Source organism: Argentina silus (genome assembly GCF_951799395.1).
Source record: "Argentina silus genome assembly, chromosome: 5".
Lineage (NCBI taxonomy): Eukaryota > Metazoa > Chordata > Actinopteri > Argentiniformes > Argentinidae > Argentina > Argentina silus.
Genome location: NC_139659.1, coordinates 14,981,556 through 15,265,577, shown reverse-complemented (window position 1 = coordinate 15,265,577; position 284,022 = coordinate 14,981,556). Strand labels below are relative to the sequence as shown.

At 42.2% G+C, this 284,022-nt stretch overlaps 24 protein-coding genes and 1 pseudogene across 34 annotated transcripts in view; 7 read left to right on the top strand and 18 right to left on the bottom strand.

Moving 5' to 3' along the window:
- Nucleotides 1-8,097, bottom strand: part of wdr36 (WD repeat domain 36) — a 10,123-nt gene extending 2,026 nt beyond the window's left edge. The window contains exons 1-20 of the mRNA XM_083670903.1: nt 7,821-8,097; nt 7,392-7,419; nt 6,928-7,028; nt 6,646-6,763; nt 6,369-6,501; nt 5,496-5,550; nt 5,106-5,238; nt 4,731-4,906; nt 4,446-4,566; nt 4,098-4,163; nt 3,891-3,974; nt 3,581-3,735; nt 3,381-3,495; nt 2,983-3,148; nt 2,750-2,858; nt 1,642-1,721; nt 1,210-1,317; nt 862-959; nt 225-370; nt 1-76 (exon numbers count right to left, since the gene is read on the bottom strand). The exon at nt 1-76 is cut by the window's left edge and continues 44 nt beyond it. Coding sequence (XP_083527029.1) covers nt 1-76; nt 225-370; nt 862-959; nt 1,210-1,317; nt 1,642-1,721; nt 2,750-2,858; nt 2,983-3,148; nt 3,381-3,495; nt 3,581-3,735; nt 3,891-3,974; nt 4,098-4,163; nt 4,446-4,566; nt 4,731-4,906; nt 5,106-5,238; nt 5,496-5,550; nt 6,369-6,501; nt 6,646-6,763; nt 6,928-7,028; nt 7,392-7,419; nt 7,821-7,976 — 2,224 coding nt within the window. The 5' untranslated portion in view covers nt 7,977-8,097. The remainder of the gene's footprint in view (nt 77-224; nt 371-861; nt 960-1,209; nt 1,318-1,641; nt 1,722-2,749; nt 2,859-2,982; nt 3,149-3,380; nt 3,496-3,580; nt 3,736-3,890; nt 3,975-4,097; nt 4,164-4,445; nt 4,567-4,730; nt 4,907-5,105; nt 5,239-5,495; nt 5,551-6,368; nt 6,502-6,645; nt 6,764-6,927; nt 7,029-7,391; nt 7,420-7,820) is intronic.
- A 2,292-nt stretch (nt 8,098-10,389) lies between these two features.
- slc25a46 (solute carrier family 25 member 46) lies at nt 10,390-16,287 on the bottom strand. Its single transcript, XM_083669465.1, has 8 exons — nt 15,841-16,287; nt 14,654-14,696; nt 14,400-14,457; nt 13,761-13,838; nt 13,539-13,639; nt 12,279-12,335; nt 11,943-12,000; nt 10,390-11,792 (listed from the first exon to the last, which is right to left on the bottom strand). Exons 1-8 carry the CDS (start codon nt 16,085-16,087, stop codon nt 11,217-11,219), a joined length of 1,218 nt encoding a protein of 405 aa, XP_083525591.1. The 5' UTR covers nt 16,088-16,287; the 3' UTR covers nt 10,390-11,216.
- Nucleotides 16,288-16,506: 219 nt separating this feature from the next.
- Nucleotides 16,507-23,198, top strand: tmem232 (transmembrane protein 232; the record flags this gene model as incomplete). The annotated part of the gene is made up of 13 exons (XM_083670049.1): nt 16,507-16,637; nt 17,087-17,198; nt 17,467-17,572; nt 17,736-17,893; nt 18,122-18,221; nt 18,389-18,498; nt 19,281-19,429; nt 19,558-19,684; nt 19,809-19,986; nt 20,360-20,538; nt 21,503-21,801; nt 21,984-22,062; nt 23,010-23,198. The coding sequence occupies 13 exons, from the start codon at nt 16,507-16,509 to the stop codon at nt 23,196-23,198; spliced, it is 1,917 nt and encodes a 638-aa protein (XP_083526175.1).
- Nucleotides 23,199-23,329: 131 nt separating this feature from the next.
- man2a1 (mannosidase, alpha, class 2A, member 1) lies at nt 23,330-49,772 on the bottom strand. The gene is made up of 22 exons (XM_083670285.1): nt 49,312-49,772; nt 46,379-46,642; nt 44,762-44,906; nt 42,869-43,040; nt 40,411-40,538; nt 40,049-40,222; nt 38,012-38,198; nt 37,050-37,227; nt 36,579-36,784; nt 34,231-34,416; nt 33,995-34,109; nt 33,373-33,440; nt 32,976-33,141; nt 32,521-32,751; nt 32,117-32,239; nt 31,771-31,885; nt 29,192-29,325; nt 27,874-28,015; nt 27,544-27,677; nt 27,217-27,408; nt 26,427-26,540; nt 23,330-25,734 (listed from the first exon to the last, which is right to left on the bottom strand). The coding sequence occupies exons 1-22, from the start codon at nt 49,447-49,449 to the stop codon at nt 25,582-25,584; spliced, it is 3,465 nt and encodes a 1,154-aa protein (XP_083526411.1). The 5' UTR covers nt 49,450-49,772; the 3' UTR covers nt 23,330-25,581.
- A 2,559-nt stretch (nt 49,773-52,331) lies between these two features.
- On the top strand, nt 52,332-59,566 carry pja2 (praja ring finger ubiquitin ligase 2). 2 transcript variants are annotated; one of them, XM_083669539.1, is made up of 9 exons: nt 52,332-52,449; nt 53,457-53,648; nt 54,392-55,406; nt 56,087-56,254; nt 56,583-56,768; nt 56,933-57,044; nt 57,389-57,503; nt 58,481-58,596; nt 58,904-59,566. In XM_083669539.1, the coding sequence occupies exons 2-9, from the start codon at nt 53,459-53,461 to the stop codon at nt 59,027-59,029; spliced, it is 2,028 nt and encodes a 675-aa protein (XP_083525665.1). In that variant the 5' UTR covers nt 52,332-52,449; nt 53,457-53,458; the 3' UTR covers nt 59,030-59,566. The 2 variants fall into 2 exon arrangements, with proteins under 2 accessions (XP_083525665.1, XP_083525666.1); XM_083669540.1 differs by lacking the exon at nt 52,332-52,449 and adding an exon at nt 52,585-52,722.
- Nucleotides 59,567-61,423: 1,857 nt separating this feature from the next.
- On the bottom strand, nt 61,424-81,283 carry fer (fer (fps/fes related) tyrosine kinase). 3 transcript variants are annotated; one of them, XM_083670527.1, is made up of 19 exons: nt 81,182-81,283; nt 76,860-77,137; nt 76,401-76,574; nt 76,141-76,240; nt 75,519-75,702; nt 74,540-74,677; nt 74,324-74,443; nt 73,804-73,926; nt 72,545-72,734; nt 70,021-70,116; nt 69,474-69,680; nt 69,063-69,185; nt 67,492-67,548; nt 66,691-66,806; nt 66,461-66,555; nt 66,180-66,303; nt 64,303-64,457; nt 63,963-64,085; nt 61,424-63,386 (listed from the first exon to the last, which is right to left on the bottom strand). In XM_083670527.1, the coding sequence occupies exons 2-19, from the start codon at nt 77,067-77,069 to the stop codon at nt 63,250-63,252; spliced, it is 2,472 nt and encodes an 823-aa protein (XP_083526653.1). In that variant the 5' UTR covers nt 77,070-77,137; nt 81,182-81,283; the 3' UTR covers nt 61,424-63,249. The 3 variants fall into 3 exon arrangements, 2 of the variants coding, with proteins under 2 accessions (XP_083526653.1, XP_083526654.1); XM_083670528.1 differs by having other exon boundaries at nt 69,474-69,677; XR_014554226.1 differs by lacking the exons at nt 61,424-63,386; nt 63,963-64,085; nt 64,303-64,457; nt 66,180-66,303 and having other exon boundaries at nt 66,524-66,555; nt 66,691-67,213.
- A 2,482-nt stretch (nt 81,284-83,765) lies between these two features.
- On the top strand, nt 83,766-85,807 carry atp6v1g1 (ATPase H+ transporting V1 subunit G1). The gene is made up of 3 exons (XM_083670142.1): nt 83,766-83,939; nt 84,689-84,789; nt 85,011-85,807. The coding sequence occupies exons 1-3, from the start codon at nt 83,858-83,860 to the stop codon at nt 85,182-85,184; spliced, it is 357 nt and encodes a 118-aa protein (XP_083526268.1). The 5' UTR covers nt 83,766-83,857; the 3' UTR covers nt 85,185-85,807.
- Nucleotides 85,808-86,373: 566 nt separating this feature from the next.
- Nucleotides 86,374-94,853, top strand: slc31a1 (solute carrier family 31 member 1). 2 transcript variants are annotated; one of them, XM_083670323.1, is made up of 5 exons: nt 86,374-86,510; nt 91,638-91,760; nt 91,995-92,067; nt 92,207-92,375; nt 92,742-94,853. In XM_083670323.1, exons 2-5 carry the CDS (start codon nt 91,653-91,655, stop codon nt 92,941-92,943), a joined length of 552 nt encoding a protein of 183 aa, XP_083526449.1. In that variant the 5' UTR covers nt 86,374-86,510; nt 91,638-91,652; the 3' UTR covers nt 92,944-94,853. The 2 variants fall into 2 exon arrangements, with proteins under 2 accessions (XP_083526449.1, XP_083526448.1); XM_083670322.1 differs by lacking the exon at nt 86,374-86,510 and adding an exon at nt 89,459-89,654.
- cdc26 (cell division cycle 26 homolog) lies at nt 93,571-96,213 on the bottom strand. The gene is made up of 3 exons (XM_083670324.1): nt 96,140-96,213; nt 95,689-95,843; nt 93,571-95,556 (listed from the first exon to the last, which is right to left on the bottom strand). The coding sequence occupies exons 2-3, from the start codon at nt 95,767-95,769 to the stop codon at nt 95,371-95,373; spliced, it is 267 nt and encodes an 88-aa protein (XP_083526450.1). The 5' UTR covers nt 95,770-95,843; nt 96,140-96,213; the 3' UTR covers nt 93,571-95,370.
- An 87-nt stretch (nt 96,214-96,300) lies between these two features.
- On the top strand, nt 96,301-102,326 carry prpf4 (pre-mRNA splicing tri-snRNP complex factor PRPF4). Its single transcript, XM_083670867.1, has 14 exons — nt 96,301-96,387; nt 96,962-97,160; nt 97,427-97,613; nt 98,023-98,110; nt 98,231-98,310; nt 98,440-98,533; nt 98,631-98,725; nt 98,839-98,897; nt 99,035-99,158; nt 99,934-100,023; nt 100,417-100,539; nt 101,058-101,165; nt 101,282-101,400; nt 101,743-102,326. The coding sequence occupies exons 2-14, from the start codon at nt 97,001-97,003 to the stop codon at nt 101,934-101,936; spliced, it is 1,521 nt and encodes a 506-aa protein (XP_083526993.1). The 5' UTR covers nt 96,301-96,387; nt 96,962-97,000; the 3' UTR covers nt 101,937-102,326.
- Nucleotides 102,327-102,992: 666 nt separating this feature from the next.
- Nucleotides 102,993-105,323, bottom strand: rnf224 (ring finger protein 224). 3 transcript variants are annotated; one of them, XM_083670870.1, is made up of 4 exons: nt 104,971-105,323; nt 104,392-104,486; nt 103,966-104,236; nt 102,993-103,654 (listed from the first exon to the last, which is right to left on the bottom strand). In XM_083670870.1, the coding sequence occupies exons 3-4, from the start codon at nt 104,209-104,211 to the stop codon at nt 103,358-103,360; spliced, it is 543 nt and encodes a 180-aa protein (XP_083526996.1). In that variant the 5' UTR covers nt 104,212-104,236; nt 104,392-104,486; nt 104,971-105,323; the 3' UTR covers nt 102,993-103,357. The 3 variants fall into 3 exon arrangements, with proteins under 3 accessions (XP_083526996.1, XP_083526995.1, XP_083526994.1); XM_083670869.1 differs by having other exon boundaries at nt 103,966-104,212; XM_083670868.1 differs by lacking the exon at nt 104,392-104,486 and having other exon boundaries at nt 103,966-104,212.
- Nucleotides 105,324-109,862: 4,539 nt separating this feature from the next.
- Nucleotides 109,863-112,253, bottom strand: LOC310804886 (uncharacterized protein). The gene is made up of 2 exons (XM_083670298.1): nt 112,084-112,253; nt 109,863-111,681 (listed from the first exon to the last, which is right to left on the bottom strand). Exon 2 carries the CDS (start codon nt 111,539-111,541, stop codon nt 111,230-111,232), a length of 312 nt encoding a protein of 103 aa, XP_083526424.1. The 5' UTR covers nt 111,542-111,681; nt 112,084-112,253; the 3' UTR covers nt 109,863-111,229.
- A 1,638-nt stretch (nt 112,254-113,891) lies between these two features.
- On the bottom strand, nt 113,892-123,848 carry pisd (phosphatidylserine decarboxylase). Of its 2 annotated transcripts, none has more exons than XM_083670099.1 (6): nt 123,470-123,848; nt 121,140-121,376; nt 120,631-120,769; nt 120,200-120,349; nt 119,701-119,861; nt 113,892-115,908 (listed from the first exon to the last, which is right to left on the bottom strand). In XM_083670099.1, exons 1-6 carry the CDS (start codon nt 123,644-123,646, stop codon nt 115,684-115,686), a joined length of 1,089 nt encoding a protein of 362 aa, XP_083526225.1. In that variant the 5' UTR covers nt 123,647-123,848; the 3' UTR covers nt 113,892-115,683. The 2 variants fall into 2 exon arrangements, with proteins under 2 accessions (XP_083526225.1, XP_083526226.1); XM_083670100.1 differs by lacking the exon at nt 123,470-123,848 and adding an exon at nt 121,566-121,952.
- An 11,866-nt stretch (nt 123,849-135,714) lies between these two features.
- On the bottom strand, nt 135,715-145,015 carry LOC310804938 (uncharacterized protein). Its single transcript, XM_083670389.1, has 10 exons — nt 144,790-145,015; nt 143,512-143,858; nt 143,372-143,432; nt 142,845-143,189; nt 140,625-142,632; nt 140,455-140,511; nt 140,117-140,312; nt 139,845-139,978; nt 139,628-139,699; nt 135,715-139,315 (listed from the first exon to the last, which is right to left on the bottom strand). Exons 2-10 carry the CDS (start codon nt 143,848-143,850, stop codon nt 139,045-139,047), a joined length of 3,483 nt encoding a protein of 1,160 aa, XP_083526515.1. The 5' UTR covers nt 143,851-143,858; nt 144,790-145,015; the 3' UTR covers nt 135,715-139,044.
- Nucleotides 145,016-148,143: 3,128 nt separating this feature from the next.
- On the bottom strand, nt 148,144-149,412 carry LOC310804730 (transmembrane protein 127; the record flags this gene model as incomplete). Its single annotated transcript, XM_083670048.1, has 4 exons — nt 149,309-149,412; nt 148,819-148,998; nt 148,511-148,672; nt 148,144-148,298 (listed from the first exon to the last, which is right to left on the bottom strand). Coding segments are annotated over exons 2-4 (495 nt in total), but the record flags the coding sequence as incomplete, so codon positions are not given.
- Nucleotides 149,413-150,385: 973 nt separating this feature from the next.
- Nucleotides 150,386-153,604, bottom strand: ddrgk1 (DDRGK domain containing 1). The gene is made up of 9 exons (XM_083669431.1): nt 153,393-153,604; nt 152,905-153,057; nt 152,046-152,188; nt 151,760-151,861; nt 151,479-151,601; nt 151,341-151,379; nt 151,157-151,213; nt 150,989-151,037; nt 150,386-150,814 (listed from the first exon to the last, which is right to left on the bottom strand). The coding sequence occupies exons 1-9, from the start codon at nt 153,478-153,480 to the stop codon at nt 150,654-150,656; spliced, it is 915 nt and encodes a 304-aa protein (XP_083525557.1). The 5' UTR covers nt 153,481-153,604; the 3' UTR covers nt 150,386-150,653.
- Nucleotides 153,605-153,956: 352 nt separating this feature from the next.
- LOC310804271 (ribitol-5-phosphate transferase FKTN-like) lies at nt 153,957-156,629 on the bottom strand (annotated as a pseudogene). Its single transcript, XR_014555092.1, has 7 exons — nt 156,487-156,629; nt 156,095-156,278; nt 155,876-155,932; nt 155,368-155,568; nt 154,845-155,123; nt 154,601-154,733; nt 153,957-154,512 (listed from the first exon to the last, which is right to left on the bottom strand). The product of XR_014555092.1 is annotated as a ribitol-5-phosphate transferase FKTN-like (transcript).
- Nucleotides 156,630-157,116: 487 nt separating this feature from the next.
- On the bottom strand, nt 157,117-178,586 carry fsd1l (fibronectin type III and SPRY domain containing 1-like). 2 transcript variants are annotated; one of them, XM_083670185.1, is made up of 14 exons: nt 178,516-178,586; nt 173,556-173,651; nt 173,344-173,475; nt 171,546-171,647; nt 170,716-170,738; nt 170,144-170,265; nt 166,242-166,451; nt 165,509-165,607; nt 165,205-165,334; nt 164,158-164,190; nt 161,326-161,423; nt 160,743-160,994; nt 159,522-159,610; nt 157,117-159,054 (listed from the first exon to the last, which is right to left on the bottom strand). In XM_083670185.1, the coding sequence occupies exons 1-14, from the start codon at nt 178,528-178,530 to the stop codon at nt 158,932-158,934; spliced, it is 1,524 nt and encodes a 507-aa protein (XP_083526311.1). In that variant the 5' UTR covers nt 178,531-178,586; the 3' UTR covers nt 157,117-158,931. The 2 variants fall into 2 exon arrangements, with proteins under 2 accessions (XP_083526311.1, XP_083526312.1); XM_083670186.1 differs by lacking the exon at nt 164,158-164,190.
- An 888-nt stretch (nt 178,587-179,474) lies between these two features.
- Nucleotides 179,475-195,690, top strand: ift74 (intraflagellar transport 74). Its single transcript, XM_083670169.1, has 19 exons — nt 179,475-179,610; nt 179,817-179,952; nt 180,097-180,145; nt 180,245-180,343; nt 180,664-180,724; nt 181,127-181,186; nt 181,322-181,383; nt 186,465-186,603; nt 186,898-186,960; nt 187,711-187,854; nt 187,972-188,012; nt 188,216-188,295; nt 189,074-189,127; nt 189,464-189,561; nt 190,096-190,222; nt 193,359-193,522; nt 194,482-194,607; nt 194,800-194,860; nt 195,219-195,690. The coding sequence occupies exons 1-19, from the start codon at nt 179,488-179,490 to the stop codon at nt 195,332-195,334; spliced, it is 1,803 nt and encodes a 600-aa protein (XP_083526295.1). The 5' UTR covers nt 179,475-179,487; the 3' UTR covers nt 195,335-195,690.
- Nucleotides 181,787-184,685, bottom strand: LOC310804819 (leucine-rich repeat-containing protein 19-like). Its single transcript, XM_083670170.1, has 4 exons — nt 184,599-184,685; nt 184,003-184,450; nt 183,617-183,814; nt 181,787-182,727 (listed from the first exon to the last, which is right to left on the bottom strand). The coding sequence occupies exons 1-4, from the start codon at nt 184,677-184,679 to the stop codon at nt 182,363-182,365; spliced, it is 1,092 nt and encodes a 363-aa protein (XP_083526296.1). The 5' UTR covers nt 184,680-184,685; the 3' UTR covers nt 181,787-182,362.
- Nucleotides 195,691-195,732: 42 nt separating the features above from the next.
- Nucleotides 195,733-198,754, bottom strand: LOC310804506 (Fc receptor-like protein 5). The gene is made up of 4 exons (XM_083669771.1): nt 198,709-198,754; nt 197,961-198,036; nt 197,333-197,641; nt 195,733-197,173 (listed from the first exon to the last, which is right to left on the bottom strand). Exons 2-4 carry the CDS (start codon nt 198,013-198,015, stop codon nt 196,233-196,235), a joined length of 1,305 nt encoding a protein of 434 aa, XP_083525897.1. The 5' UTR covers nt 198,016-198,036; nt 198,709-198,754; the 3' UTR covers nt 195,733-196,232.
- Nucleotides 198,755-203,301: 4,547 nt separating this feature from the next.
- tek (TEK tyrosine kinase, endothelial) lies at nt 203,302-227,639 on the top strand (the record flags this gene model as incomplete). Its single annotated transcript, XM_083670047.1, has 24 exons — nt 203,302-203,390; nt 212,131-212,276; nt 213,790-214,077; nt 214,657-214,767; nt 215,057-215,209; nt 215,788-215,919; nt 216,529-216,666; nt 217,003-217,128; nt 217,278-217,423; nt 217,558-217,702; nt 218,006-218,164; nt 218,869-219,003; nt 219,245-219,544; nt 219,964-220,287; nt 220,884-221,044; nt 223,170-223,383; nt 223,775-223,885; nt 224,262-224,452; nt 224,800-224,913; nt 225,327-225,397; nt 225,697-225,737; nt 225,857-225,953; nt 226,487-226,586; nt 226,922-227,639. The coding sequence occupies 24 exons, from the start codon at nt 203,302-203,304 to the stop codon at nt 226,994-226,996; spliced, it is 3,567 nt and encodes a 1,188-aa protein (XP_083526173.1). The 3' UTR covers nt 226,997-227,639.
- Nucleotides 227,640-229,316: 1,677 nt separating this feature from the next.
- Nucleotides 229,317-253,711, bottom strand: LOC310804870 (MOB kinase activator 3B). The gene is made up of 4 exons (XM_083670268.1): nt 253,615-253,711; nt 245,495-246,134; nt 234,237-234,439; nt 229,317-230,757 (listed from the first exon to the last, which is right to left on the bottom strand). Exons 2-4 carry the CDS (start codon nt 245,910-245,912, stop codon nt 230,728-230,730), a joined length of 651 nt encoding a protein of 216 aa, XP_083526394.1. The 5' UTR covers nt 245,913-246,134; nt 253,615-253,711; the 3' UTR covers nt 229,317-230,727.
- Nucleotides 253,712-254,297: 586 nt separating this feature from the next.
- On the bottom strand, nt 254,298-257,480 carry thap1 (THAP domain containing, apoptosis associated protein 1). Its single transcript, XM_083669598.1, has 3 exons — nt 257,349-257,480; nt 256,409-256,604; nt 254,298-256,213 (listed from the first exon to the last, which is right to left on the bottom strand). Exons 1-3 carry the CDS (start codon nt 257,417-257,419, stop codon nt 255,773-255,775), a joined length of 708 nt encoding a protein of 235 aa, XP_083525724.1. The 5' UTR covers nt 257,420-257,480; the 3' UTR covers nt 254,298-255,772.
- Nucleotides 257,481-271,181: 13,701 nt separating this feature from the next.
- june (JunE proto-oncogene, AP-1 transcription factor subunit) lies at nt 271,182-274,129 on the bottom strand. Of its 2 annotated transcripts, none has more exons than XM_083670678.1 (2): nt 273,696-274,129; nt 271,182-273,179 (listed from the first exon to the last, which is right to left on the bottom strand). In XM_083670678.1, the coding sequence occupies exon 2, from the start codon at nt 273,059-273,061 to the stop codon at nt 272,021-272,023; it is 1,041 nt and encodes a 346-aa protein (XP_083526804.1). In that variant the 5' UTR covers nt 273,062-273,179; nt 273,696-274,129; the 3' UTR covers nt 271,182-272,020. The 2 variants fall into 2 exon arrangements, with proteins under 2 accessions (XP_083526804.1, XP_083526805.1); XM_083670679.1 differs by having other exon boundaries at nt 273,786-274,129.
- Between the last annotated feature and the right edge of the window lie 9,893 nt (nt 274,130-284,022).

The window sequence follows — 284,022 nt, the reverse complement described above, 5'->3', positions numbered from 1 at the left end:
TCAACCCTGGAATGGTGGGTATGAAGAAGGGGGCAGCCTTTGGAACTTTGGGTGGCTCCTTGGGTTTGTTCCGTTTCTGTACGAATTATAAAACAGCAACAATACAATTAATAAGCATAATAAGCAATTTGTGGGTCTGTAAGATGGGGATGATATCATATTAAAACATTATTATTATAGTCAAGAACATTTGTTCCATGGGCTTCCATAGTGATAGTACACACCTTGATAATGTCCAGGTGGAGCAGGTTCTTCCAGCGGGAGTCTGGCAGCAGAGACAGGGTCACCAGCTGCTCGTCCAGTTGCTCCGGAGAGACATACTCAATCATCTCAGAGTTGTCTGTGTCCTCGTCCATCTCTGCCTCCTCATCTGCAGAAACAACTTATACCGTTAGCCCTTTGGGAAATACGACCCATCATCATGCCCTTGCTCTGCTCTGATGACGACGTCAACATTGCTACTGTACTCCTCCCTCACTGTTTCTCATTGTAAGGTAGTTACTGTACAATATCCTGCCACTCTCAACATGTTTGTTTTGTCTTTCATATACAATTCAACCTAACATAATAAACATAAAATATAATCTCCTTGGAAAATCTATTATTTTGGGGAGGGGGGGGGGGGACAGGCACACAATTTGTATAACAGTAGTGTTATGACACTCATTTACTATTACATAGTGCCTATAAACAAGGTCAAAATTAGCTTTCCTCATACTAAATATTACATGTAAAAATGTCTCAAATCTGTCTAAATCCATAGAGCTGTCCATGTGGGGGTAGTCCAGTCTAGATGGTGTGGGGGCTAAGTAGACAGTAAGTGTGACATGTGGACACAGTAGGGGGTCTGTGGGTAGGTACCTTGGCTGGGACAGGTTCCTGGCAGCATGATCACTGTAGGCTCATAATCTGCAGGCAGGGGGCGTAGTGACACCATACTGCATAAGGTGTTGTTGGACCTGTACCACAGAATAACACCTGATAGTGATGCCAATGAATACTACCACTGAATACTACTAGTATTAATACTATTAACACTTCATGTGATAATCATATACATTCAACAGCAGGACATTTTCTATGCCACAACACATTGACCAATAAACACCAACAAATCACAAAACAGCTTAAAAATAACAGGTACAGTAGGAATCACATACAGTTTGATTGCAACCCTGCAGTCTTCCCTTGAAGTCGGTTTACTCTTACCATAAGTATATTCCCAAGTTATCAACATGGGAGGAGGCCAGAAAGTCCCCTGTGGGTGACATGGTGAGGCTGACCGCCGCAGCATCTACCAAGAAGCAGTCCACGAGGCTAAGCAAAAGACAACGGGTGAAAGTGAGAACATGACCAAGTCAAAACGATTGGTTGGGGATTCTTTTGGACAGCACTTGAAAGAGATTACGATAATTGCTAACATTTACAAATCTAGATAAGGCTCCTCAAAATGAAAGCAAATTAGCCCCTTACACATCTTGGTAAAGGTCATCTCCTCATCTCATCAGTGTGGTGAGTGAAGATGACTGACTGTATAGCCATGACTGCTAAGGGACATCATGTCATAAGTCACTCTGGACCAAGATACGATGCACCAGTAAACCTGATAAACAACTTCAAAGAGAGTGGGATTGGTCATACCAGCCGGTGGGAAGGTCCCATGTCCTGATGGTGCAGTCCATAGCAGACGTTATCAACCAGCGGCCGTCCGGGCTGAATGCCTAAGTGGAAACATCATAAAAACAACAACTTGAAAAACGTTCTCATCTTCTAGGACACCTCACAGTGAGATTACCCCAGAAAAAAATTAAGATATGGGACACTTATAATAACATTTATTGAGGGACAAAGAACGGCTGACGTTTCAGAGTGTAAAGACTTCCTCAAAGTGTGTTGGATACGCTTTCTGCTACCACACAAAACAAAATCATCAGTTGCCCCATTTTGTCAGCGGTGCCAACGCTGTGCGTGCCAGTGCATGCCAAGGCCAATTTCCACAATCACTCACTCTGGGGAATTGTTGGTGTTTGAAACTCTGGCTTTTAGCCTCCTCCACCCCCTGGTCCTGATCAGGCTAAACAGGGCTAGTGGCATGGTTTAGGTCAAGGGCAGGACTGGGTTATCATCCAAGTGCTTTAGTTGGCTAGCACAATCCTAGTTATAGTTAGCTGTAAATACACAATACAAACTGATTTGAATAGCGTTTAAAAAATTAGCACCAAGTGCTTTTAAGTTACCAGAACCTGCTATTTGACATGTGTTGCTAGTGTCTTTTAGAGTTTGCCTCCACACAAAATGCTGAATGTAATTTGTATTTGTTGTTGTTTTGTTCTGAAGGTATGGGAATGTGTTGGAGGATTGTTGAGGGTGGGTCTTTGAATCAATTTAAACAGGCTTGTTTTTTGTTTTTTTTTGGGGGGGGGTTATATGTTTTTAGGGCATTTCTGCTTTATTGGGATAGAGATAGTAGAGATTGACAGGAAGGATGGGTGAGAGAGGAGGGATGACATGCAGGATATGTCGATGGCCGGAATCGAACCAGGGACCTTGCAATGACATGGTATGCGCCTTAGTGTGCTACGCCACTGAACGCCCCAAACAAGCTTGAGGCACTAGACTTTGAGCACCAGCTGGCCGTAGCTGGCCTTGGCACACATTGACACCATTGTGGAACCTGGCTAGTAGGCAACACGTGATAGTCCTGAGAGAGAGAGAGAGTGTGAATGAGTGAGCTCTGCTTTGTACTCACCATGTCATTGATCTGTCCTCGATGGCCAGAGAACTTGCGGACAATCCTCTTGGTCTCCATGTCCAGGACATTCAGCGTGAAGTCGTCTAGGGCTATGGCCAGCATTCCACTTTTTCAGGGTCAGAAAAGACTGAGAATAATTATCAAGTGAAAAAACAACAATCGAGGCTTAAGCCAGAATCATTGCAGCTGTGTAGGCAGCACTCTGGTCTGTAGGGCTATCAGGCCCTTACCTGTCTCTGTGTAGGTGTGCTGTAGCAGGAGAGGCTCCCAGGTTGATGGAGTGGATCAGCTTCCTAGATTTGAACTTCCAGATCTTGACCAGTTTGTCAGCTCCAGTGCTGACAGTCAGCTGGTTAAGTCCATCCACAGACACACCACGCACTGGCCCATCATGAGCTAGGGAGTCAGAACAAGAGAAGCTGATACATACAGTCATGACACGATGACCTGTATGGCCATTAGCATTGCTATTACTGGTAACATTTACAAATCTAGACACTCAAAATTAAAGCAAGTTAGCCCCTTACACATCTTGATAAAGGTAATCTCCTCATCTCATCAGTGTGGTGGGTGAAGATGACTGACTGTATAGTCATGACTGCATATTGGGGGGGGGGGGGGTTCTTACCTTTGTCCTCTCCATAGTGACCTCTATGGACGCCAGACTGCATATTGTAAACATCAATGTGTCCAGATGAGAGCGCAACCACAACAAAGTTACCACACGATGTGATATCTACTGCCTGTGGGTGTCCAGAAAATGGGTGTCACAATACAAGCTTTATTTGTGTAAGCGACCAGTAAATGACCTTTGCTGTATGTCTTTACCGTGGCGTGGACATTGAGGGCGCGGTTCCTGTTGAAGCGCTCAGGCTCTAGCTTGTAAGCACCCATCGTGGCCTTCTGATAGTTCCAGGTAGTGGTGATCAGATAACCACGGTGACAGGCAACTATACTGTCCCAGTCACTCTGACGGGCACTCTCTACAGCAGGAATAGTCATATGAAAACAATGTTCAAGTTCAACATTTTAAAAAGCAGATTCAATAGTAAATTAATAGGTTCCTAAAAATATAGTGACTTGAGAGTATTCAATTTAAGTCTTAATGCATTTTGAGGCAAAATATCATGCAACATACCTGAGGCAAAAGTTGTGATTGCAGGAAGCTTCAGTTCATCATACCTCAAGCTTTTCTTTTTAGATTTCTTCTTGTTGATTGAACCTAGACATACAATTTGGGTGATTAGGAAATCGTTTCATCAATACAGGCATTTCATAGTTCTGATATGCACAGGCAGTAGTCAAATAAAGCATTTATAGCCACACAAGAGAAAGGAAATCTTACCATGTCCTAAACTCTTGTTGAATCTCTCATGGACAGTGGAGAAAGACTGCAGAGTGCCATCTTGACCTAAGAAAAGGTTAAGAGTATAGAAGAGGGACATCCTATTCAATTTCTGTTACAGTAAACAAAGGCATGTGTTAACATACAACTTCTGATCAGTGACATCTTCCTTTATTAAATCATAACTGTAAATACAGCAGTTTTTGCACATAACATGGTGTGTGATTGAAGGAATTCAGAAATACAGGACCACATGCTTAAGCCATGCTTTAGCTCAAATCTCCAATTGATGTGCATTTCCCGTTAGGATCCAGCTCATAATGTCCGGGCTGAACCTCACAGACATACCAGCACTGAGAAGCTGGTGGCCATTTTGGCCATGATGCTGAATCTTAGTAGGCGGGGCACTGTGTCCTAAACGGCTCCTGAGAAGGCGGCCTCCTCCTCCCGCCGTGTCGAAGATCCAGACCTGTGGAAAGTAACTGTGATCAGTAAACTAGAAAATAAACAATTAAATAATAAATAAATAAATGAAATAATTGTAATAATTATTATTTATTATTTAATAAATAATATATTTTTTAGCCATGCTCTCTCTCTCAAGAGTGAGCAAAGAAATGAGGGCACTCTAACCCGAATGGCGTTATCAGCCCCATTGGTGATGAGAAGAGGCTCGCCGTGAAGGAATGTCAGTCCAGCAATAGCTGTGCTGTGGGCATCTCTCATCTGACACACAAGCTTCTTCTCCTCCAGATCCCACAATCCAATGTGTCCAACAGGACTACCTGCAGCCATTACTGGATGGCCATCTATAGGAGAATGTCACAACAAAAAGTACATCTTTAAGAACTGGAATGGCAATATCCTACATTCATATGGAATAAGTGTTGCTGATCTCACAGTTCTGTTGTTTATTTATGAGATTTGTTGCAACTTCTGAATTTAGGCTAAAACATAATGCTGACAGAGAACTACCCTATATCTACAGTATTTGGAAGGTGAAGTCACCTGTTCTGAAGGACAAGGCAGTGACTGGGCCCCAGTCTTGTTGGAACTTCATCATTGACTCATCAAACTTGATGTTATGGATGATAATATGACCAGATGAGAGGCCGATGCCCACAACGTCCACCGCTGGGCTCTGAGGGAAGATCAAAGGAGTGAGAGGAAAGCTGCAGTATGAGCTGGGCAGGAAACACTCCACTGATTAGTCAGACAGATATCCAGAGTCTTAATAGCCACACAACATCAGTTCTAAAAAAGCAATCTAGTGTGCAGTGGATAATACTTAAAGGGCCTGTAGTTGTTTCGATTAGATACACAAGTTAATTACGTGTTTGCATGAACAGACCCTTCATAAGCATCATGAAAACTACAAAAAGCTGCACCATTACCAACCTGCTGTAGCACTGTGACTGCTGATGCCCATCCAGGAAAGGTGTACAGAAGTTTGCTGAGAAATAAAAGAACTTAATGAAATATTCACATATTATAATTTATTTAATTGATACTGAAAATCTACACATATATACACTCACTGAACACTTTATTAGGAACACCTGTACACCTTCTCATGGTGCAGGTGGTGTAAGGGTGTGGGGAATGTTTTCTTGGCACATTTTGGGCCTGTTAATACCAATCAATCATCGCTTGAATGCCACAGCCTATTTGAGTACTGATGCTGACCATGTTTATCCCTTCATGGCCACAATTTACCCATCTTCTAATGGCTACTTTCAGCATGATAATGCACCATGTCACAGAGCAAAAGTCGTCTCAAACTGGTTTCATGAACATGACAATGAGTTCAGTGATCTTCAGTCACCCGATCTGAACCCAATAGAAAACCTTTGGGATGTGGTAAAACGGGAGATTCACAGCTTGAAAGGGCACCTGAAAAATCTGCAGGAATAGTGTGATGCAATCATGTCATCATGGACCAGAATCTCAAAGGAATGTTTCCAACATCTTGTGTAATCAATGCCATGAAGAACTGAGGCTGTTTTGAGAGCAAAGGGAGGCCCTACCCAGTATTAGTATAGTGTTCCTAATTAAGTGTTTGGCGAGTGTGTGTGTATATATATATATATATATATATATATATATATATATATATATATATATATATATGTGTGTGTGTGTGTGTAAACAAATATACATATAGCTAAGGTTCTAAAATATATACTACGGTTGTTTACTAAGGTTATATAAGGTTCTATATACTAAGGTTCTAAAATATAGTAGTACACTGTAGCAAATTTGAATACATACTTGGATTTGACATTCCAAAGCTGGAGGCCTCCTTGGCTGCTCCCAAACAGGATTTTGTTCAGATAAGTGCTTGGGTGCATTACAGCAGACACTTCAAATGACGCTTTGTCGAATGTTATCTGCAGGTATTCCTCTGGGGGACAAACAAACATAAGGGAAAAGGTCAGTATCATGAACAGTGCACATCATAAACACTGGCTTGATTAAATAAATATATATGTATATATATGCATGACAGCAACAAAAACATTAACTGTTATCTGGATGCAACACAAACCCTCTGACTCGACGTCCCAGATGATGACAACATTGTCCCTGTCCACAGAAATCACATGATCCCCAAAAGGTAACAGGAGGTGAACGTCAGCTCCGTGACCAAAGTAAGTGTGAACAACCTGAACAGAACCAACATTCCACAGTTATATAACACAAACATTTATAATAACTTTGTTCTCTCACATCCCGTGTCATTCTAATGCCAGAAACATTAACAGTCCTAACCATTTAAAAAATAGTCAATACATCAACCACATACATGTGGTGAAATACACTTTGTTACCTCTTTGTTCCTGGCAAATGCTGTTACTTTTCTGCCATTAGCTACATAGACCAGCATTCGATCAGCTGCTACGTATGATATGTCCTCTGGAAGTGCATTACCTGGAGAAAATGATATGTTATAAATCAGGGGTAGCCAGTAGCCTACAATACACCTGTTCACAATTATAATTTCTTTCTTTCAAAGGAAAAAAGTCAGTCACTGTCTCAAGGTTTTTGTTGTCCTAGTGTATTTTGTTCAGTCTCATGATGTCATTAGCTTGTTTCTTTCATGGAATGATGAATGTAGTTATTTGTTGAATATATGTATTTTCCAATATATAATGCCTCAAATATCACGCCCCTCATGAAATGTTTGGCGCTCCCGATGTTTGGAACCACTAGGCTACGTGATATTATACGTGTGTAAAGTACTACAATTAATTACTGCACATTTTATGGATGTGTGCATGGAGTTCTACTTACTGACAGCAACAATTCCAAGCTTCTTGACCTGCAACATAGCTGGCATTACTAAACATAGATGGATTGTGCAATGAAAGGCAGGAAGGTGAGATGGACAGTGTAGTGAAGATCAGTGACTAGTATTATATTTTCATTTGGGAGCTCTGTGTATAATACAATATAATTATACAATTAGTATACACACACACAACAGCCAAATTTAAATATACAAATAACTGTGACATAGAAATTCAAATAGGAGAGAATACGAGATAAAGATAGGTTGAATGTTTGTAGAGTATAACTACTGTCTCAGTTTCATGAATTTGACGTGCTAGTAGTTGCCATACTTAGCTACATAGGATGTGGCAAATGCATAAAAGGAAACAAACTACATTATTTGGCAATCTGCAACGATTCTAACTTACATTTAGCAACAAAGGCACTTACATTGTACGTGTGGAAACAGTTTCCCACTGCTGTCACAACGTAGAATTCTCGGTGTTTCTTATGATACCGCACCACGTGTGAGAGGTGATTCGAATATAGTCCCAATGCTCTGAACCCCGAAAATATAACACTACCCTTTTTACTTCCCACAGGCATGTTTAAGTTATGGTGTACATCAATCAACGATTTCTGTTAACTCATGCAACTCGTCTCGTACTAATTAGTTATTTAGTAAGTTATTTCTCGACACAGGGAAGATGTGCTCGCCAATGTTTTCATGAACACATTGTGTGTTACATTAATATGTGTCCGATGGAGGTAATTTAAGGAATCTTTAGTTCCCCAAGAATTACAACCACTCATCACTTTGTAATACAAAGTACTAACACAAAGTAAAATCTTGTTAAAACTTTAATAACATACTTAAATTAAAAACAATAACATACAATTGGCATGGTAACAAATATTTATTCTTCGGTGTCTGTGTTTTTCTCTCTGTCGGTCTCACACACACACACACACACACACACACACACACACACACACACACACACACACACACACCAATAACCAAAAATATTCTTTAACATTGTTGTTACAGCAAGAGACCAATTTGGATGATTTTCTAGTCACATTATTACAATAGATTACAATGTCAATTATAAGAGTGTGATACATACAACCCTAATATATAAATACACAAAAACGGTGAGACATACAACTGAAATTAAAAAAAATTTAAAAAAATAAAAAGGAAAGGAAAGAAACTGAACAGGGTTTATCCTATCAAACAGGATCAAACAGATTATTTGTGTCTCGTGAGGTCTGCAGATATAAACTCGAACCAACAGCGAAATAAACCACAACCTACTTTTCCCTTACTGGGCGGTCTCTTACATTGTGGAACCTGTGAAAATCAGAAGCCTATTAAATTCTATGCCTTTGATATTAGAAAATCACAAAAATGCATGTGGAAAACAGATAACACATGTCCAATTAATGACAATAATTGAGGACAAGATATGGAATAGATGAAAGATGTTACTGTTCAGTTACTCACCTGAGACATTTTACTCGCCAGTTTGCACTGTATGCTCCTCAACTCCTCCATACCTTCTGTGACATTATCGGGGCAGTAAGACCATTTGAAAATGCATTGAGGCTGCAGAATGAAATTAAATGTAAGATGGAGTTAGTTACTTAAAAACATTTCGAGTCAATTAAGTCAATGAGAGAGTATGAAGTGCTTACCTTTCTCTGCAGCTCCCTGCTCTGACAGTAATGGTCCTTCAGTGCCTGGGGAAGAAAGAACACAAGTGTTTAAAACCTCTGCATTGTGAGATGGACCAAATGGCAATGATATGATTATTCATCAAAAACTGGAAGATTTCTGTAAACAGGGCTATGAAGATGTATGACAACCACATAACCATAAAACTTACAGTCATGTTATGTTCTAGACTGAATTCATGTATGGCAGTCTTCTGAATTTCTATGAGACATGCCTTCATCCCCTCTGCAGAAACACTCCTCACAAGACATACTGCAACAGCCAGAGTGAAGTAACCTGGAAAGGAGGAATTATATTCAAAGACTAATATTACAATTAAAGCCAGTGAACAGTATCCTGGAAATCTGTCAATAAGAGATTTATCAAACCATATGTAAAATTGCATCAGTTACCAATCAAGTAGGACTTGCTCATCTTTGTTTTATTTGATCTTTGATTTGAAAACCTTACGGTGATCCAGCACCTTTTATAGTCCCTTATCACCCCCAATTTCAATTTGTGGTAAAAAAAATGAATTACACATAAATTCATGAACTCAAAAAACACAATATGAATCACTGTTGCATGTAGTGTAAACTGAAGCATTCACATTCAACATACATCAAGATAATTAATGTCATTTTCTATCCCACTCACTACATTCTCTGGAAGATTACACAAGATTACAACCACAGATTGACAGCAGATAACAAGTGTCACTTGATGATTCAACAGGAGAGTAATTTGCGGTTGAATGACACTGCTCTGAAGTTATATCAACATTCCTATTTCTTACGAACATTCATTGCCCACACTGACCTGTAGGAGCTCTCATCAGCTTTGACATGCCATGACTTACCCGTCACTTCTGGCTCTTTCCCAGCACACACAAAGATACACAGCTTTTCTCAGTACATTTACCTCCTTTTGGTAAAGCCCCTGATATATCTCACCTCAGGACTTCCTAATTTCATGGGCTTTCCACCAGTCTCACAATTTATTTAATATTGCCATTTAATAAATAGAAGAGGATATTCCTCACTCACTAACACCTATGGCCCCATTTTGCTTTAATAAAAAAAGTTGTGAACTGTGAAATAAATATCTAACACCTCAGAAGGCTCTACAATGCATGATTTTTATTATATTATACTATTACTATTTTTATTGTACTTAACAATGTTTTTGATAAAACATACATAGATTGTTCAACTGCAGTTTGAACTACTCTTGTAGAGTATGACCTTTGTGGAAAGAGAACAAAAATTCAGCTATCCTGTAGCATGTCATTGGAGTATTTTTTTAAAATGAAATACAGGCACACAACATGTAAGTCAGACATTTATTTTGAGCAAGTTCCTCAAACGATACAAGTTCTTATCATCTTAGCATTTTGCTACACTGAGCTCCTTAAAGTCCTTAAACATTTACAAAAGAGGCAGTTCTCATCACTTAAAATCCCTGAACTCAATCATCCAGCTGCATGAAGTGTATTTTTTCCATTCTACTCTTTCACTACACACCATTTGAACTGTTCTGAGATGTACCGAATTGTACATTTACAATGTACCTTGTGGACGCCAAAATGTGAACAACTTGATGTACTAGATTATAGAACATTATCACTAGGAAGCAAATAATAATTTAAAGACATATACACCATTTTCTGTACATTCTGTACATACATCTCAGGATAAATTGGCACTATGCAGCCTTTGCTCGTGCTAACACAAATTCAAAAGCTACAGATTGCCACATTCATACCATGTAGAATAAGATCCTTTCAGGTGAGGACCAGGAAACACCAGTAGAACACATGATCTGCAGAGAGGACTGGGTGAATTGGGTGTATACTCAACTTTGGAAACACGTTTCCCTCTATGATCACTGATGGGGCTGTGTTTTAATGGCATGCATTATATTACATATCCAGTGCTTGGTGACAGTGGGAAGTGTTGACAATATTACTGGGCACGAGGAACACCTCAAGCAAACATTTGAAATGTGCTTCTGGACAGAAACAAAATACCAAATGTTTTATTCTGGAATGAACCTACCCCAACTCACGTGGAAAAGAAGATTTCAAAAGGGTACCAGTCAAACAAACATTTAGGAATAAAGCAGTGTCAAGCATTTTGCAGTAGGGTAGAATAGATCACCTTGGTGATCTGAAGCACAGCCGCGTGTAGCGAGTACTGCACAATGATGGAGCCGAAGCCTTTGTAGAAGCCCAGAGCTCCCTCCTCTTTCCGGATAACATTGACACAGTCTCTTATGCCCTCGTACTGGGTGTTGATAGGAAGGACCTCTGTGCCCAGGTCTGTGTTGTCGATGATGGTGCGTGTGCCCTGGATGTGGAGCCTGTGCAGGACTGTCTCCAGGGGGTAGAGCAGGACGTCAGCACACAGGCTGGCCACGAAACTGGCCATGAGTTCTGGGAAGTAGGCGTCCAGCATGCTCTGGACTGTCTCTGAGCCGTCCACCGGCTGCTTGGGAGGGCTCCTCCTGCGCAGGAGGAACAGGACCAGCTTCTGTACAGCAGAGCTGACCACGTAGTGAAGAACCCCGTGCAGCACGGTGGGGAACATCAGACCCCAGAGGGGCAGCAGGCGCTTGCTGTGGGGGATGCCCATGCCCATCACACGGCCCACCCCCTCCTTCACACAGTCCAGGATGCCAGGATTGTCCCTGATGATCTCACTCTGCTCAAACACAACAGGGGACAGCTTAGATGTGGCCTACACAGGTCCTAGAGGAAGTGGTTGGTTAAAGCTTATTAGATAATATAGCTCATTAGAATGAAGCTCTCACTGACGACATGTACACACAGTAAACATAGTGGACATACTGACCTGCACAGTTTCAATGAGGCTAGCTGAGTAAAATGGCATGGCAACCACATAGGTCAAACTGTAAATAGGAGAAATGCACAATGACTGGTCATATGAGAAAAGCATTCTACCAGGTAATGCAATCTCTTAGAAACAATCTGATAACAGCGTCTACGAGAAATAAGTTCCCTTCAAGATTACACCGCACAGTTTTTTTAAAGTATGGTCCCAAGTACCCAATGGTGATGCAATAAGTGCAAAGGGATTACCCACTTTCAACACAAAAAGGAATACATGTTACATTTGACATTAAATCATTATATTATATATCAACCCAAAAAAGAAAAATATAATCACCCTTTGAGTACCAAATGTCCAACAACTTGCTTGGGGTTCCATTTGTGTGATAATTCCCTGAAAACAGACAAGCGAACACACTGAGGCTTCTGTCCTTGGTGAAAGATGGTACTAGGTATAACAAAGTTAACCATTTGAGTTTATTACAGTATGTTTTGGTGCAATTTAGCATATAATACCCCCCCAAAAATCCCTGTCCAACTGTAAGCAAATGAAAATACCAATATAATACCAACAAAATACTGCACCATTCAGAGCATTCAGCAATCCCTGATCATAATTTGGCCATGGTCTGGGAGTCCTCTCCCAGTAAAATGTGGTCTTTTGTAAACACATTTAATTTTTAAGCAGCAATTTGTTTGCTTCCAAGCTACAACACTGTGAAAAGCCTGCTATCCAGCTTCAATTAGTGTCATGTGTGCGAGTCAGTGTTTGAATGTTGTTGAAATGTAGAATAATTTCAATGTGCCTCAGCACTGTTGCGCAAACTAAATATCGTTATTGTAGTTTTTGAAAAAAAAAAAACAATTACCATGGTATCTTTTGATTATTTTGCTTTGGCTTTCAGGACCCTGCCCATGAATTGCTTCAGTGAAGGCTACATAGGCTATTCCTTACAATCAAATAAGTAGGCCTAATGGGCTACATAAGAACCGATAGAAACAAGGATTTTCCAAAATGATGCGTGTCGGCCAACAATCATGCAATTTAATGCAATTAGGTTTAACTAGGCCAAGTTTAACCACAACACTCATGCCATTGACAAAACAGTTTGAATGACTTATATTCTCTAATAATTCTCTCCAATCCTTGATCCTGCCCTTGTTACCGGTAGGTGTAACGAGTGTGCTGGTAAACTTCATCAGCTGTGGTATAACACTGCGGCTCAGCGAGTGAGACACACCAACTGCAGTTGCACTGATCTAATAGGCTACCGACTGTTCAGATAACCATAGCCTAGGTAGAGAGGGCGAGTAGCCACACAAATTGTCTTACTTCTCACTACATCACAGTATCTGACCTCAACAAGTTGAAGAACGGAGAGCACGATCAGCAAGAGGCGCAGTGATTGATGCTTTAGCTGCACTTCCGAACCAACCTTTCCTGGACTCTGCCGCAGAACCTAACCTGATAACTGGCTTCCTTGCATGTCAAAAACATAAGTCTTCTTGAACATTTGTATCCACATTTTTCCTCTAATACTGCATGGGATTGGATTGATTGGGACATACATTCTGTCAGAAAACAGTATCCTCATACCGTGGTAGCGGAGTGCATTCACTTATGATACCCTCTGTGCCCAATGTGACCCCCTGGACCACAAAAGTGCTGCCCATTCCTTTCCACAAAGCCTTGGGACCCTGAGGGAAGACGAGAAAATAAATTCACAATGGCATACCAACATTTTAAAACTAAATCTAATAATTAATTACATGTTTAAAAGGATTGTTTGTGTTGAGAATGAAAAGCTTTTGATATTACCTGACTCTTGGTGACATTGTACATCACACTGACGGCAGTCAGTGGTGACAAATGGTAGCACCGGGCATGATAATTAACCTGCAAGCAACAAACAAACACATTTAAGTAATTATGAGACAATGTTAAAGGGGTAGGATGTAGTTTTGCACATTGCTGCACTCTTTGGCGACACTGAAAATGTACAATAAGCTATGTTTCTAATAGCGGTAAATGTGTGCATATCCACAAAACATACAAATGGTACATAAAGGCCAGTGCTCGGCCACGACACCAGATTTTAGAGCCAGAGTCTGGACAAAAACACAGCTCTCCAATGAATGTTCTTCATCATGCAATCTCATTCCTTCATTGCTACCGATTTATCATGACCATTTAGCAATATTTGAAAGCTCATATCTACATACTGAAACTTTACTATTTATTATGTGAATAAATGAACTTACACAATGTCAATGTTCACACAAGACAACATTTTAATAGACCATTGTGATGCGGCTAGGAAAATGTATGTATAGCAAAAATATATTTTAGTCTGCTTAATGTTCTGTGATGTTATCCTGTATTTTAAAAAGTTAGGCCAAAGTTCTAATGCTGACATTAACATGTGAATTGTGGAAGGTGTGTGGCCCATGTCCTTACCTGGCACTGACGACGAAACACAATGCAAGGGTGAGCCAGGACATTTTCAGTAAAAAGACTGAAATGACAGAAGGATAATAAATTATGCTGATTTATTTTTCTCAAACATTTTCCATATAAACTCATACCATTTACATACGCCCTCTAGCCTATAGGATGTTCAATTTCAATGTTGAATTATTCTTTACAATTATAGTCAACATAATTGGTGATGGCGAAAGCCTATTCTTAATATTATGGCTGAATAAGCCTACCTTGCAAGCCCAATACCAAATCCAGCAAATCTGTTTAATTGCTCTGCAAGAGAAAGATGACAATACTGATTACTTAGAAGCATTTACTCATGAACTTTGTATATTACTTTGATACTTTAAAAGTAATAAAAGATTGAAGTAACAAAACGCCTAAATGAATAAGTCAGACTTCCTTGTAACTTGTGAGCTCACAAAGTGAGTAGTTGTGTAGGCTTGTTTTTAGTCCCAGAGGTTTACAACCAAACAGTTAGCTGACATCAGACCACAGGATTCTCCCTGGGAGGTCCAAGTATGAGTCACTAATAAGTAGTGGGTCCAGGCATCCATGACAGATTGTGGTAGATGGGCTTCTCTAGAACAGGTTTTAGCTTTAGGCAATACATTGTATTTGCACTTGTGGGATTAAAGCAACATCCTAAAGTCAATGACCTTTCACTGTCATGCTAGCATCCTCCATTGCCTAACAGCCTAAATGTTCATTACATTAGAGCTAACTGTCATGCATGACTGTAGACCTAAACATAGATGCTTCCTGATGTAGGGCCTGGATTTGAACAGTCTAATGAACATTTAGAACCCATAAATGCTCATCAGACTGTCCAAATCCTATCTAAACAACCTCAGCTCTTATTTAATTGACTATATTTATTGTTTGAATAGATGGACTGAAGCTATAAGAAGTTCCTCACGTTGACATACCAAATCCTATTGTTATTATGGTTATAAATTAATATATTTTACATATTTGATAGTCAAATGATAAAGCAGTAAAACAATGGAAATGGTGTAGAGTCAACTATTTTAAAATAGGCCTGACCTACATATGGTTAAGTATCCTTAATGGGGGTTTTAAATCCTGGATCCCTAACCTACAATGAAACAGTGAGTTGCACGGTCCATCGTAGTGTTTTGTCAACTCCAGACCCGGAGTTGTTGTCCAGCACTAACACACCTGATTCAACTAGGTCTAGGCCTAATCAAGGGTGTAATGTTATATCAGGTCAGTGTTGGGCTAAAATGTGCAGACCTAGAGAGGCTTCAGGAACGGAATTTAAGAACACTGGTCCGCAAATTGTGAAAAGAAAGCCTAGGTGAAATCCAAGAGAGTGCTTTGCCGTCACTTACTGAACACTATGACCTGGATCGAATGAAAAAAACTGGCATAATTTCATGATGATGTCCCCTACCGGATGGAGGAGCCGTGGGTTGAGTGTCTTCAGCACCAGGTGCTGCAGGGGCCGTCTCAAATTGTGGTGTGCGTTCACCAAATTGATTTCGGCTACCTGGGATATCTGGCGGTGTTGTTACCCAATTCTGTAGGTCCACGCTAGATACACTATTAAATGACCTTCCACTATAGCCCCCTCCATAAGACGGATCCTCCCTACCCCTGTAACCCAAGCCATCGAAGCTGTCCGGTCGCCGAGAAGTCATGCTGCCTGAAAGCTATAGTGGAAGTGACAACTCCTTGAAATCACGATTATTCCACTATGTATACGAATTTCGCTTTCTTAATCTATGAGAAACACATTGGAAACTAAAAACAGCTACGATATAATACCAAATTAGCTAGCCAATCACGTATTCGTTGACAGGTAGCTAGCAAAACAACACGATTGAACTGGAACTGTCAACCCAACCGGAATCTCTTTCCTTCTCTTCCGCGTATTTAAAGCATTGTGGGATATGTAGTTTTCATGTGTACTTATTTGACCTTTCAATGTGCGTCCATGGAAACATAGCAAACAAACGAGACAGGTCGGGTGTAGAAGAGGAGAGGGTAGTGAAAATCCTAGTGATGCTACTAATTTTAATCATGATGACTGAATAAATAATCTATAAAGCTATGCAAGATGCCAATAATTAAAGTCCCAGTTGTTCATAATTTGGGTATTATTTCCCAAACACACAAAGAAGATTTGCAGAAAAGACTCTTCAAAAAAGCTGATGAAATTAGAACCTCAAAAAAATCAACAGTTATTAGGTAAGGATGAACTGGAGTTGTAGGCCGAACTGTTGACTACTTTCTAGAATTTGGCTATATTTATCCATCACATCCGTTATGAAGAGCAAATTAGCCTATAGGCCTAATGGCCAAATGTTGTACATTTGAATGCTCAGCCCAAAGAATACTTTCGAGTAAAATCGCTGTCATTGTGCTGCAAGTGTCACCATTAGATCCACCCTGCCGTGATTGCCAGTGACTGGACCAGTGTACTGTAACCTGCTCTATTTGTGCAAAGAGCTCGAACTAGACTGGGGAAAGTCTGAATTCAAAGTTGATTAGATTAGTTTTGATTTTCAGAATTATGTTTCCTCTTTCAATCCTGATATGACACATCTTTTAGCATTCAATTACAGTGTCCTCTTTAGAAATGCTTGATTTTGTCAGGGTTTTGCCCTTACTTATGGTAAAATGTGTCAATTTTACAGAAACCCATTTGAAATAACTGAGCAGTTTATCAAAAAGTACAACCATTCCCATGGCTCTGATGAACAAGAAAAGTATGTTGAGCTGGTGAAACAACTACTCAGCCGAAGCAAGGTGAGAAAGTCTACATGATAAATAGTACAATAATAATAATAATAATAATAATAATAATAATAATAAATACATTTTGTCTACATGCTATTGGGAGTTGATATAAATGCATAGCAAGGCCAAATTATAGTGATTCAATGTAGAAAGATCCCTCTATGTCCTGTTACCAAAATGTTCTTATTCAGTTCACAGAATGTCCAACAGATGGTGACATAGTCCTTTCCTATATGTTAGTACACGCCACAGTAATCAGTAATAATTTCTTCCACAGCGCCGAGCTGGACTGAGATGCTTGGGAGTGGGTGTCCACGTTGAGCTTTCTCTTGCATGGACAGAGCTCCTCTTACTTGGCTTGTGTCGTGGTAGAATTCAAAATGGTGGGTTAGTGAGAGAGCTTTTTAGAGCCTAATTAGCTCAATGTGCAGAACATATTCTTCACCACCCTGGAAAAGACATGCATCACTTCAATTATGAATTATTGTATTGATAATTATGTCATGGATATGAACACCAATTCCTCTTACTGTTTCCCTTTTTTAGATTCACTGGATTCTCTTTTAATATCACTGGATCATGCACCAGTACAAGCAGAACAGATCCCTGCTCTGTTTTACTTGGGGGAGTCTGTCTTGTACTGTGTCTGTACTGATACTTCTCAGAAGCCCAATTTGTACACCTGTGAAGTGAAGATGCTCAAGGTAGAATGGACAGATGTTCCTTTTTTAGTTCTTGTCAATGAGAGGGGGAAAGAGAGGGCACTATTGTATTGTCCATGTACTTCTAAAGCCTGGCATTCTCATGATTATAACGATTGGTATTCTGTACATAACTGTTTACTTTGTCAGGCATTCTTGACAAATAATACAGTATACTGTTGTTCGTTTTGAAGTGCCACAGACTGCTGTAACTCTCCTCCCCTCTTTTAGCTGGGATATCTGGTGTTTTTGAGACTATTTCTCTTTCATATTTCTGGAAACCTGAGTGGATATCAAAGGAGTAAATCCCATTTACACAATTTCCTAAAAGGTAGAGTGGATGGATGAGATAATCTACATTTATCATGACAGCTTTACATACTGAAAGACATTTACTACAACTGAAAACTACTTGGACGAAAACAACACTTAAGGCATTTATATGTGTACTGTATTAGAATAAGAACTTACGGCTGTAAACATCTGTTTGCCTCTTAGCTCTCTCTCAGTGTGAGTCATGCTATGAACCATATCCAAACATTTTGTTTGCCGTGCACTTCATGTTACGTGCAGGAGAGATCATATGTGGACTTGAACCTTCATCTCCAGTAAGCCTCTATCCTTACAACCAATTGCTTGCTTGAACAGTTATCCTGACATGTAGTTTACAGTTATAACAAGAAAAGTTCACTCAAGTTATGCAGTACAGGTATGTACACTCACAAACACTTTATTAGGAACACTATAATAATACTGGGTAGGGGCTCACTTTGCTCTCAAAACAGCCTCAATTCTTCGTGGCATTGATTCCACAAGATGTTGGAAACGTTCCTTTGAGATTCTGGTCCATGATGACATGATTGCATCACGAAATTCCTTCAGATTTTTCAAGTGCACTTTCAAGAGACCAGTTTGAGACGACTTTTGCTTTGTGACATGGTGCATTATCATGCTGGAAGTAGCCATTAGAAGATGGGTAAATTGTGGCCATGAAGGGATGCACATGGTCAGCATCAATACTCAAATAGTCTGTGACATTCAAACGATGATTGATTGGTATTAACAGGCCCAAAGTGTGCCAAGAAATCATTCCCCACACCATTACACCACCTCCACCATGAGATGGTGTACATGTGTTCCTAATAAAGTGTTCGATGAGTGTATATGTTAATGTCTATAGATTGGTCTTGATTTGACAAGATACATACTGCAAGAGACATACTGTATATGGCTTTGCAGTATGAAATGGTAGATAACTTATATTAGGAAATTACTAGGGCCAGGAGATTTTACCACTTGACCAATCTAGGGAAAAAAGGATATCTGTTAAATGTTGCATATCCTGTGTCCATATCCTGATCCTCTCCCATGTAATCTGAATACTATGTAGGCTCAGCCTGATTCTCGGGAGTATGATGTGAACCAGGTGCTCTGGCACTGTCTTCTCAGTTGGTACTGTGTGCAAAACAATGTCAGCCAGCTCTCCCAAGTGGCGCACCACCTCATCCTTCTGAGAGATGAGCTTCAGAAGGACAACTGGTTGGTTTGGGCTTGGATATGTGAACTATAGTCTTGTTACTCAGGATTCAAACCTTCCATCAGTGCAATACCATTAAAAAATTCACCCACCCCTTGAATGGATGTTTCAAGCTTTTGTTTCATTACAGGGTGGATTGTGCTTTGGGACTGATGGTTCTTGGTGAGGCTGCAAAATCAAGCTTGGTGTGCCTCCAGATCTTGATGAGACTCCACATCAACCAAAAGCAAGAGAATGGCGGGTTTCAAGGAGCGAATGTAAAGCAATCAACTGTCACCGACTTGTACTGTATTGTAGAGAGTACATACAACAAAGTTACATATTTCTTTCTCTTTATTCATTCCTTTCATTCTTTCTAAAACATGTCAACCTTTTTTTTAGGAAGGGAAGTCTCAGAAGGGTAGCTGGCCGTGGCAGTTGGAGCACATTTACACTACTGTGTTGGCAGACATATGCCTTCATAGCAGCAATGCTGAAATACAAAAGACGGCTATGATGGGCAATCATACTCTTCCTGGCTATCATGATACTGATGGACTGCTAACACTGCTAAATTGTAGTAAGTCCATGATAAGTTTAAACAGGTGGAGATATAATGAAAACAAATCTAAACAAACATTAAAATGATAGCATTGCATCAGTTCAAATAGACACCGAAACTAAAATAGCAACACTTATTTTGTTTTTTTAATAGTTCATTTGTTTGTGGGTGGAATACATGTTTTGCCAAGGTAAACATCTAATTCTCTCTACTACATTACATGACTCTTTAGAATAGACCTCCATGGCACATTACAGTTTAATTAGCGAGTACATTCCATTCACACAGCTTGGTTTAGCAACTATATTTATAGTACAGTTGATAATTCCCTATCCTGGTCTCCAGTTTGTCATGGTTTCACTGAGTGTAGTGTCATCTGTTCATTTGCTAGGTGGTGGAGATGACTGGCAGCTGCGCTACAGTGCTGTTCAAGCTTTGGTGTGCGTATGCCGGGGGCTCGGTGGAGTTGTGCTACAGGAGGGAATGAGGAACGTGGCCTGGATCGCTCTGCAGGAGCACCTGGGTCAAGAGACAGACCAGCGAGTCAGAGACGCCACAAGGGTTATAGAGGTACTAAGGAGCATCATGTTATCAACTGGCATCACCATTGCTGAGGGAATTTTATGTTATCAACTACAAGCTGCATCAGATTTTTTGGGATAAGAGTGAGTGGTGTCATTAAACGGTCCATGTTGGGAAGTATCGATGGTAGAGATACATTTTTTACAAATGTATAATATTATTCATATTAGCAGCTACAGTGGATGGAAAAGCTTAGAAATCTGTAGTGCCAACAGAGGAGTAGCAAAGAACTGGGACTGCATGCGGAGAGTCCAGAGTTGAATAAAGTTGAATGGTGCAAAAGCAATGTGAACAATCTTATCAGCTGTTCATTCATTTGGGAAAGGATGGGCTATTGGGCCAGAGCCATCCTCCATGGTCTACTTACTTTCAAAGGACAGAGATGTCACTTTTTCATATCAAACGGATACAAAGCTGTTTGGTCTGAATAACTGCTTATCCCTTTACAAAGCAGAGCTTATAAAGTCATTAGGCTGGAGTCTCTCTCCTGAAAGATACAATTTGTCACAGTCTGATGTCTACCATGCTATGTCATGGATGTTTAAAAACTAATTTTCTATATTCTGAATGTAATGTGCCACACCACAGTTACTCACTCAGGGAATTTACACACACTATGTTAACAATATCAGGGTTTTTTTCAAATAAAATATTGTAATAAAAAAAATAAAAAAATGTATACCAGAATATAATTATCTTACTTTAAAGTAGATCTAGGGTCCTTATGTCTGATCAAAACAAAAGGGAAAAAATCCATCAGAATAATTAATGAATCCAATGAAAGCTTCTGCATATATCATAATTACATAATTCACTAGCAGGTTTGACTGATTCAAGTAATAACTGTTGTTGATACTAAGAGCTTCCTTACACATTTGAGTTACATAAATTGCAAACATAAATTCAGTTTTTGTAATGCAAAACATACATTATCTCTGTTGCTGTTTTCTAGGCTGAGATAAATGTTCCAGCAAATAGTCTTCTCTGTGAGGGGGGAAAGATGATACCAGTCCCCCCTGCAGCTACAGCACCTGACCAATTGATTTCCTGGAGGTTGGCGTGCACCCTCTCTCAGCTCTACCTCCCACCTACCCCACTCCAGCTCACACCTTGCACCAAGCCTAAGAAAGAGCCAGATCCATCCACCAGGCCCAGCCAGGAAGCAACTCACCCCAGGCCCAAAGACACAACCCCTGCCAATAAGACACAGCATCACACCAGACATAAAGATGATTGTCAAAGTGCCTGCGGGTAAGAGACCTCATCCAAGTCATTGTTCTGTATATGAACATGAAATAATAACTTATGTATGCAGAAATCACTTAAACACCACTAAACATGTTTCATATCTTTAAGCTCAAGGATGTACCATTCTGTTTTGATGAATTATGCTTGATGATTGAAAGATGCTAATCATGTGAAATGTATTCCAGACAAAGTAGGACACAACAAACGTACATGGACTTCAACACACGGACAGATGTTGACTTGATGAAAGTGGTGGAGGACCAGGTAGGGGAGGATTATTCACTTTTGTTCGATATCCCATATTATAAATATAAAATGTATGGATTCTTATTTATGGATTGTTCCTTACATAAACAGCAGCATGTGCCAAAATAAAATAATGAAAGAAGCATCCAAGTTAATAATGTATTTTCTTAATTTCCACAGCCCATCTGTGGGGTAGCTTTATGAAGGAATTGTGCCAGGGACTACTGTATACTGTTTACTAATTTAATCTGGAGGATTTTCTCATGTACAAAGAACCAGGCTTTTTCATACTGGCAGATTAACTACACTGCAAGTTCACTCTGTTGTGTTGTTGAATGTTTCGGGCTGCATTTTAAGCACAGGTTTCACGTCAATATGCAATAACAATATCTGTGAGGAATCATCTTACAGAGGTTAAAGGTACAATCTGTAATTCAAACAACAACAAAGTGGGCTCCCCACCATTTTTGGTAAACAGCTGAGGGATGGGGTTGGAGAAATGTAGGCTCTCTCAATTTCAGAGACCATCCATGAGATAAACATTTGAGTTTTCAAGCGAGTCCCAGAGTGGAGCATCGCTAGCTCTTGTGCTGCTCAACAGAAGGACTTTGTGTGAGAGGGAGAGGGGAATCTTTTGACTCAAATGGGCAATTTGGAACATCAGGACTGATCAGGGCATTCAAAGAGAGATATCTCGACTCAGATCGTTTTAAAACATGTTTTTTTGTGGATGTGTCTACTATTGAATAATAAAACATTGCAGGGTAAAATTCCACTTTAATTTGAAAGTCAAATGTATCAATTACAGATTGCCCCTTTAACACCTCTCAGTATAATGATTTTGAGTAAACTCACACTGCTTGCCATTACCTGCAATGAATTTAATTGGGAATGTATTGGTATTTAGACAATGTTGGGGCTAGTAATGTTTTGCTGTATGTATGACTCTTCTCATCTTGCTTCAGTGGCAAAAGGAACTACAGATAAAAATGGCAGATGAGGAAGTAGTTGAAAAGGATGAACTGGTGAAAAAACAGAAGGAAGTAGAGGAGAAATTCAAAGAGATCATGAGAAGGCGGATGGAGAAAGTAAAAAAGGACACAAAACCATACGAGCTTCCTGGATGTTCGCAAATGGACACATCAGAAATGTGACTTCATAGATAAAGCCCACAGAATGTTTTACCATGATGATTGTACTGTATCCGTCATTGTTTTTGGGGTAAACGTGTATACATAACAAATGCTAAATTAGTTTTCAGAATTCAGAAATGTAATGAAGAAACTTGAGATTCATCCTTTTTTATTCACTCTCTCTATAATTATATTATATCACATTTACAGAAAGATAGAAAATTTGATACAATGTAACAGTCAATGAGCCACATTTTAAAAAGAGAACATTTGCACATACCACCCTCCCCTGATGCGGATGTTTAAAGATAATGCTTTAGCTTAATTTACTTCAATTAAAAGTGTATTGTTGCTCAAATATCCTTGATTGATTTGATTTGAATGAATCCCACACCACCAACATGTCTTGGTGATTAAGAACAACATAATGTACTGTTCATGTATCAGATAATCATATTATATGATTAACACTTTAACTAGCTTGACATTCATTGACATTCATACATCCAATACATAAAGAATTTCCACATTCATATACATTGTCATTTATACAAAAAACATTCCAAAAATTATAGCAACTTATGTCCCATGATTCCTTCTACAGAGCACCTCACACTAATACATAGTGAAGGTGCATTTCTTCAACCACCCCAGTGGCTAGGCATGCGGCTGTATCACACTAAATTACAATGACACGTTAATCTCAAACAACCCAAGCAATGCAACATACATTTGTAAACATCGAAACCAAACGGTTTCCGTAGAACTTCACAAAGGTGTTAAAAGCAGTAACTTGAAACCCATAGCATAATGTTTAAAATGGCTCAGTCAGGGTATCAGTTAAAAGCTTCGGACACTACTACCCAAAATCACGATCCCAAAAAAAGAAAACAGATGGGGGTATGAAATGGTATTACTTAAACAGGTGTAAGCTTTTGGCCATTTCAACATACTTAATCTCAGGTACAGCAAGAACTGTATGTCTAAATACAGTATCTAAAAGGTATCCTTTGAAACAAAACTTAAAGGTGAATATTAGCCTGATCTGAAGAGGGAACTGCTGCATAATATGTTGTAAAAGGTGGAGCAGTTGCATAGTTTGATATCTATTGTAGGTAGGCTATGTGATGGACACATCTATATTACTGTATATGGTATGACTGTCCTAATGTATCTTTATGCTTTTACAAGTAAAGCGGCCCAACTGCCGTTGGCTGAAGTGAGCCCATTGAAAAAGGTTTCTCTTCTTCATCAGTAGACAGACGGTGAAAATAAAACATATCATATTTTTGATAGATGTGTGAATCAAAACAAGGGATCACTAAAATACATATGAAGGTCTCAATAACAGACCCATATCAGCTGCAGTCATTTTGCATTTGATTGCAAATGGGAAGGGACATTAAACTCCAACCAGAATAGAAAGATATGTACATTACATAGGGTTCTCTTTACAAAATTTAAAAATAAGGCACATTTTTGCTCTTTGGAACAATAAAAACAGTATCTCACCTGCAATCAACAATATCTCACATTTACATTTTTGACCATTGTCTTAAAATATTCAAATTTTATATTCAAATCAGCCTTGGCATCTTATTTAGGCACACCAAGGACATGGAGCACTATCCATTATGATTGAAGCCACACCTTGGACAAATCACATTGTACTAGCTCATATTATATAAAATAGAACACATATTCATGGAAAGGAAACGGAACAGGAAGTCATGTCATCTCAGTGAGTTCAAGTGGAAATGCAACGCAGCGTTTGCATACGTACATAACCTGAGACTGCAGGATAAGGATACTGACTGTACTTAAACTATTTCATATTGCACTTAATAATGAAGCTTAAAGGGGCAATCTTGGATTCAAACAAGTTTTTAGTAAACAGCTCAGGGATGGAGCTGGAGAAATGTGACCACTCTCAAATTCATAGACGGAGCTATGGATGGCAAGCACTGACCATCCATCAAAATGATAGTTTTAACCCTGTTTTGAAGCTTGTTTACAATGTCATTGTTTACAAACAATGGAGTAAAACAAGCTTATACTTTGGGTTCTGATGGGGTAAGACAGTTGAACTAAACTCATATAATATGTGATATTCTTCAATAATCAATGGCTAAATATCACTCATCTAAAAGTAAAACAATGGATGTACTGTACCAATCCAAGATTGCCCCTTTAAGGAAGTTCCATTTCCTACTACTCCCGCCCTCCTTCTATCCCTCCCTCCCTGCTTCCGTCTGTTCCATGGTTGAAGGCTGTGGCATCCAGGCTGTGGCATCCAGGCTGTGGCATCCAGGCTTTTGCACAGTCCTGCTGACAATGTTTCGGCTCAGGAACAGAGAGAGGATGTAGGGAATGTGCCTGTGAGTAGACAGGCTCTGGCCAGAGCTCATCTAAGCTGTACGCGGTATGTGCTGATCTCCATTGGTTTAAGGCTGATTTCCTCTTGGCTCGGCCCTGCCTCAGATGTGTGCATCAGAGACAGAGAGACTGGGGTGATGCTCTGGAATTTCAGTTCTGCAAACAGCTTCTCGCTGTGAATCTACAGTATGAGAAAACCAAACCAAGCACACAATGATGTTCCTGTACCAGCATATTTACAAAAAACAAAACAGTCACACTTCACATTGTGTTGTTTTTATACCTCTGTAATACTACCTCTGTAATAGTAATGTGCACACTTTGTAACATAGTAACTTAGTCATTGCTTTCTAATTCTGCCACCTGCTTGGCAGATAATGAATTATCTTTTCCTTTTAGAAGCCATTCATATAACTGGATACTTAACTGTGGCATATTAGGGCTAAGTGAGTGCCCTGTACTCTCTACCCATTTTTTAATTAACACACTTTCACTCTCGGACATACAATAACAGCCAGCCTTCTTTCTCAGAGAGAAAGAGAGAGAGAGATGAAAGAGCATTCGCTTCAATTGATTATGTTGCATTGTAATACTTGTCATGTCATCAGAAAAGGAGGAAATAGAATGAAAAGAGGTATTTCCTTCCTCACAGCACTTTTCCTGTGGCGCATCACATGACTGCTGACTATGCTCTCCTTTACGGATGGGAAAGTTCAAATCTGTTCAAAGACCTTCTTGAATAAAGACCAATCATGTGCAACCCTTGCTTCAACCTCAATGTTGTTCCATTTCGATGTGCATGTGTGTGGGGTGGGGTTTACCTTCCCCTGTGTGGGTTGGGGTTTACCATCCCCTGTGTGGGTTGGGGCTTACCTTCCCCTGTGTGGTGGCACACAGTAGTCCTGTGTTCCGATTGGACAGTCGACAGTCAAAGCCTTTTCTGTGCAGAATCAAAGCAGCCTGGTCTGACGGGCCGCCCGCTTCCTCCTGTAGGGCCAGAGTGAGAGGCTTCAGGACCCATAAATACACCACTGTCCCCCCCCCCCCTCAGCCTCAACACTGGACACATTATAGAGCCCTCTCTTTCACAGTTCAGCTGCATCTCCACATCTCCACAACCATTTTCAAGGAGGGTGTTCCAGAACAAGGTTACTACAGTTCAGCCCAGCACAATGAGTACAAGTCAATTTCATCCCCAGAAGTGTTTCTTTTACCACCACAGTTCCTGACTCAATAAATGAGAGATGCCACTATGCATAATTGATTAGTAGTAGCAGTGGTATCATGTGGGTACATCGTACAAAGACATCCCTTCAAGCAGATCATATTTCCTCAATTGGTTTGTACTGCAAGTCAAATGGAATGTCCTGAGTGTCTTTTACAGTCCGTAATTGAGCTAATTGGTTTGCAGAGTCACTGCACCCTGTGAAACAATGAAATAGATCTTTGACATCAAAGGTAGTACTATCATCAGAGTCAATGGGCAAGGCAACAACAGACGAAACAAGCTGAAAAATGAAAATGAATGCATGCAGTGAACACAATCAGAAATGAGCTTAGTGACGACCAGAGGTGAGAAATGACAATGACAACATGGTACGTAGTGACAAGTGGTACGTAGTTATGCATAGTACTAATCAACTCAGAAAGCCTGTGGTCTTACCTTGGACTGGATGGTGCGGAGGTTGACCACATGGAAGTCGCAGGGCAGCGATGAGGCCAGTGGGGTGAAGGTTGACAGGGGCAGGGAGCCGGCCTCCGGGCTGACAGCCATGGGGATGGCTGGGTGGTTCAGATACACTGACGACACGTGACTCAGCAGGGAAGGGTAGCTTAACGCCGTGGGTTTCTCCCCCTGCAAAACAAAGATGGCAGAGACAAAACTCAAGGACATTTTTCAGTTCTCCATTACAGACAAATAGCCACAAACTAATTTGATATATGACAGATTATCTTTAGTGTGGGTTTATGAGTAGATCTGTATAAATACCTCGTCTGTCTGGCCTCTCCTCTCCAGCAGTAAGCGGAATGAGTTGGCGGTGATTTTGTTGTCCAGGACTCCCTGGCCCAACCCACGGTTGTCATCCTGGTTGAGCCGCCGGTCCATGATGACCTCCAATTGACCTGAAGGGGATCGGTCAAAGGTCCGCTTAGAAATGTTAGATTCATTGCCTTCTATTCATCACATATGAAAATGACCTATATTGGAAAGGTCTACTATCAGTGCTAGCCACGAACCAGCACAGCCAAATCCTGTCCTTTTTTCATATAGTGTTGACAAAGTGGTTGACTAGTAAACAAGTACAGGACATGCACTCACCACTCTTAAGGCTAGCGACGCCTAAGGACTGTGCGGTGAGCAGGGTCAGTCTAGTGCTGGCGTCCTGGATGTAGGCCATACTGGTCATGGGGTAGACGTTAGCCTGGAGGGGCAGCTTGGCCATCCTCTTCCTAGGCTGAATCTGCCCAGACATTCACATACAACACAATGGTGATGTTGATACATGCTGTATAGTATACAGTGTATACTGTGAGAAACACGTGAGAGCAGACCAGTAGGTCTGTTGAAAGGGATCTTTATCTCAAATGGGTTGTTGTTTTTTAATTTGCATCAGGCAAAGCATTTCAGAGAAAGAGTATTTCATCTCTGATGGCAGTAAATCCCTGTTAATCCCTACAAGCAAAGTCAGACAACAGAAAATTAGCAAATTGAGATCTTGAAAGAAACTGCTTATTTTTAGAATGATGGCAGCAGCATGTCTAATTGGCACTGACGCTCGCTCCATCACTGATCTCTTTAAATATCAAACATGACTAATCTTAATCTGCAATTTGGCTTTTGTTTTAAAACATTACATCCAAGATTCAAAATGGATGAAGTCCATGAAGTCATTTTAGGAGCTAAAATGGCTAATCTACTATATCCCTTCAGCCAGTTTCTGTGTGCATTTGATTTTTGAAGCTAATACTATGTAAGAGTCCATTGTATCATACTTAATTGCGTGTGTCATAGTATTGGATGTCTCTCTTGTACATCTCTCATAGTTACCTCTAGTTGGGAAACAATAGAAGTAGCATTCCTCCTCTAGAAATGTGTTACAGAAGCGGGTGTACAGTGGAGTTCTTACTCTCTACACACACTATGTTTAGTGTAATTAGATACAGTAGACAAGGACCCAATAGTACATTCTGTGACAATTCAATTCAAATTCAAATGCTCCAGGTTTTGTAAGGTTGCTTCTTTCAATGGATGCTCTTGTATGCCATGTGTATTCTTATCTGAGCTTTTGTCAATGCCATCTTACGACACCCTCTTTCAGGTACAATGTCAGGGGTTACATTTCTTTTGTAAGTGTCTTTTTTTCATTTTTTAATTATTGTGTATAAGAGCTCTGAAGAGCAGCTAAAAAGCTACAGAGGAATACAATTTCAATGGACTACTGTAGCCCATCATCAATCTGCTTTCTAAAGGCAAAAACACATTAGGAACAGCTCTCTGTCCAATAGATACTTGTCTACACAATTCTATCTATCTCTCTTCTGTGTACCAAGCAAATGAACATTATTTTATTTCATGGTCAAAGAGCAGAGCAAGCCCTGAGCAGAGAGAGAAAGAGGGAGAGAGATCCGGGGTGTACCTGGAACCCGTTGAGGTCTGTGAAGAATCGATCCTTGCTGTCCAGATCTGATGTTAACCTCATAGCAATTTCACGGTTGAACTCGCCTCTTATATCCACAGAGTTACAGATCTCCACAGCCTGGCCCTCGATGCCTGAGAGAGAGAGGGGGGGGGGGGGGGGAGAGAGAGTCTCACAGAGTTACAGATCTCCACAGCCTGGCCCTCGACGCCTGAGAGAGAGAGGGGGGGGGGGGGGGGGAGAGAGAGTCTCACAGAGTTACAGATCTCCACAGCCTGGCCCTCGACGCCTGAGAGAGAGAGGGGGGGGGGGGGGGGGGGGGGGAGAGTCTCACAGAGGCTGTTCTGAACACCCACTATGCTGGAGTCTTGCTCACAATGTAACACAGGCTCAAGAATCAGGATGAACAATTTAAAAATACATTTCTTAAAAATGATATCCAAAACTGTTTGGTCCTAACTGTATTTTTAAACTTGAAATATTTTAATTTACACTCAACTGAATCTCGTTCTCAGTAATGACATAGATTAAAAAGTAAAAGTTTTCTTTGGCTTGATTTGAGGTATTAATTAGTTTTTACTACAGTGGGTCTGAAGGGGGAAAACTTCAATACTGCCCCTATCTTCATTTGACCCTTCTCCCGATGGGACAAATGGCTATGAGCTCTCTGGGGTGTCAAACTGAATTCCTTGCAAACAGCTCCTAATTTAAATACTTTAGTCTATATAACAGAGGTAAAGGGACAAATTAATTCTCTCTTCTTTGTTCTGTGTGTCGGTTTCCTCATGAGGTGTGAGTAGCATTGACCTGTGGTCATCTCTCTATCTCTTTGTCTCTCTCTCCCTACTCTCTCTCTCTCTCTCTCTCTCTCTCTCTCTCTATCTATCTATCATTTGACATTGAGAGTAGAATGTAACATGTTCCTATTTAGTATTTGCCTTGTAATAATTATATGTATAACTATACAGTATTATTAAAGCCTCATTTGATTCATTAAATTTTTACCATTCTTGCACTAAAACAGCACAAACTCAACAATTATTTGTTTTGCACAGTGATAATTACATTACTTGGAGTCAGATCATTAATATTAGATATGCTAAGCTATTAATGAAATATAGCCAACTTTCTTTGCCATACCTTCACATGGAACTGCCATCTCTGGTCTAGTTTTACAAATACAGTAATCCCTTTTATGGTAATATACTGTACATAATCCTTTTTTGGGAATACATTTTATAGTACATGATGGTTTCATATCATAGCTAACTTAATTAATCCACAGGGGTAAAGACTCCTGTTTAACTAATTTGCCCCTGTTTTTGAAATTAGGCAAATAAAAACAGGACAAAGAAAATGGTCTGCAATTGAGCCGTTGCACATCTATGACTGAAATAAGCCCAGTGTAACTTTATCATCAAATGGGTAAATTACAAATGAGTGAACCTGCAGCCCTATATCTTACTATATCCTTTACCCCCCCTCTTCCAACCTGCCCCCAGGTCCTGAACATGGAGGAAAATGAAACCATTTCTCTCCATCTTATCGAGGAAGCAGCATGGGTGAGGTCAATCAGAGCCTGTTCTCCTGTGGAATGACATGAGAGGAACTGTGCCCTCAGGTCTCTTTCTCCTGGCTGACATGACAATAACTTGCTCCTCCTCTCCCAGCACGCAAACCTACTGTCCTCTACTCTGTATGAAAGCAAACCGTTCAACTGAATTACACAAAATCATCTCTCTCTCTCATCTCTCTAACAGCCTAACTAAACCAGTCTTACTACAGATTCTCTGCTGACAGATGTGAAGATTAAAAAACAGGGTTTTGATCTTCTACTATTTTGCCACTAAACATACAGAAATATCGGTAACACTGTACATTAAGGTCAACTTTTTAAAGGGTTTATAATTAGTTAATAAATCACTTATAACCAGTCAGAGGTTTTCTCCATAAGTACACAGGAGAGAAGAGTACTCACGTGGTCTACTATATACCCAAACCAGCTAAGAGCACTAACCACACATCGGTGAACGCAGAGAAGGGGTAAGTAGTGGATAGATATAGATATAGATTTTATAGACAAATAAAATCTGGGAACCTTCACGGTGGACATGTTTAAATGTGTTCACAAGGATTTCAAGGACCATGGTTCAAAAAACATGGTGACAGCTGTACTGTACGTTGGGAGATCATTGTACTGTATGTAAAGATGTTTAGTGCCAGTTTAGTGCCAGCTGAATCATCCCCATAATTAAGGAAATAACTTTACCAACTGTGCAATTTAAACTAATGAGTTATAACTGTTTGTAAATTGTTTATAATTGAATAATAAACTGGTTATAAGTGATTTATGAACTAATTATGAAACCTTTACAAATGTTACCTTAATGTAAAGTATTACTGAAATGTCTAAGAATTTTGTAATATTTGGGGTCCTATATTTCTGACCCTGATAACCACGCTAACCAAAGTCTTGTGCTTTTACAACTGCTTGCTGTAGATGTGACTGTAGTAATACTGATGTTGTACAGGTCAATTATGAATAAGCATGTTACCATACAGTAATAGCTGGTCCTTACCTTGAATGTGATAGAGACGCAGAGTGTGAGTCACATGATCAAGGGTAGTGGTGATTTCAGAGAACACAGACCCTGTGGTTACCCTTATTAGAGGAGAGTGCCTGGGAGAATACATCTGGGGGAAACAGAGAAATCAATGACAATCAAATCATTCATAACATCATCTTCTTCCATCCTCTGCAAATCGTATCTTCTTCAGAGAGTTGGGACATAACTCAGAGGGGAAGAGAGCTGAGAGAGCAACACTATTGTAATGGATGAAAATCTCTTCACAGGTTTCCAGCAGCCTTAATAATACACATTGACAGAGGATCATAAATCATGTTTAATAAAGTTGTCAGGTTACCTTAGCCCCCCCATCAGGCAGAAACAAGTAGGCTCCGCTTTTATCCCTGTTGCTGGTCGTTCCGTACCACGTAAACTCCACCTTAATCTGGTGCTCTGAGCCGTCCTCTTTCAGTTTCAATCTCTAAAGGAGTCAGAGGCAGACCAACATCAACACTTTAACACTTACAGTACATACATCGTCAACATGACAGCGCATTGACAATGTTACATCAATGATGACACAGAACAGATCACTTACAGAACAGTTATAAGCTCTAAACTGAATATATGATGTGTTGGCAGTCTAGCCTTGTGTGATGTGTCACTGTACTCCTTGTTGTATCATATTGTATGATAGCCTAGTGATGGGTTGTAGGTAAAGGGTCATGGACGAGAGCCCCTTAGTTGCATTGCAGTGTTTACCTCCATCAGGCCCGTTGTAGGGGAGCTCCAGACCTGGAGGTGGGGGTTCTGTATGCTGAGGGGAGACGAGGGGTCCTGGGGGATGTTGACGGTGAAGTGCTCCACGTTGACCGCCAGCTCGCTGCCCTGTCTGAGGAGGACATACTGGGCCTTCTCTGCCAGGCCTTTCACTGCCTCGCTCAGCTGGAACACCCCCAGACCCAGCGCTGGCACCTGTGCCACGAACGACAACTACCCAGAGAAAAAAACAAAAACCCATCTGAGATAGAGCTTATGTTGAAACTTAACTATTAAGTTTCAAGAGTTAACTTATAACTTTTATCTTTCACTTTCAACTGGTAATCAATCAGTAACCGGTCTCAAGTCTGCTGAAAAGATGGTTGTTTTGCTTGTTTCTGCATGAACTTAGTGTTCATGCATTCTTCATGCAAACAGAACAATATAGACAGCTCTACCTGGAAGGCCTCTTTGGAAGCTGTGGTGGAGTCTTCCCAGACAGCGCTGACCTGGGCAGGGACAGGATGACCGTGGACCGTGACCACACGTACATGGGGTGTGTTGACATACACGGTCACCACTGAGGAGCGGTCCTGCTCCGTAGGGTTATAGATGACTAAAGACCTGCAGGGAGTGACCACACCTCAGGTCAAGTTACAGCAAACCAGGTCAAACCACAACATACTGTACTAAGACGAAAGACGGTAAAAATGTAATAAAGAGTCTTATATTAGGTTTACATTATTTATTTATTTTTAAATCTAAGCGAGCCATAATCTCCTGTAAATAGACTGTGTAGGGAGATATGGTTGTTATGCAGAATGGTGAGAACAGAGTCTCTGGGAGTGATTTTACCTTTGCTTGGCACTTATCTCAAGAACAGTCTTCCGAGGCAGGGCATCTTGAGCAGGCTGGATATCATCCTAAAAAAAAAAGCATGGAATTGAGTTGATTTGCAAAAGAACATTAATATGGTGGAGCACAACCAATACCTAACCCTTGAGTTCTTCTTTGAGACTCTTTCAAAAATATATTTAATTCTGTTTTTTTTTTTTTTTTTAAGTTTTCTTTAATTGAGTGGCTATTTAAACATCTAAGGCTCTTTCATTCACTTAGAAATACAAGTCTCATTAGGTTTGGATGAGTGAGACACATAGCAATATTCTTTTATCTACTGTAGCAAAACAGGGAAATGTAAAAGGTTATATTGCTCTGAAAATGTATGTTGACTTCAAGCCCAAGCAATTTGCATATTAAAATCCACCAGTGTGTCTCCTTGAGGGACTTTGCCTAAGGTAAAAGTGGTAAACACTTCAAAGGTAGTGCACACTCTGAGTTCTCATACCCTCCTGCACCACCATCAATTGTCTGCCTTTGAAAATCAGTATGCTCATCTAAATGTGCATATACTGTGCACAAGCTAACACTCTTTTTACCCTCAACACTGAAATTAAACACAACCATCTCCATCACTCACCATTTGTAGGAAGGCCTTTGAGGGATTGTAACTGTACGCACTTTTATCCTTCAACACCAGCCAGTGGGCAGAGTTGACCATCACTTTTTTCAAATTCAAAATGGAATGAAACAACCTGAGGAGAAAACCGTCCTGAGTTAATACATTACCAAGCAATAAGCACTGAGTCTAAAAAGATTCATTTTCATTTGTTGAATCCAATATCACATAAAAGACAAAGAGAGGGGGATGGCTACCTGGTGCCGTAGTCCACCACGACCCAGTCCTTCCCGGTCCCTGTGATGGCATCGTGGTGCTGGAACAGACCCAGGTTCCGTCTGGCCTCAGTCAGTAGTCTGTAATTCTCTAAGGCTGGGAAATCATTCAACTTACCAGACTTCTTAATATCAGCCAAGGTGAGCGAGTACAGAATCTCTGCAGCCCTGGAGGAGATGGAGAGAGGGAATGTTTACCTCACATTTCTCATCCCTTTCTACCCTCCGACGCAATGCAAAGACAGACATAGTGCACTCATTTCAGTCAATTCATTGACATTCAGTGGCCAAGGGCTAAATCACTCCAAGTTGACCACAGTTGGAAATCCCCAGTATTTTTGATTGCAATCCAAATCTCTGCTTTTATTTTTGAACCCATTTAACCTCCAGCTGCAGCAACAATATATGAGCTGCTCCACTCACAAAAAAACTATGGATCTTATAGAGCTCCAGTCTGGCGCACACTGCTAGCTACTGTCAGGGGAATCTGACAATCTAGGTTTAAAACACATCTCTAGCAAATTCCCTAAGTAGTCCGTCTTTGATTTCTATAACTTTCTTTATTTTGCATACCTTTATCATGCTTTAAATTAATCTGTTCTGTCCTTTGGATTTGTTTGTCTGATTTATCTGTTTTGAATGTTGTTTAGAAGCATAATGTTGGAGCAACACATCATGTTTATTGGTAGTAGCTGTACGTAAATCATGTGTTTTACATATATTCATATATTTTCCAAATCCTCTAGGGATAATGTTACACTACCATCACCTATTTCAGGAGCTATGTGGACTCATATACAGCTGACCCAAATGCACCGTGTGTAAAAAGCCTAAACCCTTGCCGTCTCTCCCAGAGACAGACAAATATTTTCAGAAAGAAAAACAATGACCTTGAAAAAAAACCCATCTTTCTTTCAAAGTAATGATGAGCATAGCCAGACACACCACATACTGTGCACAGTCTGATTTACAACTTGAAAGCAGCCAGAATGCCAAGAGTGATAACACAACTGGGTTCTGATTAACTATCTCCTTCCCTCTATTTAGACACCATCAAAATTCAAGTATGATGTTTGAAAACAATTCCAGAGTACATATTATGTTGTTGTATTGATCCATAAAGTTGAATCATTCAAGAATACCGCTTGATACTGTAGGTAGGTGAATAACCCTGGATTTGAGTGGGACTGATTCCGCATCATTTCTCTGCTCTGAATGCAATGGTGGAGGTGTAGGGTTGATGTGAGGGTCTGAGGGGCATCTATAATGAGCAGGGTGTCTGTGGGGCTCCACAGCGAGCAGCCTCTCTGCAGTGCAGAGGTGGAGGGACCCCAGAGCTGAGGGCCAGAGCCTGCCTGTGTGCTAGGCTACAGCCTGCAGAGACTGGGGGACTGCGGTGGGGAGAAGACACTCATTACTGCTCTACTGGGTCCGCTCCAACACTCCCTTTCTCTCTCTCTCAGCCATCTCTGCGTGTGCTCCTTCCTGCACTGACCACTTTGGCTGTCTCTCACCAGGCAGCCTGTAAGATTGGACCCTTATCTCGAAAGACAAAAACAAAGGAAATCGATATGTGCTGAGAACAGACTTTTTAATACCATGACTGCTGCAGGCTTTCATCCTGTACCAGGGTAAATGAACCGAGTGGCCAGAGGTTTGGGTTCTAATACTGTAAGTATCCTCAGGTATTCCTAATAATAAGACTATCCTGTCTGTAGAGGTCTAGAAAATACTTAAAACCAATTAAAGACATGATTAATCTAATCCACTCTGCAGCATACAATGCACAGCATTACATGGATATAACGGGTGGGAGGAAATGGTTATTTCATTTTCACATTAGAATCACTGTGCTAGTCCAAAAATAAACAGAGAATAATAATTACATCTTAACAGAAAATGATGACAAAGGCCTGATTAAAATAATACACTTGTTTTCATATTTGATTTGAATTTGCATCATAATGACAATGATATTTTTTTGTGTCAAGTAGGATTTTGATAATGTATGCAATAAATAATTCAAGCTAAGTTTATTCAGTCCAAAGTGTTTGCCACTGGTGAAGAAAAAGGGAATGACACTGACTCTGTTTAAATCATTTAACTACATGGTCATTACCAATCAATGTACCTGAATCCAATATACTTTGTTGAATACCATTTGTACAAATAATTCCCATTTCTTTACTGCATCCAATATCATCATCAAGTAGATGTCATTTATGGCTTTATTCCCTTCCTGGGTGGGATGGGTAGCTTTCTACGTCCATTGTGCACGCATCCATGCATGATGTGAACTCAAAAGGGGTCTATAATGACTGTATGCCTACCTGAGGTGTGACTCCAGCACGCGGTCCAGGCGTTTGTAGAAGGGTCGTGAGGTGAAGTAGCCGCTCCAGTAGTGGTCATCTCTGTCTGCGTAGGTGAAGAAGTCTCCGCTCAACACAGGTAGAGAGGGGCCCGGGCCTGGGCTACCAGGCTCCGCGGCTGACTTACGAACAGCAGCAAAGTACTCTGAGATAGTGCCAAACTGGGCCTGCAACAGAACATAAACATCTGATTAAAGAAGCTAGCATCATGGCAGTGATTGTGAGGCAAATCTTATAATTGATACTGTAATCAGACATTGTGATTTCTGGACACCAACATATTTCAGTTTAACAGCAAGGACTCCAATGACACACACCATTAAGAACCTTTAAGCCCAAGCACCCTCAAAAGGAAATAAATAAACCAACAAAACTTAAATGTACAGTAAAACATGAGTACATTTCTGACTAAAATTAGTCTCTACTACAGACCTTGACATGCAGTTCTGGATGGGAGTTCATGTAATCAAACAGCTTCTGATAGTTCTGGAACTGTTGATCCCATTCCAAGGCCTCAGTGTAGCGAAAGTCATCCCCTAGAGGAGCCAGCACCACCTTTGTCCGGAACAGTTTGGATTTCTTCCTGTACTGGTCCAGCAACATCTGAACCCTGTTGGTGGAGGTGAGGAAGGGAGCGGACATCATGACACACTATACCAGACAAATATATTTTTGGCTATGCTAGAACAGATGCTACAGCAAGTTCTAATAGTATTATCATAAGACTTCTCCAAAGAGCTAAAATGTACTGTTATTTTTGTTTGTATACTGTATCTTCTTTGATACGTAGTATTAAAAGATACTTCAGTATTTTCTATATGTTCCTTTTCTCCTGATGCTGAAGTACTGCCAGTGTGCATCTGCCTCCCTCTCCGCTTCTCTATCTGTTGTGGCCATGTTGTGTAACTAGGGGCCAGTGGCGAATACTGGCAAACAAGTTAATCTTGGATTTGCTACTACTGTCGGATAGTCCAGTGATCAGAGCCCTCCAAAATAGAAAGCGAGAGATCTGAAATGGCTGTTACCAAAACAGTGGCTTTAATGTCTTATCTCATATCCACAAAGACTTTGATCCTTGTTGACAGTACACCATAACACCATCGACAAACTCAGAGAGAACGTGGCCTGGCTTAAGCAATCACATAGCACTCCATAGCTTTCCAATCTTGGTCTTGGTGACACAAAGGGCATGCAGGCTTTTGTTCTAGCCCAGTACTGACACACCTGATTCAACTAATCATGGGCTTGATGATTAGTTGATGAGTGCAATCAGATGTGTTAGTATTAGGCTGGAGCAGAAGCCTGCACACCCAAAGAGTAGGACTGAAGAACACTGACAAACAGTAGAACACCCAAACCCTGTGTGCTGCCAGAGGTGGCCAATGATCAGTCACCTCTGCTGTATGTTCCCTTCAGTGATTGGCTGAGGTGGGACCCTCCAGGGGCAGCTGACCCGCCCCCCAGCCAGTCTCTTGAAGTCAAACTGGCAGCAGATCTTGGGGTCAGGACCACACGTGTGGGGCACGTCGTAACTGTAGAAGGGCATCATGTGGGTCAGGATGTCTGTGCTGGAATCTGGGTCTGGACACACGGAACACACAGCATGCATTGAATTAAAATAGGCTAATTTGAAAGAGACTGAGTGTGAATGCAATATCAGTTATCGACAGAATCACAGACTTGAAACAGAAACTAATGGCTGGTTGTCTAAGACCAGTGATGACTGGGAGACATCATTTGGTCAGCAACATTGGGAGACATCATTTGATCTGGTGTTGATTCTGGTTCACTGTAGCCTAGTGAAATGAAATCTTATTTGTCCAGCAGTGGAAAGGCCAGTTTCCTGTATTAGAGTGCACTGTCATTTCCCATATAGATTTTAAAACCATACACTCGATTATACCCCAGGATGTCTCAAAACGATAGCGCAGAGAGGTTTTTCCAATCGCTACATAAATGTTGCTTTTCCTTGACATGTATTTTGTTATTGAGAGAGGATATCATTTGTGCAAGTGAGCAGCATAGAATAAAGTAATTCAATTTGGGGGGGAAATACACTGTTTCTAATCTTTCAGAATGTAGTTCAGAGACTGAAGACAAATGCCCTGATTCAATCAATTGTGGATGGGGGTTTCCAGGATGACACAAAAACATGATTCTTCTTTGAAAGAAATAATGAATGTGTGGATTCATGTCCTCAACAAAACAATTTCTATAGCGTGAAACTGAAAATGTAATGCTTGTTTTCTTGGGGACCTTAGCTATCCAATTAGGGGGATAGACCCCTCTGGCCTTCCTGGGAGAACCGCACCAAATGGACAAACAAATCAGCTTTATTCATTCTGGCATGAGCTTAAAATTCAGCTCTTCAACACTGAGAGAAACATAAAAGGAATACAAAGCTGTTTTTTATATATATATATATAAAAAAAAGAAAAAAAAGAATGCAGACTGATCTCTTACCATAGAATGTTATTAAATAGAAATTAAGAAAATAAATGTATGGCATAATAAAAATTGTTCTTGGACGGTCTCTGGCATTGAAAACAGTTTTGGCATCTGTCTACCAAGTCAGAGCAATAATGAGTACTGTATCATTTAGCTTGGGGATTGAATAATCACCCGTTTTTGGACGGAGCATCTGGTGGGCTGGCTCCTCCAACAAGGCTGGGGATACATGATGATGCACCCACTAACTTACCAACAAAGCCAGTTCTGTTACCAACTGCTCACACACACACACACACACACACACACACACACACACACACACACACACACACACACACACACACACACAGACACACAGACACACAGACACACAGACACACAGACACACAGACACACATACACACATACACACATACACACATACACATACACACACTGCAGATGGTTCAAGGAAAATGATTAATTATTATGCCTTATTTGACCTCCACATGTCGCCCCATTCTAGTCATGAGGCGGTGGTCATACTGTGCATTGTTCTAATCAGCAGGGTCATCACATGTAATATTGGTGGGATATCAGTGATTGGGACCTCGTCCCCTTAACGCACAAGCATGTCTACAACAAGCACAATGTAAGCATTTAGAGAGCATTGTTGTGCATCTGATACACGTGTAATTATCTATAGACATGAGTAATCCCTACACAGAAGGCCTTAGAGGCTACATGCTGCAGCAGATGCTCCTGTCCCTTATCCTATTGATGTTGCACAAGCTGCCAGGAGTTCACAACACCACATCAACCCATTACCAGCATCTGTTAGGCAAATATGTCAAACACAAATTCAACTGAAACCATGTTGTCTTAGTTCAGTCTAGAGAAAAGGTCAGAATACTGTCTGACGCTCTGGGAAAAGGTTATGGGGTTACACCATAGCTGTATGGACCCAGCCTTAGACAGCCAGTGCTACTGTGCATACTTGCCCCAGTTCTGTCTCCAGTAGAACTCCAGGGACTTCTGACTGGCAAAGTGTTTCTTCACCGAGTAGTGTACCCTCTGGATGAGCATGTTGGACAGGCCAGCCTGTTTCAGCAGGTAGGCCTGAGTAGGAGAGTGTCCGAAGGGGTCGACAGCCCAGCCTGTCCTGGGTTTCACTCCTACAGGAGGGGGCAAGGGTCAAATGGACAGGTCCATGTTTTAATTTAATACATGTGTAAACAACTGAAGAAACAAAAAAATCTCTGATTGCCGAATTGAGTCAGCTGTGATAAACCGATATACTGAAAAACTACATTTGCTTACTCTATCTAACTGCCATCCATGACAAAACTTGTAATGTACTTACCCAAATTTCTCTCTAACCACTGGTGCCCCTCGATTAACTGATCAATTAATGCAAAGTAGTGTGTGTTGGCTTCATCAGGCATCACCCACCCTCCAGTAGCAATCTCCAGCTGGTTGAGCTCTATCAGACTAAACATACAGAAACATGGACAGTCAGATTCTCAGTGAACTGAAGACCCTTTTATAGCTCAAAATCAAATCAAAATGAACATGGATTAAAGCAAAGCAATCCCAAAACCCTACAATGTTATGAATTCATGAGTTTTGTTTGGTGTTGCCTATTGGATTCATAACTCAAGTTGCATCAGACACCAACTCATGTGTGGCGGTCATAGAGAAGACTGCTTCCCCTCTGATGCTGTTTAATTATCTTATCTTACTCCTAGGAGTAAAATCAAATACCTGAGGAGATATACCTATTTCTTATCAGGACAGAAAACCTCTTGCACTGATTGCGAGTCAGCATCTTCCCACTATTGTGGAGTACATTTCAATTGCAGACTTCCACAATGCGTCCCTCTCGAGACCCATAATAAGAGCAATTGCAGCAAAACAAAGTACGCCAACTCAGCACCTCTTTAATAGAAACTTGAAATTGCTCATCATTTCTTTCCTCAGAAATATGGTATTTTCTGGGGTATCTGGGATCAATCACTGCATTTTCTTTCTGTTGTTGTATTATGGGGAAGCTATGTGTGTCTCCATCCAGGCGTAGGTACCTTGACAGCAGGTGCTGTCCTTACTAAACAACATTGCATTGAAACGAGGATAGATGCAGCCATCTTATACAGTAGTGCTACAGAAATACACTTCTAAATGTGTTTTCAATTCAAAGGTGTGCCCTTGAGAATAAACTAAGTTGTTTGTTTGAATTTCTCAAGCTATACTTCTTCATGTAACAGGGAGAATGCAATCATTAAGCGCTAGACCTTGAATTTGCTGACATAAAAACATATAAATGAGAAACACATATTCTTAAAAAGAATGGATCTAGTTTGCATTGAACTCCCTGCACATCAAATCAATAGTGAATAAATATTAGTGTTGGATTTCTCATCCCGCTCCATCCTTCACCTAAGGCTGTTTTCGCTTGTGCTCCTAATTGGAATTCTAACCTGCAGCTGGAATGTTTATTGCATTTCATACAGAGTTGGCGAGTCTTCCTTAGGCAAGCAACATACCAGTTGACTAGTAGTGAGCATGACAAATACACAGCATTTGTTACACTCTCTTTGCTTTTGGGGCTGTTTTCTAAACAGAAGGGCCCTCTGCCACCCTCTGTGTCCCCTCCGGTTAACGCCTGGCTTTTGGAGCCATTACCTCCTCAAGACCCTGTTGCTTGCCTACCGGGCAGCAAAGGGAACAGCCCCTCCCTACTTGCAAGCAATGGTCAGCCCTCAAACCCCTGCCCAATCACTCCGCTCTTCCACCTCGGCTGGCCGCCTGGCACCGCCGCCTCTCCGTGGATGCAGCAGTCGCACTACTCGGTCACGGCTTTTCACTGTCCTGGTGCCCCGCTGGTGGAATGAGCTTCCCACTGCTGTCAGAACTACAGAGTCACTATCTATCTTCTGCCGTAGATTGAAGACCCATCTCTTCAGGCAACATCTTAACTGTCCCTCCTAGAGACCCATTCATCCCCACTACCCCCCCCTGTACAGTTTCTCTACTGTAAATGAATGAATAAACAAAATATTATAATAATATATATATATATATATATATATATATATATATATATATATATATATATATATATATATATATATATATATATATATATATATATATATATATATATATATATGTGGTAATTCTTCCTTCTTCTAGCATTGTCACTGCCAACGGCCCCTGGTCCTAACATAGATTACTTTTTCTTATGATGACTCATGGATAGATGATTCATTTACTTAGACAAATGTATTTGTTGTAAGTCGCTTTGGATAAAGGCATGTGCTAAATGCCAAAAATGTAATGTAAAAAGGCTGACAGTGTCAACAGAAAATAGATAGTCCATATGCCTCTCACAAGCAATTGATTTTATGACCTGAGACCATTTGGAGTAAGTTTGGCTTGTAAAAGCAATTCAAACCAATTAACTCTGACTACTGACAGAGAATCGTTGCACTGTAGACGGCGATGCCGCCATTGATTTGTTGGACATTACTGGAGTCTAGAGTTGTGGTGTTGAGTTAATTACTCAACAAAATGTCTTTGCTTCTAATTTCATTGCATTTTTTATAATCTACAAAATGGATATCATGCTAGCCCTTAAGCTAGGCATAACAGTGCTTTAATTAAAATGTGAATAGCAGAGAGAGTTTCTGAATCTAATTGCAAATCCACAGAGCCATTAGCTTCCATGCTCACAGAAGGCAACCCAGATCAACCAACACAATAACAGAATCTATAAACTATCTAGATTTAATTTTGTGCTAAAATCATAGACAATAACTAACCTCTTGACAGCATCCCTCTTCTGGTCATCTATGGTGTCCCACCATTTAGAGAAGTAGGAGATCTCTGACCAGATCATCTTCCTCCTGACGTCCTCATGGAGTTTCACCACCATGTTATTTAATATGTGTTGAGTCTGGTCCCGATAGTAATTATCAAATGTCTTAAGCCATCCTGAAACACACACAAATATGAAAACATGGTCCAGTAAATATACCACAGCTGTTGACAGCATAATGAACTGCATATTTCCAGAAACCTATTGAAAATTGGAAAATGGCATAGTTTTTTCTGTTGCATGATAAAGTAAACTGGATTATCCAGCGAAGCAAATGAGAACTTTTTATGTAGGGTTTATGGGCAATTTCGAGCAATTTCTGATCCAAGAGCATCACATACTGTATCAGTCAGGGATGCCAGCTGAAATTCCATGACAACTACACACACCCTCCAGGTACCCTAGATCTGAGTTAAAGTTTTATAATATGTCCATGCAGAGAATATTCTACAATGCTTTCAAGCATGTTATGTCACCAATGCAGTAAAATGGGTCTGGGTGGGGGACATGGCCCCCTGCTCAGTGTCCTGAAAGGGTTAACCACTTTCACAGGAGCAAAGTAGTGGTTTTCATGACGTGGCATCCTTCCTCTTTAACTCATTCCGTTTAGGGTTAGGGATAGTTTAACTCGTTTAGTACCGAGGGTGAATAAAGTCGCCCATATTGTCAACATTCTAGAATGCCACGGATGACTTTATTCACCAAAAATGCATAAATGATTATGCTTCATTTTGTAGCCAAGTATTGTTGCTAGGTATATACCACATAAAACACTTGGCACTCTAGGTGGTGAGTGTTCTGGAATTTTTGATTAGTGAGTTAACCGGAAGACACAGCTCAGGTTGCTCAGGTTGCTCAGGTTGCTCAGGTTGCTGAGAGACACACTCAACCTCAGCAGGGACAAAGAGCAGTGGCCATGGCAGCACCTGGGGATAGTAAGCGCTGCGAGTGTGCATACAAGTGAGAAATGCAGAGGGCGGGGCCAGGGAACCTACACTACACTACACTGTAAACACTCATCACCTGCTATGGAGCCTGTCCAGAATGTCCATGGCTTCATGTCATACTGAAACACACTTTTCAGATGTTATTTGTTTTGTGACAAATATACCATTGAAAAATTCATGACAACAGACACCCTCCATTCATTGTTTCTATTGGCCATTTCAAAGAATGATAGAGCATAGATCGATCCTTGGATAGCTACCAGAGAGCCTCTACTATTAAGTACTGTATATAAGTACAACAATAATCTAACGGTCCAAAGCGATAGGATAGTTTACTAGACTTTCCTCATTGTCACTCATAAAGGCCACACCTCACACATCTTAATGATGTCTATTGTGGTCTAATGCCTGTCAGAAAACCAGTTTAGCCAGCGAGGAACGAAATATGTTTCCTGCAGCTGCCTACGCCTTGTTTCCTTCTTATAAGTGGAAAAAACAAAAGAGTTTGAGTTCCTGGATAGACATTTTGAGTTATGTTAGTTACGGTAGTTACAGTAGTTGATATCCAGAATATTTACCTTTAATGTCCTTCACAAACTTTTAAGACTTATGGTTAGGTCCCATTTCCACTTAAATAATAATAAAATAATAAATAATAATAATTTTTAAAAATCCTACATATGTTAAAACAATGTTGTTACTTAAGTAATTACAGTTGTACAGCTTCCCTAGTGTCACTAAGTCAGACTCTCCATTAATGAGAGAGATGAGATTCTGGGTTCCGAGATTAATGTTACCCAATATTCAATGTTTGAATATGTTTAAAACGTATGTGGACAGGCATTAGAATCAATGACATGGAATTGCTTCTGAAGTTTTGTCGTGCTTACCAGGGTCATTATGTGAGTGGGGTACAACAAAGACTTGCAGTGGCTCACTGTCCCACTCATTCTCCTGGTACGTGATATCAAAGCCTTGTTTCCACACTCCCCCATCAGGGTTGTCAAAGGTCAGGAGGTCATAGACGTCCAGCAACTAAAAAGGGAAAAGAAGCACTTGAGCTGTTTCTCTCTCAAAGGAACAATAGGATATTCTTACAATAGGATACTATACCACCGTGAAAAAGGCAAACTTACACTGTCTGAGGTATATTTGTATATTTCACCTGTTAATTTAAGTATTTGAGTATTGCACAACATGACCGCATACAGTAGTTACCACAATTCTCCACTATGTTTCACTGCTGTAAAAAATATATAATTGACCAGGCACATGAAAAACTGCATATAAAACTGTTCTGGGAATCTGTACAAACAGTCACATCTGTGATATCAGCAGGTCAGAATGCTAATGAGAAATCTAACCGCTAATGCAACAGAGACCAGCTGAGTTTTGTATGGGGATCCACGACAACTAAAATCTCTCTTTTATATGTTTGCCAGTGATAAAATGTTGGAATTACTGGAATTTGATCGAGAGAGAAAAAGATGTACAAATTTGTGGATGTGAATTGACTGTAATGGTACATGAAGTAGCAAAACCATGATTTTAGTAATAGGGATGGATAAGATAATTGTTAGTGTTTCTTTGAGTTCTTTGAGTCAATTAGTTTAATAATAGTTTTTTATTGTTAACTTTCCTTTACTCTGTGTCTTTAAGGACATGAACCATGTTTAGTTTTTGTTAGTATGATAAACATTCTTGGGTATAGAGTGACCTAATCAGGGACAAAAGTGCACAGACTCTCCCTTTTCAGACTCCCCCTCTGGGAATGTTTTCAAGTCATTCAATTCAAACTGCAGCCTTCTCCATAACAGAAGCAGTCTTCTAACTCGACTCAATGCTTTTTCGACGGATACCTCTACACAATACCTTACTGGAACTGTACGTGAATGACAAGTTAGGTGACGAGTAATAATACAATCAGTAATACAACCAAAATTCATTAAGATGATTTATACCACGGCTTTGTTGAATACTCGATTATGATTGGTCAAGAGGATGTCAATTCTTTTTCTATAAATGCACACGTAGTGCCAGTAATAGCTTCCATGCCATTCCCAAATGACTGGGCTCAACATTGAAGTGGAGCTCAGCTATGTTGAATAGATTAACTTATGATGCTAATATCAGATCAACTTAGCAGTGCTAATTAAATAGAGATTGTAACAAAACTGCAAATAGAGGAATAACTAGACTACTGCAATAAAGGGAGGGTAAAATGTGCCAGTATGTACTCAACTCATTTTCAGGCAACACACTCATCCAGGTAGCGTTGTCAGCAGGTGCATGGGAGACCATTTTTGGTTATAACCCTATTTACATTACCACCAACACACATAGCATGTGTCTGTTCTTGAAAAATAAATGAGACATTCATTTTTAAGACCTTTTAAGGCCTATTTTCAGCTTGCAATGTAATCCTAATGAGTCAAAAATGTTGTACCACCATCAATGAATACCTGACGTATTTGAATTAGGCTAAATGTTTTTTATTGAGGTCTTACCTGAACACCATCTGCTGGTTTTGAGAACTCCCTTGCGGCAAACTGGCAGTCCTCAGAATCGATTGGGAGAACCAATGGAGGGGATGGAAGCAGTTCTTGGTAGGACCTTTGGCTGAGGTTTCCTGCCTCGGGACCCCCTCTGCCATCCTTGACCGACTCCTTCAGGTTGATCACAGAGTCTCTGATGTTGGCTATGATCTCATTGTTCTCTGCCAGAAGTCTCTCTAAACGGTCAATCTTATCCTGCAGGACTGACAGCTGGCCCTGTCAAAGGAGGAAGGAAGAGATGTAACAAGTGGACTAGCAAGATATGCAAACTTCAACAGCTAGGCCTAAGCCTCCATTGCATTGGCAATAATCACTTGATTTACTCTTGGTAGAAACACTCTTGTTTTCTCTTGATACTGTAAGTCATGCAGGGTACTCTTGTAAAGCAAACCTGCCCAATGTTAGACATGTTTATAACATATATGTAAGATTACTAGTCCAACTACAGTGTTTGCATTGGGATTTTGTATCCAAAAAATATTTTTGCAGTCTCCACTCCACAGTGATGTCATTCAGAGAGGTTTTAAATTATTGGTCTCTCTGACAGCCCCACTTACAAAACAATGTGCAGAATTAACTGCTAACCTGTACCACAACTATCTCTCCTGACTCAGGCAATGCTATATGCTAGAATATCTGTCTTGTAGTCAAGAACAGAAAAAATGCAATGCCTGGGGTGGTTTAGTACCATAGCCTTCAGTGCACATATATGCCCATGTTGGCAGGGTTCGAATCCAGTCAATACCCTCTCCTCCTTACTTTCCTGTCTTTCTCTACTGCTTCTATCCAATAAAAACTGAAAAATACAAGAGTGGAATTACCACACTTCAAAAAAAGAATAAAAAAATGCAATAGCTTTAAAGTACAGGCCTGGAAGGCCATTTCTCCGGCTTAAGTGCAGGTGAATGAGTTTGACATTGCACTTGAGGAAGTCATGTCTTGTGTTCAGAGGCATCAGGACGATAACTTATCAACACCAACTGTCTGTGCTGACTGCTGTAGACATGCATATCTGATCTACTACAGTGCTGCTTGAAAGTTTGTGAACCCTACAGGGATAGTCATTATTTTTGTATAAAATATTAAAATGAACTTATAACATCTTTATCTAAACCCCAATCCGTAATAAACACATTCTAAATAAAGGACACAAACAAAAAAATATTATATGTTTTCATTGTTTATTTAACAAAAACTCAGATTTCATGTGTGCAAAAATATGTGAACGTCTTCAGTCAATAGCTTGTGGCACCTCCATTAGCAGCGATAACTTGGGCGTAAAGTCTTATCAATCACTAATCAATCTCTGACATCTGTTTTGAGGGATTTGTGCCCACTCCTCCTTACAGAACTCAGCCAATTGAGTGAGGTTTGAGGGGTGTCTGGCATGAACTGCCCGCTTCAGTTCCTGCCACAGCATCTTGATTGGATTTAGGTCAGAACTTTGACTTGGCCAATCCAAAACATAAATCTTCTTTCTCCTGAGCCATTCTTTGGTAGATTTGCTTGAATGCTTTGGGTCGTCTTGTTGGATGATCCATTTTCAGCCCAGCTTTAGCTCCTTGACTGATGGCTTGATGTTCTGTTCAAGAATCTCCTGGTATACCTCAGAATTCATGGTTCCCTTAATGATGTGGAGTCGTCCAGGTCCAGAGGAGGAAAAGCAGCCCCACATCTTGACATTCCCACCACCATGCTTGACTGCTGGGATATGTTTATTTGGTTTTGATTGTGACCAAAAAGGTCAATTTTGGACTCATCTGTCCAGAGAACAGACTTCCAGAAACCTTCAGGCTTGTCCAGGTGGTCTCTGGCAAAGTTAAGACGGGCAGTTTGGTTCTTTTTTGACAGCAGAGGCTTCTTCCTAGCAACCCTCCCATGAATGCCATTTCAATTCAGTGTTCTTCATATTCTTGAAGCATGCACAGTTACCTGAGATGCAGCAAGGGACGTCAGCAAATCTCTAAAATGTTATGTTTGGGTTGGCTATTACCTGATTTATTATTTTCTTGTGGCTCTTGGGGAAATTTTGGAAGGGCGTCCACTTCTAGGCCGAGTTGCTGTCATGTTAAATGCTCTCCATTTGTAAATTATTTGCCTCACAGTGGACTGATGGAGCTCAAATCTTGTTGAGATGATTTTATAACCTTCCCCAGACTAATGTGCTCTCACTACCCTCTTCCTGATGTCGTCTGAGATCTCTCTCTTGGGAGTTCCGCCCAAACTCTTTCCTAAAGATCTCTCCTTTGATTGGTTCATTTGGTGCCCAATTACTTACCCACCTGATTTGACTTACCTACTTGATTTAACCAATGCAACTTGGGGTTCACTTATTTTTGCACCTGCACTAATTTCTTCATAATTTAGTTTTTCTACGCATGATTTCCTCTAAACCAACATATGGAATAATGGTAAATGGTAAATATAAACCTGTTATGTCAGATAAAAAAGACTGGTTCTGATTAAATAAAGATTATAAATGATTAAATAAAGATTATTATAAAATCTATAATTGCACAAGAGGTTCACATACTTTCGAGCAACACTGTATATCTTTCCAAACAGAAGCTAAAACTGAAGTGCAACTGTCTTACAGTTGGCGACATATTGTATGCCCGTTTGCATGAACAGTGACGTTGTAACATTGTAGCAACAGCACTATCAAAATGTTCTTTCGCGAATGGCTACAAAATATGAGTAAGTAATGGTAACAAAAATAGCTGTAGGAATGACATTCGAGGAATAATGCGCTATTTCTAACCTGTGTCGACAAAATGCAATGATAAACCATATCTACTGAAGTGTGCAATATTTTCGATATTATCTGCAAAAAAGTGCGAGAAGGATTACTAAATCAAATTAGAAATAAATGCATAAAAACTTACATTTTGAAATCTGTCCCCTCCATTGCTTGGAGTTTTGGTATGGTCTAATTGTAGGTGATCCAGCATCAGGTACAACGAGAAGACCACTATACAAAATATGGCACTACCAAAAACTGTGAATTGCCGGCTAAGTTTCATTATGTACAATCGTATAGGCTAAACACACGCAGGTAAACACTAAATTGAGCACTGAATGACCACAATGTAGCCTACGTCTGAAATGTCATGTAGACCAGCCGGGGATGTTTCATGTCTTGACTCCGCGGAGAGGATCGGAACAAAATGTTAAGCTATTTTAAAAACTGTTAAAAAGTAGTATACTTTCTTCTTCAGTGTGTTATAACGAAATTGTTCTATGTACAGTACACTTTTAAAAGCTGTTTCTGTGTCAGCCAAAGGTAGGCTAAACCACAGACTGTATTACCGTTAACGAAGTTTCAATATGAAAGACTTGTGTGATTCAGCAGATCATGTTGGCCAATGCCATCGACCCCGTCTCCTTCCTGTATTTGTTTTCTGTTGAAATTAAGTGAGGAAGTGAAAAGTAAGGTATGAGCGTGCGCCGCCTACCGACTCACAACTTTCATTTGAGTCGCACAGGTAAATTTGAGGTTTTTATAGTCCACCGCGCAATGCGTTAAGGCTTTCCATCTCCATAGTTTTCAAGGCATTGATCTAACTATCCGATCGAGCAGTTGCACCTTCCAAAATATTCCTCAATAAATTGTGTTCGCAAAAGTTTGCCATTAGCTCCATAAATCATTTTAAAACAGTTGCCTGGATCTGAAATAGCCTATATCAGCGCCCGTTATATCCCCAATGATGTTCCCAAGGTCTCCAAATGGTAGGTCTGTGTGATCGGGTTGATTCCTATTTTAAACATCTGGAATTTAAAACGAGAGAGTTCTCCAGATGTGACGCCAGATCGTCACAAACGTAAGCAGCATCTGTGGAAAATGGTCCGATAGATTGGTAACGTCACAAAATGCACTAAACATGCTTAGATTTGGAAGAAAAAAATCCACGAGCGCGCAATTTATATTTTCCTTGCCAGTTTCTAAAAAAAACAATCTCACAACTGAAGCGATCCCTTCGCTCCCCAAGCCACAATAGTTGGATGTGGGAGAATTGAAACTTGTATACGCCTACTCTCTCTGACATCACTTGGTGACGAAAATATGCCATCATTTTAAGGGTTTCGCTTTTCGCCGTATTCGCGGCTTCAAAATAAAAGCGCGACTTAAAACATGAATGGAAAGTGATGGGATCACAATATTTTTCCGATTTCTGCCATAGGCATTCATGATTCATCGTTAATAATTGTTGTTTCATTCAGGCCTAAGCTAATATCAATTTCTCTCTCCACTCTCCCCCCCCCCTCTCTCTCTCTGTCTTATTTTGGTAGTGGAAAAGGTTTGAAGATAATTAAATAGATTTGCTGGGTAGTTGAAAGAAAGTGAGATAGTCTTATTATGGTAGCGGATAAAGTTAGAGATAGTTCGGTTGGTTGGAGGAAGGTTATAACGTTGGGTTATACAGAGTGAAGCAGTAGTGACTGGTTCTAGTTGTTTGGCCTATGACCTAAGCAAGAATTACTCAGGCATGGTGTCGTGCCATCACTAAACAGGTATCATAAAAACTCAAACCATTCCTGTTGTATTGGTATGACACCCTGTAGGTGATAGTTAAGTGTCTGGTTGGGGCCAAATTCATGGAAGATTGAACTATTGTACACGCAGGCACTTGGTGACTTGCCCCTTTGTCCTACACAGTGCAAATTGGGTACTTTGAGGTGTATGGCTGGAGTAAATAGCCAGCAACATTTGCAATGACATCGCTCTAGATTCAAACTCACCTGATATGCATTCTGAAAGTGTTGAGGAGTAGAGTGGTACCAAAGATGTATTGAAATTTTTGAAAAATAGTTATGTACAGCCCATTATTATGGGACAATACCATTTCATAATAATAATTAGGATTTAATCGAACAATTACAAACCCTTCTGGGGCAATACTATACCAAATATTATATGGTTATGATTCATATATATTTGTGAAGATGATAAGCATATTTGTTGTGGTTCCTTGACCCCTATTTACCATGTTTAAATGCAAAATAAAGTTTAATTTGGGTGCTCTTATTTTGAAGAAATCGTAATTTACATACATTTACATTGACCGGAAGTAGATGGGCGGAGTTCAGAGTACACAGATGTAAAAAAATACCAACACTGGCTACTGTAGAAACCTTACTGAAAGTCTGTAATCTATTGATTAGCATGAATTGGTAATTTGCAAGTAATCAAATCATTGTAGGCCTATTTTGCCATAGAATAAAGCCTATCAATTAATCAAATAGCTCTTTTAAGCGCGCGTGTGTGAGAGAGAGAGAGAGAGAGAGACACAGATAGAAGAGAGTTAGAGAGAAAGAAGAGGCACATTTGTCACGTTTCTATCTTTTGTAATATCTATTTTAATCAACTGAACTGCAGAGGTTATGGTTGTGATAACTGTGCCCACAGTCCACTTCGCAACCAGTGTGCCCGTTTAATGTTTAAAGTGATAGTTCACTAAAAATACAAATGTGTCACCAACACATATTTAGTTCCCTGATTGTCATATTTTGTTTGCATCGCCATACATTTCAAAAATATGTCTAAAACACGTTACAAACATGCCAGTCCAACAACGGTGACAGTGTTGTGCAGTATCCACTTGTTCAGTTTTGACGATGTGATCAAACAGAAACATTAAAAGCGAACTACAGTGTAATAAAATTACTTTTTAATAATCTAGATGTACAACCTAGAGAGGTGTTATGGGGTTGGATCAGGGTCTGTAAGCTGTTTGAAACATATTTTCCGAATGGATGGGGCCCTATGGTGATACTAACAACACAACATTTGGCTATCAATGTGAAATAACAAAATATCCCAAAACGGTCTTGTCTTGTAAATCAAACTGCACAAGCCGGGGGAGGTGTGTCGTTTAAATCCCTTGTAATGCGCAGCGCAGTCTTTGCAGTTGATAGCCGATTGGAGAGTCTGTCATATGACTCTAATGTTTGCTATGACGTTAGCTAGCTAGCTAACAGTTCCGCTTGGTTGCAGTTTCGGAAGGAGATAACCTGGAGGGCAGGTAATGTTGCAACGATTACAACGAGTTATTGGTGTCTATATATAAAGGTGTAACGCAAATATAAATGATTGGTTAACTTTGATTGACACCATTAGCTAGCTCAATGTTAGAGAGAGAGAGAAGAAAGAGGAAGCTGCCTGCTGTAGCTAGCTAGTCTCTTTCTTTGACAAGCTAGCAAAACAGTTCGCTAGCTAGCTAGCTAGGTTTTGAGGGGCCCAAGGCCAATTCATTTTCCAAGTTGTATAACATTCCAAAACTACTAGATACCCGAATGTAAGTACCCTCTACCAGTATGAACTAGACTACTAAATAGCTACCCAGCCGACTGTCCTCGTAAGTCGCATCAGCGACATATTAATCAAATAACTTTGACAGCTGAGCTGGATAGCGCAAAAACAACAATGCCTGGCCAGCTGGTGATTGTGTTGCAGTCGCATATTAATGTCTCTGGTAGTTTGCAAGGAATGCTTCCTAGCGTAGCTTATTGCTCACCCACTTGGCTTTCTCAATTTGCTACAATTATTTGCACTATTTTAAGATACTATCTGGGACATGAGCTAACGTTAGCTTGCTGTCATTCTAGGCTATACTCTCCGTGGATACGGTTCTTATTGCTATGCCTATCAACCATTATCATAATTATGTCGACGATAATACAATATTACATGATACAACATGTTCCAGCCACAGGAGAAGTAGAAATACGATTTTGCATGGATGATTTGGGAGATGAATGTGTCTTATTGTTAGCCTATCTTACCTGTTTCTTGTCATGTTCATACACTCTTAGAACAATTAAAGGTTCTTCTGTTGTCCCTGTTGGAGATTAACCTTTTTCCCCCCCTAAGAGTGTAGTTCAAGCATTTTTGCAATATGTTGTTGGGCTTTGCTCATACTATATAGCCTCCTATCACATAGTGATACTCAGATTCTAGTATTCAGAGTTCCTCTTCATTACTTAATTTTGCACACGTTTAAAAGTTGTTGTTTTTCCCCACTCTTTTTAGAAATGGGTCAGGAAGCTGGCAAGTCAGCCTGGCCCAAACCAGCTGGTGGATATCAGACGATCACAGGAAGGAGATATGGCCGGAGACATGCCTATGTCAGCTTCCGCCCAACCTCTGCCAAGCACAGGAATGCATCATGCCCGGACTGGCAGGATACAGAAAGCAACAGTGTCCACAGAGAGCATTCCATACGTACGTTCACGTCGCAATGCATTCATTAAGTATTAGAAAGCACCATTTTGCTGTGTGCTATAATTAGCTGAAAGAGAAGCTGTGCTTGTTTTTGAGTCTGTATACCAAGGATCATCACTCCTGGTCCTGGAGAGCCGCAGTGCTGTAGGCTTTTGTCCCAGCTCAGCAGTGACACACCTGATGCAGCTAATCAAGGTTTTGAAGATCAGTTAATCAGGTGTGATGGCACTTGGCTGGGACAAAAACCTGGACTCTGGCCAGAATTGATTATCACCTATTTCATGAAAGAAGCATATTTTTCTTTTTCCATTAATGTTATGTTTTTGTTTTACCTGTGCACAGTGATATAGTATCAAGGTTCTCACATTTATGTGAACATGAAGACCAATAAGCAACTAGTGAGCGTGTGCATACTGCACCCCACTGCACAGGGAGAGGTTTGGATCAATTTATCCTGTGACATGGAATGCAGTGTGAGCAGCTAAGCCTATAAACCCCTTATTCTGCTCCATAAAAGATGTCTGGCTGTTGCTGCTGCAGCATGCCTTGTCTGTATTCAGCAAACAAGAATAGCTTTTTTCTTTTTTCTTTCTCTGTACAAAGCAGGTGAATTAGCTAATTAGATGTGCGAGTGATGGTAGGTGTGTTGACAATGCGATACATAAGATGGGGGGGGGGGGGGGGCTTGTCGATGTCTTGATTGTGCTCCAGGTTCAACTACATTTCTCTCACCTCCTCTCCAGCTCCAAAAGGGAACATCTCCTCAATGCTTCAAGCTATCTTTCCTGTGTCATCGAATTCGGTTCACCCTGAGAAGAAGTCAGGCAAAGATGCCCCCAATAAAAAACAGTCAACCTCTAGGAAACCAGCAGAGAACCCCTCCATCCACTACAAGAAACTAAAGAGGAGTGACCAACCTGTAACCTGTGACCTGGAGCAAAACGGGTGCTCACAGAAAAGTGCTGAGGCCAGTGCATGGCCCGTCCCTGAGGAGGAGGACAGGAACCCCTCTAATTCAAGTGTGTTGAGCTTTGTGAACATTGATGCTTATGAGCCAGACAGTAGTGGTGGTGAGGAGGAGGAGGAACCCGGTTCAGATCCGTCCCTTGGCCTTCAGAAAAGATTGGACGATATGATCTTTGAGCTGGGGAAAGAGTTTGACTATTTTAGTGGTTTGCACTCATATTTGTATACAAAATCATGTGAAGGGACTGATTGTCCCCCCAGAGACTCATCAGAGAAAGACTTAACGGTTTGTAATCCAGAGGAAAGGCCTCCCGAGAGGAGTGTATCTGAGCACAACGGAACCAGTCACACGTCAAACAGCACTGGCACATCTGAGGACTGTGCTGCAGCCGGGGTGTCCCCTGTCTGTTCTAGTGGACCTGAGCCCAGGGACTACAATCAAACGGGGACCCCCTCAGAGATGGTCGTGAGACCGAAAATCCGTAAGCAGACGAGTGAAACTCACCTGGAAAAGAGTAAAAGCTCTCTTCGTGAAGAAGGACATAGTGGGTCTGGTAAACAAGCCAGCCAGACCAAGTGTGTGTCTGCGCCACCGTTCTTTCTAACACAGACTGAGAGACCAAACCAGGACTTTCTCTTTAATTTCCCCCCCGCTGAGTTTAACGTGGTAGAGAGGAGGAGGGAAGACACAGAGGCCTGTTGCAATATACATTCAGACGATGAAGATGACTTTTGGGAAGATCTTGAGGACTTCAATGAGAAGTATGCTCCCTTCATAAAGGCAGAGGAAAGGTATTGTCATCACACTAACTTTATAGCCCTTTAGTGATGTATATAACCAGACCCTCAGACATGATGCACCAAACCTTGGGCATATTTGGCCATCAAATGATAAATGTTTAAATATTTTAAAAGAAATGTCAGTTCAAAATGCATTTAAAATCTAGTCAGCATGCATTTTTGAGTTGCTCTGAAATCTAGACAAGAAACTATTCCTGCCACAGTAACGCCATTTCTCAAGTCTTTGATCTACTACCTGCGTTGTGATTACTGTCCATATGGTTGTTAAAGGTCCAGTATGTAGATTTGAGCTTCAAAATAGTGCTAAATGGCCATGATAAATTGGTAGCGATTGGTCCAGACTGGCCTTTATGTACCATATGTACTTTTTGTGGATATGCACACATTTGCCGCTATTAGAAAACGTAGAATATTGTACATTTTTAGATTTCCAGTGTCGCCAAAGAAAGTATCAACACACAAAACGACATCCTACACCTTTTAAACCCTTATTTGAGGATGTGAACACAAGGCTTTCGGCTGGTGTGAGAAGAATATCAACTGAGTTTTGAGGAAGCAGAGGTTGCTAGGGAACCTCTGTGTAAGACTGTGTTACTGCTAAGACCTCTGCTAAGTAAGAAGATTAAGTGAACGCTTACTAGGTGGACGTGTGTGTGTGTTGTTTGATAAAGCTCTGAGTGCAGTGAGGGGGAGTGGTCGGCCTCATGGACGTCAGACTCTGGGCTGGAGAAGGAACGTCACTCCAGTGAGGAGAGCTGGGAGACTCTGCCTGGTGTGGATGAGCTGCAGAGTAACAGCAGCAGTCTGGAGGGAGTCCCTGAGCTCAGCCCCCCTCCTGAGTAAGTACCATGCAGCCCCGCCTGAGCCTCAGCCCCCCTCCTGAGTAAGTACCATGCAGCCCCGCCTGAGCCTCAGCCCCCTCCAAGTGTTCACACTGTGGTGTGGAACTTTACCAGGATGTGGGCTGGAATGATGATTGAGCAGAGTGACAGCGCACACTCCAAGCAAGGTTGTAGATGAATAAATCTGATGAATATGTAGTAGTAGTAAGTAAGGCTTCCTCTTTTCCATGGATATTGATTTTAGAGTGCTGACCTGCAAGCTATATTTATTTGTGTGTGTGTGTCAGTGGGTACTCTAATTTGCAAGCTTGTTTTATATCTGTAGGGACTCAACTCCACTTGAGGAGGGTGAGATTCCGTGGTTGATGTACAACGAGGAGACGGGCAGCAGTAGTGACGAGGACCCAGATGGTATGAGTCACTTTGTTCATCCAGGCCTCTTCATACTCGACGGCAACAACAACCTGGAAGATGACTCTAGCATGAGTGAGGACTTAGATGCAGAGTGGAGGTGTGTAAAGTGTCTGAAATTCCCGACTGCAGATTGTGCTGCAAGAAAGTCACAACTGCAATAGAGTTTATTCCCACAGCATAAGATCCAAGTTTGGTATATTAGTGCAGTTCAAATAGGATCTACAGTATATAATGGAATGGCGTTGTCTTGATCTATCTCAGGTTGCTTGATGACTTTGGAGAGGGCTTTGGAATGGCCCAGGCAATCTCCTATGTAGACCCTCAGCTCCTCACCTATATGGCTCTGGAGGAGCGCCTTGCCCAAGCTATGGAGGTAAGGCCAATCCTTAGACTTACTTGAATGTGGATCAGAGCATACCTGGGTTCAAATAGTATTTGAAAGCATTTCAAATACGTATCTGTGCTTGATTGTGTTTGCCTGGTACAGTTGAACCAAAAAAAGTGCTATCCCTGACCATCTGGCTTTCCAGGCAGGATCAAGCAAACGCTGCCAAGTATTTGAATGGATTTCAAATAATATTTGATCCAGGTCTGGATGATAGATTGAGGAGGACCACGTCACGCACAAGTGCGTGTGGAGGACCTTTCAATAACCGCCCCTATCCCATGTTTTATAAGTATATTGGATAAGTATATAGTTTTTTTGTTGGTTTGCAGGCAGCGCTAGCCCACCTGGAGTCCCTGGCCATCGATGTAGAGCAAGCTCACCCTCCAGCCACAGAGCAGATCATCGAGTGTTTGCCTCAGATCCCAGTACAGGAGGACCACAGCGGTAAGCCATCATCTCCTCCTCTTAAGACACTGGCTCCCCTCTACTTGTTCACACTCCCCTGCTCACGATGTTCCTGTTAGAGAAGGGTTCTGTTTATTGGTGGACGGCTGATATCAGAAGAGTCATTAGCATCTGTAAAGATCAAACAAAAACATATTTTCTGTGTTGGGCGAGATTAATTATATGACTGACATATGCTGGCTAAAAGTCGGTGCAATACTTGATACCAACATGAGTGCTCTTGTATTAGATGAAAATAAATTATATGCTAGCCAGCAGTCCTGATTGGCTGTCTCAGAGCATGCAAGGAGCTGGTATTATTAAGATGCCAAGCAGCAGTGTGCTCCGTACTCCCTGTTGCACAATGAAATGAAAAAGAGAGCCTTCAGCACAGGCCGAGCGTCCAAACACACTAATGCGTTCTGCATGGAAATATCCTACAGTTAAATTTGTTATAGTCCTGATGTTTGTCTTTAGGAAAATGATGTAGTGTCACAATAAGAAATAACTCACCAAGTAAGCAGCGCTTGGCCAGCACATAATATGAATGATAGGCACATAATGTAAAATGTGAGGGAAAGAACATTTTCATTCCGTGGAACCATATGTCAAGTTTATGACACATCGTGTCCCAGAGAATAAATCAGGAAATACAGGCGTTGAGCAAGATGGCCGCCATTTGTCATGCCATGTGTTCGAATGAAGGGTTCCTTCTGTGTGCACGTAGACCAACCCTGATGAAATGTGAATGTGTAGGGTTATGAATATGGAACGTGTGGATGTCAGCTGTAGAACATGACGTGATGGATTAATGTCAAGTCACAGAGTGACACTTATGATTAGCATTTCCTGTGTGCCTCTGTCAGTCTGATTGTACCTCTCTTTGTCTTTCTTGCTCTCCTTTACCCCATTTCTCTTTCTCTCTCTCTCTCTCTGTGTCTGTCTGTCTGTCTGTCTGTCTGTCTGTCTGTCTGTAGGGCAGGAACAGTGCTGTGCCATCTGCTGTTGTGAATATGTTAAAGATGAGATTGCAACCCAGCTGCCATGCCACCACATGTTCCACAAGATCTGCGTGAGTCTTTGGCTCCAGAAGGTACGTGAGGCTGTGTGATGGCCTGCCTGGGTAGACTAACTTAAACTTAAACCCCAGTTAGAGTCTTTCTAAACCAGTGTTGGGCATGACCTGTACTGCATGATAGCATGTCTTTTTAGATTTGCTATAGTTGATGTTGATGATAATGAGGATGAGTCTGGGATAATGATTCTAGTCTGGGACCTGCTTTGTGTATTGTGTATCACTGTGTTTTGGGAGATTATGATTTGTATGTTTCTCATTAGTCTAGCTGCTGTACTGTATGCCTTAAGATGATGATGATGATGATGATTTGCTCTCTCTCTAGTCCGGGACCTGTCCTGTGTGTCGTCACGTCCTGTCACCTGCTCTCACGGAGAGTCCTGCTCCCACCTCATTTGTCTCTGATCAGGACATCCCACCCTCCAATCACAGCGCAGCTGGAACACGGTGAATTCCACTGGTGACATCACAACACTCAACAGCCAGAAAAGAAAAGAAAAAAAACAAGAAGGGGTTCTCTAATGTTCCAGTGGAAATAGCTACTTTTGTTGTCATCTTCCCTCCCATCCTACTGGGTCAGCTCCAACACTCCCTTTCTCTCTCTCTCTCTCTCTCTCTCTCTCTCTCTCTCTCTTTCTCTCTCTCTCTCTCTCTCTCTCTCTCTCTGCAATGTAGCTTTGTGTGAATGCAGTCAATAATTTAGTTCTTCACATGTAACAGTTCCAGTTCTATGTCCGAAAGTGACAGTTCAGGCTTATTTTCTGAGAAAATATTAATGGTGTAATCACAAGTCTTTGTTACAATTGTTTTAATTATGGAGATAGTACTAGGAAATCACATTGTTTCACCCAGATTTCGTTAACGCATTTTAGATTTTACATGCACTCATTTTTTTTAATACAGATGAAAGCACTGCTTATTATGTACCTGACATTGTACTAATTTCCAAATCAGTTTGATTCCTATGTTCAAATAAAGGCTGTAGTGTGGGTAATGTGACTGGTCTTGAATTTATTTTTCTTGTAAGAGTTCCATCAAAATCAATGGAAGGCAACTAGAGTTTCACTGCACTGCAGAAGTCATTCAGAATGAGCTATGTAGAAGAAACGTCATAACGCAACCTTTCCCACATAATGTACTCACCAGAGTTTTGTAGTCATTTACCTCTGCTTGCCTGTTGAATGTCAAGTAGAGAAAATAATACTAGTATTTTTAGTTAAGACTACTTGCGGGACATGTTTAGTATGTTTTTGTTATTTAACCAGGACAAACACACAGACCAAGGTCTCTTTTGCAGGTGTGCCCTGTCCACATATACTGTAAATACAATTTCAAAACAACATATTGAATATACAACACAGCAAAATACAAACAATAATTAATCAAAACAAGAGCATGCATCTGTGAGCTGGTCCCTAACCAAGGACTTAAAATGACTGTGTGGGACCAAGTGCTGCAACCTCGGTCTGAAGATCATTCCAAGTGTGAGGAGCACAGTAGCTAAAAGCAGTTTCTAAAGAGATATATGCATATCTCTGCCTAAATACTTTCTCAAAACATATTTCCTCAGAAAACACCTAGACATCATTAATTACACTGACACAAGGGGTTTTGAATTCAAAGAGCCAAAAATACTTTTATTGCAAGTACACAGCATAAACAAAGATAACTTCAGAGGACATACTCACCATATGAGAATGGATCAATAATGGGGTTGTGAAATCTATATCTAACGGATTCAGAACAACCTATTTTCAGATATGTAATAAGGAATAATGAGAGAACCATTTCAAATAACAATCACATTAGTTGTATCTCTTACTTTGAATGCAAATTAGTAACTTGAGGCAGTATAGTACGTACACATCAATATGCTAATCATTTAAATCCAGTGCATTTTCCGCTTTTTAACTTAGATATGATCATTGTTCATGTTGGGCTGAACACTAATAACACAACAGTACTATTGTGCCTTTTGTCCGAGTATGTTTTTAACATGGCCAAAAGTGCAATCGAAACATATAAGGGCTCTATTGTGGTAATAAATATACCAGCTATTATAATTACAGAATCACAGAATCAAATAATGGAAATAAACGTTAGAAAAGGATCTTGATAATACACGTGTTTGTAAGGTTGCCGTAAGGTTGGCTTTGAAGTAAATATTGGAAAGGTAATACAAATACAGCACAAGACATTCACATTGAATAGTGAAGTTCAAATACTGCACATGTTCACTCAAAAACAATGAGTGACTGTATGAGATATAGTCTGGTCTGGGTGTATTGGCCTATAAAGTAGAGCTGCATTATCCACAAATGGGCAGATCTGGACTATCACTTTGAACTAGGAGGAAAAAACAAATAGAAATCAAAAGTTTAAATCATAGAACAAATCCTATAAAACAAAAATACTGCCAAATATGTCAATACACTAACAAGAAATGAGACTGAAAATGATACAAAAGCACTAATACAAAATGCTAAGAATACTATTTGTGTCTCAAATAAATAAAAGTTTCTAAAGGTGTACACTTTGTAAATGTGTTGAAACAAAAATGTTTTGTTTGCATTCACCAACCAGTAGTTTAAATATAAGCACCCTTTTCCTATTAATTTTATACCTTTTTGTTATAAAGACCAGGTTACTAATACAAATCAATTGATTGGTGTGCAGAACCACAACTGTACTTTTGTCTGGAATGAAAGAAAAACTATCTAGAGGTAATGTGACAGGATATGAGTGTCATCACTGAATGACGGTTGCTTCTGTATTTCTAAACCAATCAATGACAGTGACGCTTACATTTTATACAGGATAGGCCAGCGAAGAGGGGAAAGAGGAGGATTTTTCAAAATCTTTTATACATATACTAGAAATGTACAAACAATCATGCAGATACAGACGCAAAACAGACAATGTTTTCTTTATCGAGTACGTCATTAGAAGGGGCTCTTCCAACAGAAATACATGTACAGTATACAGAAAAAGTTACATACATTTGCATGGTTGCATCTTATCAGATTAGTATTTGAAAAACAAAATGTAAAAAACAAACAAATGGTTATAGCATCTACAAGTATTTACAAAATACAGGAGGAATGTTTCATTGTACATTTGAAAAAAGATAATTCCGTCATTCTCATACAAGTAAAAAATTGCCGGATTGATGTGACGTGGTACTTCACAGAAGATGCTATTAAAGACACGTTTGGGCTGTCAGCACAAATGGCAAAAGGAGCTTGGCTAAATGGAGACAAAATGGCACCTTCCAAGGAGTGAGAGAATACAGAGCATGGTGGAATAGCTGGACACTGACAGAAAGAGAGCTCACTGTTTATTCCTACTAAATGCACATCTATCAATGATTTACAACTAAGCTTTTAAAAAGAAATGGTCAGTTTGAATTATGAGATGCTACACACTCAGCATGAACTTAAATGAAAACTGAGAAAGAAACAGAAATAGTAAGTAGTTTTAAAAACTGGAGCACGCAAACAGAGTCACATAGCTACATAACAGCAGACTGTTTTGACAAAAACGCTAAATTTACATTTAATGTCAGATAATACAGTTATGATACATTCTGGTTTTCAAATGGTACACAAGTATTGAGCTTGTAAGAACTGACAGAGGAAAACATAAAATAGACAGCAGGAGGGTCTGAAATAAAAGAGTATTATAAAAAATAAAAGTATTCAAAGTAAATTTAATTATATTAATTACAAATAAATTTTACTATTTTCAAAATTTTCAAATAAAATAAAACAAGGGCTTAGAATTGAATAATTCATTTTAGAATTAAGGTGGCCATATTGCAATATCTCTACATTACAAACCCTGAAAAATATAGGAAAAGGTGTCACAAATTGCACTTATCCTAATATGCTTTACTTGTAATAATACAGATGTAGGAGTGAAGAGAAACATAATGAGGTCTTTGGACAGAAATGAGCATCAGATCTCAAATCAACTCCACCCACCACGGCAAGACGTAAGAGAAGGGACAGCACTAACTAGCTGAATGTACTGTATGAAAGTCAAGCTTGAGACTTAAAAACGGGCAACTATGCCCTCAGGAATGATCTGATATGGCCGTACAGTAGGTAGAAACCGCTGGTAGTAGAATAATAAAGGGTTGTCATACATTTTCAGTCTAGCTCTCAACCTCTGAAGTGCACATCAGAGTGGTGCATAGATCTCGATTGGACTGTTCAGGAGGTCACATGACTAAATAGAGCACCAAACACCTTGGCATTTCAAAAAAAAGGTTAAGTCTCAATATTCTGTTAATCTTATGTGTGAGGGAGCATAAGAAGAGGGATACTTCTTATGCACTTGTACGATATGTGATTTGCATGCTTTTCACCCGAAGCTGACTGTGATTCAGTAAGAGGTTAAGAGGGGCATAGAATCATTTCTATGTTTACACCAGTTTAAAGAAATACTGTAATATTTTGACAATGATCAAAGCTAAGCAGAGACCTCTCTCCTTGATAATGGCTCAAAACAGTTGCATAGGCAAATAACACAGTGATTTTGTAACAAAGTATACACCAAAGCACAACCATAACAAGTAGCATCAAGGCTGTAACTTTGTGTGTTTCTCTCTGTATATCAGGATCCCTGGGTGGGGACACGTGAGTTGGTCCCCGTCCCCTTGCCTGGGTGCTATTTCTTCTTGACCGAGGCCAGTTCTTTCTGAAGGTCAAGGAACTTGGGCCGGTTTTCAGGCTTGTACTCCCAGCACTTCTGCATGACTTTGTAAACTTCCTCTGGGCACTTCTGTGGGCAGGACATTCTGTAGCCTGGGATGGAAGGAAACAAACAACACACATGATGGGAACACTTTCCATAAATCCTCTCGTCTAGGCTATATTAACACAGGGTTTAGGTGTAGGAGAACACATGCATCAAATGCAGTTATCATCATGACTGGTTGCAAGTAATTGCCTCAGTAATTGCCTCATAAGGACTGAAAGACTGATTCAGCTGTTTTCTATGGTATTAAATGGTCATGAAAGTGGCATATTGCTATAATTTTCCTGCAATTTTACACCCAACCGTTGTTACAGTCATTCATTCTTCAATAGGAAAGACCATTACCAGTAAAAGTGCATTCAGATGGCAACTAATGAGCATATGTGCTGCCTAATATCATCAGCAAGTTCCCTCACAAAGTCAAGCATCTAAAAGTAACCTTTGTAAATTACTGAAGTTTCATTCATTTAGAGGCAGAAGAATGATCTTGTTTTGGTGAGAATAAAAATTGGGACAGGTACAGTATGGTTCATGAATATGTAGACAGACCTGCTGTCAACAAGAGAGATCTACACTGTACGCCAACACACTGAACCCCTAGTGAGCGCTGAGGGGTGTCTTACCTTTCTCCACTTGCTCTCGGGCCTGCTGGTTGGTCATCCCAGGGTAAGGACACACTCCTAAACTGAACGTTTCCCACAGGAGAATGCCATAGCTCCACACATCGCTCTCTGAGCTGTATCTCCCTGGAACAACAGCAGACTGGTTTTAGATGCAGGATATTCAAAACACCTAGAGTAGGATTTCACTGTGCTGTCATGTAGTAGAAAGTAAGCTGTCCTGCCTCATGCATAGCTAGTATCTCAAAAGCGCATTTGTCATTGTTATCAAGAGCTGTTTAAGAAAAAATACAAACTGGTATTTTCAAAATGGGATTAGTCAAAGAAATTGAAAAAAGTTTACCATAATTCAAAGCCTCTGGAGCAGTCCACTTGATAGGGATCTGTTTGAGGCCAGATGACGAGTATATCCCATCATCCTCTTGTCTTGACATCCCAAAGTCACTGATCTTCAGCAGGTGATTTTCTCCCACCAGACAGTTCCTGGCAGCCAGATCCCTATGGGAGACCAAGGGAGGGACACTATCCCTTTAACAACATCTGATTCCATCTTCACCATCACCTTAAGCTTTATGCCCTATTTGACTAATGTCTGCCTAAAAAACAGACCCAAATAAAACATAGATAACATAGTACACATGACAGGGAGATAAAGTAAACAATAATCAAATTAATATTCAAATTAAAGCAGAATTTGGGCCCAATTATGGGCCTGTCCAGCTTAAGAGGCAACATCTCTGATTCCATCACACCATCAGGGGGCACATGACATTTCTGAGGGGACACAACTATTTGAGCAAAACAAACAAATAAAAAAAAAAAAAAAAAAAAATATGATTTGAGTTTAGTCACAAACTGAATAATTGACCATACAATGACATAGAATGTGTTTGCAGCCATAGAATGCTGTCTTGCCAACGAAGAGCAGGCTACTCTGTGCCGCTTTACAAAGAGACTGCATTTCTACAACTTTGCAAATAAACAATTCAAACTATTATACTCAAACATATAAACACATAGGTTATAGTTAGCTGGCTATTTCTTTAGTTAGGTAGGTTAGGTTTATTTACTCAAACTATGTTGCTGACGACCTCACAATACCTTCAGCCCAGGCACCTGGCTTTATTCAGTCAGCAGCTGACTCTTACTTATATCAGACTGACCGACAAGGGGCAGATGAGATGAGCGCAGCCTAAGTCAATCAAATTGTTGGTTTTGGAGGCATCAAAATGATTGGGGCATAAAACTGAGGGGGCATTAACCCCTCGAGCCCCCTTGTGGAGCCAGGCTCGACTTGGAAATTGCTCTTATGACATTATAATTTGTCAATTAGTGGGATTGCTTTTGATAAAAAACATTTGTATGGACTCCTCCATAACAAACCATGGTGGAAGAAGGTTATTAACATGTGATGAGAAAAATGAAATAGTACAAGAGTTAAGACCTAGTTCAACAGGAGTTCTAACAGACGGGGAGCTCAGATGCTGTGTACAAGGTCAATATAAGTGTGTGTTATCTGATCATGTGAACATTTATACTCAGTTTGTTTGGGCCCTGAGGAGGTGGCTGGAATGACCCTGTGTGTGTGCCATGGTTGTGTGTGTGTGTGTGTGTGTGTGTGTGTATGTGTGTGTGTGTGTGTGTGTGTGTGTGTGTGTGTGTGTATGTGTGTGTATAGGACAGATTGAGCCCTGCATCCGTTCCATTCCAATTTCATACCCTGAACTTTAGCCCTACAGCTACTCTAACATTTTTCAGCGCATCTCTACTGCCATTACTGCTGACTACCGCCTCAGAGCTGGAAAGAGTTGGGGCAAATTAGGCTGTCACTCTGGGAAACTGCCCTGGTGAGATAGGTAAGAGCAATGCACAACCAGATGATTTGATAGTGCTGCTGCCTGAGAGAAATGTACTGGAAGGCTGATTGCAGCATCTCTCTTTAGGGACTCACTTTAGACTGGAGGACAGTCAACATTACAGATGGGAAGACATTTCATGGATCTAAATTCAGTTACATTTGGAAATTGAGTGGGCTTGCAGTTGAGGCAAGAAGTTTCAGCTTTGTGTCACATAGTATCGGTAAAAAAAAAGGACTCATCAATTGTAAAAGCTAGTCTTAAAAGTTAGATTCAATAAACATTCTGGTATTCTTGACATTGAATACTGTAACGGCTTTGTATGGTTGATACTGACGCTGGAGAAAAGTATACAGCATCATACCTATGGATGCAGTTCTTGAGCTCAAGATAAGCCATTCCTGCAGCAGCATCTAGGGCAAATTTAACCAGTTGTTTAGTCTTCAGGTCTTCCTTCTTCTTCCGTAGGAAAGACAAGAAGTCCCCTCCTTTTAAAAGAAAAAAATGGATCAACAAAATTATGAACAATTTGGAAGAGAAATGTGTACGACCATCAAGACAGGATTTTCCCAAAAGTAATAAACACAAACAATATGATCCAGTTATGAGAAGTACTTTCTCTGGGAAGCCGTATACTGAACTCACCTGGCACTAGCTCCATCACAATGTAAATAGGCTGCCTCTGTGTGCACACACCTATCAACTTCACAATGTTTGGGTGATCATATTGCTTTAGGATCCTGTAGAAACAAATATATTATAGATAAAGAAACAGATATTTAAAATATGAATGGAAAGCATTGGGGACCTTGCTGGGCACCTGAAAGGGCTTGCTTTTTATTTGGAATAGTTGGCCACTGGGATTATCTACTCACCTTGCTTCTGATAGAAACTTGATCTTCAGCTCCTGTGGAAGATCCTCTTTACAGGTTTTTACTGCCACAGGAGTTTTGTCCCGCAACGTTCCTTTGAAAACCTCCCCAAAGTTGCCCTAAAAATGGCACAACAAAAATCTACACTCACCGAACACTTCATTAGGAACACCTGTACACCTTCTCATGGTGGAGATGGTGTAATGGTGTGGGGAATGTTTTCTTGGCACACTTTGGGCCCGTTAATACCAATCAATCATCGTTTGAATGCCACAGCCTATTTGAGTATTGTTGCTGACCATGTGCATCCCTTCATGGCCATAATTTACCCATCTTCTAATGGCTACTTCCAGCATGATAATGCACCATGTCACAAAGCAAAAGTCATCTCAAACTGGTTTCATGAACATAACAATGAGTTCAGTGTTCTTCAGTGGCCTTCACAGTCACCGGATCTGAATCCAATAGAACACCTTTGGGATGTGGTAGAACAGGAGATAGCAGCTTGAAAGTGCACCTGAAAAATCTGCAGGAATTGCGTGATGCAATCAAGTCATCATGGACCAGAATCTCAAATGAATGTTTCCAACATCTTGTGGAATCAATGCCACAAAGAATTGAGGCTGTTGAGAGCAAAGGGAGGCCCTATCCAGTATTATTATAGTTTTCCTAATAAAGTTCTCAGTGAGTGTATATTGAACAGGCATGAGACACTATCATCTGACCAACAAAACATCTATCCAACAGGTGTGGTTGAAATGACTTAGGGGTTCTAACTCAGAAACACACATTAACAACACTCACTTTGCCAAGAAGCTCTCCAAGAATAACATCCTCGTGGTTGAGAATCCATTTTTTATCCTGAAAAAGACACAAAACATGGGTAACATAAAACAACATACTGTACAAACACTATCATTGGGGCATCAAGCAAGTATTGATTTCCTATGAACCAAGGAACAATATGATGAAAAAAGAAAAACATAAATAAATGAAAATATTAATTAATCTTCTGCTAGACAATGATACACTGAACAGGAAAATATGTTTTCCCATACTTATTACAGCTCAACACATTCAAGTGTCCAATCTCATAAAAGTGAAATAATGATCAAATTAAAACCACATTCTTTGAAGTGAGAAATCTAATGGTAAAATATCACTGCTTTGCCTAGAAGTGCCCAAATGGCTGTGGGAAGACCATTTAAAAATACTTAGCATTTTGAGGCCTCAGCAGATCCAATACAGTAATAATGACAACCACGATTAACCCTGTATTGATAATGGCGTAAACAATTAAAACACCCTTGTGTTCAACAGCATCAGGCCAGCATGGAACTCCCAAGTCTCTTTGTATGATTAACCTATATTGATAGTGCATTCCTACTTGTCAAGAAACAAGTGAGCCTGAATGTGGCTACAGAGGGGATTAAAAAGACAAGACGTGTGAAATGTGTCATCGATACATATCTGCACAATAATAGTGTGAATGGATAAAATACCAAATACATCTGGACAATGTCATCATGATCAGAGTCATTCAGTCAAATACAAATATATATATAAATACATGCATGGTATTCTAGCAGTGTCCAGAGCTAATATATTCATCTAGAAACAGTTGATTAACTGTGATCAAAACCTCCTACTTATTCAAACTTATCACAAAGGAAATAAGTCACTAAGAATACAATTATTTAATTTATGTCAGATGATCCCAACTATATTCCAGGAAATTACAATTAAATTGAATGAGAAATCAAATGATGATATGATATGATTTGCCAGGGAGGCCATCTTAAAAATCAAAAGAATCTATGTGAAATGTCAGGTATAACAGAGAAGCCGGATATGATTTCCATCGACTCCAGAGATGCTGATGTCAGCGCAGGCTGGATATAAAGAGAGTACTGAATCATGAGCACAGACCTGGTGAGAACTCAAATGATAAACACTGGTACGACAGAGGAACTGTGGAAATGGACTTAAAGGCGTAGTTCACCATGAAATCAAAGTTTGTCAGATGTTTTCATTCCTCAACTGGTCTAATGTCCAGATCAGTCCATATTCAATCTATGCCATCTACGTACATTATGAGGAATCCACGTGCCCAAATCCAAGCAAATGTGGAAGATCAGCACCATCTAATTAAATGGAATTAGACTTTGATTTTAGGGTGAACTATCACTTTAACACACCAGGACAACCTTATGGACACCTGGGCGTATTAATGAGTTTTCATGTAATAAAGACCTGCATGACAGTTTGACAGCTTCATCAGGCAGTAATTACATTCCCACTCCCGCTGTGAGATTTCCCGTTGACATATGCACATGACAGGCGCATGTGGAGCTGAAAATAGGAGAGCGTTTTACCTTGACGACAGGGTTTAAGAGCACCACCCCAGACTTCTTGGTAATTACTTGCTTTGTAGTGTAATGGTGTTCAATTAACTGAGGGATTGTAGGGAATCCAGTGCCTTCAAAACGATACTGATTCTGAGGGAAAAAAGTAAGACAGAAAACATCAAATTAAAGTCAAGGTTGAGTTATAGATTGTTTGATCGTGGTCTTTAGTGCAAGGAAATCTTGCAACTTCACTACATGTTACCACCTTTAGACCTACATACTGTATGACTGAGGACTCAAAACACATTGTAAAATCCTACCCATAAAATCACTCACTCATTCACTTCTGTCTCCACTGTAGTGTCCCTCCCTGTTCTCCTTTTGATAGCTAACACCATAATCATGGTGCTGATACCCATCTAATCTGGTAACACTCACATCTGCAAACTGGATGATGAAGTGTCTTCTTTGTCCATCTGAGAAGACAGACAGGACGTACTCTCCAGGCTTGCCGTGGCTCTCTCGGACCAGGAAATCGCCCTGCTGTTTGAGCAGCTCCTGGGCCTCTGTCCTGGGGATGGCACCATGGTACCACTCCTGCTCCCCCAGCGGCTTCTCACTGGTCGGGATCACGTCAAAAAACTGCTAAAACACACAAATATAAAAAATAAAAAAATGTTATTTCTCCGCCAAAAGAAAGGGGGTAGATCAGAACACCACCCCCCCCCCCCCCCCCTCCCTGAATGGATTAATCTGTTACGCTCTTTAAATAGTTTCAGTTATGACAGATCAATACTCCATAAGGATAGTTAGTGATAATGAATAGTCAAAGAGAGTAAGGGGGCTCATAATTTCCAGGGTCTGTATCACTCCAAAAGGCAACACTGTTATATGATAAAATGCAATAGGCAATTTGAAATGACACAAAAAAGGACCACAAAATCACACACAAATAAGCTTCATCAATGTACTGTATTGATCTTACCGAGGATGAGCCCAGGACGGACTTCGGAGAGCGAATGATGCCAGCGATGGAATGACGCAAGGTGTCAAACTTTGATATCCTGTCTTTTCCTTTGTCCTAAAATAGAGACACATATACAAGACGTACAGGGATAGCTTAGATACAATGAACAAAAGTAATTTAATTTGATAGATATTCAAAGAAAAGCGTCACAGCTATGGACAGTCAGAATTAATTTGTCATTCATCTGGGTCTAATTTCACACAGCTTTTCCCATTTTCACAAATAGGAAAAAAGTCTTGGCTAAGAATAAAAAGGAAACAGGGTGGTTGTGTGGGATAAAATAAATCCAGATCCAGGTCACTCCATTTTTAAAATCAACACATACAGGCTTACACCTTCGCCAGGGTGTATGGACACAATGGGGTAAGAAACTATTTAATAGCCCTGGAACACCTGTGTCTGGGTACACAAAATGTATATCGTAGGCATTGGTTCTATTTGTCACAGAAAACCTGTGTTCGTGATGGAGATATGGCCATCACAAAATGTGCCCACACTGCCCTCCTCTGTTCATCCAGCTATCTACAGCATGGCTAGAAAGCACCAAGTGTAAGGGGTGGAATCCTAACAAGATCTGCATGCGTAACTCAAATCACTACTAACTTCCCATTGACATCTATGCCAGATTTACGCAATTGAGTTGGCCGTGGATCTCGAGTTTGGACTCCATCCCAAATGATCTCCCACATACAGTCACAATACGCTGTTTATACTATGCTAATCTACTGCCCTATTACATGGAATTTCTCAGTTTTTATTAAATATGCACAATTATTGAGTTGGCAAAATACTGTATGCCAGTGTTCCATGTTTACTTGACTTCTTGAGTTCCTGAATGAATACTTGGTATGTTTTATCGAAGAGAGCAGAAGGCAGAACACATGGAACCCCAACAGCATCATCACACCAGAAAAGGAATGAAACACTTAGACATTGATCTATTTTGCAATTAGAGAGAAAGACATTGGCAACGGGGCTCAGTGATGTGTAACACATGAGGTCTAACATGAGACACCAAAGAGTCTGAGAACAGCAGGAGGGGTATGGTATTGAACCTTGTTTATGTCAATTACTCACTTTTTATGTTGTTAACATAAGCCCCATCTGAATCAGAATTGGAAGCAGTGTCTAGGGTTTATAAAAGGGGTCCAGCAATAACAAGAACAGATGCTCTGATAACACTGCAGGGATTAACTTGTAAAAAGGATTGCAAGGACTGAGAATTGATCAGGGACTCCAATATTTTAGTTTTCTTGTTTCACGTCTCTGATCAACTCTCAGATGCAGTCCTTACCAATAAATTGCATTAGAAATGCACACCAGTCATATTTTAGAACTGGACATAGCACCATCTCTGCTGCTATGCTTCCCCAGTTATAAATGACATTGTGACCTCTCCGGATAAGAAACAGCATTGTGCAGCCCTTAATATTGACCCCTCTAAGGCTTTCAATACTGTTGATCATGCCCTCCTATTGCAGAGCTTATCTGCCATTGGTTTGGATCAGTCGGCCTGTAATTGGTTTCAAAATTATTACCTGCAGTTAGGACTCAATGTATCTTAGTTGATGGCGTTGAATCTAGTTCTCAATATTTATAAAGGTCTTCCGCAAGGTTTGGTTCTAGGTCCACTGGTGTTTACCATTTACATAAATAATGTTGGTTTGTCCTTGAACAATTGTAAATGACATCTTTACGGTGATACTGTTGTCTACCCCTGTGCCCCCTCAGCTCAGCAGGCCATTCTACACCTTCAGCATGGTTTTGTTTATATTCAAAAATCACTTGTTGATCTTAAGCTGGTGCCAAGTTATTTTTTTCTCTAATTCCCGTAATATTGATTACAGTGATCTGCATATTTGTACCATGGTCGTCCCACCCACCGCCCCGCCCAGTTGTTAAACTTCAGGCAGGGAGCTTAAACTTAAATGTATTACCATTTTCATTCAACAATGATTAAACCGACGCAAGTGTCTTGACTGAATTTAGAGGGAAAACTGAATTTAGTCACTGAACTTGAAATGACCTACAGGATGCCTTAAAACTCAACACTCTGGTACCCGTAGGTCATTTCAAGTTTTTAGTGAAAGATCTGTTTAGGGAGGTATGTACATGTGGTTAGTGTATTCATGTCAACTGTTGTATTGTATTGTTTGTAACTGGTTCTTGTATTGTATTAGTTTTATTTGATTTATTTTCTTTGATCTAAAATCAGGGCCCTACTGGAAAGGAGACTCTGGTCTCAGTCAGGTTTCCCTGAATAAATAAAGCTTTAAATAAAACAAATAATAAGTGAAGTATAATGGACAGAAGGAGTTCACAAAGAGGAGAGGAACCTAAGTGGAATGTGCAGTGTTCCCTTTGATCATTATGACTCTAGAACACACCAGAATTTCAGTGACAAGTCCTGCCAAGTTCTCTCCTTATGTAGTCCAACAATGTAAACAAGAGAAGGATGAGGTAAGTCATTCCAAAGACTCACCATTGAGTTGACAGAGCGTGCGTCATCCTCGTAGTTGACCACGGGGGGCGGCTCCTTACCCTCGTTCTCCTGCATCTTGTGGTCCAGCAAGTCCTTCTGAGCGCTCAGCTTTGCCTCGGTGCAGCGCAGCAGCTGAACCGTCTGCCTCAGCTCCTCCAGAGACTGCTTCTGACTGAGTAGCAGCACCGCGCTGGGAGACGGAGGGAGGAAGAGGGGGAGAGAGAGAGAGAGAGTGGGGTCAAACTCTAGAGCGCTACTAGATTCAACAGTAATACTACTGTACGTAATCCCTTTCGTAGAATGAGGATGTGGAGGGAATGTATTTTCTTGTTTACTTTCACCAGAGGGATATGTATGTACAATCCAGTACAAATCGACGGACGCACTCATTGTAATGCATGGAATGAGCCCATCCTCCGATTTCTACCTCCACCAGCCTCCCCTGGTACAATCAGTATAACATTTTAAGCTTTTACTCTGCTCTGATTAATTGGTGTGAAGACATCTGACTTTAAACTATTTAATCAAACAACCAACCAACACCACACCACTCTGGGTGCTGGGGGTCAACACAGAGAGGAATCAAGATGAACATGCCGGATTCACTGAACTATTCACTGAACTAAACCCTAACCCTAACCCTAACCCTAACCGTAACCGCCCATCACTTTGTCTCTATCTGTATTCATCTTTCGATTAAGAAAATCCAAACAAGCGAGCGATAACACAAGCAGACATGAGTTCTCTGCGTGTGAGCGGTGCCTCATCTTGAATCACATCTGCAGTTGAAAGATCACAGAGGGATGAGTGGACTGGCCCGTGATTATATCATCGTCTTTTATAGGGGATTATCCATCAGACCCGAAAAAATGTGCTGAGCTTCAGCTACAGACCGAGCTCTGTCTATTGTACTCTGTCTGCCTCAATGAGTTTTCACATCATCTACTTTCATGGTCAGCTCCTGGAGTGCCAAGGCCGACTGGGCTTCTTAGAAATAACACAGAGTTTGGAATCTAGTCCCTCCCTCATTCCCTGCTTCCCAGTCTTCCTTTCCCCAATGACAAGAATATAATGCCATGAATGAGCGCACAGAGGCAACACCTAACATATCAGAGGCGGTCTAATCTGTCTACTATCCCTGATCAGATTAATTTCAGCATGACCTCTCATATTCGTTGAGAGAATGCTGAGATGCGAGCTGCTATTTGAGAATCTAATAGAGGTGTGTGGATCATTGGAGCAGCATAGCTATGACATACTCTGACTTCTTTTCACATGTTTTGGTGGACTCCTCTATCTTGCTCTCCAGGTCCTGCATGAGATCCTCCTTGGTGCGTAGGCTCTGCTGAGTGAGGACCAGCTCATCTGATGAGGATTTCAGCCTGGGGAGATGAGACAGAAGATAAGACCTGTGGTACTGTGTGGCTCAGTGGGTAGAGCATGGCCCTACCAACGCTAAGGTTGGGGGTTCGTTTCCCGCTGGGACCGTATGTAAAACAAAATGTTTGCTAAATGGCTAATATTATTATTAGCATATTTGTAGACTACAGCTGACATATTTGATCCTTGCCAAAGAATGTGGTGCTGTACAGTAGTTCAGGGGAGATGAGACAGTGTCAAGGCTATACAACTACTATGTGTGTATAGTCTGTGTAATAACACCCAACAAGAACATAGCTTTTTGTTAACTGTACCACATACTATTTCTCTGCAACTCAACTTTTGAAACTGGTTGAAAAATAGCCCAGTTTTAATTAATGGAAACATTTTTTGACATACATTGCCTGTAAACTGTCTGCAGTCAAATTATTCCATAGGATCTCATTTGCTTGAAGATTCTCTGTTTCCTCCAATAATGAAACATCAAATTCTACATTTGGTTCTTTGGTTTCTGGGGACCTGGAAGAAGACATTTCACATTACCAAAATGGAATAAAACATTTTATTCTAAACTAGATATTAGCATAGAAAAATGTGGCTTTCACCCAAACCTACCTATAGACCTCAATGAAGTGCTCATACTCTGAGACTGGGTCAATTTGGTCAATGGAGGTGTGGATTTCCTTGTGGACCTTCACTATTTCATCAGTTAGGAGGCTGGTGATTTCACTGTACTCCTCCAAAATCCCCTTCCTGGATAAAAAAAAACATTTGGGAAATCATAATTGTGTTCTAACACTTTGCAGACTAATACTTCCTATTGCAGATAAGTCAGTTATTCTGACATAACAGGAACTACAAGTTTTGGTTCCTGCATCACCTTTTAGATGACTATCATCAAAACTATGCATCTCTAAAATGACTAATAGCTGGCAACAGTGATAAAATGTCATATCTATAATAATGTACTGGACTGAACAGGATCAAGTAAATGTTACAACTATGGTCAAACCTGCACAAAAACACCAGGGCTGCAAACAAATATCTTAGATGAGGAGAAAGGGTTAAGAAAAGAAATCACATTTCCATGACTCCGGGTTCACATAGATCGACAACTCCACAGGTTATAAAACAGTGTAATTCTAAAGCCCATTGTACTTTGTCATCGCTCTGCTGCTCTAGCTCAGTAAGGGAAACTCAGCTCCGCAGACACGCTCGGAATTGTTCTCCTTCTGTCGATTAACATCTGCTCCAGACTTAGGAAACAGTGATTAAAAATACAGCTTAAGGAGAAAATGCTACAAAAAATAGAGGATACTGCATCCGAGTAATCATGTGACAGCTATGAAGTTATGGGATTATGCCTCATCTGGGATTTAATCGCAAGCAACAAGAACCTCAACTCGTATGTAAATAATTCAGGATTTACGTATTCTGCAGTGTTTACATTGTCTGACAAACGTTAGAATGTCGCAGTCACGGATCTGTAGCCTGTTAATCTGCAGCTGAGCACACACACACACACACACACACACACACACACACACACACACACACACACACACACACACACACACACTCACAGTGCACTCACAGTGCACTGATCATCTCCTCCTGCATCTTCTGGAGGGAGTCGAGCAGCAGAGGCAGTGTGGTGTCGCGGTAGTGCTCCTGGTGGAGCTGGGCACTCCTCACGGCCAACACGTACTGGTTGTGGAGATTGTGCAGCTTCATGGTAGCCTTGTCGTAACGTTCCCTAGCCTTCTCTGGCTCCTTACCTAAGGAGAGATCAAACATTAGGACTTCTCTGAGTGTGCATTTCTATCTGGAACACAGTGTGTTCTCTGCTCTTCTGTAGTGTTTCGTATTTATGCATGGCATGTACCATTTAATTTCCTAGTAACATCATAACACTAAAGGGAAATCTTGGAATGCAGTTTATCAAATCTCTTGTTATTGAAGTGCCAGACCGCACGACTGAAACCAGGTCATTAGAGACGAGAAACCATCTGTGGGTATGTGGAACTGAGGGCTAAGCTAAACCTTTATAAAGGCAGATTGTCAACAATTTGACTGCAAGGACATGTATTAATCACTCTTATTCTTGAAGTGCTATGATATTGAGGGTGGTAAACAGGATATCAGTACAGGAAATATGCTTGTGTGTATGCTCCATGTATTTTGATTTCTGGTTGTTATTGAGGAAAAATCACTACCTTTCACCATTGCTTCTTTGTATTTTTCTTTGGCACTATGGGCGTCCTTTGTTAATTGTCTGTAGGTGCCTTTTAACTTTTCTAGGTCACTTTTTGTAACCTGTAAGAGATTACATCAGAAACACCATCACATCCTCAAAGTCAAATAATAAAAACAAAAGCATCCATTACACTTCAGACAAAAGAAACAAAACAAGCATATTGGGGGGAAATTAAAGTACCAGTAAACGTAGGATTCTGTTTCAAGCCGTCGTGTTTACCTTGTTCATCTCAGACTCTATCTGCTGGTGGATGCTCTGGTAGCTCTTCTTCACCTGTTGCTTGTCTTTGATCATCATAGTGAGGCGATGCAGAGGACCCGAGTTCAGCTCCTCGGCATGAGTCTTCATGATCTTACTCAACTGTTCCGTCTGCTGCACCATGTGAGCCCAGGACTGGATGGTTGGAGGGTGGGGGAGAGAGGGATAGAGGAGGAAGAGACGTCAGACCTGTTTTCTCTCAGCATTTAGATCAGTTTGAGGAATGTTTCTCTATGCCCACAGGACAATGCATTATGACTCTTCAGGCAGGTGCATGTAAACAGACAGGTGATGTGTGTTAATGTCTTCTATGCTGATGCATAATGCCTTACCGGGTCAAAAATCCTGCCCAATGTCTCAACTAGACACATCTATGTGTGGGAGGTGAGTGTGGGTAGGTGCTGCTGCTGCTTTGCCTACCTTGGAGACATTGCTGATGTAGTCTATCTGAGAGGTGTTGTCGTGTTTGTCCACCTGCTGGCTGATGTTGAGGAGGAGGGAGGCGTACTCCTTGTCACTCTTCACCCTGAGGGTCATGAATCGCTTCACCGTCTCCAGCAGCTTCAGCTCCCAGTCCTGTAACTTTAGCAGGCCATCATGTGAGTTCCGCAGGTCCCGTCCGAACCCCATCTTCTTCGCAAGGCACGCAGTTTGTCTCACACTCGCCGCAGGGAGGCACTCTCAGGTTTGCATCTTTCCTGCATACAGGTGGAAGATTGAGAGAGTGACACACATTTAAGGAATGATCATGCAGTCTACTACTACATGGTTCCATATACTAACTTGAACTACGATTCGGCCCAGAGTGCATACGTACATTGTGTACAGAAAAGGTTTCCACATTGTACAAATGTATGCTGGTACTGTACGTGCTACTAATGGATTCATGTGAAATAACAGTTTTTGGAAAACTCGTTTTTATTTTTTAGGCTTTAGGCCTAGGCCTAGGCCTTTATAATGCAATGATCTTATTAAGCAAGAGAAGCTTGCTGCTGGCTCGCTCAAACCAGCCATGAGAAGGCTATCAGCCTTTCTCAGGATGTAGGTGTCAGAACAACAGCTATACAGAAAATGATAATGAGATGCACAAGTAACAACACAGCACCCTGTACGACTGAAACCATGTCATTAGAGACTAGAAGCCATCTGTGGGTATGTGGAACTGAAGGCTAAGCTAAACAGATTGTCAACAATTTGACTGCAAGGACTTGTATTAATCACTCTACCTCCCTTCTAGTTATTTAATCCAACTAAACCCCAAGAAAAGCTCATTATCTTCAAGTCAGATGCCTTCTGCTCCATTGTCTCACACAAGGGAGCTTCAGGGTCCTGCAAGAGTGTGCTAATTAAGGGCCAAGCACATCTTTACCCACCAGTGCCAGAGGCTAGGCCTATAAAAGGTCAAACTAATACAATTCAAAAATGTTCAAAATTACAATGGATTTAAGGTCTAAGACGTTAGCAAATTAATACTTTTTCATGCAATGCTTTTTGTCCCTAAGACACTCCACCGAAAGTAGGAGGACTGATCTAATATGAAAACTCCAAAAACACTTCCGAGAGAGGCCTAGTGTCTTAGCTAGTCCTATGTACAAAACATTACCCAGATATCAAGAACATAAGGTTTCGATTCAACAAAGGCATGCACTATTCAAAACTATGATCAATAGAGTGAGATCATACAAGTTGTGGTTGTAAATAGCCTATTCTGTCTTGTCAGCATAGTAATGTCACGCCATGGATATTGTTGCTTTTTGGGGTGAACTGTTGACTTTGTAGGCTATCCCTTTCCCTACAAAATCAAGTGCGGCAGGTTTGTGGTCACAATAAGATATTCATTCTTGTTGCAAATTCTTGGCAAGATGATGTGAGCACTGCCATAGGAATTCAAAAGGCGTCATTATACCACCCACAAGTCCCAAGCTGTCAACAAGGCTAAGGGACATGGCTCTATGGCTCTCTTGAGTGCTGAGCATTGGACTACAGAGCATGTCTCATTGGTTTATTTCAAAACAAGCTTAAGCAAGTTAAAAATGCCATTACAAGAGCTCGGGATCAGAGGCAAATCTTAAACAGCAGAAAACAACATTGTAGGCTAATCACATACAGTAATGTGTTAAAACATGAGAGACCAATGACTAGCTATGTAGGCCTACATGCTAGACAAGTGAAAAAACATTTATAAACTGACAAACTAAGACATTATTACAGGGCTTTCCCGAACTAGAAGTCTCAATGTTAGTCGATGTATCAACTAGAAGTCTCAATGTTAGCCGATCTACTGACCGTGCTGACTTTTTTGTGAAACTTCATCTACCCTATCACTGTCCTTTATCTTACCAAGCAGGTTAAGATCACTAAACTGATGGCTTTGAACAATGGCCTTCATTGCCACAGGCAGAAATCACCCACACATTTCACAACAAAGAATAGAACCTAGGAGCAGTAGACAAGACAAAGATCTTCATCAACACACAAGACTACAGTGAAAATGCAAGTGAGTCCTGACCTACCAACTTCAAGGCCTCCAGCAAGCGTAGTGACAGAGAAACCAGAAATGATGAAAGGAAACCACAACGACTATGAGACAAGCCAGGAGACAAATAAAGTGCAGTACAGTCAAGAGCTGCTTTTGTATCGAATTGATAGTGTTTATGCATTGTTTTCTTTGTATTTCAGGAAGTCTAGGTCAACTACTACTAGCATAAGCCTACACAATCAATGGGCTAAGTAGGATAACACGTGTTTGATATTCTGACACACAACAGGCTTTTGAATATTTTCACACATTCTCTGTCATGCATTTTTGCTCAATGCTACAAGCCTCTGAGTAGGTTAATGAAAGAGCCATGCTGCTGACTATTAGACCGAGAATTGCAGCACCAGGAAAAGGAAGCTGTAAGCTGAATCATACCATCACCTTTATCCCCCGATCGAAAAATAGTTTGCCCTCAACCAAAACACATCATGAAGAACTTCATACCAGCTCAACTTTGAAAAATATCCTACGGGCTTACATAACATACAGCCTAGTCACCATGAAATTAAATGTCTTACAGTAAGAGCGCAAAGTTGTGGTGGCAGTCTTGGTCTTGCTTGACCTAATGTTATTGCGCTTTGAGATTAATTACTGATTTTTATTATCATTATTATTATTATATCTTGAAACATCAACCAAAATTGGGCAGAAAACACATTTAAAGGAACACAATGTGGAAAAGTTACATTGATGATCAAAGGGGAAGGTTTAACTCTATACCAAATGCAGGATTAATAGTTTTATCAATCCAGGTTTCCACAAGCACAGGGTCTGTAGACAAAACTGAGTGATAGAGATTAATATGGGATAGACAGAAGTTGACTTGCAAGATTCAATTCTCTGTTGTTCATGTCCTAAGTAATGGTTGACAATGGGCAACAATGTTAGCCTTTGGTCACAATTGAGCTTCCCCCTGATGCGTGAGACAAAATAAATGCAGAGTCCAACAGTGCAGTTGAAATTGTGCACAACAAACTGGAGTCAGTCATACAGTGAAATCATGTCTCCTGAGCTGTTACAATCCTCTCTCACCAATAACATTAGAGTGGTGGAGGAGCAGCCATCAGTGGGAGTTAGACTCAACAAGGATTTGCTGTGTACTGCAGAACGGCTCTGTGGGGGTACCGTCTCTTGAATACCCCATCTGAGCAGTCAGGCAATGGAATGTCCTCCTCATTCTGCTCACTGCTGTGGCATGAAAGGTCACGGACCACAAGGCTGACAGAGATAAACACTTGTCCTGAGATCTAGCTACAACGTGTGGTACTTTATTTAGTTATACTTCATATTTAATTAAACAGCATATAGAGGTCTAGTTTTTAATGAGTAGGTTAGTATGCAATTCCATATAGGGGAGCGCATCTATGACATGATGTATAGATACCTTGCTCTGACAAAACGTTCTCTTATTTAGCTTTTTTTGTTTTGCCTGAGGTGTGATATGGTTTACTGTTATCTGACTGTAACCAATCATCTATGCTGCATCCGTTTCATACGCCCATTTTGTGGCAAATCATAATACCTTCAAGTTCGATATTCTGCTCTTTCTAACAAAATGTCATGGAAAGATACAAAACTCAAAATATAAAGAGTTTCTGAAAAAACTAAATGGGAAACTATTATCATGTGGCAAAAATGTCAATTGATCACAACTTACTGCAAGAACTGCCTACATGTCCCGAGGAAAGTTTTTGCTACAGTTTTACTGTATTCAACAACAATGGCATTATTATAGATTTACAGATTATAGGTTTTAGCAGAAGCATCCTGCCTTAACCATGACATCCATGCCTCTCTTACAAACATGGTACAGTACGCAAGCAATAATAATTGCTGAATAAAATCTGATTCGTTAGCTTGCTACCTAGCTTACCACATTGACACCGCCATGGTGAACGACTTTGATGAAAACACATAATTCACAACAATTTGTAAATAAATTGTGGCCGTTTCATTTTGGATGTTGACTTTGATAGCAAGTTGGCTAATTAGCTAGCTAATGCATCCCTGTTGTGGTATAAAGTAGCTATAGTAGCTTGCTAGCTATTCCTGCTAATGTCGGTGCCTGGACGTCTTTTTTTTCTTCAGGAAAAAAAATCCTAAGCAGTTGCTCGAAAGTGTTTGTTCTCTAGCAAATAGCAATTAGGACATGTGATCCGATTTAAATGGACAGTGGATATAATCAACGAAAGATTGCACTCACTTTATTATGATAATTTATTTTCTCTTCTGTTATTTCTCCGTGTTTCCTGATTCCTTGGTATTCCTCTTTTCTTTTGCTCGGCTGCCGGAGTTGGGATTCGGGAGGGGTTTCCGCTCAGGCTCTGGCTCCGTACTCGTTTAACCATAGGATTGTGACGTTGTGTGTGTGTGTGTGTGTGTGTGTGTGTGTGTGTGTGTGTGTGTGTGTGTGTGTGTGTGTGTGTGTGTGTGTGTGTGAGACTAGAGAGAGAGGTAAACAATAAAACGGGTATAAAGGCATAGTCATGTGTACGAAAATATGAAATAATTTAACAAATTAAGAACACCACACACACACACACACACACACACACACACACACACACACACACACACACACACACACACACACACACAAACCTGTACGTATTGCTGTACTGTACACCATCATTGTGCTCCCAGACCTCTTTCCAACCCTGTTTGGTGTTTTTGAAAGAAAGGAAAACACCCAAAGAATATTAATATCATCAATAAACAGAAAAAAAATGATGAGAGAATCACTAAGGAAACCTGGATGTATACAACATATCATGCATAGTAACCTTCCGAGTTATGATTTAATTAATGTATCTCAACAAGAAGTTTCATGTGTTGCTTAGTATGAGAGTTTTATCCATCCGCACGTCATACCACATCTATCGATGCGCCTGTATTTCTAGTCTTCTCCCTTTTACCTGAAGAGGCAACTCCAGGTTCAAGTAGAAATTATGATATGCTGATGTTTTAGTTCCAATCTGCTCACCAAGTACCTTTGGGATGAACTGGTTTCTTTCTTAATCCTGTATTTGATTGCATTATTCTGTAACCATGGTGTGTGGGAATCTCTGTTGTTACAACCCTTTGAACCCCAGAGTATTCTCTTCCTCTGACTAATTTATCTAAATTTGAACCCTTATGTCTTTATTTCTCTATGATTACATCTCAGCATTGAACAACTATTCCTTGGATTGATCAGAACAATCTACGATATCAGTCAAATATGATACGATACAATAGAATACATTATTTTACTGTCCATTTTCATGGAAATGTATGAAAAATCATACATACAGAGTACACTTGAACATACACAGCGAAATAATAGTACACAACTAGATTCAAGATTCAAGATTCTTTATTTGTCACATGCATACAACATGCAAAAGTGACAGTGCCACAGAGAAGTGCAACAATAAATTTAAAATAAATAGAAATAAACAGCAGTATAAACAGCAATGTAAGCAATGTACACAATGGAATGACTATATACAATGGCATTGACAGGTTGTCCAGTACAGTTAATTACAGTGAAAGATGAGTCCGCAATGGGTAATTAATCTGTGCGTATTTGTTATGATGTCAGTGAGTGTGTAAGTGACTTGAGGGGGGGCACTGGTGGGGTCGTCTTTGATGATCCTGATGGCCTGGGGGAAGAAACTATGTCTTAGCCGCTCTGTTCTTGCTGCATGACAGCGACGTAGGATCTAGCATTTGAGGTTGTTTATAGTGAGGTGAACATCATTGACTGTGACTCTCACAACTGTCTAGTGTAGACCTTTTGCATGCAGATGGGAATCTGATTTTAGAGGTTTGTTGTAAGTCGCTTTGGATAAAGGCGTCTGCTAAATGTCTAAAATGTAAAAATGTAAATGTAGACGCTGCAATTAATTCTATGACCTCCAGGTGAGGCTGTTTTCCTTACTTATTATTTTAGCTCACAGTAGTCAACTATTGCCTATAGCCACGACACGCTATAGGCCAATGACAATACATATACGGGGCTATAGACTAAATGTTCGAAGACTATGGAAAGAGACTAACCATTGCCTGACTAGCCTTGCATGCCAAGCGTAGGCACTCCACATGGTTGGTGGACAAGAACAAAGTTGCACACAATGTATACAATGTGTATCACTAGGAATCTGCCCACAGTTAGGATTCCAATGTACTGTATTATATGGAACCAAAGCACAGTATCAATACATGCTGTTTGATAGAATTTGACATTATTCTATTTGCATTGCTCTATATCCAGGTTAAACAAACAAATACACATTAAACACATGCATGAGACAAATGATAGCCACTGTAAAATGTGTATAGCATCAAAGTGAGCCACCAACAAACACATAAACAATGTTGCAAATGCATACCATGACAAATCACATAGTCTAACTGTTTTAAGTTATAATTTGAGGCTGCACATGATGTTATGTCTCCCATGACAATATAATATAACATTATATAACATTGGAGTGAAAAGGTAACACTGGAGTGAAAGGTTTTCACTGGAGTGAGAAAAGGTAAGATAAAGTTGTAGTTATCTCATCTTCAGGTGTTAACCGATTTTTTTTCTTCTTGAAATCACAGAAAATGTGTGGCTTGAAACAGATGGGAAAAGTAATATCTTTATTCGACTAAGTGCATTACTAGTAAAGTGAAACCTTTCCAAATGTCCAATTTGCTCTGTCGGGATACAGTACGTCGGTGTATCAAACCGAACGCACCCAATCATTTACCCAATCACGTGGTTTCAGCCTGACTTTATGATGCGCTGTCAGCTGACTGACTGCAGTAAATTCCCCGACCTTCGCTGAAAGCATACACCAACTCCTGGAGATCCTTCTTCTTGCCTATTTATCTCTTCCTGCATAAAATCATGGCGAGTCAGTCCCAGGGTATCCAACAGCTATTGCAAGCTGAAAAACGAGCAGCAGAAAAGGTTGCAGAAGCTCGCAAACGTAAGTTGAAATCTCCTGTCATTCAATGGCTAGCTAACTGGTTCGCTTGCTAGCATACAGCTAAACGACGTTAGCTAGCTATCCCGTGTTTGTATTGTTCATATTTGACATCTCACAAAATGGCAAATGGAAACTACATAGCCATAATAAGCCAGTAATGTCACTTCAATTATTGAGGTCGCCAATGCTTTATAACCCAGCTAATAAAATGTCATTATATTATTTAGCTAACTTGCTTGCCAGCTGTTCTGGGCTAAGCAGCGCTGCGATTTTGCTACAAATTTGCTTCTGTCAATGGGTCTGAATACGAATGTTAGCCCATGCAGAACAGTCACCATGTCATTTGTTTATGCCTATGTGGAATCTTGCACCGTGTGGTTGGAATTTACAAGGGACCCCCCACCTCCCCGCATCACTTGTCAAATAATATTTGTAGAATTTATCTAGAAAGGGCAGGGCTATCAATTACTACCAGAATCCTATATAATATCACGAACGAAGTTGTCTCTGTCACCTTTGAGTTTCTAGATGGGGGGGGGGGGGCGGGCGGGGTAGCATGGCACTGAGTCACAGAAGAAAAACCTCTTTTTCTTTCTTGGTCTCACTTCCCTATTTATTAAAATAGCATGTGATGTCCCAAGCCCTCTTTTGCCAGGAAGCGCTATCAAATGGCATAGATTTGGTAGACTAAACATGTTCTTTGCTCATGTATTTGATGATCTAACTATACTTTGTTTGTGTTTGTTCAGGTAAAAATCGTCGTCTGAAGCAGGCCAAGGAGGAAGCCCAGGCGGAGATTGAGCAGTACCGCATGCAGAGGGAGAAAGAGTTTAAAACCAAGGAAGCTGCGGTGAGACAATGGAGCGTGATTGGTTTGAATTGGCATGGGAGAATACAGTAGTTGGATCATGCTTATATTCTACATTTGATTAATGTGGAAAAATACACAAACAGTAGTTGGTAGCTTGGGTATTGGATGTCATACCATGTATTGTAGGCCTATGTTTGTTAACAATGGTTTGTCTTGTAAAATGGCAAAATAAAACCTATCTTTGTTTTATTCTTCATAAGGCCCTGGGCTCTCATGGTAACTCTGCTGTTGAAGTGGACAAAGAGACGGTGGACAAGATGGGCCGCATCCAGACCAGTTACCAGCAGAACCGGGAAACTGTGCTGGGCAATCTGCTGAAGATGGTGTGTGACATCAAGCCAGAAATTCATGCCAATTATCGTTTTGCTGGCTAGACTCATCTCTCCACATCACAATCTCCCATCCTGAGGAATCACTGAGACAGACTCCCATTGTATTGCTGTCAGAGTTGCTACAGGCTCCACTGATATATCTGTACCTATAAATACCATACACCTCAACCATTCCCTGCGAACGATTCCTGTACTTTTGTCAGGATATAAATCCGGTCATACTTAAAGTATATTTATTGCCTGTATTAGTGATTCAAGGCAGGCAGAGGTTGCCCTGGCCTGATGCAATGCAAGTGTCTCTGTCTCTGTGGTCTCGTCTCAATGGCTTGTTGTAGTATCATCAATAATTTCTGTGAAGATAATATGTATGAGTGTGTGTCTTGCTGTGCAGTGTGATATTTATTTATATTTTTCTTGATTTATTTCAACAACTTGTGGAGACCAAAACACAGGCCTACTTCCTCTTTGACTTAATAGATTTTAGACATGAAAAGAAGCAATCTCAATTGCACAAATCTATTTTGTTTAAATGTTATCCTGTTGCCCAGTTGTTATCTATCCCTAAAAAGGCTATATGATCTTGTATGTATGTTAAGTGAACATTCCTCTCTGTTCACAGACATTGTGACATTAAATTAAACAAAATAAAGTGTTCTGGTGGTGTACACCTGTTTGAATTCTGTATTAATGACTATAGGTTTATTTCAAGATTATTTAGCCTGTTACCTCTTCCACCTGGTTGCAGTGGATGTGAGAATCCTTAGCGTTCCAACACCAGACAAGTACAGTATTACAAACTGCATGCATAGACATGTGATGAGTCAGATGTGCATGATAAAGCCTCTTCTGAAATGTACATGTAAAATATAAGACATTCCTCCAGGGGTCACTACAACATCAATATAGGAATATAAAAACAGAAAAGGGTGAAATAATGTGTTTCCTCAAACTGCAGTACCACACATTGAAGATCGAACCTTCATTGTGTGGAGTTCAACCAAATAGAGTCATTAAATAAAAGCAAAACGTTATCAGCTGTTATTTACATCAAAATATACTGTGCAGAAGAAGATGGGCACAATGACATTGCGTCATTACTACAGTCTGCCATGTGGCGGCGGAAGTACCTGCCCTGACCGGAATGGTTTCGTGTGATTGGCCATCCCACGAAAATATGTGCACTACGTCAGCATTTTCCTACATTGTCCAATATCAGCTTTGCGTAAAGAAGGCAAACACTGTCGGTTGTTTTGCCAGTAACGTAGACGGAGTCTGGAAGTTCAAAGCAAATAGTTGCAAGATTAACTTGTGACTGATATCGAAGCGCAAGAAAATCACACAGGAACCGCATTAGCTAGAGGTTCTAAGGTAAGCGCGTGTGGGCATGTCCCATCATTCTGTCTCTCTATTTGACCTCTGTAGATCTTAGACTCCGAGGTAGCTAAGCTAGCGAGCCAGCAAGTATTTCACGCTAGCAATATTTATTGAAAGATAATTGTAATGCAAATAGTAATTAGCTAACTACCTCACACGTTTAAAGAAATGTTTAGAGAGTACATCTAGCATTTAACTATGTTGCAGGAGATTCGTGGTACTGGTACGCTAGGATACTTGGAGGAGAAGTAGTTGCCAACGCATCAGTTCAGTTTCCCACTGTCAAGAAACTCTTCCAAGACAGGATAACTCTTCTTGTAGAGCCGTCATCTAGAACTTTGATTGTCACTGTCATTGTCACTGTCATTGTCACTCCACTCCACTTATTTTCGAAGAGTAGCTAGATTACAGCAATAGCAACAACATTGCACGTAGAAAATGTGCAAGTTATAGATTGGTTCACCCAAAGAGGTGGGTCCAACTATAAAGTCATGCTGGGTCTTTGCCAGCATGTTGATAAAGCATTTTTTATATTGCTGTAGTCTATCCTATTCTACATGTCTTTTTTTTCAAGCACATGACTTATCACTATAATCCATTCTCTGACAGAAAAGTAATGGTCTTACAGTATATGTGCACAGGAGAGTGCCATGACCTGGTTGTCATGGTAGGCTATGTATAGTGCAGTAAAGTGGTGACTATGGATTATTAATATCCCTGTAATCAACTATCTGCAAGACATGTATAGAGCCTTCATATGCATACTGACGGAAGTCTGCTGCCCCTTGTATATTATGTATATAACGTAGTCTTAGGATCATTTCCACAGGTTGCAACTTTTGGACTTTTTTGGACTTTTTTATTTATCTGATACAACTAGGAACCAAACATGGTCATACCCCTTTGTTATGTTTTCATTTAGACTCTCAGAAATATGAATGGGAGGAATGTTTATGAGTGGGAAACAGTGCTCTTTTGTTTCTTTGTAGCAGGTTTGAGTGACAGTGTCCAAACAGAGGGACATACTGTCTTCAGCTCTGCTGTGGTAGTTGGCCCTTTCCCATTGGCACTGGTCCTAAGTTTCCCTGGCAAGTGTTTTAAACAGGTTTATGGACAGACCTAAGGATTGATCATGCATTATCCTGGAGGGGGACAAGTAACGTTGTTTGCCAGTTGGTCTCCTGAAAAGGTGCAGTGGTTTGTTAGCAACTTTGATCTTGGTTATTGAATAAAATCTGAATTTGTCACTGCATATTTTGTAGTCTTTTTACTGCATATTTTGTAGTCTCCAATTTTCCTTTTTTGCAATTCAGATTTTGTAGTCTTAAACATAAGAGGACATAACATAGAAACAACTACAGTTAATCAAAGCTGGAGAGATGAATAGATGTATGGAAACTACATAGCCATACTCTAGTGGAAGTTGGAGTATGCTATGAAAGTCCAAACTGCAGAATGTGAACACAACAGGAGACATTCTCATTTTTGGAGACAGATGTCACTGTTATGATTGCTAGTAAAAGTAAATGTGACCTGTAGTTAACGAATAGTAAATATGTTCTGATTTGTTTACTAAGCTTGTAAGTAAGATTTGTTTTAGTCATTTACTGGTCTTTACCTTAATTAGCTACCATGCTGACTCTCTTTTTGTAACAAGGCTCAGCAGGCTAACATGCCAATGTTCATTGGCATTAAGCTACCCTCATTTACTACAGTAGGCTATACTGTAAACTTGTATTGAGCTGGGACTCTGTTGCGTAGAGGAATGTTTTTGAAGTCTGGCAATTATGCGCTGTGTTGGCCAAAACGGGGTCAGTAGTTTACTGTCCACCCTGAAAGGATTATTTGATCATGTGTAAGCCAAAAAGGGTCAGTGATGCTTCATATCTAAGTGCCTCTGATAAGAGAAGTACTTTGAAGCCTAGTAGGTCTTGTAGGTCAAGGCATAGATACAATACAGGGTCAAGGGCAATATTTACTGCCATGCCATACTGCCATGGCTGAGGTGTCTTAATGAGTTCAATTACCATGTCTCAGTGGCAATCCCTAATGACTTTACACATTGTCTACTGTTTTCCACAATCATGGCACTGAACTTTGGGATACAGCTAAAACTAGCCTTTTGGCTAGAGCTGAAGAAAGTTCTCCCCTATCCTCAGCACAAATACATATAACAGTGTACACCCTGTAGTAAATAGTTAACTCTCACAAAGCTCCACAAAATACTCACCTCTGACCTCTACCGTAGTGTGTGGTTTGTTTGAGCAATAGTGGAATGTTTTGGTGTGCTGATGCGATTTCGGTTCCTTCAATTTATACTTCACTCTTTTGTCAACGCCTTCAGTTCAGTGTCTTTTGTTGAGGTTATGATTCGGCAATGCCTGTTATATGCGTGTGACATACACTTTGACCTTTTTGTTCCACACAGCTGAAGGTGAGAGGTAAGCCAATCAACATAACTGAATTTTGACAGACGGTGCAGGTATAGGCCAGCTGCTCTGCACATTGCAAAGCCCTTAAGGGTTCATGTTTTATCTTTAGCTTGAAGGTCTCTGTTTAGACATCATAAAATACTAATGAGTAACATTGATGTCAACAGGGCTCCAATCACAGGAAATCAGGCCTTTTCTATGCAGCTGGATACAGTTGTGATCAAGCCAACAATTTGTATCAATTGTTGGATGAATTATGGAGTGTAGGCCTATCTAACAATAGCTAAAACACTGATGAACATACAGGCCTAGGCTACTGCACAGTTTGGTTCTGATTGTTTTTCTGGGCAAAGGACAGGTTTCCCCACTGAAATGTGGCAGGGGGAGAGATGACATTGGCAGAGATGACTGAAAAGAGTAAAGCACAAATCAGGACTGTGGCTGCTTCTTGGTGGGCGAGGACCAATGTCATTGGCTGGTTCAGAATGGTCACGTGAGAGTGTAAGCTTAGTGCACTCGTGCACACACACATTCACTTTCCCACTCACACACACTCAGACCCAAGCAGGACAGCACACTCAGAGACAAACCTCACACCTGTGCACATCTGTTGGACTGACACTCCTGCATGAAAACACACGCACACACACATCGACAAGTAGTTGTTTAGCTGTAACAGAGGCGCTGAATGTGGTGAGACATTTGGGTAAGTTTTGACGTGTGATGATGAGACATTATCCAAACGTTTTTAGTCTTAGAATTGTATGTTTACCATTTAGGATATTGAATGTTTCAAGGTGTACCCTAAATGTTTCTGCACGCTCTGATGTATCCTCCTGAGTGTTGTGCAAAAATGACTATGCACTCCTTGTTAATGTATGTTTTCTGTGTTTTATGTAGCCTATAGCTGAGCTCGAATATGAACTATGAAATGATTAGTAATCATTCACTAAAAGTGATCTTTGCTTACCATATGACTGACAGCAGTTGATTGTGATGGTTAGCCGAACTTATGCGCTTTGTCCATATTGTAACAATCCATAACATTGTTTAATATCATATTATTGATGACATACAATAGTACACGATATGAGGTGAAGAGTTACTCATGAACTTTAAAATGTTGGATTGAATCCAACATTTACATAGCTCATGATGTACATGAGTATGTGTTCACTTCACATCATGTACTACTTATGTCATCAATAATACGATATTAAACAATGTTTTTAAGGAATGCCACTTACTGTAGTTATGAGGATTTGCTTTAGCAAGAGATCACTGGGTTCACAGGTTTATGATTTCCAAGGACTTGCAGGAAGGAACATTTCACAATGGGTTTTACAACCTCATGTGGAGAACAGAAGTACTGAGATTCTCTGAGCTCAAAGACAAGCTTGTACCGTAACTTTTAATGTAAACTGCAGGCTTTTTTTCTGTTGCTTAGAAGGACAAAGTGATCTTAGGTTTGGTCTATTCTCACTAGGCTTAATGATAAGAACTTTCTATTCACTTTGACTTGAGTTGGTTCTTTTGGTCAATTTTTAAAAATGACGTTGGACTTGTAAGGCTTAGGATGCTGCGTTAGGTGTTAAGGTCAGTGAAGTCAACTACACTTGCATTGAAACAGTATGGACCTCTGTCGTTCTCATTTAGGGAGAGGCCAGCTTTTTTTCTGTTAGACCTTAGTAGCCTAATAGGAATGATGTCATTTTGTGAGTTTTCATTTGGGTCTCTTATGCCTCTGATTTGATTTCAGCCTTGGGGTGTTCCAGACCTTCAGTATAACATGTTTTTCTCTAATTGATTGACATTGATGGCCTTATGTGGGTACTTATTGGATTATAAAAGCAGTTCTGTTCCGATATGACCTGGGGTTGTTTGGCCTTTAGATCATTGAGGTTCCTGGCAGAGCTCTGAAGTGGCTAATCTTTCTGTCAAGTGATTGCCTCTCTTGATAGGGAAGGTGGTTTCAAGGTGCCTCATTGCCAATAGATTCTGATGATATGAGCACACTGTGGTCAAAACAGGCTTTACAGGTTGTTTGTCTCCGGTTCTCTCTGTAATAAGTTGGAGTAGGGCCTAGATACTAAAGTGCTCCACCAATAATGTCAAGGAAAATGTCTAATCAGTGTATTTACAACGGGCTCAATCAGCATTCTCAACAAGATGTGATTAGGTGCATGATTCATAAACTTGAAAAAAAAGAGACTCTGACTGGTTCAATTAGGGTCTTAACTTTTGAATCAGTGCTGGCATTAGAGGATCTGGAGCTTGTCTTCTGGTCTGGGCTGTACTGGTCATGACCCCCTGCCAAGGACCAGGACACTTTGTCCTCCCTTAAGCACACAGATAGACTGCCTGGTTCCTGGAAAAAAGGTGATGTCACCTAAGCTGTACTTGCACCAGGAAAATATAAAGGTTGCTTTCTTTCAAAAATAAGCAAATGCAAAGTGCATTTGGTTGGACTTGTTTTACAACTGTATCTGCCATGGATCTGTATCATACAACTGGATCTGTTCACTTCCCTCTCAGCATTGAAAGAAACTTCACACAAGATGATATTTTTGGCATTGCTACAACAATAGCAACATGTCATGGGTAAATGAACTGGTAAAGCTGAGAACCATGCATGATTGACTGACATGTTTTTGTTTGCCTTTTGCTCTTTATTTCCTCGTTTTTGTAGCTGTAAGCGGTAAATATGGACCACAGTCACCATCAGTCCCACGGCCATGGCACCATGGCTCCCGCAGTCACAGACTCCCACGGGGATCACACAGCAGGACGAGCGATGTCGGGCCACATGATGGTTAGTGGGCTTGGCACCTGGTCTCAGCTTTTCCCACAAACCCTCTCACTAGGTTACAAATCAGATTCTGATGAAAGGCAGCAGTGCCGCCAATTCTAGGCTAATCTGAAGTGTAAATGGCACCTAATGAGAGCAATTTTCTTCAAAATTAATATTCTGATTGAAATGTGGTGGCCATATAGATGTGTGTACAAATTATTCATAAATTCATGTTTGTTTTTTTGTTCTGTCCAGCAAATGACATTCTACTTCGGCTACACAAATGTGGAGCTTTTGTTCACTGGGCTTGTCATCAACACAGTCGGAGGTTAGTGTGTTGATTTTATATTTTTACTGCTTTAAACATTAAAATCACTTGAAACATGGGCAACGACTGTTCAGGTAAAGTGTCTTGGGGCAGGTGGTTAACACCAACAATTCTGTACCATCCATGGTTGTTCTTTCAGAGATGGTTGGGGCCTGCATTGGCTGTTTCCTGCTGGCTGTGTTTTATGAGGGGCTGAAGATAGGCAGAGAGTTCCTGCTGCGGAGAAACCAGGTCAACGTGCGCTACAACTCCATGCCAATCCCGGGGGCAGATGGCACAATGCTCATGGAGACTCATAAGACTGTGGGGTGAGTAGGACCATGATGCACCACTCCTCATTGACACTTAACAGTAAACAGGGAAGTGCTGCACTTTACACTCAAGTGTCAAACTAGTGCAGATGCAACAGTTGGCCTACTGGCTCTCCTGTCCTGAGATATGTGTAGTAGAAGATGGTGATGTAATAGAAGACACTAATGCACACTTCAGGGAAAAGGGGAGAGAATTGGGATGTACAGGAATTGAAAATGTAAGTGTGACGGAGACGTTTGTAGAAGTCGAAAAGTTGTTTTGGGTAGCAATAAGGCACTGGGAAGCATTAATATACAGTGTGTGAGCCAGTGCAGTGAATTTGATGAATACATTCTTAATCATTTCTGTGTTGTCTTCTCCAGCCAGAGGATGCTGAGTCTAGCCCACACTTTGCAGACGGTGTTGCACATCGTCCAAGTGGTGGTCAGCTACTTCCTCATGTTGGTCTTCATGACCTACAACGGATACCTGTGCATTGCCGTGGCGCTGGGTGCAGGAGTCGGTTACTTTCTGTTCAGTTGGAAAAAGGCTGTGGTCGTGGACATCACTGAACACTGCCATTAACACCCCCCCCACCCCCCCCGGTCTCTCTTCCTTCTCACAGAAACACACACAACATACACATGCATTCTCCATTCAATCCCCATCTTAATCATGCCAAAACATACATCTTTTTTTTTATTTACATACATAAACCTGATTTACACTGTCCATTTTGTCACACAAAAGCTGCTTGAGAGTATATTATGGAAATTGTTGTCAGTCATAATTGAAATGCTACTTTTGTGACATTGAAATCTGTCCTATGGTAGGTCCATGAATGGGGCCAACCTCTTACAAACAACCCAAAGCACCATAAGATGCTGCTGGTTTGCCACATGCTGGTCACCTTCTTATTGTACCTCCCTGCCCCCCGTCTAAGTCACCACATCTCTGTCAAGAGTCAACATCAACCTCCCCCAGCCATTCTTCCCAGTCCATGCTTTTGTTATAGCACAACAGTCTATACATGTTCAACCTTTAGGCTAATCTGCTCACCCAGGGCATTTAAGACAATCACACCTCACTCTCCTCAAAGATAATTGTGTTGAGTAGTAATGCCCTCAAGTCATATCTATTCCTTCTGAATATCTGGTGGGGACCATAAATAATCATTGTCTCACAACAGGGGTGAAAGGTCATTCTTTTGTGGGGGGGGATAGTGAGGCAGCTCTGGCTGTATGACTGAGCCTTATTTAACCCTTTGCCTTAAAGGAAGGAACACATGACAGGCCAACTGCAGACAGGACCCATGGTCTGCAGCAGTGCCAGCAGAATTTTAAAAGTTTGTCCAATGGACAAGCAATGAAGGACGAATAACTCTTTCTTCATCACGTGATATGAATTAAAAGTATAGTTAACAACATGGACCAGAAACTATTATTTCCCCTCTTAATTATACACACTGCAATGCAGTGTATAAATACAGACAATATGTAGCCATCTAAATAGTTATCAATGACACCAGGCATACATGGTGTTTTGGGGTGAAAAATTGTAATACGTCAATTCTGTTGCGTCTATTACCAACAAAGACCTTTTAGCTATATGTATGCTTTATAACTGCTGTAAATTGAACAGTGTTGGCATTTTAAATATTTCCAAACTTAAAGTGTTACTGGCCAAATCTTTAATCAGCTTGTTAGAAACTAATGTATGTTGAGATTATTGGGTCGAATCTGACCATATAGTGAGGTGCCTAAAAACCTCAGCCTAAAAAGGGTTAGTTTAATAAGTGGGGCTCCCTGTTATTCTTTAGAAGAAACGTTCATCTAATAGGGTTAAATTGGCATGTAATGTCTTAGATGCTAGTTTCCTTATTGGTACAAGTGCTCAGGTCATATTGGTGAGCAGGGAACTCTGCGAAGGTAGGAGGCTGGATACAGTGCTTTCTCAGACTGGCCGAGTAACACATTACTGCACTTCTTGTGACCTATCGGTGCATAGGCCTCACACTACAGTACACCCATTGACAGAATGGGGATATCTTTGAAATAGAATCTATATTGTCTATTAGTTTACCTTAATTGTGTTCTTTTTTTATTTCTGAGATAAATGTTAGTGTTGTACTGTACGTATTTGTATCAGTTGCCTGAGTGACATTGTGCCGTGCTGGTTTGGGAGTCAAATTCCCAGTTGCCTTCACTTTTAACAGCCACAGATTCTTGTTACAATCGAGCCAGAAACATTGGAAATAGCTAGTGTATATTTAAACATGTATTACCATTTCTGTTTCATCATGTGGGATCATGTATGAAGAATTATCTCCTATACAAATGAAGTGTTGAAGCAGATGGGCCAAATCGCAGTGGGAATCTGACAGCCACTCTAGTGCAGTGACACTGTGAACATTACCTGGACTGTTTACAGTCCACAGACATGTTTGTATATTTGGACATATTTACAGTGCTGTAATAAATGGTGTCAATTAAGAATGGTGTTTCTCTTATTCTGTCCCTGAGATGATGAATCGTAGATTTCTGTATGTCTTCAGAGCAATGAATATACTGTATTGTCTGTAGTAAATTACTTTTGTTCAGTTCCATCGACACCAGCATAAAGTGAATCATCACTGTAAATTGACAGATTTTGCCGTCCATAACATCATACTAATGGTGAGGCGCAAATACACAGCTCACATTAAACAATCATACTGTATTGTATAAAAGGCCATTCAATATTTTTGTATTGCAAAACATAGTAGCATTCAGGTACACAGAACAATATTACTTCAGAGACTATTCATTTTACAAGCCAGGTTTTTTATGATCCTCACTATCTACACATTTCTCTGAAGAGATATGGTTGACCTTGGGAGATACCAAATGTCACTCTGGCCAAGTTAAAAGAACATTGAATGAGTCATAGTGTCATCCACACACCATTCTGAATTGGAGGGGCCAACTGTTTTAGCAGTCTCAGTTTAATGAGTCCAATAAGTCCATTATGACTCTAGAACTGTAGGTTTCCAAAGAGAGATGGCAAGGTGTTGGGTTTAGGATGAGGCTTGTAGCCGATGCGCTCATTGATCATCTGTTCCCGTGTCTTCCCGTCCCCTCCTCCACCTGAGGCCCCCACCATCTCACTAGACGTGGCTACACCAACAACATCCACTTCATCTCGCTGTTTCTTTCGACTCTGGAAGGAAGAGAAAAGTGAACAGATTGCCATCATACTCACTAGGTGGTTGGTCAACAAAGAAAAATATTTTAATACAGGGTGATGATGATGTGCAGCTAACTCATTATAAACTAATGGGCAGCTACTCACCTCAAGCTCTTTCTTGACACTCTCAAACTCCTCAGTGTCATCCAACTTCAGCTCCAGGCGGGTGGGCTTTCTGCGCAGCATCTTCTGTCCACTTGCTTAGCAGAAGATCAGCTTCAACTTCAATCCCTTCACACAAGTGCCTCAATGGAGAAGAACTAATGCAAGCCAGAAGAAAAGAACGAAAAAAATGTGAAAATGTAATGCACAAATAAGGTGTATTATTTACCGTTGAAAGTTAAACCACCTCGCAGCTGCACTTCGAAACATCCACAGACCAGAGGTCTACCATTATTTCTTATCAGACCTGTTAGCAACCTCGCTAGCTCGCACATCTCATCTGACTGAGTGGGTGACCACCTTGAACCAAGTCTGGCCAAAGAGAGCAGAATTGATACTTTGTGTGATGAATCAAATAAACACGTAAAGGGACAATACATGTAAAATTACTTACCAAGGGGTTGTTATGTATCTGGACAGTTGCTAACTAGCCATGTTAGAATCCGCCATAAATGTTATAGGGCTTCTGGGAAATGTAGTTATTTTGGAGAAATGCTTGACCTCCATATCGCTAGATGTCGCTGTAACATTATAAAACAATCCTATCAATATGACAGTCAACTTCCTGTAGACACAATACGAAAAAACAACGCGGTTGGTTTGTGTTTTGGTTGAAGGTTTTTGCCATTGCCTTTGATACAGGTACAAAGCAGCGGTTATTGAGTTTTCGGTCTGTTCTGACGTTTAATCTTCCTCTTCGCTCCCCTGATTTAGCTTGTCTTACTGTTTGTGTGGACGTTTATGTGTCGACGTGCTCTTGACTTGTGTGTGGCTAGCTAGCTAGCTAGCTAACTTAGCATAGCTAGGTACCCAAAAGAGGCAACAGCCAGGTACTCGAAATTGTACGCATGGGTTAGCACCTAGTACTCTATATTGCATCAAACTAGCTAACTGATCTTATGGATTTTTCCTTACGTGACATAAGTGTATAATGACTTTGAGACTTTGTGTTCTCCTACGTTGGGCAGTTTAAAGTTTTGATTAAGAACCTCTTTATTGAAAAATGTGTTTGTTTTTCTTGATTGTGTTTTATTATGTTGTAATTTTGTTTGTGTATTATGTATCATTGTAAACTGTGTTTATGCACCCTTGTAAAAGATACTGTGGTCTTAATGGGACTCCCTGCTAAAATACAGGTTAAATAAAATATGCAATGTCCAATGCACTGTTGCAGCAGCATTCCTAAAGTTAATTTGTTACTGTTTGGCTACTACAGGTCAGTATTGTTGTGTGGGACCAGGCGTAACGGTCAGAGATGTCGGACGATGATGACGCCCCGCTGGTGAAGAAGTCCAGGATCTTCTATGGAAGTCTGGAGGAGAAGGAGCGGGAGAGATTACGCCGTGAGGGCACAGGGACCGGGAAAGATGCTGTCAAAGCAGGAATCGAGGCTGGCAACATCAACATCTCGAGTGGTCAGTATGCCAACCACAGCCACTGACCTATCAAACTGCTTAGAAACAAGGATTATGTGGCTAAAGTCAAGACATGCTCTATGTTTGAGACCACTTGTCACTGTGCTTCACCAGTGAGGCTTAAGTCATGATTCAGTTGACCTCCCAACAGACTCCATCCTTCTACAGCAGTTGTTGGGAGTTGATCTATGTTTGTATAGAATGTACAATAACAAGACTGAGTCCCTTGAAATGTCTAACTCTCTCTCCTTTCTCACCTCCCTCAGGTGAGTCCCTCGAGCTTGAAGAACACGTGAGTGAGCGACAATTGGAGGTGCTGGCCGATTTTGAGCGCAGAAAGAGAGCAAGACAGATCACTGTGTCCACGGATGACGCAGAGGTCAAAGCCTGCTTACGGGCTCTTGGGGAGCCAATCATAATCTTTGGAGAAGGGCCTGCGGAAAGAAGAGAGAGGTGTGTGACAGGCGTGTGATTCTGATGGCATGGACTAAAATCTGACCCATTAATATTGCCATTTACGAACCTATTAAAATTCAACTGTTATGACTTAGACAATGATTTATGGGCTTCCCCTGTGTTGATCATTTGGAGGATTGAGGAGGTTTAGCAGCTTCATATGTGCTGTTCTAACTGGTTAAGGTTCCCAAATGAAAATGAGGCAGATGCAACAACAGGTTGCATGACACACATTAGAGCTAATGTTGTGTTTGTATTCAAGATGGAAAAAAACGATAAGTATTACTGTAATGAACAGTTGTCATCTGCTAGGCTATTTTGCTGTTCCCTTTTGAACCTTACCTCGGTTTGCTGCCCCACTCTTTTTCTCACCTACTCCTATTCTTGCTCATTCTCTCCTTTTCAGGCTGAGGAAAATCCTGTCTGTCGTGGGCCCAGATGCACTGAAGAAATCTAGGAAGGAGGATGATAAATCCAAGCGCTCCCAGGAAGAGGTATGAGGCTTGACTCTCCAATCTCTTCATTCTCTCACGCAATTGTTTTCAGCTTTTTACACCCTTCACTCATGTGGCGCTGTGCTCAGACTTATGACTTTTCCTCCGTCCCTTTTTCAGTGTCAGCAGACGTGGTACCACGAGGGTCCATCTACCCTGAAGGAAGCAAGGCTCTGGTTGGCTCGATACTCTCTGCCCAGGTATAGCCTGATTGAGAGCCTTATTACAGTCACAGTGACAATAACTACGATGCATTCAATGGTTGACAGGAACTAGCTTGTTGTGTTGTGTCAACGGAAAGTAGCTTGTTGTGTTGTGTGTGTCAACAGGGCTATAAAGAGGTTAGATGATGCCCGAGCTCACAGGGAGATTCCAGAATCCACACGAACAGTCCGAACCCAGGAACAACACAAGACCCTTAGGGTAGGTCCTCCATCAAAGCAACCAAATCACCCGTCATCCAAGCAACTGTCTTGTTTTAAGAGAAACTAGAATGATCCTATTCTCTCTGCCCATCCAGAACCTGAATAATTTCTGCAGTCAGATCGGGGATGACAGGCCCATATCTTACTGCCAGTTCAGCCCCAACTCCAAAATGCTAGTGACTGCATCTTGGTGAGTACACCACCTTCAGTGCACATATCGCTCTGATCTTGATCAGTTTATGATACATATAGATACAATACATTTTACTTAATTCCCTTCACTTTCCTTTTCTTTCTCCCTAGGAGTGGCCTATGTAAACTCTGGTCTGTCCCAGAGTGCAGCCCTGTGCGTACTCTTCGAGGTAAGAATAATCTCTAAAGTCTTTCTCATCCCCACACCTTTCTTATTTGCCTAAACTACTGTAGTGCCTGATAATTGCAAGTCATTTCCAACCTCAAGACCTTCTTCTCCCCTTGTGTTATGTTCCCCCCGTCTCAGGCCACAACACCAACGTGGGGGCCATCTGCTTCCACCCACAGGCCACGTTGACTCTCGAGGACTCTGATGTTAACATGGTCTCCTGTGCTGTGGATGGATCCGTCAAACTCTGGAGTTTGGATAGGTGAGATCAGGCTTGTATCCCGCTGGTTGTCTCTTTATATTGGTCATCCAAAGGTTTCCAGCTGTTCCCCTGCTTTCATTGAGAATATTGGTCTCCAATATAGTGAGTTGCTTAATTGAACTTTGGGGATGTGTGGTGGTGAATGATGGTCATGGCAATGGTGGTGATTTAGGTACATTAGGACTGACACAGACATCCTACATCATTATAAAGACTCCATCCATAATGATGGGTTTCCCTTTGTTGATTATGTGGAGGATTGAGAAGGTTTAGCAGCTTCATATGTGCTGTTCTAACTGGTTATAACCTCCCAAATTAAAATGATACAGATGCTACAACAGGCTCTATAAGACACATTAGAGCTAATGTTGTGTTTGTGTACAAAATCAAAAACGACAGGTATTATCTACAGATGAGTATTTTACAACCAACTATCGATGTTTTTTATGACACAATACGCTATGAAATCCAAAAACTGCAGAATGTAAACATAACTGGTTCACAGACAAACTTTGTAACCTTGGGGCGAAACATTCCACATCCTACTTACGTTAATTAATTAACCAGTCCAACCCATCTCCAAAGGTGACATGTCTCCAGTTATGTTTACATTTGCAGTTTATGACTTATGGACTTCCATAGTGTATATAGAGGTTCTATATCAACTTTGTGCTTACTAGTATGTGTAGAATCTTTGTAGTATGAATTTTTGGTGGCACAAATGTAGATCTATTCCAACCAAAATAACCCCCATATCCAACTTGTCTCTCTCTAGTGATGAGCCTGTGGCTGACATCGAGGGCCACTCCAGTAGGGTGGCGCGTGTAGCCTGGCACCCCTCAGGACGCTTCCTGGGCACCACCTGGTAAGTGAAGTCAGGCAGTTCGATGAGGGGGAAAAGGTGCAAGGAATCGTGCAGTTCTCTGTTTCCCAAACAGAGAGCACCAGACTGAATCGATATCAGCTGAATCAGTCATGAGGAACTTAGTATTACTCCCCATTAGTGACTATTGATGGGTCAAACCCATGTATTAGACTATTCATGGGTCAAACATGCTGGTCCAAACCCATAGATAATAAGATAAACTGAACTGTCTGGTCTAGTCAGGCTTGTTTCTATCAAATGGAAGCTCCAGTTTGTCTGATCTGAAATGCTATTAGTCTTACATCTATCTCTGATATTATCTATCTCTCCCTCCCTCCTCTCTCTCTCTCTCTCTCTCTCTCCCCCTCTCCCTCTCCTTCATGTCCCCCTCAGTTATGATAACTCGTGGAGGCTGTGGGACCTGGAGGCTCAAGAAGAGATCCTGCACCAGGAAGGCCACAGTAAGGGAGTCCACGACCTGGACTTCCACCCTGATGGCTCCCTAGCAGGGACTGGGTAAGATCCCCTCACTCTCTGACACCATCTTTTCTCTGTCTATGATATACCACCTATACAACTGAGATCAGTGTCTCCAAAAACCTGAGACATAACTAGAACGAGGAATTTGAACCCATGTTTTAATCAAGTCCATAATTGGGAGCTGTGGGGTCGTAGAGGAGCAGGTTTTTATTTGTTCCACAGAGGGGATGGGTGCTGTGATTAAACAATGGGGTGATTCTTCTCAGTGTTTAATGAAGGCCCATAGATTTCATGTTAATTAAAGGGCCCAGTAGAACAAAGAGACTCTCAGTGGTGACAGAGTCTGAACCATGCAGGGATGCCTTCATGTCCCCTCATGATAACTGTCATAACTGCCATAGACACACTTGATCTCATTCTACTACATAGCTCATGATAGCTGCTCTGCTTGATATGCATATGCACAACTGGAATATGCAACCATACCTGGTGTCTGTATTAAATGTCACTCAACATTGAGACCGTTGGTTGAATTCTCTCTCGAATATCCTCAGGGGTCTGGATTCATTTGGGCGGATTTGGGACCTTCGGACAGGGCGTTGTATAATGTTCCTGGAGGGCCACCTCAAAGAGATCTACAGCATCAACTTCTCTCCCAATGGGTAAATGTCATGGAGGATAGATTTTGAATATCCTATAAATAATGGTGACCATGAATAATAACTCTAAGGAGTATGTTTTCTAAGTATTAAATTAAAGCGTCTCTTCTTCTCTTTAGCTTCAGTGTAGCAACCGGAAGTGGAGACAACACCTGTAAGGTGTGGGACCTCCGTCATAGGAAGTGCATCTATACCATCCCTTCCCATCAGAACCTGGTGTCCTCAGTCAAATTCCAACGTGAGTGTTTTTCCTTTGCTATTCTATCAACCTTATTCAACAATGACTTATGGGTTCCCCTTTGTTGATTATGTGGAGGGTTGAGAAGGTTTAGCAGCTTCATATGTGCTGTTCTAACTGGTTATAACCTCCCAAATGAAAATGAGGCAGATGCAATAACAGGCTCTATGAGACGCATTAAAGCTGATGTTGTGTTTCTGTACAAAATGAAAAATGACATGTTATCTACAGATAGGTATTTCATAACCAAATGACGCAATCTATATGTTTGTATGAACTTTGGGCTAACACAATTTAGAGCAGAGTTTTTTCTCACCCTTTCTCTCCATCTCTCACACATAGCTACTGATGGTCACTACCTGCTGACCGGAGCCTATGACAACATGGCCAAAGTGTGGACCCACCCGGGCTGGTCTCCCCTAAAGACGCTAGCTGGACACGAGGGCAAGGTGATGGGCGTGGACGTGTCTAATGATGGGCAGCTTATCGCCACTTGCTCCTACGACCGTACCTTCAAGCTCTGGATGGCTGAGTGAGGATGAGGGAGTGAGACCCGGGATCCCTCAGGGACACTGTTGAGATGGGAGGAGTCTGAGGATTTATGCTGCATTCAAGTGCTCCTAGGATATAGGAAACTTGGACATTTGGACTCTGCAACTTGTTTGCCTAAGAGATCTCAGTTTTCTCACTCTGTGCTATCTCAGAATTTGCCATTAGGAAGCTACGCAAAATCCTATGCTAAATCTTCTTAGGAAGCTCAGAGCACTTGAATGCACCATTAACACGTGTTTTTACATGATGAATGGATTTGAATGAAACCTGGAACAATCTAGAATAGATATTTCTGAATTGATATCTTGTCTGTTGTTAGAATTTTTTTTTATAAAAACAGTTTATTATTGCTATAATAAAAATACATTACTCCAGTGTGCTAAATTTACTAATGTGATGGCCTGTTGATAAATGAGTGATGGATCAAGCATTAGTCCCATAGTACGTTGAATTAATACATGGAGAGGTTAAGCCAGGTCATCAAGAAAGATGTTGCAACACACGCTTACACAAAGAGCTATAGTGGAAAGTACCAGGCTAGGGAGGACACCAGAGTAGGTGTCTTATCTCTTACAGGGTGACTGATTTTCTTCGCCAAAAGTGGTCCTTGTACAAGCCAAGAATTTTGACATATAAATAAATAGCTAAAAGTAAGAAGTAGTTTTCTCCTTCAAATAAAGAACACGTTTTCTCACACTGTATGAGTCAGTGAATGATTCAGTGGTTACTTGGGAGTCAACCTTATAATGTTGTTTGCATCTTTGAAGTTGTGAACTGACTTTCTTGTTATTTTTGTTTTGTTTTTTTAAACGTTTTAGTTTTGTCAACATAGTCAGTTGGTATTTGAAAGCGTCACTTCAATTGCCCTTTGTCTTGTTTTTAATAAAGAAAAAACAAACTCGATGTCTTAGACTAATGTGATGTACCACATAGTACATGGTTTCATACATACACTAATACTGTATATTGTTCTGAATCAACAAGTGCATAAATGATTGTCCTAGAGTAGAGGATTCTCTCAGATGGATAGGATATTGGTGAGACATGGGGAACATTCAAGCTCATTAAAGTCAATATCAAGCCTCCATTTGTAGGTGCTGAAATGTTCTGTCCGATGTCCTCCAATCATGAAGACATGACACAGACACCTGCAGTAATGACTTTCTCCACACGACATGGTTTCTCCTGACCTCTCAGGTGTCTGTATAAGTGACAAGAGGCACTGATGTAGACTAGCGTCTTTATGCGCTACAGGGCCGAACCATACTGTGCTAAATCTGATATTTTCCTTTCTCATTGTCATTTCCAGCACTGTTACAGCAACTATGATGGATGCATAACCAGGCCAGCTCAGTACAGCTCAGCTCGGGTTAGCTCTGTAGTGTGAATCAAGCCTATCAGCAGCCTAGCAGCACCACCAGCAGCAGAAGAGGCAGCGCCTGCAGCAGGGGCTCCTGTGGAAGCGAGGTTCAGCCAGGCCACCATGGGCCCAGGTAGACCCTGGAGGCTGCTCTATGATGGACTGCTTCCCAAAGGAGGGCTTTTGCTCCAGCTTGGTGGCTCCCCCTGGCCGTGGACTGCTTCTCTGGTTGTCCATCTCAGCCTTGACCCCCAGGAAGGCTGCCAGGTCCAGGTCCAGGGCTGTAGCGCCCCCGCGTGGCAGGGGAGTGTTCTGCCGGCACTGTGGACAGGGGATCCACATCTGCTGGGGATGGGAGAGAGGGGGAGGGCAGGGCAGGGTTGGGCATATGTCAAACACACCTTCAAAAGGTCTAACAGAAATGATCAAAACTTTGAATCAAAACTGGCTTCCACCTGGGGATATGGTGGCAATTCATCGATAGTCAGGTTTAGTCAGGTGAGTTTGAGGTGAATGTATGGTTTGTCAAATTGCAGCAGGTTTCTAACTTGAAAGTGGTCCAAACACAAAAGATGTTCTATTAAAGATAGTTTGTTAATATGGGGGAGAGTATAGATGTTGCCTGTATGAGATCAGAGTTGTGACAGACCCACCTGATCATTGATGATGGTGTCCAGCCGGCGCAGGCAGGCCTGGCAGAAGGTGTGCCCGCAGTAGAGCTTGCGTGGCAGCCTCTCGTTCAGGTTGAAGGCACAGTAACAGATGATGCAGTCTAGTTTACGGCTGTCTCTGAATGGCTGGGCTCCTGCCTCCACATCACCCCCTGCTGGTGTCTCTGGGTTTGGAGTTGGGGCCGGCTTCCGCACCTCAGGAACGGGGGCTTCCTCCTCCTCAGCCATCCTGTACACGGCACACACCACACCACTACATTCAATGGCATGAGTAATTTCAGTCATCAACTTAGAAAGTAACAGTTGATTGACTTAGAGCGAGAACTTAGAAAAGAACATAGAGGAATATAACTGATTATTTATCAAAAGCAAACATAGGCTATAATAAACACATTATTTCACACGCACATGTTTGATGTCAGCTCTGGACGTCTATAATAAGACCATTATCTGGTCAGTCAGTCTCTTCCACAGGGTGATACAACATAACTGGTTGGTTGATCCTGTAAACAGAGACAGACATATCTATTTACTGGCAGGAACTGTGTCACTGAACAGGTCAGATGGCTATCTGGAGGTACCTCTCCCTGTCTACTGTGTGTGTCTTATAGTATTGGTATGATTCATTTATTCATATTGATTATTAATTTCAGAACATTCATTTAGTTTAAGTACTTTGCCAAACGTATTAATCTGTCTGTATGCTCCCGTATGTAATGTGTTTGGCAATACATAATAAAACCAAGTCAGCGAGAAAACTAGAACCGAGAGTCACTTGCTTACTTTACTGTCAGTGCCAGGTGCTATTACCTGTTGATATAAATGGTCCTTTAAGATCAAGATCATCTCTCATCTCTTGACTTTGAGCAGATATGGAAGACAATACATTGTACCTGTACCTAATCTATCTACCTGTAGCTTTATGTACTTGCTTTTTTGTTTGTTTGTTTTTTAAAGCTTTTTATTTTATTCTTAAACATGGCATACCTTTTGAGTTGTCCTCTAAAGCTAAAGGTCCTTAGTTGCTCTTTGGATTCCTGGCATGGTTTCTGTGTTCCAAGTAACATCCACATCTCTTGATCAGTCCTGGGGCAGGAACAGCCTCCTTAGGTTGAGTAATACTCCTCTGTCGTTTGTCATAATAATTAACACTAGTGTTACTACAGTATGTGCACTATACTATAAGTCAGGAGAGAGAGAGAGAGAGCACTTGTACGTGTTGCTGTCTGTCCCTACTGTCCCCTGAGGGGAGGTCCTCCCTTTGTTTCCCCTGCTGCTCTTCTTCCACAGAAGCTCCACTCTAATGAAGGGCAAACAATGTGCGCGCCCGCAAAGTCTCCTCAGGCCCTTTAATATTTCAGGCTGCCCGTCCCTGTGAACTCCGGTTCATAGGCCTGTCAATGGAGCGTGTTACATATTAAAGAGGGCAGAGAAAACAGTGAGGTTCTCTGAGAGAGAGCTTTCATTATCCTGATCCATGGGGCCATCTACCCTCCTCCCCACACACACGCACACGCACACGCACACGCACACGCACACGCACACACACACACACACACACACACACACACACACACACACACACACACACACACACACAGTCTAGGATGGCTGGTTGTGTCAGCAGTACACATTTCTCCCTTTTCCACCCACCTCCCACTTGTTGTGAGTATCCCAACAGTCTGACTTGGTGGTGAAAGGCGAACCAGGCTCACGTTCCCGTTTAGAGGGAGCAGGCAGCGGATCAGCTTACGCTGGCAACAATAGACATTCAGAAACCCTACACTCTCAATCTACCACCATCCAGCAGCACTCACAGGAGAGAGGACTGAACTGTCTGTCAGCACTGTGGGCCGCTCATAAGACCATAAGACAGACCATATAAAGCACTAAAGGGATCCTAAAGCAGCCCTCAGTACGTAACTGCCAGCAGTGGATAGATATTTACCCTTATAGCCTTTGAATGGTTTTTCAGACTTGCTTTATGCTGTCTAATATCTGTCTGAAAGTTGCAAAGGACTGTCAATACATGTACTGTTACTGTATGCTGTGGTGTTGTGTGTTATCAAAGCCACTAGGTGGCAGCAGAGAACAGGCAGTCTGTTCAGGGTAGTGTACAGTAGTACGGGTAGGGGTGTTCTGAGAACTGGGAGAATGTACCCCCAATCTTCTCCAAGACTGTCATTTGCAACATGTTAAAATGTAGTTTAGCAAAGTTCAAATTGTTTGAGGAATTGGTTCCTCCTTTTCCACCGTGAAACAGGTCTGATGAGTAGGGCAGTGTGGAGGAAGACAACTGATGGTAATCTTATGCAAAAAGTGATTTCCCAGCCTTTGCACTCTTCTGTAAATGCTGAGTTGGCTGCATCATGAAACTTCAGTTCACATGAAGTCACAGTCACTGGTTCAACTGGCTGAAGGAGCTTTTCTATAAAATATTTGATAAACTGTTTTATTTCCATTTTTTAGGCCCTATCAGGTCAGCAGTCTCCATTAGCTGTGAGCTATTTAACAGTCCACTCCCGCCCCCCATCCCACTGTCTGAGAGCCTGAGGAGGAAGAGGAGTTGGGTGGGGAGGTGTTGGTGTGTGTGGGCGGGGCAGTGTCGTTGTTGGTCTGGGCACTCTGGGGTCTTATGGAGGTTTGTGGAGCTGAGTGGAGCTACAGTGGGACAACAGAGAGCTGTCCAGCCAGAGACTGTGCAGCCAGGTGGGGGTTGCGTTGGTGTGGGCGGGCCAGTCTTGGTCTAGGCATTCGGTTGGTGCTAAGTGTCTATTGGAGCTGAGTGTCTACAGTGGGACATCAGAGAGCATTTTGTTGGTGTGAGCAGGCCAGGCAGTTTTGTTGTTGGTCTGGGTGCTCTGGTGTCCTGATATCATCAATCACTTCTTTTCCCGCCAACAGAGCCTTCACCTTGTGTGATCTGTCCAGATCTTGCACTGGCTATTTTCTACTTGACACACATGAGGTCTTAGATACTGTAGTTTTACATGAACACATTTGCATCCTGCTTCCATGTCAACTCTGTACTCATTGTACATCACCCCCAGCTCACATTATGTCCTTTGTGTGCAGATGTAAAGCCTGTTTAAACAATGTTTTTTGGTATTTACATAAGTTTCAATCAGCCATTCACTACCTATTGAGACACACTAACACACCACTCCCCATGAAACTAAAAAAAACATCTGAAATGGTACAGGTACTGCGTTTCCTTATACAAGATGTGAGTGTGTGAGTCTGGAATGCAGCTGATCCACTTGGCTGTACAATAGAGCCACATATCTCTGAGGATCTCTGATGGAAATGATAGGTATGAAGTTTGATGACAATGTCCCAGGCATCTCTTAGCACTGATGATGTCGCTCCATGGTGTGTATTCAAATGTCAGCTTGGATCTTGCCACATAATTTGACAGTACAAGCAAAGGCCCGGCCAGCTAGCTTTGACGCCACATAAACTGAGATTGATCACAGGGGTTGAGATTAAATGATCTTTTAAATCTGTTACACTGCTGTGAAATGTAAATAATATCTAACATGTAGTCTATGTGGTGTTGCAAGTCTGAATAAACACATATCTTGCTTGATGTTTGCTGTGGTATTATGGTTATATATAGCTATGACCTAACTCTGTTTACACTGTCAACCATCCGTGGGAGGTAACACTCATAAAACTCGCTCTTTCTATTGTTCTCTCTCTCTTCTCTCTCTCTCTCTCTCTCTCTCTCTCTCTCTCTCTCTCTCTCTCTCACACACACACACACACACACACACTCACACTCACACTCACACACACACTCACACTCACACTCACACTCACACTCACACTCACACTCACACTCACACTCACACTCACACTCACACACACACACACACACACACACACACAAAGGCACAGGGAGGAATGTTCTAGTGTTGACAAACACTTAACCTTTTTGTCCTTTGAACATGGCATTAACATGCCCTCATGATGTTTCCATGGATACACATGTTTCCACCTCTACATAAGAGCCTCTTGAGCTTTGTGCCACTGATGGGTGAGCACACACACACAGAGAGGACCTTCCACCTGCTCCCCTTAGGAACACACTGGTTTGAATGTTGACCAGTGGAAAGGGTGGTGGCCTGCTGCGGGCTGATTACCTGAGGCAGGTAGGGCCAGTTATTCCAGTCAGTTTCTATACAGAAAGTATTTTATGCCCATCCGTCATAGCAAACAGAGTCTGTCATCTTACACCCAATCCTGTACAGCCAGCGGAAAATCCATACCAACACTGTTCTCCACCACTCATGCTCCAATAATCAAAACTCTCTAGGAACGTGTTGCAGCCAGAACAGGTGCATTCATTTTCTATGACGCAGGCTTCTAAGTAATGCACTCAAACCTGTTATTAGCACTCTGGCAGCTCGTGACTCAATTCTTAGCAGCAGAGTTTAGGACAAATAAGTATCTGTGAAATGACTTGGATGCATTCCTATCCTCCTACACAGCTTTAATGGTCTGTCACACAATTAGAATTTGTGTCAACAGATAGTTACTTTGGACCTGAAATGGGGTAGTACAACAAAAAGTAGGACACTTTTTCATGTTCATTTCACAAGTTCAATAGGAACCCAGTCGGTTTTATCCTGGAAACAGCTGACTGAAGGTATTCTGTGTTAAGTATAGAATTACATAATTGGATATCATAATCGGTTGGTATCATTTGATCTGATCTGAAACTCCATCGTTTTCACCCAATTTGGACTCATTCATGAAGACTATAGGTCATAGATGGCTATCAGTTGGGAGAACAGGTAACAGAAACCATGAAACCATATTTGAGTTGTGAGTCTTAATTCAAACATGACCCAGATCACACTCTCATGTCCTTATCTCTCTTCTGATAGGGAGGCTGTATGAGAGAGAGGGAGGGTGGCTGCATGAGAGGGAGGGAGGGAGGGTGTATGAGAGGGAGGGTGTATGAGAGAGAGGGAGGGTGGCTGCATGAGAGGGAGGGAGGGAGGGTGTATGAGAGGGAGGGTGTATGAGAGGGAGGGTGGCTGCATGAGAGGGAGGGAGGGAGGGTGTATGAGAGGGAGGGAGGCTGTATGAGAGAGAGGGAGGGTGGCTGCATGAGAGGGAGGGAGGGAGGCTGTATGAGAGGGAGGGTGTATGAGAGGGAGGGAGGCTGTATGAGAGAGAGGGAGGGTGTATGAGAGGGAGGGAGGCTGTATGAGAGGGAAGGAGGGTGTATGAGAGAGAGGGAGGGTGTATGAGAGAGAGGGAGGGTGTATGAGAGGGAGGGTGTATGAGAGGGAGGGAGGGTGTATGAGAGGGAGGGTGTATGAGAGAGAGGGAGGGTGTATGAGAGGGAGGGTGTATGAGAGGGAGGGTGTATGAGAGAGAGGGAGGGTGTATGAGAGGGAGGGAGGCTGTATTAGAGAGAGGGAGGGTGTATTAGAGAGAGGGAGGGTGTATTAGAGAGAGGGAGGGTGTGTTAGAGAGAGGGAGGGTGTATGAGAGGGAAGGAGGGTGTATGAGAGGGAAGGAGGGTGGAGAGGAGAGCTTAACTTTCCTAGGACGTGCAGCACAACTCTCACTCTCAGCAGCAAGTTCACAACCTAAACCGGTTCTGTTGTTGCCGTCACTGTTGTGTGTGTGACTGCCTCGCCACAGACATAAGACTGTGTGTGTGTGTGTGTGTGTGTGTGTGTGTGTGTGTGTATGTGTGTGTGTGTGTGTGTGTGTGTGTGTGTGTGTGTGTGTGTGTGTGTGTGTGTGTGTGTGTAACCCTTAGAGACTGCAGCAACTCAGCCACACACACTAAAAACCCAGGTAGAATGTTTGGGTCTGATAACAATTAGCACAGAGTTAATAGAACAGTTAGACTAAAATCATTTTAAAAATCTGACATTTGTCTTTATTTCAATATTGTCTACAACTTTGTTATTACAAAAATCATTTATTTGATAGTGGTGGTTTAAGCCCTGGGATGTACCACCAAGGCTTGCTCGGTGGGGGTCCACTGATGACATGATAACAGTTCATACTCTGTTAAATCGCTACTCGTCCCATCCTCCTGAGAGAGGTGTTGTACTTAATCGGGTTTTCGAACTGTCACTTCATTGATGCCTTTAGGCACAACCTCTCCCTGAAATGACCTCATTCTGTGCTAAAGCCTCTAGGGAAGGGAGTTATTTCTACTGCAGGACAGAAAGTTAGTAAATATTTCAAGGCTAAACCACAGTACAGTACAGTACAGTACAGTACATACAGTATCAAACACACTGTAAGACTGCATGAACATGACCACCTACTGTAGCATTTCAATTCTCTTCCAGTCAGGCCTCTCTCTCTTTCTTTTTGGCCATGAGGAACAGTGGGGTGCTGTCTTACACACACACACACGCATGCGCTAAAAGCTGACTGGGGCTGGGCAGTGAGCCTGTGCCCTGGTTTCATAGGCCCAGTCTCACAAAGACAGCATTGTGACGCATCAGCAGACTGGCCAACAGACAGAACAAGACGGAGTGGTGGTGTGGTGGTGTGGTGGGGAGATGGTGAGACTGGACTGATCAGTAAGGTCCACAGAAACTGACCAAACTCTCTTGGCTACCACTCCTACAGTTTCATCCCAACTGGCTCTGTCAGGTCTGTCAGGCTTAGAATGGCACCTTTTGTGATGAGTGGCTAGTTTGAGAGTGGAAGAAAACGTCATGTGCATACGAATTCCTTTGACTTTTGTCGTCATCTGGAGATACAAAGATTTACTCTCTACCACTCCCTGAAAATAGGCGGATAGGTCCATGATCATTCACCCAATCGTGGCATAAGCCTTTTTGACGTCATTCAAACTCTGACAAAGTTAATTATATCAGACATAAAGGCAAGGTACTATACTAGGGTATAAATATAGCAAAACATTTTCATTAGCTAAATATAGCACAGTCATGTTGACAAAAGAAAGAAGCGAGCATACAAACTCCTAAAATGAAGACTTATGTAACTTCTGTTTGGAAATGGATTTTGCCACATGGCAGCTGCCAGGTTTTACATCCAATCTGGAGAAGGTTCACCTGGGAGTACCACCAAATAAACAATGCCATTGATGAAGCCTTCAAAACATAGAGATAATACCAGATCAGCCAGAAATTATTTTTGGCTGAACCAATTGAACAGTGTCTTGAGTGTTCTTAGAGTGTCTCTGACTACCCAGAAGACATTGCAGTTGAGGTGTTTCCTTGTACGGCTGGTTGCTGGTTCATTTCCGTCGGCAGCGGTAGCAGCAGGCCGGGCAGCGCCCCCCCACCTCCTCCGTATCGTCCTTCACCGTGTACGAGGTCTGCCCACCGTAGGCGGGAGGGAAGTTTTGGGTCGAACCATCCTTGGACTCTGTGGGGGGTGACTCGTCCCCCTGGGGTTTGAAGGCTCCGTAGGGGTTAAGAGAGTTGTTGCCATTGTAGGTAGTGTCCAGGGCCATGGGATTGATGATGACAGTGCTGTCCTCTGGCGAGCGCAACTTGGCTCGAGGAATGGTCACGTTGCCATAAGGGTTGTCCAGGGAGAGATTCATGTTGTTGTTGGCTGAGGGTTGTGTCGATGGAACACAGATCTGGTCTGTCAATCTTCTGCTTGAGTTTAAGAACTAAGCATGAAGCTCCACAATCACAGCTTGCTCTCCAGGTGACTTAATATTTTCTCCCTGAAATATCTCTGCAAAAAACAGATTCAAACGCTTAACACAACAGCAGGGCTAAAAACAGATTTCAAAGAAAAAAAAAAGCTTTTGTGCTAGTGCTGAACTTTCCAGAAATCGTGTTGAGAGAAAGCAGATTATTACAATAAACTGAAAGGATACTTTCCCACTGCTTCATCAGTTCTTTTATTTTTCCTGATCTAAGGCTCAATTTTGGATCTTAAAGCAATCCATCAACTTACTGCTGGGATCCATCTTACTGCTCTATTTCATTCCTTTATCAAATTCATGATCACAACTGTCTCATTAACACTCCCTTTATATGGATGCATATGTTTTTTTTTAAGAAAATACAACAAGCTATCAACAGCTTCAGTATTCCACAATGGCAACACCAACATCAAGCATCGACTCCTTACCTGTGCAACTTGTGTAATTCCTCCCCAGTCAAAGTGTTATGTGATATGCCATGTCATGTCCTGTTCCTTGGTCATTAGTTCATGTAATCCAGTGTGCACTTGAAGGTTGAATGGGGTGTGTGGCAGAGATCCCGCTGGGTGTTCTCTGAGCTGAGAGCCACACCTGTAGCTGTGCGTCGGAGGGAAAGAGGACCGGGATGTGTGTTTGTACCTGGGAAGCATTTGACCCCACCCCCACCGGCCCAGCTGTCGGCCGAAACCCTGGGAGGGAGTGGCAACGACCGTCTGACTCAGCTATGGAATGTCATTCCTCTAGCAACACATCACAGGTGCACTTGCCATGACAATCGGGTCTCACTCACACTCTCTTCACCCGACACTCCCCCACACACACCCACACACTGAATTACTTGACCCAGTGCAAACATTTGCCCCAAAACACAAACAAGTGTAACACGTTAAAGGACATTGTGAATGCAAAGAACCTGAAATAAACAGCTGTGTCATGATGCCTAGGAAAGCATGCATCATGCCGTGACGTCACAGCATCTCATTGCATAAGGGTTGCTGTTGTTGATATTGTTAGTTGTTCAAGGGAGCGGTCCGTCTCTTACAGACAGAAGAAAGAAAACTCCCAAGTATCAACTATGATTCACTGTAACAAACAGACAAGAACAGGATTGCCAACATCGCTGACTGCCTGTAGGCACTTGGAAGCAGGCACCAGTTCCACTGCTAAACATTAACCATGTTCCATTTCAAACAATGCAGTTGCTCTGTATGCTTTCTTCAGGAAAACATCATTCATTTGATTTACTTACACCATAGTACACAAACAGGCTTTGTAGCAAGGCCTCTTAAACCCATCAAAGGGAATGACTGCGTCTACTGAAGGCCCACCCATCTATACAGGACTTGCTATTGTGAGCTAATGACTACATGGCTCTTTGTTTTCCTGCAGCATTGTTTCTGGTCAATGCTATTCATATTATAGTAGGTCGTCATGGAGTTATGCATGAGTCCATTACTCAAAACCACAGAGATAATACCTTTCAAGAGAGGTATGTTGTTTTATTTAATGTGATTTTGTTCTCGAGCGCTCCCACTGGTACTAACTTCAATTGTTATATATTTGTAGAATTCGTCAAAACAAAATACAAATCAAATCACCCCGCAAAACTTATTTTGCATATGTAAAAACATCTGTCTGATGATATGTCACAGGCTTTTGTGTACATAAATCATCATGTCTGATCCCTGTTAGACCCATCCCCTCTCGTGAGGTCAGTGCAATGGCCTTCTGAAACCAGTAGGGGGAGGCAGGGAGACAAGATGAAGGTTAATTCACAGGGCAGAGGGACTGCTCCTGAATGACCTCAGTGACTTAGCAGCTCCTTTTTCCTCTTATACTTATATCAAATCCCTCCTCTACCATAAGTAGAGGAGCGTTGCTCCAGAGATCAGCTAGAATCCTGTTATGTGTGAAGTACATATTTTCACAGTCAAGAATACACACAGAAAAATATAGTATTTTTTTAAGAATACGCAAAAATTTATTAATGACATGTTTCTTGCTTTTCAAACAATTTTGAGATTAAAATCTATGCAGTGTTGTATGAGTCACATGATTCAAGTATATTACAACGTACATATAAAAACAAGTGTGCAACAGGCTGTGGCCAGGCCAGATCCCGGCGTTTGGTTTCTGTATGCAACACTTAGTGGAACAACGTAGCCAGGGGTATTTTGGTGTCACCGGCATCTCCTCCTCCTCCTCCTCCTCCTCCTCCTCCTCTCTCTCCCCCCCCGCCCAAGTCCACTATACAGTATCTGTTCGACCCCCACCTCAGTTAATTTCCAGAGGGGTCCGATTTCAACGAGGTTACGTCCCCTCAAACTGAACAATAGTGCAGCCAGCAACACAACAAAAGCGCCGGAGTCCACATTGTTCAAAGCAAAATGAATACATCAAAAGAACAAAACCAAAAACCCAAAATACTTTGCATTTTTGGCACTACTAGAAAAAAAAAGAAGAAAAGAAAGAAAAACAGAAAAAATAAAAAATAGCTTTAAATAGCTCAGCCCTGGGTACCTGAACTGTTCTTGACTTGAAACATATCACAATCATTATCAATGCTTCACCCATCATTTGAATTACCAAAACAACTTAAGTTTCCCAATATGAAGGGTTGACTTCAGATTATCAAAATAATGTCACTACCAGAGAATTTCCCGGTTAGGTTCAGTGCCAATTCAACAAACCAGATGACAAAAGCACCAGTTGCCAGTTCCAGTTACACATTCTCTCACCCATGATTCTACCAGTAGCAGCAGAGCGGCTCACTGGCCCACCTGTGTTTAAGTAATGATGGTCAGAGGGACAGAGTCTATCAGCCTAAAAGGTATGGCTCCAGAGGAATACAACAGGAGGATTTAGTCCATTAATGGATTGGTTAGATCAACACACATCATCATCAATCATGTCAGCATCACTTCATTATTACCATAGGTTAACAGTTTCTATTCTAATGTGACATACCTTTTCAGTATGTTGGTATTCAAGTGCGGCTTGAGACAAGCTGCCATGCTCAGTAGTGTGCACTACAACAGAACTCCAATAGAACACATTCATGTTGGTTTGAACCCTCTTAGTGAGTGTACTACTCACTGGGCGTCATCCCATAGAGACAAGAGAAGCAGCAATGGCAGCAGCACAACTAGTTCTACTGGTGATAAAGAATGCATGGCTGTGCTGTGATGGCATGGCAGAGTACAGTACATGGGCTTATACAACAGACTCTCCTAACTGGGAGTCACAGTCTGTTATCTCCATGATAGGAGGGAGGGAAGGAGGGAAGGAGAGTCAGTCTACATCATCCCAACTCCAGGGTCCTCCTCTGGGGGGGTGGGGGGCCAGAGAGGGTGACTGAGCCGGCGTGGACGGAGAGAGAGTGTGTGAGACAGAAGGAGAGGAGGAAGGCATATCAGAGTCAAGGAAGTGGAGAAAGAGCATGTGTTCTGTGGTACATTCCTTCTTCATGTTGTAGATGTGTATACCGCGTCTGTGTGTGTTTGTGTGTACACTGTATGTACGACAGCCTGTCCACATGGCAGTGGCTGTGTGACAGAGGTTATGTATGTCTGTATGTGTGTGTGTGTGTGTGTCTCAAACCTCAGAGCATCTCCCCTGAGGAGGAGAGCCCTGAAAAAAGGCAATATGGGTAAAATTCAAAAAACAAAATAAAAATCAAAAGCTATATATGTTATTGTTATGGTATTTCTAATAGCCATAATCTTGCTTTTGCTGGTAAATGTACACTCTTTGCAATTTTTTGTACAACTGACAAAGAAACTAAATAATAGTTAGTAGAAACAAATGGTAGTAATGCAACAGTGGTGGCTTGTGACTTTCTGCATTGTGAATGCAGCGCATGTCGTCGTACCATTTTCAGTTGCAATGTGCGTGTACTGGACGTGTGTGTGTTTAGTTATAACTGTTAGCCTGTGCGCCTCGTGTGCTCGTATCTGTACACACACATTAGCGTGTCCATCATCAGTTTTAGTCTGTGTTCCCCAGCGCGTCTCCATCTCCTCTCTGCTTCACATTGTCCCCAGCGGCTCTCCGTAGCGGATCTTTTGGCCGGCCTTAAGGTTGAAGGTGAAGTCATGCGGCGCCTCGAACAGCAGCACGATGGTGGAGCCCAGGTTGAACTCTCCCAGATGCTCGCCCTTGCGCATGCTCACACCCTCCCGGTTGTTGTTAGACACGTAGCTGAAGTCGTTGTACGAACCTTTACTGTAGCGAGGGCTGTTGGTACGCAGCTCCTAGAGACAGAATAGGAAGACAGAGACAGAAAACCAGTCAGTGCTTTTGCTTTTACTAGAGTTAGTGACTCAGACTCAAGTCACTCTTAACAGTAGACTCTGGGATAAGACATGCATAGCAAAATTGGCAGGGCGACGCTGCCAAAGACTTTCAAAAATGGAGATGCAACAGACTACAAAATGTACACTGTATAGTCGCATTTAATTGGCACATGTGCTCTGCCATCTTATTTTGGAGGGCAGTGAAACAAGTGGACGCTCTCATTCACTACAATATCTTTGGTGCAGGACATCATATCTCAGAGTCAACCTAAAATATTGATTCTACCTAAAGTATTGACTTGGACTTAAAATAAAATACTTGAGACTCAGATATGCATGAAGTGACTTATTGGCTTTTACTGTGGCTTTCACAACATTCATCCAGGAGTGTTGTCTTTGTGAACAGCATTGCTTAACCCCTGGGGGGTATCACAGAATTGTCCCACTGATAAAGCCTGTGCACATTACATATGTAAAATAAATTAAGCGTTTCCCCCCGCAGATTAAGCCCCATTAGATGATGAGAAGCGGCTGGTGAATGAGGCTGGTGAATGATGAACAATATCCTGTTGTGTTGACGGACGGGACAGCTTGTCCCGCAACTCCCCTCCACTCCCAGCCCTGACCAGGCTGTGTGTGTGTGTGTGTGTGTGTGTGTGTGTGTGTGTGCGTGCATGACAACCAAACACAGAGTAGGTGATACCTCACTGGTTAACCTCCTCATCTACTGACCCATATGGGTTATGTAACCCCTGGCAACAATCACACACCACAGGTCAGGACCCAAGAGATGTCTACAGTGCATTCGGAAATCATTCAGACCCCTTAACTTTAATGTTACAGCCTTATTCTAAAATGGATTCAATTATTTTTTTTCCTCATCAATCTACACACAATACCCCATAATGACAAAGCGAAAGTAGAAATGTTTGCTAATTTATTACAAATAAAAAACTGAAATATCACATTTACATATGTATTCAGACCCTTTGCTATGATACTCGAAATTGAGCTCAGGTGCATCCTGTTTCCATTGATCATCCTTGAGATGTTTCTATGACTTAATTGGAGTCCTATGGTAAATTCAATTGATTGAACATGAGTTGGAACAGCACACACCTGTCTATATAAGGTCCCACAATTAACAGTTCATGTCAGAGCAAAAACCAGGCCATGAGGTCAAAGGAATTGTCGTAGACCTCTGAGACAGGATTGTGTCGAGGCACAGATCTTGGGAAGGGTACAAAAAGTATTGAAGGTCCCCAAGAACACAGTAGCCTCCATCATTCTTAAATGGAAGAAGTTTGGAACCACCAAGACTCTTCCTAGAGTTGGCCGCCCGGCCAAACTGAGCAATAGGGGGAGAAGGGCCATCGTCAGGGAGGTGACCAAGAACCCAAGAACCCAACTCTGACAGAGCTCCAGAGTTCCTCTGTGGAGTACCTTCCAGAAGGACAACCATCTCTGCAGCACTCCACCAATCAGGCCTTTATGGTAGAGTGGCCAGACGGAAGCCACTCCTCAGTAAAGAGCACATGACAGCCCGCTTGGAGTTGCCAAAAGGCACCTAAAGGACTCTCAGACCATGAGAAACAAGATTCTCTGGTCTGGTGAAACCAAGATTGAACTTCTTGGCCTGAATGCCAAGCGTCACGTTTGGAGGAAACCAGGCACCGCTCATCACCTGGCCAATACCATCCCTACGGTGATGCATGGTGGTGGCAGCATCATGCTGAGGGGATGTTTTTCAGCAACAGGGACTGGGAGACTAGTCAAGATTGAGGAAAAGATGAACGGAGCAAAGTACAGAGAGATCCTTGATGAAGTCCTGAGCGCTCTGGAGCAGGTTCTCAAACTGGGGCGAAGGTTCACCTTCCAACAGGACAACGACCCTAAGCACACAGCCAAGACAACGCAGGAGTGGCTTCGGGACAAGTCTCTGAATGTCCTTGAGTGGCCCAGCCAGAGCCCAGACTTGAACCCGATTGAACATCTCTGGAGAGAAATGAAAATAGCTGTGCTCTGACTCTCCCCATCCAACCTAACAAGAGCTTGAGAGGATCTGCAGAGAAGAATGGGAGAAACTCCCCAAATACAGGTGTGCCAAACTTGTAGCGTCATACCTAAGAAGACTTGAGGCTGTAATCGCTGCCAAAGGTGCTTCAACAAAGTACTGAGTAAAGAGTCTGAATATTTATTACATTTGCATATCAGTTTTTTTATTTTTAATAAATTAGCAAACATTTCTAAAAACCTGTTTTGGCTTTGTCATTATGGGGTATTGTGTGTAGATTGATGAGGGAAAAATGAATTTGATCCATTTTAGAATAAGGCTGTAACATAACAAAATGTGGAAAAAGTGAAGGGGGTTTGAATACTTTCCGAATGCACTATATGTTGGGCTACGGGAAGCAGGTCGACAGTAACACACAACACCCGGAACGAATTCCACTCATGATGATCATTAATGAAAACATATGTTTAATAGGTATAGTAAAATAGGTATAAAACAGTAGCTATTTCTAGTGAGAGCAGGAGACAGCAGGGAGCAGCTGCACAGTTCACCAGCGGGTGGCGCCATTAGGGAGTGCCAGAGATCAGAGAGCTTCTGAACACTCATTCTGTTTGTTGTGCCAGCTCAGTGGAGAGTTGATCCAGAGGACCAATCTTCTTAACGTCCCTGCTGGACAGATCCTATTGACCTCTGAACTGTGAGGTAGGAAGGAAAGTGGGTGGGCGTACACCATACAGACACACACACACAGACGCCACATTACGTCAGCGGTAACATTAAACACAGTGTGAGGGAGCTTAAACAGGCCAATCCAGTGTGTACTGTATGTGTATGTACAGTCAGAGCTTAGGAGACGGCCTGACGAAGGAAGTGAAGGTGACACAGGTGAGTGAAAGCTCACTTATTCACTCACACACTGTGGCGAGAGGTCAGTCCCCCTCAGTCTGCCTTCTCTCAGTATTGAGATATAATATATTATTATTATATATGTGTGTATATATATATATATATATATATTTGCTATGACACTCTTAAAATTAGCTACAATTTCTGTATTTCAATTTTAATAAATTTACAGAAATTTCTAAAAATGTGTTTTCGCTTTGTCATTCTGGGGTATTGTGTGTGGATTGATGGCAAATTCTTTTAATTTAATCAACTTTAAAGTGAGTCTATAACACAACAAAATGTGGAAAAAGTGGAGAGGTCTGAATACTTTCCGAAGGCACTGTGTGTGTGTATGTATGTATGTATGTATGTATGTATGTATGTATATATATAAAACTAGATACAACTAACTATAACCACCCCATGGATTTCCTATGAGAGACAGATTGTCGCAGTGAAGCCAGAAAATGCAGTTCACGGGCACCACCATGGCGTATCTAGCAACCATGGCGTATCTGATTGGTGAAATCAACGCAGGCGCAGTCAGTTGCTAAAGTAGAGGTGTGTTTCAGTGTTTTTCTGACCTGCTTCGGGTTTACCTTTTCACCAACACACGTATGCTTGTGACTTGCCTTCAATTTGATGAAAAATAATATAAATATGCTTCTTACGTGGTTTTTATTGCTCCCCTGCTCTCAAGCCATACTTACGTCACAGTGACCTGACTTGACCTATGTTTAAATGCTTAAGTTAAGCATGTGACCATAACTTGGGCTACGAGATGTTGCGTATGTGGCATATGTCCATGAGGAAGACATCCAACCAGGATAGCAGTGGTGGGTTCTGACCTTGTCAAAGTAGATGCGGATGGATCCCACGTTGGTGGCTCCCACGGCGGTGAGAGAGAAGAAGCCGTGCGTCCACTCTCCGCTCAGCACCACCCGCTCATTATGGCAGAACAGCTCCTTGATCCAGCGGGCCACGCCCGGGTTCACTGACATCAGAGAGCCTGGGAGGGAGGGACACACAGGGAGCAGGTGAGCACGGACGGGGACACACGGACGAGGACACACACACACACACACACACACACACACACACACACACACACACACACACACACACACACGATACCACAGCACTGTGCTATGAGATATGGGTGTGTAAGCTGAGGCATAATAATAAATACATCAAATGTATATAGAGCTTTTCTAAGACCCCAAAATACGCTTGATCAGTGAAACCTGGTGTGTAGTGTGCATGTTTGGGATATTAGGTTGAGTGTGTGTTTGGGATGTATGATGTGTCGTTTGCAGGGCACTAGTCCTAACATGGTTGAGTACTGACCAGGGAAGTGTCTTCTGTGTGCCACCCTCCAGTCTGTAGGGGAATGGAAGCAGTGGTAGTCCCCCGGGGCCAGGTACACCACACAATGGAAGAGCTCGTTACCCTCCTTAGTGACCAGCAGGTCCTGGAATGAGCTAGGGTCCTCTTCATCTGGAGGGATGGACACACGTGCGTGCACACGCACACGCACACACACACACAGGGATACAGTCAGTTAGGTGGCGCGGTGTCGCATGACCAAGACACTCACGTAGGTAGTACCGAAAGGATTGGATAGGTGTAAGCCATAAAAATATATGTATAGAAAATTCTACCTACTTATTACAAGATTGCTTATACCAATGCCATCCTGTGTGCCCTAGGGGAGGGGCTGGTGTTGATTTGGGATTGGGTTTTAGTGGAAGAGGGGGAAAGAGGGGAGAGGTGCTCACTTTTGTTGATGGCTAGGCTCTCTGCCCAGGTGTGTGGTCCCAGGAAGGTCTCCAGAGAGTAGGTGACCCCCTTCACCTGCTCTACCTCACAGTTCCGTACACGGCCAAAGTGCAGGATCTTGCCATCTGCTGGGCTGATCTGAAATGGGATATCAACATACATGGCTTTATCATGGGCTCAAAATCACAAGGTGGACGGAAGCTTGACTGGACAGGTTGCATAATCAACACCTTATTTTATAGTAAATGTTTTACCTGCTAGTTACCTATTAATTGGTAAAACATGGTAAAATGTAGATTATATATAATGAATAGAATTACAGAATCATTACTTTCAACATCTATTCTGCAGAATTTGTAAGGACATTCTTTGGTAATACAATCTAAATACCAAATAACTGAAACAGGACTGATAAATAAAGGATTACCCTGTTTTAAATCAAATTGAAACACAGACACACACACACATGCACACACACACGCACATACACATGCACGCACACACTCACCACGCAGTGCGAGTCACACACGGGCCGGGCCGCGGGTTTGAGTTTCCGTCTGAAGAACTCTCCCAGGTTCCTGTAATGGTGCAGGTCCTCCACAGCGGCCTCCTGCATGTTGACGCCAAACGTCCAGATATAGAGGCTATAGACAGGCTTCCTCAGCCAGTTAGGCAGCTCCACCTGGTTCAGCCGGCCCCAGGCTCGGGATAAAAGCCGTGTGGGGATGGACTTGTACAAAGCCACCTGAGCAGAGAGGGAAGAGATCCTGCATCAGTAAGCTGGAGGCCAAGATCGTGCCATGGGTCTAAGGAAAGTTAACAGCTAACGTAGCTAATTCACTTGCATTGAGGCCATGGCATGCGCAGGTACTGTAGCTAGCAAGGTCAAGAGAGTTGATTAGCCAGCGTTACGCCTTCTTAAAACTGCACTCACCCAAAGAGTTTGCCCCTTTAGGCAACATCGCAGCGATAAAGCAGCGAATTTCATCGAATAGCCAATTATATCCCATCCGGTCCTACTGGTCTCAGTATCCATGGGGCGTAACCAATCTAGTAGCGCCTACGGTGAGGTTAGCCCATCTCTTCATCTCTGCATGGTGGCAGTGGGGCAACAGGTGGAGAAGCTCCCCGCGCCGCTCTCAAGCTCTGTGATGCAATGTGAGAGAAGTGTGGGAAGCGAAGTGAGTTAACCCTGAGCTGCTGCTGCTGCTGCTGCTGATGATGATGATGATGAGGATGATGATGACGATGACGATGACGACAACCTCTCCCATGGGGCACCTGGCCGCACCCAGTCTGGTTTGTTTAAGGTCCTCTATCCCCTGAGCTCCAGATGGTTTGCGCTTCATTTGCAGTGCTGCTTTGCTGGCATGGATAGCTCCTGCGTAAGTGGATTAGTCAGCTACAGTACCAGCTGGGAGAGGAGTGGTGGTGGTGGTGGTGGTGGTGGTGGTGGTGGTGGTGGTGGGGGGGGGGGGGGTTGAGACAACTCTGAGCTTAGCACTTTGGACTCCTGTCCTGCAGAGATCATCTGCGATATACTTGCATCAGCAGAGGTTTTCATACACAACGTGATTGATACAGGGCCTACACCATTCTGGGCAAGCATAACTTGTGAGTTAATTCACTGATTGTGCACTTAGCAGTGCAGGGACCCTTCCGGCCACTTATCCCACCCCAACAGCCGCAACTCTAGGGTTAGTCTGAATTCACCTCATATTGGACAACACCGCTATAGACCAGTACTATAACAGACGTCTTAAAAAGCCCTGTTATTGTCTTGCCATGGCCTCAGATGCAAGGTCAGAAACATAATATAGCAACATACTGAACATCGAACTAACATACCAACAGTGATTTAAACATTGTACAAAACTGTAGAAGGAGTTATCAATTTGCAATGAAGGGAGGATTAAAAACCTCCCAAAACTGATTAGAGTTCACACTGTAAACTCTATTCAGTGGGGGGAGAAGGGGAGGAGACTGGGGGGATAAGGGGAGGAGAGGGAGAGGGTGAGAGGGAAGGGAAGGGAAGGAGAAAGAGGGGGGGAGGGGAGGAGATGGTTTGGAAGGTTTGGGGAAACTTTGGAGAGAAGCACTGATGTTGAGTGGGACCCTGGAGGGGATGGGGGGGAGGGAGGGAAGGAGGGAGGGAAGGATGGAGAACACAGTTGGAGTTGCTCCATCTCTGCTCATTTATCACTGCCTGTCAACAGCAGAGACCACACCATCAGAGGATATGGCGTGGCAGAGCGTCCATTTCCAGGATTGAGTATCCCTATTTAATAATGCTCAGGGAGGTGGAATAGATCAACATTTCAATAACATTAAACATTAACATTATTGGCTGACGGTCAAGGGAACAGTGATGGAAAGGAACGTGGCGAACTCAGTCCCCGAGTGCCGCGGCAGAGCGGAGCAGGAGCAGGAGCAGGAGGGAGCGCACACAAAGCATTCCTCTGTTTTGTGTGTCCTGTACAAAGGGCCTTTGATACACGTTAGGGCCCACCACAGAGAGAGCAGAGCTCAGCGGGTCCATATGTGCCCAGCCATCTGTGGCAGACTGGGTGCCCCTCACACATCAGTGCCTCCTGCGCCAGCACCTCTCCCATACTAACCACCTAGGGGGCCGGACATAGGGGAAATGGACCATGTTAGGAACAGAATGAGAACAATCTCATTATTCGGGGGGGTGGGGGGTGGGGGGGATTGGGGGGGTGGGGGGGTTTAAGGGTTGGTACCTCTGGATGCTGAGATAAAAACACGCACGCACACACGCACGCACACACAGATGAGGAGTATTGTGGGTCCTCCTCTGGCAGTAGGAACAGTACTCACCCGGCTGGTCGGTCTCCAGCCCACCTTGGCCAGGGGCTTGAGTGCACCGAAGGGCAGGAAGTAGTAGAGGAAGGAGAGCGGCCATGAGCGCAGCCGCAAGGCGGGCCGGGACATACAGCTCAACTGGCCAAGACGCCGCCGCAAGGCCAACTGAGGGAACTGCAACCTGCGCACCATACAAAATGGGTTGGCACAGGGCTGTGTACAGCCAATACACTAATACACACAAGCTCTCACACACTGAGCACAAAGTCTCACACACACACACGCAAATATATATACACACACACACTCTCTCTCTCACACATTAAGAAAATAGCACAGGCCTACTTTCGGGAACAAAACGACTACACGAAAATGCATAGTGGGGAAACACAACATGACAGATCGAAAGGCTCGTCAGATCTACCCGTATTCTTACATGACACGACATACAATCCCTGAACATACACCCACTCTTTGCCCTAATGAGTCCGTTCACACGCTCAAATATTCTCTGACTGCTGAACGACTGCTCCCTACTGCATGTCATTCTCCAAACACTCCCTGTGCAGACGCTAGTCTACGCCTGTCAACAACACACGGTTATTTTCCTCAAATTCCTGCTCTATTAATATTTAATGCCCTCACTGCTCCATCTACTTTTAGTCAAGCCTACCGCGTGTCCTGTGTGTCCTCAGAGTAGTGCGCTGGTCATATAGTATGCACTACGATCTAAAAAAACTGCTCTGGATTACAGAGCGTCTTAATATCAAAGCCTATATAGGCTAGTCTAGAAGAGGATGGCAAACGACCAGAAATGCATAGAAACAGCGTAGTGTATGAACCCAACGGCCAAATGCGTTGGTTTATAATAACTAGGCTAACCTATGTCTGACTGCCATGGAAAACGCAGTGTGTTAGGGCAGGCTTCACTGCTTGTGTTGCATTCGCCTCCATACAATAGGAACAACTAGGGCAGCAGCGGTGCAGCATCGGAGTCTGATGGGGGAGGCCAATGCTGCAACAAGGGTCTGTGTTATGGTTAAGCAAGCGTGATGGGATATAGGCTACAATGTATAGAAAACCTACGAGCTCAGCTGCCTTCATTTGGACATAGAGGGGATGGTTACAACAGGACAATACCATAAGCATAAGTGTCAGCTCCAGAGTGTGACCAATTGACTTTGCTGTGCAAGTAAAAAAAAAAAATTGGTGCGAAAACTGAGTGTGTACATTGGCCTACATAATGTTTGCATAACGCAACATGTTTGATATTTATTCAGTCCTCTCGTTGTCCTTTCGTTCTAATAGCAACCTAAGTCAGTCACGTTTTGAATCGCAGCTATTCCAAAACCGGTAGTTTTCGCCTGCTGAAGTGAAAGCCATAGGCCTACAACTGTTATCTAACAATAAATGATTTGCTACATTGATGTTGGGAAAGGAAAACTACAGACTGATCTCGCGCTGCAAGTTAGGCTTTACGCCTCGAACGGCGCACAGTGTCAAAGCGAAAGGAATCTGTCCAATCTTTGAAAAACAAGGAACTAAAATGATTTGGCCTAAATTATGATTCCAAATAGATATTTAAAAACTCTGTTAGGATACACAAGCAATCTCAGAAAGTGGCAGGTGGTCACTGTGAGATTTACCCGCCACAAGGAAAATGGAGGCCTCCCCGCATTTAGCGTTTGGCAGGTGTTTATTTCGACCCGTGCAAGTTGTGTGGAAACACAATGATATTGTATCTCGGGTGCACATGTAGACAGAGGCTTTCACCAAAGCAGCACAAAATGTCCACTAAGAAAATATATTTTGTTTTTCTCTCTGCGGTGTCTTATAATTTGTATTGACTCTGTGTATAGACAGTTGTTTAAAAGCCGAATGTTACATTTTCTCTCCATTGGATATCCATATGACCTGCCTTGGGCTATCCTGTCAGTGTTATACATGCTACCTGGAAGTGCCTTCCCCCGCATGCAATTGCGATGTCATGATCGTATTTTGTCTCATCAAAGGAGTAGGTGATGTATCATGTAATGATTTTCTGTATGGGTTTGTAAATACTGTAGTAAGACTATTGAAATGAGAAGAGTAAGTTCTCTCTGAATGCAATGGCAAGTTCATTTCTAAGATGATTAGCCTACTCGTTTTTTCTACTGTGTGACAAAATGTTGGTGCGACCAAATCATGTGCTGTTGCCACCAAATGAAAAAGTTGTAACACCAGTGCCACCAGTGGAAAAAGCTTAGTCTGGAGCCCTGGTCAGCTATATACCCTTGACTAACTCCATTTGATGCCATCACCAACATGAACTGATGGGTTCAACTACAGACAGGAGGCCAACACTTGAAGGGATGAGTAGCTGGAAGTCTCTCAGGTAATTGACACAAGGAGGTGGTGCAGCCTGCTAAATCCAGATTAGCTCTAGTGTGTTAGGGATGTGGGTCATATTTGGCCCTGAAAATGATGAGCCAGCGCCAGGGAAGTTGAGAGGATGGGGTGATACAGATTGGTTAGGCTGGGCTATAGGTCTACTATTTATAGGACTAAGAAGACCTGTCCAATCTAATCAGGATAAAAGGCAAGCCTGAAACTCCAGCCACGGCTGGTTTAAACACCGACATCCTCACACCTGCCACACACAACATTGCCAGCTGAGGAGAGCCGGTCCAAAAGCTGATGACAACAAACGAGTAGTACGCCAACACACGCACACATTCAAAGGAATACCTGCCCGATCGCCAAGGCACAAACAAACAATTCACACACCCCCCCCCCACCCACGCACGCACCCACACATACACACACAAATCCCTGCAAAACCCTACCCAGACAGATACTGTACAAGGTGATGTGAAACCATTTTTCTAGACCGGCCTGTGAATTCAAATGCCACATTATGTAACACATATACTATTTTACAATAGATCCATCCACTGCACAATCGTACAGTCAGAATGAGGAATGGTGTCAAACTGTTGGCTGAGGTTCCTGACCTCAAACGGGGGTGATTGAGGGTATTACCAAGTGAAACCAGAGAATGGTCGTGGACCTTTCACCGGAACTATCTGTTGCCCTTCAGTCAGCCTGCTCATCAGGTTTCTACCACCCACCTTCACTGATCCACACAGACAGAGGATCTGACGGGCATCCACCACTATGCCAGCGGCCCTCGTGTCTCTATATTAATCCCAGTTTCATTATAGACCTGTTTATGCCTTCACCGCTGAATCAGATCAATTGAATGGCGGTGTTGACATCCCCTTTGTGAAACTGCAGCTAGTTGCTGAGTGATTGTCACCCACCCAGCGCAGCCATTCACAGTGTCAACAGAGCCCATATTGTTCCACTGTCTGAATAAAGGGCACATCTGAGGAGGCCTGCATTCTGCTCAGCAGCAGTGTGTGACACCTCACAATAACCCCACCATCGTCATTACTGTAGCTACTTAATATATATATATTATATATATATATACACACACACACACTCACCGAACACTTTATTAGGAACACTATACTAATACTGGGTAGGGCCTCCCTTTGCTCTCAAAACAGCCTCAATTCTTTGTGGCATTGATTCCACAAGATGATGGAAACATTCCTTTGAGATTCTGGTCCATGATGACATGATTGCGTCACGCAATTCCTGTCGATTTTTCAGGTGCACTTTCAAGCTGTGAATCTCCCGTTCCTACCACATCCCAAAGGTGTTCTATTGGATTCAGATCGGGTGACTGGGAAGGCCACTGAAGAACACTGAACTCATTGTCATGTTCATGAAACCAATTTGACACGACTTTTGCTTTGCGACATGGTGCATTGTCATGCTGGAAGTAGCCGATGGGTAAATTGTGGGACATGGTCAGCAACAATACTCAAATAGTCTGTGGCATTCAAGCGATGATTGATTGGTGTTAACGAGCCCAAAGTGTGCCAAGAAAACATTCCCCACACCATTACACCACCTCCACCATGAGAAGGTGTACAGGTGTTCCTAATAAAGTGTTATGAGGACCACCTCACACAATAATCCCAGCATCACCACCTTAGTTATTATTACTGTAGCTACTACCTCACACAATAACCCCAGCATCACCAGTTTACACTGTCATTACTACTGTAGCTACTGTACACGGACAGGGGCAGACAGGGTCACTACTCCCAACGTGATATGGTGCTGGACTGGTATAGCTAGTGTCGCAAAGTGAGGCTGTGCGTAGCTCGCAACTGCTCTCCTCGCCACTGCCCTAGTTTGGACACTGGGCCACTCATCCCCTGCTAAGCTCTAAACAGGACAGGAGCATTTACATGGCTGGCCTAATACAGAGCAGCCTAGGACAAATGGTACTGCACTGCACTGAATTTACCATAGACAATCATCCCATTCGTTGATTTAAAAAAAAGAAAAAAAGAAAAAAGATTGGCAGATACCTTCTTATTTTCTTACAAAACTTGTAATATTCATATTTCAATTTCCTTTAATGTAATAGCATGCAAGGTTTAAATGGCCAGGTTTACTGGTGTGGTTATATCTGGACTGATCATATCCCACACTTAAACTGATACAGTACGTGCTACAGCAGGGTTTGCTATGGTTACAACCATTAAGTGGTGCTAAAACTACATCCTTGCCATCCCCTAAACATAACCACAACAGAACACAAAAATCCAAAACATAAAACATATTTCTATCCTTTTTTTCCTTTGCTTGCTACCCTGTCTCCCTCTCTCCGCCACACAAACGCGCGCTTGCATAGCACCCCCCTTCTTTCCTCAATGCAGGCAATATTGGCCAATCACTGGCTGCACAGCATCCTCTCCTGGCTCCCTCTCTCTCCCTTTCTACTGTAGAGCAGCTCGCAGTCTCCACGCAGCTCAAATCTCTCTCTCCTCTTCATTCAGGCCTACTGCTTCCTAGCTGGCCTGGCCTGGCTGCGTAGGGGCTAGCCTCAGTGCTATAGTGGGGCTGGGCCTGGCCTGGCCCAGATGTATTGTTCCCTTCAGACTGCCCGCCTGGAAGGGGCTTAAGGGCATTACGCTGCAATTAGGCCAAACAGAGGCTTTGTGCGCCTGAGAGAGAGACACAGAGAGAGGGGGGAGGGGGAGGGGGGGGGGGGCTCCGACGTGCCCACTCAATATTCACCCCTTCTCTGCCTCTGCTGTCCACTGTTCAACTAGCAACCAGGGAAAAGCTCTGCAAACACCACCACCACCCACACAACAGCTACAGTCCCAATCTCATGGGACAACATTATAATCCCCTCTCTCTCTCTCTCTCTCTCTCTCTATCCATCGGCCTCTCACAGACTGTAAACAATCAGTCTCTACCATCGATTCCGTGTCCATCCACTCAGCCATGTACAGCAGACAAACACAAGCTAGCCATGTCCGTGCTAAGGCACTCTCCGCTCACTCTCTCTCCCTCTCTCAGCGTAGTAAGGACAGTACCTGAATCGGTTCCTGTGGCTGAGTCCAGAGAGCCCCTGAGCACCCTGACCCGTGCCGCCGCTGCCTCCCTGCTCCCCGGCTCCTCCAGAGCTGATCGGCCGTAGCCTGCGCACATCAACCCTAACTCTGTGGAGATTGTAGCAAGACGGAGGGCTGTGCAAAGACCTGCAGCATCTCACCATCTCCCTGAGCTCCGCACCGACTGCTGCAAGCTCCTGCTCTGACACATGATCACTGGTGGATTAAACGCACACGCAGCACTCTGCTTCTTTCTCTCTGCCTCTCCGTTTGTGTGTCTCTCCTCTCTCGCGCCTCTAAGCCCTGCCCCCTCAGAGAGAGAGGGGGACGGATCTCTCTCTTCTCTCTCTCTCTCTTGTTCTCTCCTCTCTCTTGTTCTCTCTCTCTTTCTCTCTCTCATGACTGATCTGAGATCTGCAGAATGGTGGTGGTCACTGTTTGCTGTACTGGGACAGGGAGGAAGAGGGGCAGCTTTATGGACAGAAATAATCCCATCAGCTGGCGTTCATGGACCCTGCTCTGCTGCCAGCTCCCTAGTTCTACCCTCCGCACAGCAGAGCTCAGTGAGGGGGTGCAGGGACAGCTGGACTCTCTGCTCCCCCAACCGCACAAACCACACTATACCACCCTCTACTGCACCTCTCGCCAGCAAATTACTTCACACTAATTAGCCTGATTGTCATAATCTGCTTCCCTGAGCATTCCTTACAGTAAAAGACATTTGCTGATTTGTAAACTAATGTATTGAGAGCTTTCTGGAGGAATCAATGAATTGGAGATGTGGTTGTCTGATAATGGTTTTCTTAAATAATCTGAATCATAAAGACCCAAGTGCAACTCAGCACTTTGAGCTCTGAGAAATGTGACAAGAGACCAAAGAGGTGATATTATTTAGTCCAGCAGCGTATCAAAGAGCTCTTTGTTGGAACAAATGTCCTTGTTAAGTATCAATTTGTCAAACTGTTACCTAAAATAGGCTCTGAAAGTATGCAACCATTATTGAAGGTTCTTATTGAGAGAGACTAGCCAATTCTCAGTGTAAGCTACCCAGAAGCATGATGATCAATTTGACTTAATTGGAATAGCCACTAATTCATCTACATTTTTTAGAGGATTAAATCACAGTACGTCTGTTTAATGCTAATTTGTGTCTAAATCTGATTTGTGAGGACTTTATCAGCTTGTCCTCCATAATTGCTGATATAAGTGGTGTTTCATCAAACTGAAGAGAAAGATGTGAGTGTGACTATCGTCATGAACCAGGCTGTCTGTGTAGAAAGGAAATTTAGCTTGTGCAGGACATCTAAAAGACAGGAAACAGGACGTAACTCACTTCCTCCTCCATCTGAGCATGCTGATGCTACTACTGACGTACCCCATGATTCACAATAAGAGTTCCCGTAACAATACACACAAATTGTCAAAATAAAGCTGTAGTACACGTTCCATCTTTGTATCCCTGATTTGATTGAAGTTTGATATTTTTACTGTTCATCATAATTGTTTCCTACAATAATCCCTTTTGTGTGACTAGATTACAAGGCTACTGAACTATTTCCATGAACAGTCACAATCAGAAAAATAAAACATGTGAAGCAATGTATTGTGGAGAGTTATCTAAAATTATCAAATTTTCTTTAAAAATGTAACTCAGAACTGTACCTTTTTCCAGATTAGCTCAAATGCGAAGTTTCTAACCCAGAGCTTGTTAAAGGTGAAAGCTACTCAGTTCCTGATCGTCTCAGTTTGAACAAAGTGCTGCATTTGTGGTGGTCACAAGCCCTTTAACTGTGTGGGCGGGCAGACGTAATCCCATTGGAGAAACAATGATTTCTGGGTAAACGTGTCATCACTCCAAAGTAATGGTCCAAAAGCAAGAATCATCTAACATTCATAAAATTCACTTATCTAGACATGGGATAGGAAGCTTATCTGTCTTTTTCAAGACAGTGAGATAAGTTTGCCGTGATGAACTGGACTTGAACCTGCAAGTGTACACTATTCAAATGTGTACTGTATGCCCTTGATAGCACTAGTGGAATGCTGTTATTACAGCCAGTAAGACCATGAAATGCCTTATCTTAAGCAAATATGACAGCCACCACATCATGTAGATTTGAATATTCAAATATCTGCAGATGACGTACATTCATAAGGTCTGAAAGCTCACTGACAAGAAGAAGCCTCCAGAGTTTAAAAATTGGATTGAAGTAAATAAATCTCAAACAAGCTGTACTGTACATAGAGGAGAACTAAACATAAACCTACTGTATGTAGACATAAATAGGCATCTAGTCTGCACCTCAACTCAAGACAGATTCAGCAGTTCCTCTGGGTGGACAGACCCAGATCGTTCCTAGCCCCAAGTTCTCAGTTAGCTGGCTGCTGCATCATGTCTTTGGCTTGTCAAAGGGAAGAGTGAGGGGCCACTCCAGTCTGCTGAGCTCATTACAATTCCATCCTCATCTCAGCCCAGATTCACCCACAGAAGAATTCTGGCCTTTGTTAGGAGTGCATGTGGGTCTCTTGTTCTGAATGCCGTAACAGAGAACCAAAATGTGATGTGTGGGCATAACTTGGTGTGCGTGTGTGTGTGTACACACATACACACACAATAATGTGTGTGGATAGGAAGTTGAGGTCATGGTGACAATGGCCTTTACAGTGAACAGAGGACCTGGTAAAGTGCATCTTTAATATTGGCATGTAGTATTGGACAGTTCACAGGATGTGGAACACAGGGTCCACCAGGGTGCTGTTTACCTATGAGATAAAAGACTTTAGGGGAAGTACCCGAAAATGAAACAGCCAATAAGGTTGCATTCCCACAGTGACAGAAGCTCACCCCATACCGATTCATTGCAAAGCCTATTGAGCAAGCCCACAGGGCCCCATCGGGCATGTTTCACAAAAGGCAGGAATTCATCACTGTACTGCCTAATAAATATTCACTCGCTTGTGCAGCATACAAGCCTACCAAGTGGTCAGAAACATAAGATCACAATATATGCAGCATTAGAGAATGTTAACTAAACATTCACATACATTCTGAAAAATACAATCTCATTAACAACCCCTTAATTCACATGTACTATGGCAGAGCTAGGCTATGGAATTCCCCCCTCACCCCCCCTTTAACCTTTTTTCTTTAGTGTATGAACATAGACCTTCATACACAATAATGCAACTCTGGGTTTTCTCTGTGATCACACCATCAGGTTCTGAGCGATATCTGAATATCTGGACCTATCGTTGTTCCACATCATTCCTGCCTCTTATCTGTGTACAGCCCGACACATAACTTTGTCAGTAAACAGACTAAAGGCCTTAAATGGAAGGGATCTGGATCTCATCTTGGTCTGACAACAATCAGGTTTGTTGTTGCTTGATTTATTTTGCACGCATTGTTTACCCAAGGTGACATCACCTGTGACTTTGCTCGTAGTCCAAATAAACAAACATGTGGAACCTCTGTCGAATGTCGCTATGTCTTCCACTACAAGGACCAAACGAACCATGGCGACCCTGTCCTGGTGATCATGGTGACCCTGTCCTGGTGATCATGGCGACCCTGTCCTGGTGATCATGGCGACCCTGTCCTGGTGATCATGGTGACCCTGTCCTTCCTGTCAACGTTCCAGCAGCAATATCCCACAGAGAGTGGCCCTCCTTGTCATCAGATCTGGATTAGTTCACCAACTCCAGCTGTTCTACACTAGTCAACAGTTTAGAGCAACCTACAAATGATGCGATTAATAGGTCTGCACCCTGACAGAAATAGCCCAAATAAACAAGAGCCATTGGACTGATAAAGCCAAAACATTGAAGGTAGCTAGGCCACATTCTTTGCTATGCAGTTCTAAGCCATCAACATCATAATTGCCACCATGGACAGCTGCTCCCCTTGTACATATGACTACTGGTGAAGGAACAGTGAGATCCAGAGACTTTGTTCTTGGCAGAACTGCCAAGACACACAAACATTGCACATTCTCAATTCATTTGACACTCCGCAGTGTCAAAATGCAGACATTGAAAAACCATGAAAGGTCGCAAACAGAGCATCACACACAAATATACAGAGCACGCACACACACACCTAAACATCCAGAGGTATCAAGACGGGGTTTTGGGTTTGTTGATCATAGGGGAGGGAATTAAAAATAAATGATGAAAAATGTACAAAGAGTACGACTGTCACTCCTCCTGGCTAGTAGGCTAGCCATTTTAATCAAATTCTACCAGTTAAAACAGGTTCAATGTGTGTTGACTGCAAAGATGTGGAGTTCTCCACAATACCTATCCTGGACCATGGGAGGGACCCTGACAGAAGTTCTCCCTACCTGTGTTCCATTGGCGATACGTGGAGGGACCTCGATGCCAAGCTTCTGTAGCTCCCGGTCCTTGTAGCTGACGTACTGATCGTATCCCATGTAGCCCCCACCTGTGGCCACTAAAAGGGGAAGAGGCCTCATACGAGCCTGCAGGCCCAGGGAGGCTGCATTCAGACGGCGCCGCCCTAATCAATACAAATACAGTACAAACATTAACACATGTTTATCAGACTTGTTTATCTTCTATGTTTGACTTTTATGCACTCATATCGAGTTATGTAAATGTGTGCCAGTGAAAGTTCACCATGCAGGTTTTAGCTGGCAATGAGCTTGCTGCCACTGCCCCCTAATGGTTAGAATTAGAGAGGCACCAAGAGGTACAAGGTCGGCATTTTGCAATCCTCCAGCCTTAGGGACATAAGTGGCTCAATTTGTCTACCATGCATTGCAACATTGCTCATGTTGAAATCCTTAGTGCATCTATCCGGAAGGCTCTCTCTGCCTTTGCTTATCATACTGACCTTTGCAGATGCTCCAGATCGTCACACTGCACAAACTAACCAATGGTTGCGTGCCGCATAATATATATTGCCGTCAGGCTGCATAGCACAGGAGACTGCAATATCATACTGTTGTGGTTACTGACACGTTTTAACACTGATCCAGGTATTGTGTGATCTGGTCTCTGTGACTGCAATGTAGATGGCCTATAATACCATTATAGGCCATCTACATCTATCGTAAGACCACTGCTAAGGGGATTCACCCAATTAAGAGTAGTGTAGTGTATAACTCACCACTGAATATTGAACGCCATGGCACCTGTTGAGACTGTCGGGTCCCTTGTGCTCTGAGAAAGAGACAGCCACTGCAGGCAGACAGAGAAACAAGATGATCTTTTAACACCACATCATCACCATTCGCTACCCTGCGCAGAGACTACAGCCGTGCATAAGCGTTATTGCTATTACTCCAGTCTACACCCATGACCTTACAGCTAAATAATGTTTCATTCAGGGCAGGCTACTTGTCAGTGTTTTCACATGATTGCAGATGATCATAGAATAATGACATGACAGACAGTCAGTAGTATAACCCTAGTCTGACATCTACCACGACCCTGGTCTGACAGACTAACCCTAGTCTGACATCTACCACGACCCTGGTCTGACAGACTAACCCTAGTCTGACATCACGAGAGAATAGGCAGAGCTACCTGTGTGTTCATGTAGGCTACTCTGAATTTGAATTGCAGGCATGCCAGAAATAAGCTTTTTTTTATTTTTAGTGAAACAGTAATTATGACAAACATTCAGTCATGCAATGATCATAAACATTCAGACATAAGATACAGCACTTCCTTGATTAGTACAAGGAATAGTAGTAGATTATTTGATAAGATTCGATGGATTAATACGCTATTAAAGTGCATACGCCATAAACTGCAGAATGTAAACAGACATAAGTGGAGACACCCGTCATTTTTGGAGACAGGCAGCAACGTCATTAAGATTGCTAGGAGAGAGTCAAAGCGGTTGCTAATAACGGTAAATACAAGTAAATGACTCGAGTCTAGTCTAGTCTAGTCTAGCTAAATATTTACCTGGCAAACAGTCCGCAGGCAAACCTTGTTAACCTTGGGGCAAAACAGTCCACATATTCAACGTAAATACATTTTGAAAGTCATAAACTGCTGAATATAAACATAACTGTTACCAGCAGTGTTGGACTGGTAGTTAGTATTCGCTTGATTGAGGGACTGACATTAGCCCTAACACATGGAAGAAGATAACTCAAACATAATCAGAAATAGCTGCAAGTTGGAGGCCAACAGATTTAAACAAATGTCAGCTATTGAAAAAAGGCTGATGACAAGTAGCAGGAGCTAGCTAGCCATCTACAACTGAAATGAGCCAAGACAAGTGTAATTAGTTACACATTTTTATAGACATCTATTTTAGAAAGCGTGCAGTGATGTGTAGCTACAGCACAACAAACAACACAGCAACGTAATTCGGCGAAATATGGGTTTAATTTATACACGCATACGATCATTTACCTGTCAATTCTGCCCGCTGTCAGTTGCAGCTGATTACAGCACACCTTCCGTAAGGACGCTGCCATCTTGTGAATGTTTGTGAAGGTTTCGTGTGAAGGCGCAAACAACCAATCAGAATTCTGAGGGAGGCTTCTTCTATTTCTAAAAACACGACTATCAATGCCATAGCCAAAGGACTTTGTCGCCATCTACTGTTTTGGAAATAGAGTACTGTGCTGCTCACCCTGGTAAACATTTGAAGGTGCAATCTGTAATTCAAACACACCAGGCTCCCGACCACTTCGTTGGTAATATATCATTACTTAAAAATTGAGGAATTGGTAGCTATTTAAAAATATGTTGTTTTCCCCATCTACACAAATATGTGCTCTTACCACATCAATGCAAAAAAAGAGACTCAAGCAAATTTCAACACTATTTTATTCATAAAATATATATAACAAATAAAATGATTGACAATTCTAGCGTTTAGTGTTGCTCTGTGTGTTAAAAGTCTGCAGTAAGTGCCCATCATTTGTCATACAGAGGGTGAAATAAGGAATAGGAGGGATACAAAAGCAATATAAAAGTCAAATCTTCTCACAGACATAGGGGTGATCCAAAATGTGTCACTTCCACTACACACCAGTGTAAACACAAAGACCCCTCTGTTACAGAAACAGAAAAAAAACTCTATAAATTTCACATCACTCATCATCAATAAGTTGTCACATTTTCTACCACTCAGTCTGACCTCTAAGCAGAGGTCAGTGGGAGAGGGGGGCACGACAACATTTCACACGGTCTGGCTCTTTGGGGGTTTAAGTGCAGACATCCGCCACGTCAGAAAAGCTACTGGCAAATAGGTCCAGGAAAGTGGAATATAAACACAGATTGCAATCCGCATGAGTGTCCTCCAACAAGGTAACTACAAAGACACAACATGAGGAAATCAATGAAACCTCCATGAGTAGAATGATGAGAGAACACTAGGGTCTCGGAGAGCCGCTTTCCCCCAGCTTAGGGAGAAAGGCCTGCAGCACTGTAGCTCTCTAGGACCAAGAGTTAGGACCGCTTCAGAGCTATGGTAGACCTAGCTCTTCCAACAGAAATATTTTAACAGTAGAATACTTTGGTGTTCAAGGCAAACACCATCTGTCAGACAGTGACAAGTTTCATTTTTTGCCCAACAGTCGATAGGAGGATGATGTCAGTATGTGATGATGCTGAACTAGCGTTTCCATTGGATTCTGAACGCCAGACCATCTGTCTGATATGCAGTGGTGGAAAGGGGGGGCGATATGTGATGCCATCAGACACAAACATCTCTGAGATTAGAGAATGGTGTGCACACAGTATAGTTAAATGGAGATCAATCTCTCCTGGCTAGATTGGTTTTCTGATTTCTGCAAATCAAATCCACTTGAAATTAGTAGTTCATGATAAAATGCTGCGACTAAACAAGTCAACAATACATAATGCACAATGGAAATAACGGTAATTAATTGTACAACCATCACCACCATCTTTCAACCACCTTTCAGATTCTGATCGCTAGATCTGCTAAAGCTTTAGTCATCTCCTTTGTAACAATGCAAATTCAACAACAGTCATATTTGATGTTTGACACAACAATTATAAAGGAGTTGATCTAGTGACAGATCTGGTGACCAGGTTTGCAAGCTAGGTCTTCAAATCTAAGGCATCTTGAATTCTTCATGGACCCAATTAATGGGCATGGTTTGACATGTAACATCCAAGACGGTTGGACACACACTGCGGCTGTGGAAAGCGACTAGTTGCACACATACACGGAGATGATAGCTAAATGCTGATTCAAGACTGGACAGTCAATGGCAGCTCTTTTGCTCAATAGGTGGCGTGGATGAATGCATATGGATTAAAAAATAAAACTACCATTTTTAACTTCAACACAACATCGAGAAATATAATTTAGCGGCATATAATATACTAGGTAAGGGGAGTAGCAGCAATAGGATTTAGGAACAGAATTACAGGCACACAATCCACTCTCTGTTCTATAAGCCAATCAGTGCTCATGACTCCTCAAACACCCTTGTCCAAGGAAAATGGTCAGCAGCTAAAAGGATTTGGACACATCACAGCCAAACTATTGAACACCCCAGAACTTGCATCTACCCAGTCCAATAACAAGAATGGAGACACCAGTCCTGGCTTAATATTTGTTTGCACTTGATTTAGCTTACTAAACGTGCCGGGTAGGCAGGGTTTGCACCTGGGATTATTCTGTAGGTTTACAGAATATTAGGCCTTTATGCCAAGCAAGGTAAATCTAATGCACCTAAAGTGTTTGATAGAAAAATAATACAGTACCATTTCAACCAAGGTTTGAGACACTGTATCTTGCTGTCAATAGAGAGCCCATGCTGAGGTGTTTGAGGTGTATGACAACCACACAGCCCTCACTCAAGAACAATAAATCACAATAGGGCTGTCTACAAAATATCCACACACAAAAACATTGCATATTTCACATGTTCAAAGAAAAATGATGCATCAGGATGAGAACAAATCCACAGGATGGAACCAATTCTGTGAACTCCTATAGGTCCAGTTTGTGATCCGAGCCAAGGTAAAGCCATGGAACCCGTGTCCATTGTTACCCGAGTCAATGATCAAGACAGTCTCCATTGTTACTGAATCAAATCAGTCAGTTACAGGGGGCCAAGGGATTGGGTTGAGGTTTTGGTTTCCCCCCCCAAGCACAGTCCTCTAGGTCCTTATGACTGTCCAGCTAGGATGATGCTCAACAATGAAGTAGAGATACAAGCACACAGTACACTTTCACATGTGTATCAAATCATATTGGCAGAGGAGGATCCTCTGGGGGTGGAAGGGCAAGAGAAAAAAATGTGTTAAATACTGCAGTGCATATACCCCTGACCTGAGGGCATCAGTTTCAGGAGGGTGTGCTGTAGCTACTGATGTCCCCCATGACTGTAGCTTTAGTCGACAACACACACAGGATAGCAGGACAGGGGCCCACTCATGGTAATACTGGTGGCCAATAACATCTGTTCCTCAGGCCATGCTAGCAGAGAAGGACATTGTCTGGAGGGGTAAAGCTGCACAAAAAAAACAGTTGGCTCAGTCAGGACCCCATGTGGTGTCCTCACAGGGTGCTGTTCAAAGACAGAACTGAAGTAGAGGGAGGAAAAGGAGGTGGTGGAGGAGGTGAGAGCTGGCTGAGGTAAGAAGGAAAGTGCTCAGGTATGGGGTGTCTTCTATGTGCTTGTACAGTCTACACGTGAAGCAAGTGATCACATGTAAAAGTTCTATGAGAGTATTTTGAATGTGCGCATGTGTGGGCACACACTTAGGCATATGAGTTGTTGAGTGTTCCAAATTCTCAGTTATCACAGCTATAGTTTCTAAGAACTTTCTTAGTTCATCATTCTTAGACCATTATTAACTACTCATCATTAAATCATGTCTTTACTGGACTGAGTTCATATTTCCACAAAGGCACGCATTGAGTTCCTCTTATCCAGCAGTTCAAAAAACAAAACCGTATTACTGTGGAATCAGTACTACAATCCGATTGGCTGAGCTTTTCAAGTGCCTCAAGTCAACATTATCATAGAAATCTCTTTAAACACCTACACACACTAACTCACTTGTCAAACAGATCATAATCAAATTCTATAGTTTTGCACCAAAACTGAGAACGAGGAACTAGCACGTCTCTGTTGAAAGTGTGTTTGGGAATGCTCAGTCCTCCAGCCCCTGGCGGGTGAAGAAGTCCTCCAGCTCACTCAGCCTCTCGATGAGCATGATGTCCAGGTCTGCTTCATCAGGCCGGCCCCTCCGGCCCCGTCCCCGAGGCCCCTTCACACGCAAAAGCCCCAAATTGGCCCTGGCTTTCCTTTTACGAGGCAGAGTGAAGTCTGGGAAATCCAGCACTCGCTTCCTCTTCTGATGCCCAATGCAGACAAGCGCTCCATTCTTCTCTTTAGGCTCCTCAAAGATAGTCTCCAGGCTCCTGAGGGGGACAAGAAACCGTATGACAGACAAACCGACAAAGAGACAGAGACAGACGATCTTTTAGAGCCATATAGAGTGCAGTGATAGAGAGGAAAATGTATGGGCCAAACAATATTTATGCAATATATGTGGACACTGCACACTAACATATTCAAAATATGAAATATGCAGATATCTTTAAAAATGTAAGCCGAGCCTTAAGTCCACCATCACTCTGCACAAAATCACATGGATAGTTAAGGGAGGTATATTATTGTTCTTGGTTCTGACCAGGTACAATAAGAAATGGAGCATTAGCGAGAACACTGACCTGTTGGGAGTTGGTGACTTGTAATTCTTGTTGGTGTAAATTTCCTCCAAGCTGAACTCCTTCTTTTTCAGTCTGATAGCATAGACGCACAAAAACATGAGGAAACAGTTGGGTCATTTCTCCAAATGGAAGTAAGGAATTATTGATTTGTCTTACTCAACAAATCAATAATTTAGTTATTCTGTTCTTTTTCAGTCCTGTCCACTGCTTTTCTCACCTCTTTGGTTTGGGGAGGCCCATGGGCGTGAGGTTGTTGTCTGGTTTGGGGACAGTCTTGCGTATGCGGATTTGGGACACCCTCTTCGAGCGATGGCCTGGCTGGGCCCCGACACTAGCATCATACAGCCCTCCCTTCAAAACAAAACAAAGAGTTAAAGCCTTAGAGAGAGATCAGTGCACTCACAGAGCTGCATATTAAGCAAAGGGAGTCAAGTGGGAGAGCTAAAACTAGCATGATTTCAGACTCACTATATACCAGACTACTCTTACCTCTCTGGATGTGGCACGGCAGTGCATGCCAGGGTATTTCACATTGGCACTGGCAAGGGCAAAGCTGGGCACGGGCTCTGGCTGGATGCAGTCCAAGCGCATGGTCTTAGGGCTGTGGCTGGGGGATTGAGCCCGCTCTGGGGTGAGTCGGATCCTGCGGTGGCGCCTTGGAGATGGAGAGGTGAGAGACGTGCTACTGTAGGACACAACAAGAAGGACAAAACAAAATGTTCAGTCTCCAGAGATAGGACATTCAATAATAGACATGGCATTACAATATTTAAATAGCCATTTTACTAACACTACTACAACATCTATCTATAACAGATGCTGCTCACCTTGATGCCGCAGAGCTCCTGCCAGAGGAGGCCTCTTGACCACCAGATCGAGCGTAACTACAAATACAAAAGATACGAAGCAAAAAAATCAAGAGAGTTTTCATGGCATATTTCATCAAATCAATCTCTTCTGTAAAACATATAAAGCCTTTATGGAAGTGGAGACGGACCTGTGGTCATTGTCCAGGCCAGGGGGGCCAGTGTAGTCTTTGAGGGATGGAAGGGGAGGACACTTCCGGGACGCTATGATCTGACATACCACCGTATCCACGGCTGATGGCGACAGCCTCATGAGGGGAGCAGGGCGCCTGTGCCTGAACCAAAGTCGGAATGAGGCGGGAGAGGTGGCAGCCAGCACGGTGCTGAGGCCAGCCTTGAAGAAGCCTCCCTGGCTGAAGATGGACATTGGGAAGTGGGTGGTGGAACGGAAAATCCTGGAGAGGCTGTGTTGAATGGCTGTGTCTCCGTCCAGCAGCTTGTGCAGGCCCAGAGGTGGGCTGCTGCGGGGGGACTGGCCCAGAGGACTCAGCTGCAGGGGGGACAGAGGCCGGAGAGGGCTGCCCAGCATCACTAGGGGCTGCCAGTGGTGGGAGCTCTCTGCCTCCAGTTCAGGGAGAGACATGCTCTGGGCCAGGCTGCCGCCCTTCAGTGGACGTCTCTTGGAGGAGGGGCGGTTATCCCAGTGGTGCTTTAGCTTGGAGTTGAGGAAGCGGGAGAGACTGCCCAGTCTGCCGTGAACGGTGTGTCTGTCATGGGGCAGAGGGACGTCAGGGCTAGGGCTGTGGCTGTGGGGCATCAGGTGGTTGGCTGTGTCTGAGAGCTGGAGCAGGAGGGACTGGCCCTCGTTGAGGCTGGGTTTGACAGCGACCAGGTGAGGCTTGGAGGTGCCGTTCCTGGGAGAGGAGTGCTTAGGGAGGCTAGACGCCCCAGGGACCCTGTCCACTGAGGGGCTAGTGGAGTGGAAGGGTAGGAGGGATCTGTCTGGGGCTCGTTTGCCCTTCTGAGAGTCCACAAATCCAAATATGGATTGGGAGGGCAGAGAGCATCGAGGATAGGGTGCTGCTAAGACTGAACCCGATGGTAGTCGGTCTGAAGATTTCAGCTGGCCCTGGGACATCGGAGACTGTGGTGGATTATGTAGGGTTAAGCGGAGGGAGCCAGTGTCTGAATCGTTCATTGTCTGTTTTCCCTGTTCACCACATGAAACCTTCATGCTCCCAACAAACCTCCCTTGTTGGCTCTGCCCATCCTTTGCTGCCTCTTTGTCCACAGAAGCCTGAAGTCTGACATGTGGCTGTGCTGAATGGCTAACCATGACAGACTTGGCAGTGGAGTTGAAATCACTAAGAGAATATCCCTTTGCTTCCCTTTTGTTCCTCTTCTTCCTCTGGGCCTTCCTCTCCTTCTCTCCCTCCTTGGAGGACTGAGAGTAGGCCGTGTGGTCAGTGCGAGGTGGGCTGGCGATGCTTTGCTCTCTCTCAGTCTGGCCCAGAGGCAGAGAAGGAGCCAATCTTCCAGTGTGCTCAGGCCTGGCTCCCCCTACAACTTTAACGGAATGTGGCAACTGTGAGCAAGCGCCAATGGGGCTCAATTGGACTCCCTCTGAAAATGCAGCAGTAGTCCTACTCTTGGCCCCGAGGGGGCACTTGGGTATCTCAGTGCTGTTAGAGGGTACCTGGGAGTGTGAGGGGAAGGTTAAATGAGTCTGTGGATGTGGCTGCCCAGACTGACCCTTCAAGAAGGGAGAGGGCATTTCCTGACTGTCACTAGACTCTGTGTCAGCCAGAGCAGAGTTGACCAACCAGGTTAGAGCATCACGGCCCTTCTCAGCTGCCAGCTCCATGTCCAGATCTTCAAAGTCCGACACTGGGGAGTAGTTCCCTTGCATACTCGCCTCCACCACACCTGTAGAGGGGGTTCTCCCCACGGAGGATGTTGGTTGTCCTGACACTGTTGTGCTCTTGATTTTTCCAGCCAACCCATGTAGGACTTTGTTGTCAACACTCTGGACTGAACTGTGGCTGGGGGAAAACGAGGTCACCCTCCATTGACATCCAGCAATACTCCCTTTGTCCAAGTCCACTCCAGAGGAGCCCATACTGCATGAATGATTTGGACTGTGTGGTAAAAGCTTGGTAAATTCCACCTTATCCTCTTTAAAGATTCTTGTATCATTTCCTGTATGAACACAAAAGCTAGAGTAAAAAAAAACAGAACATAACTCAGCTACAAAATTATTTCCAATATTCAACACTGCTGCTTTCCCCACTTTGTTGTGATCCACTTCCACCCACAGGTTCTCTCTACACTCTGACTAGCTGTCATTGCCCACTACAAGCACCCACCCACCAGGCCACCCTCTCCCCAGGGCATAAGCAATCTCAACTCACCCAGAGCGTGGGCAGGTGACAGTGACGGATCCTGTTTGGTGGGTATGCCTGTGTAGCCAGAGGACAGCCCTCTGCACAGCTGTCCCACCTGGCTGTTGAGCAGGGCCAGGCTGTTGCCTTGTGCGGTGCCCTGCTCACTGAGCTGCTCCATCCTGCGTTCTACCAGCTCCAGCCTATGGCACAGGGAGCCCAGCGCACCCGTCAGCAGTCGCTTCATCTCTGCCTGGTGGGCGGCCAGGCAGCGCTCCAAGGTGCCCAGCTGCTCTCCGGTGGGGCCAGCAGGGGGAGCAGGGGCCCGAGGGCAGGCTGGGGAGGAGGCCCAGGACGGAGCTCTAGATAGGCTCTCTGTGTGACAGTCAGAGTGGAGTAGGGGTCAGTGGGAGCTCCATTGCACAGCTAGAGGATTCTGTACCACTGGTCCATTACGATTGTTTCCATTGTGGAAGAGGACTTGTACAATTAGAAATGAAAAGCACATTTTAAAGTATCAGGTTTGATTAAAATGGCATTATAACGTTTATATTTACCTTCATTCGTGATGCTAACCCAAGGGCTGTTTTTGATGCCATGTCTTTGAATGCCTTGTACCTGAAATTGACAACAGATTACACACCATTTCCAACACTAAGATGTGGGATAAACTTTGTTCATCATCTTAATAACCTACCTGGAAGTCTGACAAGGGCCTCTCCGTTCTCCTGAAGTCAGCAGTAGTAGTCCCATAGACATGGCTGAAGCTGGGGACTGAACCCAGAGTGCTCTGCCTCTGTTCAGCCATGTTATGTCTCTGTGGGTCCATCCCTAGACTCTCTCTACACTCTGCTGTCCTGTGAGGCTGGATCATAACATGTCTACTGTCCACAGCCCTCTGGTCCTTGCTCGTCTCCCTGCAACCTGTGGCCACCCTGTCATGGTAGAGCTGGGCAAGAGGGGGGCATGGACCGGATGCTGTGCCAGGCAGTTGTTGAGCCCCTCTTGGATCAGCCGGAACCGATGACAGCATCATCACATGGGCTAAAGGCCAGTAAGAGCAGAGATAAGTGTAAAAAAAGTGTAACTTGGTTCAACTCCTGAGCTACTTAGCTCACCACAATGACACTTTAACTATGCCACTTTATAACATGCCACTATAAAATGCCACTTTAGACCAGTCGACATCTGGATAAAAACGTCTGTTTACATTTCACTTTTTACATTTTACATTTACATTTATTTAGTTTTATATTTAGGTAAATATTGTTATTGTTGTTGTTTCTTATTTTTATTATTTACACTTCTTATTGCACTGTTGGAGGAGCCCAAGACTTAAGAATTTCATTGCCAGCGATTGCTCTGTAACTGTTGTGCATATGACAATAAAACCATCTTGAATCTTGAATCTTGAATCTTGAATTCACATTTGATCAAATTCACCGAGATATGCCCTGTATGCATCCGTGATTAAATGAAATAAGCATTTGAAAACACGACAAAATTAATCAGAAGCAACATTAGTCAGAAACATTTATTCCAGATATTTCAGGTTGTTGTATCATCATAAAGGTAGTTTGCTTATCTGATTTTGCATTTATCGCAATGTTCAGATTTAGATGTAATTATTGTAAGAAACATATTAGGAGGTAACAGTGCATGAGTGCACGTGTGTGAATAATTGCACAGAGCAGTGTAATAAACAGCAGATATCTACATTTTACATTGTAGTTTGCTTATCACGCCTGCGTTGTTCGAAAATAAATTGTACACGAGATAGATATATAGCCACCTTTTATGGTTTGACATGTTGTTAGCTTGCTAGTAGTAGTCAATCCGATTACTTGAACAGACGGACCTACTGCTAGCTAGCTCGCTGACATCACCAAATTACTAAATAGACGTAAATATAACGTAGCTAGCCTGCACAGGCGTGCACTGAGAGATGCAAGTACAGGGGGAAAGTTGATCTCACCTGAACTAGCTGGCTAGCTAGATCCACACTCACTTACTGATCGGCGATTAAAACGATATCAAAAGACTCGTCTCGAGCGGAGGGGCCGTAGCTACACGCCTCACAGTGTTGAAGAATTTAGCTGAACCGGTAAGTTTAGAGAATCATGATAACCCCTACCTCACAGCTCTCCGTTCGGAGCTGTGCAGCCACTATGAATATGTGTCCACACCAAATGTGCCCCTTCAAATTTCAACACCAAATTCCAGCTTGCTGTTCCATCCCGATGATGTCCCGTAGCTGGATAATTTCTGGAACCAAACAGCTGCCGCTTCCGGTGCACAGTGGCTTTTGATGGACAGGAGGCAGTAAGCGGGTTAGCTATTCCATTTCCAAACCCACCCCCTTTGTAAACCAGTACACAGACAAGATTATAGGTCACTTTGATATCTATCTATATATGTAAATAGTTGTTTCGTAACATGCCAACAACTGGCAAAAATACTGATTTGAACAAACTAATGAGTCTCGGTCAGGAGCGACGAATGGCAGGATTGGATTCTAAGCATACTTCCTTTCTCATTATTCAGCCATTGGTGGAAAGGAACATACTGGCAGTGCACCAGCACTCTTTTCCTCTATTGGCGCAACGCTGAAAACGTGCATTTATTGATTGCAATCATTGGTTAAAGCTATTAGCTTGTTATATTTGCTTATAATATGTTAATTACCAAAACTGTCAAAGTTTTGTTATTTTGAGTGCGAGGCCATCATGAATGTTGCCCCAAATAAAGAAATGGCTGTGCAGATGGTTTATACTATTATAGATAACCTGTATGTGTGATGTACAGATGTAAATTGTCTTTCTTGAACTTACTTTTGAACAACCAAATAAAATGAACTTTTACCATTTGCCGTCTCTGTCAATTGACTTCCCCCTGACTTCCTCTCTAATTACTGCATGTATTGCAGTGCAATAGCAATATAACCGCACATGAAAATGGCCTAGTCTCACTATATATATATATAGACTCACTCACTCAACGTTATCAAGTTTTATTATATATTTATTATATTATTCAATCTGTAGCCTTGATCAGGGTTTTTAATAAACCGAGATGTGTGAATGAAGACTATGAACATGTACACAAAACAGTTTAATGAATAAATAACAGGATACAAAGACCACAATCAAACAACTCACATTTATTGAGATACATACAGGACCGCAAACCTGGAACAAGTAAAGGAATGTCTTCCATAGAATTTGGGCAATACGTTTTTCCGGATAATGTGACCTGACCAGAAAAACGAATTATAGTCTGGAGATTTTCCTGGTGAGGTCTTATAGTCAGGAAAATGTCCATGCCCTACATATTATGTGAGAGTTTATGGGTAAAGAATAGGTGTGGCAAAAAACCTGACTATAGGCAGCTTTAATTTGATAAAGCCATACTGCATACCCACAGTCCTACTATAACAGGCGACCAAACCACCTTCTCTTATCTGTTGCCTTCAAGCAGGATAGAAATGGTTACATTTTACTGTACAGAGGTTGTGCGGTGCTGTCTTACCTTCGTCATATCAAATCAGAAACATATCAGTGCATCAAATATACATTGTCATATTTGCATATCATTATCAGAAGATCAAGTGATTTAAAGTTAGACCCTAATCCTGCAATGGATAGAGGTCCACACTCACCTTTTCCTAGAGGTAAACAAACATAAATAGTGATTAACAATAAACATTTACAAAGCTATAGCAGTGTGTGTATATATATATATATATATATATATATATATATATATATATATATATATGCACCATTTAGCTGCCGCTTTTATCCAAAGCGACTTACATTGCAGTGAGTGCATACATTTTTCAGTATATATGGTCTCAGCGGGTAATAACAGTTGGGGTCAGTTGAATTTCAATTCAGTCAATTCAGGAAGTATACTGAATTAACTGAAAAGAGTTCCACTTTTTAGGTCAAATGTTTTTCTATGTTTTACTTTTAAATGAAAATCCTTTCCTGAATTGACTGAATTTGAAATTGAACACCCCAACCCTGGTCTCTAGATTGAGTTTCTATAGTTTCTTACTAGTAGTTCTGTCAACCATAGACTAAAGGAAAAGTGTCACATTGGAAGACAACTGTGCAAAAAGGTTAGCAGGTTAACAAAAAAGAACACTTCTGTTATAAAACAACCTGAAAAAAGAAACAGGAAAAAGTAGTCACAAACCAAGCTATGTTCAGGAACTAAAATGTTGACTGTGTGTCTATTCAGCATCTTTTTCCAGCATAAAACAGTTCACTGATCCTGAACATTCACCCCCTGCACCTCTTTAGAATTTGAACAATGAGGCTTTACATTCACAACATTCATTTTGCAATTTTGTGTCATACAGGTGGTATGGCATAATACAAAATCTCTCACTTGCCCCCACACGCCTCCACACGCACACACACACACACACACACACACACACACACGGTTCTGCATTGCTAGAGTTAAGGGGGCAATCTGTAATTAGTACATACATTTTTAAATAAATTATATTTCGCCATTGATTCTTGAAAAACAGAACTTACGCCTCATGAGGTTAGATCAATGGTGTGTTGTTTTACTCCACTGTTTGTGTTTGAATTACAGTTGTTTGAATTACAGAATGCACCTTTAAACTATTTACAGAACCAGAGACCTCAATAAAATGAGACAAAAACCATAACTTTCTCAAAGCATCAGCTAAAAAGTTGGGCTTTGCTGTTAAAACCATTAAAATATGGGACATTCTTTTAAATAAATTAGTTACTAATCCCATATTGAGCAACTGTACACACACCTCTATTCCTATGAGATAGGAAAGGTTAGTGTTAGGCAAACAAACAAACATTAGGAAACAGTTTTTGGTCTTTTCTTTGGTTCCAGACTGGATTCCACCAGTTTAGCAGGGGTAGGGATCTAAGATGTGAACAAGGAGGATAGCATACTGTTGTTACCCCCCAAAAAGTCTGTTACTATGGGCCATATGAACAGCATTAAGTAAATTGATCCACAGTTACCCCTCTACCCTGCTTTTAAGTATTCTTCACTTCAGCAGGTGACCATCCCTGACTACCACACCGTCTCATTCAGGGAACACCTCCCCCCATTCCTCCCCCCTGGCTCCCCTTTGTCCCTGCTGTCTGGGGATGAGGGTTTCCGTTTCGCTGTCCTCCCCCTCTCCCAGGGCAGTGTAGTCCCTCTGGGTCGGGGGGGAGGTGGTGCCCCCAGCTCCCAGGCCACACAGGCTGATGATGGAGGCCAGACCGGAGAACAGCAGGCCCAGCATCACAATGTAGAAGCTCTCCCCTGGGTAGGGCTGCATCCCTGCCGTCCCTCCCCTGGTCCTGGATCCCCCACCCCCAGGCCAGACCAAGCCCCCTGCCCCGGCCAACAGCACCCCCAGCTTCCCCTCCTGGAGGTTACTGTAGATGACATACAGGCAGACCCCGCACACTCCCAGAACAGACAGCAGGAGAACCACTAGGGAGGGAGGTAGAGAGAGGGGTAAGGGGGACAAAAAAAACAATAATGAAAAACAGAGTAAAGTACTATGGAGAGAGTGATGTAAACTAGATCAACTTTCAGAGAGAGTGAGAGAGAAAGAAAGAGTAAGAAAGAGTAAGAAATAGCGATATAAAAGAGAAAGAGAGTGAGACAGAGAGAGAGAGAGAGAGAGAGAGATGTGGATTTACCTGTGGAGATGTGTAGAGACACCACCAGTCGTGGGTGGGACATCCCAGCACCCAGGAAGTCCAGTAGGAAGGAGGAGCTAGAGAGCAGGACAGCGCTGTAGCAGAGGCCTGCTAGGGCATAGAGCAGCCACATCCCCCAGCCATTCACACCACCCAGAGGACCTGTAGGGAACATACCCACTGTAAATACATACCGGTACACACACCTACTGTAGCAGAGAGCTGCTATGGCATAGAGCAACCACATCCCCAGCCATCCACACACATACACACACGGGGAGGGGGGGGGGGGGGGCATAGAAGCTCACCTGTGTCAGTGAGGTTCTGTGAAGCATGTAGGGTGAAGGCCACTCCATATATGAGCTGTTTGCCAGCGGGGTCAGTGCTGTTCCGGACCTGGATCCAGTTGGGGTCGGCAATGGAGGTGCACAGGGAAACCAGCGTGAAACACTGGCACACTGCAGCCGGAGACATACTCAGCGTCATGGCTGGAGGGGACAGGAAGAGGAGGGAGAGAGAAAGGGTTAAGAGCTAGGGCATAGAGCATTCTAAAATCTCTGGGTAGGGTTTGCTGTCAAACCGAACCACAAGTGACAAAAGCTAATGCTTCAATCAAATGATGCACCAGTCTGAAATTGACATGTACTCTAGATACTTTTTATGAAACCAAGAAAAGGAAGTAGGAGAGTTGTAGTTGTGGTTGCAACACTTCCAAGAATCAAGTGATCATGTAGATCATGAAGTAGGTGAAGCATGTAATCTGTCATTTAACCCTTGAGTAGTCTAGCATTGCCATACATGCAAATCACGTTGTTCTCACGCCTCCTTTGGGGGTCTGGAGAATTTTTTATTAGCCTTGGATTGAGCTGGATGAAGCGATGGGAGAATGTGCTCGCAATTTCATTGGATGTTACATTCCAATAATCCTCCCACACATGCCTGTGGAATGGTTGCTTGTTGTTATGTAATGTTTTCCAACCGGGTAGAAATATTTAGCAGAGAGAAGAAAATTGAAGAAGAAAAACCTGAAAGAAAAAAAATGTTTTCGAAAGAATGTGTTTTTTGCAGCTCCGCCCAAGCAAGGTATTCGATTGGTTTTACGTGTCGCCAGGAGTCACTCATTTCAAACGGGTTTCGACCCTGTAACTACTTTCTGCAAAATATTTCCCCAAAGCAGGCTTTCCTAACGAGGAAACTGGTCTCATTGAGGTTAACCCTTGACTAACCAGCAACGGCGAAGCAAGTGATAAAGGAGAAAACTGACAGTGACTAAAAGCTAGTTATAACTAGCAGATTAATTGTAATGGTGCATACGCAATGTTAAAAAAAGGGAAATGATGCCCATATTTCATTTCAGCTAGGAATTAGGCTAGCTGTCATTCAAGCTACGAACGATGGATGCGCCCAATAACAACCGAGGCGAACTACTTACCAAAGCGACAAAATAAGGGAATCAACGGCCATAAAATCCAGTTCTTCACGTATACTTCTAGGTTTGAAATGCGTTTCCAAAAATGTATTTATTCGCAGTTGACATCATGAATCCATATCAATGAACGGCTTATAACTTCTTTATCATAGCTGCTGCAATAAGCTAAAGCTGGGAGGCACTTCCGGGATAACCGGAAATTACTGACACGAGTGTGACGGTGGGACAGCAATTAAAGTACCACTGATTTAATTAAATATGAGTTATACAGACTGTAAAATGATGCTTTACTTTGTTTGTTTCATATTCATTCCATAGAAGAAGAAAACAATACATTTGACCGAAATACAATCGATATATTATAAGATGCCTGGTCAAAGTTCTATCCAAATGGTAGTGTACTTGTTTGTAGGGGTAGGAGAAAAATAGTAACAAATGAGGAACAATTACCATTCACAAGTCAACTTTATTCAAACATGTACTCACAGTCAAGATAAGCAGGAGACAGAGGATAAAGGAAGAATTCTATGAAAGCAACCATAATCCTAGCCTTGGTTATCTGGCTGGTTTTACAAGGCTGCCATAATCCAGGACCAGTGTATGAAATAAACATTTGGGGTCTGTGTAAAACAGTTGTAGGTGTGCTGATGTGTCTGCTGAGTTTGACATTACAAATCAGGCAGCAAGGTTTTCCTGTACATTATTAGGGAGTTGTCAGGCTGTGTTGCGTATCTCTGGCATGAGGTTGATGAGGGAGTTACTAGCCTGGGCCAGTTCACTGATCGAGACTCTGCCTCTCTGTTTGATGAACTGGGCCACAGCGTTCAGCTCCTCTGGAGTGATGGAGATGAACTTCCCTCTGTCGTCTATCACTCCTGGAGAACAGAAGGGAGGAGAGAAAGTTTGATTGATTGCATAATGCAAAGGAGGGGAAACTTTTGATTTTCTCAAGCTTTTCTCAGCCAGGACTGCTGTAATAGACTCTGTGTAGATCAACACGGAGACTGAAATATGTATCTTGCTTTTAGCAAACTCTCTGTCATGCTCACCTGTGAGGGAACCATTTGCCAACAGGTCCTGCAGTCGAGAAATGGCATCCTTTAATTGACAAAGGAGAGAATTCAGGTCAGAATTAAATTGATCCAATCAACCAATCACTTGCTTTATGTGCATCTTTAACCCCATTTAACACATCACACGCACACGCCTCCACTCACCTGTGTGCGCAATCCAAAGTGTGATGCTAGATCTTCAAGCAGCACTACCTTAGAGTCCTGTGAGAGAGAGAGCCAGAGGAACAGGGGGTTTCAAACCTGTAGAAGTGTACTTAATAGTGTACTTGAGTATAGTATAGCCTAGTACATACAGTGGAAGCACAGCTGTACATGTGTCCACTCTTACCTTGATGTGCTGGATGAACTCTTGTAGAAGGTTATGTGACTAGTAGAGAATAACAAGAAATACAGTAAGAGGAATAGTAAATACATTTATATTCAGTCATTCCCGAAACAAGTCATGTGACTAATATTTGTAAATTACCTCTTGCTCAGTGAGCTCATCAGCCTCGCCTTGTTCCTCGACCACAAAGGATTCTTTGAGTCGCAGGTACTCCTCTTCATCCCTCTTCTCCTGCTCCTCTTTGGCCCGCCGCTCCTCTTCCTCCTACAGAACAACAGAATAGGAAAAAGGAATTAATTGGGAGGAAGAAAGAATGAATGTGAGGGATGAGTGTTGTGATGTGCTGCTCAGTGCCTGTGACAGATCTGTTTCACATGCCCAGTGTGTGTGTGTGTGTGTGTGTGTGTGTGTGTGTGTGTTACCTCTCTCTGCTCCAGCTCTCTCTCCTTATCGTCATCCTTACGTCTCTCCTGCTCTCTCAGCTCTTGCATCCTCTTCAACTCCTCTCTCTCCTCCTGTTCAGCCTATGGAACACAGAAGAAAAATCATCCATGACAAGTTCATCTTGAATCGGTAACATGTATTGGTTATCATGGGCTGCATTCAGTTCCAAAACATCACCAATTCCCCTCTACTCTTGCTCACTCCCCATACGCAGGAGAGAGAGAGAGCAGAGGAGGCATTCTAATTCTATGGTCTCCCTCCCACCTCTCTCTGAGCACGTTTGGCCTGCTTCTCCTCCAGCTTCCTCTGCTTCTTGGCTCCCATTTTTCCTGCAGCCTGAAACTGCTGCTGTTCTTCTTCCTCCTCCTCCTCTTCCTCCTCCACCGCTGCCTCCCCTGGGCTGTCCTCTAAATGAAGAATGTATCATCCCGGTATGTTTAGATTAGATTAGATTAGATTCAACTTTATTGTCATTGTGCAGAGTACAAGTACAGAGACAACGAAATGCAGTTAGCGTCTAACCAGAAGTGCAAAAAAGCAGAAAAGTGCAGTGTGAACAATATTTACAGGTAGTGCAGTATATGAGCAGTGTATGTGTATGTATGTGTTATTCAAGGGGAAATTGACCCAAAATCCATTTTCATGTGTATTTCTGGTCAATCCATAGTGCTTACCATCTCAGACTATCACAATTTTGCATGCAGCTGCATCATATCGATCGAAAAAGCGAGGTCTGTGTTTACCTTCTAAAACTCTCATACCGCGTTAAAATAAGTTTTTGCACTCTGATTCTGCTCTACCATGTCAGTGATTCCCAGAGAGCAGCACACACTAGTTTGAGCGCTGTTCAACAGAAGGACTTCGCATGGGAGAGAGGGGGGAATCTTGGGAGTTGTAGGAATTGACTCAAGTAGGCAAATGGAACATCAGGCCTGATAAGGGCATTCAAAATGAGATATCTTGACTCAGAGATTGTTTTAAAACACGCTTTTTTTGTGAAGTGTTGGTTTATCAGGTGTTACTGTTACTGGCGAAAGTGTTGAGAGTGTGTGTGTGTGTGTCTGCCAGTGTGCGCTCTCATGATTTATACCACTAATTGATGATTGTCTGCTGCTTCCTTTACCATTGTCGGCAGCCTCCCTCTGGGCACGCCTCTGGGCAATCACCCTGCTGTTGAGGTTTCTACGGCGACGGGGCATGCCCGCTCCCCTCTCCTCTGCCACCTGAGGGCGAACTGCCACCCGAGCAGCAACATCCTGTCTGTGTTCAATATCGGCTGGAGAGAGAAAGGGACAGACAGACAGACAAGTGCTTTAAAAACTGCGTCGGAGCTCTGGTATCAATCGTCCCATCACTGCTTTATAGGGAAAATTGTATGTGGTCTGAAAGTTTGCACACAGACAGTATTCTGACATCGATTAGCAGCAGCTGTCAAACATGTCAACATTATAGCAAGCAAAGCTTATATATATATATATATATATATATATATATATATATACACACACAAACTTATCTATATAAGCCTTTATACAAACATCCACATTGATAAATTAATATAAGCCAGTCACAGATGAGGCTAAGCAAGCTGCAAGTGTGCTAGCTGCTTACCTTCCTCTGTCTTTCCTCGCACCTTCACCGCAAAGACAATCAAGACAATAAGTATTGCTGCAGCTATCAAATACACCACGATATCCATAGTAAACGTTCAATGGCTAAGCCTAATTACAATTAATGTCACACTTGTGTCGCTAACTTCAGCCTAGCACTATTTCTCCGACACGTCTGTTGTGCTTCAAACACCATCGTCACGTGACGAGTCAGGAACTTTGTGTGAATACCAACACTGACATCGTGTGGATGGGCAGAATTATAACGGTCTTGAAAATTAGGTGATCTTGAAAAAAAGATCAGAGTTCAGTCTGCAACATCTCTAGTTGAGTTTATTAATACATAGGTGACCAGAGAGTCCCGTAATTGAGGGCAAATTCTCCCTTATTTCAGAATAGGGAGGGAAAACAGGACAATGTAAAGAGTTAACCTGCAGGGGGCGCTTAGTGGCGGAGCACACGAATGCGCTTACCACGTAATCGCAAGGTTCATAGTTCGATTCCGACCCTCGACCTATTTTGCATGTTATCCCTCCTCTCTCTCCCATCCTTCCTGTAAATCTCTACTGTCTCTATCCCAATAAAGCAGAAATGCGAACGGCGGGGTAGAGCAGCTTGCCCTAAGCGCGGCATTATGTCAACAACTTAGTGCTAATGCTAACAACACCGGGGTAAACGCTTGGAAGGGTAAACGCTATTCACCACATGAAAAGAGGCATATGTGGTGTTTTCACCCCATGCTGCATTCTTGATAGCAATAAGAATATGATATGAATCAGTTTTAACGATGTATCTGTTAACTCACTAAATGCTAAAGAATCCCAAAGCACTCACCACCTACAGTGTTTTATGTGGTATTTACCTCGCAAAAAATACTTTTGATTGGCTACAAAATGAAGCATCATAATTTATGCATTTTGGGTGACTATTCCCTCACCGGCACTGAATGAGTTAAAATGAACCAACTCATGCAGGGATGTAGAAGGATCTCACCTAGGCAGGTGCCACTGCTTAGCCAGAATGGAACGCCAAGCTCTGAGGGTTCTGGCAGACAGGTGGAGAAGACTCTTGGCCTTCATCCTGAAGTCCATGGCCTCAGGAGAGGTGTCGTCAGGGTACAGCTTATAAAACACACACACGAATATGTTAAACACACATACAGTATAAATATTTACAGCAGAACAAATGGCAAGTTATTTTAGTAGATACCTGGAAAAAGGTACGGGCGTCCTTGTATCTGCACTCCAGAAAACGAGCCTGGGCGTGTTCACTTAGGAAGCGTGAAATGTTCTGTGGGATCCGAATATCAAGACCGTCCAATGTGGTCAACACCAGCTCCGGTCTGACATAGAAAGGCAAAGCAGTTTGTTCTGATGTCACTGTAAAGCCAAAGGCAAATGTCCATATTGTGTGAACAACAACATTTTTCTACGTTACTTCTATTACAGTATACCTGTCATAAGCTCCAGCATGACGGCCGAAGTCCAGCCTCCTGAAAGGGGCAAACTTCCTGTCCATGTTGGGCTTAAGGCGCAGAAGGCCGTGCCACAAATAGTTTCCACTGCGCTCATAAAGGACCACCACATGGACCACGTAACCGTGGAGGCGGAACAGGAAGTGGAGGGGAATCTCATTTCCTGACAGGTCATCCATGCTGACAAGCCGGGGGTCCTTCCCTCGCACCTCCAACAGGTCAAAGGCCTCGCTCCTCAGCTGCCGCTACCAGACCAGCCTGCTCAGGTGACAGCGGTGGTTAACAGCCTGGGGAGCTGAACTTGTCACATCACATCCTGAGGTGGCCAGGGTTGTCAAACTTGCCACTACTAGGATTTGTCAATAACATCAGGTCTAAGACTTTCTATGTTTAATGACCAGGATTGTAAATTAGTGTCTTGCGAATTTGTAAACAATCTATAGACTACTGCAGAACATGAGAAACACAGCTCTACGTCAAACAGCTCGACAGTCTTCCTTACGTCGTATTTCCACAGGTTGTTGAACAAGGCGAAGGTGAGAAAATCTCGGTTGGTACAGAGGAAGGTGCAGTGCGGCTCTTTAACCAGGCTGTCCTTCAACAACATGGAGTCCTGGGAGAGGAGACCCAGGGAGGCCGTGTCGACCAGAAACACTGGCATGTTGTACTTGTGCACCAGTCCCAGGAACTTCTTGACGACCTGCTGTGGTCAGCATACCGTTCCCCCGAAAACAGCAACAAATAGGCATGACAAATACAAACGTATGAGGCTACTGACTGTGTGTACCAGTGGAGGCAGAAATCGGAGGACAGGCTCATTCCTCATTCCGTTCCATGCATTACAATGAGCCCGTCCTCCGATTTCTACCTCCACCAGCCTCCCCTGATGTGTACTGTACAGAGCTGTGTATGGTACTGTTAATGATACGTTAATCTTGCAGATGTATTCCTATACAAGAGAAAATCAATTCATTCAATGGGTGCAAAAACAAGCTCAAACTCAAGCTTACCCATTGGACATCACTTCCTGATAGATGACCAGTCCGACCAAGGATATGTGGCCCATTCTAAAAGAACAAACAAACAAAAACAAAATTACTTCAGTCATACAAAAAGGGTGCAGCTATTGAGACAATACATACTACTCATATTGCAAATGCACAAATCAGCATTTAAAAGATTCAAGAAGACAACATCAAAACAATTGATTCATGTTATCAACTACTCACCTTAGACAAATACTGCCTGTAGTAATAGAGCTGAAATAGGAGGAACACAGAGCTGGTAGCTATGAGAAGGGCAAGCACCAGCGTTTTATTCATGCGAGGCATTAAGTCCTCCGACCGTTGCTCTTCCACAGAGTAGTAGGAGCTGTCAGGTGGTCCTAACCATGGTCATTGGATGCCGATAATACTATGCACGAAGAAAGATGCAGATTAAAACATCAGATGAATTTATCGATTGACAGGTTGAAATAAGCCCCCATCTCCTGGACAAAAGCAAACATTGCATGATGCCTGTTCTGTTGCACATACACGTATTTAGCTAGCATTGTAAAAAATTGGCTAGCTAATCAGAGCTAGCTACACTGGATACCAATATGATAGGTAAAGCCGGCTACCTGCGCTTATTTTAAGTCGTAGTTCGAATATACTGAATCGTGAATGACACACTTGAGTTGATTCCAAAAACGTTTTGAATTAGCCTGGCCCTTATCCCCATTCATCAGAACCAACGTGCTAACAAAAACCAAAACAAACTCGACTTCTTCTCGGGCAATGTTGTTCACGTTAAGAGTCCTATGTCGCCCCCTGCCGGGATGGAGTACATCTTGCTATCTCGTCGCTAGAATGAGGAGACTTGTAATGATCTCGTCTCCATCTCGCTCATATACATCTATGCTTCACATACTATTCCAGAGTCTCTATTTACTTATTTTACCCGTGTAGCCTTTTTCACCCCGTTATGTTCCCTACCACCCCCAAGGAACAGAATCTCTGTTCTGGCTCATGATCATACTGTTGGCTACATACGACGATGGCACATTACTTAATAATGGGTTACCTAATCTCTGTGGAAGACACATTTACTTTTAACTCGCAATTTCAACACAATTTCAAGACTCATTCAAAACTCAAGTGAAGCACTGGTTCACTTATTCAGTTCTATAAACCACCTTGCAGAGTATTTCAGTATTGAGGTCAATCAGACAACCCAATGAAAACAAAACTACACTTGGACAAGGGTGGAAACAGTTTATTTGCTGTTCAGTGGAGAGGAGATATCTAAAAAGTCACACATTGCGGAAACATATCACAAAAAATATATGTAAAGTTGTGAATATATTACTCAAAAGGTTAGCCCATATCAAGACAACAGGATATGTATGTATACCAGGGGAGGCTGGTGGAGGTAGAAATCGGAGGACGGGCTCATTGCATGGAACGGAATGAGGAATGCTATCAAACACGTGTTTACATTACAATGAGCCCGTCCTCAGATTTCTGCCTCCTCTGATGTATAACCTTATGTCTGTCATGGCCCAACACATAACAGCAGCATGGAAAATGGCAGAAAATGAAAAAAAATTACATTGAAAAGAGAGACCAGAATGGATGAAAATGATCAATCATATATGAATCAGTTATTCAGGTTAATTAATGTGAAATATTAATCTTCAACATTGAGACCACTCTGAACCAATTATGTTACGTATGGACAAAATAACCAATTCAACAGAAAATCTAAAACTAAATTAAATATCCTCTGAAAAAAAGAGCACATTATAATGGATGTAACCAGTGTGAGTTCCTGAATTATTGCGGTTACGCTGTTCGGACACCAGGTGGCAGAAGATATATTGTATCTTCACTTCAATTCACCCTGTCTAAAACATAATCTTTGGTGGTGGTTTTGACACAATTTGACAAACATCTCATTCCAACAGATAATCACCATTATTGTTTATCAACATAGTGAAATCACCCTTTCCAAATAAGTACCTAATTTCGAGGTAGACTCCAGCATATGACGTCAGGCCCGTGTGAAAACAGCAAATTTAATCAAAAGATGTTGTAGCGTCCACTCTTTTCACTGTCCTCCGACATAAGATAGCAGAGCACATGCGCCAATCGCATTCAACTCTACAGTGTAAATTCTCTAGTTTGTTGCATCTTTGTTTTGTGAAAGTCCCTGGCAGCGTCGCCCTGCTCGTTCGCTATGATGTCATATTCCAGAGTCTACCTGTAAGACCTGCCATTCATCACTCCTAGCATGTTCCATGAAATGCTTTACAGGTGTTACATTAGGTAAGACATAAATAAAGAACACACATGATTATCCAACGACAGCCACAGGTTAGAACAGTCTGACTGATATCTAGGTTGACAGGATCACTTTCGGTCCAGGCCCGGTCCAAAATGGATAGAGTTTGAGGCAGAACATGTGAAGACAATAAGAAAGGGGCGCATCAAAAGCAGCACTAAATATCATACAGTACACTGTGCAAAAGTCCTCCATCATTTAAGTAACCCTACTTCAGGTTTATAGCGTAAACTTGCACTTTTTCTCCAACACAGTATCTTCAGTAGCATACTGAAATAGAAGATTAAAACAAAATGCCTCAGTCAAAGAGTACTTAAAAGTACATTCACACCGCCAGTCATACACATACATAAAAAACCCACACACACAAAAATATATATATGAGTAATTATACAAATGTCAGCTGGTAATTGACAGGGGTTTCTCATGCCAAAACACGCCCACTTCAGAGACAGATCTGCATTCAAACTAAAACAAGGGAGGAAAAGTGCACTCGTCTATTTCCCTGATAAAGCAACTATAGCATTCCTGATACAGAATCCGAAGGGTGTTCCGTAGCCCAAAAGGCTGGAGCTTTGTTCAAATGCCAGCGGAAGCAAGGCTGGCTATCCCATAGTGCCATACACAGTTTCGGGTCTTTCCTTAGGCATTGCGATGCTGCGGCTAAGGGTCAACAGATCAGGAAGAGGTTGTACTTTGTACAGGAAGCAGGAAGTCAGTTGGTTCATTCACTGTCAGAGGGCTATTGGGGCATGCTGTTGAGGCTGCTGTTGGAACCGCCCAAGCCGTTCTCAGTCTTCTGAAAGCTCTTCACTGCACTGGGGACCTGCAAGCCCGTGGAGAGAGACAGTCCGCCACACCATACCTGCACACACAGTAACACACACATTTTATACAGTGGCTTAACTCACTAAACACACCATACCTTCACCATAACTCTCTCTCCCCCTATCTCTCACTCACTCACTGCTGAACATGTGTTTGAGATTCAACAAGTTCATGGCAGATTTCACAGATGCAGGGCATATAGCTGGCATAACATGTGAACAGCAAGGTAAATACCCTAAAGTGTGTGGAGGCTTTCCCAGGGATTGTAGCCTGCAACCTATGAACCTACAGTCTTGGCTTGTGAGCTCTAAACACATAAAGCAATTAAGATTCAAGGTCTCCCAGGGTGAGGAGATTACAGCAAGATACCAAATTATCACAGACATACATTGTCATTTGTCAGCTGACTCCCCTGTAGTACCATGCGTTGTTGGACTAAAGAATACACAACATGATTACAGAAAATCTCTACATCCGATGTGTGTGTGTGTGTGTAATACATACCATGAAGGCTGGTACAACAGGTTGGCTAAATTTTGCCTTGAAAGTGTGGACCAACTGCTTGGTTTCAGCATTGTAGAAGGTGAGCTGCCCTGAGGAGACAAACAGGAAGAAACACAATTTAAACCAACACAAACTAGCATCCACCGCCTTCACTCAAGCACAGGATCTGATGAAAGTGCTATCTGATACACAGAGAAAAAGAAAAGCCTAGTTTGTAGTCATCTCCAATGGATGAAATCCAATATGAAGGTGTCCAATAGCCTGTGCATGTGTCAAGGGTCAGTCACCCGGGGGCTATAGTATTCCCTGTAAAACACACCACTACACTACATTAACATGGCCATCCCATGATGAGTGGCCTGGTTGCTATTTAGTTGGTGACATTGTCAACAAGACGTCACATACATAGTTATTTTCAGAGACTGGATCAAGAACTATCAAATGTCAGACAGGCACTTAAAGGAACATTACATGATTGTCACCACGACTCAACAGGAAGTTACTAGTGGTCTTTGTTGTTTGACTGCCCCACTCCAAAAAAATAACCTTACATTTAAAAAAAAAAAAAAAATGCACATAATTAATATGCGCTAGCAGGGTGCTTTTTTTTATTTTTATAAAAATATATTTTTAGGGCATTTCTGCTTTTATTGGGATAGAGATAATAGAGATTGACAGGAAGGATGGGTGAGAGAGAGGAGGAATGACATGCAGGATATGTCGATGGCCGGAATCGAACCAGGGACCTTGCGATGATATGGTATGCGCCTTAGTGTGCTACGCCACTGAGTGCCCCAGCAGGGTGCTTATTTGTTTATTTGTAGTATTGTTATTATTACTTGACCTACAGAACGCATTTGGAAGCTGTTTTCACATGCCCACACATTCGTAAGGTGATCTGGACAACACTTTGTAAGAAAAGAAAAAAAAATCGGCGAAGTGTCCCTTTTGTCCCCCACGGGACCAATTACCCTGATCTAGTTTCTATGGCTCTACATCAATATAACCTGGGGGGGGGGGGGGGGGGTATATGAAGGGGAGAGGAGGGTGTGATATGTACTGAGGGGGTGTGTACTGTAGACAAAGGCACTGGTACTATATGTATAGCATATCGGGGTCAAACTGTACCAAAATAAAATTCCACCAACTTTGAAAGAGAAACTTGAATTTGTGTGTAATTCTAATAGTGAATTTGAACTCTGTTACATCAACTCAACACACCTCCATCCAAGTCACAGAGGACTCCGATGCGGTCCGGTACAGCGCCGTCCAGGCTCTTGGCCTTGTTGTTGTGCTTGGCGGCGAAGGAGGTCTGCAGCCAGTTGTTGATGTGGATGCACCACGTGGTGTTGGTCTTGCCCAGCTGATCGAATTTGCCCAGGTTCTTGTAGGCTACCCCTACGCTGTAGGACTTGCAGTCTTTCAGGGCCTTCACCTCCCAATAGTGCTGACCGCAGTCCATGCTGGTATCACCTGGGTTGGGGGGGCAGCTAGACAGTTAGCTTATCAGTGCTTTAGCAAAAGAACAGCAAACACACACAGCTGCAGCACGTCCATGGCTTTTACAGTACTTGGTCATTGGCTCACGACGATACCTAATTACAATTGGGTAAACAGAGTTGGTTATGTTTGATAGATGGGGTGGAATGGTGGAATGCTTTGTTACTTAAGTCAGAGCAAGCCCTTTGTGTGTGTGAGTGAGTGAGTGACTATTTTCACGCACCTGTGTGTGTGTGTGTGTGTGTGTGTGTGTGTGTGTGTGTGCGTGCGTGTGTGCGTGCGTGCGTGCGTGCATAGTGTTTACCTAGCACTGTGTAGGATTCCCCAGTGAACCGGTCTCTGCTTCCTCTCACGGCGGGCGACCGTGTCGTTGATGTTCTCTTGGGAGAGGGGGTTCCACTTCTACAGCCGGGGGGAGGGGGGCACAACAAAAACACTCAGCATCCACCCGAACCGGCATTAGACTGAAGTTGCTCTCTTATGGTTAGTATTACGCGATACCACACAGTTGGTTGAAAAAGGATGCCAGTTATATACATACTCTATATTCTATGTACAAATATGAGCAGTCCTCATGTGATGCTAAAGGCAAATCTATATCCTATTGACACACATTAATCAAACAGCTCATTAGAATATGCACACAGCATTAGTTTCAAACGCACATAGGGGTGAGAGAGGAAAGCCAATGAGAAGAAGAAGAAATGGTAACACACAGACACATCAAATGAACCCAAAGTGATTCATGTGATGTCATTCAATCACATACTATGTGGTTAAAGAAGTACTATATGGTTAATGAAGGATGGGATGATACTGGACTAAACTAAAGAATCCAACTGTATAGAACATATATGGATGTTTCTTCTGCAGTCAGACACAAACATCAGATATACTGCAAGAGCAAAGGAGCTTGACAAACTAGTCCTACATCCCAAATTGATCCCTAACCAACACACTATGCACTTGTGGAGATCTGAGATGATTTGATAGGTAAAAGAAACATGGTAAGAAGCCCCTACTTTGCCCTATCCAATCCTTTCAAATCTCTAGAAGTGCACAGATGGCAGGGACGAGGGGCAGGGACGAGGGGCAGGGATGAGGGGCAGGGACGAGGGGCAGGGACGAGGGGCAGGGACAAGGGGCACTTTTGGGATTGTGGATGCACACCTATCACGACACAGTGGAAAACATCCTGTTATTTCCAGAGACTGTGTTACTCGTTATTAATAAGTATCTCTTGTGTTATTTCCCAATGTAATGCATAAATGCAGCCTCCCACTTCTGGTAGTGTGGCGGTCCACCCCAGGGATTCCTGAGATCTCTAGGGGGGAAAGGGGCAGCAGTTGTGGGGTGTCAGCTGTGGAGACGAGGCAGGCGTGGGCCTGCTACAGCCCCAGGACCCATCTGCTGTTATACATTCATAAACAGGGGACTCTGGGAACAGCTGGCGAATGACTGACACTTCACACCAAGGGGGCTCAGCCAATGGAGTGACAGGGGTGTGGCATATTGCAGAGGCAAGGTCCTATCTCTCCAATATTTTCAGAATGATGTCAATGATAGTGACATCTTGCAGTGGGCGTGAGTTTACGGAATCTCATGCAGCTAAGAAAAAAAGTGATGTTCTTAGCTGCAGTACCAGGGTACATATAATGTAAATGGCTTTTACATTTTTATTTTATTACTGATATTATCATCATTTTTGATTTTATTTGTTCTTATTATTTTATTACTTTTTATGAAAGTCTTCTTGACAAGCCCTACTGGGTTTCTTAACCTCCCCTGCACATCTCCTATGTATCCTATGTATGATTGTATTCCTCTCAGAGAGCATTGTGAAGTTTCTATATGGGAAAGAAGCATTTATGGGATGGATATATGGGATGGACAACTGGACGAACAGAGACTATACTAACTACTGTATTGTTGAATTGTTACTCACCAAAACCATTGTTTGCAAGCATGGAAAGATTAGTAAAAGAAAACAGATAATTATGTGCTACTGTGCACTGATTCCCTATAGAGAGGGATCACCTAGGAACAGATGTTTTGTATTTTGTCACCATTTCTATAGAAGGACAGAAGGATATACACTCACTGAGCACTTTATTAGGAACACTATACTAATACTGGATAGGGCCTCCCTTTGCTCTCAAAACAGCCTCAATTATTCGTGGCATTGATTCCACAAGATGTTGGAAACATTCCTTTGAGATTCTGGTCCATGATGACATGATTGCATTGACGCAATTCCTTCAGATTTTTCAGATGCACTTTCAAGCTGTGAATCTCCCGTTCTACCACATCCCAAAGGTGTTCTGTTGGATTCAGATCCGGTGACTGGGAAGGCCACTGAAGAACACTGAACTCATTGTCATGTTCATGAAACCAGTTTGAGACGACTTTTGCTTTGTGACATGGTGCATTATCATGCTGGAAGTAGCCATTAGAAGATGGGTAAATTGTGGCCATGAAGGGATGCACGTGGTCAGCAGCAATACTCAAATAAGCTGTGGCATTCAAGCGATGACTGATTGGTATTAACGGGCCCAAAGTGTGCCAAGAAAACATTCTCTGCACCATTACACCACCTCCACCATGAGAAGGTGTACAGGTGTTCCTAATAAAGTGTATAGTGAGTGTATAAGGAAGATACCCTTGGTTTATAGAAAGAGAAACAGAGTTAGGACAGATGTCATTTAGAGATGGAGGTTATTTGAAGGATTTAGGACAAATTAAATCATACATTTAATTGTCTGATGTAAACAAAATTACAAATCATTTATTTGCCGCTATCAAGATTTGATTAAAAAGCAAAAAAAAAACCTGTCCCATCTGTAGATGACACCTACAGTCAGTCAGTCTCACACACACACACACACACAAACCACGCCACTTCTCAATATCAAGTCACTTTCAGGGAGTTGGTCACAGACCTTGAGAACAGTTAAAATACCTTGGGAAGGTCTGTGAACTGTTCACACAATACCCTGGAAGAGACTTGATATAGACTTGAATAGAACAGCCTTTGTAATCGTCTGTTGGAGAACACGCGACCATAGAAAGTGTCTACCTAACAATGCCACCAGTTAAAAGCTACTGTACATCCTACAGCTAAGAGGCACAGGGTCACCTTGACATGTTCTTCAGATTGGTAAGATGTGCACTGTTGATGAACAAAAACAAAAATAAAAGCAACTTGTTAAAATAAAAGGCATTGTGGTGTAGCCGGACTCGCATGGAGCTTGCGAACTGGAGAATGCTAACAGGAGTAAACAAAACTCAGGTCCAGAGAAGATATGGATATAAAATATACATATTTTGTATATATGTCACTTTTTTAAAGTATCAATACTGGAACGGCAACATGTGTGCCATTGAAACAAACCTGTATTCCTTTCAAATTGTAGTTAGGTAACCTTATGGTTTATTGAGTGCTGATTACAAGGTGACATTCAAGGCATAACATAACGCATCTCAACCGACTTGTAATTTCAACCGATTTGTAATTTCACTATTTCCTTTAAAGAAAGAAGCCTCAACTTGGCCAATAGGTACAATTAGGTGCACAGCTACAAGTGGATACCTGAGCTGAGGAAGCCTTTCCATAAAACATGAGCATCTAAAGTATCCATCCACTCATGACAGAACCTGTACACAAAAGGCCCCTTTCACACTGCTCCTTAATAGAAAACAATCCCTCACCCACCATACACAACCATGAGCAGACAGAAGAGTGAAATGGCTCTCTAAAAACAATATACTGTATACAGCGCATTCGGAACGTACTCAGACCCCTTCACTTTTCCCACATTTTGTTATGTTACAGCCTTATTCTAAAATGGATTCAATTCATTTTTTCCCCTCATCAATCTACACACAATACCCCATAATGACAAAGCCAAAACAGGTTTTTAGAAATGTTTGCTAATTTATTAAAAATAAAAAACTGAAATATCACATTTACATAAGTATTCAGACCCTTTCCTATTACACTCGAATATGAGGAAAAAAATGAATTGTATCCATTTTAGAATAAGAATGTAACATAACAAAATGTGGAAAAAGTGAAGGGGTCTGAACAGTTTCCAAATGCACTATACACCTGTTTATATATTTTCCAAAATAAAACATAAAACATTGTTATCTCTTCAGGTAAAATGAGAATGTGTGTGTTTACCTGCCCTTGTTCTCCTTGCCCTTGACCTTGCTCTCCAGACTCTTGCCCCCCTGGGAGTCCCACTCCACATTCCTGTCCTCCACCTTCAGGTTCAGGTGGGAGGACGAGGAGTCAAAGCCAAAGTTGAATGCTGGGCGAGGAAGAGAGGACGCGAATGCAGTTATCTTACGTTTTTAAAGTAGAAAGGAAATCTGTATGCATAATGGTTGTTCTTTTAGATATGCCTTGGAAATCTAGAAAAGAAAAGACTGATTGATCATATCAATTTGAATAATTATGTCATTGATGAAACACAAGGTCTTACCTCTGGTTTCCAAGGTAACTGGATCAGAGTATTCTCCGGCTGCTGCTTTGTTACACGCTCGTACCCGGAAGTTCATGAATTTGGAGTCAAACTTCAAACCTGGAGGGACACATTAAACCGCTTTGGTTAAAAACAGCAGAAAGAATGACAGGAGTTTAAACGGCAATCTGTAATGGGTACATACATTTTTGGATTTTTAAATAAATTATATATAGCCATTGATTCTTGAAGAATATCTTATATATTACTTATAAATATCTATAACTTATAAATACCTCATGAGCTTAGTTCAATTTACCCCATCAGAACCCAAAATATAAGTAAACAATGCAATTGTAAAACATTGTATAGCTTAAAAACATGGTTAAAACTACAAATTTGATCTCATGGATGGTCAGTCCTTGCATCCATAGCTCCATCTACGAATTTTATAGTGGTTACATTTCTCCAGCCCCATCCCTCAGGTGTTTACCAAAAGAGTGGCAGGGAGCCCACTTTGTTGTTGTTTGTTACAGATACATTTCTATCTAGAGGAGGCACAGACTGACGGACGATTGACTATGAAAGTAATGAGTTAGCTTGAATTTACACACTCTAATACTTTGTATTTGCCACCGTTAACTTTTTATTAGCGTTTTGGCACACTCTGCCTTCTTCAATGTTGAATAAAAAAGAATAGCTAAACAAGCTAAACAATGCTAGGTGGAAATAAATCACTGCAGCCTTCTGATACCTGACAGGGAGTGTTCTGTGGTCTTGATGTTATCCACCACCTCCCAGCACCGCTCGTCTTTGATCCGAGGCAGGCCTTCATGGTTGGTCTTCCTGTACTCCAGGATAAAGTGGTCAATCTTGCTGTCCTCTACGGGCATCCTCCATGCCACTGAGACTGTGTTGTCTGCCACCTGACAGTCCTGGGCCTCGATTTCTGGAGCTCGAGGAACTGAAATGATACAGATAAATGCATATTTGAAAGGAGCTCTATATATATATTTGAATAAATGTGTCATCATAGGTTGGTTATACAGTAAGCTGTCACATACTGGAATGAAGAAGCAATTAAAAATGTACACCAGTTCATGAGTGACATGTTCTTCTTTTGAAAAATAAACTAGGATTTTTGAGAGAGAGAGAGAGAGAGAGATCTATGTATGTGACAGATGTCTTATTAACATGACTGTGGCCACACCACTGTGGAGCAGGTGGCTGTATTGTTACTCATAGGGTCAGGGTTACTGTGAGGCATCACACTGCTACTGTTAACAACAGCCTTGCAGGCATTTAAAAAAATAAAATAAAAACATCTCGATTTTAACAACGCACAGTGTTAGAGATCTGACATTACTTTTCAAGTGTTTCAATCAAAGACTCAGATAATGCATTATAGCAGTCAATTATATTCCTCTCTAAACGTCTATATATCAAACTTTAAACAATGAACATCCTTTTAAGAAAAGACCATCTTCCTCTCTCACAAAGACAAATGCTAACAGTGCGAGGAGGGGCTGTTTCCGAGGCAACAGAGCCCCACACTCTCCCTTGTGTGTGACTCAGGCTAATAAAAGGCCTGAGAGGCCCTTTGTCTGTCAATGGCCCAAGGGAGCCTCAGAGTGGCTCCCTGTCAAATGGGAAGCGATAGGCATGGCGCCCCCCTACTATACATCCCATCCACGAGCAGAAACTGAAAACTGACTGAAACACTGGCGGAGGTCTTTGGAAAAACAATGGTTTTCCAGTCCCTGCTCATGTACTTGCATCTTTCCTCCGTCTTTTGAGGAAATCACTGATCTAACGTCATTGGATTGGTCAAAGCAAGCTTTTCACTGCATCGCTTCCACCAATGAAGTCATGTCAGATCAGTGATTGCCACAAGAAAGGGAGGAAGGAAGGACGCATTGAAAGTATTGAGAGTATTCAAACAGAGCCTTCATTTAAAGTAGAGTATTCAAACAGGGCCCATCAGCCACATCAAAAAGAGAAAAGCCATTATGTGTCTTGTCCTCCTGGGAAATACACACCTGGGTAGAAACTGCATTTGAATGAGGGTGCGGTTGATTACGCTTGCTTGGCGCACTTGGTGGGCAGGGCTTGGTGGGCAGAGCACTTTTAAGATGATTCCATTGGTTCCAAGAAAGCTAAATCAGGCCTTTTCGACCACCCAGGCCTACTAGAAATACAACAGATCTTGAACAACATTCTGCTTTAGCCCTTCCAGACCGTCAAGCTGTAACCCAATTCCATCCTTCCAATTCCAATTCCACCGTCTGAGGTAAGGGTTAATTTATACATTTCTATATTTGTTCAGGCCAAACGTTGCCTTGGACAACCCTGTCATGTCTCTCAATATCTCCTCCACTCCAGTCCGCTGTAGTTCACTGTCATGGAGGTAAAGGCAAGTCTGAGCTGTGCTGCTTGTTAGTCTATCCTTTTTTTCTCTAGATACGTTTTTGAAGACGGCGAGAGAACTGAAGCTTCAGCACTACTCACACGCTCCAGTGAGCATGCGAAGTAGCTCTGAGCTTAGGAGAGGGCACGAAGGAGCCACAGACGGCCTCTCTAATGTAGAATACACTCGCACACGCACTCGCACGCACGGTGCACATATACACAGGTTTTGGTGGGCACACACACACTGACACACACACGCCCACTTGTGCTTGTGAAGGATCTGTGTTCCAAGGTTTAGAGACTCTAACTCGCACGCACGCACGCACACACACACACACACACGAAGGATCTGCCTTCTAAGGTTTAAACAGCTGTGTCTGCTCTCAAAGCTAATAAGGCACAACAATACAACAAGGTAAATCAATACCCAAATGTCTCCAGTCTCCACTACAGAATACCAGGCTTTTTTTTAAAAGCACCACTGTTTGTAGGCCTACAACTACACAGCCATTACCACGTAATACAATGGGACTACAATGACCATCTATAATAACACTATCACATTATTGGGATTCTCTAAACCCAAGCTAATACTTCAGTCCAGGTTAGCTCCCTGTAAACACTGTTCTTCTTCTGAGGTTATTTTTAGCGGTAGTTGAGTGCTCAGCTTGGGGCATCTGTGGTCTCCATACTGTATGACACACCACTGGCCATGGGGGAGGAGCTATACATCAGCTGAGCCTGAGCTGCAGCAGACAGTTCCAAAATAATCCAATGGAAGGCCAATCACAGCACAGTATATTACAGATTATTTGTTCTAATCTATGCTGCTTGAGGCTTTGTGCGAGACATTATCGCTCAATATTCCTATATCGCTGAACATACACATGTAAAATGACCAAAACAGAAAGTCAAGCTAACTAGCAGGCTATTTGGCATCACAATGTCTTTGGAGTGAATTTCTCAAAAGCTTTGTACCACAAAGATCATCTTTAGTCCATCGCCCTGAATGACAACTGACTTTAGTGCTACAAAGCTCACAGCAAACTGACCCCCTTTTGATGACGGTATGACAACGTAGTCACTGTAACATTGGGCCTCATGCAGGAAGCAATATACAAACACATTTCCTCTTATTTTTGTTTGTATCCACACAACTCGCAACTCATACATGCACTTTTTATACATTGTGACAGGCCCGCGCCACATATGAACAACCTTAGGAGAGGAAATCTCTTCCGCATGAATTTACTCACACACATGCTCTGCTCTAGTCTAGACAAGCAGAAAATGCTCTGGATTCTTTCCAGACAAGAGAAAAAAATACAACACAAATCAAAATCAAAGACAATTAAAACAAGATACCCAAATGAACAACAGATATTACACTAAGACTCACAGAAACATGTAACGCCACAGAAACCAACACAAATACTCTCCTTGGTTTTTGCTTCTTAAATACCCTATGGGAATATGAGAGACCATGTTAGACACTTGCACTGTTTCCTGGGATATAGCATTGGCAGAGATGAGGGGTGGTTTCAAATGTCAGTCCATTAATACTGATGTACTACATCCGCTTTGGAAGGGACCTGAGGACAACTCCACAGGGAGATGATGTGATATTTGTTTGTCCTTTCTGTCATCATTAGATCACATAATCAAAGACCTGTCCAGAAACAACCCAGGGCCTCTGCTACTGTACCTAGACCAGCAGTTCCCAAACATGGGTACGGGACCCCATGTGGGGCCCACTGATTTCAAATTGGGGTCCCCTGAGAAAAATCTAACTAACCTCCAGGATTTGATAAATAAGACACAAACATTTTTATTTTGTATGAAGACAAACAATGTCTGTTCAATGTGTATTGCACCAGAAGCATATATTGCAGTGTTTTGGGGTTTGAATCCAACCAACAAGAGGATCTTTTAGGGATTAGAATACGCTTGGAGGTCATCATTATGTGTTGGCATAGCCTGCGATCAAGTTGTTGGGGTCACAGGAAATGATTGATGTTAATTTGGGGTCTTGAGACAAAGGTTTGCAAAGCGCTGCACCTTGACACTTGTGAGACTCCCTAGACTTCTACGAAGACTGGATTGATATAAACAACATGGCAGTTACTCCACACAGGAGCTACCAGCTGCCACATTGATTTTATCCGATCCTTTTATAACTACAAAGTCTATAAGTCCAAAAACAACGAGGGTTTGTTTATGGACTGGGCTGAAGGCTCATATACACACCAGGGAGGAACTTGAGGTTCTGAAGGAGCTGTCTCTCCTGGGAGAAATCCACCATCAGGTGGTTCATGTTGTCTGTGGCCTTAGGCTTCATGGTCAGACGGAAGGCAGGAGCCATGGTCACCCTGGGGGTGGAGGGAGGCACAATGAGACCACCAATAGAAAACATGTACACCATCTATGTTATAACTCTATCACCTTCCAGCTGGCATAGGAGGGGTACACTCTCACACACCAGGTCACCTACCTTCAGGTCACTCACAGCAAACACTGTCACATGCATGCATGTGTGCACACACGCAAGCAAACGCATGCACAAACACACACACGCACACACACACACACACACACACACAACCACTTCATGTAGGGCAGATCCACACTCATTACTTTCAGCAGTGCAGAATATGCAATAGAACATGTTTAGTCAGTAAAGCAAAAAAAAAAAAACGAGACCCAGGAAAATGATACGGGTCTGCCTGAACTGTGCACTAACAGCTATGAAAGCCATGTCTTTCACAACGTTGCTGCACGATGCAAGGCATGTCCGGAGAGAACTGAAAAGTGTACTGTACCTATCCTTGATCTGCTTGGCAGCCTTGTGAAGGAGAAGAGGACGGGAGGACGAGAGAGAAGAAGAAGGACCGTTAGTACAGCCATGCAGGTGTGAGGGTGGGCATGCGGTTTTCTGCCCAGTGAATGGACACACACACACGCACACGCACACGCACACGCACACGCACACGCACACACTGTGGGAAGCTGAGGAAAGTACAGTGATTAACCACAAAAAGAAGAAGCATGATTTTTTTCAGTTAAATATAAAATTAATAAGGATTCACTTGGATTGAAGGTTTATTCTGACTGTTTGTATGTCAGGCTCACTATAGAGAGCCTGAAAATATCCAAATAGTGTTCAATGATGACTGCATATATCTTGATTGATTCTATACAGTCATACATGTCATCTGGTGCTGCATATTTCAGGTTAAGAATTAATCTTCATCAAGAGGAAATACAAAAACAACAGACAATTAGTTTTAGGAAATGAGAGGGGATATCATATCGGTTTGTTAGGTTAGGAGGTCATGGGTGACCTCAATCATTTTCAGAGGGTGTAAGCTCTTATGAAGAGTCTCTCTCAATACTAGAAAGAAAACAGTAATAACCTTAGAAACAATGGCGCTTAGTCAGTTCTGTCAGACAGAGAGATTCCTGCCTTATGATACCTAGCATTTTACATGAATATTGACCTTTACTCCTGAGACCACATGGCAATATAAATGACAAGCTTTCTGCTCTCCCTGGTCAGCTGACCACAATCAAACCACTTCCTCTTCCAAATGCCACCACACCCAATGGAAAGCGTCCCTCCTGTTTTACGTCCCAGGGCAGCAGCCTCTACCTTTGTGAACGCCTCCTCGTCTTTGATATCCAGGGCGTTGTTAGCAAACTCCAGCAGCTCCTCCGCACTCTCCAACGCGCTGGTGCTTTGTGTGAGTTGATTCTATGAAAGACAACAAAATACGGTTAAAGAACTGAACGTATATTGACTATTTATGAAAAATAGGCTCAATAATAATCTTTCACTTCGACTCTCCTCCTCTCCTATTTGCTGTACAGTAATTGCTTCTGCCCTACTGCACACATCAAAGTTAGGTCAACACAAAGAAAAAACACAATGTCATCCTCCCTTTGAGTGTAGGTCTGGCAGACTGCCTACAGTCTCTGCTGAGTCACTTCCTACGGGACAGCTTCAGAACCATCCTTCCTACGGGACAGCTAGTCTTTTAGAACTGTCCTTTCTACAGGACAACTAGTCTTTTAGAACCTCCCTTCCTACGGGACAGCTTCAGAACCATCCTTCCTACGGGACAGCTAGTCTTTTAGAACCTCCCTTCCGATGGGACAGCTTCAGAACTGTCCTTTCTACAGGACAGCTAGTCTTTTAGAACCTCCCTTCCTACGGGATAGCTTCAGAACCGTCCTTCCTACGGGACAACTTAAGTCTTTTAGAACTGTCCTTTCTACAGGACTGCTAGTCTTTCAGAATCATCCTTCCAAGCAACAGCTTGTCTTTCAGAACTGTCCTACAGGACAGCAAAAGTCTCTCAGAACCGTTCTTTCTACAGGACATCTTCAGAATCTTCAGCTTAAGTCTTTTAGAACCGACTTCCCAAGGACCAACTAGTCTTTCAGAGCTGCGTTACAGGACAGCTAGTCTTTCAGAACTGTGTTACAGGACAGCTAGTCTTTCAGAGCTGTGTTACAGGACAGCTAGTCTTTCAGAGCTGTGTTACAGGACAGCTAGTCTTTCAGAACTGTGTTACAGGACAGCTAGTCTTTCAGAACTGTGTTACAGGACAGCTAGTTTTTCAGAACTGTGTTACAGGACAGCTAGTCTTTCAGAACTGTGTTACAGGACAGCTAGTCTTTCAGAACTGTGTTACAGGACAGCTAGTCTTTCAAGGTGCCCTTCCTACGGGAAGGCATCTCATTGTCAACTCTCTGAGAGTACACCGGCTGCTAAGCTCCCTCTAAGGTTCTTAGGACCCCAGGGACAGAAAGGGGCCAATGGTTGGGGAGAGAGAACAGAGAAGACTTGTGCGACACATGAAAAGCTCACAGTGATGTAATGACATTTAGTTCAGTAGTTGACAGACAAACTCATAATAGTGGTAAATAGTGGCAGGACACAGCTCTTGAAAATGGTTGTATGAAATACCAACCATAAAAAGTAGACATAAACTACTCCATGATTGACATGTTTTAATTTGGTTTAGTTCACAACTACTAAAAAAAGTAAATGTCAAGGATCATTTCATGATTAAACTATAAGCTGATCTCACGTTTTTAATGAAACATCTAACTAGGGCTGTCACTGCAAGCAAGCTGAGGTTGATGGAATGGGAAATGGAATACCAGCCCCCACAAAGATAATGGGTAATCTCTTATCTGGGGCTAAATTCAGACACTTTTTGTTCCTGCTCAGTGGACTTAGTAAGTTGGCCAGAGAACTGCCATAGCAGCACGATGACATCACAGCCCAGGCACTACAATAACACCCACATCTACCAGTATATCTACCACTTACATACAGTCTATACACACGTGAAAACATGCACCACACACACACACACACACACATACACACATACACTTCTAAACTAACGTACCTCCATACAATAAGCCAGATACAGTACCTGTAGTTCAAGTGACTTCCGCGCTTCTTCCTGTTTGATAGTGTTGGTCATGCTTTCCTTCATCTCATCAAGGACACCGAATAACGTGTCAAATTCCTCCTCAAGGTCCGACACCACTTGTGTAGAGTTGACCTGGCACAACGAGATACGGATTGATGATTGATGATTATTTTCTACAATTCAATTAGCTGAGAGTATGATTCATTTCTTACCTGGACACCAGCCAGGGAGTGACTTAACATTTCCATGAAGTTGTGGAGCTCTTCATTTTTATTGGCTAATGTGGTGATTATCCTTTGTAGGGCCTCCTGCAAAACACCACAACATCAACATTGATAATACTACAATCAGCCTATTGGGTGTCAATCAAATACTTTACAAGCTGCTTGAACAAGCTTGTCAAGTGTCTTTCTGTGTCATAAGTTCACACATGAAGAGATGAGTTCAAAGTGGAATGCGCTATATTTGTCCACGCTCCAATTATAAATAAACCCCCTCTACGTTCAGGACCCGCCATTGACTGACCTCTTGCTAATTCTTACTAGACTACTGTACTACAGTGGCATGCAATGAAACACTTGGAGACCAAAGGTTCTGCAGTACTATCAAGTTACCCAACATTGGTTTTGTTATTCAGAATCCACACTGAGTACCCTGCATACCATCAGTTGAAAGACTTTGGCACTGATAAGGACACAGGCCAATACAACTAAACTTGAGCTCTGCAGTGACATGACAAGGGTGGCCTCCTCGATATTCAACTTCTCATTAAGGCATTGACCTGGAGTTGACCAGAGTTTTCAGAATTCACTTTAATTATGTAAGCCAATGGTGACATCATCTCCAGATGAATCATACAGTACAGGTCTTCACACAGTACCCTACCTATCAGGGGAAGCTGGTGGAGGTAGAAATCTCACGTGTTGGATACCATTCCTCATTCCATTCCATGCATTACAATGAACCTGTCCTCCAAATTCTGCCTTCACCAGCCTCCCCTGTACCCTACAATAAGCCCAGCCCTATACTCTGTCTACTGTAACACCATCACAGAACAAATACTATATGTCCTTGCATATTTAACCTACAGTACGAGAGAGAGACAGATCATTCATGAGACATCCTTGCCTCTGGCATAAAGCCACAGTCAGGGCATTCAGGGCTTTATCTGTCCACAGTAGGCAGTTTCAGCAACGAGACACCTGGTAATGAAAGGTCCACAGGAGATCTACAGCTATTCTTTGTCCTACTGTATACGGAGCCAAAACATTGCATTTCCACCACACCACCGTTTTACCAGCGTTCATGCATGATGTATTTGTATAATATAATTCCATTGCATGCACTGAGTCACTTTGTTTCAAGCAGCCCATAACACGGCGAAATCACCCTTAAAGGCTCGTTCTGAACGTTGGCCTATATAATAACTCATGCTGAAGCTTCACAACTGCTCCAGTTGGAATGCAACATGGCCTTTGTATTGTAGTCTCTGTGGGGAGAATGGGCATCTGGTCTGGCACCCCCAATGTTGTCCTCTGCGGCGGTGCCATCTCCATGGATTTCATGTCAACACATACAAAGAGTGAGAATCACGGTATGAGCTATGGTTTACTCTCCTTTATTAGGATGTTTCTCCCTGTCATTGGATTTGTTTGGAGTCTGTCTGTTCTTTTCATTCTTGATCTTGTTGACCTGGGTTTGGGGTGAGGCTAGTGGGAAGCCTCCTAGGGCTTGGCAATAACCAAACAACCTCGATTGAAGTAGTAGGTAGGACTAAACAATGTGCTAAACATTCTGTGTAGTTTGTAACGGTGGCGACAGTAGGCTGTGCGCAGCTAAGCCCTACGTCTTGAGAGGGATCATGCAGCGCAGGCAAGTTTGAGCCAGATGCTTGCTAATTAACACGTATGACTTGTGTGGGTGAGCTGTGGGATTTGGATTAGGATTTCATTGAGGAATGAGCATCATATTACGGACATTTGGTGAAATGCTCTCAAACCTACATGTTACAGGCTACATCTCTATTCTAAAGGCTGGTTTTACAGACCTAAATTAAGTCTAGTCCAAGCCTAAAAATCATTTTCAATGGAGAATTTTCAATGTAGATTTAGTCCAAGACTAGGCTTAATCTGTTCCTGGGAAACCACCCCTAAGTGTCCAGCCTTAAACTAATCTGTCCCAAAAACGTAACGGAGAACACAACCAACAGGAGAGAACAATACATGAAAAAAGCCATTGAGTCTGAAGCCACACCGAAGAGATATCAGATATCCACTGTACAGGAACAGGTTCCCAGCAACAATAAGGGGTGTGGCCTGACCTGATTTCATTAGTCTAGCTGTGAAGCCATGAATTATTGACATAGGGACTAGGGGGTACGGAGGTATTTGAATGGGTCATCTCTTGTATACAAGGACCAATGAGGGGGCTCCTCCTTATGCACATAGTACTATCCTATGTCATATGAGCCTATATGTTTTAGTTTCCGGGGCAGCGACCACATGATTAGTCAGACTTCAGGATTAGGCTTCACGTCTAAGATGCAACACGACCCCACATTTAGATTATTAACACAAAAGATGCATTCATCAACATTATATAGACTACTGTATAAAGGCCTGTGATGAGATTAAATGTTACTCTCAGCAGACTGGGGAGTTTCTGTTGAATTGCAAGCCTTACAGGGTTCTGTTATTGATCTTACCTTCCTGACCACCATGACCCTAGAACTCCCCTGCCCAAAAAACATAGACACAAAGACCATAATGTATAGGCCTACAGTTCAACAACACAGAGTATAAGGCTGTAGACAACATAAACCTCAGAATGTCTCTTGTCTCAGAAAGTGCTGTTAACTTTGGTAAACATGCATGTGACCTGATGCTAATTAGCAAAATTCTCCTCTAACAAGGTTACAAAACATGCATGTTGGACTGCAGCAGCTTACACATGTACTCATGTATGCGACCAAGGGAGGAGTTTAAAAGGACTTAGGCTTACTATTCTAAGCAGGCTATTAAAGAGACAAAGCTTACAAAGCTGACTACTCAAGGTGCAGACTGTTGAACCTGTTTCTTTATCTGTGTCAAATAGGGAATGACAGCAATGTAACAGATGACAGATGATATTTCTTTGCGCTTTAGGCTAGGCCTAGTCTAGTTCAGGTAAATCCTCAAGTTTTTTTTTTTTTCTTTCTATCATCACACATTTAATGGCCAGTCAGTCATGGATAATATAATATAACCAGAGGTAACCACTACAACATGCAGTGGTTACAGTAGGTAGACAACTACTACTACTAGCCAACCACTACTGGACACTGTAACCACAGCAAAAGCCCTGTGTCCAGGAGACACATGCAGGCTCAACCCTGGCCCCAGGCCTAGATCTATTTCCGTAGCATTCTGATCAGCCAGTCACTCCACAGTTAAAAACTGGCCATGGCAAATGTCAAAACGTGAAATGATAGATCTCACACATGGCGGTTGGTTTTACAGCTCAGGAACAAGGGATTTGGCTTAATTCAATTAACAGAACTGACAGTGGCAAGAAGAAGATAGGCCAAAGTCTTTACTCGTCACTCTACAGTGCTTGCAGGACCTCTGATTCGCCCCATCTAATCTGTTGACTAATCATAAAAACACTGATTTTTAGCATGAGGGGGAATGACTAAATCACACAAAAAAAATTAAAAAAGAGGAGCCATGTATTGGCTACCTCACAACCTGTGAAAGAATCTAAGGTGAGTTTCCCCCGGAAGCTTCATAGTTACTACTTAAACTCTTTCGACAATCCAGGCCCACTCCTCTCCTAGACCAGCAAAGTTTTTCCATTCACACACAGAAGATTCACCTGCAAACATTGATTTTACAATTGTTACTCCCTCACAGCTTTGCGGCTTGGTTGTTGGAAGAAATGAAGTATCACTGACCCCTGAAACTTCCTTAAAAACCACATACTGTACCATATAGTTATCCTCCTCACGGTGTAGGCTAAACCAATCAAACTCTATTGGTTCATACTTGAGATCGTCCTCAAATATCAATGACACACAAACTCAGATTCAGAGTAATCAGTGAATAGAGTGAGATGCACACATGCTTCTGTCTGTCTGGGCTGTTGACAGATCCCATAGCCAGCCTCCTTGCACATCGTGTCACATCCTGGCTGTCATGGCTTGCCTTTCAGAATGATACGTCACTCCTCTCAGACAGTGGCTGTTTAAATAGGCTTGTACCAGAGAGTGACCTCTCTCTGCCTCTGACTTAGTAAATAGAATTAGCAGCTTTAGACTGAAGGCACATGTGCTCTTTCATTGACATCCTGTCTTTTATCACGGAGAGGGAGAGGTACATCTTATTTTCTCCTGCAGCAACCAAACACTACAAAGAAAGCAAGAGGAGGGCATCCTCAAATTGCTGCAGTCCCATGACAAACAGTCAACATTTGCACTAAGCTATTTGTGACGTAATACCAACAATACTTCTTATACAGGAATGAAGTAGTGCCATATTCTAAATTTTAAGACAATATTCCTTCCTTGACAGGCTGACTTGTAACTACTACAATTAACTTTTATTGAGATGATACTGTAAGACATGTTTTGTAATTGCCTGATCTAACTTGGCAGGCAAATGAACAAACTACAGCCTACAGCACAAAGCAAGAAATTCATGATTTTGACACTTGTGCAGAATAGCCAAACTATTGCACCTGTCCAAGCAATCAGCAATAGTAAGTATATTTATATCAGATAAATAAAAACAATGTACCTGCAATAACAAGTCTAACAATGTTGTCAAATGTGTATGATGTCTGAATACGCAGGAATGAGAGAAACAATATGACAATCTAGCCATAGTACAGTTTCCAAGTCAACCATAAGCAAGTGCAACAGACATGATGTGATGTTTCAGACCATAAACCTGACAACTCCCGTTTCACAGTACTATATTGTGGAAACTAAAGTAATCTAAATAACGGTAAATAACGGAACTGTTGGACTACTGTTCAAAACATTTCGATTGCAAAAGCCCGATCACACACTTCACTAACGGCTCCTTCAATTGAAGCTAGATACAATGTTGCCAGCATAATATGCACGGCAACATAAGGCTACTTGGGACGATGGAATCATTTTTGATCAGTTCAAGATACACTAAATGCACTTACTTTTTGAGAGTCCATACCGAGGACCGAAACACAAATATAATCAAATCCAATTCATAGGCAGGCCAAGTTTTCCCAAAGAGGAAGACGATTATCTCAGTGGATGGCGGAGCATAACGAACATGCGCAAACGCCGTTCACTCGCTCACCCTCATAAATTAGTGAGGATATCAAAAGTAGACTTGCTGTGCCCTCTACTGGCCTAAATGAAAATTGCTGATATTATACTTCGATCTCTACAATGTTACACTAGTTCCAGGCTAGGAAAATGGTCCACGATTTCTTCAGAAAATATGGTCCTATATGAATTGATGAGACAGACATACATAGATAAACAGATTGATAAAAAAAGATAGCTAGATAGATATAGATAGTTGATATCGCCATATGAGGACGCAGCAGTTTCAATATTAGGCAGTAGGCATTATTTGAGATGGGTGTAACTGCATTCCGCAATTCGGGACGTTTCATGATATGGGGTTCCTTGAGATCAGGAAACTGATATCAAGGAACGCCCATATTCAGAAACGCCCCGAATTGCGGTCTGCAGTTACACTCTATTGCATTATTTTGAACCCCCGACGGTCTCGCGACCTTTCCCACCGCGCCGCGGTTGCTGGGCAACATAAAAAGCTAGTCGAAAGCTAGCTAGCATCTTCATCTTGCACAGTAGTTAGATTGGGTTTAAAGACTGGCCAAGACAAATTCACAAAACAACAGGTAAGTTGGCAGACCCTGTGTTAGCCAGCAAAACGTTGCTAATCTTCAGTTGTTATAAACAAACAGCCGAGGATAAGAGAGAAAAACGTTGTGGAAGTTCGTAACAGCAAACTAGCTAGCTAGCTTGCCTGCGTTAACTAAGTTAGCTAGCTTTAGTTTAGTGCTTTGACTAATGTAATGTCACGCCTTGCTACTATTTTAATGTGGACGTTGTTGTGTCTTGTATTGGGTTAGGAACAGAACAAAAGTGAAGAGATGGCAGGCCAGCGCCCCCCCTCAGGTAGGCCCATGAGTCGTGGTTCCCTTCTACCTGGGACTGGAAGAGCTCCAACAACAGCTGTCAGACCTCCGCAGACTGCCATCAGAGTCGGAACAGGGGTAAAGACAAGTCACATGTGATGCTTTCTGCAAGTGCTACCTACCTACTCTGCTTGCAGGGAGGTTATTTTAAGATGAATAACTATTAGCGTATTGAAAATGACAGTATAAAATAAGAGATTATATACCAGTACACCATCCTGCACTCACATTTGTACTTTGTATTTGTTGTAAATTGAATATTAACTTAATCATGGTCCATGAAGATGGTGCCGGGGACTGGCCGTCCAGGTACAAGAGGAGGAGCCATTTCCACCCCTGGCGTTCTGTCGGCTCAGATCAAGGTGACAGATCGACCAGTCACACAGCAGGGCCTGAGTGGGATGAAGACCGGGATGAAAGGTATAGTATTCACCTGGGATATTTTCTCTCAGTGTGCTACTGTATAAACACACTCTCAATCTCCAAAGTTGATGCTCAGTAATTTGATTGACAGACCATTCCTTTGAGTTTTGTGTAACATTGTTTTTTTTCTTAATTTTTTAGGACCTCAGAGGCAAATTCTGGATAAATCATATTACCTTGGGTTACTCAGGTGAGTCATTTGGACATGGATTAAAAATATCATTGAGGCAATTCTTATGTGCCTACTCTCACACAGTGAACATCTTGTCTTTTATTTATGTCTTGTCAGGAGCAAGATCAATGAACTTACAACAGAGTCCAGCAAACTGCAAAAGGAGATCGACACCTTCAACCAGGAGAACTCTGTTTACCTCTCCTATGAGAAAAGGTACTGGTGTTGGTGGTGCTATGAAATACTGCAGAGATAGTTCTGTTCACTCAGGGCAGATGTGGAGTCGTCAGCTGGTGCTTCATGTTCAGTACAGGGGAAGCTGTTGGAGGTAGAAATTAGAGGAGGCGCTCATTGTAATGCATGGAATAGAATGACAAATGGTATCAAACACACATTTTTGATACCATTCCTCATTCCACATCCCATTCCATGCATTACAATGAGCCCATCCTCTGATTTCCATCTCCTCCAGCCTCCACTGGTTCAGTATCCACTTGGAGGGTCACTGATGGGTCCTGTTCTCTTTACTCCTTCAGAGCGGAAGGACTCGCTGGTGAACTAAAGGATCTTCAGGGACAACTGGCAGATTACAATATGGTAAAAGAGACCTGTTAGGCAAATTAGGCTAAATCATAGTTTTGAACATTATACATATATTATACATTATACATATGCATTTCGGAAATATTTTTTTGCTATTAAATGTTATTGACTGTATCAGTCACACTAGGCTCAGATGTGATTTTACTGTATGTGAACTTAGTCTATTGTCTGGACAAGCTCGCCTGTTTGGTGTTAGATAGGATATGATGTGTTACAGCTATATAGATCACATTAAGATTTACTAATGCTAATTGCTTACATAAATACTGACACTCACTAAGCGGTGGTGGGTTTGGGTGTGGGAGCTGAACTATGCTTATTATTTTTTATTATTATTATTATTATTATTATTATTATTATTGTTTTTACTAACGCTGCTACTATTTTCACTTTCAGCTGGTTGACAAATTGAACACTAACACAGAAATGGAGGAAGTGATGAATGACTTCAACATGGTACGTAATATTGACGATTCAGCAAGTGTTTTTACCAGTAACTAGAATATGTGCTGTGACTATTAGCTAAAATATATGAAGCATTCATTCATTCATTCAGTCATAACCCCAACTGTTTCTATGCTGTTTTTGTAGCTAAAAGCACAGAATGACAGAGAGGCACAAAGCATGGATGTCATATTCACAGAAAGACGAGAGTAAGTACTCCAATATTTATTTGTTATGCTGTATTACCCAAGCTCTATCTTAGGCAATAAAACGTTGCATCCAAAGGAAAAGCAGATTGTATCAAATGCTAAAACATAAAACATCAGCAGTGCACACAGCCCAATCAAACCTTAGTGCAATTGTAAGTGCTAGTGGTTGCCAGTAGTTTGGTCATGTAGAACAGGGCATAAGAAACCAGGCCGATCTGGACAAAATATGTATTTAAAATGGTTTCAAATATTTGAAAACTTGAGGTCTGCTTTATTCAAGTTGCTTTGCATGCTGCTTTTGCACTTTTGAGACTACTGTTTTGCTTCCATTGTGCTTGACACCTTAAATTAAGCACACTTCAAGTTTCTCAAGTGTTTGAAACCATTTGAAATACATATCTCAGCTCTGGAAGGAAAACATGACTTTTATTACCCCAACAGGAGCTCTGAAATGGCTTGACATTCAACCAAAGACTAGTGATTTGAGGATAGGCTAGATTCACAATATTGCCTAAAAGTGTAAACAACAATCATGGTCTTCGTGTTGAAATTGAATGTGTTGTTAAATTGTCTTGAGGTGTTTGGCTGGATCATACCAACACCGTGGTTATGGCACATTGTTCTGCCTCTTGGCTTACATTTGAATCTTAAAACACCCCAACAGGTCCTTTCACTACATTCCTTAACTGTTATCAATACTAGCAAGTATTTGCAGATACATACAAAAATACTTGTTATTATGGCTCTATGTTTTGTGAGTTGCCTTGACAGTGCAGGTCAAACATGAAGGCACATTTTGCCTGACAAAAGATGGAAACAAAAGATGGAACCCAGTGTATCTTAGTAGCAGGCAATGCATGGGTATGCTAACATTCATAGCTCTGTGATTCAGTAATTAACCTAAATTCCAACGTGACCAGAGGCCATACCCTTGCCCACACAGAGGCTCTCTGTGACAAATGACTCAATACTGAGTTCATCAGGGTTCTTCAGTGTCTTTGTAGTCCCCAGTCTCAATGTAGCGGTCCTCAATGTAGCCGTCCTCCTCCTCTTCATTGTCATCCAGACCCTCGCCCAGGCCTATGTCCAGCTCATGGGCGCTGGTCTCAGTCTGCTCCGTGTCCAAGCTGAAGTTGGAGAAGCGTCCCGTGGTGAACGCGTTGGGCTCATCCTCCTCGCGAAGCCGCTGGTGCCGGTAGTTGAACAGCAGCTTGTACCAGGAGGGGGACTTGACAGCACACACGATGAGCATGGATGTGCTGAGAGCCATGGCAACCACTCCCACCAGAAACTTCCAGCTGTTGCCCCCCACGGGCATGCCGCTGCTGCTGCCTGGTGCTTGGTCTGTTTGGAGAGGAACAGTAGTTAAAGGAGCAGGGTGTACATGTGTCGGTAATCTGCCACCTCTGACCATCACTGTAAAATTCAGTTTGAAGTTCCAAACAACAACATCCTCCCAAATACTAATATAAACCCCCGAAATGGATTTAAAGTGTTGGACATTAGCTATTGTGTTTCTGCATGCGTTCTTTTAGAAAGCTTGAATGTTACATACTGGACCTTTAACCCAAGATCAGGAGTAACAGGCTTTATATATATATATATATATATATATATATATATATATATATATATATATATATATATATATATATATATATATCAGTATGCGTCTCCTCAAACTTTACATGAAGTTGCTGTGTAGTAATGCTGCATATGACAACATTTTACATATCATTATGTTGTTGTAGGTATTTATGTTGTAATGGAGTTTTTATTTATTTTATGTACAGTAAATGTAGAATACAAACGCTCATACCATAACTATGCTATTATTTCAGCACTAGTAATGTTTGGATACATATGTAATTACTAGGGTAATAGCCTACAGTATTACCACACAATTACTGTGTAAGAACCGAACATAATTGTACCGTCATTTAGCCCCCAGTTTTTAAATAACTTGATGTGACCTGCTCTCATAGTGTTTGCTGACTAACATGTCCAATCAACTTAATTCATCCATGACAGGTCAACTCTCTCACATGCATTTGCTCTGAACAATAGCAGTATTTTGCTACATTGTCCCCCCCCCCGTGTCAGCTTTAGGTCAGCTAAGGACTATATTTTTTTGTATAAGGACACATTATATCATGTTTAGGAGAACGGTCGGAGACAGAGTCCTACTTAATAGGAGCCTATTAATTTGCTAATTTCTATTATATTACAGTACCTTTATTAGAGAAAGATGGAAGTGTCCCTGATTGTGGAGTAGTCTGGACTGAGTGTGTTATAGTCTGGACTGAGCTTGGTTGTGTGCTTGCTGGTGGTTCTGTTGATGATGGTGACCCTGAAGAGCACGTTGCACCACTGTTCTGAATGCTTTTACCAGCCTGGTCCTCAGGACTGGCACAAAGGGCAGCCGAGTCTGCTGTAGAAATTCACACAAGATTTCCCGTGAACAAGATGGACACAAATGACAGGATAGCATTTGCCTGTTGTCATCAGTAGATGTCAGTGTACATCTGGCACAACAAGGCTGTGAACAAGCTGTGAATGGTGCTATGACATTAACCACAACAGTTGGAATAGCAAACATAGGAAAAAAAAGGTTCTTACCTACTCTGACTCTTGAGGCGTTAATCCGGCTGATCTCGTTCACAAATAAACAGGAGCAATTCCAGGGATTGTCGGCCAGATCGACAACCAGATCGACAGACATATTATGCAAACCGTCGAATACTCCCAGCGGTAGAGACTGTAGGAGGTTGTGGGAGAGATTCAGCACTTCTAAGTTTCCCAGGCCTGAGAAAGCCTGAGGCTCCACTATGCTGATGTTGTTGTTGGAGAGCTGGAGAACCTTCAACTCTGACAGGCTTTCGAAGATTTTACCTGGCAGATCTGTTAGCAAGTTGCCATGGAGATCTAGCTCCGTCAGCCTTGTGTACTTTTTTAGAGCCTGTTCGTCGGCCATCTTTATGTGGTTGTCACTCAGAATGAGTTTTATGATGTTCTGGGAGTAATTAGAGGGAATTGATTGGAGACTCTTGTTCCTCAAGTCCACAACCTGTTGATATGATGAAAAGTCATTTTACGTTATTCAAAAGGTGCAACATGCATTGCTATGATTTTCTATTATATAATAGGATTTGATTGCTGGAAGAGGTATGCTCAAGTTCAGCTCCCAGACATTGATTTGCATGATTTACACTCACCCATTCACCTTCAGTCACAGCTTCTCCAGAAGTCACCAGTGTACTTGCCAGCCACAGAAGAAAGAATCCATTTGCAGCCATGTTTGTTCCTTCAATGATGATACAATAAAAGGCAGAATTAAGTCCCCTAAATACCTCTAACTAAATCATACAGAAGAAATAGAGACACTTGACAGTACAAAGTGCAAAAGCCTTTTTGATCGAGTCATTGACTTTGCTCAGAGTTGTCAGATATTTACGCCTCAAGACTTTACCAGTAGCTTTGGAAGGATCACTGCGTTCGAATAATGTATCTATGGAGAGCATACAAAGAGGGCCTTTGTCCGTCAGGCAGCTTTTCTGTGGCTTGCTATCTTTCAGCGTGCCTCTGCTTGTGTTCCTCTTTTCTGCGGTCGTTATCTGCGCTGATCCACAAAGACGCTCATGGTGTACGCAAGCTGGCACAGATCACACACTAAGTCTTATGCTGTTCTGAAGGGGGAGCGGTGATTTCTGCCCCAGTATATCTCACTGTGGTCGATTAAGGACAGATGCCTATTCTGTCCTTGCGTTCTAACGCCCACACCGATATTGCCGTATACAGGAGAGGACGCTCGCAACTGTCCTCTCCTAGAAAATCAACGTCACATGCTTTGTGGAATGTCACTCATTTGTATGTGTATGCGTTCACTCCATATCACAGCTTATGGAATGAGGAAAACTGCTAGAGCAATGTATTGATGGGGTGTTCTCAATGATGGAGCTTGATTATCACTTAGAAGCCAATTAGCAGACCTAGCTGATATAAGAACAATATCAAGATCATAAGTGAGGAATCCACCAGATGGAGTCAGACAGAGAGTATTCGAGTCCACTAGAGTAACTTCAATAGCACACCTACAGCAATCAAGCACCTATTTACTGGACTTTTTTTCTCCCGATTTTCCCTGGTATATCACACATCATAGTCTGTAGAATAGACTTCCGTACTGTTTTCAACAACAACAAAAGAAAAAGATTGGTAGTTCAAATGAAGTCACTGTTTCTTCACATATTGAAGGATACAAAACAAAACCCAAGAAAAGTATGAATTTGCTATTTTACAGTAGCCTTAGAGTTTAAATTCTTACCTTTTGGGGCGGATAGGAGGACCTGAGAATGTTTTGTCTTGGACTAAGCACATGGAAGACCTTTGGACCAGGGCTGTACATTCTAGCTAAAGATTGACAACAAGGTGTCTTAATCAGACGTTGTCATTAGAACTTATCGACAGTATCAAAATTTTGATTCATTTTTTGAGTGAAACATTTTGACAGTTAAAAATACAAAGCCCAGAGGAATAACAGATTATAAATCAGTCATGTATAATTTGGTCCTGTACAGAAGACAAAAAGGACTAACAAAATACACAGGAAAAACATCTTACTGTACATCTTAAAGTTGTCTTACAAGTTTATTGCATATGAAATTGTTTTCCATTGTGTGTCATTTCATTGACAGTCTTGAAATTAATCTTGAAATTCTTTTAAAGTAACGTGGCTTGAATGAGAAAAACAATTATGGTAACTGAATGTTCTGAATAGCCAAGATGCTGATGGTATCACCTTAATCTAACTAAATGAGATGTTCAAGAGTGTATTTGATATTGTTAGTCTTGCGTTGCCAGACTCTGATGTCTGGAGATACTATGAAACGATGATACTGTCAGTATTTCATTTTGTAACCTGCCAATACTGAAGTGCTCTCAATAGTGTAGCTTGCTCTCTAGGTCATGCTCCTGTAGCATCATTCAATCCAAATGAATTGAATACAACTTTATTAATCCCTGTAGGGTCAGACTTTGACTGACTTAAGCGATTGACTTTTGCTTAATCGTGGTTGATTTAGGAAGGAGGACATGATCAGAGCTGTGGAGGAGGACATTGAACGGGAGAAGCAGGCGGCTGACGACATTGTGAAGAAGATGTCACCTGACAAGCAAGCCAAGTATGCTCAGATGAAGGCCACCAATGAGGAGCTCCTGCAGGTCAGTGGACAAATCTGTTCTTCAGATACTGTAACATTGAGGAAGCACTGTCGCAATAAACGTGAACAGTTCTTACTGTAACTACACAATCAAACATACCTTCTATACCTAATAGCTGTATATGCAGCCTACTGTGTATGACTAAAGCAACTTAAACAAACTATCAAACAAACAAACTCTGTCCTCACACAGCTGAACCTCTAAAGAACAACTGCCCGTGGCCTATTAGGTGGGTGTGAGAAAGTAGGTTAATGGTTAATGTGGTTTCCTGCTCTATTTTCCCTCCCCCCTTAGGAGCTGGATGCTCGTCAGGAAGAACTTGACGCTCTGATGACGCGAAAGGAGACGTTTGAGGCTGTGAGTGGACTCTGATCTCGAAACCGCAAAGCCACAAGACACTCCTCCCCCAGTTATCACACTTCACCCATGACCTCCGCTCTAAACAGGCAGTGTGACATTCATTGGAAACGGCTCCCCACCGTATCACTTCACAGCCAATTGAACAAGCCTCACTCAGTCACAGGCTGAATGAAGCCATTATGGTGTCCAAAAAGGTTTTGTTCCAGTTTTCTTCCCTGTTTATTTCGTATAAATAATTGCCACATATTGTACCTCAAAGTTTTTAAATTGTTTAGTTTTTTTTTAATATTTAATTTTATTTATTTTGAATTATACATCTAATAGGCATGGTAAATTCAAAGATCAGCATTTGTTTAGTCCGACAAACATGGTGTCGTAGAGAGTGTCAGGGCCTTACGTCCACGCTGACTGGCTTTCTTTCTTTCTTTTCTATACTCTACATTTGTATTTGCCTCCTTTTTCTTTTAGTTTTTTTTTATGTAGGCCTATATGTATTTTCTATTTTCTTTAGTTATTTAAAAAAAAATCTTTTTGTATTTCAATCAATCAATTGTATTTGAATAATTTCTAACAATATAATGTTAAATTTTAAAAGAGAATATGAAAGTCATAGATCTGTATACGATATCCCGTGGTATTTTATTCTTCTTCCTGTTGTCCATTGTCTGTCGTCTTTTAAGTTCAACCCTTATTTGTTTGACAGTTGTTTCACTTGTCATCTGTCCTGTCACCTCCTTGTGTCCCCAGGACATGGCCCACTCCCAGGTAAAGCAGGAAGCGGTACTTCTGCACGATAAACTGCAGGAGCTGGATCTGCGCAGGGACACCATGGTGGCAGAGGACAAGAGCATGGGCTCCCCTCAGGAGGAGAGGGAACGGCTGTTCAAACAGGTGGGCAGGCAGTGACGGGCACCTCAAGACTACAAGTTGGTTCACAATTGACAACAAACAACCAACATTTTAAATGTAGACCCTAAATCTAAAGTAGTACCCTATTTCCCACTGAAGGTAAAAGAAGACAATCAAGAGACAGCAAGCATGGAAAGACAGTAAGTATTTCTGACCACAGTCATTTCAAGCGACAGGAAATCCTTCCCTAGCTAGCCTAAGTGCTACAAGTATGTACACTTTGCTAACACAGACACTCCTTTGAGGGTGGGGAAAAAAGGGGAAGAAAAAATAACAATGTTTTACATTCTATACGCATGAATAAACAAACACAGACCAGACAATCTTCTCTTGCTGACTGAAGGTTGACTGAAATGCGAGAGAAGATCAGTCAGATCAACGAGGAGATGCGCCAGTTGGATAACGACATGGAGGAACACCAAGGTACAGCTTGGCCTCCTGGGATGTCTGGGTTGGGAGTAGGATGGGGGCGGGAGCGGGGGTGGGGGTTTGGGCAGCGGACCTAATAGGGGTGACAGGGGAGTATTGTCCTGCGTGAGTTCAGTGAATGGGCCATAAATCCATATTAAGGCTTCTGGATGCAGTCCAAGGCCCTCCGCCTTCATAGATTGCTGCATCCTGTACTGGGAGCACATAGATGCCTCTCAAGAATGGTCTTCATGGAAATGAATGAGAGGTCATTTTCAGACTTTCTTTCCCTCTGGGGGAAGTAAACATTACTGTCATCATTACTGTTTGAAGTCCTGCACTAGCCCCTTAATGAGAGCATGAATAAACACGTATTGCGAGGAAGTAAACACTTAGGCTGCTTTGTTCAATCTTTCTGTAAAACACAAAGTCACGCACACACACACACAACCACCCATACACACACACACACACACACAAACACACAAACACACAATGTTGCTCCCTGCCTGTGGATCATATCAGGCCGTTGCCTTTGTTCTTACTGTTTCCTCTCCTCCCCATGTTGCATCTCTCTCTCTCATGTCCTCCTCCTATTCCTATCCAGACGGTAAGAGCACCGTCATCTTGTCCTAGATCATCCCTTGAGCAACATTTTGTTTTAACTATGAATCCTACTTTACCTCACCTCATCATCCGAATCCTAACAACAGATTAATCTAGCTTAGTGGATAGTTGACTGATAGATGACCTGAAGTAGTGTTCACAGTTAACCAAGATCTGTGTCCTACAGGGGAACGCAACCAGAAGTACAAGGAACTTAAGAAGAGAGAAGAGAATATGGACAGTGAGTTAACATTTATTTTTTTCTTACAACTATTCTATTACAGGGTTCTTTAAGGTCCAACATGTATTTTTGCGTGTTGCTGCCCCTGCTGGCCACACTGAACGTTTGAAAACTTGCATATGCAACATTTTCTAATAGCACCAAACATGTGCATATCCTTGTAAACACTTTGTTTGGACTCATACAGCCATCTTCAGCGTTCTTCATCATGCGATCTCATTCCTTGATGGCTACCTATTTTATCATGCCATTTATCACTATTTTAAAGCTAAAATCAACATACTGGACCTTTAATAACCCATAGTTCATACTGATTCCTGATATGGTGCTTTACAGGTTTTCTGGAGACATTTGAAGAAACCAAAGCCCAGGATGTGGAGCGCAACCGTCAGACCCAGGCCACCATCGTGGCCCTACTGGAACACTCCAGCAGGGTACGGCAGAGAGGAGAGGGAGGGGATGAAGGGAGGGAGAGAAAGAGAGAGAGAGGGAGGGAGGCAGGGGATAAAAGGAGAGAGAGGGAGAGAGGTGGAGGAGATAGAGAGGGGGGAAGGGAGGGAGATGGAGAGTGGGAGGGAGAGAGAGAGGGGGATGGGATTGATGGAGAGAAAGAGAGTCGGGGGGAGAGAGAGGGTGGTTAAACTGACATTTACCACTTGCCATGTGCCTGCTGTATGCAACCACACAGCTGCTCAGTTCAACACTAAGACAAATGGACTCTTTGTGTGGTATTAAACACAGAAGTGGGCAGTTGTTCTCAAGGTCATGGCTTGGAACACTGCCCTGTGGCAATAAACGAAGATTGTTTGTTTATTATCACTGCAAAAATTGATTTTTGAGTAAGCTTTGCTGATCCTGTGATCTGTACAGTAAACAATGCATTTATTTGAGGCAAACATCCATCCTTTTGAAGGCTCATGCTATTTACGCTTCCAGTAGTCAAAAAGTCAAAAAATTGTTTCCCTCAGAACATGAATCGCATGAAGCAGATTTCCTCTGTGACCGCCAGCGAGCTGAAGTCCATGCAAGAGGACCTCAGCTTCAAGGAGACTGAGATGCACAAGTCCCAGAACACTGCCAAAGGCCTGTCCTCAGGTCAGTCACCGGTACAACACAAGCACACACTCAGCTGATGATGTTGTTATCCGCAACTTTACTGAGGTCATTCTCGGACACAACACACAGCAGCTGCTGTTTGTTGTGCTAACTGGAGTAAAACTCTCACCCGTCCCTGGTATCTTTCTTGGTTTTCAGCGTAGTCTATGACAATGTTTCCTCCAAGTGGAGAAAACTTACTTTTAGATGTGTCAGCATGATATACTGTAGAAGGTTTACCTACTGGCAGAGAAAAAATCATTGTTGACAGGACCGTTACCAGCGATCCTAGTGTTACCCCCGTGAATGTACATAGACTCCCTGAGACTGAAATTACATACATTTATTCAATGATAATGAAGTGTTTTGTTGATTGACATGATACAGTACAGTAAGTTTTAAAGTGTCATTTTTATTGAAGACATCGGCTAGGTGTGGGCTAGCTAGATGACCAAAATGTTTTCGTTTTAATACGTTTTAGTAACTTAACATGCCAAATGACTTACAGTACAGTGAGTGCATTTTTCATATATATGGTCCCAGCGGGAATCGAACTCACAACCTCACAGGACAAGAATTTTTGTGAATGTTAGTGATGTTCAACTCAGTGTGTGGCACGTGTGTAGCCACAGGAATAGCCAATTACCACTGTCCTTTCTTCCCCCAGTTGGTTACTGTAAGAGTGTGTGACACCAGCAACCTCTTACCTCATCTTCACACAAGTACGATAAGAGATAAGAGAGATAAGAGATCAACAAGAAACATTTTATTGGTCCCCCACGTCAGTAGCACAACACCGACAGCAAAGGTGACTGTGCGAGAAGAAACTTTTGTCCCGCATGGCCACTGGGAGAGAGCCGTACCCTCATTGGCCGGGCTGAGATTGGCCTTCCTACAGACCCACTGATGGACTCCTTGGTCCCATTTCCTCATAACTGAGTGTATTTATCCAATAAGCTGTTGGCTTGGAGCCAAGGCCTTCCTTCCTTTGTGTTCAGCCCTCCAATGCATGCCGTCCACCATAAATATGTCTTATCTCACCACTGCCACTGAGAGAGCCACCAGAACATTCCCTTGATCAGACTATTCTGAGCCGGCGAAGCATTGTTCCTTTTCACTTATTTGTTTGTATTTTATCAGTGAGGACTTTCACACTGAGCCCAGTGGAAATGGCTGAAGAGAATCTTGCTCAAGTGAAACAATGCAACTTGCCATTGGAGGTGTGTCAGCCTACTGGCATTGTTTCTGGAATAGTTTTGTAATTGCTTGTAATTTTCATACCATGGTAGTTTATATCAGGCAAAGTCAACCATCCTGATTTTCTCTGAAGAGTTTATGCACAGGGTATGATGGTAAATACTCCACAGCATTGATAAACAGACGATTGTCTGAACACCAGCACCGGCCTTCTGCAGTTATGCTGTGTAAATATTGTTGGTAATGGAAGCCAAGATATTCATCCTCTGGATTGTGAGGGAGTGCAGGGATCCCGGCTGGGTGTGGGGGTAGCCGTCGAAAGGCAAAGCCCAAGGAGGAAGCTCTATAGAATGTACAGAAGTGCTGATGGAGCACTTTACTGCTCTGTACAAAGCAGCTCCTCCAAACACTGGCTGGGCCGCCGTGCTATCAGGAGGAACCGGCCCGCTTCCCCTTCCTGCCCCCCAACCGCCAGGCCCCCAGTCTGCCCCCAGGCCCCCAGTCTGCCCCCAGCCCCCCAGGCCCCAGCCCCCAACCCTCAGAGCAGCAGCAGCACCCGTATTCACTCACCCTCTCTCTCTGCTGAGACCTCATGGAAGGGGCAGAGACATGGAGGACCCGGCCGGCATGTTGCAATCAGACCATCTGGGGTCAGCCATGTGCTCAGGGAACTGCACTGACAGATGAAGTTAGGGGAAATCACTTACTATATGGGCTATTCTGGCTCGAACAAATTCTTACTTACTTTAAACATGTCAAGTAGAATCCTAACTTGAGATCGATATGTGTAGCTCTAATCCTCGCCAAAATCAAGCACAGGGAGATTTGGGTGAAAAGTCAAGTTAGTCTTTCACATGGATATAAACAATGCTCTTTACTTCATTACATCTGAAAATAACACTCATACTGCAAAAGTAATGTTTCATGATACAGTCCTCTTGGTTACCATTAAATGACATTAAGCTTTGTTTTTATTGCCTTTCGGTCATATTTGCCATCCAAGAATGTAGACCGCTCTCCGAACATAGTATCGGGTGTACAGAGATGGCAGTAGTAAGTATGAATCACTACAGTGCAGGGACCTCGAGTTCTGTGTTTAGCCATTAAAAGATATAAATCTCTGTGTTTAAACCCAAGGCGTAGTGACTCTTGGCGTGGTATATGGCCTGGGCCTCACATCCTGTAATACAGTACTGCTGAAGCTTGCAGTGTGCACAGGGTGTGACACAGTACTGTAGGTCAAATGTGACATTTACTGTCCTGATCTTGAGAGGAAATAGATTAAAGATGATTCACTAATCAGGGGACGAAAAATATATGCAACTGTAAGGTCAGTTTCAGGGCTGGGACTATCCTGTCAGCAGAAACAGTGTTATTCTTGAAAATAGAAAAACAAGATCGTCCAAATTAACACTGTGTCCAGTGTTATTAAGTTCAGATGTAAGCTGAGGTGACAGTTTGCTGTGAACTTATTTGTTGCTGTCTGAACATTTTATAAAACTGTCTGGTTTTGATGCACTGTGATAGGACCAACCTGTGAAGGGAGAGAGAATGAAGTTGCAATGATGACATCTGCAGGGCAACATGATGTCTCAGTACCCTCTCTCTGATTCACTTCCTGTTTATTTACTGACTCAACACCCCAAATGCACATTTACTTTCTGTTCTATTCTATTCCATTCTATGTTTTGGCAGTCAAATTATTTAATGCAAACTGAATGCAAATCTGTATTTGGTTAAAGCTTGAATATCCACAAGCGTTGTATTCCTCCTTATAATTCTCCTCGGTTGAAATGTTACCCATGCAATGTTACCCAGCGCTGCAGTTTAGTGTAGTTGCTTTCATTATTGTATTGGCCGTATTACACAACTTTAACAGCCAATGATATTTCTCTTTCTTGAAGCAATGTGATTTTATTGTTCTTCTTCTGTGATCCAGAGAGCCAACGTCTGCAGCAGGATCTTCAGAAGGTGGAGCAGCTGGAGAGTAAGATCAACACGGAGCTGAACAGCCTGAGGGACAAGATCCAGCAGATGACTGAGGGCTTGGAGACCTACAGCAACCTGGATGCTCTGAAGGCCAGTGGAGAAGAGAAGAAGAAGGTACAGCTCCTAGCCCGTGATCTGAACCAGGATTCAGGTTGATTCAAAATGCATCATCATGAGAAAACTTAAGTCCTTTATTATGTTAATATAATTGATATTTAATTTAATTTCGAGACCTTATGGACAAGGCACTAAACGAAACTAAATATTAACGAGTAAAATACTAAAGATGTTTTTCAAGTAAAACTTCAAGCTATAACAGTCCTTTCCCATTCCCGTATAACAGTAGGAAGGGTAGGCCTTTCTATTGAAAGAGCTCTTTTTCCTGAAGGAAATAATATAGTACACATCCCAGACAAGACAGATGCCTCAGTCAGGGTTGCTGTAAGAGCGTGGTGTTAATGTAAACAGTGCCAGAGTTATCAGTGAATGAGTTTACCCTCGGGAACATTTCCATACAGCAAGAGAAACTTAAAAGCATCCTTTAGCATTACAAATAGGCTCTCCTTTAAACAGGACGCAGATTCTCTGAAAGGTTTGACATCAGGAAGTCATGTTTCTTCCACTGAGAAATGCTCTTGTTTCAACCCTACCAGGGGTTGGCTCACCCTCTGGTCTCTGGCATAAGTCCTTATGATTTACAATATTCTCCAGTGTTATAATTTATGAATTCAGTATCCTGTATATGGACATATGAGTAGCTGTAGCAGACTCACCGTAGCACCCTAGCGAAGGCTGACTGAATCATGTATAGTTCAGTGGAGGCCGGTGGAGGTAGAAATCGGAGGACGGACTCACTGTAATCAATAGAATGGCACCATAGAATGGTACCGTAGAATGGCACCGTAGAATGGCACCGTAGAATGGCACCATAGAGTGGTAACATTCCTCATTAATATCACAGTTTTTGTTGTTGTCCTTTTTGGTGAAGTTTTATTCAGCATTTTCCTACATCACGTACATCAAGTACATCATTTGACAGAATCAGGAAGTATTTATTTTCTGTTCTCATCCAGAGGCTCCAGGGGGATAAAGTGTCCCTGACTCAGAGGAGAGACACCTTCAAGAAGGTCATGCAGAAGATGAACGAGGAACATGAAGCCCTGAAGACCCAGCTGCAGGAAAACGAAACCCACGCACAGGTTAGGGTGACTGACAAGTTTGGAAGGAGCATGGGTAACACCTTACTTGAGCTGTCCTGTCTTTTGCCTTGTATGTGATATTGTCACAGAAACCTGTATGAAAACTCTTTGAACATATTACGCTTTCAATTAGTTTTTCGCTGAGATGAAACCAGTTACAAATGACAACCATTATTTTCTGTTTGTTTTCAGTTGACAAACTTGGAGAGAAAGTGGCAGCACCTGGAACAAAACAACTTTGTCATGAAAGAGTGTATCCTTTCACCTTTTAAGATTAGATTTTTCACTTTCACTTCATTACAACAGTTACCTGAGTTATACATAACTATTTTGGCTTAGACACTACATCAAGAAAAGACTTACTGTATTTACATATTTGAGGATTGGTAATGATAGATATTGGACACAAAAGTGGAATGTATTCTAGATACAGTCAACATTTTAAGAGTGGTTTTTACACACTTTCAACTTTAATAACTATGTTGGCCTTTATTATTCACACTATCAAGAATCTACCTCATGTATCTTGAGTAATTGAAAACGGTAGACATGAAATGTATGTCTGTAGGAATGTATTAAATACACAATCTTTCCTTCACTGGCATCTATAGTCATCGCCTCCAAGGGAATGGAAAGTGACTACCGTCCTGTGGTGAAGACTGTGTCCAGACAACTGGCAGAATACAATAAGATTCTCATGGATGCCCTCCAGGGAACCAGGAACTGAGGGACAGCTTCCTGCCTCTGGAGGCGGCCATGTTGGCCCCATCTCAATGCTCTCACTTCCTGTACATCTTCTACACTGACTCAATCTTCCAAATGCACACATCCTGTATATGTGGGTAGATACTTCACATACCATACCAAATATGAGTCTAATAAGTAATGTGCTTTTATCTGTGATATTTTTGTAAGATTCTTGAATCATCCTGTATTTAGTTATAGCCATAGTATTTATAAGCTTTGTATATGTAAACTACTGTCCTGCAGTTTTATATTGTTGTAATGTCATTACTTTAAATACTGTCACAACATGTACGGTATGTAAGCAAGTTGCTCTTATCTTGTAGTAAAGTTATTGATTAAAAGACTTTGTAAACAAGATTGTCATTTTTATTTGAAATATCTTTTAATGGATTTCTTCAAATATTCACTTTGTACTGTGGAGTTCAGGTCTCAGTGGCATACTGTACATACTGTGTTATATTGACTGTTTAACTGTTAAAATGCAAAAACATTTTACAAAAGTGAAAAATATATTTTTTCTCATGCTTCACAATGTCAACAAGCAAAACTAGAATATACTGTACCATCTCACAGTCCAGTACGGAGAAACAGTATTTTCTGTATTATTTTGCACAGTAATGAGGTTACAGCAGTGGTTCACACATTGTTTTTTTACCTGCCTAAAGCATTTAACATTTAATTGTTACAAATGTCTTTTATCTACAAAGCAACGTGTTTCGCCATAGCCTAGTCTTAAGCCATGATGAGGAATTGGCTCCCACCCACTACTAAGGAGACATGTGGTTACAGGATGAAATTGCACCTGAGGACATTGCTGGCCGGCCTCTCTAACCTCCAGGCTAACTGCCGCCCCAGACATTGAAAGTGTGCTGCTGTGTTCAGGCTCTGGGTTTGTTGACTGTGCTGTAGATCACACAATACTCAGGTGCCCGAGCAGTGGGTTGGGAGGCAGCACTGGGCCGGTGGAATCTCACTGCAGCAGAGTTTACATCATCGTCTGGTTTGTGGGGTTGAGCCTGTTGGAGATTGGAGTAGAGAGGCTCTTCCTGGTTTCTGGAGGGAGAGAAGTAGATGCTTGCGTAGTTAACGTCGTCCTGCTCGTCCGTGTCTTCTCGTCTGCGACTGGAGTCTCCATGTCCATTATCTGCTGTGTCCCTGGGGTCAGAATTGGATTTGGAGGTCTTCATCCTCCTGAACCACAGATAGACAGAGAGAGGTAGGAGAACCAGGGAAACAACAGTGATTCCTATCACTGCATACTTGGTGAGATTCTCTGTTACTGTGATTAATTGAACAGAGGAATTTGTTGCTCCAATCTCATTCCGTGCCTTGCAATAGTAATACCCACTGTCCTCCAAACCAACGCTATTGATGTTATAACTTTGTTCGGGTCCGTTTGACAAAGCTGCATTGTTCTTGTACCAGGTGTATTTTTCCACTGGTGGGTTGGCATTACTGCTGCAGGTCAGAGTCACTGAAATACCCTCCACTATTTCACCAGAAGGACTGACTGACATAGAGGTGTTCTTTGGACCATAGTGGACATCCACAATCACGGAAGAAGAGTTGAGACCTCCGTAACTGTCCTCAGCTTCACAGTGGTACTCTCCACTATCCTCAGAACTGATGTTAGTGATGGTGTATCTGTTGGCAGATCCTTTGAGTGGAGATCTCGAGTAGGGGCCGTGGTCTGGTAGAGGCTTTCTGTTCTTATACCAAATGAAGGCTGTGTTGGGACCCAGAGTACACTTAGTTCTACATTTCAGTGTGACACTCTCCCCCTCTGACACAGACGTAGGGTCCATCTCCAACAGGACATCTGATGATGAGAAGAAAAATAAGTATTTTTTGGTTTTACCTTTTTACTTCAGTGATTGTCAGATAATATGGCACTAATGTGGAACAACTTAATAAATACACCAACTCACAATTTACCACAATTATAAGACTCAACAAATAATGATGTGTCCAGTATTACCTGTGACAGTCAAAAACACCCCAGGAGTGCCAGTATAAGTCCTTCCCTTTGTTATAAATCCGAATTTGTATTCAGCTGAGTCACTCCTTCTCAGTTTTTTAATTCTTAGGGTGTGGACATCTTTATTCCGAGAGTATTCCGCACGAACCGTCTTTCTTGGATCTTCAAACTTCTTCTTAGTTAACCAGAATGAATCTTGGGGTTTTATATTACTGGGTTGTGTGTAAGTGCAGAATATTACCACTGATGACCCCCTCAAAGCACATATACTCTGTTTGGAGTAAATCACTCTCCAGCCACCCAGTACTCCTGAAACAGAAACAAACAAACATGCAATCAAACAGACACACACACACACACACACACACACACACACACACACACACACACACTTGTCCAGACTTGTTTCTCTAGGGGCTGTGCTCAGTAGGACTAGAAACGGCAAATGAACATCTCTCAGTGAAAGACAGCTACTAGGACTGGAGACTATTAAAAGATGGTGACACAAGGGAAGAATATTCTGATGCAATTTATCTTTAATTGTTTCAAGGCATTTTGGAGATATCTGCTGCTTGATTAACAATAAGAATACTTAAGTGAAGCATGAAGGGCTCGAATTAAACCATACCTGTCACAGACAAGAGGAAAGCTATAAACACACTTCCGGCTGTTCTCAAGGCCATTGCATCTCCCACACAGCAGTCCTAGAAACATAATGGTAATCACCAAAAGCACAATAGTACAGTTATGCCAGACGTGGGTTCAAGTCGTATTTTAATATACTTGCTGTGTTTGCCTGGTACAACTGAACCAATGGAATGGCACCCCAGGCAGGCTCAAACAAATGCCCAAAGGATTTCAAATACTATTTGACCCAGGTCTGAGGTATGCAGAACTTAAAGGTTTTAACAATCACTTATTATAACATCAGTTGCACTTTACATTACAGCTCGGAATAAGTGGGTAATAGGATGGTAATAACCATGGTAATTACCAGTAATTACTGCCATTCACGACACATCACCAATAACGTATTATAACATACATGTAGTACTGTTATACATCTGTGTTTTTCTGAGAGCTGATTGCTCTAAACCTGTTTTTGTCTAAAAACCCTGACTATAGTATTTTGGCCTGATGTTCTGGGACATATTTCATTGATTAATATTTTTCTTAACTTTTGAAAACATGCAAATAAATCAACTTAACTGAACAATGGTTAAAAACCCATACTGTACAGTTCATAGAAATTGCAAAAGAAATGAAAGAGTGGAAGAATATATCCCATTGAATAGCACTAATGTGCCAAAATAATGAAAGGCAATAATTTAATAAATAAAGCTATATTTTATGATATAACCATCAAGCATACTTACAGAGTAAGATGGAGTGATCGGGTCGTGCACTGAATAAAACCGTGTGACAGAGGTATGTGGTTGACAACAACTAGATTGGGTTGGATGATACGGAACTGATATGGAGAAATTAGTAGGCCAAGTGTGCCACTTCAGACCTGTACAGGAAATGTGCACAAGTGTGCATACCTACAGTAGTAGTTTCTAATTTTTTCAACAGTTTGAAATGAATATCCTTGTTAAAATCCATTGTAACAAATGTAATTGTCAGTTGCAAATTATAACCATGTTTTCTGTTTGTTTTCAGCTGACAAATTTTGAGAAAAAGTGGCAGCATCTCAGACAGAAAAACGTTGTCGTGAAAGAGTGTATCATTTCTTCTTACTACAATAAGACCCCCATATATGCCCTCCAGGACACCAGGAACTGAGGGACAGTTTCCTGCCTGTAGAGGTGGTCATCGCAAGATCGAGACTTGTGTGAGTGAGGAAGCACACTACATATGCACACACATAATCATCCATTGCAGACTCATCCTCCACTGTAATTATCTGTACTGTCAACCTGTCATTGCCATTGTATATTGCCATTCCATTGCGTACATTGCTTCACCGCTGTTTATACTGCTTATACTGTTTATACTGTTTATATTGTTTATACTGTTTATACTGTTCATACTGTTTATATTTTTTAGTACTTCTATTTTATTTTATTTTATTCTATTTTAAAACTTATTGTTGCACTACTCTGTGGCACTGTCACTTTTGCATTTCACTGTATACTTGTATGCACGTGACAAATAAAGAATCTTGAATCTTGAATCTTGAATCTTGAATCTGTGCTGTTACAGTGGTGCCAGTTGACTCAAATCTGCAGTTGCGCACTGTTCAACAGCAGGGGTCACTGTAGAGTGTAGGGGGGTGGGCGAGGGGGTAATGGAGTTAAAGGGATAAACTCACTCCTCAAGTTCAAATACCCCACCCACGGCATCACATTGGTAGCTTTACAGTGGTTTATCTGGTTACCATCAGGCATGTCATGTGTGTTCTTGTGACTCGTGTGAATCAATGGAATAGTCCCAAAAGGGCAAACCCTGTCGTTCTGGCAATCCAGGTAGGGTCAAACAAAAACCCAAAGGATTTAAAATCCAATTCGACCCAGATCTGAGGTATGCACCTATAATCATACCAAATAAATAAATAATAGAGTGAAAACACAGAGGGTCTAAGGTCTGTGGTTGACGTAACAACTTGACGTATGCAGGGACCTGATTCACTTCCTGTACTACTACACTGACTTAACTCTCCAAATGCACACATACTGTATGTCTGTTTGGGCAGAGCCTTCAAGTACTTTACTAAATGTAAGTCCCATTGTTAAACCATACTAATAACTAATGTGCCTTTACCTTTGATATTTTGTGAGAATCTTCAATCACCTTATTTTGAACTCACCTTGTACTGTGTATATATGTTGTTACAGCTATGACATATGACATATATAAATATAATAATATAACAATTGGAATATAGATCGATTTCTACAAATATCTATCCTCTTTGTTCTCTTTGTACTATGTTCGGGTCTCATTGTGGAAGCTGTTGTTGTTGAATGTGTCGCTAACGGCAGTGACATGCTCTCTGCATGCTGTGTCAGCCCTGCCTATGGTAGCTGAGCAGTGTTGGGGCGGTAGGGGTTAAAGCCAGACAGGATCTCCGCTGCCTGATAACACTATTGTTTTAATGCTATTGGTTTCCGCCTAGCGCTATCAGACAGTGGGGCTGCCCAGCGTTTCTCAGCCCCTCCACCCTGCTGAGGCAGAGGGGAAGAGCGCCTCCCTGGATCAGGACAGGAGCCAGGACACACACACACACACACACACACACACACACACACACACACACACACACACACACACACACACACGCACACTGCTAAGGCAGAGGTGAAGAGTGCCTCCCTGGACGCACGCACGCACGCACGCACGCACGCGATCCCACCTTTTGGTTCGAGTTCAAGAGCTGCCTGCGGGGATTTCCACCGTAAGGGATCTGGGCTGCTTGCTCAATGATAGTAAAGTGGCAAGGAGAGGGTACCAAACCGGACCTGTTACTCAATACACTTTTCACAGACATTCCAGCACAGTCCTTTAGTAACAGTAGTTTAGAAGTAAAGAAGCAAAGGTGCCCTAACCCCAACCCTAACCCTAACCCTAACCCTAACCCCAACCCCAACCCTAACCCTAACCCTAACCTTAACCCTAACCCTAACCCAAAAAAAAAGAAAAAGAAAAAGAAAAAAAAAAAGAAGCAAAGGTGCTCTCAGAACTGTTCATTACTGTCGTTTAATGTACTGTACCAAGTCATATTGTGGAGCGGACTTGGTCTGTGTTACTACATAATCTGATCATAAATAAGACTGCTACAGTATCATAACCAAGGTACAAATACTAATACATTTGTGTTCTCATAATTGATTGAAACCCTGAAGAATCGGCAGCTGAAACCCTGAAGAATCGGCAGCTGAAACCCTGAAGCTTGCTGCCGAAAGGTTGTTCTAATAAAAAGTTGGAGCAAGTGTGTCCTGGTTCTTCTTGTCCTTCTTCTTGTCCTTGTCCTTCTTTTATGTCTGTACCGCCATAGTGCACCTCACCAAACCATGGTGTGTGTTTTCTTGTTTTTTTACGTCCTCATAAATGTCACACAGATTTATGTGATCAGTGTCTAGTCAACATGGTTTCCTGTAATTAGGGATCATAATAACACTGAAAGTTCCGCGCAATGTCCCCTGTTTATGCAAAAAACTCATGGCAAAGTCTTGGCTAAGTGAATGTTGTTCAGGGACTGCAGTAATTGGCCCATGTGTCCCACTCTGCGAAAAAACCAGCTGTATGTGAATACCCACAACCACCGTAAACAAACACCCCAGAGATATCAGATTAGCTATGGGCCTGTGATTTAGAGACCCTCCTCAAAAAATATAGCCTCTTTCAGGGGACGGCGAGGGCCTGACAGGTCACATCAATTAGTGCTGAAATATGGTGCTCTATGGTTCTGAAGCTGGCCCGGTTTAGAGCTCCCTTGGTGAGACTAATGCTTCACTGCTGGCCTTGCTGGCTGTGTGTCTGACCTCTGGGGGGGGGGGGTGTAGAGCGAGGTGTCAAGTGGCCTGTGGATAGACACACACTCCATCTATACACACTCCCACTTGACCCATTCCAAACACGGGGCTGGCTTTGCTGGCTGTGTGTCTGACCTGACAAGGTGTGGAGTGGCCTGTGGATGGATACTACAGTACACACTCCCACTATAGCCTAGTACACACTCTCCCTCTCTTCACACACTCCCCTTTAGACCCATTCTGAACCCTGCCTGCTTCTGGCTGGGAACCACTTTGGGGTGGGAGCCTTAATATCCTCCTCCTCCACAGGGTAATGATTGAATTACAGCTCTTGTTAACAGGAAGGGAAGCTGCCAGAGCTTATTATGGGGTCTGTGATAGGAACAACTCTGCTTATTAATGTTAAAGCTCACCAGGCTGGCTCTGCTTCCTCGCTCTCCATGCTTACCCACTCATTGTGTAACTATGGCCGACCCTGTGCTCTGACCTCTCTGGGGATGTGTGTGTGTGTGTTGTCTCGGGGGGTTATGCAATAAATAACACATTCCTAACAATCTGATTGTATGGCAAATGAAACATTGATAGACTGACTGATTGATTGATTCTCTCTTTCCTTACCCTGCAAGTCATGAAATGACCCTGCGATGTGGTAAATGAGACCAATGTATGTCATATCATCGTTATTCCCAACCCATTCATCCTCTGGCTAACTGACATGAATCAGTTTCTCTGTATGTAAGTAGAAGGGGGGACAATGGATACCACAGTGGTTAGGCTGCTGTACTATAGTATACAGTGACTGGGCTGAAGCTATGACTGTGTCTCAATGTTTCCACAGCTGCTGCATGTGCTCCTTGTTCTCAGGCAGAGGAAGAAACTGTCAAAACAAAAGTCTTAAACCTATTCCATTCTCAAGTCAAAGGTCTATGAGAATTTCCCATATACAAGTATATGCCTACATGCTGCATATGTTGGGCTTGGTGGTCAGAGCTTTGATAAGCCTGTCCATGTGCTGGGCCCAGGATTTCAAAACGTTTAATCTAGATCAGAATGATCCAGATTCTTTTTTGCTGTTCAGGATCAGATCTATTTGGCAGATTTGTTGTAGTATACAGGAAATCAGCCAGCTTGATCCAATCCTGGATAGCAAAAAATAATCTGGATAACACAAACCTTGTGAAATACTGGGCCCTGGTGATTTCAAATTAAGATGGCTAAAATGACTGTTATTTTCAATTAAATGAAACTACATGAAACTTGTATAGTAACACTATATTTACTTACCAAACTAATACATGGCTGTTGCCTAGGTCATTTAGGCCTTGCTACACAAGTAATAGACCGACATAATATAAAGTGTAGCTACACGTTTGCCTACACATTTATATAACCAAAAGTGTGTTACAGTTTTGGTTTAAAATTAACTGAATTGACAATGAGCCTGTCCTCACATTTCTATCTCCACCAGCCTCCTCTGACCTGTATGCTACCGATATGGTCATTGAGGGCTCCTTTGTATCACACACCCTCAAGCATCTGAAAGGAGACAACGGCACCACCATCAACCCCACCACAGGAGTGAGGTATGGACATTTCCTGGCTCCGTTTCCGTCCATCCAGGGCCATGACATCACTGGGCAGACCCCCGTTTCTCTCCCTCTCAGAGGAAATAGTGAAAGATGGGAGGGAGTAATTCGCCATGTGATTTGAGTGAACCCCACTTTCTTGAAGCACACACCTGTTTTTCATGTGTGTGTGTGTGTGTGTGTGTGTGTGTGTGTGTGTGTGTGTGCGTGTGCGTGTGCGTGTGCGTGTGCGTGTGCGTGTGTGTGTATGCGTGTGTGCGTGTGTGTGTGTGTGTGTGTGTGTGCGTATGCATGTGCGTGCGTGTGTGCGTGCGTGTGGGTGTGTGTGTGTGTGTGTGTGTGTGTGTGTGATTCACAGCACATACTTGGGAGTTCAAAATCCCACGTCCATATGGTTGGTTCCCGTACAGCATATTAGTAACCTCAGGGCCTCGGCTCTGTTACTTCCTCTATCACTTTGTTCTCCTCCCATTGGTCCCCATGTGGTCTGATTCTCCCCATTCATTACCCATGATTTATGTACAGTAAGGTGGTCTCACAGTAGTGAGTGTTGCCTCAGTAAAACCACCACACTATTAGAGATTATTATAGAGGCCCGAGACAGCGCCGAACACACCACTGGGGGAATTCAGAAATGTTAAACAGAACCCAATATTGGGAAAGTCTTGGGGAAAGCAAATATAATGTTAATCTTAGTTAAACAGTGGGCACAACTCATAACCTGGGGATAATATTCATGCCTGGAGCCTAGGAGGGAATAAGTGAAACATACACAAACATTTGTAGGTATTGGGACATTGGATTTCATAGGGAAAAGAAGAAATTAAACGCTTGCTGGTTAAACAAATCCAAATATATAGCTGTGTTACAACGTGTAAACAACACAGATTACTTGATAAAGAAAGAATGAAATGACCTCCTGAGGCAAAAACAAGCAGTCAAGGGCGTACACTTAAAATTATGACTGAAATGTAATACAAACAAAAAGAAAACAGCTGAATTGAAAGTATAAACAGCATGATTCATAGGATTTTGACAAAGATATGTTAAAATGTGGTACATACAGTACATTAAATGACCACCAACATTGGACATTGTTTTAGCAGTAAAACTGAAATACCTTGTCACAATAGTCTACTGTCGTGTCACTTTGAAAACAAGCTTAGTTCTCCTCTCTGAAGTAGCAAAATAGTGAGTCAATTAACTCATCGTTGTGTACAAACTGGGCTTCTGGTGAACACACCCTAATTGATAAGGAGTCTTCTTTTGGGTTTATCTGGGGGAGTCTCCCTACAGGGTCTACTAGGAGTAGTAATTAATGTCTTACATTGTTCAGACTAGGCCTTTCCCATCCTCACACAGAGAGGAAACAGGAAAAGGAACTCCAACTCCCAATGCCTGGACAGCAGAGAGAGAGAGAGAGAGAGGGATAGAGAGAGAGAGAGGTGGGGGGTGGGGTGTGGGGTGTGGGGTGTGGGGTGTGGGGGGCTTGAGTTAGGAAGGGGAAGGCAGGGAAGGGAGAGAGAAAGGGAGGGAGAAAGAAAGAAAGAGAACATTAGGCAGTTCCAGAGACTGTGGAGAGATGTGTGTTGATGGGCTTCTCTGACACCCTCTGGGGTTTGGTCTTCCTCTCCTTCGCCTCTGTTCTGTCCGTCTTGGCCTGTGGCTCTCTGTGGATGTACAAACTGCCGTGTCCACCAGCCTCTCACTGGGGGAATATGTGCTGTCGTCTCTCCTCTGTGACCCTGTGGCTGGTCTACTGGCTCTCTCCAGGTACGGCTCTTATGGGATTATCTATATCATAATTACTGTATCTATATCATAATTACTGTATCTATATCACAATGATTGATGTCATAAATGATCATGAAGGCCGCCGGCTACAGTCATCGACACCTAGCTCAGTGCTCCCAAGAACAGAGGGCCACAGTATAATAGCATTGTTACACGCACGTTGTAACTAGTAGTGTTTAAGAAGTGTGCGTCTTTGTGTTTGCTTTATATTTACTATTGGTTTTCATAGGAGTAAAATGGGGAAAGGTTTAGTTCGTCATACGTACGTTATCATCAATATCATTTCAAAGGCGTCAGATTCACTCTGCCTTGTGTGAAAATCCAACGGTTGGACCTTCATTGGTAGTTATTTGGTTTAGGATCAGAGACTATTGTTGTTGCAGGCGTAGCAGTCTTCTTCCCCTTCGTTGTATTTTCTTGCTGTGTCAATAAACTACAAAAGACTCGGATCACAAAGTGATCCTGAGACTCCAGAAGATATGAGGTGAATAGTTGGGGAGAAAAGGCTTGAGGAAGCCACAAGTTTCTCTTTCTCACGAGTAGCAGTGTTTGCATCCTCTACTAGCCTTTTCAAAAAGGAGTTAAAAAGACGCCTTGCCGTATTCAATGCTTCTGAGAGGTAGCTTATCATTCAGAGGTAGCTTATCACTGAGCTAGCTTATCATTATATCTACTGTGGTAATAATAGTGGTTTCCAGTGATTATTTGTTTTGTTTTTATTTTTGATGATATGGTTGCTTGTTCTAATAAAGTCTGATAATGTTTGACTCATGAAAATAATGTGAAAAGAGCCTACAGTAAGTTGTCATTTTGTTATGACATTTCAATGAACTACCCTTGAATATAGATCAGTGTTGAGATACAGTTAGGAAATACCTTACACACTAAAGTACCTTACACACTAAATCACGTCATTTTTATTACTTGAAGTTAGATGTGGAATACAACATAGTTACTTTCAATTATGAAGACAGACAATTACATATGTTTTTGGTAACACTTTCTAGAAGGCATACTGTATGTAACGCATTTTATAACTAATCATAATTTATATATGATGCCTTATAATGTCTTCATAATATATCATATGTTATGTCTGTTTGTAAGAAGTTTTTATTCAACTCACAGGGAAAATGGCTGAAAATAACTCATGATCATAATGACATGATATAAGACATTATAACATAGTCATACATGCTTATAACAAGTCTTATAATACGCTATGATGGCATTATAACTGTTTGCTTTAAGTAAAGTGTTACCATTGTGCCACTAGTTACCTAACACAGTGAAATGAGTTCAGCAACCTCTTTGACATGGGCTGGTGCTGCAACCAGTTTCCTCTACACACCCACATTCCCTTCACACACATGAGCTCACAACCCCCACACCCCTCTTTTATGTTGCCAACCACACACAAATAGTTTATCTTTCCCAATTATAACAAACAATAGACCAAATTCATATGATACTGTACAATTAACTTAAAATAACATTGGAATTTATCAACACAATTGGCTTGCATTGACTGGTGATGATAGTAATCACAAACTACTCTAGCAAGCCCTAGCCCTAACCCTAACCCTTACACAGAGTTTCTCTCGTACCGTACTGACATGAAGCATTTATGATATCTTTTATCAATACACTTAAAAAAGGGTTCCAAAAGGACCCTTTAAAGAACCTTTTGGGGTTCCATTCAGAACTCTCCATGGAAATCTTCTTCATGGAACCTGAAATGGCTCTACATGGAACCCTAAAGCATTCTTCAAATGCTTCTCCCACAGGGACAGCCGAATAATAAGTTTTGGTTCTTGGTAGCACCTTTTTTTCTAAGAGTGTAATTCCAATCTGTTGCCAACCATTTTACCCATTCTTCTCATACATCATACATCTTCTACCATGTGTTCTTCGGTTCCATTTGTAAAGCAGTGCCAGACTTTGGGAATGGAATACAAACAAAAAGAAAAACCGGTGAACTGAAAGTTGATATATTCAAGTATAAACTATACATAGGATTATAACAAAAATATGTTAAAATGTGGTTCATATGGTATATTAAATGACCACTGGGCAACATTGGGCATTGTCTCATCAGTAAAACTGAAATACCTTGTTACAATAGCACAAGTCCACTTTGGTGTCACTCTTGTAAAACAAGTTAAGTTCTCTCTAAAGTAGAAAAAATAGTGAGTCAATGACTCCATCTTGATAATATGTATAAACTCTAATATAATGTGTTCTGGGTTTCTGGTGAACCCATTGAAGAATGCTTTTGGGTTCCATTCAGAACTCTCCATGGAAAGGGTTCTTCAAGGAACCCAAAAGGATTCTACATGGAACCCTAAAGGGTTCTTCAAATGCTTCTCCCACAGGGACAGCTGAATAATCCATTTTGGTTGTTGGTACTGTTGCATTTTCTTCCAATCTATTAGCATCCATTTTTACCCATTTTTATCATACAGCATAAATCTTATACAATGTGTTTTTCAGTTCAATTTGTCAAGCAGCGCCAGACTTTTGACAGCTCTGATATTGTTCTTCAAACAAATCACCAAACCTGCCAGCCACAGGGAGCAGTCTGGCAGTCCTCAGTCTGAAGAGGAGGACTCTCCCTTAATGGATGAGTTCCAGCTCCACCCCACTTAGTCTCCCTCCACCCAGACCCCTCCTAGAGAGCCCAAGAGGCCAACAAAGACATCCAGCAAGTACATGTTGTTCAAGTGTCACTCAGACACATGTTTGCCTCCTCAGCATAAGGCTTTCTTTGTACTTTCATCTGTTTTTGGAAAACAAGCCCCTGTGTTTGAATCCCCTGTGTTTGAATCCCCAGTCCTTGCGGCACAAATCAGCCAAAGCATTTTGTGCCTTCACTCTCAGATAAGACAGCAATCCATTTATCATCCTGGCAACTCTGTTTTCACTCTGGAAAGAGAGGGTCTGGGTTGCGACAACCCACTGTAACAAACCTAAAGCATACTCCAAGCAACAGCAATACACAACATAACTCATCAGTCTGACAAACATTAATATTCACTCATCTTTAACTTTTGCCAAATGCAAATGGACTGAGGGAAATACCTCTTTTTTAAAGATAAGTTTGGGACATAACTCATGTGCATAAGGGTGTGTCATCTGTTCTAACAACAAATACTGTATCTAAGGATATGTGTTGTTTCTAGAGTGCAGTGAGATATTGAGCCTGGCCACCTGTGGCTGATAAATATTAGCATTGTCTTGATGAACAGGAATGAAACAACTACAGCCAAATCTGAGAATAGATCTTAGACTTATTAAAACAAAAGTGAAAAGGGAAACAGTGTCATGTACATGTTGAGAGAGCCAGCACTTATGTTATGTTATGTTTGTATAATAAAACAGTTGAATTCCCTGTTAGGTTTCGCTGACTTTAAATAGCACCATGTTTAAGGACCTGAGATGTACATTACATGACCTATAGTGACTTCACAAACACAGTTATTTGTTTGATTTGAGTGTATGTGACAGTGGTATTAATCTATACAGACTATTCCCCGGAGTAGGACATTTATGGCCTAGGTTTATTTTTATTTTATTTTATTTTATTTATCCTTTATTTATACAGGAGACAGCACCTTGAGACCAAGGTCTATTTTTCAAGTGTGCCCTGATTATGTTATCTAAACACATCACTATTTACATTACAAAGAAATTATGAAACTGGGATGCTACTTCACCTGAGTGTGTCTCCTCTGTGTATTTGTCCAAGCCTCCTTTTTCTGTCTCTGTGCGGCCCTGGCATAATACAATTAGTCTGCACCCAGGCACTTGGCCAAAACAAGTTTGTTTCTCTCTAGCCCTGCTTGGAATGCTGACAGCATCCACCCAAACATCTATCTTTTTAATCTTGATACTGGTTGGACGTTGGAACACAACAAAAACGCACATAAGTTTTGCGTGTGTAAACTGAGTAATTCCTTCAACATTAAAAGCTAAGTAAATCAAGGGATTACGGAGCCGTCCGTAATAGAGCATCAGCAGTTGTGTAAATTTTTATTCCTTTCATGTTCAGACTCCATGTGATGCTTTGACATAGATAATATCTTTTAATAGCTCAGTTTTTTTTTTCTTTGCTTCAGAAAGTTACTTCCCCCCCTAAACCTACACCCTACATTGTCAGGACTATTCTTACCTCAACAATAGCAGGGCGAGGTTTCCCAATGGCACCCTGAAGACTACAGATCACATTATACAGTACAATCAGCTGGCTGGTCATCTGAAATGATTAAAGAACAGTAGCTAGGGAAATTTGGCTACATTTCATGACGAAAGCTGTGTTTAGTAGGGATAGGGAGTATGAGTGGCTGACTTATCCTAATTCACACAACAGGAACAACCGAGTTGAGCTGAGTCGAACTGAGCTGTACTGGGCCTGGCCAGATTAGTTGCAGAACAAGTGCTGGAAAGGACCATTTGAAAGGAAAATATCTGAGCCAGCACAAAACGATTCAGGTCCGCCCTGCAGTAAACAAATTCTCCAATGTGTCCTCCACCCAAATCCTTACCGTTACTAAGGGTCGGAACGGACACTGTGTCATGTCCTCCACTTCCACCTAGTCTGTGCCAGTGCCTCCCTCTCTCCTGTCTGTCTTTGTCTGTCTGTTTGTGTTGAGATGTCACTCATCATCTCCACCTGCTCGTTCTGCTCACCTGTTGGTCATCTGCTCATCACCTCGCTGTATTTAAACCCCGGCTTCCCATCCGCTCTTCGCCAAATCATTGATGTTGTTTCCAAGTTAGTCTCGTTCTCGGCTGCTTCATCTCGTATTGATTCTAAAGTCCTAGTGTCTTAGTACTGATCATTATCCCTTTATGCTCCAGGACCTTGACCCGGTTATCCACCTGCCAGCCTACCTGCCCGCACTACCCGCCTGCCCTGCCTGGCCTACGTGCCCCGCTTGCCCTGTCTGTCTGCCTGCCTGTCTGCCTGCCCTACCTGCCTGCCTACCCTACCCCGTTTGCCATTCCACCCAGCTTTTCCCGTTCCCTGCATTTCCCTCATTAAATGCCCTATTATTTTATATTTGTGTCCTGACTCTGTGTTCCACGCCTGGGTCCATTATCTCTAACCTTAACACACTGGCGGGCTGTGCTTGTAATAGCTCAGGTCAGCCCTGTATGTGTGTAAAGCTCCTATTGTGCTTGAAAGATCAGAATATTTTTCTGCATACACAGAAAAAAGTAACCTCATTATATGTGTAATACACACATGCAGTAACAGTATTTATAGTACTCAGTTCATCCATGTAAAACACATTATAATTAGAATATGCCATTAAGTTCAGTATGAAGTATGGTTTTTAATGAATATTATCACTTCAAGAGATAAAATAAATACTGCTAATGTTTGGAATAAGACCAAAGCGGGGGGGGGACACATGAGTGGGTAGCTCCTGTGTGGAAACATTCAGCATTCTTGTCAGTGATCCATCCCTTCAGCTACGTCCCTTCTACAAGGAAATGGCTGCACCTCTAAAGACCTTTTCACCCCCACTACCCCCCTGTACAAGTTTCTCTCCTGTTAATAAAAATAAATAAATAAATAAATAATAATAATAATCCTTCTTCTAGCATTGTGACTGCCTATGGCCCCTGGTCTGAGCATTGATTACTTTATCTTATGATGACTGATGGATAGATGATTCACTTACTTAAACAAATGTATTTGTTTTAAGTCGCTTTGGATAAAGGCTTCTGCTAAATGGCATAAATGTAATGTGAATGTAATGGATGGCGTTGTCTTATGTGTTGTGAAGTGTGTTGTGAATTGTGAATGGCACGTGCTGTATGACTTCATAAGATAAATATTGGGGTGCGAAATGTAACCAGCTGGTTGGGTTATCCACAGCACCCCATCCGTCATCATTAGCTATGACACATTCATACAGCAGATGGATCTAATACAGTATGTGCAGCAGGGGAGGCTGGTGGAGGTAGAAATCAGAGGACGGGTTCATTGTAATGCAGGGGATGGAATAAGAAATGGTATCAAGATTCAAGATTCTTTATTTGTCATGTGCGTACAAGTATGCAGTGAAATGCAAAAGTGACAGTGCCACAGAGTAGTGCAACAATAAGTTTTAAAATAGAATAAAATAAAATAAAATAGTTAAAAAAGTACTAAAAAAATATAAACAGTATAAACAGTATAAACAGTATAAACAATATAAACAGTATAAACAGTATAAGCAGTATAAACAGCGGTGAAGCAATGTACGCAATGGAACACATATGCCCATCCTCCGATTGATGGTGATGAGGATGGATGCCATATCGCTCTCCGAATGTTCCCCTCTGTTCTCTCCCTAAAGAGTGGAATCAATGGAATATTTATTTGTTCAAAGTTAATTTCACACACACCTAGTCAATCCCTCATCAGACCCTTCACCCATCTAAAGTTAATTGACTTCTTGCCAACCTGCCTTTGGGCCAAGCCTAACCCGCAGGATAATCAATTTGTTGGCAAAACATGTAAGCTTGGCGCATATGAAATTCATTTGAGTTGTGAAAACAAAATCCAGTTGACCGGGACCTTGTTGCTGTTGTGGGACAGCGTTTATGCTGTCAAGAGAGCAGTGTGTATCCTCCCTGCATTTAATCTGAGCCAATGGTTCTGCAGTGCATCAGGGATGGGGTCAATTTCATCTCAAATTGGACATGGATCTTTTTCCATTGGAATGCAATTCAACCCTGAATTGAATTGGAATATGTTAATTCTACACTGGTATTAAACTGCTCCCCTCTGGAGAAACTCCATGTCCATTTAAACTGACAGGAATTGAAACGGAATTGACCTCAACTCTACTCTACGTGACTGAGATTGCAGGAAGGGAATGATGGGTGTTTTCTTTTCAAAGACGTTCTGAGTTTTTTTGTCTTATCTGAGCTGTCTCTGATTTATAAGTGCTGAGGTTCAGAGGTTCTGGCTGAGGGAGAGTCCAGAGTGGACATATGGAAGAGATCAGGCTTATGGCTGCAAGCTGAGGTCACTGCTGTGCTACGCAGCGCAACGCCGACCCCCTGGACACACAGCCCTGCGGAGAGAGATGTGTGAAGTTTCCGACGCTATGCATCATGTCCGTGATCCTGACACACACACTATTCACTGAGGAGAGAGAGATGCACACACACACACACACACACACACAAACACACACACACACACACACACACACACACACACACAAACACACACACACACGCACGTGCGCACACACACAAGCGCACACACGTGCACGCACACACACACACACACACACACACACACACACACACACACATACACAGACACACACACACACACACACACACACACACACAATGAAAACCTGTACCATATTACTTTTCACTTTTCATCAACGTCACACTGTCCTTAATCTGAAACATCTTCAACGTAAGCGCCCTAACGCCAACAATGGAAGGAAACTAGCAACCGGTTCCATTTGGAAACCCAATGGTCACTTATGTTGTCAACTGCACTGGCCGTGACAGACGACAACTGCATTGCGTTTGTAATGATGTAATGGATGCCTCAATGGAAAATACAGACAATATGATGATACTTGTGAATGACTTCATATGAATACAGTCCACAGAGTGTTCTTCTGATAAGGAGGTGAAGATGAATGTGAAATAAACATTTGGTGCTCTTGGTTCATTTGCACGCTCTGTAAATGGACCAGATTGGTCCATTCCTGTTCTATTAGGGGATGGAAGTAGAAATCAGAGGGCGGGCTCATTGTAATGCATGGAATGGAATGAGGTGTGTTTGATACCATTCCTTGCTCAATTCCATGAATTACAATGAGCCCGTCCTCCGATTTCTACCTCCACCAGCCTCCCCTGTGTTTTATAGTATCTGAATTTTAGTCTAAAAAGTGTTTATTATCTGGTTTTATTGGTGTCATAGACACCCTCTTTTAGTGTCGTTGGTCTGTGAGGAGACCCAAGTGTCTACAAAAGAACTTCCTCAAGCTTCAAGGGCACAACACTTAAGTTTCTCATGTCTCAGACAGGACTACCTTAACTTCGCCCTCAGGCATTATATAGGCACCGGACCTTCCGAGCACACTGGCTAGAAGTGTCTGGGAATGAGATTAGGGCTACCTCATCACGAGAGCATGATTCCAAATCCCATCCGCTACACCTCTGCACTTTCCATGTCTTGTTATTAGAAAGTTGGCTGTGTTGAATCTATTGGCCATTGTCTGTGTTTGCATCAGCTACATGACACTGTTCTTTTGGCCGCCAGCTGTAACAGTGGTGATACTAAAGTGTATCAGCAGAGAGCATAAATCAGACATGGTCTTTGTAAATGTCATGATTCCCCATGACTGTAGGGGCCACACACTTGTATGAGCGCATATGGTAATAACAGATGTACTGACAACACGTTTGCAGTGTACGAACAAGTGGTTTTGTATGTTAGATGTGTGTGTGTGTGTGTGTGTGTGTGTGTGTGTGTATGTGTGTATGTGTGTGTGTGTGTGTGTGTGTGTGTGTGTGTGTGTGTGTGTGTGTGTGTGCATATTTATGTGTGTTTATGTGTGCTAATGTGTCACAGGTAATGCCCTGGACATCGCCGACCTGACGTTGGTGAACCCTGACCCTATGGTGACGTCTTCTGACTCATCTCTGCACTGCGTCAGTAGTGACTGGTCCTCCGGCAGCACACTGAGCATGGGGCGGGACTTCCCCCTCACCCATCCCCAAAACCTGCCTGTCAGTCAGGATTCAGCCTACCACGCAGCCTCTAAAATCACCTGGAAAACACGCAGTGACATCTTCGGGGAATTCTACTGCAGGGCCAAAAACACTGACAGAATCTACACATACAAAATGCTAAATGAAGGTACTGCACTAGACATTATTCTTGTGTTATAGGCAGAGTTATAACCACATGACATGTTTAATAACTAACATTTTTTTCTTTCTATTACATTGCAAAGTTGCGTAGCCTATTGTGTTCAGGTTCTCACAATAGTCAGAGCACACAATGCTTACCTCAGCAAGTTGCTTTGTAGTAAAGTTTTATAACAAGAGTGACTAAATCAAACAAGCTTGTCCCTTTGACTGTTACAAATGTCACACATTACATTTGGCGAGATAAACTGTTATTCTAACTCTGATGAAATACAAACAATGCCAAACAGCCAGAGGGATGAATGGTGGGACGTACGTTAAACTTGCTGTGACTTCCTGTTAGAAGTGCTTGTTTGCTTATGACTTCCTCCTTGCAGTCAAACCGAATCTAACTCCAGCAGTATTTTCTGTTGTTCACCATGCACACTTATCTCATTTCTGTTGGCAAATGACTGACATTACACAACAGCTTAAGTCTTGCAGCAAACCGTGAACTATTTCAGATTGCTGACTGTGCTGGTTTATGCACCACTGAGAACACAGGTCTGGTTTTTGTTTGCCTCTTAAGCCACATTCCTCCCAGAGTCCCTAACGACAACCGTCAGCGTAGGAGAAGATGTCAACATTTCGTTTACCCGCAGAAAAGTCTTTGCAGAGGATGCTGTCATCTATAAGAATGGTAAATGGTTCCATGCTTTAAACTGTTGTTTGTATATTTGTGCCATACTATACACAGGTGGAGGCTGGTGGAGGTAGAAAATGTTTACTTTCCATTAAGTGGTTCTTACAGTGTTATTACTTTCCATTAAATCCACATTACAGTAACATTAAATAATACTTTTGTAATTGAGTAATGGCTCTGTAATCATTGTTTTGCTATCACACAAGTCTAGTAGTTGTTATTTCACTGTTATACAAAGATATTGAACAACTTCATAAAGTGTTACTAAACTAAGTCTGTTCTCCAGGGTCCTTCATCCACTCTGTGCCCAAGGATGAGATCCCGGATATTCTCCAGTACCCCGTGGTCAGGGTGACCACCAGCGACGCTGGCCTCTACACAGCCAGATCCATCGCTGGGGCCAAGTCCACATCAGCAATAACCAGGCTGATAGTCAGAAGTCAGTATTCCCACATTGTCTTTATTTGACTCTACTTTACCTTGACTTTTTACCTCATACATAAAAACATGGTTCTATAAGGGTCATTTGAACCCTACATTGAACTCTTTGAAGAACTTTTGGGTTCAATGTAGACCCCTTTTGGGTTCCATGTAGAACCCTTTTCACAGAAGGTTCTAAATGGAACCCAAAAGGGTTCTACATCGAACCCAAAAGGGGAAGAACCCTCTATGGGGACAAATGAAGAACCCTTTTCTAACCCTTTTTTCTAAGAGTGAAGGGTGAGTTTTCCAAACGCTTGGTTGCTTTAGTAGTACCTTATTTATTTTGACAATCCAGCAAAAAAACCTCGACCAGCAAAGTTCTTCAAAGTTTGCGGCTGGGTTGTCAGGAGAAATAAAGTGCTACTTAAGCTACATAGCATCCAGGAAACTCACTCCTGTTTGTTTTGTGTCAGCTTTTACAAAAAAAACGTCATTTGTAAAAGGAAAAAGGCTCCATTTTATAGTAGATAGAAGATGAAAGGACCATTTGGAATTGACTCAATGTACTACTGTGCTTTCTACCGTTATGTCTAGAGTGTAGACATGGAGTCTGGGGGCCGAGTTGTGAACACAGCTGTCCTCAGTGCACCAACGGAGGTGTCTGTCACGATGAGACAGGAGAGTGTATTTGTCCACCTGGCTTCAAGGGACACACTTGTGAAATCGGTACATATAAATTTTTTATTCAACTAACCCACTTTTTTTTAGGAGTCCCACTGAGGGCAAGAGACCTCTTTTACATGAAAGACCTTCCAAAATGTACATCCTAGAGGACGTGTTTGATTCCATTCCATTCCATGCATTACAATGAGCCCGTCCTCTGATTTCTACCTCCACCAGCCTTCACCGTCTTACAGTGCACCTCCTATCTAGAGATGTAGTTGAATTGATGGTTTAGTTCATTATATCACCATGGAGATATTTGGAATTTGTCTGGGAGAATTGTGCATTATGCATACGTGTGACTGTGCACTCCAAATGTATATTTTTTATGTTTAAGCGTTATTAGTTTTTTTTGTTAACACATACAAATGATCTTACATATCAATGATTCGTCTTCACAGACATCTCCTTTAATGTTACAGAATGTAACCCAATGGAATGTGGTTTATTGCTCTCTAAACGTCCACCGGCTGATTACGGACAAAGTGATTTAGTGCTCTGCTCTCTTATCTTGCTCTTTGGAATGTTTCCAAATGACCAGAGACTGTTTTGTAGGGGACTTTTGCGATATTGGAGAATACCATGTAATCACAAAGTTATGTTTTATTGCAGTTTGTGGCGAGGGCAAGTTTGGGAGGACGTGTAAGGAGTGGTGCAGGGACGGTTATTGTCGCTCCATGGTATTCTGCCAACGAGACCCCTATGGCTGCTCCTGTGCCACTGGGTGGAAAGGCTTCAACTGCAGTGAAGGTGAGGGGCCTTAACTCTACTCTGATTGGTCAACAAATGACTGTGAGCTTCTGCCCAGCCAACCAGAGGAGGATGGGCTCCCCCACGGAGCCTGGTTACTCACAAGGTTTCTTCAAGGTTTCTACAAGGTTTCTTTTTCCTTGACATTGTCCCTGCTTGCTCTACGTGGATCAGAGCTGGTCACACATAAGCACTTTATGACCACTTTATGAAGTGTATTGCACCATACAAATATATATATATTTTAAAATGTATTGATCAGCTGATTGGCAATGATTGTGTTTGTATGTTTTGGGACAGTGTAATGGATTGTTTGATTTCTCCCTGTGACTTTAGCTTGCCCCCAGGGCTACTATGGTTCTGGTTGCAAGCTCAAGTGTGAGTGTGGCGGCAAGGGCCGGTGTGACCGCTTTCGAGGCTGTGTGTGTCCAGGAAGACATGGCGCTCGCTGTGAAAAACAAGGTATTAACCAGCACATGTGCACACACGCACACACACACACACACACACACACACACACACACACACACACACACACACACACACACACACACACACACACACACACACACATCCAGTAGTGCTTTATACTAACTTGTTATTTTCTACAGACAAGGCTCCTGTGGTGGTCAGCCACCTCATGGACACTGAGTTGAACTCTGGGATTCATTACTTGGACAACTGCACTGCCATCGGCCAACCAGCACCTTTACACAGGGAGATCATCTTACTCAAAACTGACAAAACAATCATATATGTAAGTGACAAACGAGATTACAGTTATTTGTAAGAATGTTGCAGTATTTGATAGATTTAAGTCAATTTGATATGAAAAAAACACGTTAGCCATTTCCTTGTATCAAATGAGATTTTAGATTTCAATTTTCATAGGCATATGACACTGACACGGTGGGTGACCAAACCACCTCAAGGTTTAAGGTGGACAAGATCACTGAACGTGATACTGGTCGCTGGACCTGCCAGGTCAAAACCACAGCTGGGCAAGCAGAGAAGGAGTTCATGGTCAATGTGAAAGGTACAGTAACAGAACCAGACCAGACTGATCTGGGTTAATATACTGTACTTTCAGCTCTCCATCATCCCATGATTTTTTTCCATACTCTGGGATGGTTGAGATAAGAGCTAAAGACAAACTACCTTTGTCTTCTCTTCGCTTTTCCTCTCTTCTCTTCTCTTCTCTTCTCTTCTCTTCTCTTCTCTTCTCTTCTCCTCTCCTCTCCTCTCCTCTCCTCTCACCTTCTCTTCTTTTCTTTTCTCTTCTCTTCTATGAATTCTGACTGGAACAGTGTCTCTCTCTCACTTCCTCTCCCTCCTTCAGTGCCACCAAAACCACAGTACCCTCCCGTGTTGAATGGGAGTGGACCGTACCATTTGGTTGTGTTACTCAACAAGGAGCCCTACAGTGGGGATGGACCAGTCACCTCTGTAAAGGTCCTCTACAAGCAGGTCAATGCATCTGTCTGGGAGACAGTTGAAGGTACTAAACACCCTCAGACATGAGCTCACATCTGCCCTGCGGACCTTTGTCTTATACATTAAAAGCATTATAAGCATTTATATGATCATGTATTAAGCATGTATAAGCATGCATATATTTAGCATGTATTAAACATAAGATATATGCATGTTTAATATGCGCGTTTAATTAATACATTATATTGTATTAAACATTAGTGTATATAGACAATAACTGTGTAATTTTCTGCCATTTTCATGAGAGTTATTTTAAAGTGTCTCTACTTGTTATTACTCATGTTGTAGGTTCAAAATGTGGTCCATGAATCTCAGAGCCAGGGAACAGTATGTGCTTATTGTTGCACATGACAAAGTGTGAGATTCTTTTCAGCTTCAGTAAATGTTTTCTAAAGGTTTACAGTATCTCACTAAAGTACTTGTTATGACTGTGCTGAACAATTAGAATGATGTAATTTCCTGCATGGGTGTTATTGTGTATTGGAAACTAATCTAATTGGTTCCAGAAATTCTTTCCAAGTATTGGAAATCTAAGCATTACCCATGTAATTGTTTGTCACCATGGCTGTATTGGATCATTTGGAGACATTGAGGCATATCAGTGATTGAATGTGTTCATGTCTATCAGTTGTTGGTCCTGTGATCCTCTGTATTTGAATGTCTATCAGTGATTGGTCCTGTGATTCTCTTTATTTGAATGTCTATCAGTGATTGGTTCGGTAGTGAAGCTGGAGAACCTGACCCCCATGACCCAGTACACCACATTTGTCCAGCTGAGTCGCCATGGTGCTGGTGGGACCGGGTTTCCCGGGCCTGAGGCAAGTTTCTCTACCCAGATGCTTGGTAAGGGTCATCATCTTCCCATTGTTGTTTTACCTCAGAAAGGCAGACATTTCCTCTGATCTTGACAATGCGAATGAAGTATCGTACAGAAACCTGATATGCTTTGAGTTTCACCGTTAACTTCAAAGAAAAACATAGCACAGCCTAAGGCACTTCACTAAATCAACTGACCTATGGCAGGATTTCAGTCTCCTGATGACATCATGCCTCTCCCCCTTCTCTCCCACTCGCTCCCTTCTAGACCTCCCGCTCCCTACGGGGGTCAAGCTGGTCCCAGTCAGCCAGACCTCCCTCAGCCTGTCCTGGGACCCTGTGGTAGGGCCGGGGTCGGGGCCCTCCAAAGAGGATTGGACCTATCAGGTGATTTGCACGCAGCACTCCGACACTGGGAACTTCAAGACCTACCTCCTCCCTGCCAACTCCACGAGTCAGCAGGTGGTGGACCTGAGGCCCAGACACAAATACGAGTGCAGAGTGAGGATGATGACGGTCTCTGTGGGGCAGCGCAGCACGCCCGTGTCCGCCTGGACCCTCAGTAATGGTAAGAACAGGGTGGACACAGGGTCTCATGCAATAGCAGTTCTAAAACGTATTATCAACAATAGTTCGGCCAAATTACAAAATCCCATATGTGGTTCCTTACCCTGAAAGGGAACACGTGTCCTAGTCAATGTACCCTGAATTAGAATATTTTAAATTAAACTACATGTGAACTTTGGGTGAACTATGCCTTTAATAACAAAAGAGCACGAGAGGACAAACGAATGATGCAGGGAATTCAGAAGAATATATACCCCGACGTTTCACAAACACAAAAGTCCTACTACAGAAAGCCTATCGTGTGTGCTGGACTGACTGTTAAACAAACATGTGTCTACATTTATGGAATGGTAATGTTTGACTTCCCTCCACCAACGTCACCCTCTAACTTCCACCCCATGTGTTTGACTCTTGGAACAGAGTTGCCACCCGCCCCGTCCAGTGTCATGAGCTGCAACGTCAGCGACACGTCTGCCATCATCACCTGGTCACTGGCTGAGGGCAACTCCATCTCCAAGGTTCTCATCCGCTTCCAGGACACAGCGCTGGCTGACTACAGCCAGCTGGCAGAGATCAACGTGCCTAATGAGCAGCAGCACCAGCACCAGGCCATGCAGTTCCAGCTGCGGGGCCTGAGGCCCGACACCCCCTACCTAGTGGAGATCTGGTCCAAGAACAACATGGGAGAGAGCGTGAAGAAACCCCAGATCACCATCACGACCTTGACTCCCCAGGAGAGCTCTCGTAAGTTACCCCTAAGCCATGCATTCTTGACTGATTTCCCCCCTACTTAGTAGTCAAGGGAGGCTGGTGGAGGTAAAAAAAAAAATGGAATGTGTGTTTGAATGAGCCCATGCTCCAATTCCTACCTCCACCAGCCTCCCCTGCCACTAAGCCACACACTCTTGATTGAGTCCACCCTCTACTTAGTAGTACAGATTAGTACCCCACACAGTGCAGTGGAGGCTGGTGGAGGCAGAAATCGGAGGGCGGGCTCATTGTAATGCATGGAATGGAACGAGTGTTTGATACCATTCCTCATTCCTTTCAATGCATTACAATCAGCCCGTCCTCTGATTTCTGCCTCCACCAGCATCCCCTGGAGTCTATCCCCTACTGAGTAGTACAGACGAGTATCCCACGCAATGTGACACAACCGGCGGTAAGTGAATGGAGAAAAGTTTCCTAATCACATCCATTGCAGTAGCCAACACATTGAGTTGTCCCTATGAATTATTACATTGCTCCATATGACATTGCATTGCTCCATTCTGAGTGATAGCCTAGTGTTGATATTGGAATGTAGCTACTGTACAGTGAATGTTCTCTCCTTCTCCCAGGACTAAGTGGGTTTGGCAGCGATGGAAACATGCTGTTCTTTGCCATTCTGGGCTCGGCTGGTATGACGTGCATCACAATTCTGCTGGCCTTCTGCATCGTGTTGCAGCTCAAGAGAGCCACCTTCCAGCGGAGGATGGTGCAGGCCTTCCAGAATATAGTGGTGGGTTAGATGGACTAACTTCTCTTGAACTTTACCTATACAGCAGGATGTCCCGGGGGCCCTAGGCGAGAGCGTGGGTGAGGGGCCCCCTCCAGAGGTTTTTGGATTCCTCAACCACCTGAAACAGCTTTATCCTGCAATCTACACCCTGCTCCCTACCCCATTTTCCCCAAAAGATAAACGTTTTTGTGTGTATTATTAACAGTGACTGTATTATCAACAGTAAACAAAAACACACCAAAAATCAATATTGCACATTGAAAATATATTACCTGTTACCTGCACCTATCCCCCACTACACCTCTATGCAGGTTGCACAAGGTCACCTGAACTTGTGACCTACTGCCTGAAAAAAAAACAGATAACATTTTTATTTGAAATGTTTTTTTATGTCACATTTGGGGGCCCTTCCAGGGCTCTAGGCAACTATAGCCTATTTGGCCTATGGGCCAGGCTGGCCCTGCTACACAGTACATACAGAAAACATACTATAGCATTCTGAATTATCACATACTCAAGTTTAAAGTTTGTTAGAGTCAGTAATAATAATAATAATAATAATAATAATAATAATAATAATAATAATAATAATATCATATCATATCATATAACACTTGAGTAAAGAAAGATGATGAGGGCTTCAACAATTGTCAGTATAATGCTTCAAAACTGTGAGAAAAGAAGGACATGGTTTATATCTTGAATGTGATTAAATCGTGGAAATACACCTGTGGGGGGACATGCAGCGTTCGGCCTGTTAGAGGGAGCTACAGGACCGTGGCCGGGGTTGTCGAAAGCAAGGCTTCGTTGCGCAGGTGTTGCGAATGAAGCCTCGTTGACTAAATGGTTTAAGATGTGTGTGCCTCTGCGTTGAGAGGAGGGACGGCAACTGTGAAGTTGCCGAGTATTTGGAGGGCTTGAAAGCCGAGTACGAACATTTTATAAAATAAACGGGATTTCCCAGACCACACAACCTCGACTCCGCCTCTGTGTCACGGAACTTGTTACAGTGGCGCCCAACCTGGGACACAGCGAAGGCGGAGAAAAAGGGAATGGAGGCGTTAAGCGCGGCTATCGGAAGGATGGCCCTTATACTGGAGCAGCAGGCCCACCTCCAGCAGGAGCACCAGGCCGCGGTGAGGGAGATGGTGACGGCAAGGGCTGAGGACCGTACCCTCCTCCTGGAGCTCGTCGGGGCCATCAAGACGGGGCCGGCGCCCGGGTCGGCACAAGGTCCCCCCAAGGTCCACCTCCAGAAAATGGGGGACCTGGACGACCCGGAGGCGTTCCTGGCGGTATTCGAGGGGACGGCGAGGATCTCGGGGTGGCCGGACGGCACGTGGGCACACCATCTGCTGCCCCTCTTGTCAGGTGAGGCGCAGCTCGCTGCCCACAGCCTGCCAGCGGCCGCCCAACGGGACTACCCGTCCCTGGCCCGGGCAATTCGAGACCGCCTGGGCCTCACGCCGGAGGAACACCGTCGCCGGTTCCGGGCCCTGACGATGGAGGAGGGGAGCCGGCCCTTTGCCTACGCCCAGCGGCTGCGGGACAGCGCGCGGCGGTGGCTGGACCCAGGGAACAGCTCGGCAGAGGAGGTCGGGGACCGGGTGGTGTTGGAGCAATTCCTCACGGGGCTCCCGGCCCGGACCGCCGCCTGGGTCCAGTACCACCGGCCCCAGGATCTCGCGGCCGCCGTTACCTTGGCAGAGGACCATCTCTCCCTCCCGCCGCAGGAGCCCCGGCGACCAACCCCGGCCCCGCGCCCGGAAGGAGCCATGGTGCCGGAGGAGGAGAGACCGGCGCCCGCCCCGAGGACGAGATGGCAGGGGCAGGTATGTCGAGAACCAGCCCTGGCCCCACAAGAAGCACCCCGAGCGACAGGGGGGGTGTGTTGGCGATGCGGACGGCCGGGCCATGTACAGGCGGAGTGCCCAGTGAGGGAGGTGGGGCAGGTCGTACGAACATTTTATAAAATAAACGGGATTTCCCAGACCACACAACCTCGACTCCGCCTCTGTGTCACGGAACTTGTTACAACACCAATTACTTTGTCATCAAAATGAAAAAGACTTCATCATAATGGCTTACTGTACTTAAACCTGTGTTACATTTGTCATCGTTGTAGAGAGAGGAGCCTGTCGTCCAGTTCAGCTCTGGGTCTCTCAACCTGCCCAATAAGAAGTCTAAGAACCCAGAACAACCGGTGGCCTACCCTGCTCTGGAGTGGAGCGACATCAAGTTCCAGGATGTGATCGGCGAGGGCAACTTTGGCCAGGTGCTCAAAGCTCGCATTAAGAAGGACGGACTGAGGATGGACGCTGCCATCAAACGGATGAAAGGTATAAACCTTATGTTGATGAGATGTTGTTGAAATACAAGATGATGAAGATGGCAGTATGGAATATAAGTTGTAGATGAACACATCTTAAGACATCTTATCTATTGGTCTTGTAGTAGAATAGAACAGAAAATAAGCTTTAAAAAAAAAGTTCAGCTTAAAAAATGCACGTTAAAACATGTCATCTTCTCATCATCAAGATCATCAAAAACAGGCCTTTAGTTCTGTATATAAAGGCTTTCAGCATGTATTCTGTAGATATTTAGGACACCACATAGGGGGATTCTTGATAAAAAAAAAAACCTTCTCAGTCAATTTCACAACAATTACCAGGCCCTTTTGCATTTTGGGAATCGGCAATAACCTATGAACTTGATTTGTATCTCTGACAGAGTACGCCTCCAAGGACGACCACAGGGACTTTGCTGGAGAGCTGGAGGTGCTTTGTAAACTCGGCCACCACCCCAACATCATAAACCTCCTGGGTGCCTGTGAACACAGAGGTACAGTCCAAGTGTTTCTCCACTGACTTCACAGCTCATCATATTTTATTGGGCTGTTACTGTATGTGTCCTGCTGTGGAACCTATTGAAACAGAAAAATGTGACAGTCAAGAAGTTAATGGTAGATATGGGAGATTGTATTTCACCATATTTCACATTGTGCCAATAAGACGCAATGGACTGTAATAATCAATGGACTGTAATAATCAATGGACTGTAATAATCAATGGACTGTTATAATGGACTGTAATAATCAATGGACTGTTATAATGGACTGTAATTATCACTGAGATAAATCTTGAGTACCTCAATAAAGAAGATGAACAACCGAATTGGCTTATAAAGTTACCCATGATTCTCTCTGTGGAACCTCCAGGGTACCTGTACCTGGCCATAGAGTTTGCCCCTCACGGCAACCTGCTGGACTTCCTGAGGAAGAGCCGCGTTCTGGAGACGGACCCGGCCTTCGCCATCGCTAACAGCACAGCCTCCACGCTCACCTCCCAGCAGCTCCTGCACTTCGCTGCAGATGTGGCCCGCGGCATGGACTACCTGAGCCAGAAACAGGTTAGCAACATCAAGATTAGCTCTCTAAGACCCCTTGCAGATTTTCGATAATTTCAATGACTTATCGACTTAGATGAACATGCAATCTCAGAACCCAGTAGTCTCTAGGGATACTAATGAGCATGTTCTGTGTCAATAATAATACATTTCAATGTAAAGCTGCGCTTTATTGAGTTTTCCTGGCTCATTGGTCTTAAAAGCACAAAAAACGTATTTTTGTTATTTGGGTGAACTATCCCTTTAATTCCCCCGGCAATACACACACATAGTACTGTAAGAGTGTTTGTATTAACAAACTGTTGAATATTTCTCTCAGACAAAGTGGATTCAGATGTCGCCATCTCTAGTTTATTCACAGGGACCTAGCTGCCAGAAACATCCTGGTTGGGGAGAACTTTGTCGCCAAAATAGCTGATTTTGGTCTTTCCAGAGGACAGGAAGTGTATGTAAAGAAGACAATGGTGCGTGTGCGAGCACACTCAACAAATAAATCATGAATTGTCCCTTTTCACAATGTACCTCATGCTTATGCTATGAAACTGTGACCTTTGGCATGGATACGGTGTGTTTCAGTGGAGGCTGGTGGAGGTAGAAATTGGAAGACGGGCTCATTGTAATGCATGGAACGGAATACAGAATGGTTTTAAACACGTGTTTCATGCCATTCCTCATTCCATGTATTACAATGAGCCCGTCCTCTGATTTCTACCTCCACCAGCCTCCCCAGGTGTGTTCATAGCTGTGTATTTCTTTGCTTTGTGAGTTGAAGAGATGTGTACTGTATCTTCATGTGAGAGTCTTGTAAGTGTTAGTGGCATATTCACTGTGTGAGTTGTTTACAGAGGTGTGTATCTTCACTGTGTGTTTCAAACAGGGACGTTTACCAGTCCGATGGATGGCCATTGAATCTCTGAACTACAGCGTTTATACCAGCAACAGCGATGTGTGAGTATCTGTATCTCTGACTAACTGTTAGAGAATGTTACATGTGAAGACAACCGAATGACAGATGAACATGCAATCTCAGAACCCAGTAGTCTCTAGTGATGCTAATGAGCATGTTCTGTGTCAATAATACATTTCAATGTAATCTTATTTTGTACAACATGTATGTGCTTAATTCCACAGAGTAAGACAGTGTACCTCTAAATAATGCAAACTTGACCTGTAAAGTCTGGGGGCATATTAATACAGTATGTGCTGTATTCAAAGTACTGATTTTCTGTTTCTCTCTTCATCCTAAGATGGTCATATGGAGTACTTCTCTGGGAGATTGTCAGCTTAGGTTAGTACCGTACCGTGTCTAGGCTAACAGACAAAATACACTGTCTGAACATCCTCGGTCTGACTGACCCAGAACATGACTGTGTGTGTGTGTGTGTGTGTGTGTGTGTGGAACTGCAGGAGGTACTCCGTACTGTGGGATGACCTGCGCTGAGCTGTATGAGAAGCTCCCCCAGAGCTACCGTCTGGAGAAACCCCTGAACTGTGACGACGAAGTGTAAGTACCACAGGGGTCTGCTGCCGAACTACTGAACCCTTTACACACTGTTTCTAATAAGTGAGCTGCTCTGGTTTGAGTCAGATATGAACTCCTCCATGCAGAGTAGAGATCACATGGACACTCAGGGACAGGAGTGATACATAGATGTAAGACATACACACACACGTGTACACACATGCACACACACGTGCCAGTAAACATTTAAAGAAGAATGCTGGCATTCATAAAGGCATTAAAGACCTCAGGCACATTTGCACACAGTTAGGGAATCATACAATACAATGAAGCAAAGGAGTGGATCTGTTTTATGTTATCATGCAGTGGAGGCTGGTGAAGGTACTGTAGAAATCTGAGGACGGGCTCATTGTAATGCATGGAGTGGAATGAGGAATGGTATCAAACACGTTTCCTCATTTCATCCCATGCATTACAATGACCCCGTCCTCCGATTGCTGTCTCCACCAGCCTCCACTGTTATCATGACTACCGTATAACCAAAGGTTCTCCCTCTTCTCCATGTGGTGGTGCAGGTATGACCTGATGAGACAGTGCTGGAGGGAGAAGCCCTACGAGAGGCCCTCCTTCGCCCAGATCCTGGTGTCTCTCAACCGCATGCTGGAGGAGAGGAAGGTAAAAACCACAACAAGACATTTTGCTTCATTTGGAGTCCTGGCGGCGATGCTAAGAAGTAGCACACTCAAAGTAGGGAGTGGCAGCAGTCTATTGCATGGGGCCAACTGCCTCATGTTCTTATTAACTAGCTTTATTACTATCTACCTGTGTGTCTTATCAACTTATTTCAATAATTGTTTATTCATTATTTGCTTTATTTGGGCGGAGGTCTGTCTTTTTATCAACCCCTTACTGCAAGTATAATTGCCAGGAAGTTTGACAAGCTTTCTAAACTAGCACTAGGTTTCAAAACCGAGCACTAAACGTATCATCACCCTGTCTTTTGTTTGTAGACATATGTCAACACCACGCTGTATGAGAAGTTCACCTACGCAGGCATCGACTGCTCCGCAGAAGAAGCTGGATAATCTTGTGTTCCGAAGACGACAGTACTAAACATTTTCTGTTTGGTTGTACATGGATCATAATGTAACATGGTTTAAGCAATCCTCCACAAGGGGGTTCATGGACTAGTATTTTGCACATATTGTGTACTCCAAGTTATGTGCTAACATATGGATACTGTATCATAAACTGACTTTCAAGACTTTCATGTTGTAAAAATGTGTTATTGATTCTTCTGGTCTGGTGAATGCCCATAGTTGTAACTGGCTTTACCAATGTTTTCAGTAAATGTGTTGATTCATCTGGTCTATTTGTAACTGGCTGTACTTATAGAATATTATCATTGTCACTAATTGTGTTGTTGATTCATTTAACTGGCTGTAGATAGAACAATCTTTATCATTTAATGTGTTGTTGATTCATTTAACTGGCTGTAGATAGAACAATCTTTATCATTTAATGTGTTGTTGATTCATCAGGTCTACGATTGTAACTGGCTGTACCTATAAAACAATGGTTGTCTTTGGCTCTGACCATAAATAATGTTAAATGTTAACATTTTATTGAGGCGCAACAAGAACCACCTTTTGCTACCATTATACAATAATAGCAGATTTAATGTAAATATCTCTCAGAAATGTAACCAATGCTCATACAGTAAACTGTACCCATAAAACAAATAAAAAGGTTTGTAATGAAACAATTAGTTTGGTTTGTGTGACACTCATATTTCTTGTGATGTCACTTTCCTATATAGAGAAGCAACATTTCATGGGTGAAAATGTGAAATCCTATTTCATATAGTTTCATTTATGGTTATGTGTAAATCAAGAGATTTTTACCCAACAAATTCCAGCCAAAATTATCTCAAACATTACAAAGAATGTACAAGCCTTCATGCTGTAGCCCTACATTCTTCATTGGTTTCAGGTACAGATACAATTTCCCTTGATTTCAGATGAACCATTGAGCAATGCTTATTAGGTACAAGATATACCTGCACCATTGGCTGCCTTTATGTGCTGTCTGCCCGTCTCTTAAGTGGCAAAGCATATAAACTAGTGGTTTAAATATTGTATTAAAACTATATTATTACAGTACATGGCAGATACAGAGCTGAGGAAATCAACGGACCAGTGTTCAGTTTGGCTCTGGCTGTTAGCCTGTCCTTGTCTCTTGGCAGTCCTAGGGAGATGACAACTGGATACTGTACAAAGAAGATATTCTCAGCCACTCTGGGAGGACAAAGGACATTGGATAGGAACATTCTCATAATTCTTAAAACCATCACATTTCTATAAACATAGCCTGGTGTTCAGAGTTGAGTGTCTAGTGGTAGTCTAGTTTGGGCTGTCCTTGTTCCCCTGATTCTCCTGGCTCTCCAGGCTGTCCCTAGGGTCCCGGGCCACACGGCTGGCCCTCGATTATCTCCTTCTGCGCCGCGATGATGCACACCTCGTAGACGCGGAAGGAGGCGAAGCCGGCTGCCATGATGCACGAGCCGCCCAAGATGTACCACCAGTTGAAGAAGCTGAAGGACACTCCCTTGACGATGCAGTAGAGGCCGAAGCACACCAGGGCGATCATGGAGATGATCTGGACGCACACAGGTGGGCTGGACTCTTTCTCTCCCATAGTGCTGAGGAAGAAGTTCTCAGCTGTGCCACTGACTCCAAGAAATCATCCCCTTCTCCTGAATCAGCCAGACAAGAAATCATCCCCTTCTCAACCTCAGCCGGACATGGCAAACTATAATACTATACTATACTATACTATACTATACTATACTATACTATACTATACTCCCTTCTCTGAGAGAGGAGTAACTGGTGTATTACTTTTCTCCGTTTGGTAGGGTGTTTTTTGCATAAAAATGTTATACTGGCTCCTCCTAGACAACCGAAACACAAGCGCTGGAGACAGAGGGGCAGTGAGAGTGTCTGGTGGGTTTTATATAGAGCTAGCTAGAGCAAATGATCTGGGATTAAATCAACAACCCTCACTTTATTAGCTCCTGAGAGTATCAACCTCAGGTTTAATCTACCGCCGAGAAAAAAGTACTATAAGTACTACAGTATATTGATGGATTAAGCATGACTGTTTGTTAGCATGTTAGCACTGCTGGCTGTTATTATCCATGTAATCAGAGAGAGTGCATAAGTAGACTGACCTAAAGAGCTTAGACAAAGAGATTGAATGGCAGAGTTTTTCTAAACAGGAGATGATCCCATCTGTCTGTCCTCCTTCATTTCTCCTGTAGTCAACGTTATAGAGGTGGCAACAAAAAGAATGTAAGACGATAATAATATCCAATGAAATGAATGCAATCTTTTCTTCTGAAAGGAATCACGATACACTTTATTGTTTCCGGTGTAATGCTACAGTACACAAAATTGTGTGAACATTGTTTTTTTTTTTTAATGTAGTTTCAGTTCACTGAGAAAAATAAAACGTGACCAAAAGTGTTTATGGTCAGAATTTAAAAAGACAAAAAGTAAAACAGTGTCAGTGTTTAGTTAACAATATTCCAGTTTAGACACACATGAGCTGAAGGTGTGTGTGTGTGTTGTTTGTTGTTAACTGAACAGTCAGCTACTACAAACTGTGATGATTATACAATACACTGGATTGTAGCATTGCTTATGTCTCATACAAACCATCTACAGTACTAGGGTATGGATGCGAAGTTCAGAAATAGACTGAAATAGAAAGAAATCCTAAAAGCGAAGTTGATTTGGAAAATATGCTATACAACGTATTTCAAAAGTACCACTCAATATCAACATTACCTGGATTGAATTCCCCAAAAAGGATATGTGGAACTACGGTGAAAGGAGAATTAGTTTTGCACTCCTAAACATTGTTTTAGCTCTCATCAAGATCCTAAGAGATACATTTGGGTATGTGAAGTCACAGTGTTTCATTCTTCTCTATAAAGAAAAAAAACACCACAGTCCCATCTGCATTAAAATCATTAAATCAACAAACATGAAAAATGATTGAACTTATTACTCAAATGTCGTTGAACAAATGGCATGCATACTACAGATGTCACTATATTGATGGTCAAATCCTGACGTCAAAATCTCATGATGCTTGCCATTCCTGTGTGGTTGAACTCATTACAAATATGCCGATTCATGAAATCATCTGAACAATTTGGCAGTGTCCACACCAAAAATCATTACACATATGGATACATGAAATACAAAAAGAGACCTGTGACATGATTATCAACTGCTAATTCCATAACTGCCAGGGAAATCAGATAGGGAAAACAACAAAAAGCATTTAAGTATTATTGGAGACTATACTAAAACCAACACCAGCTAAAAGTTATTTGCCCACCTAATACTGAGTATGTCAGTGTATTTACCATGTGCAGCATTTGCACTTCTTTCTCCTTGATTAGAGTGACCCCTAGTGGAGTTGATGTTGATTCTACCAGCAGGCGGGTCCTAGGTAATAAATTCATGTAAACGTTAGTTGACTCCTCCTCTTCAGGAAGCTGTTATGGAGGGTTTCCTTAACGTGATGAACCAGTCCATGACTCTAGTTAGTTAATCCAGGAGGATAGATCTGCAGGATTTCCTCTGGCTGTCTGCACCATGGTTATGATGTCATCTCGCTTCAGAGTTCTTACTGCTGCCGATGGGGCCTCTGCATCTCCATGGTAACCCCTGTCTAAAGGGTGAAGAACCGAGGTTCTTATAGCATTGTCCCCGCGTCCTAGACTAGTGGCTCTGCCGCACCTTCAGTGACACATCCTCGATGTCATCTCTTTCTGAAATAGAGAAAAGGAGAAAGGAGAGGGTTACAATGGGACTGTGGGCCACGAAACTAATTCACAAAGGTCAATTTGGAGATCATTTCTTCACATGCAAAAAACCCCACATATCTGTTATTGTGGCGAAAATTCGTCCTCTGATTTCTACCTTCACAATCCTCCACTGATAGGTATAGCTATATAAAGTCTGGTAGAAAAAGCAATGTTCTCAAAAGCTACATCTCAAAAGGCTCTCCTGCCAACATTGACATTAATAATTCAGGTGTGTGGGAGTCTGATGTCATAAGAAACGGTGTTCTGTTAGTGTATTTTGGAATACAGGTAAAGCCTGACAGTCTCGCTCCCTCTCTCTCGCTCTCCATCTCTCTCTCCATCTCTCTCTCTCTCTCTCTCTCTCTCTCTCTCTCTCTCTCTCTCTCTCTCTCTCTCTCTCTCTCTCTCTCTCTCTCTCTCTCCATCTCTCTCTCTCTCAGAGGCATGTGATCAGAGAACAGCAGCTGGCCAGAGTTCTCCAACAGCCGTTGAGATGTGAACAGATGCTGTGGTGGTAATGGAACTCTGTGGGGACGCTACGTTGTTACATCTCACATCTGAGTCTTACACTGAGTCACAACAATAACAATAACAACAACAACAACAACAACAACAACATTACAGCTCTCTACTCTGTCTGTAATTACATATTGAGTGAGCCTAAGGACCAGTGTTAAGGGTGTGATACACTGATAATATATTTAATATTTGAGCAACTCCTACATAAGGCAATGCATCCCAGAAAAATAAGCACTCAGACTAACATTTAACATAAAGTCATTTAGCAGACGCTTTTATCCAAAGCAACTTACAATAAGCACATTTGTGTAAAGTAAGTGAATCATACTGAAACTATACTGTACATACAAACTATACAGTCATCGTAATTAAAAATGTTGATAAGAACAAGTGCCATTGGCAGTCACAGTGGTAGAGAAAGGAAGAAAACAAGTTGTTTGGGTGTTTTTTGCACCCTATTTGGTTTCCAGTGGCTAGACTCCCCTGTGTGTCTCTCTATGTTGCTCACAGCCTGTTACTCTTCAGCTTCCCGAGCCTCCCTCTGCTAACAGTCCCATATGGCCACACCGTGGCTGCCTAGAATGGTTTCCTCTTCATTAGCATTTAGCATTACCATTCCCAAACGAGGAAAGTCCTCATTTATGGGCTCACGGTTGGTAAAATCACAAAATAACATACCATATGTTTAACTAAAAAGACCCCACAACATTGTGCCTTTAAACCTACTACATAAACACTGCAAACTACGTTCACCCATCAAGAAACAAACCGAAAACACCAGCATCTTGAGCCGATTGAACATTGTGTGAACAAAACGTACAGTGATTCAGCCTGAAACAGTTTGGTTGGGTGAGTATTTTAAACACGTTCAGTGTAGCGGAGCAGGAGTTTGGCACAGTAATGTGCCACTCTGTCCAGAGTCATTACTGCTCTCAAGGTCACCACATCCAGCCTGTTAGGAGCCCGCCTTCCTCCCACTGGGCAGGGCCATGGTCCAAGATCCCCAAGAGTTCCTTGTACCCTCCTAGCCTCTTGCTTCTCTACTGTGTGTGTACTACTTTATGTAATGTTATCTGTCCTCTTAACAAATAACACAACAGGATGGCCCAATAAGCACAAGGTTATAGATTCTAATCTTTCTCTGAAAATTCTTCAGGTTTTGAGACCTTTCTGCCTCCCTGCCCCTCTCTCCATGTATTTTTCTGTCTCTCTGTTTCTTTCTGTGTATCCCCCCCCCCCCTCTGTCTCTCTATCTCAGTGAGAGGCAGCAGTTGTGGTTTGAATCCACAGGCCACCATAAGGCTAGATGAGTGAGACTGGCAGGGGCTGACAGGAGCCATCTGTAGAGAGATGGGACCCAGAGATGGGACCCAGTATGCCCCTGCTGGAGCGATCTGTAGAGAGATGGGACCCAGTATGCCCCTGCTGTGTTCGGGTAACCACTATCAGACTGATAATATCTCCTATAGCTCCCCAATAGGGATGCTAGGATGCTAGCCCTGGTGGAGAGTATCTGGAGCAGAGAAGACGTACGACAAGGCAGATAAAGGGACCAGATAGACGGAAAGGAATGGAAAAATCATGGCACATCTTTGAGGAATCTTTAGAGAATCATCTTTAGAGGAGGTTTATCTTGTATATCCTGGACAAAGGTCATTAGCCACATTCTGTTCAACTTTGCTTCAATTAGACACGTGACCGCAAGCAGCAAGAAGGGACATTTAAACAAAATCTGATCACAATGCAGAAGTCAGTTTTAACACCCTTCATATACAGTAGTGTGACATTTGCTTAGAATGACAGTTCTTAAGAGCTTGAAAGAAGCTTTTATAAGATCAACTTCATTAACAGTGTTAAGGATGAAAAAAGTAAAAGAAAACAAAGCAGGCAGTCACAGTATTTGATTGATATGGCTTAGAAAAGAAGGGATTTGATATTTGTTATTTAATCAAGATTTACACAAACACAAGTAGCCTAATACTGATCCTTCAGCCTCAGCTCTGTGACGCCAGCCAGAATTTCACAGTGGGCTTCTCTCTTCATATCTGCGTGGGTGTTGGCATTCTCCTAGCTTGATCATGGGAATCTCTTATGATAATCCAGAGAAAGGGGCCATTGTGCTCATTTGTTTGCTAGCCCTGTTTCCCTCCCTAACCAGTGTTGTTTGTCTGCTTGTGTTCTGTTGACAGAACAACTCTCTTGTAGTTTTCCACATCCAACTCAGAGGGGTCTGAGCGAGACGGAGAGAGGACTGAGAGTCTCTTTGTGCAAATAACAGCAGCGGGGATAACTGTCACGGTCATTGACGGCGTTTTTATTGTGAAATGTGGAGCAAGAATGCACTAAGCATAAGCTAAGCAGAATAAATGGTCCCTTGATACGAGGTGGAATATAAAGTGATGGATGGTAATGCTATGGCATTAGGCAAGGAGCGTGGGGGATTAGGCATGTTGTGTACAGTAGGTCACTGAATTAAAGAGAGGAGAGCCTTCAAGAGGATTGTTCAATCTGACACGATTGTTAGAACACTCGACCCTGAGAATTAGAATACTGTACATTCTAGTTCTATGACTCAACCTATAGAGCAGCAGGCCGGAGGATTACACTCCTAGTGGCACCGGATCAATCAAATTCAAGCAAACATTTTTGCTAAAACTCTTGTCACAAAGACGTTTCACAGTGCACTCTTGGAAATGAAGGTTCTATACCATGGCTGCCCAATTTGGGGCCCGATTATATTTGGCCCGCGCCTTATCCACTGTATCATTTTTTTCCCACCATCAGCGCTCGGAATCTGCGCTCACTCACTGTGCTCGCTCTCAGGTTCTATAGTATAGAATCCTTTTGTTCTACATGGCAAGGAAAACAACTTGAAGACACCTTGAGAGGAATCAATGTTGTGTTATGTGTGCTCTCCGACTCACCAAGGGATCCAGTTCCTTGCGGTCTATGAGGTTGAGCTCTGTGCCGAAGTAGTAAAAGTGCTTGTAGCAGGTGTTGACGTGTGCTTCGGCACCCATGAGGATGATGCGGTCGAAGTGGTGGATGTAGACGTGAACGAAGACCCTGAAGAGCCGGCAGATGATCTTCTTGCAGATTTGGATGAAGTTCTTGGGGAAGGGAATACCTAAAAGAGAGAGAAGGAGGGAGGGGATAATGGAGACGTGGTCAGTTTTACTCTCTTAGACGGTTCCAGAAGGATCACATGGAGTTGACACTCTCCCTTTTGCATTAAGTGAACCTGAATTATTGTGAGTGTTTGGTCCGTTCCGGAGACAACCCCTCACACCTAGATCTGTAAGGATCTGAAAGGTAAACGCAAGTTGGCGAACAATGTACCTGCCTAGTTAGAGGGCAAGGTTGAGATACTACCATCTTCTTATTTATTGGGGGACAAAATAGAACTTTGTTAGCTACTACCATTTTGCCTGTGTCTAAGACGAAGGTACTAGGGGTTGTTTCTGAACAGGGCCTTAGTGTCACACCAGAGAGGGTCCCTTTTTGGAGCTGGGTGGTAGGGAATGTAAGAAGCAGCAGGTCTGGGACAGATTGTGTGCAACATCATCAGTCCAGGACTTGTCCTGGGTCTCACCCCCAGCAGGACTGATCTGGTTAACATAATCCCACAGATTGGGTCAACTTTGGCCAGATTAGGAACCCCCAATCCCACTTGGATTACAGTTACCTCCTGAAATGTATCAAGGTTTACTGAAATTTAAAATGAACAGTAAACTACAGTACGTTTCAAATGTACTAATGATGCATTTAGACCTCCTGGATGAAAGACACAGAGTGTCGGACACACTCCACAAACTCTGTCCGTATCCATATCCTAATGTATTGAGACATTTGTATGTCACACACAAGGACAGCAAGTGCTTACTAATGCTTGACAGTGACCCATGGCAGAAACCATCTCTAATGTAGACTACTGTGCAGTACTATCTTCAGGGATGTACTGTAGTGGTAGAAAAGAAAAATTGGGTAAATGCGGTGAGCTAACGTAAAAAGGTGGGGAAACCCCCTTAAAAAAGTATGTCCCCTCCACTACATCCCTGGTACTCTGTAACGCACAGGAGCCTCAACTCAGCCACTGACTGTCCACCTCGCCCATAAAAACAGGATGCCCTCCACCTACCTACCTCAGCCTCTGGCACATCAGAGAGGAAATGTTATTCCACCAGCGTTCTTTGAATAGAACTTTATGACAGAATACAGCACCTACCGACTCGGCTTTGATTTGATTTCTGGCATATGGAGGACAGTGGGGGATGGCTGTGTAAAAGAGTTGCACGCGATCAATTACCGTGGAACCACTAAGACAAAGTTGGATCAATTCCTATATCTTGGATCCAGGTTTGTTGACATTGTCATCATCGTCATTATCATTGTCTTCATCCTTACAGGGAAACAGTTTTCCCTGCAGGGCATAAAGAAACCATGAGCCCCTTATTTAGAGGTGTGTGTGTGTGTGTGCGTGTGTGTGCGTGCGTGTGTGTGCGTGTGTGTGTGCGTCAATGGTTTATGTGTATGTAGCATGCCATGGAGGGGATGGAGTATTAAATGGCATTGTTTCTCAACAAAAGTTGACTGTAAATGGCTCACTGTTATGTGAACAGCTTTATGCACTGTCAGCCACACAGCACTACAGCATCAGATAAGAAGCCTTACTGTTGACACTACTGTGGACCGGAGTTTGCTTTGCATTACTGCATCTACTTAATTATTGCTTTTCTGTGGAAAAACTGACAAACACCAACTTTGGGAAAACAAAGAGCATTGTCTAACACACAACCTCTACACAAAGCCTGACATAGCAGTGAAGCCCACACTGTATAGCTTACACTTGGGCTCTGTAGTCCGTAAATCGCTGACTGTTTCTAAATGTTTCTCATGCTACTGTACATGTCATGTGTAGCACAGTGGAAGCTGGTGGAGGTAGAAATCAAAGGACGGGCTCATTGAAACGCATGGAACGGAATGATACCATTCCTCATTCCATTCGTTACAATGAGCCCATCCTCCGGTTACTATGTCTACCAGCCTCTCTTCGTGTAGGATGATTCCTACTTCGAGCCTATTCTCAAATGAATGTTGACATACTATCTTACAGGCTGTTATTATGCTGACAGGCAGGTGGCAGCAAAGAGCCCTCGCAAGGCCGATGTCTGTTTAAAACAGAGCCGTGGAGGACATTCACCACCAGACAGTACTTCTCCCATGACTCCTCAAAAAGATCAGGACTAGCTGCTCTCAGTCTGCCAAGTTCTCTTATTAAACCTCACAACAAAGGCTTTGACTGGCATCGCTATCTCTAATTCTAAGCCTCACCAGAATGTTACATAACCGCCAATTAGCAGTAGCGGCTACGTAATGGTTCACCCCCATTCCCTTTTCCATGGGTGGTTTTATTTTGGGAGTTTTTTTCTTGTGAAATGGCATCAACCAAAGCTCACGGTACGCATGACCTAATGTAGCTATTACAGTTTACAAATGCATTGTAAACCGGCTCAGCGGGCCTAAAGTAAGGGATCAGTAACTAGTCTGTTATTTGTATCATCAGGCAGAGTGTAATGAGAGATCACCAGAGACTTGTGTGTGCGATGTGGGGTAGAGTTATCTCATTGAGCCTTGCCACGACTTTGCTATACCACATTGTGACAGATTATAGGACCCATCATCTAAACAGACTGACAGACAGACAGACAGACAGACAGACAGACAGACAGACAGACAGACAGACACACACACACACACACACACACACACACACACACACACACACACACACACAGCAGACAGGCAGACACAGACACACAGCCAGATCGACAGACAGACAGCAATGAAACAGATGCACAGTCTGATCTAAACTCCATGCTTTATTTCAAGTGTGTTGAGACCCTGGTGATAATGCACTTTAAAACTAAATAAACTTGAAACTTGAAACTATCAGAAACCTTTCATTGTCCACAAGCTGTGTTGATGCGGGTTGAGGAGACCGTCAATTCATCCCCAGCCAATTAAAGGGTGAGTGATGATGATAGCCCAGAGGTTGTTACTGCAGAGTGATTACTGGTTGAGCTTGCAGCAGGCAACATCAGGCACCATCACTAACTACAGTACACAACTCTCGAGATGAAGGGACTCAGTCAAAAGGCTGTTGAACCCAAACTGACAACAAATGTTGAGATGCAACATACAGTAACCATAGATAGATAGAGATAAATACAGAAATGATGCAAATGGTCATATGATTAATGGAAAGTTGAAGTTAATATACTGATCACTGTGAGGGTTTCCTAAACAAAACCCTAACCCTAACCCTAAACCCTAACCCTAACCCTAACCCTAACCCGAACCCTATGTAAACCTAACCTACTTTGGACTTGAGATGATCTTAGTGCTACCGAAGCTTTTGGGAAGCACATAGAATTCTTCCGTTCAAAGTTTATCCAGCCAGCCAGAACTTTGACGTTTTCTTCAGGGTCTGTGGAGCCTGAAGAATGAGTAACACCCCTTACCTCTACCCCTACATGATGTCACGATAGCTGACAAAAAAACAACAACAACAACAACAAAAACAAACAAACAGATGTTTGTGACTTTGCACTCACAGAGTGACTCAAGATACTGTATCAGAAGAGCAAGCAGCACCACAAGAGAGAGCAAGCACCACCACTCTATTAACTATGACTGTAACAACGCTGGTCTCTTCGCCTCTCACAAGGCATGTTACGTCACACAACACTCACGCCTCTACCCCTTGCCCCCATAACAACGTTCACAGGCAGGCCCGGTCGTCCTCTGCTTTTGTTGTAAACTCCAGTCAGTCAGGCTCTCACGCCTGCCTCCACGTGCCCCAACAATGGCCCACCCAGAGGAGTGGAGGGGGGAGGGGTCGGGAGAGAGCGGGAGGGGGAGAGGGGGGAGATGAGGGGGTGGTTACTTGGGAGGCAGAGCTTTTAGAACTTTCTTCACACCAGGAAACCAGGCAGAGGGGATCAAAGAGTAGTGCTAAATGAAACGCCTGCACCCTGCGGCTGCAGTGATGTCCTCCCCTTTCCCTTTGCCCTCCCTTTGCCTCCCTCCTTCCCGCCACTTCCCTTCCCTGGCCTCAGGCTCTGGACCCATGTTGCTCTTACTGTGGCAATCCCAGTAAAAAAGGTCTGATGAATCTTTATCCCTCCCAACACACACGCGCACACACACACGCACACGCACACGCACACGCACACGCACACGCACACACATGCACACGCACACACACACACACACACACACACACACACACACACACACACAGGCAGGCATAGTCATGCCTTTCAGAAAGAAACCATTCACATCATGAATCCCTCTAAATAAAACAGTATTCTGCTGGGTGGGAATAAGGGGCTCATGGTTTCTTTATGCCCTGCAGGGAAAACTGTTTCCCTGTAAGGATGATGATGATGATGACGACGATGATGATGATGACAACGTCAACAAATTATCTCCAAGATAGACTCATGTGCACCATGTGTACAATCTGTAGGAATTGATACAACTTTGTTTTAGAGGTTCCTCAGTAATTGATCGCGTGCAACTCTTTTACACAGCCATCCCCCACTGTCGGTAGGTGCTGTATTCTGTCATGAAGTTAAACTGTAAAAGCTAAACGATGCTGTGAAATCTGTCCTGTCAAGTCAACACAAGACTGGTTGAGACGGAAATCTAACCTAGATGTGAATGCTGCAACGAGACAGCACAGTGACCTTGTTTTCACACAAACGATGGCCACTGACCCGGATCTGTCTGTCCGTGTGTGTGGATCCAGGATAGCCAGGATAGGAAGCCATTGGGAAGACTGTGATGCAAGTTTACAGAGAAGAGATCCTAGCAAAGGCCCATGAGAGAGGACAGGAAGAGACGCTGCCTTTCTGTCTGCGGATAGGAAGGTTATCTGTCACCCAATACTATACAGAGCCATGGTGGAGCAGCTCAATGCTAACTGGCTCAAGGTGAGCAGACAGTGAGGAAGGGCATGCAGGTCTCGAAATAATATTTCAAAAGTTTCTGTTTTAAATACCTTATGTGCACTTGTTTTAGCCTGCACAGCGTGGTCAGGGTTTTGCCCTTTTTGGGACCATTCCGTTGTCCTATACTATTTTGACCAGTAATAGCAATAGGACACTGGAGAGGTGTCAGAGATGCTGGGTCAGAGACCAGGGGAGGCTGGTGGAGTTAGAAATCGGAGGACGGGCTCATTATAATGCATGGAATTGTAATGCATGGAATGGAATGAGGAATGGTATCAAACACGTGTTACAATGAGCAGAAATCAGACGACCGGCTCATTGTATTATCCAGGATGGGTGTTTGTGACTGGAATTCCCATTCACATATTGTAGTAAGTGATAATCAGTGGAGGCTGGTGGAGGCAGAAATTGGAGGACAGGCTCATTGTAACGCATGGAACAATGAGTCTGTCCTCCGTTTTCTGCCTCTACCAGCCTCCCCTGATTATCACATACTACAGTATGTGAATGGAAATTCCAGTCACATACACCCATCCAAGATAATACAGGCTGGGCAACCTGCCAACAACACTAAATTGATTTTCTAAATATAGAGGTAAGCCATCCATACCACCACAAGGTCTTAGTCTCAGGTCGCAGGTCGCAGGTCGCAGGTTGCAGGTTAAGGGTAAAAGCGTGATAGGCTGATGGTGTATTGTTGCTGTGTATGCCAGCCAAGGAGAGGCACCAGTGACAGAATCCTCTTAACCTGGCATGGCAGCATCATCAGATGGCATCGATGTGAGGGATGCCAACTACGGTTCAGAGAGAGCCAACAACGTGGAATCTCCTGATCATGCTGTGAGCAGAATAGGGATATATGAGCCTGTAACTTTAGTAGGGATCAATGACTTGCATTCCCCATCTGCTGTTCAATGTGGCTTGATTAAGGGGGGAAGAAAACTGAGAAGAATCAGACGCCTTCATGGTATTGTGGTATTGTGCAGTGCCTCATTGTAGATGTCAACCAGTGGAGGTAGAAATCGGAGGACGGGCTCATTGTAATGCATGGAATGGAATGGAACGCGTTACTCATTACGGATTTTGGCATTTTATGGTCACGATCGTCACCCGATCGTTTTCTGAAATTATCTGTAATCAGAGACGATTCCTTTGTATCTCAAAATAAGTAAGAAGCAGAGGTAGGCTGTATCCTACTCGCATGAACCATGCATGAAATAACAGGGAGGACCCATTTCTGAGGAGAAATAGCGACAGGCGCTCGCTAACACCGGTTCTGAGCGACTGGTGCCGTTTGACTACTCCCGGTGGTCCGATCACGAGTATCATCCAGATACGAGAATCAAGTCCAAATAAACAAATATGGATAAAAATATGAGTATGAGGACGGCACGCCCCTAGGAAGGGCCGTCATTTGCAGGTTCCTGGGACAAAACGGTAAACTCAGGGTTATCTGGCTTGTCCTTTAAGAGAACCCTTTAAGATGATCTTAGTGCAAAGAAACCATTAGGAAATGTACCCAAGAAAGTTAACATACTGTATACAGTATTACACAGCTGAAAAAAGAAAATGTCTTGGTCCTAATTAAAGGCAGCATACGTATCCAAAACGGTTCATGAGGAAATGGTGTTTTTGTTGTTGCGGTGGTGACTAAAGAGTGGGAGTAGTGCTCTGGGCTACTGCAAAGGGTTAGCTAGCTGGGTTCACATAGTGGGCATCCTGAGAGGAAGTATACAACCAGACACAGTAACGAGTACCTATGTAACTGGATAATAAGTGGGACAGACGTTCAGGGTAGTCATTATTAGGAGATTACTGTGCCCGACCAAATGGAAAGAGGGAAGGCAAGCGGCACAGTATAATCTGAGCGTTTTTCCCTTCTGGGAGGAACGGAGAGATTTTGGGAGAGGACAAAAAGGTCTGTGTTCTCTAACAGTCCACTGGTTAAGCTGACAATTTACTAAAAAAGTAAATCGACTTCTGTGCTCCGACAAGGGGATGATTGTGTTTGTTTTTCCTGAACAACAAGGAAAAGTGGAGCACTGATGAGCGCTGGACTTCACGGTTCATTACGTCCGAGTCATCGACATCGACGAGCGAACCTGGCTAGCAACTGAACACTATTTTCGGAAATACAAAACAGTGAGAGTGAATCAGACAGACTCCACATAACTTGATTGCAGGCCTATTGTAGAAAGCAAGAGGAGATAGATACAGTTTCTTACATAGCCCTATACACCATGAACGTGAACTAATCATATATCACCTGATCCCATGACACAAGCAGTGAACTGTCATATTTATAAAGGCTAACCCATTTATAAATGATTTGTTGCCTAAAAACACCATAAAGACATCCTCCTATTTTAGGATGTGAGAAGACACAAACACCCAGCAGTGGTTTTGCAGGGTCGAAAGGTCGTGGAGGTCACAGGGGTTATCCAGATGTCATGACACAGGAAGTCACATCCTGGTGACAGGAAGGTCTTCCACCACAGAGCATGTACGACTGACAAAGCTCTGACAAACCTCTGACAAAGCTGAGGATTCCTGTGGTACAAACTTTCAGCGCCAGATTAAGTGTTATATAGTGTTCAACAGAACAACCAATACTGAAGGGACAACCTTCATTATACCACTACTACTTGTTGTTATAAACTGTATGCCACTGCGAACAACGTCATTCTCGACCTTCAGCTCCTGTGATGACTTTGATGACTTGAAATCAAACAGAGTGAAACAGAGCAGAGTATGAACTGGACCTGTTACACTTCATGAGCCATTCTATGACAATTAGAGTAAACCAGGCCCACCCAGGCCAGCCAAGCCCAGACATCTGAACAGAGAGGCTCTTTCTCTGGGTTTACCCTCATCCAGATATAGCTCAGCCCAGGTTAGATATCATACTATGACTAGTAGAACCCAGATGAGATGGACCGTAAACACACGTGTGTGTTTCACTAAGCCCACAGTAATCCTCTTTACAGACGCAGGCACAAAGGAAATCCAGTCTGTGACTGCCTGGCTGGCTGGCTGCAACCCCATAGAGAATCACCACAGCTGTGAATTTTTCATCAATGGATCCAGCCTAGGGACCAGCCAGGTTTCTTCGAACCCTGAAAGCCATGTTGTTCCAATATGTGCTTCCAACATCACTGGCAGAATGAGATGATATAAGATTCCTGATGCATGTGACACACACACACACGATTAAGAGGTTCACTAAGAGGTTCACTGTCTCTGGTGGAGTTTAGCCCTCCCTGACACAAATACACACACACACACACACACACACACACACACACACCAGCCCACCTGCCCCCCCCCCCCCCCCCACAAATACACACATACACACACAAACACATGCGCCTAAGAGGCTCACTGACTGGCCAATCTCAAGGTCAGATGGATGGAGTTTAGCCCTCCCTGACACACACAAACACAAACACACACACACACACACACACACACACACACACACACACACACACACACACACACACACGTAAGAAGCTCACTGACTGATCAATTTCGGGGTCGGCCTGATGAAGCTCAGCCCGCCCCGTGAGCTGCTCTCATGTCACAGTTGGATTGCTTGTTCTGGTGAAACAGGATTATTCTGGCCGTAATCTGAGAATCCCGGAAAAGATCCTATTATTTCTCGCGTTATTGAGCACTGTATTACTGTACGTTTACAGTAAAATAGACGCACAGTTAAGAGGGTCATTTCAGAGACCAACATTTTGTGTTTATGCTACTTATAAACTCCAAGAGTTGAGACAGTGAATATGTCGCAGGTATCTTGATTGAAATCACACACCAACAATGCCTTTCTTCCGAATTTTGGATCAAAAAGTAAACTCTCTGAACATAGAGCATAGCGCCTAGTCTACAAACAAAGGCTCAAGTAACATCCATAACTCAAAGTCAGGTCAGAGGTCAGATCACCTGAGATGGTAACATCTATTTGTTCACTTCAAAGAGAGTCATACACAGACATAATATCTGTCTCTAATGACATCATTACATTAGTTGGTTAACCTTTTACACCCTGAGGGCGAAGGTCACTGTCGAGGGCAGGTACCTGCATCATGATGTGTAATCCTACCCTGACACTGACACCTCATCCATAACAAAGACGCGCACACACACGCGCACACACACACACACACACACACACACAATGCTAGCCACACATAAAGGACACTGGCCATATACACACTCCTATTGGCTGTACTGCGATCTGTGAAGAACTGGGCCCTGGTGAGAAGACTGAACGTGTGCGGATCAAAGACGGACATGTTGTTGTCGCCCAGGGAAAGGTCTGGAAGCAAACAGGCATCTAGGTCCAGGAACATTCCAGGCCTAGTGTTAATCCCTTCCTGCTGACTAAACTAAGGGGTTTAAACCCCTCGGCTTCCCGTCGTGATCCTCTCTCCTCTCCTCCAGTACCACCAAAACACAGGCAACAGAACAATATTAGTACACCCTGCTACTATACACCGCAGTACACCTGACACCAAGTCACACTATGACGAAAACATTATGGTAAGGACTCAATGCGACCGACTGGGTTTGAACCTCTGTCATGTCTCCACACCACAAGACTGTGTTAGTCTGCTGAGCTAAAGCCTAGGCATTAGCTTGCGAAGCTCACGCATATCTGCGGGACTCAGGAAGGTGCGCTTGTCGTGCAAGCGGGGTTACAGCGAAACCACGATGTTTCTCTTTCTAACTTTTCTACGCCATTTGCAAGTGTATCGGTGAAAGGGACTGGATCCGGCTTCTCCTCTTTTCCTCTCGTTCCCTGACGTTGTTCAATAAAACATGGGCTGCTGTAGTCAACACAACTCACATGGGGGCCGTGGGACGGCGCATGCTCGGCAGTGAATAATTGATGCATATAGCAGAGGGCACGGAGGGAGGAGAGAACCCCTCATGGTAGCCTGTGACTCAGGTGCTTCCTGAGGCCGCCGGGGGGAGGGGGGGGGGGGGCAAAGGCTGGTTGGGTATGGTTTCATCCAGACATGGTGGTGGTGGTGGGAGCAGGACAGGGCTTAGGGAGATCAGATGTCTCTGCATTATTAACAGGCTGGAGGTGATACTGTTTCCAGCCATTGATACCCATCTCTCCACCAAGGCTAGCAGTGAAGGCCAAGACTGCATGTTTTCAACCATAAAAGAGACACTAACCTAACAGCATGCGACTGTGACCTCAGCTGTAGCACTAATTCTCTCCGTTCCAATAAATGTATTATCTAAAAATATTATCTATAATTCAGCCTTAGTTCTGTCCCATGAGGCAGAACGTGTGGTATTCACAAAATGAAACAGTTTTTCCAAAGAAAAATAAAGAAGTACACAGAAGTACGTATACAGTATGTGCGCATAAACAGCTTGTTAAATGGTGAAGACCTCTTTTGCGCTCGAGTAAACAAGTTACGGATTTGTGATATTGTGACCTCAGCTCATTTCGCAGGCCATTGGTTAAAGGCTTCAGCTTTTAACAGCGAGAATTTCCTGACGTTTTCAGTGCTTTCTTGTCTTTGTCAGTGCCAGACTTTTTTGTGAAGCCTCTGCAGTAACCCACACCGATCCGAGCAGGTTCAACAGATGCAAGGTCAAAGATCGGCTGTGATATCCAATTAACCCATTCTCCAGCCTCACCTGTGTTTTCATGTCAGGATCAAAGCAAAGCAGCATTTAGTGTGACGAGTGTTCCTGTTTAATGACATGTTCAAAGGGCTCTAGAGTTCTAGAGTGGAATGCTGGAATTCAAAGGTTGTGGTTCTGTTTACACTACCCAGGAGGGTACTAATCTAATGCTATGTAACAAAGCATGTAGGGTTACAGCATATGCATTGTACTGTTACAGCAGAGATATGTATTGTTAACATAGATGTATGTACCAGACTATAGATAATATATATGCTGTTCCAAGACATACTGTACATACCAGGAGAGGCTGGTGGAGGTAGAAATCGGAGGACGGGCTCATTGTAATTCATGGAATGGAATGATCAAACAGGTCTTGTTCTACCTCCACCAACCTCCACTGGTATGTCTAGTATGTCTTGGAATAACATGCATATTATCGATAGTCACAGTCTAGCCATTATGTGACATCACCACAACAAATGAGTCATGTTTTGTTCCAGTCTACTCACCTATGCTGGTGGGGAAGATGTCTTCGTTGTTGATCTGGACCTCGATCCAGTCCATCAGCAGACTCATGTACTTCGGAGCCGGGAGGGCGGTGGGCTTCTTGTACTTGTGGTCGTCCTGCCAGCGGTACTCGTACCTGGGACCTCCGGACATGACCGGGCAGCTCTTCTCTGTGCAGTACTCGCACACCGTGCCATAGATGAGGTTGATGCGGTTGAAGAAGTCCACCACGTGCACCGCCACCCAGTCGTTGAGGTCTTCGCCATGTGGCAGCTGCACGGCCGCCCGCAGGTCCACGCCCGAGTTGAGCGAGGCCTGGGCCTTCTTGTGCAGCTCAAAGCGCTGCGTCCCCGGCTCGAACTTGCGCTTGGGCCGAAAGGTCTTGTCCTTGTTGAAAACTTGCTTCAGGGCGATGGACATGTTGATGGGGACGGGGACCGGAGGGGTCAGGGGGATGATGAGGGAGGGAGAGCTGGGGAACAGCCGAGGTTTGTCAGCCGGCCGTGGAGGCGACCCCGGGGAGGAGAAGCTGGTACCAATAGTCGCTCTTGGAGGAGGTGGCGGGAAAAGGGTTACTAGGAGGAGGTGGTTAGAGCCACTGTCTATTCACTGGAGAGACGGAGAACATCAGGACATCTCCTCCTATGGAGAACAAAACCAAAACAACTGTCAGGATGACATGGTACCAGGAATCACAGGTAGCCGACCGATATATCTATATGATCCTCATTCTGAGTAAATGGAAAGAGGAACTGAGGAGGGAGTTTCAACAGGGGAGTTTCCTTGTAAGCTGAATCAAACGTTAAGCTGCTGTTCATTTCATGTTTCGACAGGAAAGTTGCGAAATGTGAGAGTGGGGACGTCCCTATAATTTTTAATCCACATTTTCGATACAACTATTTTAGCAATATATATCAGTGTGTGAAATGTAGTTCTATGATGTTCTATGAGTTCCAATCTTTCTCTCTCGACAGAAATGCATTGTGTGCAAGTGGTAAATCTAGGCTTTCTGTTGATTGATATCTGTGTCCAGATCTTGTTGCCACTTGTCCTACCACAAACCCCAGCACAATGGATGACTCTGTGATGATGTCAGTGTAGAGAGAGGCTGTTCTAACCACAGAGCCCTGTCAACACCACATTCACACTAATGCATAAAAGGCTTGGTCAGAGAAAGGAAAACACCTGAAACCTGTTGGGTCATTTCAAATGTTTGGTGAGGGACCTGGTTCAGGGGGATTGTGCATGTGGGTAGTGTTGTGTCTGTTCAATGAGGTGTTTGTATAAACTGTTATTATTGTATTGTATTTTTTTTTTTATCTATGTGTTCTCTGTAACATTGCCCTGCTGAAAGGAAGACACTGGTCTCAGTTAGGTTTTCCATGTATAAATAAAGTTTAAATAAAAACAATAAAAACAATTAAACTCTGGGATAATATATTAACAAAGGACTAGAACAACATTCCTCAAAATGTGGTGTTCGAATAATGCAGTGATGCACTACACCCTCCTTTGTGTTCAGATACAAAGTAAACTGATCCAGAATTTGAATTTGATCTTGTCCTCCTTATGCAAACAATACAAAACCCCACATTCCTCCAGTAAAGACACAACTTCTAGGACTGTATCGAGTTAAATTTGGCAGTCTGACAGGAGTGTAATCTGATTATTATGATGCAATACGGACCACATCATTCACACCTTGTGGCTAATAGCACATGATTGGAGTTATGTGGACATCATCTCAATGGCTCTCTATACACTTTCTCAAATGGATTACATTTTCTCTGAAACACCCTGATTAAAGTGAACAACATCCTGTGTGTGTCAAACGGAATGTAATCCTTTACTAGCATGGCATCGTAAGACATTGGGAGCGAAAGAGGATAATCAGAGGAAAATCGGTTGAGACCATTATTGTATGTCAGTTATAGTATTGTAGCAGATTCTTCTAGAAGGAGCATCATATGTCCTGATTTTCCATTATATTCAAAGCTACAAGCCTGAGCAGTGTGTGTACTATCGTGGACCACATACTTCATTGCATTATCTTGGGTTGAAATGGGAACACAGAGTGCTGCAATATGAAACATAAAAGACGTCCACAAATCTGGTAGGACTCAGGTCCAAAAGAAGATTGAAATGCTGTTTGTTTGTGTACCTCAAGAAATCACAGTTGGAATCCTATCACAGTTGTAGACAGTGAAACTCATCATTATATTGTCTAGCACCAGAACCTATGGGATGTGCATAGTACATTTCCTTGTTTTGAGCCTTGCTATGAACACAGAAAACAGAAAGCAAACTTGAGTTGGTCGGGTGAGGATAGATATGATACAAAAGGGGCCCCTTCAGGCAGGAAATGTTGCCTGACCAGATCTGAACCTGCCTGCCAGCTTGTTAGGTTCACTTCCCCCTAATTGCTATCTAATCAGTCTGGTCCCACGCTCCTGATCCATCCCCAGGACATCGCTCTGTCTGCATAAGTCTCTGATGCTTTTCCACTTGTCTATTGGACTACACACGCCCGCACGCCCGCACGCCCACACACACACACACACACACACACAAACCTGCATTGGGTGAACAACAGGGAAGCATCTTGAAAGACAACATTTCCAAAGCCTTCTGTCTTCGTTGGAGGAGATCGATGACAACGATCTAAGCTATGGTATCACTTGTCGAGCCAGAATGCTTTCTGACAGATTTAGTTGAAGAACAGACAAAAGGATGCTTCTCTTTTGAGCTTACGTTATCTCATCACAAATGTTGACCAGCCAGTTTAGCTTATCCGGTATCACACTAGATCTAAAACGAGCCCTCTAACAATGAACAGAGCAACATGCCTCCCATAAGACCAACCAGGGGAATTACCTGGTATTACTCAAATAATTGCCTGAAAGAAGCAGAGGACACTTACCTATGTAGCCCATGTGGCTAGCCACCATAATTAGTCTCAACCCCCTATTAATGTAGTTTAGCCAGGGCTAACATCTATGCTGCTCTTTACACTCAAGACCCGTCGCTCTCTGTAAACCTTGCCAGAGGGCTAATCATGCTGATTGATTGAACGTAGAACTGTGACAGTCAGGAAAGGAAGTGAGTCACACATACTAATCCGGAGGTGGGGCAAAGAGGAAGAATGTGTGGTGTATATATATATATATATAAAAAAAAAAGGAAGCGTTTGTGTTCATGGACGGGAGTACTTTTTGTGGTGTGGTCTTCTGAATGATTCATGACCTTGGTAGCAGCTCTTACGGGTTTTAAGAGGCATCCTGTCCTTACAGGACTTATATTCTCACAGACAGCATTTTCCCTGTATAGTATTTAAATAGAACAAGAACACAAGGGTTGATCAGAAATGTAAAATGTAGACCAACAGTACACTCACAGAGAGAACACACAGTCTAATAAATAGCATACAGGTGAGGCATCATTTTTGGTGAAACGTGTCATCTGAGTGTGCTCAGTCAACTGTTACCTGATCTAAACATGTATTTTCAGTAATGTTGAGGACCTAGGCTACTAAATTATATACGTGGGAAAAAGGACTGTATTCTTATTCATATTTCACCACCACTAACACACTGTCTCCTGCCACCGACTTCCAACAGACAACAACTGAATTGCACCATAACATTCCATGTTTGAAACTCTTGAATAGTACTTACAACATGGTTCATTAAGAAGAAAATAGAAATAGAAATAATAGCAAATAGAAATAAAAAATAGGAGGAGGGAGTGAGGCAGAGAGAGTGCTGATCACTCTTTGTCTAATCAGCTACAGGCCTGGCTCTGTCAATGCTCCAGCTTATAGCCAATGATCACAGAATATGGCAAGCTAAATAATACAATCTTCATCTGTAGCTGTTTAATACACTGGTGTCATACATTCCACTCAATCAAAATTGCTGCATCAGCCCCTAGTGTGCTGCGTTCCCAGCCATATCAGAGTAACAATTAAGAACATACCAGGGGAGGCTGGTGGAGGTAGAAATCGGAGGACGGGCTCATTGTAATGCATGAAATGGAATGAGGAATGGTATCAAACACATGTTTTGCTATTGACATCAAGAGTCAATCTGAGTCAAAGAGAAAATCTGATCTCTAATTCAAATTCGGTTGAGGATGGAACAATTTTGTAATTGATTATCAATTATTTTCCCCACAATTTGTCACGACAAACAAAGTCTGTCTGTAGTAGAGGAGTGTGAGACTGCAATGCAAGTATGATTAAAGAGCATATACAGAACACTATAGGCTAGCCTACTCCCCCGTCCCTCAGGCCCAATTTCATGGATCATCATTTGAAGGCTCAGGCCCTCCAACTGCTGGCCTTTCAGTGGCTGTTAAGAGCACCTATAAACATTCCAGGGCTGTGCCCTTGGGGGGCCTCGATCCGTACCAGTGGGCTGGTCATGACAACACTGAGTTTGTAAGAGACAGGTCTGCTTGAGCTAACCAAGATGAGACAAAGAATGTGATTTTTGACAGTTCCAATCAAGCTGGACTCTTTTCTGGAGAGATTATCACGAGATACAGGGTGGAGATGTAACACTCAGAGATGTAACACAGATGTAACTGACGCAAAGTCACGAGACAGAGAAGATAAGCCACAAGAAGTACAAATCACAGTTGTAAGAACATGGTTCAAAACAGAACTCCCTTTTTAGATTATTGTTGTGTTTTTATTAACACGTGTTTAGATATGTTTATTTCTGAGTGGTCCTTATAATGTATGATGGTGCCTGATGCTCAGTTACCTCCAACAAGCTCCCTATGTAAGATGGACCACAATAGGGACCAGCTGTGCCAGATTATACTGTCAGTAATGGACCGACAGCTGGTCTTTGGGAGTTGCCTCACATCTGGATGTAGCCTACAAATAAAAGCCTTCACTAGGGTAAAGCATTAAAACTGCTCCGTGACACACTTCTTGACATGAGCCGGCGGGGGGGGGGGGGGGGGGGGGTAAGACCCTTGAGTCAAAACTGTGCTTCCTAGAATGCATCAGGCTCCGTCCCAGAGGATTACTGCTGGTGCATCGTGTTGGAGAGGGAGATACAGATGGGCTTTAATGGTTGTTATTATCTGTGACAGTAATTACAAAGTAAAAACTTGAGCATTAGGCTAGCTATCATTCTGTAAACAAAGTGTTCACCGGGTTTAAGTTAGAGTCAACAAATGAATGTGCAGTATTTCACTGTCTGTCATTCTAATGCAGTGGAGGCAGGTGGAGGTAGAAATTGGAGGCCCATGCATTACAATGAGCCCGTCAATTTCTACCTCCACCAGCCTCCATATACTTCTCATTTATTGCACTACCTGTATATACTGTTCACACTGCACTTTTCTGCTTTTTTGCACTTCTGGTTAGACGCTAACTGCATTTCGTTGTCTCTGTACTTGTACTCTGCACAATGACAATAAAGTTGAATCTAATCTAATCTAATCTAATCTAGATAATCTAATCTCCAGTGTTCATCAGATTTACTGAATATAAAAGATTGATGACAGAAAGATAGATGATCAGTGTTCATTTAGCCGACGTAATGCTGCTCATCTCAAAAGACATATAGAAACAGTGATTACGGTTCGGACATGGAGAAGGACTGGTCTCCGCTTCTTCTCTGGACTTTCTCAATCTTCCGACGAGATCTTTGAGTTCTACCGACCCAGTAGTCACATGGACGGAGGAGCGTAGACAGAGCTCTGGAGGCCACCACCAGTTATACAGTTTTTTTGTATTAATTATTGTATAACAGCTTATCAATACCTGTGTATTAATATATTAGGCCTATAAACTGTACTGTATAGGCGTATACAGTATATATTAGGCCTACTTGAGATTGTTAACATCGGCTGTGAGTGTGTCCTGGATATTAGCTTGATATTATGTTCAGTCCAGTCAATGTTTAACCTTGTAGTTTAAACTTGTATGTGCTTTGCAAATAGTTCTGAAACCGCAGTAACACATTCCTTTCCTCTGAGGCCTTGAACACACACAACCTCTCACACAGACTAACCTGCAATAAGAATGTGATTCATAAATGCTAGTGATCAGCTTTTGACTCACTTCAACAGTCAGTTCCAGAAATTGGAATCTTAAACTCAATGGCTTAATGATAAACTCAACAGAATCCAACTGGATGCCCTCTTGTAAACAGTTGGTAAAAGGCTTTTTGGGAGGAGTAAGCAGTCTGTCACACCTGAAATAGACCTAGCATTTCAGATGTCTTAGTGGTCTACATTAAACTTTCACTGACTGTGTATTGAATGCTCAGACATGAGAGGGCATCAATTGTTCATGAAGGTCACACAGCTTTTAAAGGAGAATGCCAATTGTTGGGTGTTTTCCGTCTAGGTGTTTTCCATGCATGATCGGCCATGACGAAATGCATAACATCATAGGTGAGTTCCTTAAAATGCTCTGGGCTGATCCGTCTGCTGGGGGTTTACCGTGTAACCACTGGAATGCCCTGATATGTGGATTGTGTTTCTTAGAAAGACTGAAAACTAGATCCTCTTTTAAGAGAGGATAAAAACTACACCACTGAAAAGCATCAGAATGCTAGTGTTAGGAGTTCCCCTGCCACTATCCAATGCTACTAGTGAGAACTCTTTGATTGACATGTAAGGACAGTGGAGCAATGTGTTGAAAAAGTAACAAATAAATACAAATCAAGCCTATATATGCTTGAATACGTGTGTTTAAAATGTGAGGTCAAGGAGAAAGAGAGAGATTAAGGAGGGATGCATGAGAGAGACAGTCACTCCATCGAGCACATCTGTAGAGGACTACGGCCCTTTCTCAATTTCTAGAAACACGATTCACGGGCATGGTAGGAGGGAACATGACCCACACATTACTCTCTCAACACATCAGAGCAAGTTTTAATGTCCATGGCAACCAGGTTGTAAATATGGATTTCTTGAATCGTCATTGGAAGCCCTACTGCGGTTAGAGTCAGAAATAGCCTATTCTATAACAAGTAGCCGGCATATTTGACGAAAGGGCTATAATGACTACCCATGGTAGTAGAGGGGTTGGTATTGCATAATGAGACCTTCAAATCTAACCAACAGTATAACCAACGACAGCTAGCAGAGGGAAACACGAGTAACTCAGCACACGCACGCACAGAGTAAGGAGATGGGGACAAACGAACAGCCTATATCCAGCACTATTTAACCAGTCTGTTCGTCTTGGGGAATGCATAAGATCAAATCAACAAAACTGAACTAGGCTTTCATGTTAAAGCCACTGCACGCAGGAAGGCAGGGCCATGGAATCCTACCCTAACGTCACTTACCCAGTCCTCAGGCTATGCCTGATTGAAGTCATTCATAGATTATTCTATTCCTTTAGATAAATGAACGATGTCACGTGGCTATCTATCACCTTCACTTCGAGCCATTTCAGTTACTGCACAGAATTAATGATTTACCAAAAACGAAACAGGCAAGAGTTCACTGGCATACATTTGAGAAAAACAAAGGTTCAACCACCAAAAAGGGTTCTTTACCTTATCCCTGATACAAGTGTTCTCTTTAAACAACTCTTATCGGTGACATGTAAATGCAGAACCGTCTGTGGACAGGGTTCTAAATGGAACCAAAAATGTTTTCTCTCTCTCTCTCTCTCTCTCTCTCTCTCTCTCTCTCTCTCTCTCTCTCTCTCTCTCTCTCTCTCTCTCTCTCTCTCTCTCTCTCTCTCTCTCTCTCTCAATGAGAACATTATTAACGCAAGGCCCGCAGGTTCAGGTAGAACACACAATATGTCAGACTACTGTAGCTATCGCTCATCTCTAAGCAAAAAAGCAAGATAATTATTCAATAATTGCTTCTCTTCTAACTTTGTTGAAAGTGAGAGGACAGTCAAAGTACTAAAAACAAATGAAATCGGGGTTATAAGGCCAAATCGTAAAAAAACAAAACAATTGTTTTATCTTCTTGAAATGTGAACATTTTGACATTCAAGACAGAAACAAAGTAACAGCATGCTTGAGTGACGAGTAAGTTGTAATACATGAAGAGCACTAGTTTAATTTATGAACTGCTATACAAACATGAGAAACTGGATTTGGTTGCCTAATATGTGAATGTTAAGTGTGCTTACCTCAATAATCCATAAAATACATCCACAACTGTGTACTCTTCCCCTTCGCTCGAACAGAATTCCCATGCACAAATTCCTGTGTCCCGCTCAGCGCAATCTTCACAGGGGGAAAGCCCAAAGCAGATTTACGAGCCAATAGAAACGCCCATACCGAGTGAGCGGCTGCAATCGATGTGGGTTTACAATACAAGACAGGACAGGACAAGCAACGAGTTTCACCTCACATTTCTCTCTAAAGACTGGTACAAATAACGTGAAAAGATAAAGTTCAAAGACTCATCATAGCCCGCTATTGATGGTATCAAATCTCTCCCAAGAATCTTGGATAAAGTACAGATCATATCCTAGACAACAACGTCATCTCGTGGTAATGTATGGAACACGCATGAGAATCTATTTTCCAAAGTTGGACATCATTTGTAGGTACTAGGTAGTATTTATGATCTACAGGCCTGTTTAAACAAACAAAAAAAAACATTATTATTTGAAACACTTGAGCTACACTTGATTGAGTTTGCCGTGTAGAATGGAACCCATAGCATAGCCATCAGTCCCAAAAGTGCAAACTCTCCCAAGACCTAAAGCCGGCTTCTCTGATTCCTTGAATGGCTTAATGGTTTAGAAATCAACCGTGAACAGAACATCACACAATTTGAGAATCATACAATTGACTTTTTATCGGGAGTCGTCAAGACAATACACAATTGCAAAAAGGACTATTTGCAGTACGTGCCACACAGCAATCAATGACAATGATGGACAATTTATCAAGATGTATATTAATACAGCAGTGTGAATCAGTGGTTGGGAATTTGACAATGTGACCAATGCACAGCTAAAACGTGAGAATGGTGCCATCTAGATATCAAACTATGGTATGACAACAGATTGGAATTCTGTAGGAAAACAGGTATGATCATTCATCAACAAAAACAATAAAACATGGGAATAAAATTGGTTAATTTAACAATCAATCCTTTTTCTGATTGCATTATGGCAACATAAGGCAACTTAAGTTCACACAAAAGCATCTGTTAATTCAAGGTCTATTTCCCTTTGTGAATATGGCTTTTAATATGATTGATATCATAGTCCAACAGCCCTTTGACAGTTTTCTTTTTGTCAACAACATAAATAAGGTATAAAGAAATTCACCACTCATCATTGAGTAAAATGAAGATGGGTAACTATCAACAATATTCCATAGTGATGCAGTTATCTTGCTCAACTTGCTCATATTGTATCAAAAGTTGTGTGTGTGTGTGTGTGTGTGTGTGTGTGTGTGTGTGGGTGGGGGGGGGGGGGGGGACCGTGAAGTTTGTGCAAATAAATGTCTTACAGTAGTACAGCAAGAGACTTGAGTAAACCACCCACGGTAATAAAAGTAAAATGCTGAACAATATAAATGCTTTCTTTTTCCACAAATTTCACCTAAATGTTCAAATACTATTGCACTGTGTCCTAGAGGAGAGCAGAGTCCACTCCAAAAATCCACGTATGGTCGTATGATATGTTGCCAAACTGAAATTGGGCGCTTTTAGTCAAAGGATTCCCTCAGAGGCAAAATGTGGTAACACTTAATATAGTTTCCCCGATATCTGTGTAGTGACACTATTTTTACTCTCATAACACTGTATTAACATGTATCATGTTTCTTTAAGGACGATCCCTGTAACATGTTAATACCATGTTGTTAGAATAGTTACAGTGTTATAACACGGGTATAGCGGCAAATTAAAATAATGTGTTACCAAACATGCTTAGAGGGTAAAATGGTACTGTAGTAGTGCAGGAACAGGTTGACAAAAACACTTTCATAAGACGTGTAAGGTCTATTACCATCCTGAGTAGACATATTCTAAATGTGCAGGATGAGTTCGAGAGTAGTGCAATCCAATTGCAAACCTGTAATTTTAGCCTCTCAACTTCCCCAAATGTAAGTACAATAATGTACAATAATGACTAAACAATGACCTACTAGTCTTCGCCTCACTAAAAGCAGTGGACTTGAAATGAAACAACCTTTTAAGATCAAGTTCAGTGTCATTGCAGGGACCGACCGTCTTAAAATGACTGGTTGAGAAAAAAAAAAAACAGAAGAAAATCAAACCACTACTGGAGGAGGAATACGGAGCTGGTCTATTCAAGTAGGTCCTGATCACAAGCCGTCTATGGGGTCGATTCCTTTGAGGACATCGTAGAGTTGTTTAGGCAAGATCACATAGCCCTCCCCCAGTGACGGGTCCTTGTTAGCTCTCTGAAACTCTCCGATGGCTTTAAACCTCTTCAGCTGGCGCTCCTGGCGCCGGCACTTCTGCTGCACAGTTTTTAGCTTCTTCCTCAGTTTGTCCAACTGTTCCTCAAGCTGTTCGATGCGCTTCTTCTGCTGGACTGTGTCCTCCACTGTGTAGTTGTGGTCGCAGGAGATGGACATACTAGGGGGCAGCTCTAGGCTCTCCACCAGGGGGACTACAGCAGCATGCGCTGGCTCTGGCTGCAACACCTGTGCATGCACCTGTGTCGTCTCCTCCGAGTCTGAGAGAGGGAGTGTCAAAGGGAAGTCCATCTCCGGTGGAAACGGGTCCTCCAAGGACTCTGCCTATAAGAGAATGAAGGGACAGGATGTGTCATTGTAAACTGCTCCTTTGGTACAACCAGTGTCTTGTTCATTCCTTACTTCATATTGACAGACAGCACCTCAACCTAGGGGTCAGGTATGAATGGTGGGCTTGCTTGGTAAGACAGAAAAGAGACAAACACGAATAGGGGGGTTAGCAATTTACAAATCTGTTACCTTGATCTGTAATTTGCTGAAGCAGAAGAGTGAAGGTACTGCATTTTCCTTCAGGACTCTGTTATTGCACTCTCTTTTGAAGCAGTCTTTCGTGAAGTGTTGAGAGCAGATATTGCTGTATTTTGTTGGCTTGAAGTTGTTCCTCCTCATTGCTGTAACCCATTTGCCACACACGTCTGGACGTGCTAATGGAAACCTACAACAGGAGGGAAAAGCGTCGTATAATATTCACTGCTAAAATTACTAGGTCACCGATACAATTATTACGACTGGTCAGGTCCATGTCCAACTCAGGCAATACAGGAGAGAAATTTAAATGCAATTTATTTCCAGAATTGTTATGGAGGTGTTGCTGTTTATGTGCTGCAAGTTTGGCGCCACAGAGAGTCAATCTTGACATTTAATGATGGGGAGCAATTTGTTCGTGTTGCAGTAGATTTAAAGTGAGCGAGTTAAACAGTTGAGACAATTAATATCAACTCCAAGTCTCTAAAGTGTGAATACGTGTTCTGAAGAGGAGGCTAACTGAGAAGATGAAAAGTATTTAGCTAACTAGGCATCAGGGACAATGTATGGACATATGCTGTGCTACTGTCGATCATTGACAAACTGTTGTGGCAATAGTCTGTTATGAGTGACACGGAAGAGGCTGCAATCAACAACATGTCGATGTGATGATAAACTACCGAGCTAAGCTACAGAGTAAAAAGCTGCCTCTCCACAAGATGACAATCACAAAACAGCTTAGCCAGCTTCGCTATAATAATTGAGGTGAAAAATCACGCTTTCGAAAAAAAAATAACAGTGCCATTGAAAGCTTTGGCAAGCATAGATATCTTATCTGTAGACGAGACAGGTAGATCAGAATGATCGTGCTAGCTAGCTGACATGACTTCAGTTCACACAGAGAGTGGACGTGCGTGGTCGGAGTTGAACTTACTTGTGAAATGAAATGTTTTTATCTTTATGATATCTGTTTTTACATCCATAGGCAGAGCATGACTGCACCATCGCTACAATCCCGAGTTGCTGACGTATTTGACAGTTGTGGTGTGCTCCTTTTCTTGTTTGCACGCTTGTTTGTCCTTTCTTGGCGAGGTCTCTTTCCAGTTTCCACAATGGCCGAATTGGCTTCACAATCATGATCATGTGACATGTGTCCTCAACTTTGATTCGCAAAGATTTTTCTCTCTCTCACTGATTCGCAAAGATACAACTGAGCAAAAATGATATGACGTGATTGACAAGGTCTGATATTTTGTATACATTTGCAGAGTATACATTTGAAATAATTATGTTTTGCATGTTTATGTGCATGTCTTAACAATAACACTCAAGAATGCCCGCAGGGATAAACCCAATTTAAAGCTTATGGGGCTAAACCAGCAATTTATTACAAACCCAGATCATGACAAATTTAGGAATAAAATCAGTTGTTGCTTTCACTAATTTCAGTTATGTTATTGATAAAGGTACCAGAGATAGTTTTTCTGGGCCTGGTGGGCCATCATGCACTAGTTATAATGTCAGTATAGTATGTAGGCCATGATGCACTTTGCAGACAATTATTTATGCTCTATGCATCAAAAGTTGTAAGTACTTCTGTAAGCAGGAACTTCTGGGGAGCTTTATACAGGAAGTGTGGTTTACTACATGATATATTTCTAAGTCACAATCTGACACCTTCCTTCCTCCTGTCACTGATCTTAGAGAGCTGATTTGAAACCTTTGATCTCACTCATCTAGTGTTGTTGGATCAAGTAATTTTTTTATCAGATGATGGAAGTACATATTTGAACTGCGCCATAGAGCAGTATGTATTGATATAACGTAAACACAATACGTTTAGAGCTCGTGGTTTAACCTCAAAAACATTCTTTGAGAATTTAAGGAACTGCTCTATTGCAAACAGACACAGGTAACACTATTTCATTACTCTGTTTACAGCTGGTTCACTTTCAGGAAGACACTTGTGCATGACATGTAATTGTAAGAGTGCTTTAGTGTTTTATGCAAGAATGAGAAGATATTCCAGATTTTGTGTATTATCAAGCATAACAGATGGTATTATGGATGGTATTTCCAGATCGTCTTTTTAATAAGGTCCAGATTTAATTTGGTTGATAGTGATCACCATAACCTCTCAGGAAAATGTGCTAAAAGCAAATCAGACAACCACAATATGAAAATGATTCATGGCGTTCAACATTGTACCTACTTGTGCTGCCCCATACGTCCACTAGGGGGTGGTATGGCACTGTTATGTAAAATGCACATCTGGAGTAAAGTTCACTGGAAGAAAGCATCAGTTGTTAAATCTCTCCTTGTCATTAAGACGATTTTTTTTTTTTATTGTTCATTATTTAAGGAAAATTTAAATGTGTCTTTTTGCATAGCCTACCCCTCCCAGACACACACACACACACACACACACACACACACACACACACACACACAAACACACACACACACACACACACACACACACACACACACAGACGTAGCCTAGCCTAGTACACACATGCACACAGAGAAGTCAGAGTTCAGGGTCAGAGTACCATAGTGCAGTGCCCTTGGATTGTTCAGGGCACAAGGGCAGTGGCACCTTAGTGACCAGATCATGACAATAATCACTTCTGATTGCCTCTTAAATATAACACAATGAAGAGCAACTCAGACAGTAATGGTGAAACCAGAAACAGTTTATATGTCAGGTACACATTAAGTAGCAGGGTCAAAACAGTTGTTATAGGTGCACATTTCCACCACAAAGTTCCGTTCTTGAACATAAGATTGGTTTTATGAGGAAACATTCTAATCTCAACTATAAATACTTAAAAGGCCCAAATCCGTGCAATTTCAAATTACCTAGAGGAACAGAGAAGCTTAACTGCTTACCAAGGCTATTTCTGTTTTTCTACACATTAATTTGCATGTCTCTATTGACATGTAATTACTGTAATACCCACCTACACCCGGAATTACCAGAGATAACACCTTCAAGCAGCCCTCATTACTGTCAGAAACCAGTCCCATAATTACTTGTGTTGGTGTAGTGTTACGAAAACTGTCATCAAACTCCCTGTGCTTCTTAGAAATACTGGACAGAGAATAACTTCTTGAAAATGACAGGGATCTAATCAAATTCCTCATTAACAAGGTCAAGATGTGGTCACTGCTTGAACAGTAAAAGCCAGTTGTGCCATAAATACAACAATTAAAAGAAAAACATTAATGGAGAGAACAAGCTTTAAAAAAATGTAAGCATTCTGAGTTGAAATTGTACGATTAAGCCTTTGTAGAACTGAAAACGGTAGACAAGCTGCTGCCTTGCAGACTGAAATAGCAGGTTAACTGTAGGTAGGCCTAAGTGTGTTTCACCACGCCCGGGGTGTGAACCATTTGACAAAGGAATAAGGTTTGCCACAACTATTTGATAGAATGGCCTGTGGCCAGGGAGAAGATCCGCTTCCTGGATTGTTGCAGGTCTTATTAAGGCAAGCATCTGACAGAACAAAACGCCCACTCCCATAACCATACCATATTTTTTGGGTGTGTGAAGTCTGACTGAGAGGAATTAATTTGTGGTTTGTTGCTCAATGAGCATTTCCCAAAAAGAGTTCCTATATGCTGGTTGTTTTGCGTAACTCCAAGATCATATAACAAAAGGCAGATTAGTTTTGTGTGTGGTTTCTAATGATAAATACTGTTTTTGTTGTAGTATAGCAAATACGATAAAGACTAAAACAGGTTCAAATCAAACTGACGAACACAATACAGTAATGATGATCTATTCTAGCCTATAATCATAACATCCCATGACATTATTCAAACTCCTTGTTCAGCCTGGCATCTTGGTAGGAATCCCATTCTGTATGTTTGTGACCAGAGACACATATGGCAACATGTTTTGCCTCTTACTGTATTTGTGCCGCCCACTGTAACAAGCTTCATTGACCTCTAATCCGTGTACACGACGGTATAAACTCACGAGTGGTAGAAAAACAAAGTGAGCTTCACAAATCTAAACATACAAGAGATGCAATAATTAGCATTTCCCACACATTCATGCTTATTTTGCACATCCATGCTCCAGGCTGTGCATTGTGGCTGGCACGGGTTTTAAAACCTCTTTAATTTGATTAGCTACAACATCCCAGAAGCTCGCAGGCACACACTATAAAAAAATTAAGAAAGGAATCATTTGAATGAGATTCACTATTTTCTGTAATAGTGTCGACAACATGGTGTTAGAGTAGCCTATGAGTTTGACGTCCGTGAAAGAGTGAGCGGAATTTCAACCCTTGTCTGTACTATAAACTTTAATGTTTAAAGATCAAAAGGGTCTGTACACTGTCATTGTGCAGTATATTGCCGGCTGATTGGCAAGCTCGCTTGCGTCCCAACCTCCTCATAGCTGATGGCATTTTCTCCCTCATCATTAGATTGCAGTCTGATTGTTGACCATGTGCCCTTCCCACACGACTGCTGCTGCCTAATACTGAGCAGTTATGAGCAACCGATGATGCATGTTGGAGCTATATAAAGCAAGTTTAAACTAATATCCTGCTGTACATGGTTGGTTATAATAACAAGCAACCCAGGAAATTAATAACTGTGGACATAATTTTCAATGCAATCAAATCACTGTGCCTACATGTGTTGGGTATCAAGCACTATTGTATGTGAAAGCTTCTATCTTTCTTCCGGTTTATTTGATATGAAACTTTCCAATGATACAAATCCTATTCAGCTTCCTGAAGGGATGTTCTGCCATTGGTGTAAATGCAGTGGTATCATGACAACAAGATGGGAAAGGCTGCAGCGCAGTCTGTGCACTGCCTGGTATGATGCTGACTACTGTACTTTTCTCAAGGAGGAGGTAACCCAGACTTATAATTATTGTTTTCCTCTACTTGAGGCTTTCTGTCTGTTATTGTTGGGTACAATAGGTTGCAATCATGGTGTAAGATACGTGTTGTGAGGCATGACACCACTTACAAGGTCATCATTTACAGACCAAGCTGTATGAGATATGTGTACTCTACATGTCACACTACACTGTGTATGAAGCTTCTACAGGAGTGAATCACCACTCCTCATGTTCTAGTTGGAGAATGTCATCTATGCTTGCTTTGATGGATATGATCACCACCGCTTGTAACAGCAAATAAAAAAACATGTTGCTTTCTTTCTGTGAAAAGGGGTATGGCAATTATTTTTCTGAACAGTTTTGCTGAAGGTTATGGTGGTATCAGGGGAGGCTGGTGGAGGCAGAAATCAGAGGACAGGCTTACTGTAATGCATGGAATGGAATGAGGAATGGTATCAACACGTGTTCCTAATTCCATTCCATGCATTACAATGAGCCTGTTCTCCGATTTCTACCTCCACCAGCCTCCACCAGCCTCCACTAGGTGGTATGAATACAGTAGGTGGTGTAATCAGGACTCAATTATTGTTTTTGAGGATCTAGTCAACAGCAGTGTGGTACATTTGATCAAATTGAGGATATCATACAACAGAGAATGTTTCCCACAAACTAGCTCTTCTTAGTTTGGACATAAAAACTACAACATAGTCCTTGTCCTTGCCCTAGTCCTTGGACACAATATTTTCCTGTAACGTTTCCTCAATGTCATCTTGTACTGCACATGTGGCTCTCTGACCCTGAACCCTTATTTAAAAATGGGAAATGAACAAAGCCATGTGCTGTAAAGAGAAAACAACCAATGGGGTCAAGCTCAATTTGCTCTGAGCAAAGTCATATCTCATCTCATTTCCCCCCACCCACAAAATGGAGGTGTGCTTTGGCTGCTGTTCCCCAAGCTGTGAGGAGGTATTCCTTTCTCTGTAATGTGAGTGCTAGGCTGCTAGCTAGCCTAGGCATGGTGAACGTATGGCTCCGGGACTGAGGCTCAGTGATTCGCTCACAGGCTGGACTGAGCGGATGAGCTCAGAGGAGCCCCAGCCAAGGGAAGCTGATGTCATTGTAGCTGATAACAGCTTTCAGATGTGTTTTTGCCTGCCGTGGCCAGCGCAAGGACGACTTATTCCATTACACATTGCTGAGGCATTGGCGGAGCGGGCTGCCTGCTCGCCAAATAATCTCCCCGTGATGTCACAATGAGTGTGTGGGTTCAGGGGACATGCTTGAACAACATTGGCCAGTGCCAAGAAGTCACTTGAATACTTGTAGTGTTGTCAAGCATATCAGAGATCCCAGTTAAAAAAACACTGTAAATGAATGGATAAAGAGTGAATGAAGGGGTGAAATAGAAGTAGTAGCTACTGCCTAATGAAATCGTTTGTCCATCTATTCATTACATTCTACCGAGATATACCAAAACATCCATACTTTCCTTGATATCTTCTTCGATATTTTATAGGTTCTTTCTTGTGTGTCATATAATTAAGTGTTACATAATGACATTATTTGGAGTGTAGACATCATATCATATACCATTTACACAAAACATATTTCGTGATTTATATGCTTAACATCATCTGCCATAGCGTCAGAATTTCTGATCCGACATCACATTTCAAATGACTGTGAGTGGTTTATAGAAAGTTCCCCAGTCTTTTAGATGCGGCCTCAGAGTGGTGTGCTCTATCAAATCAAGGTTACCCTGGGAAACAGAGAAAATATTTGAGTGAATCTCCGACAGGACTAAGCTAGCATTGAGACATGCCCGCACGTCATGAACAGAAAACGGCTGCTTTTAAGGTGTGATGTAATTGTTAAAGTCCTGATTCAATCAATATTGTTAAAACAAATATGAATTGTAATTGAACTCACATAGACAGGGAGGACTCTCATTTCAAAGTCGTGTGTTGCTAGGATTTACAAGTCAAATGTACAACTATAACCCTTCCTGTGATTATTTCTTTGTCATTGGTACCGGTGCACATACGTTTGATGTTAATGGATTCCATGGTGATTTATATGGGAAAGCACAGATGTGGTTGTGACTGTTGAGTTGGGGTCATATAGCATACTGTAGCCTACCACTAGAAATAATCTCCTGATGTAAAAAATAATGACACTTTATTGAACAGATGTTACTGTGATTAAACATGAAAAAGATGGAGATTTTGTATAATGACACTGAGCATAAAATATATATATATATATATATATATAGTATGATGACAAAATATAATTATTGCCATAAATATAATTATTTTGTATCATATAAGATATCCTAATACCCTAATAATACAATTTACTTCCTGGAAAAGTGAGATGATGATGCATTTTGCCATTCAACCAGATATCTGGGGGGCTCCAGACAAAAGGATTAATTATTTTGAAACTATGTCTTTTGACTCCCTCTACTTTTGTGAAACAGTAAATAAGTCATCTCTTCCCCACAAACAAAGCATCATGACGTAGCCCAGTCTAGATACAGTCGATGTGTTGTTGTTTGACTAATTCCTAGAGATAAGGATCTATGAATGACCTTGATGTCCCAAGATGCACATGGCAATATGTGGCACCACAGCCAATTGGATTATGTCACAGATTAGAATTAGTCTGTCGTTGTCATGACTCACCTTCGTACAGTGGGAAGATTATCACCTGTCATTCACATGTCAACAACCTGAATGGAATGGAAACAGTTATTTCTTTCTGTTAGAAAATGGGGTTGTACTATGTTAGCTTTTCTCTTTTAATGCACACAAACAACAATGCCTTTTCTCCTTAAATGTCACCAAAGAAGGAATATTTTTTATTTCTATATTTTTTTATACATTTTTATCAGTACTACTAGCCCGCCTATTTAAAGGGATAATTCACCCAAATTACAAAATCACATATTTGGTTCCTTACCCTGAAATGAGTCTATGGACAAGGACAAGGACAAAGTCTATGGACAAGGACAAACACGTTGGTTCTGTTTTACCTGGGAACTGTAACTAACAGCTAATTGTTAGCATTATTTACCAAAACGAAAAATGAACTATACTTTTAAGGTAAGTCGATATGAACCAAGAGTAGAATTACCCCTCAACATCAATAAAGAATGTCAATTGAAAAGAGCTACACTGTCTGATCTCTATTTTACAACTCTTAAGGCCATATGAAAAACATTTCCTCATAATCCAAATGGTTGAAAAGGTCAAGTGCCAAAGAGCCCCCAAGAGAGGACATCAACCGTATATGTTATCCTTACATCTCTGTGGACTCAGTTGGGGGAAAAAAAGCAAAAAAAAAAAGCATTGGTGTGCCAGGAAAGCTGGTTTTTGACATGATGAAAACACTAATACATGACTATTAGCTGGAAATCAAGCATGGAGTCAATCAAATGAAGAAAAACCACACCATTCAATGTGATATTTCTCTAGCTCTGTCAATCAGAAATGACATCTACACTTGCATATGAATAAAATTGTAGTGACAAAAACCCTATCTTGCTTAATAGTTATTAGTAATTGTATACTAACTATAATTATATAGTTAATTATATACTAATTATAATTATAGTATGGTATAGTATGGTGTAATTATAATTATAGTTTGTAGTAATTGTATTATATCCTACCATGAATTCATAATGCTGGTGTGGAGGTGGGTCTACCAATTCTCTGTAGCATTCTGAAAGCCAACATAAAAAACGGTGTTGAGTGAAGTGTAAAGTGATAGCTTATGATAGTCTAACGTGGTGAATGAATGCCGCCCGAACAGGCCCTTCACGTCTTCTTTACGATCCCCACCCAGCCTGCGATGCTCTGTTCAGCGTTCACATTAGATCATGGCTCTGTATGGCCCCAACCTAATATCAACGTGAAGGGAAACTTTTCTGGTTTGTCTGGGATTCGCAGTGTCACTGTTAATGCGGCACCCGGGGGCTAAGTGGGTGGAACGCAGAGTGGAACGTCTGAATGGCACAGTGCTCCTGGAGCTGAGAATCCCCACTGAACTGCAGTGAGAGCAGTGAGAATGCAACAAGCTAGTGAAAAAGACCCGTGGTTTTAAAGTAGATTGAGGAAGTGTATGTATATGTGATGGAGTGTCCTTTCTCTTCCTCAGTTTTCTTCCGCTGGAGGTTTAGAGAGGGTGATTGTGGAGACCCCACCACACAGTACATAATTCTAAATGTATTTTAATTGTAATTGGTGACAATCGATGATTGACCCTCTAAGATACAGTATGTTGTTGTTTCCAGGGGAGGCTGGTGGAGGTAGAAATTGGAGGATGGAATGGAATGAGGAATGGTATCAAACACGTGTTCGATACCATTCCCCATTCCATTCCATGCACTACAATGAGCCTGTCCTCCGATTTCTGCCTCCACCAGCCTCCCCTGGTTGTTCCCTTACATGTACAAACAGGCAGTTAAAGTAGCTAGTCCCTTTAACAGATGGATAACACCAGTTGTCGGGCAGTCTAGATCTTGTTTACCTAAACTGGTTCCAGTCTCTTATTAGGTGTTTTACGTGTAAGTGTTTGCGTTTTTGATCAATGCACTTCTGCACATCATGTGGAGCAAAGATGTCAATATGCTAGGGTGTTAGTGCCCCACCTCACCAATCCACAGACTATAAAGTGTTTCTAAAGCACACTCAAACCCTCCCAAAGCAAACGCAGGGCATTGATTTTTCTTTCTCTCCCTCTCCCTCTCTCTCTCCCTCTCTCTCTCTCTTTCTTTCTCTCCCTCTCCCTCTCCCTCTCCCTCTCTCTCTCCCTCTCTCTCTCTCTCTCTCTCTCTCTCTCTCTCTCTTTCTCTCCCTCTCCCTCTCTCTCTCCCTTTCTCTCTCTCTCTCTTTCTTTCTCTCCCTCTCCCTCTCTCTCTCCCTCTCTCTCTCTCTCTCTCTCTCTCTCTCCCTCTCTCTCTCTCTCTCTCTTTCTTTCTCTTTATCTCTGTCTCTCTCTCTCTCTTGCTCTCTCTCGTTCGCTTTCTCCCCCCCGGGCTTTGGTTTTGGTTTAGATCTTCATCATGTGACTTGCCTTGCCTCATTCTGAAGCATGAGATAAGATGAGGGAGAGAAATCCGTCGATTTGTGATGAGTAAATGATTATTCAGAAAAAAAAGAGAGTGTCATCCTTCCTGTACCCTCAAGCAGAGGTGGATAAGGGTGCCTACTTCATAAATTAATTATGTGAGGATGCAATTGTTGCTGACTCATTGTTGAAGAGACAAAAAAGTGTTTCGCAAGGTAAATTTACATAATGATGTGATCTTGGGGTTAAGGATAGGATTAAAGTGAAAAATAATCCTGATTTTATATCTGTTCCTCAATGACGCTTTTGGTAGAATCCCTCAAATTCACAAGAACTAGTGCTAGGGAGGACGCCGGCCATGTTTGACCCACAATCTAGTCTTGCATGACTGTGTGGGAAGAGGATGTGGGTGGAAGCAGGGAATTAGTCACAGCAAAATGAGGGTGAGCCACTACACGCCTTAGAGGTACAGCACAGCACATCTCCCAGAGCAGACTGTAATAGACAGCCAGGCAGCCACTGCACCCCCCTCCCAACACCAACAACAATAACTAATCTCTCCCAATAAACCTTCTGGTTATGGGTTATAGCAGAATACAGGATAATAGCTTACACAAACAAACACATAAACAAACAAACAAGCAAACGAACAAAGTCGAATGATTCATACTAAGGATCAATCCTTGAGTTAATTGGCTTTATATCATGCACAGTCAAAATCAAACAAAGCATAACTTCCCTAGTTTGCCTCCAATGTAAATATAGCAACAATATAGAAGTGACGCCGTATACTGTAGATGGCCTCTCTTGTGAAGTCCCTCAGCAAAGTGAGGGAATTCCTGTAAATGAGTAAAGTCAGTGAGCTGTCAGTGTTGGGTGTTCATGGTTGATGCAACACTTAGCCTCATTTGCAACAGAGAAGGACATTCTAATTTGGAGGGATTTTCTCTGTAGCAGGGCATTGTTTGACTCATTTAGTGTATCTACTCTCACACAGCAGATTTCCCTCCAAGTACCCTGTCTGGATTTGTCAACAACGATGACTTTTACTTTCACAATGACCCATGGCCATTCCATGTGCTTTCCTGGAAGCTCTGTGTCTCTTTATAGGAAAGCTTCAGCTTTCTGTGTTTGTAGGGGGCAGTGTGGAGCACGGTGACAGTACAAGACAAGAAGAAGGTACTGTATGGCCATGTTCAACTTTACGATCAGAACTGGGTCGAAAAGTATGTGAGCGTTTGCTTGACGAAAGTCTGCCTGGAGTGCCAGAGGGGAAGGGTTTGCTTTTTTTGTTTTGTTTACTGTAATATTGGTTCCATTGTGCCAGACAAACTCAATCAATCACATCTAAGGATTTCATAATTACATTTTTTTTTTCAAATATTATTTCAACCCAGGTCTGGTGATGATTCAAACCCCTTTTTGAGGTATACAACCTAAAGGGCAGTGTTGCCTTTTAAGGTAGTAAAAACATTTACAAAACATTCTCAATGTTGTTGCTAGGGTACCCACTGTAGTGACAGGGACATTGCCCTACAAAGGGTGCTGTTCCATGGATTAGGAGTTAAATCAAGGTTCTGACTCATTGTGGTCACTAAAGCTGCAACGGAACATGCATTGCAAGAGTAGGGCTGTTCTGGCCAAATTCCCAACTAATCACACCTAGCTTTAAATCGGTACCATTACTCATCTTCTGTCCAATGTGATAGCCAATGTGTGTGTGTTCTAATCAGGTGTATTGATTACTGATAAATGACTTGGCTCTACAGCTACAGATCACATCAAGGACAGCTGAGCTATTTTAGTTCATTTCTCTTCTCCATTACACTTCTTCTGTAACATGTAGCAATTACCAGATGATAGTTCTTTTTTTTCTTTTTTTTACCAGATGATACTTGCATAACAATGTAAAACACCGTAGTAAACCACTGTTACGATCAACCAACCCCCTTCCTTGAGTGGTTTCATATCATGATGTTTACTTCTGCAATCAATATTGAGGCCTACATTGTGTCAATCTCAACAGCTGTTCTCCATTTTTATATGGGGAAATAATGTCAGCTACCTTTCATTTTAAGTAATAGCTCCATAGGTTACAGATGTTGAAAAGCTTAACTTAAGCTTAGTTAGTACTTAACTAAAAATTCATTTTCAGTCCACCAAGTATAGTCCCAAATCATTATTTTGTTCCTCATAGATATCTTAATGACAAGATATCCTTCCGGGAAAAGTAAGATGATACACTCCTTCTTATTCTTATTATGTATGACCATTACTTTAACAGACGTGTTGGATTCTGTATATTTTGAGTCGGCAGAACAGAGTGACTGTTGTGAATGGTTGTCTATCAGATACTGCTGGTGCCTCCAACACAAGTGAAACATACAGTCTCGTATCTCGTTTCAGAAACCTACTCATTTTATTGTTGGTCTTAAAAAACATTAAAGGAAACAATGAACACTTTTTTTTTTCTAGACAGCATATTGTAAACCAAAACAATCAGTCAACAGTTACACAGATCAAGGCAAGTCGCCCTGTAGTCATTTGTCCTCATGAAGAAGCTTTCAAATTGACTTTTCCTTTGGATACCAATCAACGATTGTTCCAGTGCTGGCAGGATATTCTGTAGCTTAAGTTCCTTTTCAACCCTTATCAATCCATTAAAAGGTCATTTCTCAATGTTCATCATTGTTCTGATGAAGAAAACTTATCTGCAATAGGTTGCCATCTCATTCAGGAAGATAGCTTCTTGTCCTTTTAGCTTTGTTCAGTCTATGGCTGTCTCACTGTAAACCTGTGTCATAAATGCTTTTAAACTATCTTTATCTTTGGCTTGGTCAAGGGGTCAAGTGCTTACCGCGAAAGTACGGTAATCTCACAGATATTTACTTATCTTTGGACTCAAAACAGTCCCTCAAAATGTTATAATTTTATGGTGAAAAAAACACAAGTGTTTGCTCAGCCTTAAACTCTAAAATATCCAACCAAAGCAAAAGTAAGTCATAGACAGTGCTCGTAGGTTTCACTGCTCTACATTCCTCCACACCCATGTAAAAACATGTCTCTACGATTGGCTTAGTTATTGAAATGAACGCCATCTTAGAGAAACACTTTAAGCTGGTCCAAAGAGACGGAGCCGTTCTTTTCTAGAATGAAAGATCCACATACTGTATACCGTTGATTGAATTTAGACACAACAACCCTGTGGTCCCAAAAATGTTTTATCTGACACTGAAAAAGAAGGGAGAGAAAGAAATATGCGACCTCAAACTTATGAATACTATTTCACTGATATTGACACAAACAACTATACACAACAAAGAGTAGTGTTCCTAAGTACACACACTTTTGTACATACAAAAAAAAATATTTACCGCCCCTCAAAATCCACCTTAATAAATAATGTCTATGGAAATCACATGAACATGTCAGGTTGTACTCAGGATGTACACTCAATCTTGTACTTAAGAACTTTGAATACATTTAGTACAAAAATATAATCATTAGTGACATCAAAAGCCTTATTCAAGTTTAAAAAATAAATATTTTCCTTGACACTCCAAAAATTATTTGACAGCTTTAATGACTGTCTTTTTCATCCTGTTTATTTCTCCTCAGATTGATGCGAATAAAGACTTACATAAATACCATTATCTACATACATATGTACTGTATATTGTAGTAAGTTCAGTGCACCAAATATGTAATATAACTTACAGTATAGAGATTTGAAAATCTTTCTAAAATGTAGTATCAATCAACATCTGTTTTCTTGAATGGTCTTGTTTAGACAAAGTAAAGCGAATTAAAGTAGAGTGCATATTATGTGATTTACGTACTGTATCAACAATCATCTTTTATTTGCACTTTATAGGAATCAAAAGAGAGGGAAAAAACAACATATCAAAGTTTTCAAAAACATTACACTGTGCACAGTCCATGTCGAGACCACAGATAAATATTATACAAGATTTAATGTTATTATTTTATGTGCAATATCATATTTCCCAAATGTGTCAACAAGACACAAAAAATTATCCTGTGCAGTTCCTTTACACAGACAACATAAATATCAAAGATAAATTTTGCATAAATAAATTGTTCCAGAAATGTTATAAAACGAGACAAATTCATCTTCTATTGTTCAAAAGCCCTTGTCTAGTTACTTCAGTCTAGCTTGACTTTGCTGCATCCTCGAGCAACCTCCTGCCTTTTCATAGTCCAACAGCCCGTCAATACAACACAGCAAGTTAAACACTAACGTCCCTCAAAATGACTCTTACACAGTGTTGTTCAAGGTAACAAAGTGGAGATACACAATGTTAACACTCGGAACATAAAATTGATCCATCGCTAAAACTTATCTTTCAGCAATTATTAGGGAAAAAAACAGTGCAAAAGGTCTTTTGCTTGGAATGCAGGAGGATCCTTTAAAATTACCCCAGCTTAAAATGACAACCAACCAGTAATCTGTTACCATAAAGTTTGATATTGTACAAAGATATGGTTTGTTTAAATCTCTTTTAAACTATTCTATATCACCAGGAGATGTTGTCTCACATAAACACAGTCATTAAGTACACACTTAGAGTTGAAAATCTCAGTTTGTATATCATCAAAAGGTTGATTTTCTTTTACCCCATACACACAATGCACAATACTAAACAGACGGACAATATGCTCCAATACTGTATACTGTATTGTTGGGAAGAGGTGACGCAAACAAATAAATCTGTTACCTACATCACATTACAACCAATGTATTTGATCAACATCATTGTGATACTTTGACCAATAGCTTTTTGCTTTTTTTAAAAACATATATATTTTTTTTTACTTCAAACTCCACTTAAGAGTATGCACTTAGGACCTTACCGTGCCACAGAAGGTTCACCTAGTACCATCATTTGTCATCGAAAAAATTGTTCTTAAAACTCACACATCTGTGTGTCATTTTCTCTATTTTGTTTACAACCCTAAAGTAAAGCTATCCTCATAAACTGATTGACATTAGCTGGCAATACGATGCTAACCACAAATATACCATACAGCCTTTTTCCAAAAGTAGAATTTCTTGAAATCATGTACACATTTTGAAAGAAAAATGTTTGTTTGAAAAACGTTGTCTTCAGAGAGAGGCGGCCTATTAAAACGTAGGAATTCCCATTCTGAGGTGACAGTGAGTCCTAGATGTGTCAAACCTTCTCAGGAGGCTATCCGACTTCTATAAAGGACCCTGTTTCATCCATGTTGACTAAAAGAGCAACGCTCTCTGCTCTCTGATTAAGTACAAGGGGCAGTCTTGTTGAGCACACTCCTTAGTCTTGCTTTCCCTTTTGATTTTACCCTCCAGCAGACATACAACTGTTTTCATTCTAAGGACATAGGGAGGTAATCCCATGATGTGTATACACACAGTACCAACAAAAATGGAGGGAAGGTTTCAATGTCCCCACGCAACTCGTTTGTTGTGTTGCTACAACTCTGGTCAGAATGTCCGGAAAGGTGGGTCCACCCCCCTCCCCCACCAACCACCCTGCCCAAACCACCTCCCATTCAGCATACTTCGTTTACCATAAGAACGCTCATTTACCTTGTACTTGCTGTAGAGCACTGTCACTGACTCAGAGCAAAAAAAAACAAAAAACCCTCATCAGTGTAGTTCAGCAGCTGGTGCTGTCCCCACTCTTGGCCATGGTGGCTGAGCTCACTGCTATCTGGCAGCCATTGGTGACATGATTCATGACTTTCTGTTTGAGCTGGGCCACCTGCTCGCGCAAGATGCTGGCCGTAGAGGCCAGGTCCGAGTTCTGGGTCTTCAGCACTTTGACTTTCTCCTCCAGACGTGAGATCCTCTCCAGCTTCCGCTTGCGGCACTTGGAGGCGGCTATGCGGTTCCGGAGCTTCTTCCTCTCAGCCTTGATCCTCTCCTGGGTCTCCAGGTCGATGGGCGAGAGGGAGGGAGGGGAGTTGGTGGGGTCCCCTGGGGGGTGGGGGACCTCTGGGACAGTCTGGGGTGCATCCATACCCCTGCTGTGAGGATGGGCTCCGTGGCTTGGTCCGCCGTGTCCAGACCCATGGCCTGGATAGGGCATCTGGCCTCCAGGGTACGCTGAAGAAACGCTGAGCTGGTTGGGGTGGTAGCTGCTTAGGTTGGTGTAAATAGGCATGTCCCCACCTGACATAAGGTTCCTCTGATAAGGGCCCTGGACAGAGGAAGAGGGGGACATGGGGGCTCCAACGAGCTGGTTCTGTTTATGGAGGTCGGCCAGTGCTTTGACAAATCCATCTGCGAAGCCCTCCTGTTCATTGGTAGCTTGGTTCCTGTACATGAAAGTGTTGTGGCCGGAGTTTGGTACTGGGCTGGTTGTCACCAGTCCCTGGTTGGACTGTATGATCAGGTGCTCCAGATCTGGGGATGCAAGTTTCAGAAGGTTCATATCTGCCGAGGGCATTAATGAGCTGTTTGCGTTCCCGTTAATCCCTAGATTATTGGGATTGATATGGCCATTGCTCCCTGGCTGGCCGTGTAACAGCTTAAGGCCAGAGGTACTCCCCGCAGCAACTGAGAAATGATGGGCCGCCATGTTTTTCTTACTCATCATCTTGTGTCCGTGGTATCGCTCATAATCTGCAATTTGCCCAAAGTTTGGAACACTCGGCGTGTCATCGTGATAAAAAGGGGTTTCCATTTTACCCGTCATTGACACAGTGAGACAGAATCTTCATAATCTGATTATCATGTATTAGAGGTTTGAAATGTTCCACATATACATCAACTGTGAGGCCTCTCAATGTTGGGAATGGTCTTAAATAAACCACCTGTATGGGAGAAGAAGAAACATATATTACTATGCAGGCCTTCTATGACATTTGAATTGATATACAGTGTAAAACAGTAATAAAAACAGTGATTACAAAACTAGTTTCTCCTTTGCTCATCTGTCAGAGCAACAAGCTGCTATTGCAACCTCTCCACACGCTGTGCACTCAAGAACCCCATCCCATTCGATCATTCTGAGATTGTAATTATTGGGCTCATAACCCACATGATGTAGAGGATGGAGTTAATCACCAAAATGTGATCTCTAATCTATGATAAAGTTGCGCTAATAAAAAAAATTGGGATAGCAATTTCCATGCAATTTTGAATGATCCTCGTTTACAGTTTATGATAATTTGATCCTGATTAGATGGCTTCTCGTGGTCTCCATACATCATTCAATGATTACAAAATTACAGTTTAGGACAGCTTGTTATATTGTCCCTCACAATATATCCAATAGGTTTTGTATAGGGCTCAATGTAGCCGATACAATTATATAGACATTTACTTACAAAAGCCAACCGAGCGCCTTGCAATGATGACCCGTGTGTGACAGAAAAGCCCAAAGCAGTGCAATGACTAGTTTACATTAGCCTACTAACGTTTGAGAAATAACCTTCCCAGGAAAAAATCCAATGACTCAGTGGTCCCCGGTGTGTTGGATTAGTCAGACCGCCGAATTGTGACATAAAATACCATCCATCGTAGACACGATACCCACGCAGGCTGGGAGCCGACACCGGTCGAGTCCACAGAGGATTAATATACAATGAATATGATATCCGTGTCACAGACCAAAATCTGCCCCATCAGGTGTCAACACAAAATTCAAATAATCCACTTGATTCTCTGTAAATATTTCCCTGCCATAGAATATAAAACTGACATTATTTTAATTAGCAAGAAAAACGCGGCTATGCCTCTCGTTGCGTTTCCTCGTCTGCGCTCGCTGCTGTCAGTAGGTCTGTGGGACTTTCTGCTTGGCCGATTACTAATAACATACGCCCTTCTCTCTCCAGTTCCTGAAACTACTCTGCATAGATGTCACACATTTACTGACGCCTCCTCCGCTCCGCTCAAAGGTTTCCTTTTATTGGTCATGTGAACGCCGCGGCTACTGCGCGCTGAATTATTTCAAAATATGTTGTTACCTTACAATACAAACGTACATGCGGAAACTTTCCTGAATATGCTGTAGCCTAGTGCCCCCGTGCGATGCTCACAGCAGCGCTATAGCAATATACGGTACTCTCCAATGTGTAAAACCGAAAATGAAGTCTGAGTGAGGACATGTCTGCCTGCAGGTACACTAGCATAACCTTACCATTACGCACGCAGCTCCATCTATGTTATTCCATGTAATAACACGATGTAGCTGCAGAGCTGTACGAAATAATACACCTGGATATTGATGAATCGAAACCATTCCCCACTACATGATCATTAATAATGGATGAGATGACATACATATATGGTTAGTTTCGATCAACTCATCACAGTTGAAAAGCAGCTAGATGCGTCACCTGAGAGAGAGAGAGAGAGAGAGAGAGAGAGCTCAGTCTAAACACTAAGTCTATAGTGAGTTTAATCCCAACATTAGGTATACTTTGTGCTTCACAAAATAGGGCTTGTACAGCTCTCTATGGAGTCAGGAAGAGCCTTTTATAATGCACTGAGGGTTGAGGACAGTGTCAATGCCAGAAGCAACAACACACATACCCTCTACTCCTGGCTTCAGAGGAGGCTTGGGGGAGTCCTGGGTCGTTTTCCAGTTCGCATTAGTTAGAGGATCTGGAGATGATTTGCTGTAGGTTGTTATTCAACCTCTGGGATGCCCAGGACTGTATTTTTTAATTATCATTTATCATTTATCGTGTGTTTCCTTCAAGGTCAAATGAAGATGCCATAGGTGTTTTCCTGCTTCAGTGCATGGAGATGGTTTAACACACGTTTTGCAGCTCCACCAATAAGGGTGAAGGCACATTTTGGGATGAGACTCTCCCAACACATGACACTCAAGAACACAAAATGAATCAAATGAGTCCAGATACATATTACTCCCGGTGATCTGTAACATGGAAGCAAGGTGTTTTTTTATTGAAGTTAGCTTTATTATTGACAAAGAAAGGTTGCTCTGAGATCTTAACAGGTTGCCTTTAGTAAAGAATTATCATGATTTTTGCATATAATTGTAGTGAATTCATTGAGTGATTCAACTAAAAATTCAACTAAAAATAAAGTATGGAAAGTAAAACTAATCAATGGTTCAGTGGTTTATTAAAAGTAACTTCAAATAATTGTTTGAAAAAGTAATTTTCAATTCTGGAATGGATACAGACAAACTTTTTAGAATATTACCATAAAATCAAATCCTATTGAACCGTTAGCAATAGTTTTGGCAATTTGATACACTATATTTTTTAGGAAACACCACCATGCACCCAGCAAAAACAAATTCAAAGGCAGATACATACATATCATTTAATTAAATCTCTTGCAATGAGAAAGATTGAAATAATCAAAAAGCTGATTAACTTCATGGTTAAAGTGATTCTTATAAAGAGATGGGGCCAAGTCACTTTGAAATAGGAAATGTAATTTCACCCTCCATATTTCCCCATAGTTCACACAGGCCAGCAAAATATGCCCTTAATGTGTATTGTCCAATATTACATTTTAGCAGTCAGTGAAGTTCAGAGTTCTTCATTGTCACATTCTGTACTCTGCAAGCAGAGCAGTGAGATTCCTGGATCACACAGGCCTCAACAATGTTATACACAATGTACATATACAATAAACATATACAACGCAAAAATATAAAATAACATAAAATACACCCAGACTCAACTAAAATGCACAATAATAAATGCAAGTACAATATTAACTAGCAAATGGATAATAGTGATCATCTGCCTCACACTGTTGTGGAGATGTCATGAGCCAGAACTACTGTATCATATCATCCCTGGAGGCTGGTGGAGGTAGAAATCGGAGGGTGGGCTCATTGTAATTCATGGAACGGAATGAGGAATGGTATTGTGTTTGATACCAGTCCTTATTCTGTTCCATGCATCCTCCACTCCACTAAAAAAAAAAAACTCACTACTGGATTGCCACTCAACCATCTAGTGCCACAAAAAAAAAGGACAACCATAATAGAGATGGAAAAAAACAACAAAGTTGGCCTCCCTCTGAGACACACAGTTTTCTGTTTATTTACCAGTTGGGTAGCTACAGATATTAGTGGAATAAATTACTGTATTCGGGACAAGAGCTTTGAACAAACAGCTCATGAGGTAGCGTCTGAGAACGTAGGATAAACATTTATTTGCGTAGTGACTTCGAGGAGAGCCTGGTCTCCAGCCAGTGACTCAGGGTGGAGTTGAGGCCTAGCCTGATTACAGCTGGTAGAGCAGCCCTCCACATGACTAATAGGTTCTGGCCTCCTGTTTCAACTCTGCCACACTGCACTGGTAGAGTGATGTGTTCACCAACACTAGTGGTTTTGAAGGGGCTAATGGAGAGCCACAAAGTGTCCGTCATTATATGAAAGCACAGGTCTAGAACATTGAGTCAGCTTCAAGGATTAGGGGTTGTTTGTTTTTTATTCTATTTCAACTTGTAGGGTTAAAGTCATTTATGGAGAAACCCTACATTTAACTACAGCCTCAATCCATGGTCAAGAAATGGTCTGTTGAAATAAAGACGATTACAAAGTATACTTTTCAAATGTACAATATTGTGTAGACTGTGTAGTTGGGGTTGTTGTCAGGATAGTGTAGCCTAATGAGGTCTTATCTTGAAGTCTAAGGCTGTCTCTGGAGTGACAAGCTAGCTTTTGACCGGACGGAAGGTACGTTTGGCTCTACAGGATGGAGAGCTGATGGGATCCAGGCAGGATAGGCATACATGTGACTGACTAGGTTTGAACCCAAGTCGTCTTTGCGCCACAAGAATGTGTTAGCCAATTGAGCTAAAGCTTCGGCTTTCATTTGAGGAGCTAACAGTCTTATGGGTCTTTACACTTCACCTCTCAAATCGGCATCAAATTTAGATTCAACGAGTCAATGAAAATGCACTATTCATCATACACAAGTGGTGTATTGAGAAGCCACAGCATGTAATTACTGTAAAATGTGTGGTAATGTGGATTGGTTGCAAGAAGGCATTGCATTGAAATTTGAATATATGAAACATGCCAGGGGCCATTTGCCATAACATGTTTTTGTACAATTTCCAGTGGTTGATTCAGGCATATTACTTTCTATTTTAGGTGAATGGTTGGAGGTGATTTAAATGAATTCCAAGGTATGTAGAGCCAGGTACAGTCGTGTCTAGAATCAAAAGTAAATTGGACATCTCTGGATATCTCTTGGACATCTCTTTAAGTAATCAATTAAAGCTTTAGTCTCTTTAAGTAATCAATTAAAGCTTTACTTTAACTAATTTTGAAAATATCTAATTTCCACATTAGATTAATCAGTAGATTAAACAATTTATAGGAAAAAATAAATGTATAATCAACACATTTCATTAATCAGAGTGTCATGTCAGCAAACTAAGGTGAAATGTTTAAGGTGAAATCGGTCTGGTAGCTTTCGTCACAGAGAAAACAATGTCTTGAACAACATGTAAAGTGGTAGGAAACTATGATATGGTATTTTGAATAAAATATGCTCAAAGCAAAACTCTTTGTTGTGAGTAAAGTAAAAATGTTAACTTACATATTTTTAATACTACATTGATTGCTTCTGCATTCTTTTGCATTATTTTGCTACAAGTCTGATATTTGCTTTAAAGGTCCCTGTTTAAAAGGGAAACATGGTTATAGGGCTTGAGTCCAGTATGATTTATCCAGCCTTGGGAAAGAGAACTTTAGATGAGGCTTTTCAACGAACCAATAATCCGTCTAATTAGGCAGGTAAAATGAAAACCAGAGGTCCCAATGCCCCCAGGAACAGAGTTACTCAACATGGCCGTATTTACTGTGGAGCGAAACAACAGCCTGCCTTCATGACATAAGGCACATTTCACATTTCGCTCAGCCAGTTGGGTTATTTCCATGGACTGTCCCTAGGCAACCATTGATAATAAAAGGCGGTGGATGTCGCAATGGATACGGTGCAGGAGGAAGACATACTGATTGAAGCTAATAGTTTGAATTGTTCGTTTCTTGGTAGATGAGATACTGCATTAGACATAATTCTATTGATTATTTGTTTATTTAGTTAATGAAACTGCTGTTACAATGATGAAGTATAACGCACACACACACACACACACACACGCACGCATGCACATGCACGCGCGCACACACACACACACACACACACACACACACACACACACACACACACACACACACACACACACACACACACACACACACACACACACAGAGACAGAGCTCAGTGTGGAGAACAATAACAGACCAAGGGCTGTAATAATGTCATGATAGTAGTGCATTACTCAACAACATTTTGTAATAACTGGTAAAACCCAAATCAAATGGTACAACTTTTGTTGGTACATTCAGACTGTGAGTCACGTTACAAAAAAATTGCTTAGGATTTAAGTTGTATTTGTGACGGTTAATTCATTTTGACAGTTGGAAATGTTAAATCCTGCAGGGCTTAGCACACAGTCATTGCTAAGTAGGTTAAATAAAACAGAAGCTAGTGTGATCAATTTCAGGCAGTATAACCCCATGTTGTGTTGCTGTTTATGGTGTTACAACATGCTTAGAATGACCATTAACTCAAACACGTTTCTTTTTAAATTAAGGCCATAGCAATCACAGGGTTAGAACAGTAAGACTGCATGTTACATGGAAAATTGTGGAGCATATTTATGTATTAATATGTGATCAAGTGGAGCTTACAGTCCTCAAGAATCTGACTACATCCATAATATATTATATATACACTGACTGTGGAAGAAATCAAGTCCAAGTAGCCTATCTGTTCATATTTATCACTGGAGGAAGCAATTGGTGAAATTGCTGTGAAATTGTAAACAAATCTAAGAAAGTCTCTCAGTTCATGCTGTATTCTACACTTGATAATGAAAACCTGAGAAAAATAGACACCAACATTTTTGCCTGTTTTTTTTTTGTTACCTTCCATGAACTATTTGATACTTTGTCCTTACCGAGGATTTTTGTTTTTATTACCTCTGTTGTTAAAAGTGAAACAAAGCATGATATGATCAAATGTGATCTGCGGCATCTGAATTCTGGGCATTACTGGGAAGGCGCGGGAGTGCTCATGCAGCCATAAGGTAATTGCATACTGAACTGCGGTAGCACTAAAAATAGCTGCGCATACTTCTTATAATTTAGTGAAAGGTCATGGTTTCCTTTTTCATGCTTTTATTTCCTTAAAGTAGCTGACCCACATAATCCCAGTATCTGAATGAGAGCAAATTGATAACGGGAACACAGTGAATTCAATTAATAACACTGTAGTTTATCAACACCATGGAAATCAGCAGACATCAAAACATTTCTCCAGCTTGATTTTCATACAGTACATTCAGTATTGCGATTTTGTTCATTATAGCTGCTTACAGTTAATAATTCTCTATTATTATTGTATGGCATTATTTCTTATTCTCTAAAGAACTTACCTTGTGTATTTGCTGTAGACTTTAATCCCATTCCTCATGCAGCATTAAACGTCTGTTTTCCCATCAGCATAGTGCCTTCAAACATAGTGTTGGTGTTTTTGTTTTGACAAAGGAAGGGGTTTGGGAGGAAAACATGTTTATTCCAGAGGCAAAGAATGAGAAGGCCACTGCAGAGAATTGGCCCGAGGTGCACCGCTGAGGACCAATTGCTTAGTCAACGTTAAAAATGCCATTTTGGAAATGACACATGGGCACAAACATGTCCGCTGATGCATCAATCAAACCAATGCAGGGTGACCAGTAATATCATAGAGAAGATTAACTATGCATAACATACTGCTTTTTTATTTGAGAATGGAATGTCAATCTCCTCAAGTCATTTTTTTACTTTATTCCGCTTGGGGTAATGCGTTGTCCAGAATTTGTCGTGCTATCCACAAGCCCAGACCAGGTTCGAATACGTCACCCATCATTTACTAGTCTAGTTCCAGATCAGGGGAGGCTGGTGGAGGTAGAAATCGCAGGACGGGCACATTGTAATGCATGAAATGGAATGAGGAACGGTATCAAACTCGTGTTTTTTTCATTACAATGAGCCTGTCCTCCGATTTCTACCTCCGCCAGCCTCCACTGTTCCAGATCTGTATGTCTTTTAGCCATGCATGGCATGACCATGATACACTAGTTGAAGACATTAGCCTAGATAAAAAGAAGTTCAAACAGATCTGGAACCAGGATTTACTGTAGAATGGAACAGCCTATGAATCACTTAATATTAGGTCAAAGGGTCAGGAAGTGTAGTCAGAGCTCTTCTATGAATAGGAGGATGTGATGTGTCATTTCTCACATTTTTCTTTGATTATTTGTTGTTCTATCCTCCTCCCTCTACTTTGTGTTATGCTACTCATTATATTTAAAGCCCTCCTACTTACAGAGTGTTTCTAGAGCCTGTTGTGAATGTTCAATGTGATTACCCTGAGGATCCAACCAACCACCCACAGTAGAGAGAGAGAGAGAGAGAGAGAGAAAGAGAGAGAGAAAGAGAAAGAATAAAGAGAGAGAGAGAGAGAGAGAGAGAGAGAGAGAAGAGAGAAAGAAGATAAGGGGAGGAGGATTATGAAGAGAGAGAGAAAGAGAGAAAGAAAGAGAGAGAGCGAGAGAGTGAGAGAGAGAGAGAGAGAGAGAGAGAGAGAGAGAGAGAGAGAGAAAGAAAGCGAAACGGAAAGAGAAGCCCCAAAGACACTGAGTACATTAGCAGTGCTAGGCAGTATGATGGATCAGTGGAAATCATGGGTCCAGTAGCCTGCCTGGTTTAGCAGACAGATTCCTATAGGTTGGGGCGTGGTGGGACACAGATCACAATTAAAGGTTGTGATGGTGTCATGTCTGAGGCCTTTTTCCTCAAGAAGGTGATGATGTAATCTATGGCAATGGCTAAGAGAGTTTCTCCTCTTTTTTTTTTTATGAGTGAGAGTTGTTTACCTGTCTGGTGGTAAACAGCTTGTTAGCGGAGGCTGCTGTTGCTAATGTAATCTGGGGGCACAGGCAGCATGGAGAATTGGACCGGAGTGCTCATCATCAGCTTGCTGTCACCGTGTCACCCTCCGATTTACGTGGGTGTGCACACTTCAGGATCAACGACATCATGTGATCCACGTCAAGTCCGTTTTCACTACCTGTCCTTTAAATGTCCCTGAAGTATTCCTCCTTTTTTTTGCTGTCTGTTTGTAAACTAAGGCAGCAGTAACACTTTACAGTACATAAAGGTGGATTCATATTGTAAGGAATAGAAATATGAATTCATGAATGATCTACAAATTCAGAATTAACAATCAATAAACTACATATACTGCTTTACAAACCATTTACAAACCATTTACAAACCATTTACAAATCATTTACAAATCATTTACAAACCATTTACAAACCATTTACAAATCATTTACAAGGGGAACTTTAATGTCAATATGAAGTGACACCCTAATGTAATGGGACACCCAACAAACTATCATAGTAAACCCGGGTTTAAAATGTCTCTCTGTCTCAACCACTTTTTATCTTCTGTTTTACTTTATTCCATAAGTGTTAGTTAAAGAGATGCACTGCGATCTTCACAATCTTGTCTGTATTTTTTTTTTTTTGGAAACCTCTCGTTTTGGGCCCAGATGGTCAATGTATAGTTCTTACAAAGATAAGCTATGAACTGCATAACTGTTTTACCTCATTCAGCCATGGAATCACATGTTCATAAGCACTAATATTGTGAGGCTCTAGTACCTTAAGTTTCACTTTCACGTTGGTTTCACTCTCCTGTGGCTGGGGCTCAGTGGAATCCCCACACACACGTACCACAAGCATGATGGTGCGATGGGGACCTGTTTCTGCTCATTAGCCCTACTTTTAGAACTGTAGGCTGAAATTATGCAAATTGTCCCGTAGCATCCCTTAAAGCAATCTCACAAAGTTAACACTGTTCTGTAAATAGCATAAATGTATGAAGAATTAAAAGATAATATGTTCACACAGTAGAGAACAATCACTCAGAGCCAGGGGAGGCTGGTGGAGGTAGAAATCGGAGGACACGCTCATCGTAATGCATGGAATGGAATGAGGAATGGTATCAAACACATTCCTCATTCCATTGAATGCATTGCAATGAGCCCATCCTCTGATTTCTACCTCCACCAGCCTCCCCTGCTCAGGACGATGGATGTTCAGTACATTTGGCAAGACCTCTGTTAAATCTGACACCGCTACCACCATTGTACATTACAACGTGTTTCCATGCAGCCCTTGTTAAATAGACGTCATGTTTCTCAGACAGTAAGTTATGGAAATGAAGCGGTTTATGAATGGCTATACAGTGCCAGCACATTACATACAATTTACGTGTTAGACATGGCATAATGTTATGTGCAGTCACTCCTAGCAATATAATTATGTAACTGAGGGCTTATGCCTTGAATATCAAACATGCCTAAACTATATTGTGAACTGTACATAACTGTAGTTATAATGCCTTTGAAAGTACTGGATGCCCAGTTTCTTACCACCACACTAGCTAAGGTCTAATGGCAAGACAAACACTGTGACATGTACTCACACAGAAGCACTAGGCACTCATTTTAGCAGCCTGGTTGCCTTTCAAAAAAACCTTGAAGTCAGACGGCCAAAGAGCAAAGTATGAGAGTGATTTTGTGTTTTTTTTCCTGATTCCAAAATATTTAGGGTCTAAATCAGTTTTAGCCTCGATGCTCAGCCAGTTCTCCTTCATGGCAGATAGATTGTAAATATTAAATGGAATGAAACTTCACCTCATTGACGCTACATTAATGCCATGTGCATGGTACTGTATAGCAGCTACAGTGTGAAGCTCATTTAGAGTTGGCCTACCCATAGCAGGGAAGGCTGGTGGACTGGTGGAGGTAGAAATCAGAGGACCAGCTCATTGTAATGCATAGAATGGAATAGATCATCTTATTACACCATGCTTGGGGTTACCAATGACTTAGAAAATACAGTATAATGTTAATTAAATTAAAGACGCACAAACATTACATTCCTCTGATGAGACGATTCACCTCAGTTGTGCAACAACCGAGTTCAGAATGAATAGAATCCTCAACAAGTTGGGTCGATGTCCAATTAGTGCATGATATCATATCATATAATCATATAATTACTCATTAATCTCAGGTTGAGCAGAGGTACACACAAGGAAGCTGAGAAAAGCAAACAAGTGTTAGATGTAGCTTACATGTACATACACAAGATCTTGTCTCCTCTTGTCTTGAGGCTGATCTCTATGATCACCACCATGTTCCTGACAGTAGGACACCTTTCGGGGGGGGAGAGACCAGGTAAGGACCTGGTTAGTAGACTGTGACTCATAAGAACATACCACCTGCAGACCAGACTCTGCTTGCCCTGCTCTGGCTGATTACAGTGGAGAAACCTGCTCTTGTCTGGCACATTATACATATATAAGGTGAAGCGATAGTTAAGATACTGTGATATACCCTATGTAGGGTAGATAAAGTATAGGGTATACATTACGCTATATACTGTTTAAGCAAAACCACTAGGACCCGCAAAGCGATGGACAGGATTATCATATTTACATTAGCAGTTACTCGGGTTGTTCTTCATGAAAACGACTGTTGGGTTAGGGTTAGGGTCAGGGTTAGGGTTAGGCTAACACTTTACATCAGG

Coding starts and splice junctions, on each gene's coding strand:
- fsd1l (XM_083670185.1), bottom strand. Junction 160,995..161,325: donor GGAATCCTACACAGTGCTAG/GTAAACACTATG, acceptor CCCCCAACCCAG/GTGATACCAGCATGGACTGC. Junction 159,611..160,742: donor CCTCTGTGACTTGGATGGAG/GTGTGTTGAGTT, acceptor TTGTCTCCTCAG/GGCAGCTCACCTTCTACAAT.
- pja2 (XM_083669539.1), top strand. CDS start 53,459: ATGGGTCAGGAAGCTGGCAAGTCAGCCTGGCCCAAACCAGCTGGTGGA. Junction 56,255..56,582: donor GAGCTCAGCCCCCCTCCTGA/GTAAGTACCATG, acceptor TTATATCTGTAG/GGACTCAACTCCACTTGAGG. Junction 57,045..57,388: donor GCCTTGCCCAAGCTATGGAG/GTAAGGCCAATC, acceptor GTTGGTTTGCAG/GCAGCGCTAGCCCACCTGGA.
- fer (XM_083670527.1), bottom strand. CDS start 77,069: ATGGGGTTCGGACGGGACCTGCGGAACTCACATGATGGCCTGCTAAAG. Junction 67,549..69,062: donor TCTTAAACCCTGTCGTCAAG/GTAAAACGCTCT, acceptor TGTCTTTTTCAG/GATAAAAAATGGATTCTCAA. Junction 66,807..67,491: donor TTGGAGAGCTTCTTGGCAAA/GTGAGTGTTGTT, acceptor TGCCATTTTTAG/GGCAACTTTGGGGAGGTTTT.
- atp6v1g1 (XM_083670142.1), top strand. CDS start 83,858: ATGGCGAGTCAGTCCCAGGGTATCCAACAGCTATTGCAAGCTGAAAAA. Junction 83,940..84,688: donor GGTTGCAGAAGCTCGCAAAC/GTAAGTTGAAAT, acceptor GTGTTTGTTCAG/GTAAAAATCGTCGTCTGAAG. Junction 84,790..85,010: donor TTAAAACCAAGGAAGCTGCG/GTGAGACAATGG, acceptor ATTCTTCATAAG/GCCCTGGGCTCTCATGGTAA.
- prpf4 (XM_083670867.1), top strand. CDS start 97,001: ATGTCGGACGATGATGACGCCCCGCTGGTGAAGAAGTCCAGGATCTTC. Junction 98,311..98,439: donor GCTCGATACTCTCTGCCCAG/GTATAGCCTGAT, acceptor GTGTGTCAACAG/GGCTATAAAGAGGTTAGATG. Junction 101,166..101,281: donor ATCAACTTCTCTCCCAATGG/GTAAATGTCATG, acceptor TCTTCTCTTTAG/CTTCAGTGTAGCAACCGGAA.
- man2a1 (XM_083670285.1), bottom strand. CDS start 49,449: ATGAAACTTAGCCGGCAATTCACAGTTTTTGGTAGTGCCATATTTTGT. Junction 40,223..40,410: donor GTGGTTAGAGAGAAATTTGG/GTAAGTACATTA, acceptor CCCCTCCTGTAG/GAGTGAAACCCAGGACAGGC. Junction 33,142..33,372: donor GAGATAAGTGCCAAGCAAAG/GTAAAATCACTC, acceptor CACTCCCTGCAG/GTCTTTAGTCATCTATAACC.
- ddrgk1 (XM_083669431.1), bottom strand. CDS start 153,480: ATGGATATCGTGGTGTATTTGATAGCTGCAGCAATACTTATTGTCTTG. Junction 153,058..153,392: donor GCGAGGAAAGACAGAGGAAG/GTAAGCAGCTAG, acceptor TTCTCTCTCCAG/CCGATATTGAACACAGACAG. Junction 151,214..151,340: donor AGTTCATCCAGCACATCAAG/GTAAGAGTGGAC, acceptor TCTCTCTCACAG/GACTCTAAGGTAGTGCTGCT.
- june (XM_083670678.1), bottom strand. CDS start 273,061: ATGACGGGTAAAATGGAAACCCCTTTTTATCACGATGACACGCCGAGT.
- slc31a1 (XM_083670323.1), top strand. CDS start 91,653: ATGGACCACAGTCACCATCAGTCCCACGGCCATGGCACCATGGCTCCC. Junction 92,068..92,206: donor TGTCATCAACACAGTCGGAG/GTTAGTGTGTTG, acceptor TTGTTCTTTCAG/AGATGGTTGGGGCCTGCATT. Junction 92,376..92,741: donor GAGACTCATAAGACTGTGGG/GTGAGTAGGACC, acceptor TGTCTTCTCCAG/CCAGAGGATGCTGAGTCTAG.
- pisd (XM_083670099.1), bottom strand. CDS start 123,646: ATGGTGCGCAGGTTGCAGTTCCCTCAGTTGGCCTTGCGGCGGCGTCTT. Junction 121,377..123,469: donor GCTGGAGACCGACCAGCCGG/GTGAGTACTGTT, acceptor CTCTCTGCTCAG/GTGGCTTTGTACAAGTCCAT. Junction 120,350..120,630: donor GAGCCTAGCCATCAACAAAA/GTGAGCACCTCT, acceptor CCATCCCTCCAG/ATGAAGAGGACCCTAGCTCA.
- cdc26 (XM_083670324.1), bottom strand. CDS start 95,769: ATGCTGCGCAGAAAGCCCACCCGCCTGGAGCTGAAGTTGGATGACACT. Junction 95,557..95,688: donor GTGTCAAGAAAGAGCTTGAG/GTGAGTAGCTGC, acceptor TCTTCCTTCCAG/AGTCGAAAGAAACAGCGAGA.
- LOC310804870 (XM_083670268.1), bottom strand. CDS start 245,912: ATGTCCATCGCCCTGAAGCAAGTTTTCAACAAGGACAAGACCTTTCGG. Junction 234,440..245,494: donor CATCTTCCCCACCAGCATAG/GTGAGTAGACTG, acceptor TCTCTCTTTTAG/GTATTCCCTTCCCCAAGAAC. Junction 230,758..234,236: donor GCAAGGAACTGGATCCCTTG/GTGAGTCGGAGA, acceptor TCTCTATTTCAG/AAAGAGATGACATCGAGGAT.
- LOC310804506 (XM_083669771.1), bottom strand. CDS start 198,015: ATGGCCTTGAGAACAGCCGGAAGTGTGTTTATAGCTTTCCTCTTGTCT. Junction 197,642..197,960: donor TTTCCTCTTGTCTGTGACAG/GTATGGTTTAAT, acceptor TTTCTGTTTCAG/GAGTACTGGGTGGCTGGAGA. Junction 197,174..197,332: donor GGTGTTTTTGACTGTCACAG/GTAATACTGGAC, acceptor TCTCATCATCAG/ATGTCCTGTTGGAGATGGAC.
- thap1 (XM_083669598.1), bottom strand. CDS start 257,419: ATGGTGCAGTCATGCTCTGCCTATGGATGTAAAAACAGATATCATAAA. Junction 256,605..257,348: donor AAAAACATTTCATTTCACAA/GTAAGTTCAACT, acceptor CTCCTGTTGTAG/GTTTCCATTAGCACGTCCAG. Junction 256,214..256,408: donor TCAGCAAATTACAGATCAAG/GTAACAGATTTG, acceptor ATTCTCTTATAG/GCAGAGTCCTTGGAGGACCC.
- ift74 (XM_083670169.1), top strand. CDS start 179,488: ATGGCAGGCCAGCGCCCCCCCTCAGGTAGGCCCATGAGTCGTGGTTCC. Junction 181,187..181,321: donor TGATGAATGACTTCAACATG/GTACGTAATATT, acceptor CTGTTTTTGTAG/CTAAAAGCACAGAATGACAG. Junction 188,296..189,073: donor CGACATGGAGGAACACCAAG/GTACAGCTTGGC, acceptor TGTGTCCTACAG/GGGAACGCAACCAGAAGTAC.
- LOC310804886 (XM_083670298.1), bottom strand. CDS start 111,541: ATGAATCTCTCCCTGGACAACCCTTATGGCAACGTGACCATTCCTCGA.
- LOC310804938 (XM_083670389.1), bottom strand. CDS start 143,850: ATGATGCTGTCATCGGTTCCGGCTGATCCAAGAGGGGCTCAACAACTG. Junction 139,700..139,844: donor GGCCTCCCCAAACCAAAGAG/GTGAGAAAAGCA, acceptor CTATGCTATCAG/ACTGAAAAAGAAGGAGTTCA. Junction 139,316..139,627: donor AAGTCACCAACTCCCAACAG/GTCAGTGTTCTC, acceptor TGTCCCCCTCAG/GAGCCTGGAGACTATCTTTG.
- slc25a46 (XM_083669465.1), bottom strand. CDS start 16,087: ATGACTTCTCGGCGACCGGACAGCTTCGATGGCTTGGGTTACAGGGGT. Junction 13,839..14,399: donor TGTTTCGTCGTCAGTGCCAG/GTAAGGACATGG, acceptor TGTTGCTTGCAG/GTTAATTATCATGCCCGGTG. Junction 13,640..13,760: donor ACAATGTCACCAAGAGTCAG/GTAATATCAAAA, acceptor GTCTTCCCTCAG/GGTCCCAAGGCTTTGTGGAA.
- LOC310804819 (XM_083670170.1), bottom strand. CDS start 184,679: ATGGCTGCAAATGGATTCTTTCTTCTGTGGCTGGCAAGTACACTGGTG. Junction 184,451..184,598: donor CTGTGACTGAAGGTGAATGG/GTGAGTGTAAAT, acceptor TCATATCAACAG/GTTGTGGACTTGAGGAACAA. Junction 183,815..184,002: donor CGCCTCAAGAGTCAGAGTAG/GTAAGAACCTTT, acceptor GAATTTCTACAG/CAGACTCGGCTGCCCTTTGT.
- rnf224 (XM_083670868.1), bottom strand. CDS start 105,056: ATGTGGATGTTACTTGGAACACAGAAACCATGCCAGGAATCCAAAGAG. Junction 104,213..104,970: donor TTTAGAGGACAACTCAAAAG/GTATGCCATGTT, acceptor TGCCGTGTACAG/GATGGCTGAGGAGGAGGAAG. Junction 103,655..103,965: donor ACACCATCATCAATGATCAG/GTGGGTCTGTCA, acceptor CATCCCCAGCAG/ATGTGGATCCCCTGTCCACA.